General features: G+C 41.2%; 4 protein-coding genes and 1 long non-coding RNA gene across 14 annotated transcripts; 3 read left to right on the top strand and 2 right to left on the bottom strand.

Annotated features, from left to right (window-relative positions):
* Window positions 1-109,918: 109,918 nt before the first annotated feature.
* Window positions 109,919-138,180, bottom strand: TEX36 (testis expressed 36). 2 transcript variants are annotated; one of them, XM_077822930.1, is made up of 6 exons: window positions 137,944-138,180; window positions 122,234-122,476; window positions 120,318-120,424; window positions 116,189-116,320; window positions 112,565-112,645; window positions 109,919-110,410 (listed from the first exon to the last, which is right to left on the bottom strand). In XM_077822930.1, exons 4-6 carry the CDS (start codon window positions 116,267-116,269, stop codon window positions 110,180-110,182), a joined length of 393 nt encoding a protein of 130 aa, XP_077679056.1. In that variant the 5' UTR covers window positions 116,270-116,320; window positions 120,318-120,424; window positions 122,234-122,476; window positions 137,944-138,180; the 3' UTR covers window positions 109,919-110,179. The 2 variants fall into 2 exon arrangements, with proteins under 2 accessions (XP_077679056.1, XP_077679055.1); XM_077822929.1 differs by lacking the exon at window positions 122,234-122,476.
* A 226-nt stretch (window positions 138,181-138,406) lies between these two features.
* On the top strand, window positions 138,407-187,983 carry EDRF1 (erythroid differentiation regulatory factor 1). 3 transcript variants are annotated; one of them, XM_077822924.1, is made up of 25 exons: window positions 138,407-138,582; window positions 143,060-143,268; window positions 144,234-144,300; window positions 149,402-149,527; window positions 150,079-150,203; window positions 150,659-150,818; window positions 153,016-153,117; window positions 153,417-153,538; window positions 155,137-155,248; window positions 156,779-156,926; window positions 157,013-157,121; window positions 157,492-157,603; window positions 164,584-164,841; window positions 166,589-166,660; window positions 166,752-166,902; window positions 169,098-169,286; window positions 170,403-170,603; window positions 171,066-171,284; window positions 172,287-172,510; window positions 174,753-174,911; window positions 175,260-175,409; window positions 179,669-179,822; window positions 181,399-181,514; window positions 182,826-182,992; window positions 186,402-187,980. In XM_077822924.1, the coding sequence occupies exons 1-25, from the start codon at window positions 138,493-138,495 to the stop codon at window positions 186,544-186,546; spliced, it is 3,687 nt and encodes a 1,228-aa protein (XP_077679050.1). In that variant the 5' UTR covers window positions 138,407-138,492; the 3' UTR covers window positions 186,547-187,980. The 3 variants fall into 3 exon arrangements, with proteins under 3 accessions (XP_077679050.1, XP_077679052.1, XP_077679051.1); XM_077822926.1 differs by lacking the exon at window positions 174,753-174,911 and having other exon boundaries at window positions 186,402-187,983; XM_077822925.1 differs by lacking the exon at window positions 153,016-153,117.
* Window positions 187,984-192,126: 4,143 nt separating this feature from the next.
* Window positions 192,127-198,071, top strand: LOC144268251 (uncharacterized). The gene is made up of 3 exons (XR_013346717.1): window positions 192,127-192,222; window positions 194,883-195,109; window positions 196,817-198,071. It is a non-coding gene; the product is annotated as an uncharacterized LOC144268251 (long non-coding RNA).
* Window positions 198,072-198,273: 202 nt separating this feature from the next.
* Window positions 198,274-235,240, bottom strand: UROS (uroporphyrinogen III synthase). 7 transcript variants are annotated; one of them, XM_077822912.1, is made up of 10 exons: window positions 235,101-235,240; window positions 229,676-229,764; window positions 228,095-228,178; window positions 221,621-221,717; window positions 216,928-217,002; window positions 213,196-213,270; window positions 207,156-207,239; window positions 206,506-206,591; window positions 202,390-202,488; window positions 198,274-199,363 (listed from the first exon to the last, which is right to left on the bottom strand). In XM_077822912.1, exons 2-10 carry the CDS (start codon window positions 229,736-229,738, stop codon window positions 199,238-199,240), a joined length of 789 nt encoding a protein of 262 aa, XP_077679038.1. In that variant the 5' UTR covers window positions 229,739-229,764; window positions 235,101-235,240; the 3' UTR covers window positions 198,274-199,237. The 7 variants fall into 7 exon arrangements, with proteins under 7 accessions (XP_077679038.1, XP_077679039.1, XP_077679037.1 ...); XM_077822913.1 differs by lacking the exon at window positions 235,101-235,240 and adding an exon at window positions 230,136-230,346; XM_077822911.1 differs by lacking the exons at window positions 229,676-229,764; window positions 235,101-235,240 and adding an exon at window positions 228,785-229,125.
* On the top strand, window positions 235,199-257,128 carry BCCIP (BRCA2 and CDKN1A interacting protein). Its single transcript, XM_077822909.1, has 7 exons — window positions 235,199-235,333; window positions 240,444-240,518; window positions 241,345-241,425; window positions 243,556-243,651; window positions 245,649-245,836; window positions 249,683-249,860; window positions 256,715-257,128. Exons 1-7 carry the CDS (start codon window positions 235,211-235,213, stop codon window positions 256,883-256,885), a joined length of 912 nt encoding a protein of 303 aa, XP_077679035.1. The 5' UTR covers window positions 235,199-235,210; the 3' UTR covers window positions 256,886-257,128.
* Window positions 257,129-260,366: the final 3,238 nt, after the last annotated feature.

The raw sequence follows: 260,366 nt of genomic DNA, 5'->3' as shown, positions 1-260,366 counted from the left end.
GGGAAAGATTCTTTGGGAATCTGGTGCCCATTGAGTATGGATTGTAATTGTTTCATGATACCCCATATAGGTTCTAATGTGGGGTGGTAGGTGACAGCTAGGAACGTGTGGTTGGTGTGGTATTTTTTTCTGTACTGAAGGAGGTTCTCCCGCGATATTTGGGTGGCCCGTTCCAGGATGTGATCTACTGCTCTGGAGGAGTGTCCTTGTTTGGTGAAGGCTGTTCTGAATGTGTTAAGGTGTGATTCCCAGACTCTTTCTTCAGAGCATACTTTACAGTATCTGAGGTGCCTGGCTATAGATAACAGATTTCTTGGTGTCTGGGGGAGTTATTGGATTTGTGGAGGTAAGTCCGGTGATCTGTGGATTTCTAGTAGATAGTTGGCTGTAGGGTTATCATCTGAATAGTTGAAGGTGAGATTATGAATGTTAATGGCAGAAATGCCATCTAGGGAATAAACCTGTAGGTTCTCCCAAAATGTCAGTCCAAGCACCCTTGTTAAACCAACTTCTTTAGAGCAGAGATGTGACGCCCACTAAACAACCATCTGAAAGAAAAGCTTTACAGAATATTGCAGGGTTAGGTTTTTTTAAAATCTCCCTAAACGTAGCCTGCCATCTGTGCATATGCAGAACTTACACTGACTTCAGTTGGACTACCACATATAGCTTCTCTTGTGGTTAAATGCATTGGACTGGGACTCAGAAGTTCTGGGTTCCATTTTTCACCTTGCCACGGACATCCTCTCTGAACTTAAGACACAGAAGGCATGTCTATACTGCAATTAAAAACTTGCATCTGGTCCATGTCAGCTGACTCGGGCTTGCAGGGCTAGCGCTAAGGAGCGGTTTAATTGCAGTGTAGATGTTCAGGCTCGGCTGGAGCCCGGACTCTAGGACTCTGCAAGGTGAGAGCCCAAACCTCTTCCTTGCAATTAAACACCCCTTAGCACAAGGCCCAGGGCCAAGTCAGCTGGCACGGGCCAGCTGCAGGTGTCTAAGGTGACATTTATCTGCACCTTTAGGTACCTAAATACCTTTAAAAATCTAGCTCTTTGTCCGTCTCTACCTCAGTTCATAACTGTAAAATTAGGATAATTAATTTCTCCCACCTTTTTTATTATGTTACAGTCTGAGCGCTTCAGGGCAGGGATCGTCTCTTACTAAACTTAGATTCAGTGTTTTGCTCAATGAGGTCCTGACAGTGGTTGGGGCCCTTAGGCCCTATTGTAATGCAAACAACAATGTAACACAACAGTAACATTCCCAGCCTCAAACCCCTTACCCCTGTCTGTTTTCTCCCCCTCCCTACTTGGGAGCTGCAGCCCCGCTCCTGGCCCTGGCTTTTTGGTGGGGGAGGGGGCACACGGACAGGGGTAAGGGTGGGCAAGACCTTGAAAAGTTTGGGACCACTGATCTAGGGGGATCAAAGCTAGATGATTCCAGTGTAGACATACCATAAGTTGACTAGCCGGGTCAACCAATACTCTACACCACTGAAGTGGTACATGACTTTCTAGTGGTTCCCACTGAAATCTGTCATTTTGATGAAGTTGCAAATCTGTTTTGCAGAAAAGTAATAATTTTTGTACTCCACATTTCAATAACAGGGCACAGTAGCCTCCCCCACCCCTGAACAAAAATCAGATTGTCCACCCAGACTATCATAATACTGCGGTAAACATTGATCCTTCATTGCTGAGAGCAGAATAATGAACAGTAGCCAAGATTGCATGGCTACAAAAGATTTCATTCTCTATTTGTCAAAAAGCATTAAACATCAACTATTTATTCTGTAGCAGAGGAAAAGGGAACAGACTTCAGTGTATCCCTTCACTAGAGGTTGTCCCTAATTGTCATGCAGAAATTGCAACAGAGGTTACTGAGAGAAATTTGTTTGCATTTATTAATCAAAAGGAGTCAAAGGCACAAAGATATCATCAAGGCTCCCTTATGCTAGGGGAGGCAGACCACTAACATTCCTGATGAAGTGTTTGCAGAATGTTTGCAGTCTGTTCACAACCTTTTTACTTTGCAGGTGCAAGCCTTTTTATCTGTTACATCAAAGAAACAATTGAAAATTAAACATAGTAAACACTGCCGTACAGGTTTTAATCTTCCATTTTTAAAGGACAATGGGAGAGGTATAATTAATTTCAAAGCAACGTTTGGAGTTCTTTCAATATTCATTTGTGCGCATTAGCATGTCATTAACTGGGTTTTCAACGCTGATCCTCATTCCCCCCCACACCCCCTTTTTTTGCCCCTTTTGTTAAAAAAAAAAAAAAAAAAAAGTTGAGCTTCTCTGGAGATGTCTTTCCTACTAAGCATCCATGCATAGATAATTATCTTGTACAGGAGATTGATTCGGAGAATAATGCATGGCTTTTGAGGGAAAGCCTCCCAATAGAAAATAGATTAAGAGTTCTTTTCAGTTTTGTTAGGGGAACTTATAGGGGCACAGATATTTTCACTGAGGTCTGCTATCATGCCTTGTGAATACTGTATTTTATTATATCCATTGTGGTTACCTTTTAATATGTTAACACTTCTAATAGCATTTTCTCCGTTCTTTTCTCTAGTTTTAAAACCCTCTCTTTTATGAAGATGCAACAAATGAAGATACAATCAATAGACTTATTTTGTTTGGTGACTAACTACTAAAAGGATTTCTTGTAGGTTTAATTTTAAGCATGGATCTGTTTGAATAATGTCTAGAGGATAATTTCAGCCTTCCGTCAGCAGCATTTCCTGTAGCATTTCCGATCTTGCTCCTAATAACATCCTCCCCTTAGGTATATTAATTTTATACATCCTGAATAGGAGATTGAACAGTTCTCAGACAGCTACACAAGGTCACTGACATTAACAAAAACAGAACCTTTCACAGTGCTTTTATCAAGTCACACTACAGTTTACATTAACATTTGTGGGCCTGAATGGCCAGTGTGCTTGCAGGGGCGTAATAATATACAGTTGTTTTCTAGAATTGTTCAACTTAATTTGTATTGAAAATGTTAGTTGGGTAAACAATGAGCCTTTCAGATGTTTTGGCTGCCTTTCAGCTAAAACATATAATTCTGATGTTTGCAGTGAAATGTGAAATGTGCTATAAATGTATGCAGGCTGTCAGTCAACAAAGAATGATAGCAGACTATGCTGTCAAGAACTATGCAAGGATAACTAAATAATTTGCTTCTGCTGCCTCTCATCCACTGGCAACCCCATCTCTAACAGCCTAAAGCTGAGTTGACTTTAACAGGCAATGGCTCAATCTCTAAAAAGTCTATTCCTCCTTGGACATCCAATATGACAAGCACCCCACTCCTCCTCCTGTTGGGCTCAATGGCAAAACTCCCACTGAGTCCAGTGCAAGCATGGAGCCCAATCAATCACTCTGTTTTTTCCAAGAGTATGAGTAGATATGATATTGGAGGGAAATCCCACAAGGATGTGACTGTCTGTGTGAACACATGGATCCCTGCTAACCCTTGAGATAGGGCAGTCAATTTGGTATCTCTGCTGCTTCTTGCTCACACATAGCTATTCACCACCTTCCCCTTCATCATTTCCAGAAACATTGGAAGATGCTAGTGAAGAACGATGACTCATTTTTTCTGCCTCATTAACATTAGTGCCTTCACATCATGAATCAAAGCCTTGCATTTAAATAAAAATATTGTGCATGCACTGTCAAAGTGCTTCTCAATAATACTTTTGAGAACAGTCATAACAATAGTTAGTATGACTGATTCCTTAAAGTATAACCTAGTGCAAGGACAGATGACAGCTCACTAATGACAATACTGCAGAGCAGGCTGGCAAGTTTTAGTAGGGCAGCCAAAGGGAGATGCAGGTATCACATGATTAAGTAATCACCAGAACAGCTTATGTTTACCTAGGTCTTTTTGATAGGTGTTAGGAAATGCACATGAAAATACTAATTAAGCTATAATGGAATAAGTGGAGGTGATTGATTATTACATGAGCCATGAGAAGATTTAACCCTTAAAGTCCTTCTGTGCTTTAGATATTTTGGAGGTTGAGAGGGGAAGAAGAGTAGTTAGAGACAGAAATGTTTATCTTACCAAATATTCAGGGTACTGATATATACTGTAATTATTCCCATCCTCACTGATGAAAGTATTGGATACTGAAATAAAAAACACTACCGTCTAGTTTCCCCTCTGCGGGGAACTTCTAACCAACATCAAGGAGTTTCACTTAAAAAATATAGCTACGCACAAGTATTATCACTGCCATCTGCCTACCAAGTAAATTCCCAACATTACAGGTGCTACCGAGGTCTCAGTATTGTAGGTCTCTCTTCCTGTTTGATCACCACCAAGTACATGGAAGCCAAGGACAAAAGAAATAATCAGCTGAAGGCTGGGGTTGATTCTTCCTTGTATCTGAATTGGTTTGCCAACCCTCGTATGGGGGGCCAAGTGCAGCTGGGAATCTCAATAAGAATCATTACAAGAAGAGAGAACCAGAGCTGGTCACTTTAAATGTTGCCTGCACAGGTTAATCAGTCACTGAACTCTATTATTTTCTATTTAATCCCCTTACATTTTAAAGGGTTTTAAAAAAGATCCTATTTAAACTAAGTAGTTCCACAGATTGAGGGTAAGATGTTGGGCTAACCTCTATTCAACTTCCTCATTCAGGTACTCCGAGTGAAGTCAGACTCTTAATATAAGCAAATAGAGTATGATTTGGCTAACGGTTTCCATCATTCATTGTTAAACTCCAATAGAAAACACAGTTTGAGGTTTCAGAGTAACAGCCGTGTTAGTCTGTATTCGCAAAAAGAAAAGGAGTACTTGTGGCACCTTAGAGACTAACCAATTTATTTGAGCATAAGCTTTTGTGAGCTACAGCTCACTTCATCAGATGCATACTGTGGAAAGTACAAAAGATCTCTTTATACACACAAACCATGAAAAAATGGGTGTTTACCACTACAAAAGGTTTTCTCTCCCCTCACCCCACTCTCCTGCTGGTAATAGCTTATCTAAAGTGATCACTCTCCTTACAATGTGTATGATAATCAAGGTGGGCCATTTCCAGCACAAATCCAGGTTTTCTCCCCACCCACCCCCCACCCCCCCACACAAACCCACTCTCCTGTTGGTTTGAGGTGTGAGCTCACAATAATTTTATAAAGAACATGACCCTGCAAGCCTCCCACAGAAAGGTTGCAGGATTGGGCCCCAGATCGATAACTAAGGTATTCAATACACTGTTCTCAGTTACCCCGTGCAACCCAGTATGATTGCAGCAGTGAGAGAAATTATTTGCACCAGGAGTCTACACTTCTTTTTAGTTGCTTAGAGTCTTGCAAGTGACCCTCATTGTGCTCCAGATTCAGATACTCGTGCTGAATAGCACCTTCCTCCATGAATGGTCCCATTGATATCAATGGGATGACTTGCCTGAGTAATTGCTCACTGGCATGAGTATGGTCTCCACCATCTGGCCCTGTACAGAGCCCCCACTGGTGAGACACGTTGTGAAGGGCGATTTTCATTTATGAACATGCAGAAGTTAGTCTTTTTAAATTCTGAATTAGGTTCTCCATTCAGATTCAGTGCACATTTCACAGACATATTCCTTTCTTCCGATGTTGTGTTATGTGAGAGAACTTAATTACAAAATCTCAACTGGGCTTCATTTTCATACAGAGCAAAAGCAAATGAAATTGCCTTTTTTTTTTTTTTTTTTTGGTCAATGGGGTGTCAGTATGATGAAATGAAATTAAATATGCCAGGATTTTAACAAAAACACTTGGTTCCTTCAAAACAAAGGATTGTTTTAGCTTAAGGTGTTTAATTAGGTACAAACATCCTCAGAGACATCTTAACAAGTGGTTTTCACATCCACACATTTTAACATTCAAACTGTAAAAGAATTGATATAAGAATCTTCCATTTTAATTCACAAGAACCACCAAGCTTCTTACTACAAAAGAACTGATTTTGCAGCATGAACAAGCTCTAGAAAATCATGGCATTTTCTTCATAGGTTTAAATTTTCTCCCATGAACAGAAGAGAGAGTCCACTCCCCACTCCAATTTTTTTTTTCAAGCTATTGGATCCAACTTCTGACTGCAGGTCCCATGTACTTATAAGGATTGCTACTTTAACAATTTACAGACACAAACGTGTCTCTTGTAACTGTATTTTGTTTAAACAAGTCAAATAGTTTCAGAAAGTTTCATTTGTAGTTCTCAAGAAGCAGTGTAATCTAGTGGATAGGCACCGGCCTGGTATCCAGGAGATGTGGGTTCTATTCCCTGTTCCACCACTGATCTGCTGTGTGACCTAGGCAGCTAATTGCACAAATGCAAGAACACATTCAGCACCAGAAAGAAATGTCAAAGTTTAAAGGATCTACAGATTGGCAGCAAATGTTGAAGTACAGAGAAGACTCACTGATAGTAAATAAGCTCAAAAACACAGCTCAGCAAATAAAACCAGTTTAGTGGGGCAAATCTGTGAAAAAGCAATCAGACATGACAAAAGTTTAAGAAGGGCCATAAAACTAATGAGAGATTTAACCAAAGCAGTAGAGATGACTGGGGCTTGATGTCAAGCACTCATCTGGTTAGCTCTCTCTTCGGTGTCCAGGAATTTAGGCAAAGGAACTCTTGGTGTTGCGTTTCATCTGTAACAAAGGAAACTGCCAATAGAGGGGAAGTGCTGAGGAGATGGACCCAATCCTTGTCCTGCTACCAGGAGTAAATTGAACTGAAGCCGAAAGAGAGAAAGACTATTGTAGCTGAGCAGAGTTCAGCCCAGTGATTTTTGTGGGCTACAAGCACATTCAAAGCTTCCCTGTACCTTATTTTCTGCAGTGGGAATTGTAATAGAAAAATGTTCAGTGTTTGCCTTCCCATAGCCCCTCTAGGCACGTTCTATTAGACAGCAGTTCCTTTAACAAATATGCAGAACAAATCCAACCCAACTCCCTTCTGTAGAACAGATAGAAGTTTAAGGAGCAAAAGAGACAGAAAGCTACTCTCTTGTCAAGGTTCCTTCCCCCCTCTGAACTCTAGGGTACAGATGTGGGGACCTGCATGAAAGACCCCCTAAGCTTATTCTTACCAGCTTAGGTTAAACGCTGCCACCACCAAAGTGTTACACAAAGAACAGGGGAAGTGCCCACTTGGAAACGTCTCCCCCCCCAAAATATCCCCCCAAGAACTACGCCCCCTTTCCTGGGGAAGACTTGATAAAAATCCTCACCAATTTGCATAGGTGAACACAGACCCAAACCCTTGGATCTCAAGAACAATGAAAAAGCAATCAGGTTCTTAAAAGAGAATTTTAATTAAAGAAAAAGTAAAAGAATCATCTCTGTAAAATCAGGATGGTAAATACCTTACAGGGTAATCAGATTCAAAACATAGACAATCCCTGTAGGCAACACCTTAAGTTAAAAAAGACACAAAAACAGGAATATACATTCCATTCAGCACAATGTATTTTATCAGCCATTTAAACAAAACAGAATCTAATGTATATCTAACTAGATTGCTTACTAACTCTTTACAGGAGTTCTGACCTGCATTCCTGCTCTGGTCCAGGCAAAAGGAGCACACAGACAGAGAGAACCCTTTGTTTCCTCCCCCCACAGCTTTGAAAGTATCTTGTCTCCTCATTGGTCATTTTGGTAAGGTGCCAGCAAGGTTATCTTAGTTTCTTAACCCTTTACAGGTGAAAGGGTTTTTCCTCTGGCCAGGAGGGATTTAAAGGTGTTTACCCTTCCCTTTATATTTATGACATCTCTACACCTATGGATTCCCTCAATGTGGGTGAAGATTGGCACAGTGTCAGCTCCTATGCCATCTGCCTCTGTAGTCCACCAGGCCTATAGTCAGAACAATACAGCATACCAGCTATTCTACTGGTCAACTACAACCCAGCTATTCTCTACTGATGAACTACAACTGGGTAGACGTTGCAAGCAGGCTTACTTTATATTAGCTTCTAGGCTGCTGTAAAAATGTGCCAGGACCTGGACTAGCACAGAACTAGCTCCTGCAAAAGTGAGCAACAACCGGTTTCTCTGCCACCCCATACTACACACATTGGATAATGGGCACAGCAGGAAATCTGGTTCCTTGGCCTCTAGTCTGTATCTAATTCTGGTCTCATTTACAGCTGTTTTTACCCTAACATAAGTTTGACTTTAGGGGAGTCACTCCAGTTTTAGACCAGCGTAACTCAGATCACAATCAATCCCTTTACTGAATTAGGGTTTGTGGCAAAGCAAACTGGGAAGATAATCTAGCCAATTACTCAGACAGGTAATGGTTGAACATTTCCAAGATTAAAATTTAGGACAATGAGGACAAACAAGTCCTCTGAAACATTATATAAATTCACGTAGTAGATTTCTGGAGCGAACGCGGATTACTGATGCTGGAGCCGGTACTATATGAAGATAATGTTATACACTGGTAAGTGCTTAAGGTTCCATCCCTGTAGAAAAGGTGCTTGTATTTGTGGAATGTTATTTACAATGTAATAAATGCTGCATAAATCCCATTGTGAAATCTATATTGTTCATTGTTTTGTTAAGTCCTCTGACATCTCATGTAAGGAAAGTGGTGAATACATGACAATACAACACAAAGAAAGCCAGGAGAAAGAAGGCACAATAAAAGTAGTTTATAGTTTACTTCTTGATGCCAATAAGTATTCTTCTTGCATTAATTTTTAGTTTTTATTACTACAAGATGCAGTTATTTTATAAGTGGATAAATGAGGAAGGTCTTCAAACAACATATGGTAATGATGCTGTCACATTGTAGTAATATTGATGAATGGATCTAATTTTATGTCCAAGTCCAAACATCAACAAATCTTTTTTAAAGGTATCATTTTACTGATTTTTAAGACATACCATAGCTTATGGGACAAAGACAAAGGCAAGTCCAGTAAGTAGACTCATTGTGAAGTAAAATAAATAGATGTAATTACTATGACACAAACTGTTTATATAAGCCTTATGTGGCCCCACGTGAAGTCAGTAGGAATGACTTCAGTGGGAGCAGAATATGACTCATTAGGAGGAATGCTACAGAAATGTGATCAATGACTCTTCCTGTCAGAAAAAGAAGTTAGCATATATGGAGCATTAGCAGCCATACTATAGCAAACGATGAAATTAACTAAGGGGATGGATGAATTTGTTTAAAGCACTAAACTGGGACTCTGAACAGTTCCTGATTTTACCACAGACTTCCTGTGTGATCCTGGGCAAGTCACTTAATTTATCTGTGCCTCAGGCTATGTTTATACTGCACTTTCATTGTTAAAAAACTTTTGTTGCTCAGGGGTGTAGAAAAACACACCCCTGAATGACAAAAGTTTTAATGAAAAGCATTGGTGTAGATAGCGCTTCACCAGTGGGAGACAGTCTCCCGGCGACGAAGGTACCACCCCTCACTGTGGGTGGCTTTATTTTGTCATGACTCCCAGTGGCAAAAAGAGGCTACGCTGCACGCCTTACAATGGCCCAGCTGTAGCAGTACAGCTGTGCCGTTGTAAAGTCCATAGTGTAGACATAGCCTCAGTTCTCCATCTGCAAAATGGGCATAACATTTCTTTCATCTCATCTACTTAGCTTGTTGCTTCTTCCAGGCAAGAACTGTCTCTTACATACCTTTGTACAATCCCTAACACAATGGGGCTCCTATCTCAGTTGCAGCCTCTAAGAATTACTGTAATATAATGACAGGTTTCAGAGTAGCAGCCATGTTAGTCTGTATTCACAAAAAGAAAAGGAGTACTTGTGGCACCTTAGAGACTAACCAATTTATTTGAGCATAAGCTTTCGTGAGCTACAGCTCACTTCATCGGATGCATTCAGTGGAAAATTCAATTGGTGGGAGTTTGTCAATCTTATTTAAGCCACCGGTGATGGGACTGTGTGCCCTTAAAGGCAGTAGGGCTCAGCAGTCAGCCGACCCCACCATCTGGCATGGCCATTTAAGGATTTGAACGGTCCAACAGAATACTGGAGGATTTAAAGAGGGATAGACATGGAGAGGAAGAAGTCCCAAGAAGTAGTAGTGGTTGACAGAAAGGCGGGCACTGTTTCTTTAAGGACCTTGGACTAGGAGCCGGGCAGAGTGGGTGGGGCTAGGCTCTCCTCTTCCCCAGTCAGTCAGGGACTTGGATAAGGAGACCAGCATAGTCTGCCTCCTCTCTCAGAACAAGGCAGATACCAGCAGGGGAAGGTACCCTGCTGAAATCTCCAAAGTGGGAGAGTAATTAGGAAGGGTGCCCAGCTGAAGGAAGCTGGGAACAAGAGGAGATAGGTTACCCAAAGGCAAGAGGTTGGAGACAGCAGGAGACGCAAGCTAGCAAAGGCTAGCTTGAGAGCCTGAAAGCCTGGAGAATAATTAAAGAAAAGGACCCAAATGAGGGAGAAGCTGGTAAAGGCCTTATAGCTGGCGAAATTCCAACTCAGCTCTGGAGGGGAGAGCTGAGGGGCTCTAGAGAACTTGATTAACAGAGCACTTTACCTATGTTTATGACAACTATCAATAAATAAGGCCTTTGGAAGAACGGGGTTCTTCATTAAAGAAACTGTCTGATAACCTATCTCCTCTTGTTCCCAGCTTCCTTCAGCTGGGCACCCTTCCTAATTACTCTCCCACTTTGGAGATTTCAGCAGGGTACCTTCCCCTGCTGGTATCTGCCTTGTTCTGAGAGAGGAGGCAGACTATGCTGGTCTCCTTATCCAAGTCCCTGACTGACTGGGGAAGAGGAGAGCCTAGCCCCACCCACTCTGCCGGGCTCCTAGTCCAAGGTCCTTAAAGAAACAGTGTCTGACCTTGTTTGTAACAGCTGAAGGCAAGGGGGCACAGCCCACCTGCCACACTATGCCTAGCCAAAGGGGATTCTCTTGGATGACTGCCATTCATTCACACTGCCCCTTTGGGAACTATGGTAATACAGATAAACCACCACCAACTGAGTTTTCATTGTAAGCCTTATTCAAGCCTCCTCTCTAAAATCCCCCAAAAGAATAGTCTTTAGTCCAGTTAGATGCAGGATGGAGAAATTTTCTACAAACTCTGAAGTGACTCAAGGAAAGTGGTTCTGGAGTTATAAACAACCTACACAGAGCTGGTAAACACAGTTTCAAGACTCTTCTAGCTTTGTTTGCAGCTGCATAGCAAAAAATTGAAAGGGGAAACAGATTATATCTACTGCACTGGATCCCACTAGCTGAGGCCCGTAATTTTGTACAGTGACGTCACCCATCAAAATTAAGCTATTTAGTAATTATTCCAGAAAAGTAAGCCTTTTCCAGAAGGCTTATTCTAAGACTAATGGAATATTATGGATCCACAGATAGTGACTCCAGAGTTCAGGATGCACTGAGATTTGCACAACTTTAAATCTTCCATTTCACATTTTAATGATTGCAGAGATTAGGGATGGGGAGAGGAGACGGCTGGGCACAGGTATGAGAGGAGAATGGGAAGGGCAGATAGGTTGAGCAAGGTTTAGTGAAACAGCTGATTTGAGCTGGAAAGTGTAGGGTGAGGGTAGGAGCCGGGGAGAAGAGGATCACGTGTTGGGGGAAGGAGAGGCCTGAGTTGAATGAGAGGTGTCTAAAATGAGGTATCAAGGGCTCTGAACAAGACTCCCCATCCCGATACACTCTCTCATGGCACAGAGTAGCACTGCAGCATCTCTGCTTCAGCTTCCCTTACTTCAGCTATAGATCTGACGTGGCCCATGGGCCAAGCCACTACAGACAGTTCCCCCTATCCCAGGGTAATGAGTTCTTTAGACAAATCCAACAAAAGCACAAAACTAATCTTCAGCCCAAACAGGCTCAGCTTCCAGCTCCTTTCTTTACAGGCAGGCCCCCAGCCATCTGGACTAGGCCCCACTCTCCTACAACGAGCTCAGGCTGAGCAGAGTCCTCAGACAGGTCCTGACTCCCAGGCAGGCTCCTTGCCCCCTATAGGCACAGCCTGCCTGCTCTTCTTCCCAGTCACCTCCCAACTGCTGGACAATGGGGCTTTCCTCCTCCTAGGTGCAGTGCAGCAGATGTAGCAGGGCAGGCAGGACTAATTGAACAGGGTTGACTGGCTCCAGGCTTGCCAGCCCTGAAAGGGGCAGATCACCCTGTTGCAGGCTCCCTATGCTGCTGCTGGCTTGGTGTTTCAGGAATGGTTGATGCCCTATTGTCGTGAATCAGCAGCCCCCTTCCCCAACCCAGGCCTTCCAGAAAGCTCCAGTTCTCCCCCAGCTAAAACCCTCTTCACCCTACAAGTTCCTGCACATATTCAGTAGATATGAAGCTATGGAAGTGCAAACTAGGGCCATAATAAAATGAACATCATGGGCAGACAGAGCTTTTTCCATGTCCAAGAAAGGCACTTGGCCTCTCATTCTCTGTACATTAAGTTCCATTTATTTTCTTCTAATCAGCCCTTGAAAGTCAGTGCTTCCAAGAAGCCTTCCATTGCTGATCTCACTGGCTAACACACAAAACATACTGAGTAGAGTAAGTCCATGTATACCAGACTGCACTGCCAAAAATGGCTTCAGGGAGCATCTCCCTGAGTGATACAAAAAAGATTTTACAACAGGATTCTTTCTAAAATACAGGAAATGGTAACCTTCAAGTTGTGCATGAAATAGGGTCAGAAGCCGCTAAGGAATCATAAGAGACAAGTATTATATATAACCTGACCAGCAGAGAAATGGACAACTGGAATATAATAAGATTATGACGTTGCAAATGTATCCTGCTAAGATAAAGGCATATTTTAATGACTGCTGTGAATCAATGTAGAAATGGTTAGCCAATCAACCTGAGTTTCTGGACCTTATGATTTGGGACATGCTGGGGATGCTTTGCTTTGAGCTTTTTGGAAAGTTCCATATTATCACGTGATTGAATGGAGATATAAAACTCTGAGCTTCATTTTAATTTCAATACAATTGACTTATTACAGTGTTACAATAGAAATATGCATGGAGCCCCCAAGCGTTTTTCTTTTTCTGCTAAAGAATGTTTCACTCACCGTTTGGACAGAACAGCTCTCTTGCTAAATTGTTCACAATGCAACTTATTACAGAATAGAGGTACCCTCTGGGTACGATTGAAATTTATATGCAAGGAATGCCAAGTGTACGGGATAAACCATAGGGAGGTGGCAGAAGGCAGATAAGCAACCTAGGAGGTTTAAGTTGCAAGATCTTAAGCGATAGAAAGATTCATTCTATAATTTACATTACAACCAGTTTCATTTTCAGAATAGATAATGAAGGGCTCATACAAATAAGTATTTGAGGCCCAGCCCTCTGAGGTGTTGAGCATCTTGTGGAAGGTGCTGAGCAACCTCAACCCCCTCTGAAGTCAGTGGGATGGTTGGGCTATTTAAAAATGATATATCTTTGCAACACAAGGGGACTAAAATCACAGGTTAATAGCTATTACAGATAATCAGGAGAGGAGGGGAGAAGAGGAGACTTGAGTTCATAACATTGGTCCCATTTTGACAAACTAACCTGGTACTTCACTGGGAATGTGAGTTTCAGCTATGTTATTTTAAAGGAAAACTGTATTTTAAAAATACAGATAACTTCATCTAGTGGCAATACTGTGGAAGCAAATATTTGAATTTTAAAAATCAAGTTAAGACACACTAATTTAACTTAAATTTATTCTAAAATCAATAGTTAAAATCAGTACAATCCCTTATACTGGTTTAGTTTAAATATGTCCCCAGTGCGTGCTACACAGGGGTTTGCACTGGTTTAATGTTATTGGTGTAAATTCACCGCTTAGATTATGCCAACGTAACTGTAACCCACACACCTCCTGGGTATGGTGTTCTGTCCCATCTAGTGGGGAAGTGGGGGGGGGGAGGGAGAAGGGGAGGAGAGAGATCTCTCTCTTTATATACACACACACATATACATACATACACACACACACTAAGCTCCAGAGGCCTCAGGTTTGATCCCGCCTGACGAGGACCGGGGTCTGTTGGTGTTACACAACTTTCTCCTGTAGACATGTCCTTAATCTGCTAAATGACACTACCTTTGTCACCAACTATGGGTCCAGTCCTGATCTTCCAAATGGGTCAAATTCACCCCCATGATAATAATTCCATAGCTGAAGTCTTGGTACAGTTGATAGAATTATAGCAAGGATGAATCTGGGTGATATAATGCAATGGGAGTTTTGCTTGAGCTGAGGAATTCAGGATGGGGCCGCAGTGGTGGCAGACTTGGCTTTCAGCAGGGAAATACCGCATCAGGAAGATGGCAGAAATCAGCACTTGTCACATTTAAGGAGATATTAGAGATAGACTAAGATGGGGAGAGTCTAGTTATGAAAAATCCTCAGGTATCTTTTAGTTGGAGTCAAGTTCCATTTTATCCACACCAAACTGAAGTATTTGAACTAATCACTGCAGTTACCTTTAATTTTCCCAGCCCAGCAGCACTGCAAGAGGAGATAGAAGAGTAACAAAGAACTTCTTAAACAGCCCTGCTTGGAATTTAGTTAACCTACATGCTATGAAACAGGCAACAATATTTGAAAACATTCAGTACAATTTAAATCATCTGGACATTAAGGAATTCATTCTCTCCTCTTCAAACTCCAGCAACTCTCATAGAATGGAAAAATCAAAAGCATGCTGAAAAAGTGGGGGCTGCAAAAGGAAAGATATAAAACCTTCAACAGAAGCCCTGAACCTCCTAGCATAATAGAGGGCACAATATGTGGCAGAGAAGCTAGAAGGAAACATCAGGAGAGTGCGCAAGCAGTGAGCACAGTCCATAAAGCCACAATGAATGGTAATGACAGGCAATAAAATACCCTTTTAAAAATCCAGCAAAGGATAAAAAGACTGTAGTCTGTGGTGCTGACTGGCAATGCTATAGCTGCAAAACATAAAGCATGGCAAGAAAGCACAACTAAAAATTATTCAATCATACCAAATGTTTGCAGTGAATCTAGGCCAAGCAAGCAATCAAAATCAAATAGAAACAAGGTATATATAATCCAGCAGTAAAAAGATTGAGAAACAATACTTGCCAAGACATTTTAATACTCCTTAAGCTCACAATTTTCAAAATCATTAATAGAACCATAAAAAAGTGAGGAAAGCATCACAGAACAGTTTAAACAAATGCATGGTTGTAATTCTACCCCTAACTTACCAATGTTTATGTAATTTCTCTCATGTTACACAAGAATCCTAGAGAGAGCATCGTAAAATACAGTGTATTTTCCTTACTGGCTTAAGTATCTTTCCATCTAATTATTCCTGATGCTTCAGTTATGGAAAGGAAATCCACACATCCAGGCAATATGGAGATATTTTTGCCCTTAAGGTGGAGTTCTATTTGGGCAAGTGCCACAGTCTTATTCCAAAGACCTGCTTCCTGGGTCATATCTACTCACCTCACTGATTAAAGCCTCAAGCTTTCAGACTACTCACAGTATCTAAAGTTAAGCACCTGCTTAAGTCTTTATAGGACCAGTACCTAAATACATGGTGGGTTTGTTGGGTTTTTTTTTTTTTTTTTTACTACCTTCTACTCCTTTTAGTTCTGTAGAGTCAACACAGCTATAGGAGAGCAAGTGGGAATATTACAACATGTGTGTATCAAGAATATTGTTAATTACATTCCTAATGCAAAATCTTTGTTCATGGTGATGTGAAAGAACACAAAATGACCTTCCTATTCCAGGTTGAGGTTGCAGGGGTAACAACTCGGGGAAAGTTGTTTGTCAACTCAGCAGTCTATTAAAAAAAAAAAGAAAAAGCAGCCAGCCCGTAGTTTAAAAACTGCTCTACGACCTTTTTAATTTTATATGCCAGCAGTCTGGTTCCATTTTGGTTTAGGTGGAGCCTAGTCTTCCTGTATAGACTTCTCCTTTCCCCAAAGGTTCCCCAGTTCCTAATAAATCTAAAACCCTCCTCCCTACATCATCATCTCATACGTGCACTGAGACCCTGCAGTTCTGCCTAACTGGTGCTTGGAGCTGGAAGCACTTCAGAGAATGCTACCATTGAGGTCCTGGATTTTAATCTCTTACTTAGCAGCCTAAATTTGGCCTTCAGCACCACTCTTCTATCTTTTCCTATGTCACTGGTATCTACATATACCACATCCACTGGCTCCTCCCAAGCACTGCACATAAGCCTGTCTAGATGTCTTGAGAGATCTGTAACCTTCTCACCCAGCACGCAATTCACCATGAGGTTCTCTCGGTCATCACAAATCAAGCTATCTATATTGCTAGTGATTTGAATCCCCCATTACTATTACCTGTCTCTTCCTCATAACTGGGATTCCCTCCCCGGAGAGGTATCCTTAGGGAGAAGGTACGTCCCAACTATGGGATCATTTCTTTCTGCTCCAGTTTGATGTTCTCCTTCTCTGAGATTTTTATCCTCCTGGACAGCACACAGGCTGTCAGATTGGGGGTGTGTCCCCTCTCCTGTGTCCCAGAAAGTCTCATGGTGATGACAGAGATGAGATGAGGTATATTTGTTGACAGTCCCCCATTGCGGACTCTTGAGGACTAGGGCATCATGTTTTCAGTGCGGGGGTCCTTAGCTGTGACACTAACTCCCTCAGGTGGTCTGCCAGTGCCCTTCAGAGCTCAAGGCAAGGCACTTCTTTTGGATCAAGTATCTGACATGCTTGTTGCTGGAAAATTTTCATTTAGGGTGGCACAGTAGAAGGAAGGGGACTGTTTGTGCTATATAATGCGGGCAGTTTCATGTAATGCCTTTTAGGAGTGCAAATGCCATAGCAATAGGTGTGGTAAAAAAAAGTCATTCAAATATGCATGAACAAGGGAGAGAAAGGAGGAAGTACACAAGCAGACAGCTTCTAAGAAGGCAGGGAAGTTTCAGAAGGAGGCAAGACATGCTTTTGTTTAGCTGTAAAGATGTAGACTTTTTCCTGTCTGGATCCATGCTCACTGTATGTATCCATGCTCATTGTATTTTCAATGTAGAAAATCAATTAAGACAATAACTAAATGGCAATCCCATTGAGAGATGTTTACTAAGTGATTAAATGTTTCAACCCCCTAATGTTTGCATGCTTTGGGATGGGGCTTTGAAAGAATATATGCACATAGAATTAATGTTCAAATAATTCCCCACTCTCTTGGAACCAATATGTAATTATGAAATACGGCAACGTTTTAGGTTTGAATATTTGTCTCAATTTTTCCTTGGCAAGATAAAACTGTATGCAGTTACTTGATTTCATACATTTGAATACAAATCATACGACCAAGCAAAGGAACTCATCTCCCCCAACTGAGGAGAAAGCCCCTTCAGAGCACGTCTACAAAAATCCACTTTTTGCCCGGCCTTCATGCTAGGGCCTGCAGAAGGGTTACACCGCTCCTTGCACAGTGACACTACTCTGCCTCTGTCTTTGGGACAGGGAACAGGGTTTCTGCTCTTGCTACTTTATTCACTCAGTCACAAACTAGAGGTGGGCCATAAAGCCCCTAATCCAAATCCCAAGCCAAAGTAGCTAAGGCCCATCATGCTGTACTCATTAATGGTAGTAGCTCCATCACCATGATATCTAGGTAACATTTCCTACAACAAATTTTTTCTGCCATCATAGACAGTGAAGTAGATGTGAACAAGAGCACAGCATGCAATACATATACATCTTAACCCACTGGACAAACAAGCCTCCTGGCAACTCTCAATGCTGCCAGCAAAGATTGGGAATAAATCCAGTCTTTAAATCAATCTCCCTCTTCTAACTCAGCCCATTAGAGAAGAGAAATTCTCATGTCATTGCCCTCTGACTGGCCTACGGGTAGCTTTTGTGTACAACAGATAGAGTTCATTGCATTCTCCCTTGGATAGCAGTCTAATCAGAGAAGTGGTCTGAGAGCGAGAGATCCTGCATTCTACCCTCCATTTACATTGACTGTAGGCATTTAGGACCAGATTCACCAAAGCACTTCAGCATGTACTTAACTTTAAAGTGCTATACATTCCTACTCCAGTTTCTTTCTGTAGTTTCTCCAATACCCCAGCTGGGAAACAGTGAGCAAATCCTGACTTTTAAGTGGAAGTCACTGAGTGCAAAATGCTGTTTTTGTAGGGAAAGACATTTTGTCTCAATACAGTCCATTGGGGAGGGAGGACTAGAGAAGAAAAATAGTGAATTCTCTCTCCCTCACCCCCCAGGTAATATATTGTGTTATGTATTTTAATGAGATTTGGGGAGATTGAATGGACTTCTAAACAACACCTACCCTAGACTCAAAAAAATGTAACTGGGACATTCTTTGCATGCATACGTAGTGGTGGCTATAGTTATGAAGAAGTTTACACAATTTCCAAGAAAACAAAGAAGTAGGGAATAGGGGAAAAAAACAAAACAAAACATTCCTCTTTACTATTCAAGGTCCATGAATGAAGTGGGGAATTTGCACTCTTCTTTATTCATTAAAATAGAAACTGCCATTACTTTAATGAGCAGCCTGAGGGTGGACAAAGTGCCTTGAATAGCTACGTACCATAGAGTACTTGGCATCCTCTCACTGAAACATCATGTGGGATTGCAATTGTGGGGTTTTTCCAATGAATAGGAAGTGATCAAAGATACCACTGCACCAAAAAGAATTAAAACAGGCAACATTGCATCAAGTTACAGCCAATGTCAATCATTATATGCCTGAATGCACAATATCCTTTAAACAACATTATAGACATGCTGTGGCATTCAAAATATTCACTGAATTTCAAATTAAAATGCAAAAAGCATGTGCCCCACTCCTCTGGCCAGAATAGTGAATTCTAGGCATTTCTTTCCAAATATATCTGCAATACAATGTCCTTCGTCAGCTCAAGAACATGCGTATTTTATGTGGGGCTGGATGATAGGAACCAGTAATACTAAATGGATGTCAATAGGCTACCTTTGGATTTTGACCTGATTGATGTGAAATGCTGAGCACTAAGTATAACTAGTAAAGATGAAGTTAAAGAAGGAGGGAGGGAGGGGAAAAACCTAATTATGGAGTGATCACCTTTACTACGGTGAAAGAAAACAAACAATGCAGGACTTGAATTCATTGTTGTGTAGATGACAGTTCCTGGCATATAATGCCAGACAAATCTATTTACTGGGGAAAAGCGGTGCTTTATTTACATGCTAAACAGCACTACCTCCTAGCTTTGGTCTGTAGGGGGGTTGAGGGAGGAGCCGCAAAAGGTTTTGCACATTACCCTGTTTCAACAAAGAAAGGGGAAAAACAAGATATACAATTAACAGGAGAAAATCCTCATAACATGCCATTCCACTAAGGTGAAATGCAGCAGATTCTCCCAAACATTATGGGGAGCCCTAAGTCATTTCTCCTTTTTTAACATCTCAGTGAAGACATAGCAGGGGGAAACTTTATGAGTCTAGAAATGGCAAGAGGAAAGGGGAGCACTTAACCTTGAAAACCTCTATGAAAACAGATTGCAATTCAATCTTAAGGGAAAAAGTAAAAATGTAACCTCTGGCACAGTCTACAGATACAAGACATGAGCAAGGTAATGTACGCAGCACACTGCACAATAGTTGGATAAAGGATGGAGAAGGCACGTTTAGAGTCAGTGAAAAAACAATTAATGTAGCCAAAGAAAAAAGGAAAACTCATTCACTATCACTCTCATTTTGGAGCAAGTGGGCCAGTCCTGCTCTAACTCCCATCTTGCATAAACCAATGTTGCCAAAGTGTAGATCAGCCCAGAATCTGGCTCAGTACTTGCCTCAAATAACCTAAATCTGGAATAACCCACAGCAGTTGAACAAACGTTCCCATATCATAGTGATAAAGCCAGCATTCTGTTAAGCTTTGGAACCCAGTAGATCCTCTGGATGGTTTTAAAGTGGAATGCTTTGGTCTCCAGGTTTATAGAACCTTTTTAGGTGTTGCTAAATATAGGGATACTTAACTTTTCTTATCAAACTCCCATACATTTTCCAAATCTGCAACTGATGTGTTATCTAGTCTCCCTAAATGACTTGTACTTACAGTAATATACCACCTATGGCTAATGCCCATTTATATGAAGTTCTTGTTTGCCACCATCCTCTATATGGACGTCTGATCTGAATGCAGATCTCCTTACAGACTTCTTCTTAACCAATGACTCTGTGTCTGGGACTATTTAAATTAGCCTAGTTTTGGCATTTCTTTTGCTACATTAAATGAATTTGATTTGTTTGCAGAGATAATCCATTCAATTGTTGTAAGAAGTCTGAATTTGCTCCTTGATTGAATTGTTTAGCTATAAAGCTTTTATTTAATATTTGCTTAGAGTCTGAAAAATACCACAGCCTTATATTATGTGTTCATCTTTCCTTAGAATTGAAGAATTAATTTTAAAACATCCAGTAAAAGATTAGCCTTATGAATAAGAAATGGAGAAGGAAGAAAGTGCTTAATAGAGTAAAACGTAGAACTGATTAAAGAGGTAGCATGGTCTAGAGGACTGAGAGCCAGGAATTTGTAAGTTCTACTTCTAGCTCAGACAGTGACTCACTCTTTGCCTTGGGTAAGTTACTGAGCCCCTCTGCAATGGTTCAGTATCAGATTTTAAAACGTTATTAAATATAATTTTTTTAACATTAGCTAATACATAGGTCGGGAAAGAGTGTCTGTACATCTGGGTATAGTGCTTAGATTATCCACAAATATAAAGTTTGTTTTTCAAAGTCACTTGCCAGCCATATTTCACAGGGGAGTTATGAAAATTAAAATACATTTTTAAAGCATTTCACACAAGTACAATTCTCATCAAAGAGCAGCAGAGAATATAAGGGGGCCAAAGCAGCTATGGATGAAGTGCACCAAGCATACCTTTGCATTTCCCAGTCCTGCTGCTACGTGTGGGACCAGTCCCCTTGTACTGATATTAAATATTTGAGGGGAATTTGTATAAGAGCTTATAGAGCCCTCGAGGATCACACTTGCGCAGGGATCCAATATGCCAGTAAAGTATGCCAGCTTTAGAACCAGACTGGGTCAGTGATGCAGCTCGAGGCAGCCATGCCATATGGGAGAACATGCCCAAATTCTGCATTCTATACTGAGGCTAGCATTTCATGGAAGTGTTAATATAGGACCAATAGAGGGTTTCCAAAAGGGGCTAAGGGAGTTAGGCACTCAACTCCTTCCAGTGCTTTCAATATGAGTTGGGAACCTACTTGACTTAAGCACCTTTGAAAATCTCAGCCTGAGAGAGGAGAAACAAAAAAAAATACAGGGTGGAATGTGGAAGACAGAGCTAAGAACATGGGGAGCAAAGAAAGAGAACAGAACAAGAGATCTAACATCAAGAAAATGGGAAGGAGTTTTCCCCCATAGATTATAACAACAGCTAGCTCTGGTAGCTAACTGAAGTAGTGTATTTGATGTCTAGGACACAAACCATCGTAAAAGACAGTACTCTGAGAAACAACTGATCAAATTCAGTTCTTGGGATCCTCCAAAATAAGGGAGAAAATACAGACTGCATGGACTTTTACTTTTTCCTTATGGACCACAAAAAGAACAAACACTAAACTATAATATAGGCAGTGCAGGTCCTTAATTTTATTCTCTAAATAATGGCTTTATATTTGAAAGCTTAGTGTGCCTTTACTGCACCCCAGGTCACAATTTAATCTCTCTTTAACCTTAATTTAATGCCCAATTTAATCTCAATATGACAGTTAATAATTAAGAGAATTCATGTGGTGCTGCTTAATGTTTGGTTGTGTTGGTCATGTACATCATGTACGGTACTGTATTTTTTTAGATCATGCAATGTAGGGCAAAGTCCTGCAAACTGCTGAGCATCCTAAACTCCTGTTTGAAGCACCTCAAAGATCTCTCATCCTCTCCAGGATTGGGCCTTAAATGAACTACATCATATGATGCATTTGCCTCAGACAAAAACTATAGTTTTAACACATCAAGAGAAAAATTCTCACTGGAAATAAGTAGTAAAAAACTACTGAGGGGTGACAGTTTTAGGTTCCAGGTTAGAATTTGTCTAAATAGCAGATTTTCTGTTAGAACATCTGTTCATTTTGCTCTTTGATAAACTTTATGTATACTGGCAATATCCACCAAGCAGACAAACTGACAGAAACCTGCAGACATATCTCCACTGCTACAGTGATCAATACTCCCCATAGCACACCTTTCAAGATTCCTGGGTCCTACATGAGCCTATCACATCATGTGGTGTATCTCATCCAGTGCACTAAATGCCCCAATAACAAGTATGTGGGTGAAACCAGACAATCACTAAGCTCTTGAATGAACCCACATAGAAAAATACCATGTAACCCATGGGCAAATACTTTTCACAAAACCATCACTCCATATCTGACCTCTCAGTCCTTGTCCTCAAAGGAAACCTACACACCTTCAAAAGACAAGCCTGGGAGCTTAAATTCACAACTTTGCTAAACACCAAAAACCATGGTCTTAATGAAGACACTGGATTTATGGCTTACTACAACAATCTGTAACCCACTCACCCCGCGTTTTTTGTCCTATGAACGGCAAAAGTGTTAATAGTCCACTTCACTTTGAATGGTCACTCACAATAGGCATGATCTACTTATGCTAAACAATCTGTTCCATCATGTGACACTGACTACCTTTCCCAGACCTGAAGGAGAGCTCTGTGTAGCTCAATCACTTATCTCTTTCCCCCAAAGAAGTTGGTCCAACAAAAGATATTACCTTGCCCTCCTTGTCTCTCTAAACTGACACCGTCAGAAGTCCAATCTAAACTTATATGGTGCATTGCCTTCGTGTTACATGGGAATGTCCAGATTCATAGTGCATCTTGGCCAATAGCCTGTGTGAGTGGCTGTATCAGATACTTCAGAGGAAGGTGCACATTGGGATACTCTGCCTCCAGGGAATGTTCCTCCTTAGTTTTTCTACTTAACCCATTGGGTTGAAGTATTCTCTAGAGCAGCTGTGCAGGCACTGGACTGGGACTTAGGAGACCTGGGTTCTATTCCAGGCTCTGGCTCTGCCACTTGCCGAATGTCACCCAGCAGGCCAGTCACTTCATCCCCATGTGCCTCAGTTTCCCCATCTGTAAAATGGGACTAATAACACTGACCTTCTTTGTAAAGGTCTTTGAGATTGATAGATGAAAAGTGCTATCAGAACTAGTTATTATTATAATCTATGGGAGAAGACTCCTTCCTATTTTCTTATAGGCTATGTTGGCAGTGAGATAAAGCTAAGGCAGGTACCATACAGCCTCACTTTCCTTTCAGCTTTATAGGGCACCAAGCACCTCACTTGATTGGACTTAAGTTGTTAGCAAATTTTCCCACAATGGGTTTTTCCATTTATTCATTTTACTTTCATCCAGGGGGCAGATTCTGCTTTCAGTTATACTGGTATAAATCCAACATTGAAGTCAACAGATTTTCACCAATGTAAGTGAAGAGAACATCTGGCCTAAGGTGTATACTGCAGACTGACATGTGCAAGTGCTGTAGTTTGTATTTGGAAGCCACAGATGTGCATTTTGTGAGCAACATTTGCAAAGCGTCAAATAGTTTGACCATTGCATGTTGTCATAGGGTCCCACTCCATAGCAAGCCCCCTGTGCCCAGAAGCAACTCACCAGCTGGCACCCTCCTGTGGATAGATGTGGTGTTGCTTGTCCTTCCCCTGGGTCACTGCCTCCTGTTAGCTATCTCTGTCTGGTCTTCTGTGGCCTAGCCCTCTAGCCAGATCACTTAAAAGTTCAGTCGCCCTCCAGGATATTCAAAGTCCAAAATACACACTCCCTCGTTAACACAAACAAAATGTCTTTCACCCCTCCTGAACTGAGCTCCTCTTATGGAACACTGGGCCCTCAGATGGCTTCCCTGGAGTGTGGGTAACTCAGGCAGCTATTGCCTCTGTCCTTAAGCCAGGACACTCCAGCTCTCCTCCTGGAGCTAGGTGTACTTCAGATAGTCAGCAGCATCACCAGCCTTCCTGCTGGAGCTGAGTAATTTAGACAATTAGTTCTTCCTTCCTCAAGCCAGGTGTCCCCAGCTCCTCCCAAATGGTGTCTTTTAGCCTGCTATGGGGCCTTAACTAGCTTCTCCCTCAGCTGGCCCTACTTACTCCTCAGGTTCAGCAGATTTGACAACCTTCTACTATGGGTGTCTGCCCTGTCACAGGTGCCGATTTTCCAAAGGGCCGGGGGGTGCTTGACCCCCAGCTCTGACCCAGGCCCCACCCCCACTCCACCTCTTCCCCCAACACCCCCCCGCCTCTTCCCACCCCTCTCCCCTGAGTGTTCTGCGTCCTCACTCTTCCCCCCTCCCTCCCAGTCTCCTGCCTGCATGCCACGAAACACCCGTTCGCGGCAGGCGGGAGGCACGGGGGGGGGGGAGGGGAAAGGAAGAGCTGATGGGGGACTGCCGGTAGGTGCTCAGCACACACTATTTTTTCCCCTGTGAGTGCTCCAGCCCCACACCACCCACAGAGTCAGCGCCTATGTGCCCTGGTATATGGCAATTGGCAGCACATATGCTATTTCCCATCTCATTCCCAAGTGGTTGGGTGAGAGGCAGGGTGACCATATTTTGCAAAGAGAAAATGGGACACTACGTGGGGCTAGCCCAAGGCCTCCCCGCTTCCCCCCATGGGCCTGGCCCAAGCTGCTCGCCCAAGCCCCCCTCCCTGCATAAGGCTCGGGCTGGCGTCGCTGCTCACCCAAGCCCTGCCTCCCCCCCGCGTGGGGCTGACATCACTGCTCGCCTCCTGCACTTTCCTCCGCACCCCACTATTGGCAAGAACAAGTGGGACAAATGCCCACTTTTGCCAAAAAAGTCAGGATGGCCGCGACAGGGCTTAAAAAAGGGACTGTCCCAGACAAAAGGGGATGTATGATCACCTTAGTGAGAGGGTATCCCTGCCCAGCCCTCTCTGCAAGGCTCCTGGAGCTGGGCCCTTAAAAATACAGTAACAGGGTTTCCTCCCAACCACCATTCATTCCCCTGACCACTTCCTCTCTATCCATATCCCTCATAGGTCCTTATATTGGACCTCTGAAACCTTTAAAGGGCCTTGAAACATGCTGGGATGGACTAACCACTAGGTACTCCTGCCTTGAAGGGGCAGATTGCCCCATCACACTTTTATTTATATTTGTACTCTTGCTTTGTAATGTACAGTAGGGAGGCTATTTAAAATATATATGTTTGTCTAAAACTTGTTCCTTAGCTTTGCACAGAGAAATACCATAGGCTGAAAAGCAGAATAAATAAAACTGCATTGTACTTAACAATCATGCCCTGCAGTGATTTATACATTAAAACTATTTAATCTAAAACAAGATTAAAAATATTGCACCTCACTGAAATATTTTCCCTTAGTAGAAAGCACTCAGATGGAAAATTTCATACATTGCTACTGATTTTGTGCCTGAACAGTTTTCACATATTTTTCTAAAACTTAGTTGTGTCAAATGATTTATTCTCCTCTAATAATACAGTACAAGTAGCTAGGAAGATGCAAGTGCTGAAATGGTTGATGGCAGTTAGCCAACTAAGTGGTCTACTGTATTCAGATTTTTTGTGCTTACCCATACTAATCCTTTTTCTTTTTAAATGGACTAATGCTCTACACAGCAGGAAGTGTGTACTAGCTTGTGGTATGCCACAGTGAGAACTTCTAAAATGCACAGTTACATACTCAAATTTAGCCAAATGTGAACTGCAGGACATATCTACTAAGAATCCCGGATGAGGGCGAGAGAGGAAAAACCACCCTATACTCTTCCCCTTTTAAGGAATTAGGTATTCCAGGCAAGATGTCACATTGTGCCTTATTTAACAACCTATAAAAACACACCTGGTGCAAGGGGAAGACCAGTGAGAGGAAAGGTATACTGCTTTACTGCCATCTAATGGTGATGGTACATTGCAATTAGCTAAAGATAAGTGGCAAGTTTTTATGCTTGTATAAAAAAAAAGTTATAGGCAGGAAATATTCGGTTTCACAGTGCATGAACTGATTCTGTTACGTATATGCTGCTGCTGGCTTCAGATTCTTCTGGCTTTACATTTTTTGCTGTTACACATATTGGCATCTCGTGATAATGAACCAATGGCAATACTAATATCAGAGCTTAATTTGTGCCAGGGCTCTTCCCAGGGCTAAGCCCCGACACCTCGAGGCTTGGCAGTTCATATCCCCAGCACCTCTGGGCTTGCTGCATCAGTCATGAATGTAAAAAAATTGCTTGAGCCCTGGCACCTCTTTCATTACAAATTAAGAATTGACTAATACACATGTTCAGAACACATTAATATTATAGGAGAGGAAGCAGCATGATTTCCTGTCAGAAGAAGCAAAAACGTAATACAAAATATGACCACCTACGCTTATTTCTAGAGTAGTAAAAGAGTATCCTAAAAAGATATGGGTGAGGAAGAAGACATGCAGCCTCAGATATCACAACAATTTAGCATGATGTTAACACAAATGCAATGCTCAAGGGTAGACAGAGTTGGAGACTTGTGTAAATAGTAGAGCTCATTGAAAAAACAGTAACATTTGGCAGGAATTTTTCAAACTTTTACTTGATTTTTAAATTTAAAAAAATATATATACCTATATTTTGTGATTTCAGTAAAACACTGGAATCATCGAAATATTTTTATCTGCTCTACAGATAAATAACTGAAAAGATTAATTGAAGGGGGAATTTCTTTGGTCAAACTCAAATTTTCAAAAAAAAAAAAATTATAAACTTAATATCCAGAGCATTGTCTGACACTAGTAATTACCTTGCAACTAGAGAGGAGACAAAGTGGTAGCAGGACACAGGCCATTCAAGCTGCTGGCGGTCAGTAAAAAAGACAAAATACTGAAAAATATGTAGCATGGAAGCATCTTACAATGCAGTCCCTAGTTATGGTATGCATACTGTGTTAGCTACTTCTGCTTCCTTTGGAGTTATTGGGCATTTTGCCATTGGCCAACAATGGGAGCAAGATCAGGCTCTTAGTAATGGAGTATAATATTGAGTTCAAGGTATAAATGAAGGCACAACATTATTTTAACAGTAGCCATTGGAGCTAGTGAATACTAACCCCTGTTGTGATGGGATATAACTTAGTATAATTTTGCCCCATGCCAGAGGCCAGGAAATAAAGATCTTACCAGCATTCCCGTGTGTCGCAACTTTAATGGAATTAATTTCGGAGAGCTACATCAGTCACAACAGGCAGCTGCTATTTTTCCAATGCAAAAATCTCGAGAAACACTGCTTGTTTGTTTTTAATCAGTTGGAGTGAAGACCAGGGGCAGCCAGAATTTATAGGCATCCTTGTCAATTTCAGCAGAAGGCCCTTAATTGCTACTCACAAGAACAGAGGTCATCTCCTCTGTGGCCAGTACATCAGGTGCCCCACTCTGGGCTATGACATCAGTTCAGGAACATGCATTTGTCTATATGGGATTTTTAAAAATTAAATAAAAAAAAGAAAAAACAATGTATCCAAAGTTGCTAAAAAAAAATAAAGCTTTGCGTATTATATCTCATGCTCCCAGTTTACTACACTTGTTTAAGGAAGTTTGAATTCTAAAACATTTGTTCAGCAAATAAATGTACAACTGAATGGACCGCTTTTCTGGATATTTTTCAGAATTTAGGACCCAATCTTCAAAAATTACATAGGTGAATAATCCCATGAATTCAAACAGGATTAATCTGTTGAGTGAAGACTCTACAATAAACACAGATTTGCAGCATTTGATGTATGCTCACTAGTTAAACTCTAGAAGTTTTTCTCCTCCATTGTAATTTTGAATAGTAGCCATGTGAAGTCCATGGCTGAAATGGACAGAACAACATGAGGCGCTACATTAAAATTCTGTGCTATTTCCCCGCTCCCCTCCCCCCAAATACAAATTAATATCTAGCAGTAAGTGAACTGTTTTTGGCAGGCTTATAAAAAGGTTGAGAAGCAGTCTGGCCAACTCATGATCTAATCACAAGTCTTGTGTTATTAAAGCCCAAACTCCTACAGTCATGTGAAGGTGTGAAAATTATGAAATGTTGAAACCTTTTTTCTTTCAAGAAAAGCTGTGTTTCTAGCCCTCTTTGCAGTAGAGAAAGACAAGACTCTTAGCAGCTCAAAAACCAGAAAAGCACATAAAACAATCCCACAATTATTACTTTTAAGTTAACTTCATGATTTTTTTGGGGGTGGGGGGGAAGGAGTGCTAACGTGTGATTTTTAAATCCTTAGGGTTGAAAATACTGAGGGAGTACATGCCAAATCTCACTCCCCTGGCAGTGAGTAATCCCACAGTCAATCATTTACAGTGTCTACACCAAGGATTTTAAGAGATTCTCCCATCATTGTTCCAACCCTGATGCAACTTCACTAGCAACGTTGAAAGCTCTAATGTAGACAGAGCTCAGGCTTTTTTCCACCATCTCATCTAACCCTGTCCTGAGTGGGTCTAGACAACACAGTGGTAAAAATGCCAGCAGCCAGTGTACATTAGTGCTTTCAACTACTACCAGTATTGGTGGTGGACTTGAACCACTGCTACAGCAAAATTGGGAGAACTTCTGAAAATCCTCACTCTGGACAAGGGCAGAGGGACTGCTCCTGTAACGATGGTGGCATCTGTGCTCAATAATCCAAATCAGAGCTGGTAACTCACAATTTATTAGATAAATGTAATCTGTTTTTCTGTTCAAGTCCATTGTCCAGTTGTCCATACTCATCTTGAGTTTATCCTTATTCAAAATGATCACTGAGTGCAACAGGAACAAGATTGGCTTAACTTTTCACTACTAAGTATTCTATTACGATCATAACCCTGCCACAGTTACATGATGTACGTTACTAAATAAAAGGAGAGGTTTGAAATAAAGACTTTGCATACAAATTATAATGAAGAAATAATTTCAGTTACTGCAATGATATCCTTGTTTTTAAATCCCTGAATGTCATTCAGCCAAAATTACATATTAGGAAAAAAATAGAGCCTCTAAAGAGGATTTATTAATTGTGTGTAATATGAGTACAGGCAGAATGGGAATAAAACTCAGATGACTGGACGCAGAGGAGGCTAATACTGATAATGACTATGTGCAATATAACTAATTTTTAGTCACACTCAAATGAAATTATTTTTCACAAATTATATTTATACAAAACTGGGAAACGTACCACAATGCTCATAAGCATTGTAGATGCTGAAATCCTGGGGTGATCAACTTTTATGCTGACCAGACATTTTCTGCAAAATTCTTTCATATCACAAATTTTGACAATTGGGGACTCTATTGCTGAGCAGGTGGTAACACAGATGTTCATGTGGTTAATGGGATGAAAGCTTTTCCTTAAATTGATTGAAATCAGGGCCATATCAGCCATTTCCAGGGCAGAACCCACAGAGGAAGCTAAGGAAAGCAAGGAAGATTCCAGGAGACGTCCTCCATGGAGGATTTCCAATTAATGTTGTTTTAAGAGCTATACATCACTGCACAACACTAACCACTAACAAATGGAGTTTATTGTCCCTTATGGTGTTTCTTATACATTTCCTATCTAGTACTGGCCACTGTCAGTAACAGGATGCTGGACTAGAGGACCTCTGCTCTGATCCAGTCTAGCAGTTCTTACGGTTCCCTGAAGAGGAGGCTCTCCCCGGAAGTAGAAGGAATAAATATTGGGTCAAAAGATGTGTGCGTGTCAGTTCAAGAGATTAGAACAGGGCCTCACATATTCAGCTATTTGCTAAAAGTTAGAGGCCTGATCTGAGAGGTGCTAAGCATGTGCGATTCCCATTGACTCCAATTAGAGATATAATGTAATTTTTAAAATTGATATCCATATATATTCTGATCTACTGCATTGCCAGGCATATGTTACTGAACATTCTGACCTCGTGTTAGTATCCAAAAGTGCATGTTGTAGTGGGGATGGCAGCTGTGTGAAATGCCACTTGTAAAATCAATATCATATTATTTACTTACCTCACAGTTAGATTATATGACCGTCCAAGATACATAGAAGACCAGTGACAGAACATCTTTGTTTTTTTTTTTTTCTGATTCTATTAAAATATATTTTCTTTCTGCAGCAGGAATGAGGAATAACTAGTGAACAGTTTCATACTATCAGTTAATCCTGAAAGAAAGCTCTCACTTTTTCAGCCTTAGATGTATGGGAGCCGGACTGTGTACTTGTGATTAGCTTGTTCTGGGAGGCAAAGGTGGAATAGAGACTGCAGACTTTTAGACAAGGACCTATTTTTTAGTTACTGTTGCAGCTATTCAAAGTAGCTGCATCTTTCCTTTTACAATATCAGTTAAGCAATGTTGCCAAACACCACATCAGCTTCTTTGTCAAACATTTCATTCTTCAGTAGTCAGTGGAAAGCTTGAAAGCTACAGTATGTTCTGCCAGGGTCCTCTAGAAAGCTGCTTTGCATTACTTTGCTTAAAAGGCTAAGAGGACTGCCAAACATAATTTGTTCAATATAGTTTTTGTAATTAATTTTTAAATTTTTTCCATTGTTTGGAAAACTTTCAGAGTCTGGAAAGGTTTCAGAGTAACAGCCGTGTTAGTCTGTATTCGCAAAAAGAAAAGGAGTACTTGTGGCACCTTAGAGACTAACCAATTTATTTGAGCATGAGCTTTCGTGAGCTACAGCTCACTTCATCGGATGCATACCATGGAAACCGATGAAGTGAGCTGTAGCTCACGAAAGCCCATGCTCAAATAAATTGGTTAGTCTCTAAGGTGCCACAAGTACTCCTTTTCTTTTTGAGAGTCTGGAAAATGTTTTTTCTTTAACATTTTTGTCTTCAATCATTGGGCAAACACTGGGTTTTGCCCTTCCATCATTGAATAAGCCTGAATTTAGAGAAAGGCAGTTCCACTGGAAATTTTGAAACTGTTTCCTTGGGGTGGAAATTATTTTGTTTTTCGAATCCTGCAAAGCTACTGTGATATTTTAAAATTTTCATACTTCAGCAGCTAATTCCAGTTTGGTCTTCATCTTGGAAATTGGATGTGAATAAACAGTCTCTCATAAATAATATACATTGTTAATAAGAAGAAGTTAGAAATCTAAATCATCAGCAGACCATATACTCTCGAACATTTACATATATTCAGTGATCATTTAGTTCATGATCTTTAGTGACTATAAAGGAAACAGACAGAATATTATACCAAACAGATGTACCATGATGGAAAAATCCCAGGGAACTGAATAGAGATAAAATCTATAGAAATGTAATATGGCTCTATGGAAATTACTCTAAAAAATTGAATTGTAGAGTGCATGAGGGCCTTTCCATAGGATTTTTTCCAACCAACCTACAGCAGGTATATTCTCTATTAAATTCTATTTGAATGTTGTTGTTTTTTTAAAGTGGCATAGAAAGATTATAACTGTCTATGAAATTATTTTCCACCATGCCGACTATGAACACTGTCAAAGTTTCAGTGTAACTACACCTATATTTTCCCCTCTGTGGTCCCTCAAGGGCACTCGCTTAAAGGTTCCCAGTTCACTGCTCCTGGGTGGGGATGCACATCTCTCTCCCTTTCTGACCAGGGGTTTAAGTCTGCATAGGTCCCTGATCTATACTGGGATATCCCCAGCAAGCCCGTTTGCCTAAATTGCCAGCAACTGTGCTTTGCATTCTCTTCAAAGGCTATGACCAGTGTTCTGCCAGCCGTTGCAAGTTACCACACAGCTCCTTCTAAGCAAGTACATTTATTGTTAAGGTAAAACCATTATAGAAAAAGCATATAAAAACCAATATAAGAGACCCTGCACACACACATAAATGCTTTCCAGAGGTCATCCGCAACTCCTGCATAGGATTCTGATAAGTGTCAGTCTCTCAAATGCCAAAACTGGGTTTTCCCCTGCTTACAGGTTCACATCAGTCTTTAGATCAGGAACCAGAATCAAGGCTGGGCAGATCAGCTATTTCTTTATACAGCTCGGGCCTTTGATCTCTAGTTTCTGAGAAGAGGTAATCACCAGTCAATGGCCTTCTCCTGTGGGCGTAGCTTCTTTTGCATAAACTGAGTTGTGTGTTCCATTTAACAAGTATTGTCCCAAAAGTCCATGCTTGTCTAGCACATTTCAATATAGTCATTTGAACTCTTTACACTTCCCTAGTCTCATATTCAGAAACATTATTTTACAAAACTGGATCCATTCCATCCTCGTGACACATAAAATTGAGACCCTTGATGTTGCCATATATCATAAGACAGTCTTTTAAAAACACACACACAGTTGGACTCCAGTGAGTAAGTATTTATCAGCTCTTCAGAGGAAGCACCTTGTCTTCTTCCTATCTGCAAAAGCCACCGTTGGCATTACATAAATAAGTACAACAACATAACTGACTACTGGTATTTTATATCTGTATTTAGCAGCTTAAAATATATACATTTATGAAAGATATGCACAGATCAGTCTTTGTTTCTCTGTGCCTCTCACACACGATATCCCCCCCCACTGTATACTTCTCCCCATTTTCTATTTTATAAAATAATAAAAGCACTTAAAACTAGAAAACAGCTAACAATCATCAGCTTATTTTGGCCTTGATTCATGACAGATACTGTTGTCTGGTTGTTTATTTTCTTTCAAAACTCTCTAGGCAGAGCACATCAATTAAAAACTCAGTGGGCTAGATCTTCAGATAAACTGGCAACGCTCCACTAAAGTCAGTGGAGTTAGGTCAATATATACTAGCAGGGAAGCTGGCACAGTATCTAACATGATATTAAAAATGCTAAACTCCTACAAAAAGTTCCCCACTCCAGGACGAGTCCTCTTTCATCACCTCCCTCTTCACCCAATCATTTATCACACACACATGTCCCTACTAGAATACCTAGGAGGACAGGAGAGCATTCCTGCATGTCCCAAAGCAAAACAAATCTGGGATCTGGCAGACCAAAAAGGAGGGAAGAAAGTACAAAGGACAAAGAGAATTCCAAAAGCCAAAGTCCCTCATGGAGAATACCCCCGCCTGTTTCAACTGAGGGTATGTCTATACTTACAGAGTTTTTGCACTGTAAGTTTCACCGGTGATAAGGAACCGGTGAAAGTAAAGTGCTGGTTTATGTACTCACTCAATTCCTCAGGCATCAGAGAGTGTTCACACTCCCAGGTCTTCCAACGCAGATGAGAGCAGTGCTGTAGGGCAGCTATCTCACAGTGCAGCTCTCTCAACAGATCTTGGGGGGGGGGGGGTGTCACGGGGTGAGCGGAAGGCATTCTGGGTCCCTGCTCAGTGCCCCGTGCTGCTCTGCTTCATATCTCAGGAGCCCCATTACTTCCTGGTTTCTTCTGCAGCATTTTTTTTTTAAAACGTCCTGTTGTCTGGCTGCTTTCCCCACCACATCTACGAACAAAGGGAAAGGGAGCTTCAAAACTTCCCAGGGCTCAGTGTTTTCCCCAGGAATTGAAATTTGGGGCTGGGTCAGGGCGAAGGTGGGCTGTATGGCACCATAGTAAAAACTGAAAAAGTGTTTCATGACCATTTTATTAGATTTTAAAGTCATCACACAAATTGAAAGTTGGCTACTCAACCCTTCTATGAAGCATTAAGTCTACATCCTTCTTGGTTTCTTGTTATAATTTTGCACAACTCTGTTAATGAACTTCTTAAATGCAATGCATTCATCTTTGGTGGCTTCTTGTATGTCCGGTACGTCCATTCCTTCAGTTGATATGCTCATTAGTTCATTCACATGATCAGGCAGAAGGTGACTTCTTTCAAAACACAAAATTCTATTCAATGATGAAAAAGAACGCTCAGCTGTAGCTCTTGTGCTGGGAGGAGCAAGAGATGAATTCCTACTTCTTTCAGCCAAGGAAACATAGCATAAAGATCGGGTCGAGCCACCAGTGAGGATAAAAAAAGAAGTTGAAGTCAAATCTTCATTCATTCGTCGTATGATATTCCACTCTGTGTTCAAATTCTCTATTCTGTCCTGAGTACATTGCAGCCCCATTGCTGGTAATGCCTCACTCCACTCAACTGTTGGTGTTTTATAAGACAGGGATCTGTAAAAGCTACGTAGAGATTCTACTCAATCTAGAAATCACTATTGTAGATTTTTAAGAATCAAGTCTGTGTACTTTTTCAGTTGTCTTAAACACTTCTTGTCCTCTTCACTTAAGGATTCAATATAAATGCCTTCATTAGTCAACTTCTGGACTGAAGTCTTTGCTTCTTCCAGTATTTTTTCAATGGATAGCTCTCCGATTGATCCAAATGTAGCTTCTTTTGCTGGACAAAGATCTACTACCATTGTAGCAGATGCCTGGATGGCATTGTTTAATGACCCAAGTGGTTTCAACAGTAGATTTACGAGAGAGAGAATGGCAATAGTCTTCTCTGAATGTAGTAGCAAAAGTAATCCACCAGCCTCACTACTTAGACCCATCCCATCTTGGCAGATACTTTCCAAAGCCAGTAAAAATGGCTGGAGTAATTTTAAGACAACAGCCAAGGATTGCTCCTGAAAAAGCCAGAGGGTTTTCCCAGGTTGAACTAATTTGAATTTCAGGCCCGATGTATCTTCTATATTTTCCAAGATATTCAGTCTTTTTGGACTCTTGCTGAAAAAAGAATATAATGAAGACATTAAATTGAGAGCTTTTTAAATGTCTTTTGAAGAGTCTGCAGCTCGTACAAGCACTAGTTGGAGTAGATGGCCTCTGCAGTGTGTATAGGAGAGACTAGGGTTACACTTTTCCCTGAGCAAAGCTTGTGCTCCACCAGCTCTTCCAGAGAAGTTTGCAGCTCCATCAAATGCACACGCAGCCATCTGTTTGGGGTCCCATTGACAAGTGTTTAACTCTTCTAAGATGTGGGTTGTCACAGATGCAGCCAATCTGTCTTCTATAACTTGAACATCTAGAAATGCATCTACTGGCCTATCACTGACATCAGGATAACGTACACAATGACTTAATACTTGATGACCATTTGCATTGGTGCATTCATCAGCCATGTATGCAAATTTTTTGAATGTGGTGAGAGAGTTCTTCACTTTTTCAACTGTTGAGTCTTTCACTGTTGCACCACATGCGTCTAGCCAGTCAGTTGAGTTTCTTGCAGAAAGATAGTGAGCATTTCCTGGTCTTGTTAGGAACCAGTGTTCAACTTCAGGATGAACAAGTGACAGTGCACTTAACACTGGCCTCCCAGTTTGTAGTGTGTGGTATCTCTTGCTTAAATAGAAAGTATGATGCCATGGCCATGTTTGTTCACATGAACTGTGTTGTGTCTCCAACATTCTTAACAGCCTCATTAACACTCACCGGTGTCGTCCTTGGTCAGTGGAGACTCAGAGTTCAGAGGTGCTTTCACATGAGTTCATCTCCCAGGTGGGAGGCAAGAAAGCATCTTGCTCGTTCCTCCAGCTGCTCACTGTTCGCTCTGGCCACTGTTGTTCGTTGTGCCACCGTTCACTCCATCGCTCTGTTGACAATGGTCCTGCGCCGTCACCTTCTGCTGCCACCTGCCACTGTGACCTCTGCGAGTTGGTCTCTTGAGGTTCCACCCAGCTCTCAGTGATTTTAGCTGAGCTCTCAGTGCGGGAACCTCACTGCTAGTGTAGACTGGGCTGTCTCTTCCACAGAAACACTGTCCCACAGTAGGTCCAAGCACTTAGACCTGATCATCAGTGATTTCAGCTGTAGTGATCACTTTACAAAACAAAGATGATCTATGGAGCCTAATAAGCTCTCTGTTTAAACAGTGGAGAGGAGCAGGTCTAATAGTACTTGTGACTCAGGCAGACCATCAAGCAAAACACCTGTCCCCACCCTCTTTCTCTCTCTCAGTGCCCACAATCAGCACAGGCTAAGTACAGTTCTACTGCCCTTTACTCATACAATAAGAACAACAACATTTCATTATACCTCTCCCCTCCCGCCCTCCACCTGCATTCAAGTGATTTGTAACCCAACCCTAGCCAAAATCTATCAATCTCTTGGGTAACACAGCTCTGTTTGCTGGATACCTAGGTAGATTAGGTGTGAATGTAAATACAATCTGGTCCTGAAGTCTTTCCCCCCCAGCCCATCACTAGCTGTCAGGGAGAGCTCATTTAGACTTTGCTTACAAATCATAATTTGAAATTATTAGGTTGGCAAGTAAGAAATGAATGCACTGACATGGTCATAAAAACAACAGCTGTATAAGGAAGCTAGTCTATGTTCATACTTCTCAAATCTATTATACTTTTTCAGATACATGTATTTTATCATACACTATATATGCTTTTAAAGTGTGTATTAATGTTTCAATTTCAATTCAAATTTCCAAAAAAAAAAAAAAAAATCACTTAATTGGCAACACTGCATGTAACTAGTTCACAAAACTGGGGGGGGGGATGTGTGTTGGGGAAATTCAGGGGGGTAAACACCCCCATGGGAGTGTGTAGGGAAATCCCAGTCTGGGCTTACAGAGGGAGGGGCGGACATCTGTGCATCTGAGCAGCAGAGATGCTGGCCAGAGTAGTCATTTTTGGAACTATGGGATATCTTCTGGATGCCAAAGGGTGTTTACACTGCTAGAACGTGTCTTCACTTTCACAGCAGAGCAAAAAGAACAGCGGTAAGAGCTGTACACCTCTTGTGAAGATGGTTTTCTTTTTGCAGTGAAACTTCTGAGTTTCATCGCAAAAAGTCATTAACGAGCGTAGAAGCTCCTGCGGTTTTAGCGCAAAAAGGGGAATTTTTGCACTTTAAATGTAAGTGTAGACATACCCTGAGTAGTCAGTCCTTGTGGAAAAAATCCTGTAGAATTTAAAAGATAATTATGTCACTCTACTATAGAGTTCTGTAGGATAGTCCAAAAGTCATATAGAAAGGATCTTAAATGGTGAATGAGAGACTAATATGTATACAGCCTTATTGGTGTCATCCTAATTAAATTCTATAGAGCATTCCCACAAACGTGATATCAGGGGAAACCAAATCAGGATCTATCGGTCAAAAGCAAAAATCTTGGGCAGGGAAAAGATGTCTGCACTGTTGAAAATGTAAATATACCACAAAAGGTGGCTTGTTTTCTATTTTAAACCTTATTTTCTGTGCATGTGCCCCACACCCTGCCTTCTGCTCCCCACATACAAGCCCTTTAATTTAGGTTTTGTGCAGGGAACCAGAATTTTTACATTTATAAAGTCTGAGGAGTCAAGCTCTGGTGCAAGCTCAGATTAGCATGATTCTGATTTTTAACCAAAACATTCCCTGTTGTTCACACCAAATCCTAGCCCAGTTGACTTCAGTGGCAAAATTCCCATCAAACTTCAGTGAGCCTGGATTTGGTCTACAGGGAATGGACAGGAGCGAAGCTTCTCACCTCAGGTCCCCAGAGATCTTCCCTGTGCAACTGTAATCAAAATAATTCATTAGCAGTTCTAAACCTCTGACGCATGACTGCTGAGAAAGAAGATTTGCAAAAGCTGTGACAAACTTACAGCTCAGCTTTAAAAAAAAACAAATTAAAATCTGCTGCTAGAATTTTTGCCAATTTTTTTTCTTTTAGCCTCTAATGCAGAGCAATCCATTTGACCATATAATTATTGCTGAGAGAAAAAAAACTAAGGAAATAAGTACAATTTATGGGGATGAATCAGGCTGCAAAACAGATGAGAAATGCAGCCAAAACACTGAAAGGAAAAAAAGACAGCAAAATCACCATATACTCGTGATAAAAATGAAGGCATTAGAAAAGAATAGTTTTTATGTACACAGATTATGCTGCTAACCATTTTCTGTTGGAGCAAGAAAAATCTTGGTAATCAAGATTATCTGATAATTACCCTTCTTGATGCATTAAATTCACTCAGCTTCACCTTCAGGCATTTAACTGCAGAAAGTAATGACACACTTCCTCATCTTTAATGGTTAAACTCTATTTCCAAGAAATCGATTACACATGATGTCAAGTAGAATCCCAAACAATAAAGCATCTTTAGAAGATGTGACAATAGAAGAAAATGCTGTTTGGAAACATAAATAGCAGTTGTTTGCACAAAACACTTTAACTCGCAGCCTTTATTAACACAAATGAAAGTTCAGTTGTCTTTGTTAATTACCTCCCCTCCCCACCATTGTCAGGATTAGCTGCATGAACAAAAGTTCCCAAACCATCAACTCATAATACATTAGGCCAGTGGTTCTCAAACTTTTGTACTGGGGACCCCTTTCACATAGGAAGCCTCTAAGTGTGACCCCCCTTATAAATTAAAAACACATTTTAATATATTTAACACCGTTATAAATGCTGGAGGCAAAGCGGGGTTTGGCGTGGAGGCTGACAGCTCACGACCCCCCAGGTAATAACCTTGGAACTCCCGGGGGGTCCCGACCCCCAGTTTGAGAACCCTTACATTAGGCCTGCTGAACTTTGTTTTTAAAAAGAATATTTTAAAGTGATTTTTATTATTTTAAATTATGCTAGTGCTTGAAAATTAGTTTGTTTAGTTACACCTACTAAATAATAAATCATCATCCTGATGCATGAGTATTTATATGTATAACTCCAACGAATGTTACTAACCTGACTGATGTACAATACTAAACTCAGAGAGGGTGCCACAGGATTAGCCTATTCCCATGTGGAAGACACGCATACCACATGGAATTTACAATCTGCAGCTGGGTGTGCCCTTGGGGCAGAAGGAGAACATTGTCCATTATCTTTGAAAACTCATGGCGATCCGGGGAAGTCCCGGAAGACTGGAAAAAGGCTAATGTAGTGCCCATCTTTAAAAAAGGGAAGAAGGAGGATCCTAGGAACTACAGGCCAGTCAGCCTCACTTCAGTCCCTGGAAAAATCATGGAGCAGGTCCTCAAGGAATCAATTCTGAAGCACTTAGAGGAGAGGAAAGTGATCAGGAACAGTCAGCATAAATTCATCAAGGGCAAGTCATGCCTGACTAATCTAATTGCCTTCTATGACGAGATAACTGGTTCTGTGGATGAAGGGAAAGCAGTGGACATGGTGTTCCTTGACTTTAGCAAAGCTTTTGACACTGTCTCCCACAGTATTCTTGTCAGCAAGTTAAAGAAGAATGGGCTGGATGAATGCACTATAAGGTGGGTAGAAAATTGGCTAGATTGTCGGGCTCAATGGGTAGTGATCAATGGCTCCATGTCTAGTTGGCAGCCAGTATCAAGCGGAGTGCCCAAGGGTCGGTGCTCGGGCCGGTTTTGTTCAATATCTTCATTAATTATCTGGAGGATGGTGTGGATTGCACCCTCAGCAAGTTTGCAGATGACACTAAACTGGGAGGAGTGATAGATACGCTGGAGGGTAGGGATAGGATACAGAGGGACCTAGACAAATTGGAGGATTGGGCCAAAAGAAATCTGATGAGGTTCAACAAGGACAAGTGCAGAGTCCTGCACTTAGGACGGAAGAATCCAATGCACCGCTACAGACTAGGGACCGAATGGCTAGGCAGCAGTTCTGCAGAAAAGAACCTACGGGTTACAGAGGACGAGACGCTGGATATGAGTCAACAGTGTGCCCTTGTAGCCAAGAAGGCCAATGGCATTTTGGGATGTATAAGTAGGGGCATTGCCAGCAGATCAAGGGATGTGATCGTTCCCCTCTATTCGACATTGGTGAGGCCTCATCTGGAGTACTGTGTCCAGTTTTGGGCCCCACACTACAAGAAGGATGTGGAAAAACTGGAGAGAGTCCAGCGGAGGGCAACAAAAATGATTAGGGGACTGGAACACATGACTTATGAGGAGAGGCTGAGGGAACTGGGATTGTTTAGTCTACAGAAGAGAAGAATGAGGGGAGATTTGATAGCTGCTTTCAACAACCTGAAAGGTGATTCCAAAGGGGATGGATCTAGACTATTCTCAGTGGTAGCAGATGACAGGACAAGGAGTAATGGTCTCAAGTTGCAGTGGGGGAGATTTAGGTGGGATATTAGGAAAAACTTTTTCACTAGGAGGGTGGTGAAACACTGGAATACGTCACCTAGGGAGGTGGTGGAATCTCCTTCCTTAGAAGTTTTTAAGGTCAGGCTTGACAAACCCCTGGCTGGGATGATTTAATTGGGGATCGGTCCTGCTTTGAGCAGGGGGTTGGACTAGATGACCTCCTGAGGTCCTTCCAACCCTGATATTCTATGATTCTATGAACATGCATCATCTTCCTTGTTACACAAGCCCTGTAAAAAGCTAAATTCCTGATGGTGCCTTTAACCCACAGCACCCTGCTAGGTGCTGAGAAAAAGCCCCCTTAAAAGTGGGGGTATCTCATGGGAAAGTTTGACAGCACACCCCAATGGGGCCACACTAGCAGACAACGAGGGAAATTGTTAGGCTGGGTGAACACTATTGAATTATGTCAATCTAACTAGGTTGCTCAAACCCCACTGTAAACAGTACTATGTCTTGGGGAAGTGGATTACCTACGCCAATAAGAGAAGCTCTTCCATTGACAAAGGTAGCATATTCACTAAGCACTACAGGGATGCTGCTGCAGCGCTGTTGTCATAAATATAAAGGGAAGGGTAACCACCTTTCTGTATACAGTGCTATAAAATCCCTCCTGGTCAGAGGCAACATCCTGTTACCTGTAAAGGGTTAAGAAGCTCAGCTAACCTGGCTGGCACCTGACCCAAATAAGGGGACAAGATACCTTCAAATCTTGGGGGAGGGAGGGAGGAGGGCTTTTGTTAGTGCTCTTTGTTTACGTGGTTGTATTTTCCATCCTGATTTTACAGATTTTGATTTTTACCTTTCCTTTCCTTTTTTTTTTTTAAATAAAATCCTTCTTTTAAGAACCTGACTGATTTTTCCATTGTTCCAAGATCCAGTGGTTTGGGTCTTTGATGATTTTGTAACCAATTTGTTAGGATATTATTCTCAAGCCTCCCCAGAAAAGGTGTGTGTGTGTAGGGCTTGGGGGGGGGGGAAGATGTCTACAAGTGGTTTCTTTGCCTGTTCTTTGTTTAAAATGCTTGGTGGCGGCAGCATACTGTTCAAGGACAAGGCAAAGTTTGTACCTTGGGGAAGTTTTTAACCTAAACTGGTAAGAATAAGTTTAGGGGATCTTTCATGCGGGTCCCCACATCTGTTCCCTAGAGTTCAGAGTGGGGAAGGAACTCCGATAGCTGTAGGTGTAGACAAGCCCTTAAGATCCTCTATGCCAGTCATTGGGCTCACTAACCTCCACTCAGAGGGTGTTGGCCAAATCCTAATCTCACAGGGATGTGTGTGGTGGGACAGCTGTCCAAAACAATACATAATTTGTGGAAGACTCCAGAGATTCCCCTGCACCAACTCCCACCTACTAGTAATTCCATGTGAGTGGGTTATCTAGGCACCAGGTTTCTGTGTGTTGCATCAGCAGAAAGACAACTCACTGTATGTGTTTAAACTGAGAACTAGAGAATGACCCTTTGTCCCAGAAGTCTAATACTTTAAGTTTCTTCTACAACATATCCTGGCCCTTTCAGAGAACTGGAAGACCAAGAATTCTGTGAAAGTTTAACATTTCTCCACATTTAGTTTGCACGACTCAGTCAAAACTCCAACCAACTTCCACAAAACTTTAACCTGAATAAAGACTTAGGCCAAATTCTGCTCTCAGTCACACTGGTGTGAATCCAGATCTACTTGGGACCTCAGTGGGAGCAGAAATGGGCCCATGTTATTTGTTAGCCCTCAATGCAATCAAGTAAAATGTTTAATAAAGTTAAAACAAAAAAAATTGGAGTTCGAAAAAGAAATTAAGAACCCTGGGTCTGATTATTTTTCCTACCCCAGTGCAACTCCACAGAGTTCAATAGAGTTACTCCTTATTTAGGGCCCAATTCAGCAAAGCTCTTAAGCACATGCTTAAATCAATGAGATGAAAGTTAATGAGATCAAGGCACTTGCATAAAGTTAAGCATGGGGCGATAGGAGAGACTACATAGGGAAGTTGTGGAATTGTTTCAAAAAGAGGTTGGATAGCTGTCTGTCTTGGATGGGTTAGACACAACAAATCCTGCATCTTGGTTAGGATTAGGCTAGAGGACCCTTGCGGTCCCTTCTGACCCTATAGTTCTATGATTCTATGTACTTGCATGTGTGCTGAATCAGGGCAAGGGGGTGGAGTAAGGGAGGAGAATTGTTAGCTTTTTTTATTATTTTATTTTTAAAGCATGTACTGTACACTATGAAACACAGGAGTATCAGCTGCTCCATATTCCGCTCCTCAGTTTTAAAAGCCGATTTAAAATTACCCCTATAAAGTAAAACAGTTACTTGCTTAATTCATTTTAATAAGGTTATGTCTACGCTACTGCTTATAGCAAGCAAAACTTGTGTCGCTCAGGGGTGTGAATATTCCACCCTCCTGAGCAACAGAAGTTACGCTCAGACACGTGCTAGTGTGCACAGCGCTATGTTGGCGGGAGAGCTTCTCCCGCCAACACAGCTTATGCCACTCGCGGGGATGGTTTTCTCACGTCGACGGGAGAGTTCTCTCCTGTCAGCATAGAGCGTCTTCACCAGACGTGCTGCAATGGCACAGCTGCGCTGCTGCACGTGTAGACATGGCCTTAGAGTTATTTGAAATTAATCCATGTTTTTTTGGAAAGCCATCAATCCATTTTTAATTAGACAATAGAAATATTTATATGTAAAGCAAACAACCATCCAGGAACTCCAGAAAATGAATAATTGAAATTGCTCTCATTTCCTAAACAGTACTGCAGATCACTTGTAGAATGGACAGATTATGTTACTAGTGTGAATAGTGTCAGTTACTAATGTTAGGCTATTGTAAGTAAAGTTGTTATAGACTTGAGTTATTTTAATTGTTTATCAGGGTCTCCTGGTGCCCAGCGATTGAACGCTTCATTGGTGATTCAGAGCTGGATCCTGCCATACTGAAGTTGTTTCCCCAAGTGTTTGCTCATAGTCAGCACTGACATTACTACAAATTACTTGTAGAATGGAGCTGACACGCATGAGTCAGATACATTTTGCTCGACTCAAAAAAGCAAAGTTTGGTCTGAGAGAGATTGTTTATCAACAGTACTCTACAGCATCTATATTAGTGACACGTCCCCATAGCTTTTCTTGAGCTCTTGAGGGTTGTGCAGGCAAGTAAACCTGGTCAGCACAGTTACTTCCAGTTTCTGATCACAAAGTAAAGTATATGCATATGTAGTGATATTCTCTCTCCCCTGTGCAGGATTCACAGAAAGGGCCATTAAGCAACTCTTTCAATTCCCTCAGATAGAATTTTTAGATTTAAGGCTAGATTCTGTTCACTTTATTCATTTACTCAAGTGCCAAGTTGCCTTACTCCTGATTTGGCCACTAAATTTGGCTTCCCTTCAGTCACTTTGCTCGTATAATCACAAAGCATATTTGCACCACATTTCTTTCCAATGGATGGAACAAAACTAGCTGTTCACACTATCTTTGCAACTGATCACAAGCTACATAGAAAGATTAATCCTTGGATTCCAAATACATTCTAGAAATCTGGCTGCAAAGTAGTAAACCTGGACAAGGCAAAAAAAGTACTGTAACTAGTATTATGTAGCAGAAATCACTATTTTACATGGATGAATTGTTCTGAAAGTATTAGCAAGGTTAATAAGTGCTTCATTGGCAAAATTAATGTCCTAGAATTGTTGCTATTCAGTTCTCACTTTGGTACCTCTGATTTGAGAAATTAAGGTTGGTTTGTGAATTTATTCTGTACGGTTTTGGTTTTTTTCCTTGCATTCTTTGGCCCTCTAATTCAACATAACCACGCACACATATTGGGTGACTATTCTGTCCCAATGCAGAGTGAATAATACATTGGTGATTAATATAAATTTGGATTATATTAAAAAGGGAGAACGACATGCCACCACTTTTCCATTTAATTTATGCAAAAGAAAATCAGAATTATGTGGGGGCGTAAGTCCAGGCTCCATACATTTCTGATTACAATTCTGAGCTTACTGCTTTCTCACCTCATGAGTAAGTTAAAGATAATAAGTGAATGCTAAAGGACTAATATGAAATTATAATGTAGACTATAAAAACTTCCTAATTACTGCAAGGTATTTTAAAGAAGAATTAGACTAAATTTACCTCTGGATTATGCACATGGTATCCTGTTTTATACCTTTGTTCACACAGTTGATGGGTGGCCTTGGTGCAGGAAACTGCAGCAGAGAGCTAGAACACGGCTGCCCAAAGCAGCTGCAATTTGACTTGTGAAGGGAGGGGTCCAGCACAACACCCAAAGAGTGGTGCTGGGCCAAAAAACAAAAAGGTGTGCTGCTGCTGTGGACACTCCCCCATTAGGAATAAAAGTTGCTGCCCTCTGCTGGAAATTAATGGAAGATGAAGGCGGAGCCACTACAGCTGGTGCCAGCTTTGCTGAATTTGGGCCATGGTATTTTAACCAGGATGCGGCAAGAGAATTCGTTTTCTCCACTCTGTACTTCATGTCACTTTTTTTTGCTATGATCCTTATGTTCAATTCATTTAACTTGCAAACCTATTTCAAATTAATTAAAAAAAAAGTACTTTCAGTCAAAAGTATTTTGTTTATGCTTTTTTAAAAAATTGCCGGAGTTGATAAAATTTACTGTGGTCAGTTGCACCTTTCAGAAGATGTGGGTGCATTGAACGTATTGGCAATATTTATTCATTCTGCCATCTGTCCCACTATCTCCATGTCTTAGGCCTGGAGAGGGCCAAAAATCACCTGAGCATCATAAAATTAGTCCACGGCTGTCAGTGTAACACATTGAGAACACAGCTGCTGTCCTGCTGCCTGATTTAATGAGGTTCCTAAAGTATGTGGACAAGTATTCAGTTCTCTTGGTTACTATGGAAACAGAAGAGGGAGCTTTGAGCAGGTGTCAGCAGCATTGCAATCAATATGAATCAGCTCATAGCCCATCATCTGTGGGGAAGTGTTGTCCAGGGTACTGCAAAGATATACTTAATTCAGTCCTCTTATTTGCCCACAGATATACCCTGTACCATACTATATAGCTTCACAACTTAATCCCAACTTTGCTTCACACAAATTGGACTGCAACTCAGTTTCTTTCAGTATATAAAAAGGAGGCTCTGAACTTTAATTATTACATCAAGATAAATGCACTATTCCTTCTGTTGATTTTACAGCCTCATTATTTTGTGAATCTGGTTTCCTTTATTCCAGATACATGCTCATCTTCCCAACACAATTTCCTCCCTCAGGTTATTCAAAGTTATTCAAAATCAAGGCCCATGAAGGAAAAAGATCATCCCTTGTTAGCTGGAACAAATGCAAACATCTCTGAATTTATCATTGCTTGTGGCCAAATTTCACAACTTAATTGTACTTGCGTACATAACATTTTGCATTTACATTTCTGAAGTCAAATGCTATTTTGCTGGTGCAATTCACACATTTTCATGGAGCAAATATTCCAGTGCAATCAGTAAATGTTTCATAGAGAAGCATCAGTACTAGATGTACATTTCCTTACAGGAGCTACTTTTTAAAAAGTCAGAGTAGCACTACGCTAAGTGAAATAAAGCAAATATCTTATATTTCTCCTGTCATTCCAAATGATTCAGGAATGCTTTACATCCATAGATTTATACCACTGTAGCCAAGAGCAGAATTCGGCCCTACATATTAGAGGCCAAAATTATTAAAAGGACCTACATATGGTTAAGCATATATGGGGTTTCTCTTCACATACAAGATGCTGGAAGGGATAATTTACTCGCTTAAATATGTCTAAAATACCTAGACCCTGGAGGAACAAAGTTGACTTTGCCAACCATTCTTCCAAGAAACAGAAAGTTTGGCACCTGATTTCAATGGGAAGTTCAAGTCCCAAATTACCAACTATTTGTCAATTACATTAATCTTCAACTACAAGAGGAAACCGCTTTCTTCTCCCCCTCTGCCCTCACCTCCCTTATAGACATGTCCAGACATTATCTTTAAAACCAGAATATCCAGGACAAAAAAGGTACGTATAACAAGGATTAGTCACACATGTTTACATTACATTAGCTATTCATCCTAGCTTGAACTCAGATGGGTCTTAACAATAAAGCAAATAGTTACATTGTGTAACAGCCAAAGCGGGTAATCAAGACCATTGAACAAAAAGAGAGAAAAACAGAGGAAATTAAAGTGTTTTGTTTTGAGTGTAAGTAGACTAGTGAGCAGCACAGGATTTCATAGCAAGCTGATACAAATTGACATTTAGGAAAATATCTAATTGCTCCTCAAAAATAGTTACAAAAGCTTTTTTTTTTTTTTTTGGCCAAGGGGAAAACCACCACATTATGGTAATTGCAAATATCTTAATTTGCTCCAGAAAAAATCTTAGAAAATAGGGTCTACATTACAAGTAAGAAAGCACCATCCCATATGAAAAAAGGGGAAGTATCAAACCTGTGACTGACATGACATTTTATCACTGATTAAATTCCTCCCTTCCCCCAACAAGATAGAGAATGTCACCTAGGAAATTCATTGGGGTGGTAAGAATTTCTGACTGTAAAAACTAATGACATCTTTTTTTGCCACAGTTTTGAGCAGATGTTACAGCTTAAGATATTCAGGAAGATGATGTTTTCATCTGAGCCCTTAGGAGCTATTTTGCACAAAGTGATGTACGTTACACACCATTGTAGGTGTCACTTTGCGTCATGTCACTCACTTAAGTTGTGACATACTGTAAACACGACAGACAATTCTAAAATTCTAAGCATTTTTATTTACCACTGACAATTTATTTTACACAATTTAACATAGTAATATTTAACATTAAAGAAGATCTTTTTTGCTTGTTTTTTCTTTATTAAGGCATTTTGATAACTAATTTTAATTTTGTAATCTTTTAGGTAAACGTTTTAAGCCATCCAACTTGGTAGGGACCAAGACACATCCAAAGACTATTTAGTGACTTCAGTGAAATGAATCTTTGATCTTAGTCCAGTTCCAACTAGCCAGTTGCCCACATAAAAACCCACCTGTCAGCTGACAGTAATTGACAGACATGATTAGTCAGCAGAGGAACTAAGGATGGAATTGGCATAAGACAGAAAAACCTTCTCATTCTTATGGGTTTTCTCGCCAGGTTAGTGCTGAGACACATTAGCAATGCATCATGAGGAAGCTCATAGTGGCAATCCTGTTACGGATTTGTTGGCATGACTATCAACATGGCAGCTTTCATCAACACTAGTAATTCTTTATTTTTAACAAAGTTTTGTTGTCTTCTGGCTAGTTTAAAGACCTGGGTGTGGATTAACCAGGAAAAGAGAACCTGCAAGTGGGAAACAATATTTAGGGCCAGATTGAGAAACCCTTAATCAAGGCTGGTAGTACCATACTACATAATTAGTCCCAGTGACTTCAACGGGGCAACACACGGAGTAAGGTAGTACTTTGTGCAAGTATCCCAGTCTGGCCCTTAAAGATTTAATGGAAAAAACTTTTGAATACAGCAAGCACCAGATCTGTCCACAATACAAAGATATAGTTATCCCCAAAGGCAGGAATAGAGGATCAGTTAATATATCAACTGACCTAGTTATTAGGATTATTATTATTTAGACTGCCTTCACATCAAAATTTGATTTCCTTGGCTGAGGCCTCAGAACCTCTGTAGTGCTCGCATGAGGACTGGTCCTCATTTAAGAAAAAAAACAAAAACAAAAGGAGCTGTTCCTGCAGTCTTTACTTAAGCAAACTGCCATGGTCTTTTTTGCTTGAGTAAAGACTTCAAGATAGGCCTGGTGGAATTGCCCCAGTCACTCATCCAATGAAGTGAGCTGTAGCTCACGAAAGCTTATGCTCAAATCAATTGGTTAGTCTCTAAGGTGCCACAAGTACTCCTTTTCTTTTTGCAAATACAGACTAACACGGCTGAAATCAGTGTTTTAGGGGTCTGAAATCTGAAATCAGTGTTTTAGGGGTCTATTGCTTTTAAAAGAAATTAACTGATTGATACCAAACTAGCAGGAGGCACTAAGCATCTTGCAGGATGGTAATTGTCTGAACTGCCAACTGTACTCCCTGCTGCCCTTTCAGTGCTCCTTGTAGATCTCTTAGCTAAGTATGGACTGGGTTAAGGTTCTCAGATGTGACACAAATCAGAGCATGGCTGCAGATGGCTTCCTGTAACAAAATGCTAGCACAAATGAACCAATGGTACCTCTAAAAAACACATTATGGATTAGCTGCATTGATTCCAATAGAGAGTTCAGCTTAAAGCTTGATGATACAATGTGGCCCTCAGTTCTTTCCTCACTGGTAATTTCTGTCCCAAATATTTCCCCAACAGGTGAGTTGTCTAAATAAGTTCACAGTTCAATTTCTCTATCCCATGTGGAGTTGCACATGCACTAACTTTTAAAAAGTTACTAAACATTCATTTTATTTTGAAGTTGTTATAATATACAGAATTTAGATGGGTTATGGAAAATGAGACATCTATTCCCATCCTCTGTATAAAGACACTATTCCAACATATCTCCCTGCTTGGATGTTAGAAGTTAACTTGACAGCTCTTCCTGAAATGGAGAAGTTTAATCTTGTCTTTTTCTTTGCAACTTTTAGGATAGTTTGTTTTACACTTCCTTCCCCCCACCATAGCTATTATCTCCTCTTTCAAGTTATTTGCTTTCTCTCTGTCTCATACACTCATTATACCCAATCAGAAAGCCTTGAAGAGCTCTCAGTCTGCCTAAAAGTTCCGGTGGTGCCTAGATTTGCTATAAAACATGCTGTAATTAGTTAAGTGATAAGATTCCCCAAACAGACATCACTGGGATCAGTCTCTATGACTCCATATTAACGGAAGCATCAGCCCATAATAAGAACAAAGACAACAGGGAGTGATGTGATCAGATGATGTCCTACTGAAATACTTGTTCTTATGAAGTCCAAGAATACTACTTTTAAGTAATCTATTCTAGAGAGAGCACAAGACTTACAAACAGAAAGGGGAAAGAATACTCTCTGATTTCTTGAGCTGAGCTTTCAAGACCTCAGTGACTGCACACTGACTTATAATCTCCACTAATTTACTGGCTGCCCTAGAGACATACTTTGATCTTTGGGAAGATCTACTCTGTCTACTTGCAACAGGCAGTAAAAATGGTCTCCCCTTATACTCTCCAAATAGAGTGCTCATAACATCTAGCCACTAATTCATCAAGGAATGCCCCACCTTCCCCTCTACATTCATGGAATAATAATTATTCACCACCAAAGTGGGGAGACAGAGTTGAGTATACTAGATTTTACAATAAACCTCCTCCTGCTGTCAGCATGTGCCCTTTTAAAATGAGGGTCTATATATTTGTCTTCCTGAATTAAGGCCACATCTTGCGCTTATGATGGGAAGTAAACATATCCTACTTCTAACAGCTGGCTGTGTGACTAGTCTTGTCATCTCAATGAAAAGAGGATTACTGTTAACCAGGCTTCATAAAACTATAGCTTTATATACGCAGGAGAACCTATTTATTTATTCCATATACATTTCTAAAATAAAAAGTCTCCCGGATATTACCGCCCCTTCATTATGGTTTCACCTCCTAGCCAGAGTTAGAACAGTAAAACATTTGCAGCAGAATGAATCACACCGCTCAGCTAATCAGATCACTTGGGTAGATGAGCATTCCATAGTCAGACACAAGAGAACTGGATTGTACCATAGCCAGATGAAGTACTGAACTATTTTTTAAACATATGGGATTTCACAAATAGACACATTTAAAGTAACCGTGGTGCTAGTCAGCTTGGTCTGTACTGCTAATGCTTTGTGCTTCAGCATCTCCTCATCCCACCATATCCATGTTTAACATGAAAGGATAAAGGTAAAACAAGGTATAGCGAGCTACAGAAACTCTATACATCCTAGTTACACTGCTCCAAAACAGATTGCTGGGTTACCATCCCAAACTGAAGAACAAGACTTTGCACTTTATTTTATTATTTACATGTATTGTGACAGACCTAGTCAAGGGCCAGGATCCAACAGTGCTAGGTACTGTACAAAGACAACAAAAAGACAGTCTCTGCCCCAAGGAGCTGACAATCCATATATAAACCTAAAAGGTGAATACAGACGGGGATAGCACCAGGAAACAAACAAATATTGGTCAGCCTGACAAGTAGCAACCTGAGCATGCCAGTTGCCCGAATACGGTTGATCCTCCAGTGAAAGATCCTAGAGCTTTACTAGCATTATTTAAGTTTTGCAAACCCCCTGCAAGATAGGTAAGATAGAAAGTGCTGTATCCACCACTAGAATGTAGCCATTTGGGAATGAAAGGTAGCAGCTGTTTAACAGTGAGTAGTTACAGTAGGTTAGGAAAGAGAGTGTAGATGAATGCTTTCTCTTATTGAAGGTGCAGGGATTTAGGTAGACAAAATGTAGTTATTCAGGATGGAATTTGGCCAGGGTAACACCCATTCTTTTGTGAAAAGTTGCATGGCATTTCTATAACAACATAGCCATTTTAACATCTCATTCAAAAGAAAGTACATCCAGCTGCACAGTAGCCAGTGCAGCTTACTCGCATTTTCACTCAGCACTAGCGGTACAATCCAGCAAGGTACTGAGTGCCCTCATCTTCCATTAACGTCAATGGAAGGTGAAAGTTCTCAGCATCTCCGGAAAAAAAAAAAATCAGGCTTTAGGTATCCCAAGTTGGGCTCCCCAAACAAGTGAGGCCTCCGAATTAGAAGACAATTTGGAAAAGGTTGGCTTAAATAATGAGTAAAACTCTCAGACAAACATCATTAAGATTAGACAAAATTAGGAATGTTACAAGACTGTAAGGCAATAAAATCAAAACCAAACTTAACAGCATTATTTAGCATATAGTACAGATCCAAGCCGGATGATGAAATAATACAAAGAGCGGAATTGTCCCCCATTATAGCTCCTGAATTTGTAAGGCATGATGAATTTTAAGCACATCAAGTGCAGAGAATAGTAGAAAGAAGTGAAGGGAAAGAGAAATCAGCTATTTAGGTTGTAAGAAGTCCCATAGAAGGCATGTCCCAGTGTTTCTAAACTTGATTCCTCTAGAAGAAAATGAATAAAATGTTTTGGAGCTTTAGTGATAAGGCATAAAGTAATCAGGACTCAGATGCTTCCTCTGTATTAGCTTTGTGTAACCCAATGCTATTTATCCTTGAACAGCAAACCAGCCCAGAGAACCATAGAAGATTAGGGTTGGAAGAGATCTCAGGAGGTCATCTAGTCCAACCCCCTGCTCAAAGCAGGTCCAATACAAACTAAATCATCCCAGCCAGGGCTTTGTCAAGTCCGGCCTTAAAAATCTCCTTAGGTGGTGCTGGATTTATGATGGGACATTCATCTAAGCACAGGTTATAGATAATAGATTGACAGCTATTCCAATGTACCCATTGGGGAATCACTTGCTTAACAAAACACTAATGCACATACATGGTGTCCTGGCTGGCTGCTCTCAAACAGTCTATTAGGGTGACATGCTGCCCATTCACAAGCTGGTCAGGACCAAGGGGAGAGGTGCCAGGTAACGATGACTTTAAATTGGCATCTTTTGTAACACCGCAGGTGTCTTTTTCCTTCAGAAAGTCTTTCTGTGCCAGCAGTGACACACTGACCACATGCCGCTTTATACTTGATCACACCTGTTGACATTTGCACATAGAGAACACATACAGGAAAGGAAAGGAAGGGGAAAATTAATGGGCACATCCGCATGTCAGAAAGCTTTTATCGGAGAGGGTTTCTTGCAAACCTTCTGAGAGTACCCTCCTCCTGCTGACTGGCCAAATACATATAACGGGGGTATACCACTGGTACAGTAGGCAGTCCAATGGCAGTTTGTTGCTCAAGGGGGCAAACTGAAATACAGTGGCAATCATGCAAGAGGAAGAGCACAAGTTCTGCACGTCCCAAAAAGTGAACATCTCCTGGAAGGGGCTTAACAAGAAGTGGTGAACTCTGATGTTTGTGAAAGTAAAGAGAAGTCTGTTGACATATGAACATCAGCCTGAGAAAAAACATTGACTGTTGAATGCAGAAATAAAAACTTGATAAAGATTACTCAGCCACCTCTGAGCTGTCAGCCCATGAACAGTACTAGACAGCTGCAGCCATTGTTGATAATTCAAAATATCCTCCAAACACAGCTCATTGTCGAGGATCTGCAAAGTGTCCAGGAGAGGGTGACAGCATTCCCAGGGGATTTAGGTCATGTTATTTAAAAACCAAAACAGACCCCTATTCACTCACTTTCCATGATAGTCACTACACAGCTGAGATTCACCCTACCCCACTATGTAGCATCTGAGAATTCATCGGTCTGGTCCTTTGTGTCCCTATATTTATTGATCTTCAGCTCCTGCTCTCTGTTAGCGTCCCAAGCCAACCACTAGGAACAAACATTACTGCAGCTGCAGATTTCCCTGGAATTCTCCCATCCAGGTGTCAACAAAGGCCCACTGCACACAGCTCATCAAGGCCTTTGTGTTCAGGCATAAGCAGCAAGAAAGTAAAGCCAATGCAACATTCAGGCTTTATTCCTTCCAGGTACTGGCCTCATCAAGCATTTATTGAACGAAAAATTCTCTATGTTCCTAGATATTACCCTATACATCAGCATACTATAGCAACCCTTTGTTGGTGAGCTCTCTCTTGTAACACCCTAGACAGCACTGCTCCCATAAAAGCTATGCAGACAAGAGTTTCCCTAACTGAAATGGTGGGTACCATGGTACAGAGTGGGAAACTGCACGGGCAGCATCCCAAGCCTGCAGTAATTGCCACCTGTCATTACCACGTATTTGGGTGTGGAAAGCCACCTGCCTTGACTACCAGCAGATCTGGACCACTGAAGAGCTGTCACAAAGTAGCTTCTGTGGGCTGTTGTCAAGCTGGATTTCACCTCCCCTTCCATGCCTCCTGCTGCCAGATATGAGTTAACTGGCAGAAGCAGAAGGGAACATGGGGCCCTATAAATTCTTGTGGGATAATAAAAAGCATCTGGGTTACATTTAAGAAACAAGTTAAACAAGTTTACATGTGAAAACTCAGTTTAGGCATGAGCAAGGGGAACAGCCTACTTACCCTGGTCATAATAAGAGAGGAGGAAGGAAACTTTCCTCCTGGACGGGGGGAAGTGAAGAAATATTTGTATAGCAATAGTGCCTAAGAGCCAGAGCCCAAAACCCCACTGCGCAAAGCGGACATGGTGAAACACAGCAACTCTTTAACAATACCCAGTAACACCAGGAGAGTTGAGGAATAGAAGAACAATTTAGCCAACTGAAAGGGCAAAAGAAACAAACATTTAATTATAATCACAAAAGACATGTACATAAACAGAAGATGAGATAATATATTTTACAGGTCAGATTACTGAGACAAAAGTCAGTGTCTGTGTGTGCTAACTATTAGAGATAAATGGTGTGATTTTGCTGTAAACATAACGTATTCACCTCCGGAATACCACGGATCCTCAACACCCTGACAGGCTTTAAGTACTGGGGCTCTATCCTGCTCTCTGTTACTTTGGTGTAAACCCTGAGTAATGCCAATCAACTCACTGGAGTTACTATGGATTATACTGATGGAACACAGCAGAATTTGCCCTGTATTTTGGCACGTATGGGTGAAATATTATTCAGTCTTGACATTGCATTGCTGTAGATTGTCTGTTGATGCAGGGCCAGACTTCAGTGAAGTTGGCATGATTAAGAAGAGTGGGATTTAGCCCATTGTGTGTAACTGATCATTTGTAAAATTATTTAATGTCTTATCAAATTTTAATAAGTTATTTAATAAGCCATTCGGTCTCTGGAATTTTTAATATCTTAACTTTCATAATGACCTTTGTTTTGGGGGGAAAATAGAGAGGTGAGTGCATCTAGGTACCCATGCTAGGACAAGCACAGGGAGTGAGGGGAGAAAGCTCACTGCTCCCCAATTCTGAGGGGCCAGAGTGGCCCCCAGAGTAGGTCCCTCAGGGCTGTCCTTAGTGGTACTCTGACCTCTATGGGCTTGGCAACAGTCAGGGAATAGCTAGCACACAAAACTGTCCTGATTATGCCTCCTCGCACCCACCATGGCCTCATTCCCTGTCTATCCTATTCTGAACTCATCCCAGAATGCTTACATTGTAATGGACTCTGTAAGGATCATGCAAAGCTATGCTCTGGCCCCCTCCATCAGGCATTGTAGCACGGGCTGTTCACCAGGGGGTAGCAACAGTGCAATCCTGATTCACACTCGGCATAAGTGGGGTGGAAAAATCATATATTGTTTGTGCTGTTTTCAGAACAAAAACCAAAACATTTTCATAGAGTTGCAGCTTTGACCGTCCATTGTAGGAAGTATTCATATTTGCCATGTTAGACATTTTCTAGTTCTGCCTTGCTGCACTAGATTGCCTTTCTGCAGCTGTAAACACCTCTGGTGTGAAATTTAATCTCTTCACTGAAAGGCTGGGAAAGAGAGAAGTTATATACCATTTGCAGAAACTGGTTTCACACCAAACGAGTGTGTGGAATATACTTCTTCCACATAAGAGAAACTCGTGTTAATGAACGGTTGTGTATTTGGAGCTGACACAAAGCTCGACACAACAGAAAGTAAGAACAAACATTACTGGGAGGATGAAATTACAGTAGCAGTCATGCTAGGAGTCAGTAGAAATGGCACTAACTGGTATGGTATTAAGTGATAAGTTACTGAATAAGGACAACTTTTAGAAAATGTTGCTAGCAGTTCTTATCCTAAATGGACAGTTACATTTAATTGGGTTTAGGAGAAAATATGGCAACAGAGTCTCATACCACAGAGCAGAGTACTGTTAATTTTGTCTGCCTTTTGAATTTTCAATGAGCTTTCTACTATAAATACCATTTTGCCTTTGTAAGCGGTGAGGACAACTATCTTACTAATGCCCCCTTGTGGAATATTCCAATCATCATGCTGATCTGGGGTATTTTAGAAAGGTAGCATTAAATATCATATTAATGGATTATATACATTTATCTGCTTGAAAGACTACACCACATGGATTAAAAAAGGAGTTCACTTTTTACACATAAATCATGACTATATTAAACTCACAGACTAGTATTATTGAGCGTCTGCCACCCAAAAAACAGTATACAAAGCCAATTATTTGTGTTCATTTGTTTTTCCTGACCACTTTGATAATTTGTTTCAAAACTACATTGACTTTTCACTATGGTGTCGAGTTTCATTTAAAAAACAGCAGCTAGCAAGAATTAATGATCCAAAAATGTCACTATTTTAAGCTTATTGGCCCAAATAATCATTTTAAACTATGTAATTAACTGTTTTGTTTTATAGTTCTACACAAGTGCAAAATCTGAAGATTATAGCTGCTCTCTGTGACAGACAACATTCCAGCTTCTAAGTAGATCTGTGGTATCCTCAACACTCATCCAGCACACCCTGTAAGTGTTTACTACTTGACAGGTTACTGCTCACATGTGACTTACAAACTCATTCCTTCTCCCTCCTTCCACCCCTGGTTGTCCATTAAGTAATACCTGTCCTCCTTCTAGGACTATATCAAGGAATAAATAACAGTAATAATAATTTTAAAAAAATCATACCAAACTCAGCAATATTTCTGCTGGGAGATATTGGGGAAGGAAAACCACACCTAATAGTAGGAGAACCTCAAGAGTTCAGTGTTTCCAAAGGCCTGGACATTTACCTGTAGAGTACCAAAAGTTATGGTGGTAGCCTTATCAGACCATGCAACCGTCTCTTCTTAAACAGAGACTCTTCTTACATCTTCTTAACAGATGGCCCCCTAACCCTAACCCTCCATCTCCCCCTCCCCACACCCAGCATCTTCTGAAGTGGATGGTAGGCCCACTCTCCCTCTCATACTGGGGTTTCTTTAGCTTCTTCCATCAGGCAGTGGGGAAGTGGCAGTCTTTATGTCCCATTCCCATTGGAGAACAGGTGGGATCTACCATCTTCTACAATAGTAGAGACACGTCTTCATAGTACTCCTAGCTCTGCCGAAGGCTGTCATGACAAGGAGAGAATCTGGGCAAATCACTCCAGTTCAGAGTAGAGTAGGAGTGACTGCTCAATTCAGAACTAGAAGAGATCTGAACAAGAATGGATCCTAGGACTTTTGGTCTAATCCCTCAGTTAAGTTTGGATTCAGGGCTCAAAATCTAACCCCAACCCAAAGAGTTTCAGACACACTCAGATTTTGGGGTCCCATTTTATATTGCTCCTTATAGGACAATTTTTCTTCTGCTGGGGAAAAAATCATTACAGATACCACTTTAAAAAAAATGACTGAAGAACATGCTGTATGAGCACTTTAATAGCTAGAAAAGTAATGCTGGGAGTGAAACATAAATGGACAACAAAGGGCACAGTATTATTGAGATCTCAGGAAGAGGCACTCATAGATCTGCATTTCTAGCAATGAATTTAAGTTTGCCTCTTTTTAAAAAAAATTACAAAAATATTTTGAAACTTGAATTAAATCATTCACACAATTAGTTGGCTTTGATCTTTAAATTCTTATTGGCTTTTCTGACTCTCTCTCCCGTCCCTCCAGCAAAATAAGATAATTAGACAGAAGCAAATAAGATGTAGATAGCTAGAAAATAGAACAGACTGACATGTGTAGTACATGCTGTCAGCCATATGGCATTCTATATATATTGTTACAGATGAAAATTGTACCACATGCTGTGCTGTACATTATCACTGGAATGGTATACGGTAATTCATGTGCAGAAACTGATACTATCCTCTGTGTTGGCTAATAGATTTCTGAAGTTTTCCACACAGCATTTTATTTTAAATGACAGTGTTTTCTATTAATGAGTGGGCACTGTCAGTTTCTTGACCCTGGTCGGGAAGGATGTCTTTTTGTTCAAATGGCAGCCATCATTTCTGTGAAGCGATGCATGTAAAAAAGCCAGTAAATGCAATTCACCTCACACGAGGCTGTCACTCAATTTGACATCTACATGTTGGAGTATTTTCTCAAAGTTTTCTGCATGTGACCTGCAAGTTAAAGATCAGGGAGGTTACCTTCATCCTGCCCATCCATGTGTCAATCATCCCCACCTAAAAATGAAAGTTACAAATAAGCTGCAGCTACTATTTATACTCTGCTGCCTGTCTCATCTTTTTCATGTCAGTCTTGCGGTTTCTCATTATAACTACATCATGCTTCCTCCCCTCCTCCATCCCCACCCTATATATCACTGATTAAGTTCCTTTGTCTTTCTATTATTATGCACCCTGCTGCTCTGCCAGGTTTTGTAAAGTTCCTAATGCCTTAGCAATTTTATTTCCTCTAGTCACATTCAAAGGAAATGCTGAAAGATATTAAACACCGTCTTCCATGGTTAAGGGTCAAATGCATAGTCCCTATTGGCATACAAGGTGTGGAGTACAGTGGAACCACTTTGGCTCTGTTGTAGCCAAGTGTTGGCCACGGAGATGCCTGTGAGACCTAATATCTCTGTCCATGGCAGAATAGAATGGAGGGACAGCAGGTGATGGCATGGTGAGCCAGGAGATATGCCACAACACAGAACCAGGAGTTTGAACTCCCTTTGTAAGGTGTACTCCCAGGCCTCATATGCTATAGCAGTCCATAGCCTGTACCAGGGGACGTGAAACTGTTGTAGAGGCATTTAGTGCCAAATCACTGTATTCCTCCTCCTCCCTGCCCCACCAGGGCTTTGTCAACAAAGGAGTTGGGGCTGGGAGGTGAGACAAGGAAAGGGAGAGGGACATAATTTTGGCCTAAAGTACAAAAAGAAATCAGCTCCTTCACTTGAGGTTCTTGTGGTAGAAGTATCCTGCACCATGAGGTCCTAAGATGCTATTTCATTTCCTTCATCATCAATGTGCCATTGTTCCTTAGGAATAGATCATTTTGTGCATGCAAAAAAGTTACAGGGGGATGATGATGAGGACAAAATCAAGGACAAGATTGCCATAGGCCATCTCATCCTCCTCTAGCCAGCATAAGAGCCTCCTTGTACAGAGGTTTGTCCAGTCTCAGTCCAATGATTCAGTATTGATGAAGCTCCCTCCCTTCCTTATGTGAAGATATCCCAGCTTATTAGCCATTACTGCTGGAGAAATTCCTCCCACTACTCAGCCATCTCTCTTTAATATTAAAGAATCACCAACTCCCAACAGCACTCTACTGTTCTGTTACTTCCCATCCTGCTTACCACACCCCTGCCATCAACCATCATAGCTTGTTGTAAGACACGGGCAGCAGGCAATGTGACCCAGTGGCCTGAACAGGAGTCTTGCTAGTGGTTGGAGCAGAACCAAAAAGTCATGGTCAGGAGACAAGCCACTGGTCAGAGCCAGGAGTTCTGAGGAAGGCTGGGACTAGGGCTGACACAGGAGCCTGGAACAATGGCCGGTACAGGAAGCAGGTCTTGTGTGGCAGCAGGCACAGAACACACTGAGCAGCCGCTGTGCTGCTGTTGCTACCAAGCCTAAGTGGGGAGCAGCTGGGTCCAGTCAGGGAGCACAATCCCATAGTGAGTTTATTGAGCCCAGCCAAGCTCACGGGGTGGGTAGGTGGGTGCACTTGGAGCCAGCTGAGTTTCTAACACTCATGCACAAACTGAATTTTGCCTGATTTGGCTCCCTCTGTGAATAAAGATCACTGGAGAGGCGAGAATGAGGAGAACAGCCGAGATTCTTCTTGCACTGTGGAAAGAGGTTATGGAACTATGGCTTGGGCCCAACCTCATTTCAAAGATCCATGGGGGGGGGGGGAAACAAACAAAACACATTCTGCACTGAGTCAGGAGCCATCTTTTAGGCTCTTCTGCTGCTCTGGTGGCCTTCCTGTCATTCTGGCAGCTGCTCTGCTTTTTGCTGGGTCCCCCACAACTGGACAGAGACCTGGTGATGGCGGGGACCCAGAGGCAGCCAATACTGAGTTCTGTTACTTCCCATCCTGCTTTCTGCGTAGATGCTTGAGAGCAGAGGGCCAATGCAGAAGACATGAGTACTCCTTCTCTGACCCCTATCACCTTCCTTCATTCTAGAGTCCACAGAGCTCCAGCCACTTGGACCCTCACAGAGAAGTACCTACAAGGATATGGACTGAGTAAAAGATCACAGGGGGACTCTGCTGCAAAGGGAGAGAGCAGATCCACACAAAGGGCCTCTTCTATGTGGGCATCAACATGCAGCCTTCCAGCCCTTTGTAATTAAAATTATTCCCAGGCTAAGACCATAGCTGTAAAATGTTGCAAACAGTTTATGAACCTCAGTATATGTGGGTATATACTTGAGTATGTACAGATATGTGGTTTTCCTATACTAGTGCTTTAAAAAAAAAAAAAAGCCAGAACGCTTTGCAGCACACATTGAGAGTGTATCATTGGGGTATTTTGCAGGAACGAGGGATATTTAGACAAACATTAATGCAGGCAGAGCCCTTACACAGTAGCACCTGCCTCCTCTGGAGCTGGCAACAGGCAGCACAACACACCAGTAGCACACTTTGTATTGATTTCCATGCTGTCTCTCAATCCACACCCACCTGCGAATGCTACAGTGGGATGAGGAAGCCCATTGCAACACATTCCTTCTATTACTATAGGACAAATTTAGTTCATTTTCAAGGACTAATCCTGGAAGTGTACATGGCTCATTGAAATTGTGTTTTTAATAATTATATAAACACTTAATCTGTAAATGTCCACACACTTTATAAAAGTAGATAGGCAAACTGAGGCACACAGAGGCTAACTTGACCATCACACAGCAAGTAACCAGCAGACCCAAAATTAGAAACTAGGTATCCCCAGTGCCAGTCTCTTCCCCTATCCACTGATGCTATGAATAAAAGATGATTAGCGCTGGAATGAGACTATTAGTTAGATTTGAGCTCAGGGCAGTATTATGGCACAATCTGTTATCTCAGTGCTTTATATACACGTTCTTAGAATTAGTGTCATACAAGCTGTTAGCTATGCTATTCATGTTTGAAAATGCACTTTGATGATAACCTTCTATTTTCCAGGTGCTTGAAACTTTCACGAGAAATTTCTGCTAAAAAGGTGTGTCCTAAGGAAGAAATGGACTTTTTGGAAAATTGGTAAAATTCCTCTTAAGCCATTTCTGAATTATAGGAAGAAGAAAGGTACTTTTCACGCATGTGTGCTTTTTTAATGTGCTGAGTTGCACTATTCTGGTTTTACACGCAATCATATCTTATCTGGAACATCACACATTGAAACAGAGATTTGCATTTATTTCAGCAATTACACATTCAAGTAAAGGACAGCTTAAAAAAAAAGTCCAATCACACGTAACCTCTCTTTGATGCACCTGGCATTCCACAGCTTAGAGGAATTATATTGAGATATCAGATCTGACAGATATCCTGAGATGTGTGCAGATGCTTTGAGGCAATTCCTTGTGCATACACTGATTCTGGTATCTAGAGGCATTTGCACAGTCCCTCAAAATGCTGATTTTGTATATTATCAACATTATTGATCACTTAACTCAAACAACACATACTAGAACATCTGAATTCCCTTTTTTATTTCCTCAGAAAGATAAATTCAATAAAGAGAATCATCTGAGTACAAAATTCTGGTTGGAGTTAATGTGCAAAACACTGGAAAATACAGTGTAAAGAAGATTCCAAAAGAGATGCATAAGATCTCTGTATGTACTAGCTAAAATATACATATTAATTCATGAAAATACTGAACAACTTCCCACCTAAGTTAAATGGATCACCCTACGCAAGAACTGATTAAATCCTGATGAAAAAAAAATCTGGTCATGCTAATCAACACAAGGCCTTTATTCTGGACAAATGGCTACCTTTATTGGTGGGGAAATGTGTTGCAGTTAAGGTATTGGACTGGGTGGGATGTAGTAGATCCAAGTTCAATTCTTGCTTCTGTCTGACTTTTTGTGTGGCCTTGGGCAAATCTCTTTCTCTCTGTGTGACTTTGTATACCCTCTTTTAAAATGAGGATGAAGATTTCTCTAGCTCACAGGCATATAGCGTGGATAAATCTGTTAATATCTGCGAGACACTCATACTAAGCTGATAAGAACCATGTAGAGACCAAAAGAAGTGGCAGATTGACTTGTTTCAAAAAGGAAACAAAAATGACTACTACTTACTACATGATGTATCAGCTTATTTGACATTATATACCTAAGTTATACACATAATGATGTTTCTTCTGTCTTAACACATTAACTTAACGGATATTTATATGCATTGATAATCAGAAAAAATGTAAACCATGACATCCAAAATTAAAGCTTTTGCAACAAACAAAACATGGTTACTTTGTTTATAGTATACAGTGTTGGCTTTAATACCTAACAACGCTACCCATGCACAAGGGGCTAAGTTAAAAATGTTGTGGGAAACAACTTTATATTTCCATGTTTAAATATCAGCCATATCATTTTTAGAATGTAGTTTTCTGCATGTAACTGAATCTACATTAAGTGACAGAACATTTTATGTTCATATTTTAATAGATGTTCTTTTACTACATAGTTGCTATTTTAAAGACAAGTTTATGCTAGATGAGCTAAATTCTGCAGTCCTTGATCAAACAAAGCTCCCATTGTAGTAAATCGGAACTTCGATCTGTTAAGAACCACAAAATTAGAGCCTATATTTCCAGTTCATATTTACTGATTAAAGAGTCTAAGCGCCAATCAGTTCCCCAGAGAATTTATGTACAAAACTCTCTAGCCCAGTAGTTATCCCAGTCAGTTGCTTGTGAATCAGCTGGAGCAGAGTGATGAATTGAGAAATAGAAGGAGTAAAATATTGCAGTGAACTTTTAAACTAAAATAGCAATAGAGAGTTAGATAATTAAATGGGAAACCAGACCCAAATGTCAAATAAGAAAGAAGACATCAAAGAGAAAGCAGCAATCTCTGATAAAGATCAAGAGAGAAAAACTAAAAAATTTTTGGTATATGCTGACAAATGACTGTAGTAAAATATAACAAAGTAATTTGATTTAGCAATATTCCTACAGATTGTCTGAACTACACTGCTGCAGAGATCAAAGGCTAGAGTCAGAAACAAAATACCAAAAGAAATGACACACATTCTTCTGCCTCCCCCTGCCCCCAGTTCTTTTTTTGTAATTCATATTTCAAACCATAGACACAGAGGTTGAAAATGTATAAGAGTGTCTGGAGAGGTCACTCCAACAACTGAGCAACCAGGAACTTTTCATTTGGAATTTATTTTTGTATTTTTTTTCCCATTAAGAAGGTGGTCAGAAGAAATGCCTAGCCGGTATCTAACTCAGATCTTCTTTAGGCTGAATACAAGATTGCTCTCCAGGATGCGTGGTTCTCCTTTGGATTTTCAAGTGTAACATGATCAAGTGGATATGGTTTTCTGTATTTTTCGAACAATGTTTCCTTGTTGTTAATGGAAGTTTTCTTCCACAGGCAAGTTGAACATAGTCCTCATTATGTGCAGATTAATTTGCTAGCTCTGATGACTGAACTCCTCTATCAACAGTTGCACTTCATCTGTATTCGCGCTTATGTTTATTCTTTCTGCTCTGCAGATTTTACCATTATATTAATGCATATTCCTTCTGAATATCTTTTGACAATCAAGGCTTTTTTTTTTTTTTTTTAAGCACTGTTAGTAAACGGAACATTTATAGCTGATTTAAAGCAAGAGTGCACAAAGCAGAAAAATAGCTCCTCCAATTGTGTGTGGGTTTTTTTTTTTAAAAAATAAGCTTAAAAGTAGCAGGAAAAAAGATTAAAAATCAACCACCACCAAAATGAGCCTATTCCCTTGGTTGGTTGATATCCAGCCCTCAAGCCAGGCTTTTGATGCTGTAGGAAAAGTGGCTAGCAGTTCTAGAATAATATAACTGATTATATTCTCCTCCTACATAAGAACAAAGAGGATTTGTATAAAGTGCAATTCATACTCTTCCCTTTAAATGGAGAAGACAAGTTACTGGGCTCGATACAGGGGTGAGTGGGTGAAATTCTAAGGCCTGTGTTGTACAGGAGGACCTGTATACAGGATGATCTAATGGTCACTTCTAGCCTTAACCATTTGAAAAGTTTAAGTGTGTGTACAGACAGCATAACATGGTACTGACATGTTACTGTTGAGAAACAGACTACGTGATCTGCATTTTTGAAATAGTCTCCTGTGACACAGTGTTCCTGATCTGTCCTGAAACAGAGTTCGATGGGCCACATTTTTTCTGCAAATCCATTACAGACTGGAAGTTGCACACATATCTGAGGGTGCAAAATTTGTCCCTTCAAATTGAAACTAAATGTTGCCAGCTAACGTAGCTTAGCCATTTTGGAAGCTTCACTAATTTAAATATAAGATGACTCAGACAGTTGTTAAAGGCCTAAACTATAGACAAACATTTTCCATGGCAACATAAGACTGTGCAAATTCCTGGCCACATTGAAGTCAATGGTAAAATGCCCACTGACTTCAGCAGAGTCAGTATTTCACCCTCTCTATGGAGGGCAAGTAGGGAATGTCACATCCACTCATGGAAACCACCAAGAGTAACATAGTTCGAGACTGAAGACAGCTTCCAGGGCCAAACTCCTTCCAGTAGGAAAATGATGTTAATCTTCATCTAAACCACCTCTGTTTGCAAGTGGGATATATTATATGTAACTGGATTCAAGATAAACATTTAGCTGCTCACATTAAAGGGGCTTGAACAAGCATAGGTTTTAATTGCTGCAATTTAGGAAATGTATGTATTGTGAAAGTAGAGGCAATAAGCTGCACTGGGGAAAATTGACCACAGTAGTTGCTGATTGTTAGCATCTGATAATACTGAAGTTTAATAGAGAATTACCTAGAATTCTTTAACTTACACATTCGTACTGAACATGGGTCTGTAGATCTGGCTCTCTTGGTTTGAAATGTATTGCTTTAAAATTAAGAAAAAGTTATAGGTATTTCTTCCACCACTGAATTAACCTTCACTGTTCATTAGTCCTCTGTGATGTCTTTCCTTGGTGCTTTCCCTCCCAATATTTTCAAATTCGTTGTTTCATTTTCTTTCCCCGTTTAGGCAGAAGACCAAAATCCAACATATGGAGTAAGCAGACACAATGTACAGTAAGACAAAATTCCCATTGACTTCAATGAGGCTTTTGCCTAAGGACTGGTCCCTCTCCCTCCCTGCTTCCAATGGCTGTCAAGTGAGATTTTTACTTTAAGACTATACAAAAATCCATTGTTGTTCTCCAGTCTTCTCTATTAGATATAAAATTTTATTTTCCATCCTCTGCGACTTCAAGCATACAGTTTTGTCTTGTGAAATAGTGTTTGGTTTGGTTTTGTGCACATATTGCCTTGAATTTATTTAGGGAGAGGAGAGGGATGGTACCAAAATGCAGTATTACAGCATGTTGGATAGATAAATTGATCTAAAATACCTGCCTGTGTCTTCAAAGAATATATTTTTTACTTCATTCCTACATCTAACAAGGAGTTTAGTATATGTATTGTGTTACAGAAGGATAAGGTGGTGGGAAATTGTTGCTTAATGGTAGTAATTAAGTCTCCAGTTTAGAAGGCAACTGATTATTAAGTGTTGATTGTTTCAGGTGAAAGAATGAATACAGCATTGTATGTGACAGTTCAGAACTTGAAGTTCTAATAACCTAAGAAGATAAGACAAAGTAGAACAGAGAAATCTCTTCCAGCTTTTCTGGTGGAAACATTAGGACAGATTCTGAACTCAGACTGGTATAGATACCTTCAGTAAAGTTTATTCCAGTATAATTAAGATCAGAATCTGGGCCTTGAACTTTGCTTCCTCACAAAGCTGAGAGCCAGTTTTTTCCAAATTACATACTTCCTAGTATGACTCATCATCTATCAGTGATATAGACCCAGTTCAACCTTACCAACTGCTATGCTATTGTCATTTTTGAAGTGGAAACAAATTGCTTTTGAAGTCTCTCTCACAGATTGGCCATTGTTTGGTTAGGCCAGGATTCACTGTTTCATTTCTCACCTCCTTTAGCAACAGTTCAAAATATTTTTTCATAACAATGGCTATGTAGGTTTCTGGAGTCTCTTTTCAGGCACATTACAACTTGGGTTGTATGAAGTTGTAAGAGAAAAGCAACTATTTAATGAACATTCTAGCTATTTGGGGGAGGAGGGGAAAATCACAACTTTGTTTTGTTTCAGAGTAACAGCCGTGTTAGTCTGTATTCGCAAAAAGAAAAGGAGTACTTGTGGCACCTTAGAGACTAACCAATTTATTTGAGCATGAGCTTTCGTGAGCTACAGCTCACTTCATCAGATGCATACCGTGGAAACTGCAGCAGACTTTATATATACACAGAGAATATGAGACAATACCTCCTCCCACCCCACTGTCCTGCTGGTAATAGCTTATCTAAAGTAATCATCAGGTTAGGCCATTTCCAGCACAAATCCAGGTTTTCTCACCCTCCACCCCCCCACACAAATTCACTCTCCTGCTGGTGATAGCCCATCCAAAGTGACAACTCTTTACACAATGTGCATGATAATCAAGTTAGGCCACAAGTACTCCTTTTCTTTTTGCAACTTTGTTTTGGGTGATTGCTATGGGGCTGTAACAGGGTAGCTGGCCCCTTAAATAAAATTGGGGTCAGTGCTCTTTTTCCAGTCCATCTGCATCCTAGTCTGGTGTAATGAGAAGTGGGTGGCTGCCCCAGGGAGTTACAAGTGACAGCATCTCTTAAGAAGGGAGTTCAGAACCCTTAGAGTGAGAGTTTAGAAAGGAGACATTCTAGAGTCCTGAAAGTGATGAAGCACTGTAAGGAATAGCTGGGCTGGGAGCTTCATAGAGGGAATACCCCTGAAGGAGGGAGCAGTGAGAGTTCCCTAGCTAAGCAGCGGAGCCAGATCAGACTGATGAAAATAGGTAGTCAGGGGATAACTGCAAATTTCACCTGGTCAGACAGCTATGTCTGGAAAGGGCTGAAGAACAATGGAAAGGTAAGCTCACTGATATCGCCAGACAAAAGCTGGAGCCATACCTGGTGAGCCGACAGGGCAGAGAAACAACCCTAGCTAAGGAAGATGGGGTGGAGTCAGGTGTGGGGAGAGGCACTGGATGGGACAAATGTATGGTTTGGACTGGGCTGGATTCTGGTTTATGGTAGTAGGACTTTGGGTAATAGCCCTTTTTCTGGGGTAAGTTTATTTCTATACTTTGAAAGCTGTACTGAGCTTATTTGAAGAATTGAGGGAAACTGAAGTGAAGGGGGTCACTTAGAGGGTTTCCCTGAAGCCACAAGGGCGGGTGGTGGTGACCAGGAGGAGGCCACACATTTACAGAGGCATAAGTGGTACTGAGAATTTTGTGTTGTCCCTCTGTGGTATTGGTGAAGCTTCCTCTAGAGGGCCAGTGCAAATGGAAACAGACCTGTCAAGTTATACTAGTAGGAATAGCGTCATCCAAGTGAGTTATGTTAACTTAAAAAAAATGCAACCACTATAAATAACCAAGGGCATGTAAAGGCAGGGTTCCTGACATCTCTAAAATGAAGCCTAGTATTTAGTTCTACTTAGCACTAGGGCTTTCAAGCGATTAAAAAAAAAAAGTTGCGAGAAGTTGCTCTGGTAAACAATAGAATACCATTTAAATAGTTTTGGGGCATTTTCTACATTTTCAAATATATTGATTTCAGTTACTATACAGTATACAAAGCGTACAGTGCTCATTTTATATTTTTATTACAACTATTTGCATTGTAAAAATCCAAAATAGTATTTTTCAATTCACGTAGTTCAAGTACTGTAGGGCAATCTCTTTCTCATGAAAGTTGAATTTACAAATTTAGAATGGTGTACAAAAAACTGCACTCAAAAACAAAACTATGTAAAATTTTAGAGCCTGCAAGTCCACTCAGTCCTACTTCTTGGTCAGCCAATCGCTCAGACAAACAAGTTTGCTTACATTTGCAGGAGATAATGCTGCCTGCTTCTTGTATACAATGTCACCTGAAAGAGAGAGCAGGATTCTCATGGCACTGTTGTAGCCAACGTCAGAAGATATTTATGTGCCAGATGCGCTAAAATTCATGTGTCTCTTCATGCTTCAACCAACATTCCAGGGGGCATGCGTCCATGCTGATGACAGGTTCTGCTCGATAATGCAAGCAGTATGGACCGACGCATGTTCATTTTCATCATCTGCATCAGATGCCACCAGCAGAAAGTGGATTTTCTTTTTCGGTGGTTTGGGTTCTGTAGTTTCCACATCAGAGTGTTGCTCTTTTAAGACTTCTGAAAGCATGCTCCACACCTCATCCCTCTCAGATTTTGGAAGGCACTTCAGATTCTTAAATCTTAGTTTGAGTGCGGTAGCTATCTTTAGAAATCTCACATTGGTACCTTCTTTGTGTTATGTCAGATCTGCAGTGAAAGTGTTCTTAAAATGAAGAACATGTGCTGGGTCATCATCTGAGACTGCTATAACATGAAATATATGGCAGAATGCAGGTAAAACAGAGCAGGGGACATACAATTCTCCCCCAAGGAGTTCAGTCCCAAATTAAATTAACACTTTTTAATGAGCGTCATCAACATGAAAGCATGTCCATTGGAATAGTGGCCGAAGCATGAAGGGGCATACACATGTTTAGCATATCTGGCACCTTGCAATGCCATCTACAAAAGTGTCATACAAATGCCTGTTCTCACTTTCTGGCGATATTATAAATAAGAAGAGGGCAGCATTATTTCCTGTAAATGTTAACAAACTTGTTTGTCTTAGCAATTGGCTGAACAAGAAGTAGGACTGAGTGGACTTGTAGGCTCTGATGTTTTTTTTTTTTTTTTAAAAAACAGTTTTGTTTGAGTGCAGTTATGTAACAAAAAAATAAAATCTACATTTGTAAGTTGCCCTTTCATAACAAAGATTGCACTATAATACTTGTATGAGGTGAATTGAAAAATACTATTTCTTTTATCATTTTTACAGCACAAATATTTATCAAAATATACACTTTGATTTCAATTAACACACAGAATACAATATATGAAAATGTAGAAAAACATTCAAAATATTTAATTTCAATTGGTATTCTATTGTTTAACAGTGCAATTAAAACCACAATTAATCATGATTAATTTTTTTGAGTTCATCATATGAGTTAAGTAGGCTGTCAATTAATTGCAGTTGTCACTTCTGCAAACTGGAGAATAAAGTGACTCCCTTAAGTTATAGTGTGTTTTTCCACCATCTTGGCCAACAGCAGGGATTGAACCAGGGACCTCCAGAGCCAGAAGCATCAGTTTCTGCAGCTCGAGTAAAAGAGCCAGGCTCTGTAACAAATTCATATCCGGAGTGGATCAGACACAGAGCAGGACCACAACATACACTGAACAGAAAGTTAAGGTAGCACACCCTGCTGAAGTAGATCCCTAAATACGAGACCATAAACTCAGGCCGTGCTATGCCTCTTATAGCATAATATCTTGGCATCTTGTTTCCCAGACAGGCAGGCTGCCCCTTCATACGGCCCTCCCATCACAGGTCAGAGACCCAAATAATGGGGTTTGAGGAATTTTGACCATTTATAACACTTGTGGTTATTCAAGCAAATAATAAGCATCAGATCTCATGTTCTGGACTGTAAGAGGATTGCCTATAGGTCTCAGAAAAGAATTTTTCCCCACAGCCATGCACAGAGCTGCTGAATAGTCTGAACATTATAGTTTGTTTGGGTTTTGTTTTCCCTTACTCTGAAGCATCAGATATTAGCCTCTGCCAGAAGCAAGATATGAACAGAATGGACCTATGGTCTATTCCATTGCAGCCACTGTAGATCTGTGCTAAGGTAGATATTTAGTATGACAGCTGATGCTAGCTATGCTAAAAGCAACTTCATATTTCAGTGCTGGTGCAAGCAGCCATAGAGGAGTTGGTCTCTGTTAATTAATCCAGTGACTTGGTAAACTCAGCATGTTGGGAAGCAAGCATACTCTGGCACTAAAGAACTATGACTAATTCCTGGCAACCAACATCAGAACAGGAACCGCCAAACCAGAAATAATTCTGTATGAGGGACTTAATCTCTTGTTTTCCCTCCTCAGGGCCAAAAAAGTATGTTATGCACACAGAACAGAATATGTCTGAGCCACTATCTATTGGAGATGCACTAAAATAGTCTCAGTATTGCCAACCTCAAGCATTGAAGACTCATAATTCAAAACCCCACAAAATTATGGGACAATTAAAAAAAATACGATTTATATATTTGGGGTTGGTTTTCCTTTCTAGTCTTTGAACCTTTGGAGCACATTCAGGAAACATTTTCAAGCTTTTCCCCCACAACCATGAGGATTGGGCACTTATTTAAAATGAAAGCTGATATTCTCAAATAGCATGAATCCAGGAGCTAGGACTTTCAGAAAACACCAAATACTACAAGGCACATAAGGCAACCCCTTTTTTTTTTTTTTGGCAGAACATGAAGGCACCAACCTGTTGTTCAGTGAAGGGGGCACCGAGACAACCTGAAAGAACCTATTCCCTCTGGAAAACAAACCAACCAACCAAAAACCTTTAACAAGGCAATATTTACTGCTGAGAACTTAAATTCAACTTTAAAATAAATAAACAAACAAACAAAAAGGGATCAGGAGCTGGAAGGGAGGATCAAATTTACAGGAAAATATAATGTACAGTAGCATCATAGGCTTTTAACTCTGCTTCTTACCACAGGTAATTATTGCGATTAGACAATATCCCTTTTACTACTAGTCACTTGCCAGTTGTGATAAGAGTGCAACAAAAAACATTATGTTAATTTTGACACCAGGAAAGCAGCAGAGATATCTTAACCACAATGAGGGAAAGTGTCTCACTTTCAAGCAGCCTCAGGAAGTAGGTATTAGCAGAGTTCACAGGCTACTGTTAATAACTGTGGTATTATTCATGCTTTCCCTCCCCTTTCTCAATGCCCTTTATTCCAGCCAAATGATAATAAAAAAGTCCTCCTTCTCTGAGAGAGCTCCTATACACCCTGAAGCACACCAGAACCAACCAACTCACCATCAGGACTGAACCAGAAACACTTTCATTTCCAGCCCAAACTCCTTTTAGTAAGCTTACTACTCTGTCTCACAAGAGTCTGCCGGAACCTAAAGTCCCCAGGTGTCTACATCCTTCCAAATTGTTAATTGGGTTAAAATCTAAACACCCGCCCTCAGTTAATAGCAGAAAATTAACATATAGCAATCGCTCAATTCAGGGGCTTGCTACAAATGCCTGGTTTGGAATTCCTTACCACACGGGCTCCTAGTAAAGACAAAAACTCCATCTACTGAAAATAAATATACAGTAACAGCTTGCAGATAAATGCACAAATTGTGATTTCCCCGGATAAGTTATGGTAAATATCTGATTTTAGGATTATTAGCACCTGATTCTATATTTCCAACATCTCTACCAAGCCAGAGAAACTCAGTGTATAGTTTTCAGAGTAACAGCCGTGTTAGTCTGTATTCGCAAAAAGAAAAGGAGTACTTGTGGCACCTTAGAGACTAACCAATTTATTTGAGCATGAGCTTTCGTGAGCTACAGCTCACTTCATCGGATGCATACCGTGGAAACTGCAGCAGACTTTATATATACACAGAGAATATGAAACAATACCTCCTCCCACTCCACTGTCCTGCTGGTAATAGCTTATCTAAAGTGATCAAGTTGGGCCATTTCCAGCACAATTCCAAGTTTTCTCACCCTCCACCCCCCACACAAATTCACTCTCCTGCTGGTGATAGCCCATCCAAAGTGACAACTCTCTACACAATGTGCATGATAATCAAGTTGGGCCATTTCCTGCACAAATCCAGGTTCTCTCACCCCCTCACCCCCCTCCCAAAAACCACACACACAAACTCACTATCCTGCTGGTAATAGCTCATCCAAAGTGACCACTCTCCCTACAATGTGCATGATAACCAAGGTGGGCCATTTCCAGCACAAATTCAGGTTTTCTCACCCCCCCCACCCCCATACACACACAAACTCACTCTCCTGATGGTAATAGCTCATCCAAACTGACCACTCTCCAAGTTTAAATCCAAGTTAAACCAGAACGTCGGGGGGGGGGGGTTAGGAAAAAACAAGGGGAAATAGGCTACCTTGCATAATGACTTAGCCACTCCCAGTCTCTATTTAAGCCTAAATTAATAGTATCCAATTTGCAAATGAATTCCAATTCAGCAGTTTCTCGCTGGAGTCTGGATTTGAAGTTTCTTTGTTTTAAGATAGCGACCTTCATGTCTGTGATTGCGTGACCAGAGAGATTGAAGTGTTCTCCGACTGGTTTATGAATGTTATAATTCTTGACATCTGATTTGTGTCCATTTATTCTTTTACGTAGAGACTGTCCAGTTTGACCAATGTAAATGGCAGAGGGGCATTGCTGGCACATGATGGCATATATCACATTGGTGGATGTGCAGGTGAACGAGCCTCTGATAGTCTGGCTGATGTTATTAGGCCCTGTGATGGTGTCCCCTGAATAGATATGTGGGCACAGTTGGCAACGGGCTTTGTTGCAAGGATAAGTTCCTGGGTTAGTGGTTCTGTTGTGTGGTATGTGGTTGTTGGTGAGTATTTGCTTCAGGTTGCGGGGCTGTCTGTAGGCAAGGACTGGCCTGTCTCCCAAGATTTGTGAGAGTGTTGGGTCATCCTTTAGGATAGGTTGTAGATCCTTAATAATGCATTGGAGGGGTTTTAGTTGGGGGCTGAAGGTGACGGCTAGTGGCGTTCTGTTATTTTCTTTGTTAGGCCTGTCCTGTAGTAGGTAACTTCGGGGAACTCTTCTGGCTCTATCAATCTGTTTCTTTACTTCCGCAGGTGGGTATTGTAGTTGTAAGAAAGCTTGACAGAGATCTTGTAGGTGTTTGTCTCTGTCTGAGGGGTTGGAGCAAATGCGGTTGTATCGCAGAGCTTGGCTGTAGACGATGGATCATGTGGTGTGGTCAGGGTGAAAGCTGGAGGCATGTAGGTAGGAATAGCGGTCAGTAGGTTTCCAGTATAGGGAGGTGTTTATGTGACCATTGTTTATTAGCACTGTAGTGTCCAGGAAGTGAATAGTTGTCTTTCAGTTGGTCCCTACTTTCCCCAGTAGGGGCTACCCTGAAGTGGCTATATGCTAGCTTGGACTGCCTTTGAGTGCCCTGAAGATGGTGGGAGAGTGTGAGCCCAGCTCTTGGGGAAAGCTGACTGTGCAGCACCAGCTGGAGATGATGGAGCTTGGTTTGTACTTAAATCAAGCCAACTTCTTTGTGATGTCATTGTGACTGTGGAACACTCTGTTTCCAAAACATAACACAACACCTTAGAGGTTTCAGCCCACTTCTGCCACAGATTGGCAAAAGAATGGCAAGTGGCCTTGTTTTACACCCTTTGACTTTAGTGGAAGATGGTTAGGCCAATACTTAGCTCTTCTGAAAGTCTGATTCTTAAGTCTTTGAATGTTCTGTTGTTCTTCCTAATCCTTCTTTCTGGCCACCTTAAAGTATGGTTCAGCTCTCTAATAATGACATTGTGTGGCTCTGTGTTTGTGTGTCTATGATTTCTGTATCAAATGTGCTCTGTTTGCAAGTTCAACAATGATTTCTCTGTCATCCCTGCAAACCAAGCCTGGAATCTGAAACTCATATTAAATTATTTCCATCTTGTTCACGGCCACCAGTAATAGATTCTCGGTGACACCTGTGCAACCTTATTGCTTTGAAATGATGACCTAGGTGTCACCTGGATAAAGCCATTGCCTTCATGGCGGGGTATGCATGCATAGGTGTAATGGATTGCAGCATAGGAAGTAATTCTTTTGAAAATGTACAAGACATAGGCCCAGATCCTCAAAGGTATTTAGCTACCTAACTTCCTTTTAAATCAACAGGAGTTGGGTACCTGAATACCTTGGAGCATCTGGGCCATAGAATACAGCCCACTCTCTCCTAGGGCTTATTTTTGCTGCATTGTTAAATCAAGCTATAACTCAAGTTTTGTCCTTAACCCAGTTCCCATCCAAATCTCTAGCTTGAATTAAGTGCTGCTTTATGCTCAAGATAGCTGGCCTGTCAGGGATGGGTGGGTAGGAAGGGAAGTTTGAAGCTCAGCTTCTACAGATGGTTAGGCTAATAATGCAATGGGGATGCAACAGCATGAGTTACAACTCATTGCTGTGAATCCAGTCACTCTGTGTGGCTCAAGTGTTTTGTGATGTGGTTGCTGTCACTCAGTTGGCTTGAGAGGAGTGAGTGTACTGATTTGGGCTAACTCTTGCAGTGAAGGCAACCCCTAGCTGTATTGCCTTTGCAAGCCTAAAAGGAATCAAAAGCAGTAAAAATCCTGCAAGTTATTCTGCATAGGTGGATCTCTGCTTTTAGGATGATAATGGGGCTCTGCATGGACACATGAATTTGCCCCTGTGAGTATCTTGCAGGATCAGAACCTTAGCCAGTCACAGCAGAAAACATGCTGTGTGCTCTCATGGCTATTTTTATTTTTGTTGTCTTACTGAAACTTGAATATCTAACTTCACAATGAAAGTCTGCATTTCACAGTGTGTGTGTGAAAACTTAAGCACAATTATTTCCTCCTGGTCTTGCTCCACCAGGATAATGTTCCAAAGGATCTAGCATGATTGAACTAATTTAATCAAAACAGAGGAGTTTTAGGCCAGGGAATGCATTCTAAGTGCACAACAGGGTGAGTCTAGCTCAGGGATGGGTAAAATTTTGGCCTGAGGGCCACATCAGAGAATAGAAATTGTATGGCAAGCCATGAATGCTCACAAAATTGGGGTGGGGGTATGAGAGGGGACGAGGGCTCTGGTTGGGGGTGCAGGCTCTGGAGTGGGGCTGGGGATGAGGGGTTTGAGTAGCAGGAGGATGCTCTGTTCTGGGATTGAGGGGTTTGGAGAGCAGGAGGGGGATCAGGGCTCAGGCAGAGGGTTGGGGTGTGGGGAGAGGCTCAGGAATGCAGGCTCTGAGTGGCGCTTACCTCAAGCGTCTCCCGGAAGCAGTGGCATGTCCCTTCTCCAGCTCTTATGCATGAAGTGGCCCTCAGCGCGGGGCCATGCCGTGGCTTCCGGGAGCCACGTGGTGCGGCCCCCGACCCGGCGACCCGGCTGGAGCACTGGAGCAGGGCCAAGTTGTGTGGTGCGGTCCCCGACCCGGTGCTCCAGCTGGGATGCCGGAGCAGGGCTGAGCCGCGTGGTGTGGCCCCGGATCCAGCTCCCCAGTGGGAGCTCGTGAGCCAGTTTAAAACGGCTTGCAGGCCAGATCCAGTCCACGGGCTGTAGTTTGCCCATCCCTGGTCTAGCTGCTTTCTTGGAATTAAAGTGGAAGTCATTGCTTTAGGTGTATCCATCCATACAAAATGTTAATCAAAGCAGCCCAATAAACGATCTCTGTTTAAATTAGAGAGGAAGGGATGCAAAATAATGTTGATCTAATTGCCTTGCTAGTGGATTTGATTCATCTGGCCTCAGTGGACCGCTCCAGGGTGAGGTGGGAGTGTAGTGCAGTTCCTTAGAGGAGGTTTGTTTAGTGATGCACGATGGGTAACAAGCACGATTTGTTTAAAATACAACTGTAGTGATAACTTCCTCTCCAAAGATGGCTTCCGTCTGACGCAGGGGATTTTTTAATCTGCATAAACTTGTTTTTCACTTCAGTTTAGGTGCTCTCTATATTTGTGGCTCTAAACCCTACTACATGTGAGGCTTCTAGGAGTGACAGGGTCTTGTACTCCCCATAGGTCTGAGCTAAAATTCCTATTGACTACATTGGAAAAGTTTTGTCTATTTATAGTAAAGTTCAATTCTTCAAATAGGACTTTATAAAAACTTTCATACTTCCCCATTACTCAGGTGGCCAATGTACAGATTATTACAATATTGAAAGGAAAAGTACTCAGGAAAGAACTTGACTTTCTAGATCCATCATACCTGTTTCTTTTTCTTAATCTAATCACACAACAGATGTCAGTAACTAAACTTAGAGATTACAAAGGACTATTATAAGCATAGATATCTTCCTAGCTCTCTAGGCTTTTATACTGTGCTTATCACCATGGTATGTGAGCACCTTTACAAATTCATTAAAGGGAGCTCACACAGTTCTAATGCCTGGTCTGGGGGGATTATTTGTATTGATTTGGTGGGTTTTGACGGTCAATGAAGTAGGTCTTACATTTCACTCTGAGGGCATCAAGGTTCACGTTCATTCTGATCTTTCTGGGGAATAAGTGCCAGAGGCATGGCTGGGCCATTAGCTAGATCAGCTTTATTACATTGTCCTATCACCACTTCGTAGCCTACATAGTTAAGCTGAAGGAGCCCAAATTACTCTCTGCCATATTCCTTAACAAGTAGGATAAATTGTTCTGGAATATCCGGAAATGTGAAAGCCCCTTTGGGTAACATTTGTAAGCAAGGACTCATGTTTTTAGCCTATGCATAAATTTCTATGGGCAGCCCTCCCTTCCCTGTCCAGGGATGATTTGCATATTGAGTCATGCAAAAGTTCACAGCAGCACCATCTACTGGGGAGCTCACTGAAATATTTTTATTACATTGAGTTTCCTTTGTAAACTTAAAACTTTCAGCACACGTTTTTTAAGTCGAATGTTGTGCACTGTGGTCACTGATATGCAACCTGTGGCTCTCAGGAAGTCCATGCAACAGAAAGGAGCCACTTTCCTCTCTGTGTAGTGTCAGATGAGGCTGCAGAGGGAGCACTGGCTAAACAAACTGGATGACTCCTCAGCCCTCCAACCTGCCAGCAAGGAAACTAGAGAAATGCATTCTTCTTTCCCTGGAGGCAAATGGAGGTAGGGACAGGGGAAGAAGGATAGTTCTGAGTTTAAAGCACAGAAGCAGGGGTGCTGGAACACTCTATAGAGTGCAGGTGCTGAAAGCCATTGAACAAAACTGTAAACCCTGTATAAGATGGAAACCACTTGGAATCGGGAGTGCTGCTGCACCCCCAGCACCTCTAGTGCCAGCACCTATGCACAGGAGTAATGGGGTTTCTGTTCCTAGTTCTGCCACAGACTTCATGTGAACTGAGGCAAGACACCTAATCTGATCTTTTTTCAGAAGCACTGAGCATCTGCAGCTCCTGTTGAAGATACTGTGATCTTTCGGTGGTTAGCAGCCCTGAGACTTGGGCTATTAAACTCCTTGTTCCGCAGTTTTCCCCTCTGTAAAATGGAGATAATACCTATTTTCCTCAAAAGGAGTAAGGTATTAATATTTGTAAGACATTATGAGATCATCAGATGGAAGGAGGTCTAGTGGATAGGGCATGACAGTGTGATTCAGAAAACTTGGGTTGTATTCTCAGCTATTCCCTGGACTCATTGCTTGACCTTGGATAAGTCATTTAAGTTCTTTGCCTCAGATTTACCATCTGTAAAGGGAAAAAGATACTACTTGCAAGTCCCCCAACATATTCAAACCTCACAACTCAACCAGAGAAAGCAGGGCATTTATAAAGTCTTGCACTGATACTGGACTAAATATTAATGACAGGACTTGTGTGTATATATGGATATATAATAGGAGAGACAAAAATCAATTCTAATTATTTATACCTACAAACACACTGATTAAATGAAGAGACCTAACTGTTGAAAATGCACTTGCATCCTTCTAGGGACCAATTCTGCTCCCATTGGAGTACCTAGAATTTTACCACTGATTTCAAAAGCAGCAGGATTGGGCTCTTAAACAGCTGCCCATGTCCCCAGGCCCACCCAGTTTATTTCTCTGTTCTTATATAGCTGCATAAGCCCAGCCCGCTGAAAACTTTGACTTGTGTGCAAGTATAGCAGCAAGCCTGTCTTACTTGTGTATGTGCCCCTCTTTCACAATGTAGCCACAATTGCCCCTTCTACCCACACTCTAAAGGAATTACCTGAATTAATTTGGACACTGTTCCTGTCACCAAAGGAGTAAGTTCCTACTGAAATAGGAGTTGGGCTAATCCATCTTTTGGTTCCTAAGAAGTAAATTTGCAGGAAAATTGCCACTCTCATTTAGAACAAAAGACAGTTTAGTAATGTCAATATATAACAAAATGGGCTGAAGTGCTAAAATGATTGCTACTGTGTAATTAAGACTAAAGATTTAAGGGTTATAAAACAGATATACCTGTGTTCCACTGAGGCTTATTCACTAGGCGGTCTAATTATTTCTTAAGAACAATGGCAAACCATGTCAGATGTCTTCCTGCTGATCTTAATAACATTAAGCTTCTAAGGGACACCTGCTATCTTTCAGTTAAATCAGAAATGGCAAACAGAGTACTTAAAGGGGGAAAATTGCAGCTGTTTATTTTCTCTCACAAACACCTCAAAGCACATAACACAACCTACAAAGTATTAAAGACTCAAACTGAAGAGCTTTAAATAAATAAACAAGAAAATCTCATTATGAAGATTATATGATTCTCTTACTGAATTTACAACTTTTTTTTTAATTATTTCAATGTTTCTGGTTAACTTGATATTATGTGTTTGGTTTTTTTGTTACTCCAATTTCTGTAGAAGCCTTCCCATGGGTCTAATAATGTATCCATTCTATTTCTGCTATAGCTTCTTTGAAGCAGGTTGATCAGAATCAAGCAAAGCAATTCAGGTGATGCTATACATGGAATTTCTATAATGGCTATATAACATTTTTAGTATTTTTTCTAAGCAATTCTTTATACAGCCTAACATTTGCTTTACTTTTTTTTTTTTTGACTGCTTGTGCTCACTGAGTAGAGGTTTTCCATTAAGATTCTCACAGAGACCACAGATCTTTGTCTTGAGGGGCTGCATTTAATTTAGAACCTGTCAATGTGTCTGAGTAGTTCAGATGTTTCCTTTCAGTATTCATTAATGTGTTTTGTCAATGCTGAATTTCATCTGCCATCATGGTGACTATACACCTAACTACCCTGGGTCCCTTGGAAGTCCCTACATCTTCTCTAGTCTTGACTTGCTAAGTAACCTAGTGTCACTGGCAAACTTTGCCACCTCATTGTTCACTTGTTTGCAGGGCGGGGGAAAAGCAGGGGGGGGTGGGTAGAAACTCCCTGTGAATGCGGGTGGTGGAGAGATAGGAGGTAGAGTGAGGGGGACTATCCCACTAGTGGTTCCCACAGCAGTTCCTTGGTGGCTCGTGCCCAGTGGTAGTTCCCTGGGCAGCAGCAGCAGCAGCAGCTGAGGTGAAAGTAAGCTGGTACGGTCCAGTATGGCGTATGGCAAGAGCCGGTACGCCGTGCCAGACTAGACCGGCTTCCCCAGGCTGATGCTTTAAAGGACCCAGGGCTCCCTGTAGTGGTCAGAGCCCCAGGCCCTTTAAATCGCCCCGGGACTCCCAGCCACCTCTGCAGCTAGGAGCTCCAGTGGTAATTTAAAGGCCCTGGGACTCCCAGTCGCAGCCGGAGCCCCAGAGCCTTTAAATCTTTAAAGGCCCCACCTCTTCCGGTTGAGACCACGCCTCTTACATTTGAGGCCACGCCCTCGCTCAGGACGCCGGCGTACTAGTAAGTCCTTTAAGTTTCTTTCACCCCTGGGTAGCAGGCGCCTTATGCCTTTATGTTCCTCCTACCAGCTTCCCAGCAGCAGGCCCAATGTTGTACCCTGCAGCAGCCACTCTAGACTCTCCTCTGGATCCTGTTCTCATCTCTACCCTCTGCACATGCATAGATTTGCCCCCCTGATATTTCTGTTGTGGGGGTGTTAGGCCCTCATCCCCTGAACCCTGGTTCCACTATCCTTGCCCCTTTGTCAGATCCTTAATAAACATAGTATGCCAAAAATTGACCCTTTTTCTGAGATGTTGTTTTCTGTCTCTTAATCAGTTTCTAATCCATGACAGAACTTCGCTTCTTCCCCATGACAATTTTAGCTTTCTTAATCATCTTTCAAATGCTTTTGAAAAGTCCAAATGAACTACATCAGCTGGTTCTCTGGTATCCAAAAGAATTCTAGTGAACTAGAGAGGCATGATTTTCCTTTAAAGAGGCTGTACTGGTTTGCCCCAACATTATATGAACTTGATACAGGTGTCCTATAATTCTGTTATCACTAGAGCTGGTTGGAAAAGGGGATATTTCTGTGGAAATCTTTCATCAAAATAGGGAACACTTCCAGCTGAAAAAGAAAAATACGGGTTTTTTCAGAACTGTGTCTTTTTTGTTTTTGAGAAAAAAAGTGTTTTCTATGGAAAACTGTTTTTTCCCCACAAAAAAACTAATGTTTCTGTTTAATAACCCAATTTTCCATCCATCTCGATTTTTACGGAAAATTTTGGCTCACCATAATTATCATTTCAAACAATTATTCTGATACCAAAGTAACACACTCTAGATCACCCCCAGTATCATATTTAAAGATAGATACATTTGCTACCCTCCAATACTTTGGCATGCTAGCTAATTTTAATGAAAGGTTGCATATTTTTGGTAGCAGCTCAGCCATTTTATTTTAAAATACCTTCAGATGTGACAGGGTCGGGCCAGATGGCTACAGGAGAGCAATCCTATTGGGATCCGGGCCACAGGAGAGTAATCCTTTTGGGATTCCACTGCTAAAGGATCCGCCCCCAGCCTAAGAGGGGGATCCACAGGACCTGGACATGAAATAAATACGGGAGACAACTAATGAAATAACAGGGACAGGAGTGCGGACAAAGGGTCAAACGAAGGGAACCGGACGGGGACACCGAGCAGAGAACCCCGGACAGCACCCACTGCTCCTCAAAGGTGTCAAGGGAGTCAGTGGACGCCACCCAGAGGAACTCTGCCCAGATACATAAACAGACCGAGGATCGGAAATAGGCCCCACAGTCACAGGAGATTCCATCAGCCAACCTCCTCACTCTGGTTTTATAGATGGCCATTTTAGCTAGGGCCAGGAGGAGGTTGACCAGGAGATCCCATGACTTTGTGGGGCCACGGATAGGGAGTGTATAAATAAGAAGGTGAGGGGAAAAGTGCAACCAAAAGTGTAATAAAATATTGGTGAGGAGCTGGAATAGGGGCTGCATCCTGGCACACTCCAAATATATGTGTGCCAGAGTTTCCCTCACGCCACAAAAGGGGCAGGTATCTGGGATGGGGTGAACCACACCAAGTACACGCCCGTGCTAATGGCTCTGTGAAGGAGCCACCAACTGATATCCCCGGCAGGACTTGGGACCAAGGTGGAATATAGGCTGATCCACCGGGGCTCCTCACCCTCCAAAGGTGGCAGGAGGTCCCGCCATTTTGTATCGGGGCAGGACAGGAGGGTGAGCGTGTGAAGGGTATGGAGCACAAGCATGTATAGATGTTTCCTTGGCACAGTTTGGAAGCGGCCGCCTCACGGTGAAGGGGTGGGGGGGTCGGTTGGGTCCACGGGGCAGGGTTTTTTCAGATGAAAAGGTCCTGCGGGCCTGGGGTGGAGGGTGGGCGGGGCATGCCCTCGTGCAGGACCCAGTCGAGGTAAACCCGAGCAGCGGGCGGCAAAGTGGCCCTCACCTCCTGAAGTACGTGCCGGGGAGTACGAGGTCTGGAGAGCCCCATGTGCTGAGCGAGTGTCAAGGGATCCAGCCAGTCTCCCCGGTCGTAGTCCAGGAGGTCTCCGACTCTTGTGACTTCTGCCAGGACCAACCTCTGGCGCACCGAGGGGGACTCCGCCACTTGCACGCGAAGCTGGGGGTTGTGTAGCAGGGGCTCCGCGAGGAGATCTGCCCCCTCGGTGGCCGCCACAGACCTGGTCGTTGAAAGCAGTTTCCAGGTCTGGAGGAGGTCCTGGTAGAAGACCGGCAGCCCACAGAGGTCTTGCGGAAGACCTCTCAGATGGAGATAAAGGAGCTGCCGGTCATACTGGAGCCCTCGGAAGCGGTGCAGGAAGGCGTGCGCCAGTATGCTCCATGCTGGACTACCTGCACCATAAAGGAGCCTCTGCAGGGCCTGTAGGCGGAAGACATGGACCCGAGTGTGCAGACACTTCAGGCCCTGCACTCCATCCTCCAGGGGTAGATGGAGAACCCCTGGAGGGACCCAGTGCAGTCCTGACCAAAAGAACTCCAGAATTGACGTCCAGAAGTTGGCCAGGAAACCCGGAGCCGGGACCAGGGTGTTGAGCCAGTACCAGAGCATGGACAGGACTAGTTGACTAAGCACCAGCGCTCTCCCTCGAAGGGAGAGGCACCGGAGTAGCCCTGTCCATTTCCGGAGCCGCTCTATCACCTCGCCCTCTAAATTGTGCCAGTTCTCTGGCGGAGAGGGATGCGTGGCAGAAGGTAAACGCCGAGATAGAGCAGCGGACCTGCGCTCCACTGGATGGCCTGAAGTGTGGGTGGGAGGGAGCTTGCCTGCCAGCTGTCCCCAACCACCAGATCAGAGCTCTTGACCCAGTTGACCCGTGCGGAAGAGGCTGCCGAATAGATGGCCTGGCAAGCCTCCACCTGCGCCAAGTCGCCCGGGTCCTGGACCACGAGGAGCATGTTGTCGGCGTACGCTGACAGGACCAGCTGCAGCTCCGGCTCCCGCAGCACCAACCCCATCAACCTCCTGTGGAGGAAACAGAGGAAGGGCTCGATCGCCAGAGCATACAGCTGGCCCAAGAGGGGGCACCCCTGCCGTACTCCTCGCCCGAAGCTGACCGGTTCGGTCAGGGTCCAGTTGAGCCTGACCAGACACTCTGTGGAGGTGTACAGCACCCAGAGAAAACCCATAAACTGGTGTCCAAAGCAAAACATTTGTAGAGTGCTTAGGAGATACTCATGGTCCACCCTGTCGAACGCCTTCTCCTGATCCAAGGACAGGAGGGCGAACAATAGACCATCCCTACACCCAAGTTCCAAAAGGTCCCGGACTAGATATAGGTTGTCAAAGATGCTGCGGCCCGGGACGGTGTAGGTCTGGTCTGGGTGGACCACATCCGCCAGCACGGAGCCTAGCCGCAACGAGATTGCTTTTGCCACGACTTTGTAGTCCATGCTGAGGAGTGAGACGGGATGCCAATTTCGTAAATCGCAGAGGTCCCCCTTCTTCGGAAATAAGGCGAGCACGGGTCGCCTGCACGAAAGAGGGAGGAACCCGCTCTGCAAAGATTCAGCCCAGATGGTAACTAGGTCTGAGCTGAGGACGTCCCAGAACACGTGGTAGAACTCCACGGTCAGCCCGTCCATGCCCGGAGATTTATTGGTGGGCATGCGACAGAGGGCTTCCAAGAACTCGGCCAGAGTGAGAGGCAGCTCTAGCCAGTCTCGGTCGCCCTCGCTGACCGTAGGGAGCTCCTCCCAGAGCACTCTGCAAGCGTTAGGATTGGTCGGATCCGGGGAGAAAAGGCTTGCGTAGAAGGCTCTCGCCCTCCCGCATATCTCCACCGGATCCATGAGAGGGGTGCCATCTTCTGCCAGAAGGCAGGTGACGTGTTTCTTGGCCCCCCTCCTTTTCTCCACGGCGTAGAAGAAGCAGGAGCCACGATCCATCTCCCAAAGGAGATGGATGCGGGATAGAACAAAGGCACCCCGGACCCGATGGTCCTCGAGGGCCCGGAGCTCCTCCCACTTCTCCCGGCACGCTCCGCAGAGGGGCAGATCCTTGGCGCTGGCGGCCAGACACCTCTCCAGCTCTAAGACCTCCTGTTCCAACTCCTCTATCGCCGCATCCCTTCGTCAGCTGGTGCCCTGGGTGTAGTCACGGCAGAAGAGCTGGGCACACACCTTCCCCAGGTCCCACCACCATTGCGCCGAGGGAAAGGCACACCGCTGCCCTCGCCAGGCCAGCCAGAACTCCCAGAAGGACATTATGAAGCCCACATCCTCCAACAAGCTATTGTTGAAATGCCAATAGGCCAGCCCCGGCCTCTCCACGCAGAGGGAGTCCGTCATGGTGACTAAATGATGGTCAGAAAATAGGGCCGGCCGGATGCTGGAGGAGTGGGCTCGTGAAAAGTGGAAGCGTGATAATTAAATGCGGTCCAACTGGGAGTGGCACAACCGATGGGCCTCCACCCGGACAAAGGTGAATGTGGAAATGTCATCCGGGTGGTGATCGCGCCAGACGTCCACCAGGGAGTGGTGTTCAACTATCTCCCGGAGGACGTCCACGGTGGCTGGGCACTGCTCGGTCCCCGAGTGGTCCCGCTCCTCGAGGGTGGTGTTAAAGTCTCCACCCAGGACCAGGCACTCATGAGGATCCAAGGTGCAAAGGAAGGCGGATGCCTGCTGATAGAATTGCAGCCGCTCCGGGCCCGATGTCGGGGCATAGACGTTAACAAGCCCCTCCAGACGGACCTGGATGTGCAGCAGATAGCCCGGCACAGCCTCGGCGACCCCCAGCACCTCGGGCCGTAGGTCGGGGAGAACAGGATCGCCACTCCAGCCGTATGAACTGTGAGATAGCTAAAGTAGACCCTGTCCCCCCATTCCAGCTGCCAGCTGTCTTTGGCGGCCGGATCCATGTGGGTCTCCTGCAGGAAAACCGCAGAGTACCCCCCTCTCAAAGGAAGGAGAGCACCTGGCACCTGTGGAGACCCATCCTACAGCCTCGGGTGTTCAACGTTGTGACGGTGAGAGGTGCCATGAGGAGGGCTGGGGGGGATCCTCGCTGGCAGGGACGCTCGCGGCTCCCAACGGGCCGCGCAACAGTCTGTGACCTACCCTGTGGGTGAGTAAGGCATCATGGAAGAGGCAGACCCGCTGGTAGGCCACGGCGGCCTGTTTCCCAGTCCTTCTACCCTCCCCCATGAAGGCCCTCGCGGCCCGGAGGATTTGATGGAAGTCCCCCCATTGCTGGAGAGCGAGCTGCACCTTGTTACGGGAGCCACAGACGTCCTCAAGGAACTCCCACAGCTCCTCTCGCAGCATATGGGGGGCTGGGGTCACTAGCCCCCTGCTTTCCTCCGGAGGGACCACTGACACAGCCCTGTAGCCCACTGAGACAGGCAGGCAAGGGTGCCCAATGGGCTGGTACCACGCGGCCTCCCTCAAACCCCGGCTCAATTGGGGGCGGCGGAGGGAAGATAGCAGCCCCTGGTGAGTCGGGACAGGGAAGGGGGCCCTCCGTGATGCCGGGCTCTGGCTCCATGGCCAGTGCAATAGCCACGGCATTGAAAGGTGGACAGCCTTCAGTGGGGTCCCCGCCGGGGAAGGAGGTTGGTTGCCCCACGCCCATGAGGGACATCCCATTGGGCTTGGGTCCCAGCCGCATGGCACTGGCCGTCTCCTCAGTGGGCTCGACGGCCGTCAGCAGGGTGCCACCCACGGCTGGGCAGATGGAGGAGCCCAGGGAACCCTCAGAGGCGGGAGCAGAAACAGTGGTTAGGGGGAGGGAGCATGGAGAAGGGGGGGCCTTGGTGAGGTCGCTCAGATCGAGGCCCGCTGGCAGAGGGTCATCCTCCCGCTGGGTGACCGGGGTCAGACCCAGGGCCTCAATCTCCTCGTAGATGGAAGGGAGCTCTCCTTCCACCACCCCAGAGTTCTCCCCGCCGTGCCTGAAGCGACACCCGCCTCGGGGCTCACAGGGGCTCCAGATGGTAACGGGGCAGGAGGGGCTCCATCGGGGGCCTTGGAGGGAAGGGACTACAATGGAGGGGCGGTACTGCCCTCCCGTGCTGCCACATCTTCCCCAGCTGGTATCAGTTGATGGAATGCACCCGCAGGCAAGGCAGAAGGCTCGGCATCGGTGCCCCCCTTTCTTGTCTTCCGGGGGGCTTCCACATCGGTGGAAAGGAGCGGAGCTCAAGCCTTCCGCTTGCCCCGTTTCCCCTGGACTAGGGCCCAGCCCTCCATGGCATCATCTGGGGGCCGGTTAACAGGGGTCGGGTCGGGGGGCAGGGGCGATGGCTCAGGAAGTGTGGGAGGCAGCGGTGGGGCGGCATGAGGGAGGGAAGATTCCCCCTGGGGCGGGACCTCTCCTATGCTTGGTGGTATCCCTGATGCACCCTCCTCTAGGGGCCCCGCTGGATTGCAGGCAGCAGAGGCGGGGCTCTCCCACTCGTCTGGGCGCGCTGGGGGAAGTACCACTTAGGCCCGAGCGGGAGCACTGGTGGACAGAGGAGGAGGAAGGGTGGCTCTGGGCGCCGGGCAGCCAGGGGCACCGGCGATGATGGGCTGGCATCCTGGCGGGGCTCGGGGGTCCCGGATGCCCCTCCTTGCCGGGCCAGGGGGCAGTCCCTCCTGACATGCCCCCTCGCCTGGCAGAGGTAGCACCGGGCCTCCCCTGTGGAATAATGCACCTGGTAATGGGCCCCCTGGTAGGGGACCAGGAATGACCCCTCGAGCATCTCTCCGTCACGTGACACCGGCGGCAGCTGAAGCTGCACTTGCTGGTGAAACGAGAGGATGTGACGGAGCGATATTGGTCCCAGGTTAAGCAGGTCCCTTTTCCCTGGGTAAGGGAACAGGGAAGGTTCCAGCAGAATCAGGAACCTTCTGGAGACAATTAAGACAGGCTGATTAGAACACCTGCAGCCAATCAAGAAGCTGTTAGAATCAATTAAGGCAGGCTAATCAGGGCACCTGGGTTTAAAAAGGCGCTCACTTCAGTTTGTGGTGTGCCTGTAAGGAGCTGGGAGCAAGAAGTGTTAGGAGCTGAGAGTGAGAATGCATACTGTTGGAGCAAATCTGTCAATAAGTGCAAGATCCACAAGGTAGAGGAGGAACTTTATCACAAAGATACCATTTGGTCTAGGTGGCTTGTTCTTTAGTTTCAGTTCCAGCCTTTCCTCTCTTTGTACATAGGTATGTTATGCTGCCTCACCTTGATCAATTACCTCTGAACTACTGTTGTCTCGCACCTTCCCAACATCCTTAATGGTGAAAACTGATTGAAAGAAACCATTTAGCTTCTCTGACATATCCTTATCTTCCTTAACTGTTCCATTATCTCTCTGGTAGTCCAGCAGACTTGAAGACTCATAATCTTTCTGCTTTTGGTATACTTGAAAGAATTTCTTTTTTCTCTCTCTGGTAATTTGATCTTTAAATTCCCTCTTAACCCCACTTAATTTTCCTCTTATTTCTGCTGGCCCTAGTTTTATTTTCTACTGGCTCAATTTGGGCTGGATTTCCATTTCCTGAAGAATCCTTGTTTGGCTTGAATAACCTTTTACTCTTTGCCAGTAGGGGAAAAATCTGTTATTCTGCTCTGATTGGGCAATTAAGATTTTTCAGGGCAAGCTAATCAAAGTACACTGACAAGTGACTGACTTATGGCCTTTTCAAAAAGTGTCACCAGAAATCTGGCTAAGTAGATTCAGTAACATCAGATTTTTCTTCTAAGCCCCATTAGCCAAGTCTGAGCTAGTCTGAACTTCTCATCAGGTCACTTGGGTTCTCTGAATAGTCCCTATGTGACTACTGAGATGAGCACCAGAACCCTGAAGCAATGAACTTTCCAGTGGGTTCACTCACTTTCTTATCTCCCTGGGCTGGAATACCAGGGAAGGAGAACAGCACAGTCCTAACTAGCATGCTAGCTGGATGTAGAATAAGTACTGAGAAACTTTTTTTAGCCTGAATATGTCCACAACCCTGGCCTTATACTAACTATTAACAAAAACTACATCCTCTCAGTTTAATATTAATCTTAGCCCTATTTGTGTATATCGTGTTATCACTGAGGAAGTGCTGGCTTTCCCAGTTCCTTGCAGTGCAGTTTATTGGTGTTTCTACATTACTGTGTGTCAGCTTGTACTATGCAGCGTTAGATTATTTTTTCAGGGGCTTCTTTAAAAAAAAAAAAGAGTACATGTCCACAGGGAACAGAGAACTAAAATAAACATACCATACACTGGAGATCCAGTGTTTAGATAAATATACCATGACAATTATTCCTTACCTTTGGCTTAAAAGTTACATTTTGGTATATGACCAAGCTCTTGTTCTTACTGCACAATAGCAAATGTTGGCATTATTAATTGAAAAATCATTGGGCCTAAATATCATTAATGTAACTCTTCTAAATTTAGTAAGCTTGCACCAGGAATGAATTTAGCCCAATATAGTTTGTTTGACAAGAGAGCTGACTGTTTAATGTAACTAATATGTAACTAGCCAGGTTGGCCTAGGATAGAGTTCCTTCTATATAATTGATATGGGACAAATTCTGCTCTGACTTACACACCTGAAATTCTGATGATCTCAGTGCAGATGCGGGGGTAGGGGTGTAAATAAGCACAGAATATGGCCCCGTTGATTCTGAATTATACAGCAACTGTTACAGATTTATTTCCATCTTTACATGTTGTCATTTAGAATTTAAGATGATTCTTTCTCAGGTCCATTTTTACTCCATTATGAAATTTTATTTGCCATAGAGGATGTGAATAGTAATAGGGTTTGTAACTTTGTCACCTAACTTGAAATAATTTAACATACAACAAACTGAAAACTCAAAAGGCACTATACACAACTATGTAGAGATGGAGAGGAAATGTTTTATTTCCCGCAAAAGTTTCCAAGAATTCTTCATTGTTATAAGACCATTAACCAGTAATAGGCCTGAATCTACAATCCTTACTCAGGAAAAATTCCCATTTACATCAGTCAAATTCAGTTTCAAGAAAAATCAGGTAGGCTTTCTTGAAGTCTCACCATTTATACTCTCAGGTCACAAGACTGAGCAAAAGGACAATAAAGGGCTAGAAATATCCTCCCAAATCATTATTCTTGTGAGTGAGGCTTGGTGGGCGCGTCTTGAAAAGGTAACTTACCTTTAGTTGGTTGGCAATATAAAGCATGCTGCATCCTTAAGTAGAGGTGGTCTGAAGCTACAGAGTGTGGATCTAATTTTGGAACCTCCCTTTTCCAAAGTTTGAAGGTGTTCAGATGTGGGTTGTTGGCTCAGCCCTTTACTTTGGCCAGCTGCTAATTTGGCATCTGAGACTATCACAAACTTCATCACCTTCTGCTCCAAACGCAAGGCTCATCTCTTCGATTTGCCTTCTCCAATATAAACACAGAACAGTGTGTACATTTTTAAAAAACAAAAGTCCTCATGCCAAAACACTACACTGCACACACAAATCTACCTCTGGGGAGAGGAGGAGAGAAAATAAAAAGACTCAGACTCAAAGGCCCAAAGGGACCATCTAGTGATCATCTAGTCTGACCGCATGCATATTGTAGGCCGCAGAAGATGCATAACCTCTCGCTGAGTTACTGAAGTCCTCAAATCATGATTTAAAGACATCAAGTTACAGAGAATCCACCATTTACTGTAGTTTATACCGGCAAGTGACACATGTCCCATGCTGCAGAAGAAAGCAAAAAACCCCAGGGTTCCTACCAATCTGACCTGAGGGAAAATTCCTTCCAGACCCCAAACATGGTGATCAATTAGATCCTGAGCATGTGGGCAAGATCCACCAGCCAGGCATCTGGGAAAGAATTCTCTGTAGTAACTTGTGCCCTCCCCATCTAGTGCCCCATCTCCTGCCATTGGGGATTTTTGCTACTGGCAGTCACAGGTAAGCTACATGCACTGTAGGCAGTAGGGTGACCAGATGTCCTCATTTTATAGGGACAGTCCCGATATTTGGGTTTTTTTCCTTATATAGGCTCCTATTCCCTCCCCCCCCATCCCAATTTTTCACACTTGCTATCTGGTCACCCTAGTAGGCAGTCTCATCATACCATCCCCTCCATAATCTTATCAAGCTCAGTCTTGAAGCCAGTTAGGTTTTTTGCCCCCACTGCTCTCTTTGGAAGGCTGTCCCAGAACTTCAATCCTCTGGTTAGAAAGCATAAACTTGACAATGGCCAGTTATCCTTTTGTTCTTGTGTCAACATTGGCACTTCACTTAAATAACTCCTCTCCCTCCCTGGTATTTATCTCTCTGATGTATTTATAGAGTAATCATATCTCTCCTCAGCCTTTGTTTGGTTAGGCTAAACAAGCCAAGCCATAGGGTGGGTGCTGAGCACCCACCGGCAGCTCCACATCAGCACCTCCCCCTCCCCCCAGTGCCTCCTGCCCGCTGGCAAGCCCAGCCAATCAGCACCTTCCTCTCCCTCTCTGTGCCTCCTGCCCACTGCACTCAGCTGTTTCGCAGCATGCAGGAGGCTGGAGAGAGAGGGGGGAAGATCGAGGGTGTGGCGCACTCGGGGGAGGGGGCGTGAAGAAGCAGGGCAGGGGTGGAGTGGGGGTGGGAATAGGTGGGGTGGGGGAGGGGCAGGGTGTGGTCTTGAGGGAGGGGTGGAGTGGGGCGGGGCCTAGAGCAGTGCCAGGGAATAATGGGAAGTTGGCACCTGTGAGCCAAACTTCTTGAGTCTCCTCTGGTAAGGTAGGTTTTCCATTCCTCTGATCAACCTAGTAATCATTCTTTGTACTTGTTCCACTTTGAATTATCTGTCTTAAACATAGGAGACCAGAACTGCACACAGTATTCCCGATGAGGTCTCACCAGTGCCTTGTATAGTGGCAAATAACACTTCCCTATCTCTACTGGAACTACATCACCTGATGCATCCTAGGATTGCATTAGCCTTTTCAACAGCCTCCTTACATTGGTGGTTCATAGTCATACTGTCATCCACCCATACACCTATGTCTTTCTCCTCCTCTGTCACTTCCAACTGATACATCCCCAGCTTATAGCAAAAATTCTTGTTGTTAGTCCCTCAGTTCATGACCTTGCACTCTCCACTGTTTAATTTCATCCCATTTCTAGTTTTCAAGATCCTCCAGATCTTCTTGTTTGATAGTCCAGTCCTCCTCCATATTGGCAATACCTCCCAACTTTGTCATCTGCCAAGTTTATTAGCACACTCCCACTTTTTGTGCTGAGGTCACGAATAAAATTATTAAATAAGATTGGTCCCAAAACCGCTCCCTGGGGAACTCCACTAGTAACCTCTCTCTAGCCTGACAGTTCACCTTTCAGTATGACCTGTTGTAGTCTCCCCTTTAACCAGTTCCTTATCCACCTTTCATTTCTTATATTAATCCCTATCTTCTCAAATAGAACTAATAATTTCCCATGTAGACCTGTATGAAAGGCCTTACTGAAATCTAGGTAGATTAGACCTACTGCATTTCCTTTGTCTAAAAAATCAGTTATCTTCTCAAAGAAGGAGAGCAGGTTGGTCTGGCATGATCGAGGGATTTTGTAAAAACCATGTTGTATTTTATCCCAATTACTGTTTACCTCTATATCCTTAACTACTTTCTCTCAAAATTTGTTTCAAGATCTTGCACTGAATTGAGGTCAGACTAACAGGTCTGTAGCTTCCCGGATCACTCTTTCCTCTTTCTTAAAAAATAGGTACTATATTAGCAAGTCATAGGGTATGACCCCTGAGTTTATGGATTCATTAAAAATCCTTGTTATTGGACTTGCAATATCCTGTGCCAGTTCTTTTAATATTTTGGATGGAGATTATCTGGGCCCCTTGATTTGGTCCCACTAAACTGTTTGAATTTGACTTCCACCTCAGACACGGAAATTTCTATTTCCATATCTTCATTTTCATTAGCCACCCTGCCACTACCCCTAAGCTCCTCATTATTCATTAAAAACCAAAGCAAAGTATTTATTTACGTGTTGGCACATGCCTAGGTTATCTTTAATCTCCATCCCATTCACAGTGTTTAGCAGTCCCACTTCTTCTTTCCTGACTTTCTTTTTATTTATATGGTTATAGAACCTTTAGCTCTTGGTTTTAATACCCTTTGCAAGTTCCAATTCTGCTTGGCTTTTGGCAGTTCTCACTCTTCCCATATGTTTTCTGACTTCCAAGAGGTAGATTTCCTTGCTGATCCTTCCCATTCCTTATAGGCTTTCTGCTTTCTCTTAATAACTTGTCTGAGATGACTTGCTCATCCAGTTTGCTCTGCAACCCTTCCCTGTGATTTTTTCCCCCTTGCGTGTGATGCATGCTTCAGATTCTTTAAGTCAAAGTTGCAGGTGCTAATTTCAAGCCACCACCACATTCAGCTCCTTGAGTTCTTCAGTACAATCCATTTCCCTGACTAATTTCCTTAATTTTTAAAAAGTTTGCCCATTTGAAATCAAGGACCTTAGTTGCAGACCTATTTTTGTTTTCCTTCCATTTAATTTAAACTGAACAAGCTCATAATCACTCAAACCAAGGCTGTCCTCTACAAGGCAGCTCTTCTATGAGGTCCTTGCTTCTTACCAATACTAAATGTAAAATGACATCACCTCTTCTTGTTTTGGTGATGAAATCCTGTCATATCCAGGAATATCTGGGCCTTACCATTATTAGCAGCACTTGTCTTGCAATCTATATTTATGTGATTACGGGAGACTAATTTCCCAATTCCCAGTATTGTTTAATTTAATTAAAAATATTAGATCTCTATCCATATCCAAATTGGATCCCAGGGGGCTGTAGCAGACCCCAAGCACTATCCCAATGGAGCCTCTGTTATCTTTCTTCCCCAAAGTGATTCTGTTTTATCCATTCCATCACTTCTAATATCTGTACAGTCTACCTCGTCATTAATATACAATGCTACTCCACCACCTTTCGTGTTGTTCAGGTAAGACCAAAATATACTCTTCAATATCTGTGCTTCAGTCATGACTACTATTCCACCATGTTTCTGTTATCCCTATAATATCTGGTTTCACTTCCTGCACCAGTAGTTCTAGTTCCTCCATTTTGTTACCCAGGATCCTTGCATTGTGGTACAGACATCTTAGTAGTTTTTGCCAGATTCCTTGCCTAATTAGGTACAGTCATTCTACTCCCAGTATTGCCTACCCAGCTGTTAGTGTCATTGGTATTGGCACTATCTTTCCTCTTGTTGTCCATTCTCCTACCCTCTGTTACAGTAAATGGAGAAAGTATCATCTCTACTTGATTTTATCCTCCTGCTCAATGTTGGAATCAGGTGTGGAGATTACATGAAAATCTCCCAACTGTTTCCTCGAAATTCCTAGTTTAAAGCTATTTTTTAATAAGTTGTCCTCCATCCCAGAAATCTATTTCCCTCCCTATTCAGGTGGAGTCCAACCCATAAGAACAGCCCTTTGTTCATGAATGCCTCCCAGTGGTCAAACATCCTAAAGCCCTCCTTATAGCACCACTGCCTGAGCCATCTGTTGATCATCATAAACTTGTCTTGCCTTTGTTCTCCTCCTCTAGGGACAGGTAGAAGCCCACTGAAGATCACCTGAGCTTCCATTTCCCTCAGCATTTTTCTCAGCCTGGCATAGTCTCCCTTGATGTGTTCCAGTGAGAATCTAGCTGTGTCAGTCCTTCCCCCATGAAGGACAATCAGTGGATTCTTTTCTGCTCCCATTAGGATCCTCCTCAGGTCCACATTTTATATCTTTGTTCCCAACAGACAGCACATCCTTCTGTGGACTGGCTTAGCTCTGGTGACAGGCCTATCTGTTCTTCTTAGTACGGATTCCGCAGCCACATAGACCTGACTCTTCCTGGTGTTGGTGCAATTCTCCAGACTTCCCCCTTCTGTTCTTTTGGGCTGCAAGTCCTCTTGTCTTTTGTTCTTCCTTGCAATCTTCTGCGAGTCATCCTTTAGAGCTGTAAACTCTGGCTATCTCCATTGACTCTTCCCTTCTTCTTGTAGGACTAGCTGCTCTTAACATAAGAATGGCCATACTGGGTTAGACCAAAGGTCAGTCTAGCCCAGTATCCTGTCTTCTGACTGGCCAATGCCAGGTGCCCCAGAAGGAATGAACAGAACTGGTAATCATCAAATGATCCATCCCCGTTGCCCATTCCCAGTTTCTGACAGAGGCTAGGGACACCATTCCTGCCCATCCTGGCTAATAGCCATTGATGGACCTATCCTCCATGAATTTATCTAGTTCTTTTTTGAACCCTGTGATAGTCTTAGCCTTCACGACATCCTCTGGCAAGGAGTTCCACAGTTGACTGTGCATTGTGTGAAAAAATACTTCCTTTAGTTTGTTTTAAATCTGCTGCTTATTAATTTCATTTGGTGACCCCTAGCTCTTGTGTTATGAGAAGGAATAAATAACACTTCCTTATTTACTTTCTCCACACCAGTCATGATTTTATAGACCTCTATCATATCCCCCCTTAGTCCTCTCTTTTCCAAGTTGAAAAGTCCCAGTCTTACTAGTCTCTTCTCATATGGAAGCCGTTCCATACCCCTAATAATTTTTGTTGCCCTTTTCTGAACCTTTTTCAATTCCAAAATACTTTTTTTGAGATGAGGTGACCACATCTGCATGCAGTATTGAGATGTGGGCATACCATGGATTTATATAGAGGCAATATGATATTTTCTGTCTTATTATCTATCCTTTTCTTAATGATTCCCAACATTCTGTTCGCTTTTTTGACTGCTGCTGCTTATTGAGTGGATATTTTCAGAGAACTAACCACAATGACTCCAAGATCTTTCTTCAGTGGTAACAGCTAATTTAGGCCCCATCATTTTATATGTATAGTTGGGATTACGTTTTCCAATGTGCATTACTTTGCATTTATCAATATTGAATTTCATCTGCCATTTTGTTGCCCAGTTAGCCAGTTTTGTGATATCCTTCTGTAGCTCTTCCCAGTCTGCCTGGGACTTAACTATCTTGATTAGTTTTGTATCATCTGCAAATTTTGCCACCTTACTGTTTACCCCTTTTTCTAGATCACTTAAGAATATGTTGAATATGACTGGTCACAGTACAGACCCCTGGGGGACACCACTATTTAACTCCTTCCATTCTGAAAACTGACCATTTATTCCTACACTTTATTTCCTATCTTTTACCAGTTACCAATCCATGAGAGAACCTTCCCTCTTATCCCATTCTTGCTTTCCTACCTTCTGTTACTGCCTGCTGTGGCCCTTCATTTTCCAGCTCAGCAAACCTGTTCCTCAGCTCTATTTCTCCTTCACTAGCAGGTCTTACCCCCGCAGCCTGGTTCTTGTAGTCACATATTTCTACTGGCCACTTTTCTCAGTCAGCAGTCTCCCCTTAGAGTTCTCCAGTTCACCTTGCATCTGCAAGTCTTGGGTTTTCCCATCAGTTTTCCCCCACATACATGTCAGATGTTAATCACATCACTTAATGCACTACTGGAAAGGGCTCAGATACTACAGTGATGAAGGCAGTATAAGCATCTCTATGGAATAGAAAAGAAAATATAATTCTCTACCTTTTATTCAAATGAATATTTCAAACCTTGCATTCTGGCAAGTCTCTTTTCCTACTTTAAAAAAAATATCTAGAATTTCTCTCTGCTCACATTTTTAAGAGAAGTGTCCTCCTCCTGCGCCCACCCTCAACTCCACCCCCAACTCCACTGTTCTGGATGAAAAGACTTGAAACTATTCCTAACTACATGAACTGATATTTGTTTCATTTTTCAGTGTTCTGGTTTACAGAAATATCTGTAAGATTATAGATTTAAGATAACAACCCAATGAAAATCTTTGCTAGAAGTCTGTAGAAAGATCCATTTTTTGTCAGTACTGTACTCTTAATAGTTGTTTAAAGTGTTCAAGATACATAGACTTAACCCTGCAAAATACATATTTGGAATTAATCTAACAAGTGGCTGTCACCACTGCTTCACATTTAACTGATAAGTTACTAGTTATGAGGAAGTCAGAAAGATGCCTTTCTATGAAGGCAGTTAGCAGATAGCAAGGCGAGAAGGAATACTTATAAAGCCAGGGATAGGGGCTTTGGCTTGGAAGAAGCTATAGTGTACACAAGAAATGAAAATCCTCATTTTACATTGATGCTGCTTCTGCGAGAGGGGCCTGCTCCCCTGGTGCTTAAACAAAATCAAACCCCTCCCCCCACACTTGTATATCTTTCATGAAATACTCCTTCCTCTGATATCAGGGGGTAGCCGTGTTAGTCTGTATCCACAAAAACAACAAGGAGTCTGGTGGCACCTTAAAGACTAACAGATTTATTTGGGCATAAGCTTTTGTGGGTAAAGCACGACTTCTTCAGATGCATGGAGTCCTTCCTCTGAGAAATCTAGTTGAAACCTAAAGAAAACAGCATCACCTTTTTGACCTGCCGTGCTCAGAGTGAGGAATGGAGGCAACCTGGCAAAAACAACAACTAGGAGCGACATCCTAGAGGGGATTTCTTTTGTTACTATCACACTACAGTATCTGAAATAATTCCAGGATTCAGGCTAAGATCCTTGATGTGAGAATATCTGTAATTCTGAGTTAAAACATCAAACCAAACTATAGCACGATTTTTTTTTTAAATCACACATCCTTCTTCTGTAGAGTTTCTAGATGGGTCTGTCAGAAAAAATCCAAAAGCTTTTCTGAACTTCAAACAGATTCAAGGTGTGCTTGATATTCAAATTCTAGTGCAAGCCTTTTTATTCACGACATCTTCACTATTTCACTTTTGTTCTCTTTATGTACCTGCATGGTACTTTTAAGTTTTGCTAATACAGTTGAACAAATTCTTCAAACCAATGCAGCATTTCTTTCTTGTGAAAGCAAAGCTCGTCAGCTACCAGTCATGTGCTATTGAAGATAGCCAGCAGGCTACTCGTGACTCTAGTAGACACTCACTCTGCTTTTAGGCCAACAGGAACGTTATGGACTACTTTCTCCATCTGTTCCTAAAGCAAATGCCAAGATGATCAAGGTATTAACATATGCCCCCGAAAACAAGATCAAAGGATTGACTTGAACTGTGGTGCCAGAACTGGAGTTCTTGAGTTACAAAATTTGGATAAATAAAATACGAACAAATGTCTTCTAGATTTTTTTAGTTTCAATTAAAATCTTTATTTTGTTTGCATTTAAACATTTGCAACCCAACCATTGCAGCAGTATGTTACTAAACCAGAAAGTGAAATTAAGGGCTTGTATACATAGTGTGTCAATGGGGGTATAATTGGAGAGTTCTCTAAAATGTTGCACTGTACCTGACCCATGTAGACTCTTCTTATGTGTTCTAAAAGGTTGCTAGAGCACAATAACATAGTACCATTTCAAATCAGTGTGCACTAGGTACCATTTAGAGTGCATCAACAGGGTCTGTATGGGGCAGTTAGTGCTACGCTATAGACCACTCTACAATTTACAGTGCTTTGGTAACCATTGCTACACTGTGTCAATAAGCCCTAACTCAAGACAAAAGCTAAACTGATTTGTCCACATACTATGTACAGGCAAATGCAACAGTTAGACAGCCTCAATGATGAAAAGTAAATTTAGGTTTAAAAATATTCTTCCCATTTTGTTATTACTTACATTGTGGTAGCACCCAAGGGCCTCAGTCAAGATAGAGACCCCATTGTGCTAGGCCCTGTACATAAGGTGGTCAACTTTCTCATTTGTGAAAACTGGACACTGAGCACCAGAACCTCCCCTATCCCCTGCTCTGCCTCTTTCCCCAAGGCCCCGCCCCTTGCTCCAACTCTTTCTTTCAAGGTCCTGCCCCCCGTTCCTCTTCCCCCACAACGTCACTCACTGCTCTCTCCACCACCCTCCCCCTGCCAGCTGAGCAGGGCTCTAGGGGTGGAGGGATGACTGGGGCAGGACATTGGAGAGAGAGCCAGCCTCCGGGGGTGAGTAACTGGGACAAGATGAGAGAGGGAGAGCCAGGCTCTGGGGGCGGGGTGGGATGACTGGGGCAGGATGGGGGAGGAAGAGCTGCGCTCCGGGTTGGGGGGTGACTGGGGCAAGGAGAGCCGCACTTGGGACGGGACTAAGGTGACCAGATGTCCCGATTTTATAGGGACAGTCTCGATTTTTGGGTCTTTTTCTTATATAGGCTCCTATTACCCCCCCACCCTCTGTCCCAATTTTTCACACTTGCTGTCTGGTCACCCTAGGCAGGATGGGGAGCTGCTGGTACCTCTCTTCTCTGGAGCCATTCCTGAGTGCTCCACTGCTCATCCAGGCTCCAGCCGCGGTTGCCGCTCTTCCTGCCTTCCGATGGTGGAGGCCTCTTACTGCAGGTAACGGGACTTTCAGTGTTCGGTCAGCAGTGCTGAGCAGACACAGCCAAGTTCCCTTTTTGACTGGACTTTCCAGTCAAAAACCAGACACTTGGCAACCCTACCTATACAGATATCTAAAACTGTACCTTCTCTGAATAACAAACATACAACCTAAATAGATTAACCCCTACGCCCAAACAAAAGGTTAGGGAAAGGGGATAAACATCAGGGGGATAAGCTCAGGTTAGTTACGTTATTAATATGTATCAGCTCTATTCAGTTGCCTTCTTTTTAGCTACTGTTGGTCCCTTTTTAAAATTGTACCTATTAGCCCATTGTCTACTTGTTTTTAATCTGACACAATGGCCCCAGCTATCACACATCAGGCCTTGCTGGACAAACTAAAAAAAAACAACCTTTAAAAATACAATTTTCCCAGAGGCTGGGAGAAGATGCACAGAAAGGCAGGTTGTCTGAATAGGGGGAACATCAGACACAGAAGCTGAGAGGAGACAAGGACTGGAAAACATAAGGAGGCTGCAAGAGAGGTGGGTTGGCAGGCCAGGAGGCAGCATGAAGAGGTAAGGAAGTCCTCTGAGGGTGTTGGAGCAGCCATTAGAAAGCAGGCAGGAGTCCAGTTTAAGTCCCAGATGGGCTCAGGACATTACTCAGAGGCTGGAGGAAACTTTGTCTGGAGCAGGAACATGCATGCCTAGAAATGAGATCCAGGAGGGGAGAGAACACCAACCCGTACCCACACATATCCGTTCCCCTGATGTCTGTGGGAGGGAGCTGCTTCTCAGCTCTGAGAGGTTCCAATTTCTGGGCAAGCCCTAGACGGGATTGAGGGTCAGGTAAGGCTCAGTGTAGGGAATTCATGCTCATTCCTAACATGCCACATGGAGGAATGTGGAACTGAGCAAGCAGGAGCCAAAGTCTCTCTCTGCCTCCTTGTGAGACCCTCTTCCAGGCTAGGGCACCCTTGACTGCTGTCTTTCAAACAGCCAGAACAGGTCCTGCCTTTGAACTCTGGTGCCCAAGAAGGAACAACAGCAGCTGGAGGGAGGGGGGATTTGCCAAGTGTGGATTCCTGGTGTGTACGTGTGACAATGTCTTATGGGAGCAAGTTTTCAATCATTTTTCTTCTGCAACTAAATATAGTCAGAGGATGCCAGTGGTTTCAAAACTTATATTACAATGTAAAGCACTACATCTCCTTGACTGACCAGAATAGGCTGTTTCTGTGCAAAAGTCTTGTGTATTCCACCAATCCAGCGCACAAACAGTTTAACCTTTATCCCAAGGCATGTACACCATTTTACTCCTAGAAGGATGAATTCATGTTAAGCAGTCAAATCAGTAACAACCTGACCTTTAAACATATCAGTGTTTCTTGGAAAAATATTATGGCTGTGATGCCTACTGTGGTAAACAATATTAGCTGCTCCAACCCATTGTTGAGTCATGCTGTGCAGCGGCTTATCAAAATAAGGGGTTGGAAATCAGCAGGGACCAGAGATCTTCTGACAAACTCCACAGGATATGAAGAACAATGTAAATGCAACAGTGCTGGCAGATATATTTCTATATTACTGTTCCAGAGATAACCACTAAGGTGAATCATTTCCCACAACCTACAGTACCAAATTATTTCAAAATCTGAAGGGACAGTATTTATTTCATTGGTAGCTAGCAATTTGCTTAGCTGAAGATCATTATATTTATGTGTCTGTGAAGTCTTCACAATAATTATACATTTGAGCTGTCTCAGAAGTGCTATATATATTCTCATTAGTCATGTGCTTCCAAGGATATTATCATTTTTTCTCCAACAACCTTTGCAATGTGAATGTAAAGTACTGTACTGTATATGAACCTGGATTCTTATAGTTTTCTTAAATTTCAGTTTAATCAAACAGCAGGGTGGCCTATATTCAGATGCAAATGCTTAAAAAGTGCTATGAAATATCTTAATTTCCTTAAATGACTTTACTGTTGAGCTTATTTAAAACAAACCACAGTGTGCAGTAGGGAGAGGAGCAAAAAGGTTTGCTGTTCCATACTGCTTAATTAAAATTGTTCCAAAAGAGGTCACGGAATTGTTCACATGGGGGTAAGGTGATAAAAGCAAGGGAATTCCTAGGTTCTATTCCCACTTCTGCCAAATAGCTGAGTTAATACTTCATGGGGTGCTGAGAGGCTTAATTATTGTTTGCAAAAGCACTTTGAGATCCTCATAAAAAGTATTATAGAAATGCAAAGCATTATTGTAAAGGTTTAACTACACAGACAATGTGTGATATTAAGAGATAAATAAACCCAATGAGTCTGATTCATTAGAGTCACATCAGGGGCTTTATGCTGGAATTCACAACCCCCTTGCCTGGAAGGGAAGATCTCCCTGGTTATAGCTCTCTACAATGGTTTTTGATCTTACCAGGGTGTAGGTTAGTTCTCTTCTTGTTCTCTTCTCTTTTTAATGTAATGGTCATAGAAGGTGCCAGACTGACAGTCCTGGAAACAGAAATCCTTTGCTTATGATTAATAATGCTGTGCACTTAGATCTTTTCATCCAAAGATTTCAAAGTGCTTTAAAAACATTAATCACTGTCACCATCCGCCCCCCCCCATGCTTTATTCTTACTCACTGTATCTGAGCAGCTCCCATGAGTAATAATAAAATAGCAGTGATAACTTTCTCTTCCTTCCCTGCCAGAAACAAACAGGCTTGATGGTAATTTTTTGGGGGGGTTGATTGATTTTTTCCCCCTCTTTCTCCTGTTATTTGGACATATGTAAACATGAAAGCGAGGGTACTGCTTGGAGAAGGAAAAGTAACACTATACCCATTTTACAGATGGGGAACCGAGGCACAGAGGTTGTGACCTATTCAAGGTTACATAGCAAGTCAGTAGAGGATGAGAGAATAGAATCCATGAGTCCTGAGACTCCTGCTGTAAACATTACAACTCCCTCCTCCTTTCCCAGCCCATGGAACAGATACAGCACAGTATAAGCAACAGCTGTAGAACCTTCCCCTTGATCCCTCCATGTGCTTTTATGGGGAAGGAACTTCAGAGGTCCATCCTGAGACTGGATCAGTATCCATTCCATTTATGGTGTCTCTGAATTTGGCAACTGTGAGGAGGATGTTTTTTTTTGGTGAAGGCTTGAAAGCAATTCACCTAAAGTAGGTTTGCAAAAATGTGCAGAGAAGCTAGTATCTACCCCATCCTGTACTTTAATTACTGCATTAGTGTGATCTTTGCCTTTGTGTGGAAGGTAGCAATGGCACACAAAGCAGCTGAAGTGTATGTAAAGACTAGGATTATTACATGGGTACATGTTGTTAGTGTCTCCTTGGGTGAGACACTGTATTGATGCAGACTTATTACAATGGCACCTGGATCCTGTTTGTGGACTCTATAACACAAGTAATAAATATATAAGTAACATAAATCATTGCTTGTACCTGCACTATTTAATAGGATAATGGCTTGTGGATCCCCACCAGTGATGGAGAGGTGAAAAGGACTCTGTATCCTATTACCAAACCCTTGAACCATCCAGACCCTATAACATTCAGACCTGATTTTTGTCATGTGTCTTACACTGATGAGAGTTAATACTAACCTCAGTGACAATATGAGAGATGGAAAAATGGGGGCTATGGAGAAGCTGCATGCACAAAAGCATGAGGGGGCCAAATTCCAGTAGACACCCATAGGATTGCAATGAGAATAGCGGAGATCCTAACCTGTGTAGGAGGCAAGCAGCTCCATTCTTTGCAAACCTGAGCTTTCAGGGGGTCATAGAAGGTATTCTGAACAGAGTGGATTTTAAAGCTAACATCTTCTGTTTGGCATTTTTCATGTACCGAGTGCTCATTGCCTATTGAATTAGTGCTGTCAGTTTTCAGACTATTCATTAAAGGCCCATTCTTTCAATGGAAGTTGAGGTTGCATGAAAGTCACCATCTTAGTTGAAAGTTCAGGGATTGAACCAGCAACCTTCAGAACTAAAACTATCAGCTGCTACAGCTTGAACTAAAAACACAACTCTCTTTACGTAGCGCTGTAACAGGCTCATATCCTTTGTTGTTCAAGCGCGGAGGAGGACCTGTAACAGGCTCATTTTTGGGTTATGGGTGCTTGGCACTTTGCAGGATCAGGTCGTATTTTTTTGCCTTTTGAGCAACAAGGGTAGTTGTACCATCTTTCCATCCCCTTCCATAGCCAATATCGCCTTTGCAATTAATACCTAAATCATGCATTTGTATACAAAGGCCCATATCTCAGACATGGGGACAGGTTTCTCTCACACTCAGCATGATTGTTACTGTTGGGTGTTGGATTGTGAAGTCAAATATCTTTATCTGCTGCTTATATGAACTATTACAAAGCTCATTTTTAGTGTTTACTTTGTTTTGTTTCTTTGTCGGGGGCACCAAGATGGCTGGAAAGACACACAAGAATAAAAAGAGGTATGTCCTAAGAAAACAATAATATATCTCCTATAGCATATTGTGTGTACATGGTGGGCAGTCTAAGAATACATAGAACAGTACTACAATATATTGCAATAATCATGATCTGATAATTTTTGACTTTGTGTAATGGAAAACCATCTCCTGAACATTTTACAGTAATTAATCCATATCCCATCTGAACATTGCCCCTGCTTAGGTGACTAATTAATGTAAGTTCACTCATTTGGGTGCATCAAGGACATTAACTGTGTCTTGGTAGAGTATCAACTTCATCACCTCATAATTTAACAGGCATTTGTGATTAGCTCTGTGCCATGCAGCTGGTGATCAAATGACTGAATTTCACTGATCAACCAACTGCTGGTATTGGGATAGCCTTGATCCTCCAATTGATAGCATGTACACAGGTGAAGCAATCCCCTTTCCAATTGCAGGATTTGGGCCATTGTGATCTATTTGTTATTGGCCTTTCAGAATCCATAACCTGTCTTTAAAGTTAGTCAAGAAAAAAAATCTATTAAGTGAACCATCTAACAAATATATTTTAACTAGTTATTTGATACATGATTTCATGTTTATATTGTTTGTGCACCAGTGCATGAAATATTAAAATTAAAAGGCATAGGGACTGCTGAGAGGAAAAAGAACAAAACAACTTTAGACTCAGAAAATTTTCATCAATATGTAGTACATTTGCATACTGGAATCAGAAGGAGCCTGATTATGCATGTTATTGATTCTGGGTTTGTTTTTTTTTCATGATAAAACTGACAGATATGTAGAGAAGGAGAAAGGCTTGGCAGAGCTTAAAATATGAAAGGTTTATATTCTTAGAAATCTCAGTTATGCAAATATGGGGTTATTCATATGGATTTTACTAGACCATGGTTGTAACAAAGCCCTAGAAACATTCTGTTATATACTCAGGATAATTTGGTAGCATGTTTAATAAAAGAATTCTGCATAATAATGACTTTTTCTTCATTATGAATGATTTCCACTATATCATCTTGAACAAAAGAACAAGCTTAAATTCCCACTGCATCTAATTTATTATTACAGCTGTAGATATTGTTTTGTGTCAGAGTGCATAAAATATTTCTAGAAACATATTGCAAAAAACCTACAGGGGAAAAATAGCAAAATATAGCTGGTTTTAGAAGTTATTTCATTTTTATAATCAGCATGTTAGCTCTGGAGTAAAGCTGTTTAGGAAAACGTAATGGAAGTTTTCATTAGCAAAGGTTTTCACAAGTACACTTTATACATTCTCTGCACTTTTGATGCAGAACAAATATGTTAAGATAAGCTTGATATGGGGGTAGAATATTTTGGAGGATGCCAGTAGTCGTGACATACATTTTTTCATGTTGTAAGTACTAGTGTACAGATCACAGAGTGGTGAGCAAGTTTTAGGGTTACCAGACAGCAAGTGTGAAAAATCGGGACGGGGGTGGGGGGTAATAGGCGCCTATAGAAGAAAATGCCCCAAATATCGGGACTGTCCCTATAAAATTGGGACATCCAGTCACCCTAGCAAGTTTGGGACTGTTGAAATCAATGGAAGATAGGCACCTAAATATACTTGTGGATCTGGGCCTACATTTTTATATTTTGGCAACGAGATCAGAGTCTAGACATTTTTAAATTTAAGAACAAGATGAAATAAACTAGATAATTCAGGTGAAGAGACTGTTTCCACTGCTGACCTAATTCACAAATGGCTTTTAGCAGAATTTGGTAGTCCTAGACTGTATCATGATACAATGACCTAGAATGGTATCACCCCCTCCACCAAGGAGGGTGACCATGATTCTGGTGACAAAGGAGGAAGTGGGGGTGTCTCCTTGCCATATCTCAGCAGAGTCTCTCTTTTGTGGTACTTTGAGGGTAGAGCCAGTAGCAGGGAAGGGCTAGAATGTCATTCTGCTCAATCACACCCCATGAATACCCACTTACATAGCTGCTCAGGAGTTAAGGCTGCACTAACTCTGCATAGCTGGGTAGGGAATCAGCCAATATAGAACTGTACTCTCAGGAGGGGAAAGGCAGAGCCAGCAGAACAGCAAGGACCCCAGTCCTTCACACAGATGCTTCTGTATCTGGGAAACTAGGGTATGTCTTCAATGTAGATCTTTCAAATCCTCAAGGTTGGGAGGCAGTGTGGCTCTTACTGTCTGCACTCCCCTTCCACCTGAGGGACTTAATTACTTGAGATCTTGGCAAGGGTCATCTTATTCTTTTGATCCTTCCCCCAACCCCCTTTTTTTTTAAAAAAAAAAAGGTTTTATTCTCTTGTGGAGTTACCCAGCTAACAAAGACCCTGATTCTGTAATTGAATCCGTATCGACAGAGCACGTGGAGCCCAACTGACTTCAGTGAGGCTGTACATGGGAGTAAGGGTCTCCCCACATGGACCCAGTTGCAGATCAATGCTTAGGTTTTCATACTGGCATCCATCTCCATAGTATGCACATTTCTCTGTGAGAGGGGATCATATAGCCCATGAATATGCATAAATATTTTTTTCTAAATAAAAAAGTACAAAACCAGAATTAAAGAAAAAAAGACTCTAGTTTTCTTGCTTGTTTGTGAAAAGGAAAATGATGCTTAACAAGAATTCCAAATTTCACAGGTAGTTAGTTAACCCTTGACTTAAAATAGGGTATTTAGATACTTTAGAAAGTCTATAATTTGTAATATAAAGACACACTGTAGCAGCTTTAGACGCATAATGTTTTACTGAACCCATATGGAAATCAAAAATTTAAGCTAACACTGAAATTGGAGTTATTATCCATAGCTTTCTCCAAAAATCAATATGCGTATGTTCTAAAGGGGATCCTATTAGTTCCCATGGTTAGCGCACATCCAAAACTTGCAGAAACATAATTTAATGTTGAATTAAAACTAAATTCATAGGTAACTTATTTTAAATGTTATCTACTTTATAGGATTTTCTCATTCTGATTCAGTTAAATAGATGGGGCCGGGTTACAGAGCTTCATAAAGACAAAAGAGAAACAATAGCGAAATGAAAGATTTTGAACCCTGTAACAACATGAAAACTCAATTTAAAAACACCTTAAAGTCTATAAGTCTCTTAATCTGAGTCTGAATCAATTTACTTGCATTCCTAGTCTGATTTACACCAATGTAAACCAGGACTAACTCCACTGGCAACAGTGGAGTTACACTAACGTACAACTGGTGTGAGACTCAAATCAAGCTCTTCTTTCCTTATTATTTAGAACTCTGGTATGTACAGCTATTTGTCTTCTTGTGGTATGTAACTATTACCAGCTACAAAATATTTTTAAGATGACCGTATCAGAAATTTATATTATTTGTTAGAAATTTAGTTTCAAACATTAAGCTAAGTTTAGGCAGAAAATTAAAACCACATATATAGACAGGCCTCATAAGAAGTGTACAAAGGATATGGTGCTTTGTCTACTCTTACTTTTGTTATTAGCTTTAGACACCTTTGATAAAAGGTTTTGCTCAGTAATACTACAGTCTTGTTAAAAATTAGTCTTTAAACCTGGTACTTAACCCGAAGCATGAAATATTATGCAATATGTTGATCATGCTGCTTTTTAATTTCTCCTCCACTGAAGAATCATTGTTAAAGAACCACTGTATCCCATGAGAATCAGGAAATTAAACTTTATTGTCTTTTGACTTTCCCCATAAATGGATACAGCCATACACCATCAGACTACCATCTAAGGGGAAGCCCAGAATGAAAAAAAGCACTGCCAAAGTGCCACTGGGGCATTGATTAATCATCCAATAAGATGAGAAGCTCTGTGTATAGGGCCATTAATGCATGCCTATGATGCCTTTCGAGGTATGAATGACCTGCAACTGTTATAGAACTAATCCTCCAACCATTCACTAGTGTTGGACTTGGAGTTGCCACCTCTGAGCTATGAAAAATCAGGGCATCTGAGAAGATCCTGTGCCCATAAAACTGGACAGCTGACAGTGTATAATAAGCACCATTACAGATCTTCTCAGCACAGCTACCTCAAAAAGAGATAATCTTGCAAAAACCTGGACAGGTGGCAAGCCTAGCTGCACTGCTCACAGTAGCAGGCCCTGTGCTCTATGGCAGTTATGGTTTGTCAGTCTGGGCCCATAACACAGATCTTTATTTCTGATTTTTTTAAAATGAAAAAATTAAACAGTATTTACTTTCACCTAAGGAAATAGCAAGTTTGCACTTGTAAAAACTGCCTTGCATTTTTAGAGAATATTAAAGGGGACGATGAACATTTGCTATTTCTAGAAATATCATTGCTGGAGAAAAGCATTACAAGATATTACTTGCAATATGGAGCAGAAATATCTGGCATTGTTTAGAAGGATGCACAATACTACTTCAGTTCAGTGCTGCCAAACTTTTAGCGAGGGGTACCCCCAAAAGCTTTCCATCTCAGTTAGCAGTATGTCTCCCACAGGTAGAAAAGGAAGAGAGAGGGGCCTACATAGCAGGCTGGATTCACCTTACCCAACCTGTTTGCACCTCTCCCAAAGATGGTGTAATGACAAGTTGATTTCACCCTATGGGCTTAAGTGGAACCTAGAGATTTGGGGCTCTTTTGCATTGGAATGGAATTCTCCCCCAAACCAAAAAATATTCTCTTGATATTTTCTCATTTGAAGTCTCACTGCTCAGCATACTCAAGAATTTTTAAATATAAACTAGAAATTTCACTTACAAATCTGTATTACTCAGATATAAGAAATTTAGAAAACATTGATCGGAGGAAAGATAGAGTTGACCACCTCTGCTGACTTGTCATAAATATTACACAGCTGCCTGAATGAATCATAAGCTGGGTATTTTTTTATGCTTCATCCACACCCACAATTGCCATGCATCCAAATTAAGGTCAGGCAGGATTACTACCCTGATGAATAGATTTCCCTTTAATTAGATGTTCTAGAGATAAAGCATTGGAACATCTCACTATTTTAATACTTTGTAGGGAAGGTAGGAATAAAATAACAAATCTGGGAGGAGGTAACTGTATGGACTCCTTTCTTGCTCCACAGTAGAATGGTTTTCCAGAGTTTGCCAGCTAGTGCTTCCTGGGCAATGCAGCAGACAGGGAGTGTCTGAACAACAAGAGAAAGTTCACAGGTAGCTCAGGTGTAAACACACAAATACTTTCTCTGAGGTTTCTACTTATTTTAGGAATTCTGACTTGACCAAACTAATACTAACTTGGTCCAAGGCCTGAGCTACACACATATCTTGCACTGGTATAACTGTGTCACTTAGGGATGTGAGAGAGAGATTTTAAAATAAAAAAATACCAGTACAAACCCTAGTGTGGACACAGCCATACCTGTGTAGAAGTGTCTTATACTGGGAATAAGCTATATTAATATTAACCACATTTATAACTGCATCCAGGCTAAATTCATCCAGAATGCAGGAGACCTCAGTTCAATTCCTCCCACAGCTTGATGAGAAGGGATTTGAACAGTGAGTTCCCTATTTCAGGGGTTTGTGGATTGCAGTACCACCTAAAATTGGTTGTTAGATACCTAAATCCCTTTGCGGATCTGGTCTCAGAAGACCAAACATTCCAATAGATTGGGCTTCTCACCAGTCATTTAAAAATTACATATAGTTGCATATATTGTCTCATCTATAAACATATAAACATGTTCTTTAGAGTATCAGTGGGAGTTGGGAAATCACCTGTTTTACTCAGCCCAACTAAGACCATTTAAATTCCAGTTTGGATAGAGAACATGTTTCCTCCACTTTTTCCTCTGGCATCTATTACAATCCTGTTTGAGAACTTACTGACACACTAAACTACTTTTTTTTTTTAAACAGTTTAAGTCAAAATTTAAGCAAAGCAAAAATAAGTTAGAGAAACAAATTTGAAATCTTTTGATTGTTGGAGAAAAGCATATCAACCCAGAGACTCATTTTACTATATTCATTTGTAATAGTAAACCACAGATACACATTCTTTCTGTATTTGTAATGTTTTTCTTCCTTCTGGTGAAGGCCTGAGATTACCCCTCTTGGGTAACAGTGTGGGGTACTTCTCATATCATATAATTGGCATGTACATTGGCTTTGAATCAGTTTGGGGGTGAAATTTGTTGGCTAAAGCTTTGGAAAATCTGATTTTAGAGCTGTCAGACTGGTTCTATTCACTCTGAAACAAACAAACAAAATTATTCTTTTTTAATGACCCTATGTTACTTGGCCTTTTATCTGTTTTTCCTATGGTTTAATGATATTTTGTATTTCAAAATGCTGTGCAGTACCTCAGTAGGGGGGCACTTTAGAAATAAAATCATTATTATATTATTATTTATTTCAACATGTGCTAAGGAAATTACTACATGCTTCTGGAAATCTTCCAATATAATATATTTTGATGTGATGTGAGGAGATTGTCCATTGCATGTTGGCATCCATAGATCAAAAATAACTCTTGTTGCATCTTTCCAACTCAATGAATTCAAGGTGGAAATAAATGTATTTAGTAGTCAAGTCAACCTTTCCTAGAAGTTTGTGCTTTAGTTGCCTGTTTTTCACTATTTTGCGTGGTGATGTGTTTGTTTACAGATTGTTCAAAGATGTGTACATTTTGGTTTTGGAACGATGATTTATGAGTTAAATATATGAGTTGAAATGCTCTGCAGAAGGAAAACATGTTGTTTTTGGAACTAATCTTACAATTCTTCCACACGTTGCAATCCATAGGACGTCCTTGTGCAGAAGGCTTGTAGGATCAGCTTTTAGTTTATTTTGCTGGTGGTGGTGTTTAACCATAAGAAGAGTTCTTTCCAGACCCCATCCACGCTAAGCTCTATAAAAGCCTTCACACAGCTTACCATTCTAAACCTTTTCCTAAATTATGTGGTCCTTGTCCTACTGGCCACTGTTGGAAGACAGGATACTGGGCTAGATGGACCTTTGGTCTGACCCAGTAGGGTCATTCTTATGTACCACTATCAATGTTATATGTATTCACATACACACATTGTGACATCCCTTTCTGTCCATCTCCTTCTTTGTTATGCTTACACTTATTTTACACCATAATATAGACTTCAGTTGCTTTATTACATAGTTTCTCTCATGGGCCATATCCACCATAATTAAAACCTGGGCGGAGGTGTGTGTGTTGCGGGGAAAGTAAAGAAAGGAATCCCCCTTTCACACCCATGATACAACACAGCAAAGTTCATCTGCATGTCTGAAACTACAGTGCATAATCCTGACATGGTTCCTGTGTGGGGGTGGGTCCCAAGAATCCAGCTTCACTGTACCCACCAGACTGCCCAGCCCCCATCAGCTCCTGCACATTGTCCCCAGGGCCATCCCTACCCATACGCAAAGTATGCAGCTGTGTAGGGCACCAGGAAATTTGGGGCATCACATTTCCTGGTGCCCTGCACAGCTGCATGCTGCTCCGGCCTCTGCTCTGCCTCTTCCCCCCTGGCCCCCGCCCCAGCCCCGCCCCCACTCCCCTGAGGACTGCTGCAGGGGTCAGGCCTGCACTCACCACGTGGTAAGTGGAGCGCCCCAGCCCCAGCCTGCTCCACTCCTCTGGCTCCCAGCCTTGGGAGTGCTGGGGGGTGGGGAGAGGGGGAGAACCTCCCCCCAGCACTCACCGGCAGCAGGGCTGGGAGCCAGAGGAGTGGAGCAGGCTGTGGGCTGGGGCCAGAGGGTGGTTTCCACCCTGCCCCCAGCCCCTCCCTACGGGGGCCTGGGGCCCCACACAGCCCCCCAGTGGGGGGGCTGCGTAGGGCACAAAAATGGCTGGGGACAGCCCTGATTGCCCCCTATGTTACTGGTTCCATTGCTGGAGGAGCTTCTGCAGCAGCAGAGACAGGGACCGTGATTTGTGCCCAAAAGGCATAAATCAATTTCAAATTATACTGTACAAGTATATTTACTGTGGCCCATATCCACAAAAGGACTTAGGCACCTAACTCCACTTTAGGCACCTACGTCCAAAATTTAGGCACCAGAGAACCTCAAAACCCCTGCTTGGCTGCTGCCTAACCCAGAAGGTGCCTAAAATCCCTCAGTGCCTAAATTTTTTCCCCTTGGTGCCTACGTTTCTGCCTTACACTCTAGCCATCTGAGTGAATATCTCATGCCTAAGCCCCAGAGGATCCTCAAACCAGGTGAAGATAGGTGGAGGGAAGCCTATCTCGACCAATCTGGTAGGTGAGCTCAGAGCAACATTTAAGTCCCCTTGTGGTTCTGGGCCTGCCTCTCTTCTTCCAATATTGCTATTTTAAAAAATATAACTATACAAAGACAGCTATATTTTACTTCCCAGTGTTGTGATTCATTACTTTATTGTGACTTATGTTTCATAGTAATTTTAGTTTCCAGCAAAACTGAAGAATTTTCAAACAGCAAGATAATTGCTAATTTCAATGAACCTGCCAACTGTAAATATTTGCAACATGTTCCGCAGTATCCATTTTACATAGATATTTATTCCATCGTGTGAGGGGTAAGAGTAGTTCAGACCCAGAGAAAGGATATTGATCAGTCTCAGTAGTTACTAAATAAGGAGTTCTGCAATTAACATGGTGGTTTGACTACATGTGTTTTTCATTCTCAGGAATAGATGTATAAGTGTAGCACATTTTCAAGTGCTGTTTTGGATATCGTCTACAAAAAGGACGTCTGGTATCTTGATCACCTATGAATGATGTTTGATAAATGGTAAAACCATCATGACTGCTAGGAATGTACTCATGTGCCCATAGACAGAAGTTTTGTGAATTCTGTTGCCTTCTTTCTGGTTCAACCTTCTTTCGTCCGACGTTCTAGGAAAAAGATTGAAGGAAAAACTGATGAAAATGTACATTTCAGGATCACAGTTTCACTGTTAAAGTTTGGAATGTTAGGAAAGAAATCCTCTACTTTGTCATGGAGCAGTTAAAAATTAAAGAAGCACTTACCAAAGTGATTATGAGAACCACTACTGATCTGCTGCAAGCAGTTAGGTTATAAATAATATTCTCAGACCTACCAATATATACCTTTCTGGTAGCATGATTAACTATGCTGGTGCACAGACAAAGGAAAACCAGAAACAGACATCTTGACTTTTGATCTATTATTATGAATAAAATAATAATTATTTACATTCCTATAGCACTTTATCTATTCAAAGTGCAGTACTAAATAAATGAATCCTCATAACAGCCCACTGAGTCAGGTAAATAACATTATTTCTGGCTTACAGATAAACATACAAAGTGTAAAACCAAGTTTTTCAAAAGTGTCCCTTACTTTTGTGTGCCAAACTTGAGACCAGAGAGTCTGATTCTTCTTATGTGATGAACCCACAACTCACACTGAACTCCCACTAGAGTTCCTTGTGATCAGTGTCTCTGAAAATTATCAGGCATTGATTATAGCACACTGGGCAAAAGAATTAAAGATTTTCAACATTAATGAATGCTTTTGGAAATCTGGGCCAAAGAGTTGCCGAAGCTCACAACTTCAGTAATTTCAGTAGCAGAGCAGGAATCAGAACACAGGAGTTTCTGACTCCCTACTCTGTACACTATCTAGTAGATCATGCTGTCTCTTTTGTTGTCATAGAAACATATCAACATTCCAAAAAGGAAAAAAAATCAAAATTAAAATTATTACACATGCAAACATAAAAGAAAAAAGAGGAAACTTTAAAAATTCACTCAGAATGGTGGTTCCCTTAACACAGTGGTTCTCAACCATGGGTACGCAGAGGTCTTCCAGGGGGTACATTAACTCATCTAGATATTTGCTTAGTTTTACAGCAGGCTACATAAAAAGCACGAATGAAGTCAGTACAAACTACAATTTCATAGAAACAAAATGAGAAAGTAAGCCATTTTGCTGTGACACTTTGTATTGTTATGTCTGATTTTGTAAACAAGTAGCTTTTCAAGTGAGATGAAACTTGGGGTATGCAAGACAAATCAGACCCCTGAAAGGTCAGAACCACTGCCTTAAGATACCTTTAAACACATATCCTATAAGCTTCTCTAGTCTACTAAACTTCCAGGCAGAGCAGCTACATAGAGAGGCCCCTATAACTCTTGCTCACCACAGAGGTAAGCTCCATGTTAGCTCCAAATAAGCTGGGAGAAATGGGGTTGTGCCAGAGGGGCACATGATCTATGCTTGTGCAGATCTAGAGTCTGGAATAGCAACGCAGCCTTTATTACAGCCCCACAGACTGTAACAAGGTATGCTACTATCAAAGCAGAGTACATTAAAACACAATATGGAACTTTTAGTGCATGGTAGCAGGGTCCACATGGACAGTTAGTGCATAGCAGGCTAGTGCGCTGTAGATTTACACCCTAGCTTGCCATGCACTAACTGTTCGTATAGACATGTCCAGAGAGGCTGTGCTGCAGTCCTGAAGCTTGTTCACAGGTTGTTTCTTACAATCCCTACTTAATTGCCTACAAAAAGACCATTTATTCTAACTTTTTGTGAGAAGAGATGAATTTCACCAACACAGCAGTGTGAGAATACTTCCAAAACTCTTGCTTCCAAAACAGAATGCCAGATTTGCATTTGCACACCAAGCAATCACTGTGTCCAGATTAAAAATCAGTATAAAAACACTTTTGCAAGTGGTTAACTCATAAACCTGTAGACTAAGAGAAAGTGACATGATTTGGGCTGCTATGCTCCACAAGAAGTCAATTATGTATGTATCACTCCGGCCAGATACATGTTATTCTGGGTATCTGTAAATGTCATATTATATTGTTATGAGGATTCAGAAGACATACCCATATGTCATTACACATAAGAAGTTATGTCCCAACAATCTGTGCATGTTATCATTGGTGTTTACTGTGCATTTTCTGTCATCACCTTTTTGAGCATCCATGAATTTTGCAAGAATATTGTGTTTAATCTCTGGCAGGTTGAGAGATATGAACTTGCTGATTTTCTCAGTGCTGGATACTCACAAAATCAAAGTACTCTCCCACATTCTGTAAACAATTCCTGTTGTCATGGGTTGAAAATGGAAAGTGATTTTTTACAGCTTTCTGAAAAAGAGATAAAGAAACGATAAGTTATAATATACCTTATGCCATCTGTGTGTGCTATAATCTTAGTTCGCATTTTCTGACAGATGCAAAAATTATGTTTTTATTAACAGAGGCATTATCTGTTAAATCTTCTTCCACATGGCTTTATTCCTGCAAAACTGGCTCTCTGTATTTTTCTCCAAAATATCAGAATTTAATATTCTGAACATGCACACGATTAATTGCAAACTTCCAAATCAGAGAAACCATATTCTCTATAGAAGCATCAAGATATTACAGAAATGTAAAAACTTTTTTGTGTGGCTCATTAGTGAGCCCACAATAAATGAAAGTTGAACTACACAAGGGAACTCAAAACTGAGTTAATCTGAGATTTATGTGTTGAATGTCATCCAGTAACCAGGCTCTGGGAGCCCATTAAACACAGAATTAGTTTTTAAACTCACCTTTTGCGCATACTTTTTATCCATTTTGTAAACCACTACAAAAAAAAACCGACTAAAAAAGCATCTGAAAATGCATGAACAGAATTGTAGGAAAGTAATAAATTTAATAATTTACAAATTAATTGTGCATTATATAAAGTTTCAGTCCTATGTGTATAAAATGGTTAAAATATGAAATTCCAAAAACTATTCTGGACTACTAGACTTGTCCTTTTTGTTTCCCCAAGCACCATCTTTCGGTTTTGTGTTGGTAACTTTCTGTTCATTTTTACAACTTCTCTAATGATTTTTACACTTAATATGGAGACAGGAATATTCCAGTTTATAACTGTAGATCTTCATCTCCAGAGGGCGTATCTAGTTTTACTGTGCTATAATACAAAAGCTATTTGAAATAAATTGTGGTTTGTAACAGAAAATATAAATCAATTATAAAGAAAAATATAATTATGGTCCCAATCTTGAAGAACAGGCAGATGCCAGAGTCTACCTGCATGGAATCAGCTGCAGGATCAGAGCCTAGATTATAACTGAAGATCTCCATTTGGTACACTTTATAGATCTTGGTTTGGTCTTGTGCTGTGTGCCTCATGACCATATAATCTCTTATATAAATTCAACTAGTCTGTAGCCACACATGCTTTTTGCTTAATTATAGATCTATAGTACTTTTCAAGGGTCCAATTCTATAGCTACTCCATGCATAGAACTCCTAGTGAAGTCAATGGGATTTTCATAAACAGATCAGCTACACCATGAATATCCCTCTAAGCCCCAATTTTGCAAATAGTTATGCACCGGAGTTGTGTTATGCCTGTGAGTACTCCCACTGAGTTCAGTGGGACTACTCACGTGTACTTGCTTACAGGATCAGGGCCCTAGGTAATGTCTCCTGGATGGATAAAATGCACAGAGCTACCACTGAAACACATCAGTGTGGTTAAGACCCAGTCATTTACACCTTTACAAAGGAATAGTGAGTTTATTTATAGTTTTTATATGGTGTGGGAAAATTGAAAAACAAAAGATACATATATATTGAATAATGTCTCTGGGAACTATTTAACAAATTAACTACAGCAAAAAAAAGCTATAGTAAAAATAATTTTAAGATTACAGCAAAGTAAGAACAATGAATAATATAATCTAAGTACGAACTGTATTCCTGCCTCTGAAAAAAGTAATTAACCTCACAGCCAGGAAGTTCCCTTACACAGAGAGATTAGAGACAGTCAGCTCTGGCACACAGTGACCTTCCAACTCCTTTCAAACTGAAACAGTTTTCATCTGCAGGGTTTTTTTTAAAAGTCAAAGCACCACAAACTTTCTCAAACTGTGTTTTTATGACTTCACATTCCAGTCTCTTTAATATATCTTTCTACTGACATTGTTCTAATCCATCATAAATGGATGAAAGGGCCATCATTAATTCTTCCGGACAGTGAAAACAGCTACACAAAATAAATGGATGTCACAACAACATATGAAAGGTCATATGAGTATGGACCAATGGCCCAGCTATCCTGGTATTCTTTCTCCAACAGTAGCCAATGCCAGATGCTCCAGAGAAAGGTATAAAATCCCCATAATGCACTGTAACCTTCTATTCCTCTCCTCACTATTCCCAAACTCCCCTCCTAACTATTCCCTTTTAGTCAAATTCTGCTCTTAATACACTGAGGTCAGTGAAGTTACTCTGGTTTTAAACAAGTATAAATGAAGTAGAATTTGGCCTCTGGTCTCATGTAATATGAAGATGCCACCTCCTCAGGGAGGACAAGAGAAATCATCAAGAAAACTACAGAGTTGTCTGGTGGAGGGGAAGGAATTTTGCCCTACGGAGAGCCAGAGACAAACTGATGACAAACTGCAACAAAGGATGCAGTTGGTTGTCTCTCTCAGATTAAATATGCCAGCTTCCAAAAAAGCATACTGGATAAACCCGAACAGTGGTGTTCAATGAAACCAAGACATTCAATGCTTTAGGAAAGTGGGCTAAGTTCCCTACTTTCTGAGGGACAGGGATCTGAGTATAAGACAGCCTGCCTTCTAGAACTGGAGCCCAGTGTGCTATGTATGCTGCAGATTCTGAAACTTTACACTAAGTAGAACATTAGTCTAGTTGAGGAGTAAAGTTATCCAAAACTGGCACTATGTGAGCTAATTATGGCTTTCTTTTGCTTTAGTATGATATCTTGTTAAAATGATAACATTCACCAGATATTAAGAGCAATCTAAAAATAATTAATATGAACACAACTACCATTAATTCTGCCTTTATGGACTCAGAAATCAGGACATTCTAAAAATTAAGATTGTTGACACAAAGTAAATGTGGCCCCAAAGCACATTCTATATATTTTATGGTATGTACTAAGAGTTGCCCTTACAAAAAGCATAAACAGAAAATACTCTACATGAGCAATGTCGCACAATTAATGTTGTGGGTACAACTTTAACTTTGAAATTTCCTGCATTTGGAGTGCATTCAGGTTCCACTGGTCTTTTAAAAGAAGGGAAAAAAGCAAGGGTCTGCATGCATGGATTCAATTGTAGGATCATGTGCATGCATGAAACTGTCACCTTTAAATGTTCATAACTTGAAAAACATTGCACTGATTATTTTGAAACTTGGTTTGATTTCTTACTCTCAGTGAAGTATTTAAAAAAAATAAGTCAAGTTTGAAATTTCTGGCTTTAAGTTTTTCAGTTAGCAAAACAAACTTCCTCAAGGGAATACATATTTCCCACACAATTCAAAATTGCTTACCAGATTTCAATCAAAGCTTCATCCATACATATTTTATCCACATTTGTTGGACTGAGACAATTATAATACATTTCAGCACATAAAGAATTTGTTTCAGAAAGTTATCAGCACTAACAAAAATAGCAATAATTTGAACAACAGTATATCTTGGGATAAATTTTTTCTTATCACAAATGACAAACAACTTATTCCCTTAAGCATGAAGACTGAAAGCCGTTACACTTTTTATGTTAGTTCTTATTCAGATAATTTAGTAAGCATTTACTCAATAACATCCCGCAGCAAGGAGTTCCATAAGTCAATTATATATCCACAATAACTAACCTGCTCCCGAATTTTGTATACTAGTGGCAATCTCTTCTCAATATACTGAACCTCTTCTGGATTTTGTACCTGTTTTAGCATATAGTCTGTGATCGATTCGGGTTGACTATGGAATAATCCAAGGTGCGGGAACTAGAAAATATAAATGTTTTGATCCAGAAAACAAACACATCAGCATCAGAGAAGCAGTTATTTTTATTATTTTTATTTTCATTTATTTTTATTATTTGTATTAAGTAGCACTTGGGGCCCCAGTCTGGATCGGGATCCCACTGTGCTACCACCATACAAAACACAGAAGAGAGCACAATCCTTGCCTTGAGGAGCTTCTGATGTAGATACATAAAATAGATGAAGGAAGGAGAAAGGGATGTAACATACAAAGAGCATATTTAGAATGATGGGTTGCAAACATCCTGTTAGTTCTGCAGGGGTTTTTCTGAAAGTCGATTATGTAGTGGTAGTTAATGTTGCAGGAGCATCCTTTACACAGCCACAGCTGCAAGGTTGTTATCTTTACTATTACTGCTGCTCTTGCTGCTATATGGAAAGATACTGGACATGATGGCACTAAGCACCTTGCAGGAGATACTAGCACATTATAGGTTCAGGATCTTAGAACCTGCATGAGGAAGCAAAGCACTCGTGGAAAGTGTGTGTACATACATTCACAGTGCTGAGGAGCCTAGACCTCAGCAACAGTGAGATCAAGCTGCTGCTGCTGCTCCTCTTGTGTAACCTATAATTGAGACAAGTATAAGGTAGAATTCTCCTGGAGGAGGAATAGAAAATTACCTATAAGTAAAAAGAAAGATGAGGATTCAAGGCAGCTTAGAAACATGGAAAAAAATCTGTTGAAAATGTGCTCTGAACGTAGAGATTTTTTGTGAAAGTCTAAGAAAGTTGCAAAGGAAAAATGGATCTAGGTTTATAAAGTGATGTTTAGTATGTCTTTACAGATTGATTTCTAAACCCATATGGAACAGCACACCAGAGAGTGATGAGATTGTGATATTAAAAGTTATTCAATCAATTTCAATAACTGTAAAATTAATCTCACTTCTTTCTATGTTGCTGTCCTATTCATGAAAATGTTGCAAAAAGCTTCCAGTGGGAAAGGGGAAGCACTTTTAAAAAATGTTTCATGTGGATTTAACATCAACAGCTCCAGCATGTAACTTGATAATACCCTTGTCACCACAAACTAATTACAAATAGAAATTAATAATAATCATAGAATATCAGGGTTGGAAGGGACCTCAGGAAGTCATCTAGTCCAACCCCCTGCTCAAAGCAGGACCAATCCCCAATTTTTGGCCCAGATCCCTAAATGGCCCCCTCACAAATTGAACACTCAACCCTGGGTTTAGCAGGCTAATGCTCAAACCACTGAGCTATCCCTCCTTTCCAAATCACTTCACTTTGGGGCAACTTTTTGAAAATGTAAACTAATTAATCCACATGGTGTGATGTAAGGAAATAATCATGATTATCTCCATTCAGAGAAGTGGAAAGAGAGAGATTAAAGGTGCTCTATAAAGAAAACACTGGTGTTGTGTTTCTTTCTGTTTCTTTATCACCTATAAAAAAGATCTGAGCACACCAGAAATATCAGTAATGTCAAGACTTCCCAGACTCTTCCTTTTTTGGTTGAAAAATTTGTTTGACTCTGAAATGTATACTGTTAGCTGTCTTGGTCCTTAGTAGGAGTAGAGGAATTGAATCCTCCAATATCTTTTTCATTGAAAAGTTTCAGTTAAACAAGTATTAACAAAAACAAAGTTAGAGATAGGGCACAATTTTAATCAAACTAACTCAAGTAACTAGGTTTCCTTTTCTTGGTATTGGTAATGTCAATATCTCAGACCACAGAGTAGGTTTGGTTGAAAAATTCTCAACAAAACTGTTTTTCAAATGGAATAAAATAAAACATTTTGCATTCTTTCCAAAGAAGATTTTGTTTTATCATTCAAATATTTTGGCCAAAACCTTTTGGTTAGTGAGTTTTCTGCTGAAAACTGGAAAATTCCAGGGGATCTGTCAATGAAAACGAAAGGCTTGTTTTTGTTTGCTTCCATCAAAAATTGTCAGGGGGTGGACAGGACGGGACATAGTCGGACCAGTTTTAACAGATGCCTGCCAGGGTAGACAAGGCCTGGATGGATTTCTATAAAGGACAAAGACAAAAGCAGCCTCACGGGCCTTCTTCCCCTGTCCCAGGGAGAACGCAGCCTCACCGCCACGCTTCCTCTTTGCGGGGCCCGGTTAAGAAACGTGCCCACGGCCGCCGAGCTGCTCATGGGCAGGGAGGCCGGTGGGGCTCAGGGCCGTGAGCCAGCCGGATGCTGGCCCGCGCTCTTTAAAGCCAGCTCGCTGGCTGACCGGGGCCAAACCCTCCCGCCCGCTGATGGAGCGCTTTGCCAGCCCCGGGGCTGCTGCGAGCCTGGAGCAACCGGGGCGGTTGCTCGCCCGCTTCCCAGCGATGAGCTGCCCCCGCCGGGACCAGCGCCTGCTCCCCACGGGCGGTTATTCCTGCCCGGAGCGAAGGGGGCTGGTTCGGGTCCTGCTTGGCCGGGGACAGACGCCGGGTCGCCCCCGCGCCCCCCCGCCGGTCTCTCACCCAAGCGCCGTCCCGCGCAGTGCTGGGATTGGCCAACCTGCCTTTGGGCATCGCTGGGCCCGGGCTGCCGCCGCTCCCTGCAGTGCTGCGCCGCCAGCCTGCGGCCTCAGCCGCCGGACAGTGGTTGCCATAGACACCGGCCCGCCCCGCGACCCCTGGAACTCCGGGGGCCCGCAGTTCCTCCGCCAGCGGAACGCCCGCCGCCCGCCCCCCCCCCCCCCCCGCGGGCTGAGCGAGACCCCCATGTTAAAGGCTGGGGAGGCCCTGCTACGGGGGAAGGAAAACGCCCTGGATTAGGGGGACCCCACGCCTTAAAAGGGAGGGAGGAGATCCCCAGCGGATGAGAGAGGTTCCCATTTAAGGGGATTGAGGAAGCCCTGCATCAGGGGATGGGGGCGACTCTCACTTATAGACCATAAGTGACAGCCTCCCTCATAATCGTAAGTTATGGTTGGGGAGACCTCAGGGAGGAGGTGGAGATCCTTGTGGGTGCAGGAGACCCCCCTCCCTCATTCTGGCACAGGGAGAGAGACCCCTTTTATGGTTGGGGAGACCTTGCTATTCATCACGTGTAGGACCCCTTATTCTGAGGGGGGATACCTGTGGGGGTGAAGACTCCATCTTCTGGGGGTAGGAGAGACCCCCCCACCCCCATTGTGTGGATGCCTTCCCCAAAGTGAAGGATCAGGGAGAATGGTGGGGCTTATCCCCATACAAAGAGGTTCCTCTGCTTCAGCTACAGATACATTTGTTCTAAACTCCTCTCCTTTGGGAAAGGAAAGGCCCTATACCTTATTTAAAGGAAGATATTTTAAAATTCAGGAATCAGCTAAGAAAACATCAGTGGGGTCATTTTCCTTTGTCCTTCTATGTACTTTGTGATATGAGTCTGTGCAACACTTTAAGTGGTTCAGGCTGTACACCAAGAAGCTTTGTGTAACATCAACCAAGTTATATTATGAATCTCCTGCATGTTCATTTATGTAAATCAAGCTGTCATGGGGTTCTGATATTTCAGTGAGGTCCAGGTCAACACACAAGTGAAGACAAAACCACTTTTTCCTGTGTTCCAACGCAGCTGCACAAAAATGAGATAAAAAAACAAAATCTTGGACAGTCTCTTGAAAAAGGCAACAGAGACTCTGAAACATGTTTAATTTGTTTAGAACCAATAAAGTATTTTAAAACAAGCATTTCAATAACATTTTACAATCTGGATGATAATATCTGTAGAAAAAAGAAAGAATTCTAACCATAAAAACAAGGACACTTGAAAGCAGTATGGCTGTCACAATGTTAGGATACCATGTTAGTCATCCTGTGGAACTCCTTGCCTGAGGAGGTTGTGAGGGCTAGGACTATAACAGATTTTAAAAGAGAACTGGATAAATTCATGGAGGTTAAGTCTATTAATGGCTATTAGCCCGGATGGGTAAGGAATGGTGTCCCTAGCCTCTGTTTGTCAGAGGGTGGAGATGGATGGCAGGAGAGAGATCACTTTACCATTACCTGTTAGGGTTCACTCCCTCTGGGGCACCTGGCATTGGCCAGTGTCAGTAGACAGGATACTGGGCTGGATGGACCTTTGGTCTGACCCAGTATGGCCATTCTAATGCCTGAAACAGAAACAATACAAAAATTCCAATCAGATAAAATATCACTTGATTTAGAAAAAATATAGCTATAACAGTGATTAATGTTAAAAAGTCAACATCTAGCTTTTTTGTAAGTAAAAATTATTTATAAGCAGAACATTAGCAGTGGAAATAAGCTCTCTCTCCCTGCCTTTTTTTTCTTGCTATTTTTTCCCCCTATGAGAGTGTTTGTGCATTCAGCTGTGGTTACTTCCACAATTAAACTTTGTTATACTAATTGTTGCCATAGGATAGTGCTGTGTATAAAACAGGTGCTGTTTTCTCACCAATGTATTGTCTGTGAGATAAATTTCTGTGTACTTATATTGAATTGTTTTAGACTTACACACATCTTAATTGAATACATTGTATACAGTGTTCATTTTAAAAAATCTCAGTTTCTTAGATGTGCAAAAAAAAAATGGAAAACCAGTTTATAATGCAGATGAATAAGCAAGGCTACTTGCTGGAAAAAAAAGCAAGAGATTAAGGAAGTGTAAAAGATGACCTACCAAATTTCAATATTAACAGAAGTGAAGGAAAATATTACATACTACAGCCCCAATTCTGCAAGAATTTATGCACATGCTTAACTTAATGCACTGTGAGTAGTCTGATAAAGTTCAGTGGGACAACTCCAGCATCACCAAATCCAAGTGTTCAAAAATCATGAGTAAGGTCCACAAAAAAATCATGGTATTGACTTAAAATAAATCACAAGATTTAAAAAAATAATAAATTTAAGGGCCTTGTATTTATTTACCTTCTAGCTTTGAGCCTGTAAAGTTAACATTTTCAAGCTTTTCTCTGTAACTATGAGAGCTAGAAACTTATTTTTTTTAAATAAATAAATAAAATAAAAGCTGAGAGTCTCAAAAAATAACAGGACTCCAAGAGCTGGTATTTTAAGAAAGACATCAAATATCACAAATCTTGTGATTAAAATAGTGAGATTATGTCATTGTGCATAGTCAAGCATGTGCATACATTTTTGCAAGATCAGGACCTAAATAAATACTCAGCACCCAGTAAGGACGTTTTCATCATACTCAACATCTTACCAGTTCAAGTGAATAGGAAGGAAGTAAACAATATTTTGAACCACCACTGCTTTTAGAACAATTTTAGGGAAAGTTTTCAAGTTAGATTATAAATGTCCATATGAACAATGGCATAATTAAGTTATGAACTTAACAATTAAGTTAAGTGCAGGTGAGCAGATAAACAGAGATCCACACTGTGAAAATTAACATTAATAGGATTTTAGTGATTTTGAGACAACTATTATTATAACCATGAGTCAAATGGGGAGATGCAGCTTTATCTTATTTAGATGACATCACATCTTTGATCTGAAAATTTTCTTTGACTGTTCTCCAACAACACTTGTTTATGTATGTGAAGATTTATTTACTGTTTAACCATCTGTTTAAAAGATTTATCTAAACATTCTCCCATTTATTTGTAACTTTTAAGAATACTTTATGCACCACAAATTTAAACCTTCCCCAATCTACTTTCCTATTTTCTTTTTCATTAGTGCAAATTTATTTAAAATAGATCTGCAATGTACAAACACATCTTGTTTTCCACCATTGATTTTGACAGAATTAAATTTTTATTGTGCTCTTCATAAAACTTAATTTATGTGATACATAGTTTTAAAGATATAGTCAAAATACAATATCCTTTCATTACTGTATGACATTTGTTCCTTAGTTAACATATTAGCCTGCCATTCTATGTTGAAAGCTATAACAAACAATTGCATTACTTCTTGTGAATATGTACCTTGGTAATGTTGCTAAAAGTGTAGAAAAAAACCTGCTGAAATGGTAAAAGAACTTAACAATAGTAGGCAATGATTGGCTTCCCCATCCAGTCCGTAGTTCCACCACCCAATGTGAGTCCTTGAAACAAACTCTACCATGGATGACTCAGGATGTCCTGATTAGCTCATTATTTCTGTTTAGGCAACTTGAGGCTGGCATCCCAAAAATCCATAGGTCCATATCATGCCATCTGCTTTTAAACCTGTGATTCAAAACAAAAGCCTGCAGCTGCCTTTAAAATGTCACTCAATTTACTAGAAAACTACAACTCTGGCAAAGCTGGTCTGCCCATGATTAAGTTATATACTCATTACAAAACTCACCCCAGAGATGGCACCCTTGTGACAATGCCAGTCTTGGAGGCTAAGGATAATCAACAAACACTCATCACTGGTAATCTATGAAAAATAGGGTTGTGGCACATTACTGCCACTACCTGTGCTGTATGTGTTAAAAGTGGAAACAGAAAGGACCTCAGTTTCTTGTCCTTTTGGAATGAAACCTTTCATGGGCACTATATTTACTTTTAAAAACAAATTATTCATCTCATATAGCAGAATTTATGCAACATGAAGCTCCCTCTTGTGAAATTGGTGATTTTTGGCACCAACACCTTCAATTCTAAAATTATACTCTAAAGGAAAACCCTTCATAATTAGAGATGTAAATGTACACAAAGGGTCCAGTTCAGTCCTCAAATACATCTGTGTAACTCTCACTGAAGTCAATAATCAAATCTTGAGAGTTTGCTGTTAGCATTAAGGAGACCAGGATTTGGCACACAGAGAATTATATGTGACTCGCTGATGGCAGAATATGGTCCAAACATTATAACAACTACAATGCAAGGTAACAGGTATATAAGAATTCTATATTGGATGTACATCTTTCATCAGTCTTTTAAATTATTGAATTATTATGTTTCTAAATACAGAGAGAAAGAAAATAGTGATGTGTTAGGTGATTGTATCTAAGTTTAGACCATATTCCAACTAAAACCAAAGAAATTAAATGAAAAAACCTATATGATTTTAATTAAACTGGTGTAATTTGGGTGTGGCTCTACTGATTTTAAGGTAGCTACTCCAGAGTTACGCTGGAGTACCTGAGATCTGAATATCATCTTTTGCCTTTTCTCTTCTTCTTACCATGACATTTTTATGCTGCGCACCACAGCTAGACCAGCTTATGACATCCTTTGTATCACACAATACCCTCTTTCTTTGAGTCCTCTTTTGCTTAGCTTTCTTTACTACTCTCCTTCCAAATGTTGTCAAGGCCTATCCATGAGCTGGGTTATTTTATTGTTATTATATTGGTCTGAATGAGGCTTCTTATATTTCATAAAGTCTACCAAGGGATCTTTTGGAAGGCAAACTAGCAAGTAGAAATCAAAACCATTTGTGATGAATCAAGCATTTCCCCTTTGTACGTTGATTTGTCTCTTTTCTATCATTTTGTTGTTGCAGATTATGACACTAATTTTTCCATTTAGTACTTTGAAGGGGTGTGCATACAATTTGTGCCAGACCACTCTTACAGTTTTATTGCTAAAGTTTAAATCATGTTTTGTTTTGTTTTGTTTTGTTTTAAGGGAGCTGGGTTTGGACTTTCCACCCAGTCCTTTAGGACAGGGGCAGGCAAACTTTTTGGCTTGAGGGCTGCATCGGGTTTCTGAAATTGTATGGAGGGCCGGTAAGGGGAGGCTGTTCCTCCCCAAACAGCCAGGCTTGGCCCGGCCCCCACCCCCTGCTTCTCACCCCCTGACGGCCCCCTGGGGACCCCTGCCGCATCCACCCCCCCCGCTCTCAGTCCCCTGACCGCCCCCGGACCCTCTGCCCCTAACTGCTCCCCGTGGCCCCATCTAACCCCCCATCTTCCTGACTGCCCCCCGGGATCCCTGCCCCTTCCAACCACCCCTTCTCCCTGACCGCCCCCAGATCCCCTGCCCCTAACTGCCCCTCATCACCCCATCCAACCCCCCTCTCCTTCCTGATTGCCCCCCCGGGGACCCCTGCCCCATCCACCCCCCTTGCTCCCCGTCTCCTAACCGCCACCCGCCGCCCCATCCAACCCCTCCTCTCCTTCCTGACTGCCTCCCCGGGACCCCTTCCCCATCCAACCATCCCTTCTCCCTGACTGCCCCAGACCCTCTGCTCCTAACTGCCCCCCCACCCCATCCAATCCCTTCTCTCCTTCCTGACTGCCCCCCCAGACTCCTGCCCCCATTGAACCCCCCTGTTCCCCGCCCTCTGACCGCCCCAACCCATATCCACACCCCTGACCATCCCCCAAACTCCCCTGCCCTCTATCCAACCCCCACTGCCCCCTGCCCCCTTACCGAGCTGCCTGGAGCACTGGTGGCTGGCAGCGCAGCTGCACCAGGACAGGCAGCCGTGCTGCGCAGCACAGAGCACTGGGTCAGTCCGGGCTCTGCATCCCCACCGCCCAGAGCATTGCGCCGGTGGTGTGGTGAGGTGAGGCTGTGGGGGAGGGGGCACAGCAGAGTATAGGGCTAGCCTCCCGGACCAGGAGCTCAGGGGCCAGGCAGGATGGTCCCGCAGGCCAGATGTGGCCCGCGGGCCGTAGTTTGCCCACCTCTACTTTAGAACATTAGAAATTGTTTCTCCTATATTCCTTCACACTGTGCCTATAGTGGATTTGCTTGTGCTCAAACCATAGGCTTGTTCCTCCTCTCAATCACATCTGATTTACACTAGTGTAATTCCATTAACTTCAGTAGAGTCACTCTCAATTTACCTGGGTGTAAATAAGAGAACTGGCCCCATATCTTCAGGCTGTTCTAGGGTTTTGACAGCTTTCCCTGCTCCATGCTTCTATTGCAGCAGTTAATGTAAGAACGAAGAAGAAGCTGTTAAAAATCATTTGGCTAGTTTAGCCAGTAAGTGTGATTCTATTATATTTATAGTGTCTAAGGAGACATGATAACACCATTTCTATATTAATGCTTTCTTTCTCTATCTTCTTGCTACCACACACTCTGGCACAGCAAGATTTAGATTTTGTAGATAGGGGGCTTGAATGTTGAAGGATGAATGTTGTGAAACATTGTGGTTTATATTATAGGAAATATAAATAACAGTAATAAAGAAAACAGAGTCAGGGAAGGCTCTACACTATAGCTGTGGATGAGATTTTCAGTCTTAATAGGTCTAAGTTCACTTACGTTGTCTCAGTATCTTTCTGAAATATTTGTAATACTTGTTTAGCTCTATCCTTTATAGGGGAGCAATTAGAGTTCACTTATCCATTAGTGCTGTATTATTGGTAACACATTACACATTAGACACAGTATGTCATGAAAACAAGACACTGAGCAAGGAAATAAATTGGAGAGAGTTCAGAGAAGAGCTACGAGAATGATTAAAGGATTAGAAAACATGCTGCACACAGTGATAGTCTCGAAGAGCTCTTTCTAATTAGTTTAACAAAGAGAAGGTTAAGGGGTGACTTGATTACAGTCTAAAAGAATCTAGACTTCTTTTAGATATTTAATAATGTACTCTTCAGTCTTGAAGAAAAAGGTATAACATGATCCAATGGCTGGATGTTGAAGCTAGACAAATTCAGACTGGAAATAAGGTGTAAATTTTTGACAGTGAGGGTAATTAATAACTGGAACAATTTACCAAGGGTTATGATAGATTCTCTATCATTGACAATTGTCATAAATATAAAGGGAAGGGTAATCACCTTTAAATCCCTCCTGGCCAGAGGAAAAATCCTTTCACCTGTAAAGGGTTAAGAAGCTAAAGGTAACCTCGCTGGCACCTGACCAAAATGACCAATGAGGAGACAAGATACTTTCAAAAGCTGGGAGGAGGGAGAAAAACAAAGGGTCTGGGTCCGCCTGTGTGATGCTTTTGCCAGGGACAGAACAGGAATGGAGTCTTAGAATTTAGTAAGTAATCTAGCTAGATGTGTGTTAGATTATGATTTCTTTAAATGGCTGAGAAAATAGCGTTGAATAGAATGAATATTCCTGTCTGTGTGTCTTTTTTGTAACTTAAGGTTTTGCCTAGAGGGATTCTCTATGTTTTGAATCTAATTACCCTGTAAGGTATTTACCATCCTGATTTTACAGAAGTGATTCTTTTTACTGTTTCTTCTATTAAAATGTTTCTTTTCAAGAACTGAATGCTTTTTTCATTATTCTAAGATCTAAGGGTTTGGGTCTGTGGTCACCTATGCAAATTGGTGAGGATTTTTACCAAATCTTCCCCAAGAAGTAGGGTGCAACGGTTGGGAGGATTTTTGGGGGGAAAGACGTTTCCAAACACCACTTTCTCAGGAACCCGAGAAACGTTTGGTGATGGCAGTGGAAAACCAAGGGTAAAATAGTTTGTACCTTGGGGAAGTTTTAACCTAAGCTGCTAAAAGTAAGCTTAGGAGGTTTTCATGCAGGTCCCCATATTTGTACCTTAGAGTTCAGAGTGGGGAAAAGAACCTTGACAACAATATTTAAATCAAGACTGGATGTTTTTCTCAAAGATATGCTCTAGGAATTCAGAAGTTCTATGGTCTGTGTTGTACAGGAGTGCAGATTAGATGATCACAATGGTCCCTTCTGGCTTTGGAATCCATGAATCGCTGAAATCAGGAAAACTATATTTTTAAGTAGGGCTATCAAGCGATTAAAAAAATTAATCGCAATTAATCACAGGATTAAAAAAATTAATCGTGATTAATCGCGCTGTTAATAATAGAACAGAATTTAATTAAATATTTTTAGATGTTTTCTACATTTTCAAACATATTGATTTCAATTATAACACAGAATACAAAATGTACAGTGCTCACTTTCTATTTATTTTTATTACGAATATTTTCACTGTAAAAAACGAAAGAAATAGTATTTTTCAATTCACCTCATACAAGTACTATAGTGCAATCTCTTTATCATGGAAGTTGAACTTAAAAATGTAGAATTATGTGCAAACAGATAACTGCATTCAAAAATAAAACAATACAAAACTTTAGAGCCTACAAATCCACTCAGTCCTACTTCTCGTTCAGCCAATTGCTCAGACAAACAAGTGTGGTTACAATTGGCAGGCGATAATGCTGCCCGCTTCTTGTTTACAACATCACCTGAATCAGATGCCACCAGCAGAATCATCTGAATCAGATGCCACCAGCAGAAGGTTGATTTTCTTTTTTGGTGGTTCAGATTCTGTAGTTTCTGCAATAGAGTGTTGCTCTTTTAAGATTTCCGAAAGCATGCTCCATCCACACCTCGTCCTTCTCAGATTTTGGATGGCATTTCAGATTCTTAAACCTTGGGTCGAGTGCTACAGCTATTTTTAGAAATCTCACATTGGTACCTTCTTTGAGTTTTGTCAAATCTGCAGCAAAAGTGTTCTTAAAAAGAACATGTGCTGGGTCATCATCCGAGACTGCTATAACATGAAATATATGGCAAAATTATGCTCTTGTTCCTTGAAGTTGTGTTGATGAGGGTGGTACTTTGAGAAATTCTGTCTACACAAGGCAAATGCAGTCAGGATGACTCAAACAGCACAGCTTATGCCTGCTGCAGAACAGTGCAATGTGGGCTCCTTTCTACACCTGTCTCCAGGCACACAAGGGAGGTTGACCTCACCAATTTACGGGCCTTGGAGGTTCATTAAGTGCACTAGCCACATTTCCTTTTGTGCTCAGGAAGCACTATCAGCAACACGGTCCTTTTGTCATACATATGAATGTACTGTGGGAAAATAGGCTTAAATAGAGACTGGGAGTGGCTAAGTCATTATGCAAGGTAGCCTATTTCCCCTTGTTTTTTCCTACCCCCCACCCCCCCAGACGTTCTGGTTAAACTTGGATTTATGCTGGAAATGGCCCACCTTGATTATCATACACATTGTAAGGAGAGTGGTCAGTTTGGATGAGCTATTACCAGCAGGAGAGTGAGTGTGTGTGTGTGGGGGGGGGTGAGAAAACCTGGATTTGTGCTGGAAATGGCCCACCTTGATTATCATACACATTGTAAAGAGAGTGGTCACTTTGGATGGGTTATTACCAGCAGGAGAGTGAGTTTGTGGGGGGGGGGGGGCGGGCGGAGGGTGAGAAAACCTGGATTTGTGCTGGAAATGGCCCAACTTGATTATCATACACATTGTAAGGAGAGTGATCACTTTAGATAAGCTATTACCAGCAGGACAGTGGGGTGGGAGGAGGTATTGTTTCATGGTCTCTGTATATATAATGTCTTCTGCAGTTTCCACAGTATGCATCCGATGAAGTGAGCTGTAGCTCATGAAAGCTTATGCTCAAATAAATTGGTTAGTCTCTAAGCTGCCACAAGTACTCCTTTTCTTTTTACTGTGGGAAAAGACTCCCTATTTCCTCATATAGTTCTAATACACTCACAAAAGACTATCAAGAATCTATCCCCAGACTCAACATAAAGAACTCTCTAGCTTATTGAACTCATTCACTCTAGCTTGACAATGCCATATAATTCCATAAGGGCCAACTCCAATACCCAATGAAGTCAACAGAAAGACTACCATTGACTTAATTGGGCTTTGGATCAAGCCCTAATATTCTCCATCTCTACAGCAATCAGTCAGTGGGCCCTGTGTAAAACCTAGTAGAGATATCTTAAGGCCTGTTTATTCTTTGTACCCTCCCCCCGCCAGCATCCTAGTTATGGATACGGAGGCTTCTTTCTAAACTTTACAGGCCTCCCCTAAGCAGAGACTGCAGATGTGCTCAATTATGATTTCATTATGCTGACAAATGTCTACTCTGAGAAACAAGGAGATCACAAAAGTCAATTACACACAATCTAAAAGCAATACAATGCAGGTCGCTGCAGGAGAAAAGCTAGTATATTAATTTAATATGAATAATAATTTCATTTTCATTAATAAACTCACTGTACTCAAACGTATTTAAACAATGCTATTTTTGAGTATTCAGTTAAAATACATATCTTTTCCAGAAAACATCTAACCAAACATAGAGCAATATTTCCTCACACGCTTAACAATGACCCATCATTTCTCTAACCTCTCTCCCTGTGTCCCCATGTATTTTGTAACCTCTGAGATGACCACATTAGCACAAAAGGAAGGAGAGGCCAACAAAATTACGTTTGTGTATGAAATGCAATTTCTGTGAAGTTAAACCTAAACTGTATAAAATGAGCAAACAAGTTACAATATTGTTTTTATGTGAAGCTATTCACGATACAATTTTAAATTACATTTTGAGCTTAAACTGTGTCAGTTTGCACCACCTACTGGTATTTATTGCTTACACTCAATCTTGAAACATCTGTCCATGAAAAACCTTCTAAGAAGCTAGTTACATTTGACAGATCTTAAATAATCCTTAGGATCCCAACCATTTCCTAAAACAAGCTGGTTGGAAGCCAGTTCATCTAACAAAATTAGTATATTGTACAGCTCGCTTCTGAAATACAGGAATGATTAAAACAATAGTGCCAGCCAATGAGATACAAATGTAGGTTTTCAAAGGCACTTATTCTGGGCGTAACTCTGCTCCCATTTAAATCAGATTTTAATGGGAGTGTGTTAGGCCAATGCTGAGCACCACCTGTGTATTAAAAGGAATACAGGAATCAATATATATTATCAGTTGTTAAAGTAAAAGATTCAACTAGGCAACCAGAAAATTACAAGAATCCTAAGAAAACAAGATAATAAGTTTAACATGTTCCACAGCAGTTAAAAAAAGAGAAATCACCCATTGAAAATATGATAGTTTTATATTAATAATCATCATGTCATTAATGTCCTAGGGATGGGGGTTCCACGACCACCGCTCCCAAGAGAAGGAGGCAGGTAGTGGTGGTTGGGGACTCTATCCTCAGGGGGACTGAGTCATCTATCTGCCGCCCCGACCAGGAAAACCGAGAAGTCTGCTGTTTGCCAGGAGCTAGGATTCATGAAGTGACGGAGAGACTGCCGAGACTCATCAAGCCCCTGGATCGCTACCCCTTCCTGCTTCTCCATGCGGGCACCAATGATACCGCCAAGAATGACCTTGAGCAGATCACTGCAGACTATGTGGCTCTGGGAAGAAGGATAAAGGAGTTTGAGGAGCAAGTGGTGTTCTCGTCCATCCTCCCTGTGGAAAGAAAAGGCCTGGGTAAAGACCGTCGAATTATGGAAGTCAACGAATGGCTACGCAGGTGGTGTCGGAGAGAAGGCTTTGGATTCTTTGACCACGGGATGGTGTTCCAAGAAGGAGGAGTGCTAGGCAGAGACAGGCTCCACCTAACGAACAGAGGGAAGAGCATCTTCGCAAGCAGGCTGGCTAACCTAGTGAGGAGGGCTTTAAACTAGGTTCACCAGGGGAAGGAGACCAAAGCCCTGAGGTAAGTGGGGACGTGGGATACGGGGAGGAAGCACAAGCAGAAGAGCGCGAGAGGGGAGGGCTCCTGCCTCATACTGAGAAAGAGGGACGATCAGCGAGTTACCTCAAGTGCCTATACACAAATGCAAGAAGCCTGGGAAACAAGCAGGGAGAAATGGAAGTCCTGGCACAGTCAAGGAATTATGATGTGATTGGAATAACAGAGACTTGGTGGGATAACTCACATGACTGGACTACTGTCATGGATGGTTATAAACTGTTCAGGAAGGACAGGCAGGGCAGAAAAGGTGGGGGAGTTGCATTGTATGTAAGAGAGCAGTATGACTGCTCAGAGCTCCGGTACGAAACTGCAGAAAAACCTGAGAGTCTCTGGATTAAGTTTAGAAGTGTGAGCAACAAGGGTGATGTCGTAGTGGGAGTCTGCTATAGACCACTGGACCAGGGGGATGAGGTGGACGAGGCTTTCTTCCAGCGACTAACGGAAGTTACTAGATCGCAGGCCCTGGTTCTCATGGGAGACTTCAATCGCCCTGATATCTGCTGGGAGAGCAATACAGCGGTGCACAGACAATCCAGGAAGTTTTTGGAAAGTGTAGGGGACAATTTCCTGGAGCAAGTGCTGGAGGAACCAACTAGGGGCAGAGCTCTTCTTGACCTGCTGCTCACAAACCGGGAAGAATTAGTAGGGGAAGCTAAAGTAGATGGGAACCTGGGAGGCAGTGGCCATGAGATGGTTGAGTTCAGGATCCTGACACAAGGAAGAAAGAAGAGCTTTGACGGACCCTGGACTTCAGAAAAGCAGACTTTGACTCCCTCAGGGAACTGATGGGCAGGATCTCCTGGGAGAATAATATGAAGGAGAAAGGAGTCCAGGAGAGCTGGCTGTATTTTAAAGAATCCTTATTGAGGTTACAGGGACAAACCATTCCGATGTGTAGAAAGAATAGTAAATATGGCAGGCGACCAGCGTGGCTTAACAGTGAAATCGTTGCTGATCTTAAACACAAAAAAGAAGCTTACAAGAAGTGGAAGATTGGACAAATGACCAGGGAAGAGTATAAAAATATTGCTCAGGCATGCAGGAGTGAAATCAGGAAGGCCAAATCACACCTGGAGTTGCAGCTAGCAAGAGACGTTAAGAATAACAAGAAGGGTTTCTTCAGGTATGTTAGCAACAAGAAGAAAGTCAAGGAAAGTGCGGGCCCCTTACTGAATGAGGGAGGCAACCTAGTGACAGAGGATGTGGAAAAAGCTAATGTACTTAATGCTTTTTTTGCCTCTATCTTCACAAACAAGGTCAGCTCCCAGACTGCTGCACTAGGAAGCACAGCATGGGGAGGAGGTGGCCAGCCCTCTGTGGAGAAAGAAGTGGTTTGGGACTATTTAGAAAAGCTGGACGAGCACAAGTCCATGAGGCTGGATGCACTGCATCGGAGAGTTGGTGGATGTGATTGCAGAGCCATTGGCCATTATCTTTGAAAACTCATGGTGATCGGGGGAGGTCCTGGACGACTGGAAAAAGGCTAATGTAGTACCCATCTTTAAAAAAGGGAAGGAGGAGGATCCGGGGAACTACGGGCCAGTCAGCCTCACCTCAGTCCCTGGAAAAATCATGGAGCAGGTCCTCAAGGAATCAATTCTGAAGCACTTAGAGGAGAGGAAAGTGATCAGGAACAGTCAGCATGGATTCACCAGGGGCAAGTCATGCGTGACTAATTTAATTGCCTTCTATGACGAGATAACTGGCTCTGTGGATGAGCGGAAAGCGGTGGACATGTTATTCCTTGACTTTAGCAAAGCTTTTGACAGTCTCCCAAAGTATTCTTGCCAGCAAGTTAAAGTAGTATGGGTTGGATGAATGGACTATAAGGTGGATAGACAGCTGGCTAGACTGTTGGGTTCAACAGCTAGTGATCAATGGCTCCATGTCTAGTTGGCAGCCGGTGTCAAGTGCAGTGCCCCAAGGGTCGGTCCTGGGGCCGGTTTTGTTCAATATCTTCATTAATGATCTGGAGGATGGCATGGATTGCACCCTTAGCAAGTTTGCAGGTGACACTAAACTGGGAAGAGAGGTAGATACGCTGGAGGGTAGGGATAGGATACAGAGGGCCCTAGACAAATTAGAGGATTGGGCCAAAAGAAATCTGATGAGGTTCAACAAGGACAAGTGCAGAGTCCTGCACTTAGGACGGAAGAATCCCATGCACCGCTACAGACTAGGGACTGAATGGCTCGGCAGCAGTTCTGCAGAAAAGGACCTAGGGGTTACAGTGAACGAGAAGCTGGATATGAGTCAACAGTGTGCCCTTGTTGCCAAGAAGGCCAATGGCATTTTGGGATGTATACGTAGGGCCACTGCCAGCAGATCGAGGGACGTGATCGTTCCCCTCTATTTGACATTGATGAGGCCTCATCTGGAGTATTGTGTTCAGTTTTGGGCCCCACACTACAAGAAGGATGTGAAAAAATTAGAAAACATCCAGTGGAGCGCAACAAAAATAATTAGGGGACTGGAACACATGACTTATGAGGAGAGGCTGTGGGAACTGGGATTGTTTAGTCTGCGGAAGAGAAGAATGAGGGGGGATTTGATAGCTGCTTTCAACTACCTGAAAGGGGGTTCCAAAGAGGATGGATCTAGACTGTTCTCAGTGGTAGCTGATGACAGAACAAGGAGTAATGGTCTTAAGTTGCAGTGGGGGAGGTTTAGCTTGGATATTAGGAAAAACTTTTTCACTAGGAGGGTGGTGAAGCACTGGAATGCGTTACCTAGGGAGGTGGTGGAATCTCCTTCCTTAGGAGTTTTTAAGGTCAGGCTTGACAAAGCCCTGGCTGGGATGATTTAGTTGGGGATTGGTCCTGCTTTGAGCAGGGGGTTGGACTAGAGGACCTCCTGAGGTCCCTTCCAACCCTGATATTCTATGATTCTATGATCATCATCATTAACATGCCTTAATTCCAGCCAGGTAATGGAAACACAAGATATTCATTTAGGTTCTTTTCCATTGCAAAATAAATACATACATTAAAATAAATTTCCTACATGTCATAGCCAAAAAAAAGCAAAAAATACATTTGCCCAACTGTAGTGAGAATACTGAAGGCAGGACTGTTGCTGGCCTGCACAGGTCCACAAAGAGTGGATGGGTGAAAGGAACCTTCTCCCTGCTGCTCACAACCTTGATGGATGGTGTGAGTTACAATCTCAGTCTCTGCACCCGTGCAAGGACAAGAAACATCTACTGGCAGCAGTATTAGACCGTCAAAGATGTAGGGAACACAAGGGTGTATCACGGGCGTGCCTATTCAGTAACACCAGCTAAGGGAGCTGAACCAGAGTTGGGAGGAAAACACATGGCCCCCTGTTAAAGGTTAACGCAGATCCTGCTGTGTACTCTCCCACCAGTAATCTGGCAGAGGCAGTAAGAATGCTCTCCCTATCTAGATAACTTATACTGGCTCTATCTTGCCAGTATCTGAGCACCTCCCAAACACTAATGAATTTATCCTTACAATCCCAATGAAGCAAAGAAGTATTTTCTCCCATTTTACAAATGGGGCAGTGAAGCACAGTAGTGAGTGCTAGATCTGCTCCTCTTATTCTTGTTGAGTAGCACCTTGAATAAGGATGGCAGAATCTTCCCCTAAGGCAGGGGTTTCAAATTTCAAATTCAAATTCAAATAAGGAAATTTACCTTAGGACCAGTGCCAGTCCTCAGATCCTCCCAACAGGCCAATAATGTCACTCATGCCACCCAGAACCCGCCCCCCCAAACTCTGCCCCACACCTGCCCAAGGCTCTGCGAGGGAGTTTGGGTGGGGGAGGAGGTCTGGGGTACGGGATTGGGGTGCAGGCTCTGGGATGGAGTTTGGGTGTTGGGTGCAGGCTCTGGGCTGGGGCAGGAAGTGGGGGCGCAGGAGGAGGGGGTGGGGTTGCAGGCTCTGGGAGGGAGGAAGGGGGACAGGTGCAGGCTCTGGGAGGGAGTTTGGAGATGGGAGGGAGTGTGTCGGAAAGGGGGGGTGCAGGCTCTGGGAGTTTGAGCGGGAGAGGGTGCAGGCTCTGGGAGGGAGTTAGGGGGCAGGAGTGGGTATGTGGGAAGGGGGGTGCTGGCTCTGGGAGTTTGGGGGTTTGGAAGGTGTGTGGGAAGGGGTGCAGGCTCTGGGAGGGAGGTTTGGGGGTGTGGGGAGGGGGCGCAGGCTCTGGGAAGGAGTTTGGGGCAGGAGGGAGTATGTGGGGAGGAGGTGGGGGTGCAGGCTCTGGGAGGGAGTTTGGGGGCTGGGGGGTGTGGGTAGGGGTGCAGGCTCTTGGAGGGGGTGGGGATACAGTGCTTACCTGGGGCTCCAAAGAGGGGCGGGCCCTGGGGGCCTCCGTGCGCTGTGGCCCCCAGGCACTGCCCCCGCAGCTTCCCACTGGCTGCTTGGGCGCTCGGGGTGGGGGCAGAGCGGGGAAGCACAGTCCTGCCCCACCCCGGAGCCACAGGGAGGGGCTGGCAGCCAGTGGAGCGAGCAGGCAGATGCTGCTCTGCTCCCCTGTGCTGCTGGGGCCCCTGGGGGGGGTGCTGGGGGCGGCAGGTGGGGCCAAGGGAGAGACGTGGCCCCAAAATTGCTGGAGCCCTGCGGGCCACATTGGGGAGGTTTGTGGGCCGCAGATGGCCCACGGGCCGCGAGTTTGAAACCCCTGCCCTAAGGGTATGTCTACACAACATTTGGAGTAAGCCTCCCAGATGGAAGGCTAACAGATTTGGGTTAGTGGGCTTGCGTTAGCGCTCTGAAAATAGCTATATAGACAGCACTTTGAAGTTGCAGCCTGGGCTACATTCTGATTCTGCTGCAGAATGTCTGATCATTAAAGATAATTAACTAAGTCTGTGGCAGAGCCAGGAATTGATCCTTCCTCCACATTTTCCATTTGGTGCTGAGCTCCTCTGAACCACTTCTTTTCCCTTTCCCTCCTCCTCTCCCTCCCCCTCCCCCTCCCCCATGAGTGAAGGTTTACATACATATACCCCATAATATGTTCAAGGGTTCCCATAACATGAAATCCGTAATATCTTCTTGACCTAATTAAATTGCTTTAGATGAGCTGAAGAAGGGAGTGATCATGGAGTGGTAAAATTTGCAAATATAAAATCATTTAGGTTAGTCAAGGCTAGAGATGATTCCACAGAAACTGTAGCGAGACCTAATAAAACTGGGTGAATGGGGAATATCAGGATTTGCCCTCTGAACTATGTAACTAGAAACTGTGCCTATCATATAAGATCTATATGCAAGATTCATCCTGGAATTAATTTTTATAGCAAATATTTTATATGCATTCAAGATGAGACTTACAGTGGAAGGGCTGACAGAACCTCACAAATAGTGGAGCAACTGTTAACATTAGATATGATAAACAGTCTCTAAAACTAACAATAAATAAATGCTTTGTTTAAAATTCTCATTTTTATAAATAATTAGAATTTCCATTATTTTTATTTTAAATGAAGAACACCAAGCAATTAAATATCTAATTAGGTAAAGAGATATCAAGATAGGTATTAGATATTTCTTTCTTTCACTGATACTTCAGAAGTCTATTAAATCCTCCCCAGTAAATCCTTGGGGAATTGTACTAGTGAACAAATGTAGCAAACTTGTCACTAGTTGGCTCTGTCTGCTGAAAATAGCCCCATGAGATCACAGGGCACAAATCAGGCTACAAGGAAAGAGCTGTCAATGAGAAATTCAAGGTAACAAATGGTGAAATTGTCAGATGATAGTGGGATATAATCTGCAACATCTCTCTCTGGAAGGAATCTGTAAACAGTGGGATCACTTCATCTGAGGTGGACATGGCAGCCATTTTCTTTTTTTAGCAACACTTCACAAACATTTTTGTGAAGGTAAGTGAAGAATAACAGTCAACGGAATACTAGGGCTGCTTTGCCCATTTTACAGACAGAGAAAGGAGGCATAGAGAGGTGAAGTATTTACTAAAGGTCCCACAGTGAGTCTTGGCACTACTGTAGGTAGAACCCAAAAGTCCTGACTAATCTAGAGACTAAACAACACTTGTCTTTATCTTCTTCTAAACTGTTCAGAGAATGACATTTGCATTTTAGATGATGCTGGCTTGTTTTATAAAATGTGGATGGGTTAGTCTAACTTTAAAGGGAACCAAATGCCATAGTGGAAAATGCAGCAAGAAAAAACTGACACTAAATATGAATGGTTTGGAGCATTGCAAGCCATTTACTGCAGGCAAGTACAAATGTCCAGCTCCTCAAAGGTATTTATACGGCTAACTACCATTTATTTTAATGAGAGTTGCATGCCTTTGAGATTCTGGGCCAAAGCTCCTGGTGCTTTAATATTCTACATCTCATCTTACTAATTAGCTAACAAAAGAACACACATGGATAGTGAGATCTGTGAGTGACAACTGCATTAACTAAAAAGAAAATGTAAATAAAAGTGCAAAGATCTGTCATGTGTAGGTAACTACCTAACCTCATCCAGGTGTCAAGAAGCTGTCATTCAATTTTAAATTATACTATCCAACATACCTCCAGGCTTTAGTTCCCAACACAAGCTAAACTGACTAGTCAGAGTGCTGTAACTTCTGTAAGCATCAGCTAAAGAATGTCTGGTAAATACAGATCAAAGCAATAATTTGGATGCCATTAGTCTTAATATTAAGGAAGCTCATGGAGATCGCTTACTGTAAGAACACAAGAATAATTATATTGGGTCAGATCAATAGACCAACTATCCCAATATCCTGTCTTCCAGGAGTAGCCAGTGCCCGATGTTTCATAGGGAATGAACTGAACAGGGCAATTATCAAATGATCCATCCCCTGTTGTCCAGTCCCTGCTGCTGGCAGCCAGAGGTTTAGGAAGACTCAGAGCATGGGGTTGTATCTCTAACCATCCTGGCTAGTAGCCATTGATGGACCTACCCTCCATTAACTTATCTAATTCTTTTTTTGAACCCCAAAACAAGGAGTCTGGTGGCACCCTGTTGTTTTTGTAGATACAGACTAACATGGCTACCCAATACTTGATTTTTTGAACCCAGTTATACTTTTGGCTTTCACAACACCCCCATCAATGAGTTCAAGAAGTACTTTTTGTTTGTTTTAAACCTGCTGCCTATTAATTTTATTGGGTGACACCTTGTTCCTGTGATATGCAAAGAGGTAAAAAAACAATTCCCTATTCACTTTCTCCACACCAGTCATGACTGTATAGCCATCATACTCCCACTTAGTCACCTCTTTCCTAAACTGAACAGTCCCAGTCTTTTTAAACTCACCTCACACAGAAGCTGCTCCATACCCCAATCATTTGTCCAGCCCCTCTCTCTACTTTTCGCAGTTCTAACATAGCTCTTTCTAGATGGGGCGACCAGAACGCCACACAGTAGTCAAGGTGTGGGCATACCATGGATTTATGGCATTATGATATTCTCTTACTGGCTGCTGCACTTTGCACACACGGGCGCCACTTCCGCGCACTCCAACACGCAACGGACTCGTTGCTGTTACTTTTACGAGGGCCACAGGCAGGGACACGAAACAAGCCCCTCCCCACAGTACAGCCTTCGCTGACGCCTCAGCGCCCGGCGCGCGGCCAGACCCGGCCAAAGACGCACGTGCCGAAGCACGTTTGCGAGCCGCGAGCGTACACAAGGGCTGCGCCGGCAGCCAGTTGCGCTCGGCAAGTCCCGCGAGAAGAAGCCTTCTCCGCGAGATTTCCGTTCCTCCTTCCCCTCCGCTTCTTGGGCTGCTGGTGGCAGCCGCGGCCTCACGGTTCTTCCGGTTCTGCCCCCGCCGGGGCTGGGCTGGCTGTGAGGACAGAGCCAATGGAGGGCACAGGAGCTCCCCCGCCGTGGGGAGCCTGTGCTGAAGCGGGCCCCGTCGCGCTGAAGGGAGACCCTGAGGAGCTCAAGCAGGTGAGCGGCAGCCTCCCCCCGGGCTCCGAGCCCGCAGCTCGCGGTTCGCTGCGGCCCGGTCCGCTTGTGGGCTCCGCTCCCTCACCCGATGTCCTGGACCCGGGGCGCCCGCTCCTTTCCCCCGTCTACACACACGCCGGGGTGTCTGCCCTGCGGACTCGCACCGGTGTCCATAGCCGGGGTATCGTCCACGGTTTCCCCCGGAGGTGCGGGGCAGGGGGTGTCAGCAAGCCAGGGGGCCTGGGCACCCGCTCCGCACCGGTGGGATTACCAGGTGTCACTCCGGCACGCTGACAGGGTGGCAGTTTCCCGTTGCCTCGGCGTCAGCCTTCATCGCCCAGGCTTACAGTTAGAAAGAGAGCGCCCTGAGGTGGCTGACCCGCCCCGCCCTGCCCCGCCGGTTTCTTTGGATAGGTGGAGTGGGCTGCCGCTTCGGGATAGTGTACGCCAGGGGTGGCCAACCTGCGGCTCCCGAGCCACATGAGGCTCTTCAGAAGTTAATATGCAGCTCCTTGTATGGGCACCGACTCCTGGCTGGAGCTACAGGTGCCAACTTTCCACTGTGCTGGGGGGTGCTCACTGCTCAACCCTTGGCTCTGCCACAGGCCCTTCCCCTCTTCAAGACAGGAAAACAAGAGTGGTTAAGTCTGTTTCCCAAAGTCAGAGGGTCAGTGTCTAGAATTAATTTGAGTGTGCTCAGACTATGCTCCTCTTCCCTACTTTGCACTTAGGGCTCATACACACTACCACTTATGTTGATATAATTTATGGCCCGCAGGAGTGTGAATAAGCCAGCTCTCTCCTGTCTTGAAGAGGGGAAACAAATATGGGCCTACTCCAGAGGAGCTGCTGGGAATATATTTCTCTAGGATGAGGGAGAGCTTGTAAAGTACTTCCATAAAATGTGCTAAATTTAGATAAAATAAACATCTATTTATCTTGTCAAGGTTGCACCTTGCGATGATCACTACTGAGTTCAATTTCTTTCATTGGATTCTGCTTCATAGAGGTGACCTGGTTTCAGGGTAAACATGTAAAGGTGACCTTTTAAATATTGGCAGTTATTAATAAGCGTCCTCTATGCAGTTAGGGTTCATTAGCCATCCTCTTTCAACGAAACTTATAATACCACACATCTAGCTTCACTTTCTCTTCTATCACAGTAAGAATGGCTTCTAGAGAACACCCATTAGGTACAGTTTCATCAGTTTAGTAGGTGGGGTGCATTGCTGCCTACACTGCAGTTTGACATCTGTTCCACCTTGTATTTAGCTGTGATACTCTGAGTGCCTTTTCCAGACCCGTAAAAGAGCTCTGTATAGCTTGAAAGCTTGTCTCTTTCACCAACAGAGGTTGAGCCAATAAAAGATATTACCTCACCTCCTTGTGTCCTTGGACCAACACAGCTAAAACAACAGTGCAAACATGTAGTATACTGACATACCCTGTGAGGATAATAATGAACTGCTACTGTTATACCAATAAAATAAAAACCAGCAGGATCTTATTAAAGGGAAAAAGGCAAAATACCACATTTATTGTGAATACAGAAAGAATCATAGTAAGCAGTTAGTTATAGTTATAACATTCCATTCAATCTCATATTTATTCACACATTCATTCATACAAACACACACACACACAGGTTCTGCAAGGTTGTTATCATAGTTACCAGCCTTAGAGTTGCTCATGCCAAGCCACTGGCCAGGTGGCCTGGACATGAGGAGGGAGCAGGGCCTTGTCAGATGCTCATCTGATGCTCCTGGAAGTTGGTTTGCAGAATCAGACCCCAAAGTTCTCACTTTTTAGAGTCTATTTTTATAGGAATTTCTTCCTATGCCAGTCTATGGGAATTGCTTCATCATGCTGTTGCTGAATCAATCAGCAGATAGCACATTCCTGACGGCTCCAAGATGTTATCTTGTTCTTTGGTTCTCCCATTCTTGAGGCTGTTGGGTGGATTCCAGTCTGCCCTCCGGGGGGTCCTCTGGTTATTTCCACTTGACGCCTTCTTCAGCCGATGGACACTGGATTCTTAGGCTGGCACCTCCCTGATCATTCAGTTATTATCCACACCAAGCATCCATCCACATACATCCTCTATATCTATTTTAATCACAATTGTTAATACAACAAAAGGGTGGGGAGTCTCTGGGTGCTGTTTCTGTTGTTAGAGTATTGCTTTGAGTCTCTCTCTCTGTGAATTGCTTTGAGAACAGACTCTGTCTTAGAATGTACTAACACAATTAGCAGCTTGCAAGTTTCACACATAGAGGGAGAGAAACAGTACCAAAAACTAAGAGACCTCTTAATTAGTAATACCCTGGAATTTAAACTCTGGGGAATCAAACTCATTTGTGATTTTAATACAGAACTTCTTTAATATGATCCAACACTACCACAGTGCAAACTTCCTAGTATGCCAAATTACTCTGTGTAGTGGTGTGGTGCCTGAGCTGCAGGGGAAAGAAGAGGAGCTCTCCAAAGCCACCATTTGGATGTTTTTCAATGAAGAAATCAGCATAGCCTTAAATTCTCTCCCTCCCCCCCCACCCCCTCAAACCGTTTCCCCTTCTTGCCTGTCTTCCTTCTCCTCACTCTGCCTTTCCCTCTTCCTCCCCCCACGCTCCCCAAATCCTACTCTCCTTAATATTTCTTTGGAATTTTAATGCAGTAGCCAAAACTAGGGTTTGGGGCATGGCTATTGAATCTTTGTTGTGTTTAGCCATAGTGTAACTGTTGGTATCTATGCTTGTGTGCCCCATTGGGTTGCAAAGCCTAGCCCTCTGAAAATAGTCATTAGAAATGAAATATAGGAGTCCCTCTGGTCTCACTAAACTCAGGGTTGCTAACCTTTCTAATAAAAAGGAATATTACAAATGATTAGTTCTACAGGGTAATCAGTTTTTATTATTTATTTGCTGTGCACTGACAGAGTATTTGGTTCTGTACAAGACAGACAAAAATAGCCTTGTTAAATTAGGATGTCAGCTTCTAGTATAGCTTCATTGGTGCAGATCCCTAGTGTAGATCTGATCTGGGGAAGTTCGCTTCAGTTTCAAATTAAAGTAAACTGTACCAGTATAAATTGTCTAGAGTAGGGATTTGCATGGTGTAGTTACACTAAGGGCTTGTCTACACTTACATTTTATAGCGCTTGTAACTTGCTGGCTTAAGGGTGTGAAAAATCACCCCCCTGAGCGCAGCAAGTATGAGCGCTTTAAAGTGCTAGTGTAGGCAGGCTCCAAGTGCTGGGAGCTAATTCCCTCGTGGAGGTGGATTACCAGGAGTGCTGGGAGAGCTCTCTCCCAGCGCTTGCGCGCGACCACACTCTCACTTCTTCAAAGCGCTGCTGTGGGAGCATTCCCGCAACAGCGCTTTGAAGTTTCCAGTGTAGCTATGCCCAGAGTGTCAGAAATCCTAGTGTAGACCAGATGAAGCTGCCAGAGGCATTCGTCTAAAAGAATTTGCATGTTTGTTGTCATATAAGAGAGTACTGGTTACTTTTGCTATGCATGACTGTTGCATATTCAGACTTTACACCTATTGTATGCAGCGTTGGGAAACCAGAAGTTCTAGTAAAGAGACCCTGGACAGGCCCCACTTCAGGTCTTTGGGGGTCTGCCTGGGCTTACGGATCTGTTCACTCAGATTCATTTGCAGAATCAGGACCTTTCCTACACACAGCGTGCACATTACTGCTACAAAGCAGTAACCTCTGGGGTAGAAAATGAGCAACTGGCACATTGCAAAACAGCTGAACACCAGAATGAGGGCTTGTTTCAGTTTTCTACGTGGTAATACTTGAAGTGCATTTATGTTGCTGTTTGTTCTTCTGATGTTCAGATGTTCTGTGATATGCTGATACAGGTTGGTTATTACTAATCTTATGGGAATGATACATATTCTGAATATAGATATAAACACTTTGGGAGGCTTAAAATGAAAGGCGCTAGTTTAAGCAGAGCACATAGCAGCACATGTAGTTAAGGTTGTCTGACATGTAATACCCTGTCTTCAATTGTGTTAGTAATTGTATATTTACACCAGGACTGAGGTATGCTAGTTAAAAATGTAATTATGAACCCTTATTTCAGTCAGCACATAATAGTGAAAAGCATTATACTTAATCTGTAATGAGACCAGTGTTCTGCAGTATGTTTCCTTAGTCTAAATCATACAAAGATTTATAAAGCATGTGCTTCATTTTATGCCCTGTGGTAAGTTCTACTGACTTAAGTAGCGTTTCTCACAGTACATAAAGTTAAGCATAAGCTTAAGAATACTACTGAAGTCAGTGGAACTCATCACAATGTGGGAAGTTAAACGTGTAAATCTTTACAGGATTAGGCCTTAATTAAGTTGTATTCCTAGTATCGTCAGTTAATGGAATTGAATTGACATCAAGTAAAGTCTAATAACTTTTTAAGAAACTAATTTATGAATGAAGGACTCTAATTTCTGTTCTGCAAACTAGGGATCAGTGTTATTTCTTGGCGGCAACGAAGTAAAAAGCAGTGCTGTGGTGAAATATTCATCTGCCCCACCACAAGCAGCATTTGCCCGTCTTCAAGAGAAGACTGATTTGAAACTTCCACCTGCCAATTGGTTACGTGAAAGCGCCAAACTGGGGCCAGCAGGAACAACCATTCTTGGCAACAGCAAGAAAAGCAAACTATTTTCAAGGTAACACTGACATCACTACAAATTGTCCTATTCTCTGTTATCCCTTCTGTTTCTCCTTCTTTCTCTGTCTTTGCACTCTCCCTTGCCTTCCCTCACCCAGTATGCTTTAATCCCGTCTTGCTTAGAAGGTGATTAAGAATTCCAGTTATGATGGTAGCTTTTGCGATGTGTATGCTGGCAAATGGACTGAGACAATCAAACTCACTTCATGTTGACTACCTGCAGTTGGATGGCATCAGTTGGTCAGGCTAGATTGACTGAGGTAGTAATAGGAATTCTGCTCTTTGATCATATAAGGAAATGGAATAGTATTCTGAAACAAATCTGTAGCCTACTTACTGTTAGTCTGGAATTGGCTGCGGGCTTGGAAATTCAGGAATAAGAATGGACACGTTTATGGAAATTTTCTTGCAGTGCCTACAATAAATGTATGTTTTAAAAATAAAAATAGGTGGCAAATACCTAAGGAAAATAATTAGTAAAACGTGGTGGTTTGATATTTTGGAAATTGGACAAGGAAAGTTCAGCAATGAAAAAAGGCGTCTCTGGTATCACAGCCCGTGTCAAGTCTGGGATGATCTGCTGAATGTGTGCAAATCACTCAAAGCAGATTGGCATCTGGGATGAAAATCACTATGCACAGGGCTTACACCTCTTAAATTGCCAAATTAGGGCTTAAGTGGCACATTACTCTTGTGGACCCTGTGCGCAGCAGGGAATTTTTAAAAAAACATTAAACAGTGGGCAGAATTAATACATGTGTTTTAATTAGGAATTCCTGTTTTTACTTTCTCTGCCTTTTTTTTTATTTTGGAATTGTTCACAGATGGAAATGCACAAACTTTTTTTTTTTTAATGAAAGAATGGGTTTTCTTAAAGAGGCACTAAGTTCTTTGAGGAACAAGCAGTTATGTTTTAAATGTCAAAATGCAATGGTTTAAACTTCTAATATTTTTTTAAAATAGCTTTGGCATGGCATATGACTTCATTGACTCAGTTGGAAATGATGTGGATGTTGTGTCCGATTCTGAGGTATGTGCCGTTTATAGTTCAATAATTCTTCAGTTTTGTGATGGTATCTTGATTAAGAAAATGGCTTATGCTACCATGATTTTGTTTTACTAATCTTTTATTAAATTATTTAAGAAAACTTCATTTCACTTTGGCTATTTGCTTATAGTTCAAAGGAAGTTGTGACAACTGAATGAATAAAGTACAAATAGCGTCGAGTTTTTATTTGCAGTGTAGACATACCCAAAGATACAGATAGACAGAAGAACACTGAGGAAAAGTGAGAAACAAAGAGGATGGAAAAAGAAAATTGGGGCACCCCAAATAATTTTACATTTGGGGAAAAAATTGAAATGGTGAGCTGCTAAAATCAAGCATTCATGATATTGTCTCCATAAAGTCAGTCGGAGTTTTGCTATTGACCTGAATGAGAGCATGATGAGGACCACTTCAGTAGCCTATTTGAATGCATTACAGTAAATTTTACTATATCTAACTCACGTTAGCAATAGGGGAAGAGCATTCTAGTAGCTTATACCCACGCCTAGTCAAATATTAGTATCTAGGTTATAGTTGTGAGGAAGACCCATTGCCAAGCTGTTCCCTGACTTGCTGTCTCAAAGCTCCTACAAGAGGTCTGTTCCCTAATACTCTTATTTAGAACTCAGTAGGTCAGTAATGGTATGGGGACAACCGTTTATCTGCTATGCCAACGACCCTCCAACAAAATAATTGCATCTAAGTGAAGCGTTTTATACCCAAAACACTATCAGTGGAATAACATTGTTATGGGACCAACCTTTCCTGCTTTAAAAATAGAGCCTCCTGTTTTACCTTGATAATTAAACATTCTGGTAAATACTCAAACATTTACTGTTTGCTTAACAGATAAGATAGCTGTCATATATACTCTCAAAAGTATTGGCATAAGATGACCATTATCTCCAAATAAAGATATTTGTAGGGCTTGCAGAAATACAATATTTTGGTATAACTTCTTGAAGGGGGGGGTTGGGTTTCTTTTTTGCTTTGAAAATCTCTTGTATTAAATTCAAGCATTTAAAACATTTCTTTTCATAATTAATATTCTATAACCTTGTATTTTCTGTGGTGGCATTATGCAATAACATTTAAACATGAATCCACAATTTCTCTTTAATGTTTTCATTATGAGAATTTGGTTTACTGTAGCATATTCAACATCTACCTTATGTTTTCAACTTCTTTCCTCTACTTTCATTTTCATGATCCTGAGTAACAAGAACTCTATCAACTTGCTGTCACCATATTTGTACAAACTTTTTTCACTTAAAAATCCCTCTCTTGTTTTAAAAGCGTTGGAGGTTTTCTTTTCAGTTAACATCAGCTAAAAGGGACTTATGTGAGATCTAAGTTAGCACATGCTAATTGAAATAGCTCTATAATATTTAATCCATTTGCAATAATTTGCTAATGGATGAAACTTAGACAAATTGGGAAACCCACAAGTCCTTTGCAAGTGCTGTTTAGGAATATTTTTATTTTTGTGTAAGATTCCCACTAGGAAATCTGGGGAGCGAATTGGAAGAGAATCCCATGTCTGTAGTCTCAGCCACCTTTTTGCCATCTTGTCTCCACTTCTCTCCATACAGGATCTTGTAAATTTAGTCAAAAAGAAAATTGACAAAATAAATGATCTTTCTCCTACTCAGCTTGCCTTCCATTCCTTTTCAATAACTCTCTTCTCTTCCTTCCCGATCACAGACACAGAAGATTCTTGTCTGCGCTGCTCCTCTAACATTCCAGTGGCCCTATTCCATCTGCTGATCTCCCTTGTGCCTACTCTCATCTCCTCCCTTACTCTTTGCCTGAACCTCGCACTCTCCTCTGGCTCTTTCCCCTCACAATACAAGCATGCTTTAGTCTCTTCCATCTTCAAAACCAAACAAAACAGAAAAAAACCACCCCCTCCCTTTGATCCTATTTGCATCTCCAACTACCACCCTCTTCCTTTCATCTCAAAGCTCATTGAATACATTGTTTACAATTGCAGTCTGGCGTTCCTCTCTTCCAGTTCCAGCCTAGATCCTCTCCAATCTGGTTTCCCCCTCTTGCACTCAACAAAACATAAGAATGACCATACTGGGTCACACCAATGGTCAATCTAGCCTAGTATCCTGTCTTCCGACAGTGGCCAATGCCAGATCTTTCAAAGGGAATTAATAGAATAGGGCAATATCAAGTGCTCCATCCCCTGTTATCCGCTCCCAGCTTCTGGCAGTCAGAGATTTAGGGACACCCAGAGCATAGGGTTGCATCCCTAATAATCTTGGCTAATAGCCATTGATGGACCTATCTTTCATGAACTTATCTAATTCATTTTTGAATCCAGTTATAGTTTTGGCCTTCACAACAACCGCTGGCAAGGAGTTCCACAGGTTGCCTGTGCATTGTGTGAAGAATTACTTCATTTTGTTGGTCTTAAACCTGTTGCCTATTAATTTCATTGTGTGACCACTCACTGAAACTGTCCTTGCCAAAGTCATTAATTGTTGTGTGCATTGTAATTGTAGCTGTGTTGGTCTCAGAATATTAGAGAGACAAGGTGGGTGAGGGAATACCTTTTATTGGACCACCTTGTGTGTCTCAAGTCACTGTTGGCCTTTTTCTTAGCCAAAGCTCAGAAGCAGTACTGCATCCTCAAGCTCCTTGACCTGTCAGCCACCTTCAGCATTGTCAACCATGCTCCTCTTCTTGAAATCTTGTCTTTTGTGATTCTGTCCTCTCATGGTTCTATTCCTACTTCTCGCATTACTCCTTTAGCATGTTCTCTGGAGGATCCTCCTCTCCCCCCAACAACTTTCTATGGGGGTTCCACAGGGATCCATCCTTGGTCCCCTTCTCTTCTCTTTCTACACCTTATCTCTGGGTAATCTCATCTGCAAACAAATTCAACTGCCATCTCTATGTTGACAATTCTGAGATCTACCTCCGTACTCCAGACCTGTCTCCTTCTGTCCAATCTAAAATCTTGGTGTCTCTCTGACATCTCCTTATGGATGTCTAGCTGTGGGCTCAAGTTCAAAGCAGCTAAAACAGAGTTCTTAATCTCCCCCTTTCCAACTATCTCATTTTTCAATCACCGTGGACATCATCTCCATTCTGCCTATCATTTAGGCTCTTGAACTGGGTGTCCGCTTCTACTCGGGCCTCCCTCCCTCACATCTAGGCTATGTCTAAATCTTAGAGATGTCAGACTGAAAAAATATGCAATGTACAGACTCTCCTATCCATCTACAATTAAATTCTGGTCTAGGTTCTCATGATGTCAGTTAATTCATCATCCTTCTCTCTGGTCTTGCTCATATCCATTCAGAGTGCTGCTGCAAAGATAATTTTCATATCCACCATGCTTTGACCATGTCATCCCTTCACTGGCTCCTGTTTCTCTATCAAATCAGACATAAGCTGCTTCTCTTCGCTTTCAGGGCCTTTCATGGCCTATCCCCCCCTGCTTATCTCTCATTCACTCCTGAGATGTTGACTCCAGCCTCTGATGGGCCCCATGGTGCCATCATCTCTCATTTGCTAAAGTTTCAAACAAGCATCTTTCTCCCAACCATGGAGGAGGTGCATGGGAGATAGCTACTTGTAAACATCTAGAAAGCTAATACATCAACATCCTTCAAAACCCTACTTTAAACTTTCCGTTTCTGTGAAGCCTACTAAACGCTTGATGATGCCTAGATTACTGAGACCACTGCTCATCATGCTACCAATTTTGTCTCATTTCTTCCTTTTACTCCTCTGTCTATTGGTTTGTATCCATTGGTTGTCTCTTGTCCTATACCTAGATTGTAAGCTTCTTAGTGCAGGTACTGTCTTTTTTTGTTTTGTTTGTACAGCACTTAGCACAATGGGACCAAGACTAGGACCCTTAGGCCCTGTGGTAATACACATAATAAGGAGAATCTCTGCAGTTTAAGTAGTAGCATGCTGAGTGGTAATCTCTTGAGTGCTGACAACTGATATCAAAGGCTTGGGTTTTTTTTTTTTTCCAGATATACTTCTATAGGATTGGGCTCTGCTTAGACTAATGATGAGCACATACATTTGATTTAACTTCATAGACAAGCAATCCTGATCTCTTGTGCTTAATAACTAAGGCTGCAAGTTTGTCATGGAAGTCACAGATGCTGTGACTTCTTCAGCAGCTGATATGGCTGGCCTGGGGGCTCCCTGAGCAACTCAAGCAGCCCCTGGGCCAGCTGCACCCGACAGCAGCAGGAGTTTGGGTATGGGAGGGGGTGAGGGCTCTGGGTGGCGCTTATATCCGGGAGGCTCCTCAGAAGCGGTGACATCCCTCAGCTCCTAGGTGAAGGCATGGCCAGTGGCTCTGCGTGCTGCTTCCCGCCTGCAGGCATCGCCCCCACAGCTCCTATTGGCCGTGGTTTCTGGCCAATGGGAGCTGCGGAGCACTCTGGGTGGAGGCAGTGCACAGAGCTGCCTGGCCATGCCTCTGCTTGGGGCCCCCAAGCACCCATGGCACCCTGGGCTGCCCCCACTCCCTAAGATTTAGTTGAGTGTATAGTACAAGTCATGGACAGGTCACGGGTCGTGAATAATTGTTTACTGCCTGTGTCCTGTCCATGTCTTTGACTAAAAATACCCAGGACTAAAACGTAGCCTTATTGGTAACCCATTGGGGCAGCATGGTGTACTCCCTCAGAGGGGACTATTAGAACTACAGCTAAAATCAAAAGCAGCAAGGCTTGGCCAGAGGAGCAAGAGGAAGGGGAGGAAAGCCAGAGGGCGAAACACAGAACGTGGAAAACAGGTGGAGATACAAGATGGTCTTTGTGCTGTCATAAATGGTGCCTTTTGTGTTTGTCAGATGAGAAACGAGGCTTTCTGAAAACCTAGTTGAGGCATACTTGGTTCAGGAGTATTAAATGGCTGAATGAAGATATTTAAAAAAAAAAAAGTGACTAGTCCTTTTAAAAAAAAAAAAAAAATGTACTATTTTTTTTTTTTCACTCATGATAGATTCTTTCATTTCTGAACATTCTAATTAGTAAATCTTCTCTTTATAATTCAGTGTAATTGTGGGGAATATAACTTTTCTGTTTTGTCTTTTTGCAAGAACATTAAAAAACTTCTGAAGATACCTTACAGCAAGTCACATGTGAGCATGGCAGTACACCGTATTGGACGAACCCTTTTACTGGATGAGCTAGATATTCAGGAGCTCTTCATGAGATCATCTCAGGTTAACCATTTGTTTTGTTAATGTCTTTGGCCACCTGGCATATGTATTTCAAGTGCAGTGTTATCAGCACAAAGGTATAGCAAATGTAGCAAAATTGTTGAGAATTGTATACAAAAGCGAAAAAGGGGTTCACAAAGCACTTAGTTATCGTGGATTCTCTCTAGTTCCTATAGAACTACAGGTTGCACTAATAGATCAGGCATCTTTTTAACTGAGGGCATTGTATGCTTAAAATACCCCTTCTCACCTTTTCATTTAATGTCTTTGATATTGCTGGACAGTTTTACAAATCTATTACTCAGTCTTTTAACACTGCATGAAACTATAATCTGTTTTTTGAAGAGTCGATTTCACTGAAATATGTTAAGTATAACTGATTTCAGAGTTCAGATGTCAAGGCACTGTTGTAAAAACTTATCTTTTAACAGATTTTATTTTATTTTGTGCCATTTCATGTGGGATGGGTATATTGTATCTGCTAAATGCTTAACACATGAACAAAAGAATCTAAGTTATTTCACATTAATTTCATGCTTATTTATGCTGCTTAGACGGGGGACTGGACATGGCTTAAAGAGTTCTATCAAAGACTAATAGATCAGAAGTGGCAAAGAAAGAAGAAGAGTAAAGAACACTGGTACCAGAAGGCTATACTTTCCAAGTTTTTGTATTACAGGTAGTTTGATTATATATTTTTATTTGCATAACTTGTGAGTTCTACCCCAATTTACTTTTCTCTGGTTCGTTATATTGAAATAAAAGTTAAAGATATGAAACTGTCTCTTTATCCAAAAAAAAATCCAGAGGATGTAGTTTTAAGAACATAACGCTGATACAAGTAAGTTCTTTATTTAAAATATTTTAGTATTGGAGCATGATTTAGTTGAAAACACGTTGCAGTACTGCTCTCTCGGGGAAAAACACGTAATTTTCAAGGATTTTTAACATGATCCTGGACACCTGTCTTTCTGCTCTAACTGATGAATTTACAAGATGGGTGTTGCTGAGTAGTTTTTAACTAAATCCGCATTTGTGTCTCTTTTGTGAAAATAAAATGCAGTAAATATCGGTTAGGCATTAAATATTATAACAATCTCAAATTCAGTCTCTTTGAATGTGTCTTTCTGTCAGCATTAATGGTGATGGAGCGGCTCAGCCAGTGTCTTCCACTGCAGAACAGCATCATGAAGATCCACTTCCTGATGAGAGTGATGAAGTAGGAAGGGCTTCCTGGCCAGCCCCTTTTGAAATGCCTTCATCAGTATCTGAAGATCCAGGTTCTTCTAACCAGGTTAGTATGGATTAAATCTTAACAGACCTTTAATTTTTATAGGAGAGAGGTATTTGGTGTCTGATATAAGCTATAAAAATGTAGTAGTCAAGAGTCCTCCTTTTATCTAAAGAAGCAGAATCTAACGTATAGAAGAAGCCTTGCTCAACTAGACTCTAAAAGCACCATTTTTGGCTTTCCTTGAGCAGTAATATATGGTACCTAATGCTTTATGAGCTGTATACAGATAGACATCAGAAACTAATTTTGCTTATAATTGATTTTCCTTAAATAGGATTAATGTGTTTTCTATATATAATTCTAATGTTGGGTTTCATTCCAGAATGAGCCATTGCCTTCCATTTATGGCTCCATTTTAGTATACTTGATCATAAAAAAACTGGAATAAAAATATAGCCATATAAATGTAACTTGAATGTCCTGCCTGCTCCTAGAACACGAAAGTATGGGAGGGTCTGAGAAAAGTGATTTTTTCATACATTGTGTTGCAATACTGAGTTAGTGTGAAAAATCGTATTTGCACATTTTTGTTCTTTGTTGGTTTGTCAATCGCAATCTTAAAGGAACTGTATTTTGACAATTTGTTTCTTCAACAGTCGTACTGAAAAAAGATGACTCTTTCCTTATTCTGTTTCCTGTGTTGATTCCACTGAGCTTCTATTTTAGCCTTTTTTCTGGTACTGTGAGGATGTGCTAAGGCGTGGTGATCATCATCTTTTGTAGCATTGACATGGGCTGAAATGGATGAACCTGAAATCTGGAAGAATTTCAGAATACTTTCTTTCCACAGTGCATGTTAATATTATTCCAGTATTTATTGATGTTGAAGCAAACATCCAGACTTACTGAAGCAAAATCTTGGTCAAACTGTATTTATGTTTAAGATGCTCACCAAAAGAGTGTCTGTAGACAGGTAGTTAGTTTTTAAATCAGTCATTCAGAATGTATTTTTTGAACATACCTGGAATTTTCTTCATTATGGTCATGAATTTATTAAGTGTAATAGATTTTACACTAATGAAGGAGAGAAAGTTAAGCAAATATCTATTTTGTGATTATATATCAAAGTAAGCAGAGATCATATGGTATCTGCTACCCTGAGTAGAATAGGTACCACTGAACTCATACAATATAATACAAGCAATTGTGTGTGCATTTTGATTGGTTAGTATTGCTCCAGACCTCAGTATAAATGCTTACAAAGGGGCCAAAAGAGATTGACTTGTGGCTGAAAATATGCATAGGAGCCAGGTTTTTCTTTCTTTCTTATCAGACAGTAGAGGTGAATATTAAGGTTTTCTGAAGTTAAAGGGACTTTGTACAACATTTTAAGAGTTCAGTCTGTGCAATGGATGTTTAAATACATTATGAAAAGTAGTATTTCTTGTGCATGTAGAGTAGCCTCCTAATTAATGTAAGTTTAATACATTTAAAAAACTCCAGCATTCTATTTACATTTAGATGGTAATGATCACCCACCTTTGTGAAGACTCTACCATTAATAGGGACACTAGATGACTCAGATTGATAAAGGATTATGAAGATTCTCTGCTCTAGATCACCACATAGAATCTAGATTGCATTGGTAAAGTTGTAACAATTCTATGTGCTTTGAGGTGGAACCATAAATGCCATCCTTTCACAGCAGAAAGCCACCTCGATGCCTGATTAGGCATGGAGAAAGAAAGAGAAAACTGCTGCTCTCTCTCCTCCACGGAGGCACTGTTTCCAAGTTGTGGTTCAGGTGTGTTGCAAGGTGGTGCAGAAAACCTTGCACTGCTGCGGCACATTCTATGCTTTTACTGTGGATAAATAAAACTTCAGGATAGAAAATTTAAATCTCCAGGATTGTGAATGTGTTACTTTTCTTGGATACCAATTTATTATTTTTTTAATTCTCTTCACTTTCCTATTGTATTTAATTTTGCAAAGTTTGAGAAATTAAACTATTTTTTATATGTAAATGAAGACTGACTTTGAACAAATCATACTAGAATTCCAATGCAGTAGCTACAGTAAGAAAGAATTGAGGTAAGCCACTAGCTGAAGAAAGTTGTATACATTAAACAAAATAAGGATGGAATTAAGGTTTTCACTTTTTATGCTTCTGCTGTTCAGGATATATATACACTTTTGAAAATGGCCTGACTTTACCTCAGCAATAGAATCACTCCTTATGTCCTTGTGCTTTTCACAGGGAAGTGTGCCTCTTGAACCCTCATATGTAGTGGGGCATGTGGCCTCAGCCCCCAAAGAACAAAACCTGAGTACTTTGTTCAATGACGGGGAAAACAGTCAGGTATGCTTTTTGTGGAATCTGAGCGGAAACAACAATCCCCAGTTTAACAAATCGTTTTAAATTTGGTCTAAATTGGATTCGGGTTGGTGGCGAGGGGAGAAAAATTAAATCCTTCTGTAGCAATAGCTCTTGTGACATCAGTGATCTTGGTCTTTTAAGTTACTGTGAACGCATAGCATAGTCTTTATGTGCTGTCCTTTATTTTTGCATCTTGCTTTCTCATAGTAATTCTGTAGATTGTGATGGAGGAAAAAATTAACAGAGTGGATTATTTAGACACTTTCTTTTTTTAAACAAAGGGACTTAAAAATGACTTTGTTCGGAACATCTTGTGGACCTTTGAAGACATTCACATGTTAGTAGGATCAAATATGCCTATATTTGGAGGTGGAAGATACCCTGCTGTGAGCTTGCGTCTCAGGTGAATTCTTAAACTAATGTGATGTGTATCCCAAACCTGGCTCATTTGTTGCTTCAGTTTCATATTCAGTTTTGTGTATATATAAGTTTGTAGGATAATTTAATTCTTAATCTGCATTTAAAGATTAATTTTATACTCTAGTATTGAAGTGGTAATGATTTCATAAAGTAGTAGAAGGGTGTGTTTTGTGATTAAGGCACTGGATTTGGACTCAGGATGTCTTGGTTCTGTTTCTGGCTCTTCCTCAGACTTCTGGTGTAACTGTTGGCAAAACACTTAGGGCCTGATGGTTGGAGGTGCCAACTATCTGCAACCCATTGCCTTTGGAGTTGTAGGTGTTCAACACTTCTGAAAATTAGGGCCCTTAATCTCTGTTCTAATCCCCAATTTGTAGAATGGGAGTATCACGTCTCTGCTTTGCACAGATATTGTAAGGATAAATACATTAATATTCGTGAGATGCTCAAATGCTAGTATTGGATGCCATGTAAAATACAGTTACGGATTACTGTCCATATATAACTGAAAATGTGTACTTGATGTTGTGGTTACTCTGTTCTCTGACTCTTTTGTTCTTGCTGTGGGTTCTTCTTGCCCATGCAGAGGTGAAGGAGCCTGGTCTCCCACAGCAAGGGTGGGAGGAAAGACCAGTATGCCTTTCATAGGGTGGGAAAGATGGAGGCAAACTTAAAAAGTTGAAGTCAGCTTGGCATACTGGGCCATCTTTGCTCAAAAGACACTCAAGGTTCACGTAGCTGGGCACTGTAAATGCAGCCCAGAACTGAGGTGCCTTTGGAAGAACTGTGTAAGAAAGTTTGCAATATGCTTGGTTCCAGCTAATTCTATTAATCCCTTAATTTTTCCCCTAAAAAGTGTTTAGAAAACTATGGGTGATCTCAGTAATAATGTGGGCTGTAATTTTAAAATGGTGAGGGCAGTAATAGCATGCATTACATTAGCAGTAACAGATGCTAATATCATCATAAAAAGAAAAGGAGTACTTGTGGCACCTTAGAGACTAACCAATTTATTTGGGCATAAGCTTTCGTGAGCTACAGCTCACTTCATCGGATGTGAACTGTGGAAACTGCAGAAGACATTATATACACGGAGACCATGAAACAAGGTATTGTTTCAAACAAGAGACCATGAAAGGAGGTATTGTTTCATGGTCTCTGTGTATATAATGTCTTCTGCAGTTTCCACAGTATGCATCCGATGAAGTGAGCTGTAGCTCACGAAAGCTTATGCCCAAATAAATTGGTTAGTCTCTAAGGTGCCACAAGTACTCCTTTTCTTTTTGCGAATACAGACTAACACGGCTGTTACTCTGAAACCTGATATCATCATAGTGGTTAGTATAGCTCCCCACATGTGCTAGTTTAAAATATAACCTTAGTCACAAATGAAAGCTTTTTTACCTCAATTTTAAGGTTGCTCTGTTCTCCTTGTACTGACACACACATAGCTAAAGTCTCAACAGACATTTATTGTAAGTGGCGATTTAAAAAAAACAAACAAAACCTCTACTAGATGTACCCTGATGACTTAAATATCTTTATTTGCTCCAAGCAATACCAAAAATATTTTTGTTGTAGGGATAACAACAAGCCAATAAACGTGCTAACAGGAATTGACTATTGGTTGGACAACTTAATATGTAACGTCCCAGAGCTTGTGATGTGTTTTCATGTTAATGGAATTGTTCAGGTAAGTCCTGACGTCTTACATTTATGTCCACTTTACCAATTCTTTGATTAATTACCAGCTTCACCATTATGAATGGTTATGTGGGAACTGGTAGCAACATTGCACTAGAAAAGTTCTTATAAACCTTTTTTTTGAGAAACTCTTAATACTTCCATTGTTTGTCCCTGCCTTATTTTAAAGACTGACAGCAAACAAAGTCCTGGGGCTAGAGATGTCACTCTTGTTAGTTCCATGAAATTCTGTTCAGATGTGGCTGAAGTGATGAACAATTTAAAAAGAGCCCCCTCTGCCCCCCCCCCGCCACCCGAAAATGGGTTAACAGCCACGTCCTGCTGCTAGCTAATGTACATACTTCTACCATTTGAAATACAGGACTGTGTGGTTTAGTGCTGAAGGTATTCAGAATTCAAGCCCTGCTGAAGATGCATGAAGGGGACATTTAGTTCGCTTTGTTTCCTTACAAATACAGAAACCTAGGAAATTACAAATCAGACATTAAAAGAATGTTATCAATGTTGAAAAGTCAAGCACTTGTAAATCTGGAATGTCCTAACTTTCAGGTGAAACCTTAATATTCTCTCTCCTTGTGTATTGTGATAGTGTCTTTAATTACATGATTGCATATGTAGTTTGTTTCCACAGGACTCCTGCCTCATTTAGTGTACAACTGGATGCACAAGGAGGTAGAATTAAGGATGCCTGGGCAACTGTAACTCTTGGATTTTTTATTTATTTATTTATTTATTTTTTACTTTTGAGTGCTTGATTTTTGTAATCTAAACAATGTTCTTTTAACATAATCTTTGTATTTAGGATATATATTGTGGTAGCACCTGGAAGCAAGCTAGGTGGAAGCCTGTTGTGTGAAGTGCTCTGTAAACATGAAAGGGCCCAGTGTCAGCATTTCCATTTTGAACTATCATTTGTTGATATTTATAGGTGTATCTTGTAACTCCCTCCAAATTTTAAGAAGTGTACAATTCTAAACTCACTGTAAACTTAATTTTGCAGATTTGAAAAATCTTAAATTATATAGCAGTCTTGAAATTTGTAAAGAAAATACAGAAATGTGGTTATAAACTAGTGTGTAGTAAAAGTCTGTACTGACTGGAGGGCAGATCCATATTTTATTTAAATTATTAATATATACTGAGACAACAGAGTTGTTAATTAACTGTAAACCGTATAGTCTAAGCCAATCTGTTCAGCATAACCACATTCATTCTGCATCATTTTATTGAGATTACTGTATGTGTTAAATGCCAGTCCACAGAATTTCGCTTTAAGTTTGGCCCTGATAAGTCCTTATATTAAAACAAAGGGGTATAAGCGGTAAAATTACACAAACATAATTGGATGCAGCACTAAATTCATAACTCACAATTTTGAGGGCTTTCAGTATTAATAAACATTAATAATGGAACTCCTGTTTTCAATTTAATGGATGATGAAAGGCTTCTCTGTTTGTATAGCCAACCTTAGTATATATTATGAGGATTTTTCAATATGTTTAAAATACATTCTATACAGAAATATGAAATGATCAAGACTGAAGATATTCCCAATTTGGAAAACTCCAATTTTTCTACCAAAGTGATAAAGGATATTGCTCAAAATATCTTATCTTTTCTGAAATCTAACTGCACCAAAGAAGGGCATACTTACTGGCTATTTAAAGGTAAGCAATTCCTTGGTTGGGTTAATAAATGATGTTTGAGACCTATATATTGTCAGATTGGCTAATGGAAAAATCTTCTCTTTCAGCAAGTGGAAGCGATATAGTAAAGCTCTATGACCTCACCACTCTTTGTGAAGAAACCGAAGATAAATACCAAAACCCTTTCACAATGCCTGTGGCAATTCTCTTGTACAAGTAAGCGTGTCTTACAGAAGCAAAACTGTTGCAATATTTAATTTACTTAGATTTAAATGTAAGACATTAAATGTCTGACTTGGGCACTAGGTACTCTGGCCACCAGCTAAAAATGCAATCCAAAAATCATAAAACCAAAACATCACCACATTCCCCTTATACGTACAACAATCAGCCAACCAAATCATGATATTAACTGAATCAGTCTCTCCATTCCTCACATTTCTCTGTCACCTGAGTGCTTCCCTAGAAGCCTACTCAAAAAGATGGGCTTTGCAGAATGCTTAGATGTGCAGGAAATAATAAGAAAAAAATGGTAATAGACACTTCAATGATATTTCTATGTCTATTCTGATCAACTTTTTTTTAGAGTTGCCTGCAATATGATGATGAAAAAAAACCAGAACAAGAAACACTATGGCACTATCAGAACATTACTCCTTAATTGTGTTAAGTTATTGGACAAAGCCAGACATCCACAAGTAAGAATTCTATTTTAATACATTTTTTTACTACAGAGAGATGTGTAGCTTGTATATAATGAAAATACGGATATTGATGATGTACCTTCAACTAAAAGCACCAATAAGGTAACCAAATGCTATATTAATTACAGTGTGATTGCAACATGTTAGTGAGCTAATCTCATCCTCTTATGCAGTGGCAGTGGATCTTGGTTATAAAAGTTCCCTGGACTGAAAAGTGACAATTCAAATGTCCCTGCATGAGCGTGCTTTTCTTTTTTTTTTGGCAGAACCTCACTTTTCTTATTTTGAAGCTCAAATCACCAGTATGGGTCTAAAATCCCTCCTTATGATTAAATTAAAACTTCACATGAACTTTTCCTTGGGGGAAGTTGTGTAATCAAGATCAAGGCTCTTTCATGCTTAACGCTTTACAAACACACATTAAGAAACCAGACTCTGTACTGAAGAGCATCCAATCTAAATAGACAAGACAGCCAGAAGGTAGGAGGGAGAATCAGACTTGAATGGCAGGTCAGTGACAGGGCCAGGAATAGAACCGAAATCTCTTGACTTCTATACACTAGACTGTGATGCCTCCCAAGTTACTGATTTGGCATCTTACATATCCAGCAGCAGTACGAAAGGCAGTAGAAATGTCTAAAGCAGTGGTTCCCTAACTTAAACAACCTGTGAACCCCTTTCAATAAAATGTCAAGTCTCGCAAACCCCCTCCTAAAAATGAATATTTCCAGGGATTTTCTCCTTAACCTGAGTGTCAATTTATAAAAGCAGTGATCTTGGAAATTTGTTTTTTATGACATGCTTATTACACACTATTATTATTATTTATCATTACAGGTGGTTTCCTAACCTAGATTTAAAACATTTTCTTCAGACTGTTACTGTTGTCAACTGAAAACTGACTCCATATATGTGAAAGGCAGATCATGAAACAACCAAATGGTGGTTGTCATCTGGACTCGGTGTATAGCTTAGAACATACTGAATTAAATTATCAGTAGGATGCTCTGGATCAGAGTTGTGAAGTGACATAAAAATCTTAAAATATAGTATTACAGCTCATGGATCACTTTTTAAATGGTGTATCACCATGGTAAAGACCATAATGTTAGCTTTCACTGTCTACTTCGTTACATCTGTATTTTGGTATTAAACATAGTGTTGTGGGGGGCGGTAAGGGAAGGGATCCTGAACTGTCTTCCATTCCTTACCTAATCTAAGGTAATCCTTACCATGCCTGACTAATCTAATCGCCTTCTATGATGAGATTACTGGTTCTGTGGATGAAGGGAAAGCAGTGGATGTATTGTTTCTTGACTTTAGCAAAGCTTTTGACACGGTCTCCCACAGTATTCTTGTCAGCAAGTTAAAGAAGTATGGGCTGGATGAATGCACTATAAGGTGGGTAGAAAGTTGGCTAGATTGTCGGGCTCAACGGGTAGTGATCAATGGCTCCATGTCTAGTTGGCAGCCGGTGTCAAGTGGAGTGCCCCAGGGGTCGGTCCTGGGGCCAGTTTTGTTCAATATCTTCATAAATGATCTGGAGGATGGTGTGGATTGCACTCTCAGCAAATTCCCAGATGATACTAAACTGGGAGGAGTGGTAGACACGCTGGAGGGCAGGGATAGGATACAGAGGGACCTAGACAAATTGGAGGATTGGGCCAAAAGAAATCTGATGAGGTTCAATAAGGATAAGTGCAGGGTCCTGCACTTAGGACGGAAGAACCCAATGCACAGCTACAGACTAGGGACCGAATGGCTAGGCAGCAGTTCTGCGGAAAAGGACCTAGGGGTGACAGTGAACGAGAAGCTGGATATGAGTCAACAGTGTGCTCTTGTTGCCAAGAAGGCCAATGGCATTTTGGGATGTATAAGTAGGGGCATAGCGAGCAGATGGAGGGACGTGATCGTACCCCTCTATTCGACGTTGGTGAGGCCTCATCTGGAGTACTGTGTCCAGTTTTGGGCCCCACACTACAAGAAGGATGTGGATAAATTGGAGAGAGTCCAGCGAAGGGCAACAAAAATGATTAGGGGACTGGAACACATGATTTATGAGGAGAGGCTGAGGGAACTGGGATTTTTAGTCTACAGAAGAGAAGAATGAGGGGGGATTTGATAGCTGCTTTCAACTACCTGAGAGGTGGTTCCAGAGAGGATGGTTCTAGACTATTCTCAGTGGTAGAAGAGGACAGGACAAGGAGTAATGGTCTCAAGTTGCAGTGGGGGAGATTTAGCTTGGATATTAGGAAAAACTTTTTCACTAGGAGGGTGGTGAAACACTGGAATGCGTTACCTAGGGAGGTGGTAGAATCTCCTTCTTTAGAAGCTTTTAAGGTCAGGCTTGACAAAGCCCTGGCTGGGATGATTTAATTGGGGATTGGCCCTGCTTTGAGCAGGGGGTTGGACTAGATGACCTCCTGAGGTCCCTTCCAACCCTGATATTCTATGATTCTATAATCACTAATCTAGTGACTTCTAGTTCCAAATTTATTGTTGCTCCTCCTTGCACCTAGGTGGTGACCACCTCCACTTCCTGGTTCTCATCACTGGTTGCTCTTATTCATGCATTGTGACCTCAAAACAGCTACTGCTATTTCCTGAAGTACCTGTTTCATAGATACATAGAGGGCTTCAGTTTTCAAAGACGTCCACTAAATACAAAGCCTTCCTTGAACAGTAAAAAAATTTATGGTGGGGGTGGGAGAAGAGCAGAAAAAGTAGATATAATAGGTGAGACTTTCAGACTGTTTTTCACAAGAGACTTCATAGCAGTGGTGTTAATGACTTTTTTTACAGTCTTCCTCCAAATGAGGTGTTTAGACTGCTGAACAGACAAAATACAACTAAAGACCAAAATATAATAAACCATAGGAGCTGATATAAGCTTTTTGCATGAACACTCACTGGCTTTTAAAAAATGTTTTTTTTAAATCGAGATAACTAACAGTACATACATACATCACCTCAAAAATAACTTGTAGTCTATCTCTCTCTGGTTTTATACTACCATCCACCACAGTAGTTTGCAGCTGACTTATGCCAATATGTGAAATGAACTTTTATAAAGCCAGATGGTTAGCCAAAAAGTTCATTGATTTATCCAGAGGTTTGCCTCACCATAGTCATGGACTTATTTACATGCCTGAGAAAATCTGGATATACTGTGTGTGGAATTGTATTAAACTAATCTTCAAGTGTGGCTATGATCAGAAAACCTTTTTTTTTTTTTTTTTTAAACAGAAGGTTATATAAGAGAGAAGACAAATGTAGTATTTTATTATTTATTTGTAGTATTCTACAAAGAATCCCTGTCGTAAACCTGTTAGGCACTGCAGAAAACACAGAACAAGAAGCCAGTCCCTGTCCCAAAAAGCTTACAACCTACGTATAAGACAAGAGACAACAGATGGATAGAGACAGACCGATGGAATATAATGGAACAATGAGATAGTAGTAGTAAATATAATAGACTGTGTTCTCAGCACACTAGCCATCCAGATCACACAGGAAAGGAGGGTTTTGAAGGAGGATAATGATTTCATGGGGAGCGTCTCCTAAGCACGAGGGCAGCATAGCAAAAAGAATGAAGGTGCCAGTATGAAATATTAACAAGTGCGGAATGGGCCAACTGGAGGTGAGAATTGACCTTTCAATACTGAATGTGAGATAGATCGGGTGGGAATAGATCATGATGGGCCTTGAAAGTGAAGACAGGTAGTTTGTTTCATATGATAAAGAAGGTGCCATAGAAGGTACCCAAAGAAAGGGATGACATGGTCAAAGCTACAGGCTAAGAAAATTATCTTTGCAGCTGCATGCCAAATGGGTATCAGTGGGGCACAATTACATTTGTCAGGCCCACAAAGAAGGGTGTTGCAGTAATCAAGATATGAGATGAGGAGAGCCTGGACACGAGTCTTAGCTGTGTGGATGGTTAAGAAAGAACATATTGTTGGGCATGTCTACATGAAACTTCCTGCATATGAAACTGTGCTCTAAATCTATAGCACTCCACTGTGTTATGCCCTGACCGTGAGGATGCTACTCCTGTGCACTAAAGGGTCCCTAGTATGTCCCTATTAGAGGGCTGTAGATTAACACTTCACCTTGCCATGCAGTACATGTTTCTGTAGATATGCAGTATTGTGAGCTCCTGTGATATTTTTTTATCGCAACTCTAGCAATGTTGAGAGTTTTTAACCTGTCTCATGAAAACATGAGAGGCTGCCAATTCATGAATTTTCTCTTATTCAAAGTGGCTACCATCTCTGTTGTCAATGGGGCTGAAACCGGTAAGATGGCCTCTATTTCCCTACAGTCTATCTACATGTGGAAGTGCCCTTAATGAAGTTGGTTGATACCTGGCACTGTTCTCAGTGAGGCTGAAGCTGCACTGAGAGGCAAAATGGCTGACACGCTATGGTTCAGGAGGGCTAGACAGGACACCGGGACTATGAGATCTGCTGAGACACTGTGCAAGATGGATGAAACAGAATGAGTAGGAGTGGGATGCTGGGGGGCCCAAGAGGCAGATTTTGGAATTGTAAGGGAATGGGGAGCAGGGGCTGTGGCGGCATATGGGAGGCAGAATGGGGGTTCAGAGAACAGCAATGGGGTGGGAGACAAAGACCATAGAATGGGAGCCCCCTCAGCCTGGGGATAGTGGTGGGTGTGGGCAGTCCTGTCTGAGCAGCCAGGGGAAGGCAGTGCTGTGTTGCCAGCTCTTGCAAATAGATCACGAGTCATGAGATTTTGGCAGCTGCAGGAGGAGCTCTCACAATGATGCAAGCAGCTCCTCTGATCCTGTGATTTTTTTTTCAGGGCTGAGCACATGGGCAAAGCTTTGTGAGAGCCTTGGAGCACAGGACACAGATGGGTCTTGCCACTGAGCTCTGCCTTGAATGGCCTTATAGCAGAGAGGATGGTCCTTGGAGAGATGTGGAGCGGGAAGTCAGGGGAAAGTCCGGACCCAGCAGCTACGCTTTCTTGTCTCCCACTGCCTGGGATGACTTCTCTACTTGCGATCCAGACTGAGGAGAAGGGAGTGTCAAGATAGGAAAATATATGGCAGTTTCCCTGTTATCCTCTGCTCACTCCTAAGATAGTAAGTGGTGTCTCCATCTGAGCAGCCAAGTCGAGGCATGCATTTTTGTGTGCATTAAAGATTGACTTTTCACCTAAAATTCACACACTCACAGAAGAAGAAAGGGAAGTTAAGTCAAGAAGTAACAAAATACGTGGCATGATGATATCCTCATGCTGTCTGGGGCCAATCTCATGATTTTGGGGGATCTGGTTTGTGATTTTTTTTTTTTTTTTTGGATAACTTCAGGCTGGCAATACTGAATATAGCCTGCGTGTGAGGACCCAGAAAATGGGCCGACTTGAAGATAACACCCAGGTTACAGGTCTGAATAACCGGTAGAATGATGATCATGTCCACAGTCGTTGAGAGAGGAGATAGCAGGGAAGGTTTGGAGAGGCAAGATTAAGAGCTCTGTTTAGCTATATTGAGCTCAAGCTGATGGTTAGATATCCACAAGGAGCTGTTGGAGAAAGAGAATGAGACTGTAGTTTGAACAGAAAGAGATGGGTCTGGAGTAGAGAGGTAGAAGTAAAGGCCTGCAGCCTGAAGCTAGCTTTGAAACTCTGTAGAAGTGTATTGCTGTTTTGCTGGTAGTCAGGCTTGATCTCAAATGACCGAGTTACTTTCTGTGTCAAGAAATGTGGCAAGAGGGATACAAAGTAATATGGAGAGGATCGCCAGGAACAGTCTACTTAGGAGGGAGCTGAAGCTAAAGTTTACTACATTCCTACCTCAGGGGTTTTGTTACTTTATAAAGAATAAAGGCAAACCTCCAAAATGGGATAAATTTTGACCACAACCTGTTATATGACCACAACCTGTTGCATTGAGAGTAGGGTTGGGATCTTGACCCTTTATAGGGTTGTAACTTCTTAGTTTCCTGTAAGTTGTTTTTGTCACGCATATCTGCAGAGCCAGTTTCTGCTTTGTGCACCAGTGGTGTGTTTATCTTTAAAATTCTAATTTCAAGTTTTAGTGTTCGCAGTGATGGATGTATTTGAGCTTGATTTTTCTTGATAATGGAGCTAAGGTTGGAGAATGTTCTTGTAAATTTAAGCAGATTTAAACTTATTCTTCATTAGTAACCTTCACATTGATGAATAATACCTTTGGATAATCAGAATATAATACCTTGTATATCAATAGTGCCTTTCATCCAAGTATTTGAAAGCTTGTGACCATATTAATTAACCTTTTCAAATATATTATGCCTGTTTTTGTAGATGAATAAACTGAGACCTTGAGCTGAACGCTATCGTGCAGCTAATCTGAAGCAGTCAGAAATAAAATCCAGAAGTCATCTTCTCCCCCTCCCTCCTACTCCCCCCCCCCCCCCCCCCCCGCAGACACTGCTCTGATCAACTGTTCGTCTTGCTACCTTTCAATTGTAGAGTCACTTCTTAACCTAACGTTAAATGTTCCATTACAGGACTTCTACAGTGCAAAAGGTTTAACATCCATATCTGTACAGTCCATGTGGACTGTATCTTAGTAGAAGTCAAATACTATTAAAAATGACTAAAAGTTGTTAAGGGAGAGTGATCCTGGAAGAGCAGTTTAGTTTTGACCACTAAACAGCTGTAAATTTAAATGTATTAATACACTTTAAAAAACCCCACAGACCATTATTCTTTTACTGTAGTGGCAGTCTTTTTTTAAATTGGCTATGACGTTTTAAGCATATTAATATCTATTTGCATGCACTGGTTAGGGATTTTGCAGGAACCTGTACAGTCTTGTGTGTGCATTTATTGGACCCTTTTCTAAACTTGTTCTTTGTCTCAGAGTGGAAAGATGCAAACTTCTATTTGAGTAGTCTATTTAAAAACTTGTTAGTAACTTGTAGTGGGGTACACTAAAATACTTTTTTTTTTTTAATAAGATTATTGCTTCAGCAAATTATATGCTCTCAGAACTCTTCCAGTTAGATGAGCCTAAAAAAGAAGGTGCAGAGTTTCCTTTAAATGGGAACTCTGATGAAAGTTATAGTGAAGAGGAAGAAGAAATGCCGGATAGTGATGAAAATGGTTCCTACAGCACCAGCTCCGATCCACCAGATGACAATAAAGCAGTAGCTGTAATCAAATCTGTTGGAGAGTTATCAGTACCAGAAAAATATAAATCTATTCACCAAATACGGGTAAGTTACTAACAAGCTGTGCTGAATTTAAGAGGGTGGGAGGGGGAAACTTGAAATGAACATAGTGCGACTTGTATTGTCAAAATATAGTTAACTGGGAGCAGTTCCTTTTATTAAAAAAGGAACTGTCTAAAGACCTTTATGCCACCAGTTATTTGTGTACCTCAGATGAATTGGAATATTGGCAGAAAGGAAATAAAAACTTTGGGCCGAATTGTGGCTCTCTGAGTTTTATCCTATTGCAGATGCAAATGAATATTTTTTTTGTTTTATTATCTTGTGTGTGTATTCTACTTGCCTGTTAATTTCTGCATAGCCACCTATAGAGAAATTACTCATCCTTGTTGTAGGAATATTCTGAATATGGAATGGTACTTAACAGCTGTTGAGAATTAAGGGCGGTCCATACTAAAACATGTGATTTACCAGCATATCTCTGGAATGTACCTTAACAGCTTGACATGCAGAGAATCTGAGTGTTACCTCCCCACAAAACCATGGAGTTACTCCTCAGCTCCCTCCTTGTCCTCTCTCAGAATTTAGGAATCTTTGTTTAAAAGTTTGGTTGTGTTGAAGCCATTCTGAGGGAAGAAATCTTACCTTCTGCCCTACTTACGGGTATGAAAAGATGAATTAGGCAGCGTTAGTGTAAGCCATAATGCTGTCTGCATGCACCTCGGTCATAAATTTTCCAAAAACTTGTCTGGTATATGCTTCCATAATATGTAGATGAACAAAAATATAATGCAATTACCATCTGTCAGACTTCACCAAAGCAGCTTTTCATTAGTACAATATCTAAAACAACCAAATAATGTGAAACTGAGTTTTGTCATTTAGCTCCCAAATGTTAACAATGTTTCACTTTGCCTCTTGACAGTTAATTAAGCCATATCTGTGGCAGTGAAGCGCTTGATTGCCTCATGCTTAGTTATCCTTCTGCAACATGTATATCATATCAAAAAGGTTGACTTTTCTTACAAGTCCCTATGCCAAATAACCGAGAGAGACTGATATTCTGCAAAATCAATCACCCATGGTGGTTTGATATGCTGCAAGCTTTAGTATCTCAAGGCCCCACTGCTGAAAATGTAGCACCCTGTTGGTGGTAGAAGCCCTACACTGATTTTTCTTCTTAAAACTCAGATTCATAACTGGAGGGTACTGCACTTCTATTTGCAGGGTTTGGATTGATATTATACTGGCAGGATTTCATCTTTCTCCCATACTAAAAGTTGGTCAATGAAGATTGTTCCTGTCATTTAGAAAAGATGGTTAGGGTGAAATTCATCCCTCGTTGCACAGTTAGAGTAATGGGTTATGTGGAAGAAAATAGAATTTACACACCTGCCCGCCTGCTCCCTCCCTTACCTCCTTCTAGGGTGTGGGGCTTCATTGCAGTCACTGTATGGCTGCTTTTCTGGAAAAAGGCTGCTTTCCTTCTGTGGCCCTTATTTTAGGATTTTGGGTCACTAAAACAAACTGGTTATGAATTTTGGTCAGTTTTGGTAAATCTAGTTAAACCCTACAATGACAGTATCTTCAGTTCCTGAAGTAAAGGAAAGAAATGTTGTGGTCTAGATATAGTATGAAGTTTAACATATTTCATGAATGGGCTTCGTTATAGTTTGTTAACATATCCCAATAAACTGGATTTTGCTGTCTATCTTTTAAAGCTTCGTAGTTAGTTTGCTTGTATTTTTTTTAAGTAGGTCTGCCTTCCTAAAATTTTTTTTTTTTAATTAAGCCTAGTTGTGCATTTCCTGTTTGCCATGACACTGAGGAACGGTGTAGACTTGTGCTCAGCTATGTTCTAGAGGTAAGTTTCCTAATGCTGTTGTGTTTTGGTATGTTTATATTTAGTTCACCTTCCAAGTAAATACTTAATGAAAGGCTTTTTCTTTTTAAAGGGCTTGAAATCTGTTGACAGCAGCATTAAAAAAGATGGTGACCTCCCTGCAGCCGACCCCACCACCCCAATCCCATTAAAATACGAAGATGAATCCACGAGTGGTGGTCCTGAGTGTCTGGAAAAACAGATGGCTTTGTTTTTAGACAAAAGTAAGCTGAATTGTTTTGCAAATAGGACCTTTTCAATGGCACAGCACACTGCTGCTATTTTATTTTGATCGTCTAAACAATGTACTTGTGAATCATCAATTACGCCATGCACTGAAAAAGCAAAAAAGGATATTGCACACAAACAGAAGTGGAGAATATAGGCCTCTCCTTTTAAATATGAAAAGAAACAGGACAGTAGGGATTCTTTTAGCATATTAAAGATCCTTTTATAGTAAGTACATAAGGTTACTGCATTTTATTTAGATGTGGCTTGCCACTGGCTTCCATAAAGATTTCATTTTGTTCATAGATTGTGATGTAGTGCCCCCTTTAGATTTTTTTTTGGCAGCTTTAGGTTTTGTCACTTAAATATTATCTTTATAAGACTATGGATTTTGGCAATAATTTTAGTGTCAACATCATGCTCTTTGCTGTGCTACACATGCGCATGTTGCCAACATATAAAACATTAACAAGGATATTATTTGCTTGCCTTGCAGTTATAATTCTGCCTTTTATGCAAGAACTGTAGGAAATATTTGAATAAAAATGTCTTAGTTGAGTGTGTTTTAAATCACTAAAGCTGCAATAGCCTGCATTTACTGCTTCACTATAGTATCGGAGCACCTTACTATAGTGTTCTGGCTCTATGTAAAAGAGCAATAAGACACAGTTGTCCTATAACTATAATTCAAAAAACAAATGTAGGGGTTCTTAGATGTGTAATTAAAATTTAACGTTTAGTTGGAGTTTCCTTCCATTAATCCAGTAGTTTAGTTGAAAGCTGAATTGGCTGCTAAATTTTTTTTTTCTGGGAGCTGAAAATGACAAGGTATTTAAGAGTTAACTTTTTAGAATATATATTAAACATTGAAATCTAGCTTTAAATAGCTATATTGTGGTAGATGAAATATTAAGAAGATTATTGCCATGAAGGTAGGTAGTGACTATTGCTTCCAAGATATAAAATAATACCGCTATGCTTTGCCAACTCTCAAACCAAAAAAGTATACTAAAATTTCCCAAGTCTGTCTTAATGAATAATCACGGGACAGGTCTACTATTTCTCCTCCAACTTTGATTTACAGCCGATGGTGTCACTTGGAAGTCGGTGACTTGTAGATCTGCAAAGGACATATTGAGCGGTTTTTTCCCCATAATCGGTCCAGAATTTAAGACTAAATATACCACCAAATAGCTGCATTACAATCTGAGCTAGGATAAACACCTAAGCAGTACCTCTGATTTAAGTCTCCCTTTTCAACTTTTGATAGCAGCAAAAGGAACTAACTCAAGTCTTTCAGAGTACCAGCTAGTGTTTGGATAATAGAGATTGAATTTAAACTAGACCAAGAAATTTCGAAGATAGGTGAGAAACAAAGTTTCTCCCTTTATTGTACCTATGCTTTTGTTGTGCAAAACGTGTAGTATCATGCTCCTCCTGAAATCTTTCCCATACATGAAGAAAGAGTTGGGGGAGGCAGGATTAACAGTAGTTTTCCCTCAAATTTAATGTTTTAAAAAGAACCTTTTCTGACACCCACTGCACTGTGTCTGAATTGTTTAGGTTGTCTGTATGATGTATCATACTTGTCCAGAAAGAGAGGTGTGCTCTTCTCCAGGCTGACTTAACGATGTGATCCTATAAGCCAGACCCTGGGGTCTGCCTTCCTGTACAGAAATGAGTCTCTGGCCTGAATATTGTAGAACTTTATCTGCTTCAAAGCCCCCTGAACTGGTGCGGCAGAAGCCTTTGGTGCGAGGACCAGGGTCTTTGGCCCAAAGCAGTGGCGCATTCGGTCTGGTACCAGGGCTACTCCAGCATCAAGGAAACAGACTCTTCTGATGAGGCTAAGGATGTCCTGGCACTAACAGGGTGGAAGATTTCAACAGTTCCTTCTTCCAGGCTGAAATTGGACAGTACAGTTTGTCGATTCTGAGCTTATATTAGGGTTGCAAGGATTCAGTACAAACCAAAAAAGTCACATTTGTGGATCTCGCTGCAGCCCCAGCTGTGGGGCAGGGGCGCACAGTCCCAGCTCCATTCCCTGCTTCAGCAGTTGTCAACTGAAGCCAAAGAAGTCACTGAGGTTCTAGTCAAGTCATGGAATCCGTGACTGCTGTGACCTCTCTGACTAAATCGTATTCTTATGGATTAGATTTAAGATTTACTTATTTTATTTTTGTATTTATAGTGGGCTCATTTCAAAAGGATAAACATTCCAGTCAATCAGGAATGATTCCTGGATCATGGCAGTATAAAATGAAACTCCAGCTGATTCTGAAGTCATCGAAGGCTTATTATGTTCTATCTGATGCTGCTATGAGTCTTCAGAAATACGGAAGAGCATTACGATACATTAAGTTAGCTTTACAGTGCCATGGTAAGTAATTGGAGTTCTTAAACAGTGCACATAGACAATGGCAAATACTTCTGCCGCACATTGAAAAAGTCTGTGGCATCTGAGGACTGAATTAGGCACATAAATCCCATGCTTTTAACAAATATATTATAATAAAGAACTGGCTTGGGCTAGTTGGACGCAGGGAAGCCTTTTAGTTTAGATCATAGGTTTCTTCTGTCTCATTCCCTTTGTCCCCATTACAAAATGATAACAATTTGCACAAGTGGCAGTTCCCCTTTGAAGGCAGAGGGGCAGGAATCAGCGTATAGACTGGGACTTGAAGTCTGGTGCCTGGAATGTGTAGACAGGCTAAAATAGCACCTTTATTCATTATATTTGGCTTGAGCTAGTCTTACATATTCCTCATTTTCAGAAGTGCTATATTCACTCAGAAACTTTAAATAGATACCCATAGAGTGGAGTGCGTCTCCAACTAATACTGAGACTTTGAGTAGAATGATGGAGAATATTCTGATTCTGTTTCCTGGTTATAACACTGAGAGTTTGAATAATCAGAAAATATAATAGCTTTAAAGTGAAATTCTATTCTGTTTAAAAAAAAAAAAAAAGTGCATTGTGCTTTGCCAAATTCATTGTTGTTCAGTGAATTGAGATCAAGCTCTATTTGTTAGTAAAAATATGTGAGGGGAATAGTTTCTCATTGTCATCCCTAGAAAATCAGTCTGAGATTTGAAAGTCAAACTCTTCTTCCTGGTTCGTACATAATCGTTAGTAATAAAAATTCTGTAGGCCAAATCCTGCCTTCAGTTATACCTGTGAAAATCCTATTGTCTTCAGTGGTTTTACACAGTTATAACTGAGGGCAGGTTTAGACCTTGCATTTGTAGGTTAGTTAACAGTTCTGTGTGAGCAGGGATAGAATTCAGTCCATCCTCCTTATCTGTAATTGCTGTGCAGTTGTAACAGGGATAAAAAGTAGTACCTGGCTCAAACTACACATACAGGGATCAGAACTGTTGTGTAAGATGTCACCAGTCTTACATGGTCACTCTTCTACGAATAGTAAAATTTGGGTTCTATATGTCTCAAATCTCTTCGTGCTTAATTTTGCTTTCTTGGGTTCCCCCCCACCAGATACTTACTGCTGCCTCTGCACCAATATGCCTGCTGAAGTGCTACTGTTTCTTTGTCAATGTTTAACCCTTTGTGGTGATATCCAGCTAATGCTTGCCCAGAATGCAAACAACAGAGCTGCGTATCTTGAAGAATATAACTACCAAACAAAAGAAGATCACGAAATATTGCACAGTCTTCATAGAGAATCCAGCTGTCAAGGTATAACATCAAAATAATAATATATTTGGCTGAATTAGTGTGGTCCTATCAGCCAATACTTATCCCACAGTGTTTCCTCAGATTTTGGCAAAACGGTATAGTATATCACTCCTGAGGTTGGGGGAACCTTATGGTGCTTTGGTGCTATTTCTTTCTTGTCAAAAAGAAAGCTGAACATAGAAATTAAAATAGCTTTTTAGGCATATGGCTTTTCTGGAGAGTATATGATAAAATCATGTACTTTAAATATATCTAGAGTTTAAAAAAAATTCTTCACATCTTTCAAGTAATGGCCAAATTGCCTTTCTTTAGGCTCTGTGGAACCCCTTTGATTTTTGGGCACAACTCAGTCATTTTATCAAACCTTTACTATTACACTTTTTTCATAGTCCCTAAAATAAATAACATTTGTTTAGAAAGAATTTATAATTGACATGCAGTTTTTGCTGTTTGTTTTTCCAGTATTTGCATGGGCCACTGACTTGTCTACAGACTTGGAATGTCAGCTTTCGGTTAGCTGCAAGTGCTATGAGGCAGCTAATGAAATCTTGCTTTTTAGTAACTTAAAAAAACAAAATCCAGAGCAGCATACACAAGTACTGAAGAGGATGGGTAACATCAGAAATGAAATTGGAGTATTTTACATGAACCAGGCTGCTGCAGTGCAGACTGAGAGAGTGGGCAAGTATTTTTTTTTCACTTGTTATACACTATTCTATTCAGGGGTTTACATCAAACAGTGTAACAGTAATTATCTTCAGCAACAGTATTTGAGAGATGCCGCCTGAACTCTTCATTCCAGGAAGAAAGGGAATTTCAAAGAACTTCTTTGTAACAGATGCGCTCTCCTGTAGTTAATGGCATATTAGTGCTTCCATTACAAGCAGTGTTTTTCAGGGTACTCCACCTTACACGTGAACACCTTAGTCTGTACTAAAATATGGAATATAAGACTCTGGAGAAACTTTATAGTAGTTATAATTCCCTGGAAAAAATATGAATGCTAGCACAATTGTCCTCACAAAAATGCCCAATTATAGTCAGGCTATTACTATAGGTAGGATATTATTGCCAAATTTCTGATTTGATGATTATTTTGCTGTCCTTTCTTTTTCTTTAACAAAATAATATTTAGCTGAAATCGAACCTTAATGTTAAACTGTAAGCAACTGGTTATTTAAACAAATTACTCATGGTTACTTCATAGCATAGTATCTGAGTTATTTCTGTCTACTTACAGTAGGAAAGAAGTGGTATCTGAGTACTTTGAGATAGCTGAGAAAATTGTCTTTTTAATGGTCATTGTCTTACCAGGTCTTTGTTAACTTTCAGTGGTTTTCGACTTAATGTTATCAGAAGGCACTGACTGTTTTCAGCAAGGCAGTACATGGTAGCATCTGTTGACTTATTCAGAATTTCAACCACTTTGTGACACTAACCCCAAAGCCTACATCATTGCTAGTTGCCAAAAGATAATGGATTAAGTTTTCCTTTGCTCTGGCCAAGACCGAGCCCTCTTGGTGAACTATTAAGTCTTCAGTCTTGACTTGTATGCTTTTCTGGAATTTAACACTATAGAAACATGAGAACAATAATTTAATATAGATGTTGATGGTTTAAAAATCTTTAAGAAGCTTGAATGAAATTGTAAGACCTTTTGCCCCCTCCCCCCTTTTGATCTAGTGAGCAAAAGTGTATCTACAGCAGAGCAGCAACTGTGGAAGAAAAGCTTCTCTTGCTTTGAAGAAGGGATTCATAACTTTGAATCAATTGATGATGCAACCAATTCTGCCCTTCTTTTATGTAACACTGGAAGACTGATGCGAATTTGTGCTCAAGCACATTGTGCTGCCGGAGGAGATTTTAAGCGAGAATTTTCCCCAGAAGAGGCCCTTTACTATAATAAGGTAAAAGGCTTGTTGATCAGCTCGCAGTTCCTCGCTTAAAAGAATGGGCCTTGCTATTTTGCAGTGATTTCCCACTAAGCATGTGCATAAAATAGATTTCTCTGGATGGATCATTTTCTGTAGTTCAGCATTTTCAAACTAATCTTTATTGTGGGGAGTGGTGGATTGGCCTCTGGGTCAACTGGCAGACACATTATGACTATTTCAGGTAAAGCTTTAAATGTAGAAACTAAAAATATTTTGTGTATTGATTTCATATTAATTGAAAGTGTATAGGAAAATACCAAGAATAAACATAACTATGTAAAAATGCTCACTATGAAAAATAACAGGTATGTGTTTTGTCAGTTACAAAAAGTAAAGTTGATGATTGATTTTTTTTTTTTCCCCCCTTCCCCTGACAAGCAGGGAGTTGCTCTCACAAATGCACACTTAATTTGTGAGAGCAATTTCTGTGAAGCAATGTGCTGATTTCAGTATATGCATACAGTCACTTACGCATAGACATTTACATTTGCAGTTACGCATTCAAATTAAGCATGAAGAGGCATGTCCGAGTTTAGAAAATCAGGCCCGTAGTATTTTGATTAGTAGTACTTATTCCAGATCTGATCATCTTTAAAAAGATTGCCGTTTCCTTGCTTACCTTACGTTATACACACAATTTATCAGAGGTAAATAATTTTGATATTTCTCAAGATATGTATTTCTGTTTGTCCTAGGCCTACAATGCCCCTTCTGCAGTGTTTTTGAATTATTACATGCAGCAGTAGTATTGGGACTTGGAAAGTGGTATTTAACAGATGACCTTAAACTAACATTTAACGCTTTTCAGAGTAACAGCCGTGTTAGTCTGTATTTGCAAAAAGAAAAGGAGTACTTGTGGCACCTTAGAGACTAACCAATTTATTTGAGCATAAGCTTTCGTGAGTTGCATCCGATGAAGTGAGCTGTAGCTCACGAAAGCTTATGCTCAAATAAATTGGTTAGTCTCTAAGGTGCCACAAGTACTCCTTTTCTTTTTATTTAACTCTTTAAACTACTTTTATTTCCTCTTTTTAGGAACCAAAAATTTTATATTTTAAACATTCAAAAAATGCATTCAAAATTGAGTTTTCAGATTAGCTATAAAACAGTCCTTAATGGATTTTAGGACCTCAGTGAAAGGAGAGCAAAAATTGTGAACATATCTGATGGAAACACTATAACCAATGAACTTAAAGATCACCCTTGCTATAGTTAAATATTGTCCTTTTTAGATTTTGCATCATTCATTTAATGATTGGACAGATCCCTAAGCTACTAGGAGAAGCTGGGGACATTCAGTCTTCTCCATCTCATTGCTAACTGATTGGTAAAGATCTCAGAAGAAAATAACTTAAGTAGCACTTTTAATTCAAAAGGATTCTCAGGGCTTCCTAAAGTACATAGAAGACCACTGATATACTGTTAAAGTAGAATTTGACAGCACTTTTTAAGATAGAGGGACCTTTTTGTCCTGAACACTGGGACTGAACCCTCCAACTCTTGTGAATAATGCTATGGAATCTTTAGTATCTGTATAAACAAGTCCTCAGTGTGTTAGGTCTTGGGCAGAAATCCTCCTGGCCTCAGAGCTCAAAATATCTGAACTGGACAGTTCATTTTTGCAGGAAAAAGAGCTGGATAGCCTTTGCAGCCTCCTGTACATAAAGCTTGGCTCTGAAGCAGTGTCTTTGCAGTATCATGTTGGAGGTAGGCTTATGGGTGGACAGGGAAGCTGGATGGACCATGACTAGGGAGTGTCTAAAGTACACCACATGTCCCATGTTTGTGGGGGCTAGCTGCTCATTGTATAATGTACTCTGCTTCCAGGATTGGGTGGATTCTGTCCCTTCCCGTGTGTAGCTACCTTGTACCAAGGCCTCCCTTCTACACAGGAGATAAGGATTTCATCCTTATTGCTTAATTTTGCTTCCATTTCCATACCTGCACACTGTAATGTAAACATAATTTGTGTTGTGTATATTTTTAGTCTGAATTAAACTCCAATTTTGTATTTGCATGGTATTGCCAGTTGTTAGATGTAGGAGATGCATGATTTAAATAGATTACAAAAATGGTTCTGAGGAAAATGCTAAGAAAATGTCCAGATGAGTTGTGAAATGCTTCCGTATTAGAATGAGTAAAGCATACTGGATTGTTGCCACTCACTATACTATAAACCCATGTCAATAACTACTACTTTACAACATGTTTATAGGCTATTGATTACTATCTGAAGGCTTTAAGATCACTGGGCAAAAGAGAGATGCATCCAGCAGTTTGGGATTCTGTGAACTGGGAACTGTCCACTACCTATTTTACTATGGCAACTTTGCAGCAGGATTATGCACCATTATCTAGAAAGGCTCAGGAACAGGTAATGAAGGAGGATTTGTAACAACATCCACTGAAACAAACCATTCTTCAGTTTTTTGTGGAGAACAAGCAGAATGGTAGAGAACTCCTGCTCTGAGCCAAAGTGGATACATAACTTGTAAATCTTTATATGATTAAAAACTGTTGTGTAGCAGTTATTGCTAACAGAATATGGCACGTTAAGAAGAGTACACTGTAAAATGGTTATATTGTTGTATCTTTTTTTTCTTTTGTAGAAACTAAAATATAAAGTGCTATGTAAACATCTACAACCTGTTCTTTTATATTGGGTCTTCATGATTTCAAAGTAAATGTTTTGACACTGCAACGTGAAATCTTGTTTTTGTAGATAGAGAAGGAAGTTAGTGAGGCCATGATGAAATCTTTGAAATACTGTGATGTTGATACAGAGTCTGCACGACAACCCCTCTGCCAGTATCGGGCTGCAACTATTCACCACAGACTGGCTTCCATGTATCATAGTTGCTTGAGAAACCAGGTAATAGTCCAGAATATTGAGTTGCATTGTAGATATTTTTTTTTTCTTGTATGCTGTAATTTATGCTCTGTATCTTCTTAGCATATGCGCAACATGTCTCAGGTGGCACATGACCAGGAGTCATCATCAGATTTGGTCCACTCATTAGCTTCCCCGGCTTAGGCTGGGTACTGACAAGGAGTGCTGGGTGTGGGTGAGTGTGTGTGTGTGTACACAAATATAAATACAGTGTGTCCATTATACTCCTGTTTATCTGAAACCCTATTATCCAAACATCTGCATTATCAAATCCCTTCCTTGTTCATCATGTATCTCATGCTGGGGGACAAGGAAGGGATTTGGATAATGCAGCATTTCGGATAATAGAGCAGAAACCCCTGGCTAGGACCAAGAGGATGGTGAACCTGGCCATGAGGGAGGCCCCCTGCTGCTGAATGGCTCCTGCAGCAGTGCAAAGAGCGCTCTGCAGCCCCTGTCATAGGAGTGTCAGCAGGGGCATGACAGCAGAGCTGTAGAGGGCTTCGTGTCCTGCCACAGGGCTAGTGATAGCTAAGATGCGGTAGGGGGAAGCTGTGGTCTTGGAAGGGAGAGCAGAGTCCTGGCTGGGGGTAGGAGAATTCTGTTCTGCCCACATCTGATGAATGTAGGGATCTCGTGACAGTGCAGGGATCCCTCTGCAGCCATGCTGTTATGGAAGTGAGTGAGCTGGGTAGAGCAGAAAATCCAGGGTAAGACTGCAAGGAGGATGATGAGCCCCTGGTTACAGGGAAGGCCGCCTCGCTGCTGAATGGCTCCTGCTCTCTCGATTATCTGAATACCTGATTAACCTAATAATCCGTGCCCTCCATGCTAGTCAGATAATGGAGAGTATGCAGTGTGTGTGTGTATATATATACATGTGTGTGATATTTTTAATGATTGTAATCTGAAGTGGATTTTTGTTTACAAATCCTGACCTATGACATTTACTAGCTCTTTGAAGCAAGGGCTGTCACGGTGTTTGCATGCTGCCTAATTCAATGAGGCCCAACCTGGTCATGGCCTCTAGCATTACCACGGTATAAAAGTTTAATAAGACACATTCTGATCTCTTTGAAGACTGGCAGTTTCTTTGCCTTCTATGGCATTTATCCAATTTTATTTATTTATTTATTTTTGCTGAAGGTTGGTATTCATAGCAGTGGGTTGTTTTGCTTATCACATAAAGAAATGGTGGTTTAAAAAGTGCTTGTTGCTTTCTAACTTTATTTTGCTTTTGCACACACATTACACTGTTTTACATATGGATTCAAATTGTGGTTACATAAAGCAGTAGATTCAGAGATTAATTTAGGATTGTACACACATCTTCAGTGGACATACTAATATATAATTATAATGTTAAACATGGGAATGTCTGTATACTTTTGGTTTGATGTTTTCTCAAAGAAGTTAAATGTCATGACTCATTTCAGTTTTTCAATATTATATAAAGAAAAGCCAATTTCATTATATGAAAACAACAACAACGCAGAGTTGTAGGCTTGAAACATTAAGCAGTCAGAAGCATGCAGAGTTGCAGACTACTAGTCCAGGTCCGTTTTGCCACGCAGCATTCTGGAGCAGAAGACCAACTATGGTGTAGTGGATAGACCAAACCTATTGCTCAGTTTTGAATGAATGTATCCAAAATTTGAAAAGATTTGTCCTAAACTAGTGCTATGAAGTCAGATGGATTATCATCATTCTTCAGATTTTTCCACCTTTGTTACAGCGGAAACTTTTTTCCTTGATAATGGGTGAGAACATTTGTTTTTGGATTCAGAGCTTCTACTTTAATTCAAGTAAAGGGAGAAAGTTATAATTTTTGTTGAGCAGCCACTGCTTTGCAATTTCTTCTTGTTCAGCTGAGCATTTCTTTCCTATGTGTATTGGATGAAGGAGGATGGGCAAGATGTGTGGAGGAGTAATTGCCTCATGCAATCTCTCTTGTACTTTTGCTTTGTGTGGTGCAAGATCTTCATTCATCAGTAGATCAATCATTGTTCACGTACAACAGCAATTGTTGATATGTCTCTTTGGGATGTGTCAAGTGCCACAGCAACTGGTTTCAATTGACCGAGGTCTTTGCTTCTTGGTAAATTCCTTAATTATTAATTATACTGTCCACTTTGTCTTCACGGTCTGCCTCATAATCACTCCTAATCCTGAAATAATGCAGCCAGTTTTTAATGTGTTTCCAGGCATGTCGTTTGACTGTTTCATCATGTGTCACCAGGAATTTGGGGTTTTACAGATGCTTGGCCTTTTAACTAGGCTACAGGCTGATGGTGATTACAGATTTTTATTTTTTTGTAAATCTACAACATTTACACCAAATGATTTGATGAAAGTCTTGTCCAAGTGGATTTAGCCATTGTGATGCACATCAGTACGTAACCCATATGTCTTGTTCCAAATCGCTTCCCATACTTTGCATCTTTTTCTGTGTCTGTCAAGTAGCTCTTTGCATCACAATCATGCAGTTCATTTGCTAATGCCTTGGCTTCTCTTGTCAGTGTCGCACAGTACTTTCCAGTCTTATTGCTTCCACTATCAACTATTTAACTGATGCAGAAACCACAGTATTCCCTATCTGCACACAGTTAGCTATCACCGGGTCATTGTGAACATTACTCCAGCTATCTTGTAATAATGTAACTGCTTTTTCATGTATTTCATTGAGTGTTTCCACACTCAAGTTGTCAGTAACTGCGTCTAACCGTTCATCTGCTACCTGCTTTCAGTTGAGTGCTTTGTAGCCTGGCCTGAGACAGCTGATCATTCCTTGAAAACAGAAAAGGTCAGTAACAGAAAAGGAAATATTACAGTGTGATAGAGTGCTGGGTGCTAGCAGATAAGCCAGCACTCTGATCGCTTTGGCACCCATTAATGTGGGGAAGCATGGGGGAGCTAAAGAATTAATTAGCACACCAGCTAAAGATTGATAAAAAGAGACAGGAAGGAAATGCTAAGGGGTGGGGGAGGGAGAGGAGAGGAACAGGGATTGCCATCAGTCTAGGCTCAGCTATCTCAGAGAAGTTGGATGTCTGCTCCTCTCAGACCCTGAGGTAAGGGATTAAGATACAAAGGACATTGTAAATAGCATTGCTGCATGGAACTGTAAAGGTATTGGTGGAGGGAACATAAACAAACTACATAATATTGCTACCTAACTGGCAGAGTCTGAGCAGGTTTCTGTGTTACCAGAGAGCAGGAGCGGAGCGTTTCCTGTTTTATTTATATAGCCGTAAAAATAGATAAATAAATGATTCCCCCACCCCCAAGTTTCTTTTGTTTCGGTTCTGAAAAAGATTTTTGTTTTTAAAATCACATATGGATATGTTTGAAAAGTGATACTTCACCCTCATTGTCTTTGGGCGACGTGGATCTGGCTTTCTTTTGATGTACTTGGCAATGGCAGTGTAGTAGTAGTTGTACTTTCATCCTCAGTCTGATTCTGATACTCGCATACGTTTCAGCCAAAGTCAGTGGTTCTGGTGTCTTTATTCTTTCAACTGCATTTTGCTATAACATTTCTTCATATTGTCTGCCTTTCCACACACTTTTCCTTTTAATTTCTGTATCTAAGACTCTTTTTGCCATCCTCATGAACTTTCTCAGAATAGCCATGAATTGGGTCAAGTGGGTCAATCCTGTTGGAATATTCTGACTTGAGTCCTCACTGAGTTCAGGTGAAGTAGTTGCACTCCAGCCAGCCAGATCAAGAGGCAGAGTACTAGACTGGGCAGTTTATCTCAAACAGAAACTGAAATTTCTGAATCTGGGAATTTCCCTTCTTAATTTGCTAAACGAACACATAATTTTCATTGCCGGACAAAGAAGGGGAATTCCCAGATTCAGAAGTTTTTCTTTGAGGTAGCAAAGATAATAGCATCAATCTAAAGTTGTATGCTATTTGTTTTATTTCCTTTAATTGAAATTACAGACTCTGTTACTGCAAAACTGTTATCAAATGGCTAAGTATTTTTCAGTAATTTTCATTAGTATATTCTAAGATTTTTTTCCTAGTTTAAATGAGTATTTACCAGCACACTGTCTTAAACTAGCTTTTCCTGGGAAATTGCCAACCCTGTATTTTTTTTTTTCTTCCAAATTTCATAATTGTGGATTGAGCAGGGGAATGATTGTGGCTGTGATCTGCCCCCATAAGCAGTTTTTTCACTGCATCTGTTACCTGAATGCCTAAACACTTACTACATAATGTACTTCTGTTACAGGTTGGCGATGAGCATCAAAGGAAACAGCATCGAGTACTAGCTGAACTTCATTACAGTAAAGCAGTAAAGCTTTTTCAACTCCTAAAGGATGCACCCTGTGAGCTCCTTCGTGTGCAGTTGGAAAGAGTAGCATTTGCAGAGTTTCAGATGGCAAGTAAGTTGGACTACAAATAAAGAATCTCTGTGGGAGAATCTCAAAAAAGAGTAAAATTGTTACTGAGACAAAGTGGGTAACGTAATATCTTTTGCTGGACCATCTTCTGTTGGTGAAGGAGACAAGCTTTCAAGCCCAGACCTGAAGGAAGACCTCTGTGTAAGCTCGAAAGTTTATCTCTTTCACCAATGGAAGATGGTCCAGTAAAAGATATTCCTTAACTACCTTTTCTTTCTAATATCCTGGGACAAACATGGCCACAACAACACTAAAATTGTTACTGTCCACTTCTCCATTTTTTTGAGAAAGTAATAATCTTCCACTGCTTTGGGACACAACCACATTCTGGGAAAGACCTATTTTAGTCCATTACCCACTTGTGAAATTTTCAAGCAAGCACCTTTGTGCTTTCTCCTATGTTGTCCCCACCCATTTGGGAGGCACTCCCCCATAAGTATTAGCCACCTTTTAAAATGCCTCCTTAGCAGTCTCCTCTTTCATAGAATCATCATAGAATATCAGGGTTGGAAGGGACCCCTGAAGGTCATCTAGTCCAACCCCCTGCTCGAAGCAGGACCAATTCCCAGTTAAATCATCCCAGCCAGGGCTTTGTCAAGCCTGACCTTAAAAACCTCTAAGGAAGGAGATTCTACCACCTCCCTAGGTAACGCATTCCAGTGTTTCACCACCCTCTTAGTGAAAAAGTTTTTCCTAATATCCAATCTAAACCTCCCCCACTGCAACTTGAGACCATTACTCCTCGTTCTGTCATCTGCTACCATTGAGAACAGTCTAGACCCATCCTCTTTGGAACCCCCTTTCAGGTAGTTGAAAGCAGCTATCAAATCCCCCCTCATTCTTCTCTTCTGCAGGCTAAACAATCCCAGCTCCCTCAGCCTCTCCTCATAAGTCATGTGTTCTAGACCCCTAATCATTTTTGTTGCCCTTCGCTGGACTCTCTCCAATTTATCCACATCCTTCTTGTAGTGTGGGGCCCAAAACTGGACACAGTACTCCAGATGAGGCCTCACCAATGTCGAATAGAGGGGAACGATCACGTCCCTCGATCTGCTCGCTATGCCCCTACTTATACATCCCAAAATGCCATTGGCCTTCTTGGCAACAAGGGCACACTGCTGACTCATATCCAGCTTCTCGTCCACTGTCACCCCTAGGTCCTTTTCCGCAGAACTGCTGCCTAGCCATTTGGTCCCTAGTCTGTAGCATTTCCACAATGCCTGCCCCAGAAAAAAACCAAAAACCCTCAATCTTGACAACAGCTAGGCTGCTGGAGTGCTGAGACCGCTGCCTGTCATGCTGACCAGTCTTGTTATATTGTGTACTTGTACTCCCCTGTCTGTATCCATCTGTTGTCTCTTGTCTTATACTTCGGACTGTAAGCTCCTTTGAGCAGGGGCTGTCTGTATTGTGTGTGTACAATGCCTGGGACCCTGGTTCATGACTAGGGCTCCTAGGCACCACAGTAATACAAATAGTAATACCTTTGTAAGACACTCTGAAATCCTTGCATGAAATTAGCTGTATTAGTCCAGAGCTCATGTCTTTCTAATTTTAGGTCAAAACAGTAGTGCTGGAAAACTAAAGACTCTGTTTGGGGCTCTAGACATATTGATAAAGACCCAGTGTGCATTCCAGCTGATCAGAAAGGAGCTCTTAGCTGAATGTGAACAGGTAAGCAAAAGGACAAGTGATCTGATTGTCTATTGCTTTGAACCTTGTGTAGTCACTTATACCTGTTCATTTGGGAATAAAATACTGGTTTTGAAATTGTAATTGAACTATTCTTTAAATATTAAGTTATTACAGTTCATCTTCAGGTTTTTGTTAAATTCTCTTCATTGTGTCTGGATAAGCATATATATGCCAGAAATACTCCTCTCTGACCAGTTCTAATTGATGTTTCCTTCTATGGGCACAAAGAGAAGGCAAAAGTTAAACTATCTTATGTTTTGAGGCTAAACCCATTCTAGAATCCTGTCAAGTTCTGCCTTGTCAGACAGCACCGGAATAGTTGGATATCTAAGTAGAACTGAAGTTCTGCATTAAAATGTTGAGGACAAAAATAGTATATGCAAACATCATTATATATTATTAGCGTGACATATTGTAACTCGGCCAGATGAATTCAAGTTTATAAGACAAGTTTTAATGTAATCCTAGTAATACTGGACGTAACTGTAGTTTTATTAAAGCTAATTGCCAAAATTTCAAAGAGAAATGTAGTTCTGAATTCTCATAGTTCTGCAGAGATTGATTAGGACCGATGTATTTCTGTATAATGGGACATGTTTTTCCTTTCCAGTAGTAGTAGTCGTCATCTATAGTACACTTATGGATCCCCTGAAGTCTCTGAGAGTTGCATGTACACTTCTTTTGAACAAGGCTGATATTTGTCCACTAAGATTCACCATGTCACTGAAGTGTTAAAAATTTGGAAGGTCATTTGCAGTTAAGCCCTATCACAGGGATCCTGATGGTAGCATAAGCAGCAATATTTACTTATTCAGAGATACGTTTGTCATGCTCAGATTGCCAGTGCCGTCTGATAACCAGTTACCAAAATCCATGCTTTCCCATTATTTTCATAACTAAATTTGATGGAGTACATAGAACATATTAAAGCAACTTTGAAAAATTTCACAGCCAGCCTTATGTAACTGGTGAACAATGCTGAATGCATCCGATGAAGTGAGCTGTAGTTCACGAAAGCTTATGCTCAAATAAATTTGTTAGTCTCTAAGGTGCCACAAGTATTCCTTTTCTTTTTGCGAATACAGACTAACACGGCTGCTACTCTGAAACCTGTCAGTGCTGATATAAGTTATTACCAAAACAATTTCCATAAACAGCATGGAATAATAGTTTTGACATTAACATTGTATATTTTAACAAGTGAATTAAATTGAAATTGTACTATTTGAACCTGATTTAAAAAATATAGTTTGCTAGCTGGGTGAGGTGAAATGCCTTTCTGTTTTTTAGATAAATGAGGATGTCAAAAGTAGTGATGAGAAGACACCACCTGGTGACTCCTCTTCTAACCTTAATAAAGATGAAGTAATAAAACTCCTCACTATATATGAATCTCGATTGTCATTCCTCCTCCTCCAATCAATTAAATTGCTAACATCAACAAAAAAGAAAATTGGGTAAGTTGAGACTTGTTAACCTTTGGTAAAATGCAAAATTACAATGTATATAATCCAGGATGCATCTATACATATTATATACACACAAGAAAATGCAATTGTATATGCAATTTGTATTTTTTGGAAAGATTGTGTGTAAATGATCAAGCTACATGTCAACTCTGACTTACTCTTCTGAGAATTTACTGTTTTGTGATTTGTGTAACTGAGGGAATGACCTAAAAAACTTGTCTGCTCCTTGTGTATGGGCAGCTTCTTGTATCTGTTATTTCCAAAGAGCTGTGTAAGATTTTGAGAAGAGAAAATAAAGGCCATAACAAAAAGAAAAATGATCAAAACTTTATATTGTCCCTGGTAGATTATGAAACATGGTGAAACAGACATTCCTTCTCTCTGTCTGCCCCTCATCCCGAGCTGTGTGTGTTTTGTGTGTGCAGGGGGGAGGGAGGGATGTGCATACACGTGTACAGAGATCATCTCTAACTTGCACAGCAATCAGTTGTTGGCAGGTAGCCTAAAATCTCTCTGACTTTGGCATCATCTTTCTATAGTGATATATTGTTTGTGCCGCAAGTTGGGTGGATGTGCTTTCCTTTGACATGGGTGGGTCTACCTTACGTTTCCACCTATGACCGAACGTTGCGAACAGACACTGGGAGACCCACTGCAAATTACTGAACTTAGCAGATGACTATGTAGTTTGAAGTATGACATTTAGGGTATGCTGAAGTTCCCACTATACCTAAAAAATTATGAAGTGATGTTTTTATGTGCAAATTTTGGGCTAATGCTTAGTAAGGTTGAACTGTAATATTTTCTAAAATACGTATTGGTGTGGCAACCTAAAGGATTATCTTTTTTTTGTGTAAGCATTTCCTTATGTTCTCAAACAGTATCTAACTGCTAGGATTTAATTCAAAACAAAAACATGGCCTCTTTCTTTTTTTCTTTTTCTTTTTGTGTTGACCTTCAAGGGCTCTCTTGAATAGAGTCATGGCAGTGTAATAATTGCCAACGCCAGTATCACTCCTCTTGGATGTAATTATATTTAATTTTTCCTAGGGGGACCCAGAAAATACATTTTATCTCATCAGCTGCAAATATGTGGTGACCCCATCAGCTGAGACTATGTAGATACTATGGCAGCTTGTAGAACATCAGAAATAGCATAAATAGCAAAAATCACCTTTTTGGAGTCATGTTTACAAAACCTTTTCTTCTAGCTAGTTCCAGGGTCATGTACATTGACAGTTTTTTTTTCTTTATTGCTGAATGCTGTATTAGCTGCACAGTTGGCATTAAGATCGAAGTACAGTTGTCTGTATTTTCACATTGGAATACAGTCGCTGGCCAGGTTTTAAGCAGCTGACGTACTATTATGTTGGATGCTGTTTGGCTAAATGCCATTTAGGGAAGCATCCATCCTCCTGTATACAAGGACCATAAAGCAGAGGGGGGAAAGAGGGGTGTGTGTGTGTGTGGAAGGACAAAAGACTAGAAAAGAGTCTGACTTTTTTTTTCTTGTGTAGCAGCAGTAAGGTGCCTTTAATTTTTAAAAAAGCTTCCACAGGGTGGCAGTGTAAATATACAAAATGCCAAGGACCAGAGTATAATCAATCTTTTTTTAAACAAATTGACATGTATGGTAATTGACTAACACTAGTAATTGTGTTGGTTTTGTGCGATCATACTTCATAGCCTTGAAGAGGGTGTGATGTCAGAGTAGAATATTTAGACTTTCTTTTCCCATCTACCGTTCTAATCACTAATATTCTGTTTAAATTAATAGGCTATACATGATACATACACTTCAATTTAATTATGTTATAGTGTGTAATTTTTCAAGGTCTGCAAAATAAAAGCAGAATGCTATTGTCATACAAACTTAATACAGCTAATGTGTGTCATTCAAAAACTGTAGAAGTGCATTGAGGGTAAGTTAAATTCACTTCTCTCTAACCGTTTTACATGTAATGTGCAAATAGTATATGCCCAGTTCATTTTCTGTCTATAGGGTTGGGGGAAATGCCTACCCTCCCCCATGCCTCCACAGCAATGGTTAGCTTGGTCAGAGTGGGAATTGAGTAATTCCTCTTGCTGATCCATGGTTATTGATGCAGTCATTCAAGGAGAATGCAGAAGGGAAATTTTTACCCCATCTTTGAAATTGCAGTGCTCAAGCCACAAAAGTTACAATCTGGCTATAAACCTGCATAAAAGCAAGACGTCTTTAAAAATTAAGTGCTTAAGCAGAACTGAATTTGGCTGTGTAAAATTGTAAGCAGGGGAATAGTAATTCAAAGTGATGTTTTGTCCCAGGCATTTTTGTAATTTATCCTGGCAATAGCTTGCATTTCAGTGGCTTTTTTTATTGTATACCTGTTCTCTGTGTTAAATAAACCTTCCACCGCTTTGTGCCAAATGTTATGAACTAATTGCTGCTTTGTTTCTTAGCAATTTTTGATGGATTTACAATTAAACCAACTAGTCACATATATTACCTGTAATATCAGTGGCAACATTGTTATTTTTCTGAGATTTTAAAAACTGGCTTTTGGAGTTTTATTTCCTAAAGTGGCATAAATGTACTGGAGAAGGGGAAGCCAGTTTAGGAATTCAGAGAGAAAGGTAATACAATTGAAGCGATGAGCCAGCAAAATTACCTTCGCATCAATGTTTTGAATGGATAAGTGGGGCAAGATGGCAGTTGTCAAGGCCAGAAAGGAGAAGGCTGCTGTAGCCAAGACACAAGATGACAAGGGACTAAATGACACATTTAGCTATGTATGGAGAGGAAAGGCAAGATCCTAAAGATGTTATGCAGGAAAAATCTGCAAGATTTAGACATTTCTTAGGTGTGAGGACCTAGAGAAAGGGCCAGGTCAAAGATGATGCCCAGATAACAGTGACAGGGAGAATGGTGGTGGTGCCCACGGTGACAGAGAAAACAGAAGGGCTTGTGTAGGGAAAGACTGAGTTTTGTGTTGGCCCCATTGAGCTTAAACTGGTGGCTCAATAGTCATGAAGAGCTGTCAGAAAGGCAGGCTGAGATTTCAATTTGGAGACCGGTATAGCATGGAGAAATAGCTCTGGGAGTTAACATAGAGATGGTACTTTGAAGTCATGTTTGTGCATATGCTGCCCAGAAACTGTAAAGAAAGATGACAGGGTGAGGCTCAGGGCCCCATAGGACTCTTTCTGAAAGCTGGAGTTAGGGGTGAGGTGGATACTTGGAATGAAACACTGAAGGAGTGATTAGAGAGGTAGTGGGAGAACCAGGAGTCATGGAATCCCAGGGACAAGAAGATTTTTGATGGGTAGTCACTGTTTTAATCAGTATTTGCACAATGTAATTGTTTATGCTTTGATACAATGTAATAGTTCAGGATACCTATGGTTCCTTTTTCAGTGGCAGTAATGAAGAGGAGGAAGTTCTTAAGACCAACAAGCAAGTTTACTCCCTTTTATTGCGTGCAACTGCCAACAAAAGTGTGACTCTGCTAGCAAGAATAGAAGTCATTTTAAATTTGCTGGAGCAGCTGACTCAACAGTGAAGCTGATAAGACAGGAATTCGGTGACTTGCTAAATATAAAACTGCTACAGATTGCAGAAATATCAGTGCCTTGTTAAACATGGGGTCAGTAGCTTTGTCCCATGTGGTGCTTAGTTTTATTGAAGTTGAGGTAAGCATTGCCTATTTATAACATAGTACAGCTGGGAAAGAACAGGAGATCATTGCTATCCCATGACAACTCCATTATGATTTGGTTATTAATGTTTTTACATTTGTGAAGTGCTAAAATGGAAATCTATAGGTAAAACTTCCAATCTTTTACATTTAAGAAATACAGTTGATTTCTCTGAAAAGCCGTGGGCTTTGCAGTGATGCAAAATAAAATATTTAGCATAAAAATGTAATCTGTTACAGTTGGATCAGTTTGATATTTTTGTATAAAATGTTATTTCATAAGCAAAGCGGTATTGGAACACTTTTTCCAGTAATGTTAACTGAAACTGTATAAAGAAATTTCCCTTATATGCAAACATATTTCCTTTTTAACTACAGTTAATACCATGCACAAATATAAATGTGTGCCTTTTTAGCTTCAATACAAGACTTTCCATGGATATTAGCCTTTGCTGGAATGTCATTTTCACCACAGAGTGAAATGGAGTTAGCTGTATTTTGATTTTTTTATCAGGAATAGTATTATCCTCTCTTCAAACTTGAAACTGTGAATAAATAATAAAGCATATTTTAAATAAATTTTATTTATTAAAACTAGAACATACAAATCTAAGTGATTTTTTTTTTTAATTTTTGCTATCATTTAATGTTTCTGTCCAAGAGACACAAACTGCCCAATCACATTGAAAACAGGTTTAAAAACCACAGGCCTCGTTTTCATATGTGCTGAGCATCCACAGCTCTAATTAATTTCACTCGGAAATCTGAAAATCAGGCTTTAGTCTCATCTCAATATGTTAGCTACATGTTTTAAGTCCTATCTCTCCCCAAGTGTCAGTGAGGAATTCAGAAGCATGAGATATGAAGTCTTTTTACTAGTGTTGCTCTAAAAATTAGAAGTATTACAACTATGTATGTACAACAATGATCTGTCATCTGATTTGTCAGAAGTTCTTAAATGCAAGTTTTTATTTTGGTGAATAGCTATCCTGTTCCTAACTCTCCTGAATCAAAATAGGATTGAAGCCACAAGTTAAACAGTACTATATATGTGTTCGTCATTAATCTAGATTCCCTGCAATCTATCTACTAGTGGTGTTAGTCTTGGGCAGCACCTTCCATTACTATTTTTAATTGTCTGCTCCATATTCACATCAAGCAAGAAATTGTGTCTGAAGTTGTTTAGAAATTCTCTGAATACTAGTGCAAAATCAAAGCAGTGTTTTGTGCTTAAGACTGATACATATTTCATTGCCTTTCTTTTGAGAACTGGGGAGGGTAAGGGAGAGAGTTGAACAGTATTTATTCTGGAAGATCCTATATTAGGGGGGGAAAAAAGTAGGTCTCATCATGAAATCCTGATTATCATCATGTTAGATTGTAGTTCTACTCTGAAAAGTGATATGAAAAGCCATATAATTTTTTAGAGTATCTCGCTGCTTTTAATATTAAATTTGCTCATATTATGAATAAGACATTTGTTTTCATCAGCCCTGCAAACCTGACCTGGACTCAGCAGGTCAAGGTAGATCTTTTTCATTAGACATCAGGACCCATCAATTGAACAAACCAAATGTATCACCAAGGGAACATCCTTTTACAGCCTCCTTGTCTTCAAATCATACCTATTATTATGCAGCCACCCAAGTGGTTCTGGAATTGTCATGGCTCACTTTGGACCTTGCCATTTAATCAGAGGTGCATGCATATGAATAATATGTTGAATCTAGATTTCTGCTAGGATGGCCATACAATTGCTTGGAAAGTATCAACTGAGGACGATTAGCAACGTCAGTGTTTTGTTTTGTTTTTTTTTAATTTTCCTGTTTACATCAAAAGCAAACATCTGTGAAGTAAGAAAGGGTAAGATTCTTCTGGAGTTTTTGTTTGTTTTCTTTTTTAAGAGCTATAGTTAGAGAGCCAAAAAGTAAACTAGGAGACTAAAGACTTCTAATCTAATCCTTTGAGTTTGCTTCCCTATAAAAATGGTAACTTCTGAAGTTTCTTAATGGCTAATCATGATACAATTCCACACTGCAGTGGAAACTAGATTGGAAAACAGAAGTTCTTCTTTGACGTGTTCACCAGGCATTTGTGGTTAGCAAGCTACAACTTTTTCCTCAAGCATGAAAACTCATCTTCTGTGAAGTGCTGGGAAACAACTTTGTCTTGCTGCAGTCAGAGTTTGGAATAATAATCCCATTGATATACATAACCTCATCTGTTAACATCCCTATTCTGTGGGCGTCATCGTGACTTGCTCACTGCCTCACCTTTTGGATATCTAATCTTTCATGATCCTATCTTTAATACTGAATAGCTGATAAGAGAGAAAAAAAAAACCCACATAGCTATCATTTCATCTGTGTACAATCTCTAACTATGCAAATAAATGCATAGTAATATGAACAAGCTTTTCTTTGGCTCCTCAACTGGTGCTGATACTGGAATGCCAGGAAATGCACTCACAACCATCCATTGATGACCAAGTATAAAACTTTGAAACTAACGGCCAGTTGTCGTTGGTTATTGCATTGGTCTTTAACTGCTAGAAGCCCAATCTAGTACTGTAAACTAATGCAATTTTTAAAAAGTTTTAAATATTTGCAGAATTTATAAGAGCAGGGTCAGGTATTTTCAGCTATTTGTGATTTTTGACTATCTCAACTGGAATTTCAGCAGGGCATCAGGATTTAAATCCACCCCCCAGTACTTGTGCAATAGTTGCTACAACTGGTTGAGATCTCATTTTTAAGCCTTGATCTGCAAGGCAGCATGGTACACTCTAACACGAGGCCATTAATTCAGTACTAATTTGGGTCCTGATCCAACAAAAAAATTATGCATAAATAGCATCCCTAGGAGTTCACAGGTATGAAGTTATTCATGTGTGTAAGTCTTTGCAGGATCAGGACCTCCACCATAACAGTACTAACTGCTGAATCATAAGCACCAGCTCCTCCACATGTTCCCAGGAAGTCTCCTATCCAGGTGTGACCCACCCTGACCCTGTTTAGCTTGCACCAGCTAATTAGAACATAGCACAGTGGATATGGCCATATGAGTCCTCTACGTGAAGATGTTAAATCCATAAAGCCAGCCCATTCCCTTCCTAATGCATGTTCTAACAATGTTTGATGAGGCAATGTTTCTTTTGGGGTTTACGCCTTCACCGATGTGTCTGTCACAGTTTGAGGGGTAACTGCACATATATTCCCCTTCCATTATCCACTCCACGAGTGCCCAGTCGGGTTTCAGGAGTCCAGCCATCACCTGTCTCTTGGCAGGGATTTGTGTCCTACTCCTTTCTGGCCAGAGGTTTTTAAGGCTGCACATTTCCTGCTGTACATTGTGATATCCCAGCAAGCCAGTTTGTCTAATGACAGCAGCTAAGCTGTGCTTTCTCTGAGGACAATGACATTTGTATCAATAATCCTTACTGCTTTCTCAGCAAGCATGTTTATTCTTAAGGCAAAAGCATTAGAGGGAAAACCTATTTGAAAAAAAGTTCCTATACACTTACTAATAAACATCAGAAATTGCCCATCAGTCTTTCAGACCTTGGTAGGCCAATGCCTTCCAACTCTTCTCTCCAGGTTGGGGGTTTCCCTAGGACCAACTCCTGTCTGTTTGTTGAATCAAAAGGAAGACCTCATGTCATTTAGTTCATCCTTTTATACCATAAGCCCTTTCTTTGATTCGTAGTGTCTGGAACACCCAGCCTGAATGAGTACATGCAAACCATTCCAGCAGGTGGTTTTGCTCTAGATCCGTTTACAATCCCAGGGCATTCACACCTACCCCCACACACTGTTTTCAGTTCTCGGAGGAGTTGTGGTAACCCTCCCTCATGAAGTAGAACACAGTTCATACAGAAAACATTAACGAATATAATACAGTGGTTCCAAGAGATAATGTGCAGGGTTGCAATATGTGTCACAATATCCCTAATGATTGTTGTTGTTTTTTTCCCTTCAAATTACAAAATGCGGTATGGCTAACCTGAACCAGTCGAAAGTCAGGCAGCTACAAAATCATGCATTAAAAGAATAACTGTTTTTGTCTTCTAGTTTTTGTGTATTTAGGGTTCATGTTTGCAAGCTGTTCTCTGAACCCATGAAAGGTAGAAACTTAGGCCTTGTCTACATTACAGGGGAAATTCGATCTCCGCTACACAATTTGAGTTAGGTGAATAGCGTAACTCAAATCGACGTAGCTTAGATCTACTTACTGCGGGGTCCACACTATGCAATGTCGACAGGAGAGCGTCTCCCATCGATAACGCGTAGTGTGGACCCCACAGTAAGTAGGGTCCTCAGTCAGGTGGAATACAGGAGTCAATGGGAGAGTGATCTGCGGTCGATTTAGCAGGTCTTCACTAGACCTGCTAAATCAGGGGTGGGCAAACTATGGCCCAGCCATTTTAAGCCGGCCCTCGAGCTCCCGCTGGGGAGCAGGGTTGGGGGCCGCTCCATGCGCCTCCCGGAAGCAGTGGCATGGCCCCCCCTCCAGCTCCGACACACTCCAATGGCCCCCTCAGATGCTCCAATGGAAGCTGCAGGGGTGGTGCCTGTGGACAGGGCGGTGCCTGTGGATGGGGGCAGTGTGCAGAGCCACCTGGCCATGCCTCCGCATAGGAGCTGGAGAAGGGAGCTGCTTCTGGGAGCCACTTGAGGTAAGTGCCGCCCGGAACCTGCACCCATGCCTCAACCCCACTGCCCCAGGCCTGATCCCCCTCCTGCCCTCCAAATCCCTCAATCCCAGCCCGGAGCACCCTCCTGCTACTCAAACCCCTCATCCCCAGCCCCATCCCAGAGCCTGCACTCACAGCCAGAGTCTGCACCCCTTCCTGCACCCCAATCCACTGCCCCAGCCCTGCTCCCCCTCCCGCCCTCAGTCCCAGCCCAGAGCACCCTCCTACACCCCAAACTCCTCATCCCCATCCCCACCCCAGAGCCCCCACCCCCAGCTGGAGCCCTCATTCCCCCCCTGCACCCCACTCCCCTACCCCAGCCCAGAGCCCCCTCCCACACCCTGAACTCCTCATTTCTAGCCCCACCCTGGAGCCTGCACCCCCAACCACAGCCCTCAACCCCTCCCGCACCCAACCCTAAGTTTGTGAGCATTCATGGCCTGCCATACAATTTCTATTCCCAGATGTGGCCCTCAGGCCAAAAAGTTTGCCCACTCCTGCGCTAAATCGACCACCACTGGTCAATCCCTCAGTAACTGTAGACAATCCCTTACTTTAAATGAAAGCTGAGTGTCTTAAGTATAACATGACTCTAGGAACTCGGCCTTTAAGAAAAGCACCAAATACGATATTCATGTTAAAACAGTGAGCATTGGCAACACTGCAAAATTCTCCTTTGTTCCTTGAAGTGGACACTTATTCCTTTATTTTTCTGTGTATCCAGACATGCACAAAGGCACCAGTGTCATGCTGCGATTCCATGTTGCTATTTTGGCTAGAGCTGGGCCACTTCAGAGTGTTCTGTGATTGTAGTTCTCATGAAGCCAGTACCAACTGCCACAAAAGAAGTAAATATTAAATCTCTAACTCCCCGTATCACCTTTTCTTTCCTGGAGAATAATGTTGCAGGCTGTCCGCTAAAGCACCTTTCTACATCTAGCATCTTTAGATACTTGAATTCTTTTAAATCAGAATTAATAACACTTGAAATTAAAGCCAGGCTGACTGCTTGCTGTGCTCAGATTTTGTTTGCTGTAAACAAGGAAGCTGGGCAACAGCCGAGGAACCGATTTTTGGCTGACTCTTGTTAGCCCCCATAAATGAAAATTGGAATGACAACCCCCATCAGTTGTACCTTAGAACCCCCAAAACTTGAAGGTCACTTTGCCATAAGATGTCAGTTGGAACAGGAGCAAGCCCAAATTGTTCTGCGGCGTTTGGGGTTTTTCAGAAGCGGGTGTTGGCCACTCTTTGGGCACGGAGAGATGAATGAAACTTGGAGCAAAGCACTATGCATGTGGCTCGATGCCTCTAGAAAAAGCGCCTGTGACTTTTTCTCCTTGTTGTTTATCGCAATAGCAGATGACGTGGTTAGGTTACCTGTTGTTGTCAGACCAGGTTACTGCAATGGGGCCTGTGTTTCATCTCGTTACCACTCTTCCCCCAAGTGAGGTTAGTGGAATCCATCACTAACCCAACTGCCATTCCAAGGTATGGGTCTCTATTTTTGTCATTTTAATTAAATTAGTACGTCCTGTGAGCATTCTCCCTTAGTAAATTATAGATGGCTGTTGCAGGAATATAAACATAACTTAAGCCATGTATTTTTGCCTGTTGGGATAGGGACCAACTTCCTCCATCAAGGTCTGATTCACGTGGTTTATGTGGACACTGTTGGTCATGTGGACCAGTCATTGTAAAAACAGCTGAATGGCTATAGTACCTATAACTCTGTTCTCTGTGTTTTATAAGCAGCAATTCACTCTCTTGTCTTCTCACAGTTAGGCATCTGAGCAAAATTACACAGCAGGGACTGTCAGGACACAAGCCAGAACGCTAAATAACCTGGGTGATGTACCTTGTCTTTTGCTCTGTAGTGAGGTGGCCAGGCAGCTCATCTCTTGTCTGAGGCTTAGGAACAGCTACTAATGGACTGGTAGCTGGGTAGTATGGTCTTGGTGCAATTCAAAGTACAGACTTAGGGAAGTTAAGTGAAACATTTCTCCTCTGTGAAATAATAAGCATTTTTTATGAGGAACCTCCACATTGATACCTGGTCTCTCAGACTCCCTTGTCACGCCGTTTCTGTACTTTATTTCTAAAATACAGTTCAAACGCCATCTAATGGGGAATATGTTCAAGCAGTGCTCCAGCTAGGCGACAATTCTAGGACATGAACTGCTCTCACCAAGCTGAACTCAAATTAACCAGCATTAGCTCAGTTTTTAGATGCCTTCCCATTAATAGATACAGAAATATTTTAACTCTTTCAATGCCTGAGATTTTATGAATACACGGGGGCGGGGCGGCGGTGGGAACCAAATGTTCTCGGCTTAGGCTAAGTAAATTTTCCCTCGTAACTCACCCAGTGCTCCAAAAAAGTGCCAGAAACCAAGCATGTATAAACCCCTGAGCTGTTGATCCAGTGTACTTCACAAGTACAACCCAAGTTCTGACCTAAACAGAGCAGAAACTAATCTTATTGTACTAAGTATTGCAGGGGGTCGGAGGGAAGGTGGGAGGAAGGGTGACAGGTGTATTAAGCATCTTTTTTCAACACATAGGGGCTAAATTTTCATAATTGGCCTCTAATTTGAAATGCCTAAATGAATAAAGACGTGTTATTTACCCCTTTACAAAACACACGAACCAGAGGTCACCCAATAAAATTATAAGCAGCAGGTTTAAACCAAAAGGCAGTATTTCTTTACACAATGCACAATCTGTGGAACTCGTTGCCAGGAAATGTTGTGGAGGCCCAAAGTATAACTGGATACAAATAATAATTGGATAAGTTTCTGAAGGATAGGGCCTTCAATGGCTATTAGTCAGGATGGCCAGGGCTGCAACTCTATACTCTGCTGTCCTGAAATTCCAACTGCTAGAATCTGGGACAGGATGACTCGATAAATTACCCTGTTCTGTTTACTCCTCTGAAGCATCTGGCACCAGTCATTGTTGGAAGTCGGGATACTGGACTAGGTGGACCATTGGTCTGATCTAGTATCGCCGACCTTATGTTTTTATGAGTTACAGAAAAAGGCAGGAGAAAAATGGGGAAAAATGGAAGTCAATAAAAAAAATCCTGCCTGGAGTAAAAGCAAGGGCTAATGGAGTACGACTACTGCAACTCAGTAACGATGCCTCTTTCTGAGCAGTTTCCAGCAGTCTTAGAGCAGGGGGTGACGGCATTAATACTTAAGGAGGCCTCTGTGCGGTAGTGGTGTGGTTTGTGGTATTTCTAACGTAAATATAATTTAATGTTTGTGAAGCACAGACAGATTCTTGCAGAAAGCACTACAGGACTGGCCCTGTAATGCGGACCCAGCAGCCTCTGGAGTGAAGAGACGCTGCAGCAGGGTTGCATGGAAAGGCAGCTAGTAAATGACCTCTCCCATCCCACACAGCCAGGCTTTTAGGAGTATACAGCCTCAGCAGTTCCAAATATCTCAATAAGTGCTTCATTGTTGTTAATTAGTAATAGCCCTGAACCTTGTCCCCAATACAGGAATGGTACCAGTCTGAGAAGCACCAGCCTCTACTTTAGAGGGATCCCTGTCACTTACTTTCACACCCAAGAGCACACCTGTCAAGTTTGGTAATTCTGTGAGAGCTCTGGGGAAGACAGTGATGTGGTTATCAGCTGGGAGACGGAATTCGCCCTTGGATTAGCTTTCATGGCTGTGGAAGACCAGAGGTGGGGTGAGGTGCTTCTGTGCCCCAGAAGCTGAGAAGGCAAGTTTGGCTGGATTGATCCCTTTGAAACTAAAAAAAAAAATAGCTGAAGTGCTTCATGTTAGACTGGTGGGAGGTTTTATGAAGACAAAAAGGTGTGATTTCCTCTTACCTGGACAGAATAGGATTCAATAACAACAGAAATCTCCATTGCTGAGATCTCACCCGAGGACAAGTTTGTTAGACCACCCCTAGCTGGGACTTGTAAGCCAGCAGAGTCTGCTGGAAGAGAGGCTAATCCATCTGCTGCAGTACTTCTTCCCTTAGTGGTGACCAGATGATCCATGTGCTTCATGCACATCTGAGCGTGCCCTGCTAGTGCCATGTTACTGACTTGCAACATCGACCCTGTCAGACCATGCACCCGCAAACAGGCCTTCAAATAAGCATTCGCAAAATACTTTTCAGCAAAAGCTAAAGTGTGCTGACCAGCCCTTGATAAAGTTCCAGACCACCCAGTTCCCTTGTTTTAGGCACCACTGTCATGACACTATAAACACAAGGTTACAACCATGTTAAGAAATCCCAGAAACTAGGAGGAGAGTGCATCATCCCCCACTAGTCCTACGGGGAGCAAGATAACGTAGCCCCAGACTGCTGTCTTCCCATGGGGTCCTCCCTCCAATGCTGGGGCCTCAGAGCAGCTGCTGATCGCAGCAGCCCTGATAAGCAAGGCCAGGGCTACATAACTCGTAAAAGGTGCAGGGCCTCCATGCTGATGACCCCTGGCCTGCTGATTTCCTGTGGTCCACAGGGCTTGGAGGTCAACCCTAGGGCTTGAACAATGGGGAGAGCAAATCCCCTAACAGAATGACTGAGGACAAACTTCCTTGAGGAGAATCTGGTAGTGTTTACATCCCTGGGTTTTCTTGCAGGAAGGTGTAATTGAGTCCTAAGTTACTTGCCAATAGACAATTAAAGGGCTATTTTGTAAATTATTAGGTGCTTGTTGTCTTTGGAGTATAAGATCCTCAAGAACAGAACCTGTTTCAGTTTTATTCATTGTCTTTTTAAAAGGTATCCTGCAACAAACATCATGCAGTAGCATTAATAACTGTAGTATACAGGATGCAACTTTAAGTGATTCAATCAGTATTTCCTGTTTATCAGCAAGCAATGGATGATGTTTCTGGACTACACTTCCCCTACTTCTTTTATACCATTGTGTACGCTAAATATGTTACTCAGATTGGATTATAGATGTTGGTGTCTGCCAGAAAGACAAATAGTTTAAAAGAGGGGTCTAAATTTAGTAACTGGCAAATAGTTGAATTCATCTTATACTAATGCTGTCGAGGGAATAAACGCAACCATCAGAGAAACTTATGCTCATCTCTCTATTCCCAGTCGATTTTTCTGCCTTTTCCCCCCTTGAACAGTAAGTTTCATATAAATCTGCTTTCAGATGTCTGACATATTTCACACTACGAACGTGCTGAAAGTTTAAAGCTTTCTGAGTGGTATACTGCAGGGAACCTGAGCAGATTTCCAAATCCTCAAGCAGCAGTAGTTTTATTTTTGAAAGAAGGAACGAGCTGAACTGCATATTTTCTACGGCATAATAATATTACATAGTTGAATCTGAACGCTATACAGCTTGGCTTAGTGTACACTCAATCATGCTAGAGAGAATTGTGACAGAGAAGGTCAACAATTGTTTTCTAATCATTCTCTTCCACTTTTCCTTTGGGACATGTCTATACACAGTCTTGCACCTACATCCAAAGAGCACAGCAACACCAGAGAGTTTTAGCAGATTTTTATGATGAAGTTCTGCTACCAGCATTGACCACTATTCTTGAGAAGAGTAATTAAAGATTTCACCTTGTGAGGATTTTCAATGCACTTAAGCAAAAACTGATACAAAGTAATTCCCTCAGCTGTTATACTTCTGCAAGTCTATCTCAGACTAAGGAGTCAAGCTACTATGGACCCTGTGACAGGGTCAGGCCAGACGGCATGCTGCTGGAAGACTGAGAAGTACAAGCATTATCAGACATCAGGAGGAAGGTCCTGTGGTGAGAATAAAGAAGGTGTTGGGAGGAGGCCATGGGGAAGTACCCCAGGGAGATGCAGCTGTTACAGGAGCCACTGTAGACAGCTGCAATCCACAAGGCCCTAGGCTGGAACCCAGAGTAGAGGGCGGGCCCAGGTTCCCCTCATCCCCTCCCCCAACTCCCTACTTGATACCAGAGGAGTTGAACTAGACTGTGGGTTCCACCAGAGGTGAAGGTCTCTGGCCTGTTCCCTGATCCACTAGGTGGATCAGCAGAGACTGTGGGGATTGTTGTTCTTCCTTTCCCCATGCTGGCCAGTGATGAGGCTAACTGAGTGAACGGCAGATTTGAGCCACGAAAGTGGCCAAACTGAGGGTTGCCGTGAACCTCTGAGGCGAGCAAATCCGTCAATAAGCGCAGGACCCACCAAGGCGGAGGAGGAACTTTGTCACAACCCTTATATGTTTACTGGGCTGAGTCATAGTGACATACATACGTACAACGTCCATTGACCCAAATGAATTGTAGAGCAGAATTGGAATCTGATTTTTAACTACTATTTTGGGTAAGGAATTTCTTGTTTAAATAATGTCATTCAGTTCAGACACTTTGAATTAAATCAACAGAAACATAAATCAAATGAGACATTTATGTGGTGTGCTGTGATGTCATGTCCCCTTACCCGCATTAAAGATTAATTACTTAAATCTTAATCATGAGGATTATAATTGGGCACATCTTGATTTAAATTTTCTTTGAAAAAGAATGTATGTTAACATCAGCTGAAAGTACCTATAGTGCTAAATTTTCTCCTGCCTCAGATAAACTATAAACCCTATCTAACATGGACAACTATATAACCACAGGAGTATCTTTATAATGTTTCTTCATTAACACTAATAAACTAGTATTTCTTATTACAAATAAACCTCCTTTCTTTGAAGGACAGAAACCAAAAAATTTAGATCTGGTGACATAGGAGTCGAAAAGTACAGCATGAAAATTGTATATAGTAGCACGGATTATTCTACTTTTAGCTCCATGACTGCTACAATTTTTGCAATATTTATATAAATGCTTCATAATATTTTACTACCATGCTCTCCAACCATTATCTAAGCAAATGTTTGTGCTTATTGAGGTAAATAGGCAACAGAATTGCAAAGCAACCTTCACAACAGATTGTTTTTATTGTAATTACAGTTATTTACCATGATCTGTTTTAAACCCCAAAATGTGCTCACAAACAACGTGACATTGAAGCCATAGCATAAAACGCTGTTTTATATGCTATCGGCTACCCAATGTGGTTTTGTGTGTGCACACGCGCAAGTAAGTCCAATACTAGCCTTTCACAACTTGTAAACAACTGACTTTCAAGGACTTTAATGGATACCGAATTATCCATACTCCAGCCCTGGTTGAAATTAAAGGGAAAAAAACCTAACTTGTTTCATGCTACCTATGTGGCCAATTTCTGCTTTCAGCTACTAAAGTGCAGCTCTTATTATTTCCAATGAGAGTGTGCGTATGAGGGTGGAATCTGACCCGTGAAGTTTTAGATGCAGCCGTTCTTGAGTATTGAAGAAAGAGGCAATTTAGAATATAAAAGTGTCCTCTATAAACCTGACCACTGACTGAATGAAACAATTTCACTTATTCCAAGTCACTCTGAGCCATATTTTTGAAAGATATTATGCCATAATGTAAAAGTATATCTTGAATATGAAAAATAGCAGATATAACACTACCCAAATACTTGTTTAATAATCTGATTTCTTAAACATGCTGGGTGGTATTAGTTACTGACTTCTTACATTTTGGACTTCTGCTGGCTGACGTATGGTGAAAATCACGGTCTTTTCTTAATGACCATTATTACAGTGGGTCATCAAAATTAGCCATATATTTGATCTGGACTGATCAATCTAGCTTTTCCATTCCCACCACACAGTGCTGTTAGCAGATGGATAGTCAAGGAAGGCTTGAATGATAAGGCAGAGAGCATGGCTTTTTAAAAAAAATCCAAATGAATGTTAGTATCGCAGTTAAACACTGATGAATTGTCTTAAATTTCTGGAGGACTATTACAGCAACATGTGTGGTGCTTCTACTCAGGTAAATGGCAATTCTACAGGTGAAGGGCTTTTTTGATACCAGCAGCGAGATCTTGGGGAGTAGGGTTCTCTGCGGTGCAGCTCACTGGGATTCCTTCAGCTTCCATTGCTTCAGCTGTTGTTGGACCTATAGCAGCAAACTGAAATGACAAATAACATTTCTACTCTAATATGATCAGATGTGGTATTAGCATCAGCTCTTGCTACATTACCTCAGTGTCTTCTGTCATTCTGCCCTGCCTCTAATCAAACTTAATGAACACGACCAAATTTAGCTGCTTTGTAATGACTTAGTAAAGCTTATGGCTTAGTTCACTGGTCCAAACAGTTAAAAATCCTATTGTTTTCATACTCAAAGAAGATAGATTCGAACATGCATCAGCCTTGTCAGTGCCAATTCAAGCAGGCACTTATTCTTGGCTTATAATAATCATGAGAAAATCAAATTCTATCCAAAGGAGGAAATGGATTGGGGAAGTCAGAAAAAAACACCTCCTTCTCAGGAAAAATGTCCCTGCAAAGGCTACATCACCCTAATTCATGTTAGATGATCCTGTTGCAGGTGCTTGGCTTACCAGTAAGATGCAACAAGTCAGTATCAGTCAATCAGAGGGAAGAAGGACAAGGCTGATTGTAGTAATGTTGGGTAGTTATACAGGAATGCAATGTGTACAGATTGCTGCTTCTGAATCATTTACAACTTTGTGTTTGTCCCACACACACCCATAAGGAGAATCCTACTATATGCTGAGTAACTCACTTTGTGCATACATTCCAGAATGCTGTAAACTTTGCTAGAGAGAAAGTTATGGGGCCCTTTTGAGCAAGTTCAAGTTTCTCCTAGATATACGGAATCATCAAGTCAGTCATTCACCAACAAATCCCTAAGGTACATCTTCAGAAACTGCCAGCGCCAGCTTTAGTAGAATCTTCACTGAATGCAAAGAAAAATTTAAAATCTCAACAGGGAGCACAGAGTTTAAGGTTATATGTAAGAGTATTTGTACTTCCTTAAATTTAAAGCCCAGAAACCCTGTAAGTAATTTTGTAGTTACTAACTCCAAGTCCAGCAGCATCTAGAGTTCATCTAATGTATCTCTCGTCGTCTTCATGCCACAATAAGAAATGTGTTGATATATTCACAACAATAATGCACATGAGATGCTGAAAGAATTGTTTACTTCACGCTGGTTTCCCCTTCAGTTGCTTTTTAAATTCATAATTTCATCTGTTTATTGGTGGATGATTTATTTCCACATTCCCTGGAAACTCTGTAGTAATTCCCAGCAACTGATGTGATACATAAAAATGATGATCCAGTGCATACTTCCCTGCTGTTGAACTCATCCCACAAGCTGCTTCTGATCCCGGGATACAGCCTACTGATTCTTTTAGCCTACATAAATATGAATTCCTATCCCTCTTACTCTCTGCTAAATGCAAATACCACCACATAACACCATGAAAGAGTGTACAAAGGTTTGTCTCCCTGAAGAGGAAAAACAATACAGCAAACAACTTAATTTTCACTGTCAAGTTTCACATGCAATGATTTTGTTAGTCTGCACTGCAAGCGTGGTAACACTAGAGATATGTTGGGGCCTGTGACAGGGTATATAAGGCCCTCTGAGGCCCCTTGCTGGAGGCCTCGTGGCCCTGCCACACCTTGCCCCAGTAAAGGGCAGTGGAGAGGGTCCTCCGAGCTGTCTAGCATGGCTGTGTGGGACACAGCCAATCAGTGCACACCAGGTCAACATAAGAAGAGCTGCAGGGCCAGAGTAAATTCCAGTTCTTTGCTAGAGTTAGAGGAGCGTGGATGGTGTGTGGTTGGCTGAGGGACCTTGCAGGACCTCTGATGAGGTAGTGCTGCCAGAAGCAGGAAGAGTGAGAAGGAGCCCTGGTGCTGTCGATCACAGTCCTCAGCCTGGAGCTTTGGACTTTGAAGTTACTAGTTTATCTTTTGGACCATAAAAGTATGTGTACCCAGAATCAGGACTTAGGCCAAAGTCTTTCTATATGGTCAAGTAGATTTATTTCTTTAGTTATAAAAGGTCTAAACTAGAGGGAATCCAAATCCAAACAGCCCCCACTTTTGGCAAACTATGACTCCAGATCCAACCTCTATAGCTGGTCCCTGTTTGAATAATGAGCTGATTCAAACCCCGTACATTTTGGAAAAGTTCGTATTCTGATCTGAACTTTACAGCTCATCTCTAGTGTGAATGTAAATCCTATAGGAAGACATTTCTTGTGTCATGAGGAAAAACTATATGAGAATTTGGGGGACTGAAGAAAAATTTCCCTTCAGCTCAAGTGTATCTTTCACCTTATGTCAGAAAGTGGACCAGAAAAGTATGTATCCCTGTTTGTCAATTATCATCCTGAATGTGAAGAAATGATTCATTTGATAATAGATTACCACGGAGAGGCAGCTCAAATTCATATTGCAGCAAGTCAAACAGAAGTAGCTTTATCTTTGTAGTCAGTTGCACTTCATTTCTCCCTAACCCCATGATGGAGGACCATCTCCATAATAGGTGCACCTTGCGACCATTTCCATTATTTTCTGAAGGTACCAACCTTATGTAATTTATACTCTAAGAACGGACCTATGTTGTACAGTTAGTTTAATTTGTGCAATGATCTTAAATGCATAAAGGAAATGTGATGGTAGAACTTTTAATTTTTTTTTAAAAGAAGACAAAAAAACCCTAATTCATTATCATTCACTTAAAGTGCTGTGGTAGAAGGAATTTTCAAACTGAAGAGGTCAAAGTTTAAAAATCTATTAATGAATTACTCATTTCTAATACTGTTAAATACACAGATTTCAACAAGGGATTTACAAAAGAAAAGAGGTAAACAACTCATTTTAACTCGCACAAGGAATCTAAGATATTTAAAAAAAAAGAAACATTGTCTTTGCACTAATTAGCCACTTTCAATGTAAGATCTCAAAGCCCTTTACAATGGCCAGTAAACGTTATAATCTGTATTTTACAGACAGGTAAACACAGGCAGAAAAGCGTGGTGACTTGTTCAAGGTCCCAGAGTAATCGAGTGGTAGGAAGGAATAGAATTTACCTCTTCTGATTCCCAATCCCTTGATCTAACCACTAGACCACATGCCTCCCCGCTATGTTTTAACACTTATTGGATACTTTACCTTAATTTGATTAATAAGATCACCAGAAAACTTCTGAATGTGCTGGAGACAAAATCTGACACCCGATGGACTGAAGAATGTGATGCTTGCTGGAATACCCTGTATAAAAGTAAAGAAGGAACAGAAGCTTGGAACATGTTTCTCTTGACTCTAGCTGCATATCATAACATGTTTTCATATCAATCTCTTCAGCAGTCTCTCTATGTAGGCACCATGCTGTCAGCTGAGAAGTGCTGAAGTCAGCCAACAGGAGAGATTTACTGAAGACAGTCTGTGGTGCCTGACCTGATGCTGATAGTCTGCCAAGACTGCACTACACAATGGACCAACTGAAATTCAAGTGTTGTGTGTTCGTTTGTTTTTTTTTAACCATCCATTTTCCAAGGTCATGAGACGATTGTGAGCTCTTTGGTGATAACAATATGGGGATCAGGATGTTTCCTTCTTTATTAATGACCCAGATGGGGCACCCTTTGGATTCTCTTACTCCCGTTAAACAGAAAACTTTGATACATTATTCTCCTAACTCCCTTCACAAACATATCCGTTCTGGACATATTCCTGATGCCTCCCACCCTGCATGTCCTCCCTGTTCACCCTAAACTCTCCCAGTCACTCATTTTCTCTCTCACGACCAACAAACTGGAATAGCTTCAACAGGAGAGATTGAGAGAGAGACCCACCCTAGAATATCTATAGCCCAGTGGTTAGGGCACTCTCCTGGAAGGTGTGACCACTGGGCTACTGCTATAAGGAGACTACCACCTCCTCTATTTTTCATGCAGAAGGGCTGACTTGGCTTAGGTGCTTAACTCCAGAGAAGAGTTCACAGCTGTGAATCCTGAGCACAGATAGACACCTAATTCCCTTTGAGGGGTGGGGCTTAGGCCACACCCCTCTCCTCAGCATTTCCTATTTACTAGCGTAGGCAACTCCCCATTCAGCATGCTGACTTCAGTGAATTCCTTATTAGGCACTTAACTCTCCCCCTGTATTGCATAGGGAGCCTGGATGCCTAACTCAGGGTTTTGAACTCCAGTAAGAGGCAGAGAGCCTAAAAATTAGGCATCACAATGCCTAAGTCCCCTTTGTACACTTTGGGATAGAGTCCTACCACCACCACCTTATATTTATGCAGGGCACTGCACATTTAACCACAATATAAATATCAAAATTTAGGAGCTAGAAGCTTATAATAAACATTGTATTAGCTTAGCCTTGAATGACAAGAATGAACGCCTCTGTCATAAATATAAAGGGAAGGGTAAACGCCTTTGAAATCCCTCCTGGCCAGGGGAAAGCTCCTCTCACCTGTAAAGGGTTAAGAAGCTAAAGGTAACCTCGCTGGCACCTGACCAAAATGACCAATGAGGAGACAAGATACTTTCAAAAGCTGGGAGGAGGGAGAGAAACAAAAGGGTCTGTGTCTGTCTGTATGCTGGGTCTTTGCCGCGGATAGACCAGGAATGGAGTCTTAGAACTTTTAGTAAGTAATCTAGCTAGGTATGTGTTAGATTATGATTTCTTTAAATGGCTGAGAAAAGAATTGTGCTGAATAGAATAACTATTTCTGTCTGTGTATCTTTTTTGTAACTTAAGGTTTTGCCTAGAGGGGTTCTCTATGTTTTGAATCTAATTACCCTGTAAGATATCTACCATCCTGATTTTACAGGGGGGATTTCTTTATTTCTATTTACTTCTATTTTTTATTAAAAGTCTTCTTGTAAAAAACTGAATGCTTTTTCATTGTTCTCAGATCCAAGGGTTTGGGTCTGTGGTCACCTATGCAAATTGGTGAGGCTTTTTATCCAACATTTCCCAGGAAAGGGGGGGTGCAAGTGTTTGGAGGATTGTTCATTGTTCCTAAGATCCAAGGGTCTGGGTCTGTAGTCACCTAGGCAAATTGGTGAGGCTTTTTACCAAACCTTGTCCAGGAAGTGGGGTGCAAGGTTTTGGGAAGTATTTTGGGGGGAAGGACGTGTCCAAACAGCTCTTCCCCAGTAACCAGTATTAGTTTGGTGGTGGTAGCGGCCAATCCAAGGACAACGGGTGGAATATTTTGTACCTTGGGGAAGTTTTGACCTAAGCTGGTAAAGATAAGCTTAGGAGGTTTTTCATGCAGGTCCCCACATCTGTACCCTAGAGTTCAGAGTGGGGGAGGAACCTTGACATGGTGGCATAGTGGTGGGATTAACCTGAAATCATTTTGAGATCCAGTTGAGATTTTTTGAACTAGAAATACAGATTTTAAAAAGGAAATTTTTTTTCCCTTTGGAAAGGAAGTCCAGAAAGCAGCTGAAACTGAAAGCAGTTTTTTTTTCTCTGCTTTGTGGCCAAGCAGAGACAAAAGGGGATTATCTTGTGAATTGCAGGATTTCTTTGCCTGGAGGCAGGGTACTTAACTCCTGCAGGGAAATTCACAGTCTTCCAACCCAGAGTTTTTTTTTCTTTTCTTCCTAAAAGTAAATAGGGGGTGCGTGTTCTACCCATTTGCTTTTTCTTTGGGCTGGGTAAGCAGGTTTCCAAGTAGTTGGAGGTTTTTTGCTTTAATTTGGGCCCAGAGCAGAGACAAGGGAATTGTCTTTTTCTGTAGGCTGACAATCACTATCAGAGAATAGGTATTCTATTCAGCACAATTCTTTTCTCAGCCATTTAAAGAAATCATAATCTAACACATACCTAGCTAGATTACTTACTAAAAGTTCTAAGACTCCATTCCTGGTCTATCCCTGGCCAAGACCCAGCATACAGACAGACACAGACCCTTTTGTTTCTCTCCCTCCTCCCAGCTTTTGAAAGTATCTTGTCTCCTCATTGGTCATTTTGGTCAGGTGCCAGCGAGGTTACCTTTAGCTTCTTAACCCTTTACAGGTGAGAGGAGCTTTCCCCTGGCCAGGAGGGATTTCAAAGGGGTTTACCCTTCCCTTTGTATTTATGACAGCCTCTAATTGCAACAGGAAATGAATTCCATAACAAGGATACAAAATTACAAGATGTCCTGGCTGCTACTTACTCACATTTATGACTTGTAGAAACCATATGATTTGATAATTATGACTTTAATATTAATCTGGAACATATAATTAGCACAACATAGCAGCAAGGCTGGGGGGACCACAGCCATTCAGGACTTTGAATGTAAGAAGAATTTCAAAATCAATATGTAATTTAACAGGAAGTCAATGCAAATAACGTGCTCAGGCAAGCGAGTGTCTATAAGGATGCAAGGCTGCATTCAAAATATGCTGAATCATAGATATAATGCAGGTTCCTGCAAATAAAAACATTCCAATAATCTAATCTTGAGAAAACAAAAATGTGTATCAGTGGCTCCAAATCTATTTTGCTATCCACTGATCTCAACCTAATCACCTTTATTAGATGGCAAAAAGAAGCTTTAGTATGGATTTTAAGAAACAGATCTATGTGAGGATAGGGTATCATCCAAAATTTTTACACTTAAAATGGAATCAGTAACACATTCTCAAATAGAATAATCAGCGTACGAACATGGCTCAGCCACCATGGAGAGCTGATAATTAGTGCTGAATTCAGATTCATAAAGTTGTAGCAAACACATTCAGTGACAGAGATCGTATATCTATGGCCATAAGTAAGTAAATCATTAAATACCGTTAGTAAATTTGTCTCTGATGTGACATGATCTAAAACCAGACTTTTTCAAAATTTCAGTTTTATTAAGCAGATCAAAAAGAACAAGGTGAATTGTAATTGTTTATAAAATAATTTTCCCCAGTAATACTGATACAAAATATAGCTTGGAAACTGGGCAAAAATTTGAAAGGTCCATCAAAGGTTGTTGTATTTTTTCCCTCCCACAGAGGCATTATTATCTATATATTTTAGGACTTTCTATAATGTCTGTTACCATAGTATTTAAGTGCCATTGTATTTACTGAAATTTTTTGGGTTATTTCTCCAAATTTAAGGACCGATTCACTATATTCAAAAGATTAAAGCTATAGCCAAGGGATTCTTCTCACAATAATATCTCGTACAGATAACTGAGGGAGAAAGTAGTACGTTTTTCATCAGGTTTCATATATATATCAGAAAGCTTTACATTTACACTGGTGACCACTGACTGTGCCATACCTGTTGTGAGAAATAATTCTTCAAGGATTCTTGGAGACTGGGATGTTGAGCAGTTTGATAAACGGTAAGGCTTTCCAGTGAAATACCTATAATTAGAAGAGAGAAAATACATCAGCAACTAAACAGGATTTTAATAGCTCCCATTATTCCAATACAACACTATTATAATATTGATTGCATTAAAATATATTACTTTAAAGCCTAAGATGTAGGAATATTTTCTTTTAAAAAATTCCTGGGCACTTCGTGTTACAAGATGCAACTACAGTACTTTACATGTCTAGAGCATTTTTAATCTGAGGATCTCAAAGCACTTTACAAACACCATTTAAGCCTTGCAACGTCACTGTGAATAAAATAAACATAGTAATTGCCATTTTACTAATGGGGCACTGAGCTAAAAAGAAGGATCAAATTAGCTTCCCAATGTCAGAGATGGACTCAATAGCATTGCTGGAAGGAGAACTGAGATCTCCTGATTCTCAGTCCTGTCCTCTAATCTCCAGACAGTAGAAATCCAATATATACAAATCCATGGATGGTTCACAATGAAGAATAAGCCTTTAATCTTTTACTATTACTTTGAGGAAGGGTGGGGGTTTCCACAATAAGTTAACAAATTAAAATAAAGCTCTAAAGGCTGCAACAACCTTTTTCTTTGAGTATTGTTGGAAGAACTTCTCTTTTGAGAGATCCACAAGGAAAAAGAAGAGGTGATGAATTAGGTGTTTCCCCTGTAAACAAGCACATTAGCAAATTTAAATCATGGTTACATTTTTAACAGTTGGCACAAATGACACTTTAAAAAGTCAAATTTTGAATATATACTGAAAATGCAGTATGCTTCATCATAAGTGCATACAAAACTAAGATCACTGAAAACATTTGTAGTTCAAGCCACGTCTGCAATTCAGAAGGCAGAGGCTATTTAGCATGTAAATTAAAAATGATTCCATTGCTGTAGTGTGAATACATTGGCTAAAAAGATCTGGCGAAAAGATAAATTGCATTCCTATATTCTATTTCCTTTGCCTTTCAATAGAGAATACCAAGTAAAATGTAAGTTATCTCCTTCTCGACAGTCACTCCCCAATTTTCAGAAACATACTTGATTTGCTATTCAAAGGCTTAATCCAACAGAATGTAGCTGCAGCCATCTGAGCCGTGGATAACTCCATGATAGGTCATGCTATGTAGAGGATAGAACAGGCAATCGAAGAAAGAGACAGAATGCTTTGCAAAGGCATTCCAAAACTACCTCTAGCAACTCCTACTCCCTTTACCATGGTGTCTCAAAGGAGTCTCCCCACCCATCCTTACCTTTTGAGGTGGAGGGCTCCCATCCCTAATTGTTGCTATGCTGGGAAGAGCTTGCTTACATCAGTTGAAAGAGCAGGATGGCTTGTCTTTCCTGGTTGATTCTTGGAAAGGGGACAATCTTTGATTTGTATGTTTCTGATGCTTGCTTCTTCATGACTGATCAGTTAAATGGAGACATCAGCTCAGAAGGAGATGATACATTTGGACTACAATCTCTCTAAGATCCTTACCCACACAGCTATAAGATCCTATAAGGCACTATCAGATGGTTTTTCAGATCTCTATGTTGGCATTTTTAACGGTCTATTACTGGAATCTATGTACCCACAAACCCTATCTGATATGGCAGGCATGAAAGTGAAGACTCATTCCAACAAGAATGAAGGCAGTGTTTGTGAATAGAAGCTCCCCACTGGATGGGAATGAGATAACATTAATTTAATTAATTTAAATTTAGGTCATTGCTTCAGAAAACTGTTGCTGTTTATTGCAAGTGGATTGTGTACTTATAAAAAAGAGGTGAAAGATAACAGAGGAAGGAGGGATATGATTATATTTCTCTGTAAAATGATAGCGTGCAGAAGCCCGAATCAAGATCAGGGCCTCACTGAGCTAGATGCTGGGGGAAAAGTAAGTAAGTAAGTAAGTGTGTGTGTGTGTTTGTGCGTGTGTGTGTAAAAAATCTGGATCACTATTTATTTCAAGGTTCACCAGAAGGCCAGGTGTATATGGGCAGTCTTCCCAGTCTTTTTCTATGCTACTGCCCATCACTGCTTTCTGCTTAAAACAAGACAGTGGTTTGGCTGGCGTTTGGTTAACATTTTGAGTGCTTTTAACAAAAGTAGTAACACAGCTCCCTCCACCATATTACGACTTGAAATACTACACCATACTCGATATTCTAACCAAACTTCCTGTAGTATCTGTTTCTAAATAATGGTTTTGCAATTGTTATTTTTACCGCTGAAAAGAGATCCCAATTGGGGAATTAATATTTTAATGAAATGGGGGTCCATGTCAGAAGCAAATGAAACTATGGAAATTACCCATCTTCCTTTTTTCCTAAATGGAACAACAAACTCCTTGTGATTTTTTTCAGCACTAAACAACATCTGAGCAGTGGACATATTCTAATAAAGATTGTGCACACATTTGCACACATTTGCTTTTTTATAGGATACTTAGTGTAAAAAATATACTGAGGCACACAACGGTCTGAGGCAAAATTCTGCACAACTGCATTACTCTTTTTTAAATAAGTGAGGTCCTTAAAGAGAATTTTCTTCAGGAGTCTATCAGAACAATAAACCACAGATTGGGTTGTTTATTTTAAGCACTGAAAGGAGATTCTTGGTTTTCAGCATTAAGCACCAGAGTTGCCTCTGGGGAAAAAACAGACACCATAGTAAAAATCAAATCGAAGGACCTTATTAGCAGTCAACACAGATTGATCTGAATATCCTAATTGAAAACTGAAGTTTTATTAGGACCCAGAGACATGTTTGTAATAAATTACAGGAAGCAAAAAATTGAGATAAAATCCAGAAGAGTATTCTGTGAGATAAAGGCAAAATACATTAATATCACTCCAACCAAAGCTCATGTCAGTTAATTGAAATGCCAATGTGATATCTGTAAAGTAACACTAATCCTTTTTGACTTGTGTTTACAAAGCAAAGAATAATAGTTCGATAGCTCTGTATCAATATACAATGTAACAAACACTGGCCCCAGAAGCATCCTCTAACTTACATAATCAACACTACAAAGACATTAAATTCTAATAAAGCTAAAAAGATTTGTCTTGAAAACAGACTGAAACTACCTATTTAATTAAGGAGTCATTTGATCTATTCTCCTGATTAGCTAAGCCAAAGTCAGCACCAAAGACATAGAAAGTGAATAACAAAAGAAATGTAACCACTTCAGGGTTTTTTTTCTGAGCTAACAGCATATATTTATGACATACAATCTTCTGCTCTATCTAGATTTAGTCTTCTCATTTAATTCCTTATTTGTAATTTTATGTATAAGCAAAAAGAAATAGTTGACTAATAAGTGCATAATGGAAAACATTGATTCAGGACATTATTATAATTTAACTCTTACCTCAGAGGTTGTTATAAACAATTTAATAAATTGATTGCCCCTATTTATACCCAACCTGATAAGACTGAGTTTGGTTATGTTTACATCAGCAACAGGAGTCCCCACTGATTGAAATTTTCTATATTGTTACGATACATTCAGGATTGCATTTCTTGCAAGTGTACTGAGAGTCCTGCAATTTTGTAGCATTCTAAAATGTTGCTTGTGATTTAACAAGAAGCTGCCCTCAGCCCAGGAATTTTTCCCAAATTGGTGTAAAAGGTGCAGTTCCTGCTTTCCTGCTGGTGGCTTCCAGAGGCTGCTGTTGGTTCTGGAGGTAGTTCACCTGCTCTCACCAGAAGGTACTGTTTTCTGGCTGCCTCTATCAGTACCAGCTCCCTGCTCTGCACTGCCCAAGTGTGTGCAGAACAGGGAAGCAGCTGCCGGGCCAAGAAGAGCGAACAATAAGCTGGGATAAGTGTATCAGCAGAGCAACCCACTGTCCCTCCAACCCACAGAGAACACACGGGGAGGAAGAGAAGGGGCTTACAGAGGGGGGAGTGAGACAAAGTCTATTGGGGAGAGGGCAGTGCTTTTAATGGACACACCCAGGTGGGGGCAGGTTATCTTCCTAAAAGTAATATAAGCAGCAGCCAAACCAAAAATCTCTTTAGATTTAATTTAAAACAAAGGGCTAGTTTGCCCTCCCTCCTTTTCATCACTTTTGAACCAGCATGGTAGTCAATCCTCTATTTTTTTCAGGGCTGCTGTTGTACTCATTGCAATGGTACAGTCATTTATTGGGGTCAGATAAAGACTTCCTTTTCTGTAATACAGCACTGTCTTGGAGCAATCAATAGAGCTCTTAAAGGTCATTTTTCTTTTGTGCAGTTCAGGTCTTTTCTTATTATTGGATTTCCTAAAAATGTCACAATTCCAGGCACTGGAGTACTCTGTGGTATTACAGATCTTTTTTTTTTTTTTTTCTTATCTTGCATATATCCTAAATCTATGATTTTTTTCCACATTCTCAGATCACATGGCCCAGACATCTGTCCTCAATTCTTTCAAATTCTCTTCAAAATGCACCTTTTCTGCAAAATCCACAAATACTAACCTATAATCCAAAATTACAGTTACCCACACATTTTAAAAAAATAATCTCAGAGAAAACCTTAAATAAAAATAGAAAACCTATTGCATGATCTTTAGGACAGGGACCATGAGTTGTTCTTTTATGCCTTGTGCAGTCTTGTATAGGCCAAAATATTACTACATTTTTCATTTCCAGAATTTTTTTTATTTAAGTCCACAGCTATTTTTCTTGATTATTAAGATGATTCAATTTATTTAAAAAGCTGCTTATGCAATTTAACAAAAATATTGTAGCCTCTCTGTAAATAAAAGTTTGACAGCTCTAATCCCACTTTTTCATTTAGCTACATAAATTTCTGTTGTGCGTGAAAGACTGTACTAATAACCCTCCACCCACAACAAATGTTATGTCCAATGGCCAAAAAATAATCTGTCTAGGTTCTGACCCCGTGTCCATCACTACAGTATTTTAGCACCTTGCTAGAAGATACATGTAGTCAGCAGGATGATAAGGTGTGGTCAAGTAATGAAGTATTTAAGACAGCAGCTACAGTAATTCACCTAACAGCTAGAATAACTGCACTAATCACCATCTGTGTTTCTGCATCTGGCTGCCCAAAGGTGGACCATTTTCATTTTATTGGTTAGATAAAATGACTTTTCAAAGCCTGGGTCATTCTCAGTTCTATTGATGGATGCTGCCTGTGTACCGAAACCAATGTTTTCTCCCCTCTCCCACAATGTTTGGAGCAGAAAGCTCTCATCTCCCTGGCCTGTAAAAAGCCATTCAGCTGAAGAATTGCTATCTCCCCCAATCTTCAATTTCACTATCTCTTTGAGACTCTGCAGTGCAGTTTCCTTAACTCCCTGATACCTTGCATTGCCGGCAGAGGGACAAACTCAGTATTCAGTGGACTTAGGGTACAGAGCACCTAGACACTGGGTGTACAACCTTATAGAGCTTCTACAGCTGGCGTACACACACCGAGCTCAATTTAGCAATAAATCTCAAAGCCTTTTTAACATTAATTCCTGCCTAAATCTGTTGATCTCCTTTTGTTAAGTATCTCATCAAGCAGATATCAATCTGAATTTGCACACACTTTAAAGTCAGTATGAACATCAATTATGAACTCTCCTAAACACTATATTATCAGAAGTTCTGATGCCAGTCTCACTTCCTTAGCAATTATCTCTTATGGCATAGGTTTCTCCTAAGTCTAGAATCCCAGCTGTTTGATCATGAAACATCTCTGTACAGCTTGTAGTTGTTCTATCTTACAGTTGCCCAATAAACAATAATCAGCCACCAGGCCTAAACATGTTTCTCAAAAACACTACTACAGGGAAAATTGATACTTTAAATTTCTGATTATGGAGCTGGTTGGTTCCCCACTATTTGTGCATACAATACATAACAATTTAACATCATGGCTATATGCAATGCAGGTCAGTATAACAAAAACTAATAAACACAATACCTAAGCTTTCTAAATTAGCATTTTGCACTGGCTTTTGCACCAGCTGACTTGAAATCACATAGAACAGACAAGAGTTTGATACTGTTAGAAGTAGTTAGTAGTCCCGCATTACAGCTTTCACCATAACAAAAGCGAAGTTCAGCTTTCCATTGGAACCTTCCTCCCACCCCGGCTTTCATAACTTTCTCAAAACAATTCTCATTTGGGACTTGTCTGGTTAATTGTGAGGGAGAAAGGGTTATCCCTTTATCTACTTTTGAATCATTGGACAATGGGGTGAGGGGCGGAATGCCAGCCTCATTTGGTTTGGGGTAATGTCTAATTCTGCAGCAAGGAAAGTCAGTATCAAGGGGACATGGAATATCAGTTGCACCAAGATACATAAACAGGGGACATCTGCAGCTCTGCCTTTCATTATGTTATGAAAGTCATGGCTAATAGGGTCAGTAAATGCCACTTTGTCTGTTGGACCATAAAATATTTTATAATTATTATTATCATTTACTTCCTATAAACTAATATACTGATTGGATTCTGTATAGCACAAACCTATTTCTCCAAAACATGTTGGGGACATCTGAAGCATTCCAACAAATGGTGTTTCAGGATTCTACTGAACACCTCTACACAGACTATGTGCAGTACTTTAAAATAAATTTAAATAAGTTTAAAATAAATTTGCCTTAATTGAAAGATTTCTCCATACTTGCGCAAATGTATCCAGCTAGTTTTTCAGCATTTCCACACTTTTCTCCTTGTGGAGCAAGGCCAATCTCCTCCACTGTAAGAAAAGTAACAAAGAAATATATTGTTTGACAGAATGTGACAACCAATCTGAATTTATTTTCAGAAACACTTGAATGGAAAAAGGAGATCCAACTTGATCCATCTTTTTCTGAACTTCCTTTAGATTTTCTTGAATCATTTTTTTAAGTAATGTACCACCTAAGGATTTGATCCTTGATCACACAGAGGGAACTGCTTTAGGAGAGCAACATGGGGGATTATTGAGTATCTAAACTTCACTCTGGAGCCTGTTTGTGGGTAAAGCTGCAAGTCTGTCATGGAGGTCACGGATTCCGTGACAGGGGGCAGGGGGTTGGGAAGGGTAGGGGGGGAAACTTACTTCAGGGTGGGGAGCTCCCACTGGCATGGCCCTGCAGCTCCTAGGCAGCGCAGGGGCCGGGGGGGCTCTACGTCGCCTGCCGCCCGTGCCTGCAGGTCCCACCCCCACAGCTCCCATTGGCTGCGGTTCCCAGCCAATGGGAACTGTAGCAGACGGTGCTTGTGCCCGTCTGATGCCTAGAAGCTACAGGGACACGGAGCCGGGTAGGGAGCCCCTCCCAGCTCTGCCAACCCTCTTCTCTCCCCGCCCCCGACCTCCTAGCACCAGCAGGGGTCCCGGGCCGCGTGCATCAGCCCACCTCCCCCCCAGCACCAGCAGAGGTCTCAGGCCATGCACCTTGGCCAGGCTCCCTTTCCCCAACACCAACGGCAGTCCTAGGCCGGCCCCCGCGCACTGAGCACCTGCAGCCACCCACCCAAGTTTTAGTCACAGGTTGTCATAAATATAAAGGGAAGGGTAAACACCTTTAAATCCCTCCTGGCCAGAGGAAAAACCCTTTCACCTGTAAAGGGTTAAGAAGCTAGGATAACCTTGCTGGCCCCTGACCAAAATGGCCAATGAGGAGACAAGATACTTTCAAAGCTGGAGTGGGGGAGAAACAAAGGTTCTCTTGGTCTGTGTGATACTTTTGCCAGGAACAGAAAAGGAATGGAGTCTTAGAACTTAGTAAGTAATCTAGCTAGATATGCTTTCAATTCTGTTTTGTTTAAATGGCTGATAAAATAAGTTGTGCTGAATGGAATGTATATTCCTGTTTTTGCGTCTTTTTGTAACTTAAGGTTTCGCCTAGAGGGATTCTCTATGTTTTGAATCTGATTACCCTGTAAGGTATTTACCATCCTGATTTTACAGAGGTGATTCTTTTACTTTTTCTTCAATTAAAATTCTTCTTTTAAGAACCTGATTGCTTTTTCATTGTTCTTAAGATCCAAGGGTTTGGGTCTGTGTTCACCTATGTAAATTGGTGAGGATTTTTATCAAGCCTTCCCTAGGAAAGGGGGTGTAGGGTGTGGGAGGATTTTGGGGGGGAAAGAAGTTTCCAAGCGGGCTCTTCCCCTGTTATATATTTGTTAGACGCTTGGCAGTGGCAGCAATAAAGTCCAAGGGCAAAAGGTAAAATAGTTTGTACCTTGGGGAAGTTTCAACCTATGCTGGTAAAAATAAGCTTAGGGGGTTTTCATGCAGGTCCCCACATCTGTACCCTAGAGTTCAGAGTGGGGAAGGAATCTTGACACAGGTATTTTTAGTAAGTCATGGACAGATCACAAGCCGTGAATTTTTGTTTAGTGCCCGTGACCTGTCCATGACTTTTACTAAAAATACCTGTGACTAAAACGTACCCTTAATCATGGTCCCCAAATTTACAGAGGACAAAGGTGCCCGTGTTGGCTTGCTGCACAAAACAGAGTGCACTCCCTGTGATTGCACCTGTGCTCCTGCTGAGTATATAGACATAGCTCATCAGGTGTGTAGCTCCCCTCTGCAATGCAGGATAAAAAACTGAAAACCAAGAGTACAATATGTCTCTTATTTACCATAAAGGCATATATGGTGGAAATCCCAAATTAACTAAAAAGGGTCAGATGCGACTGGCTCAAGCTTCCTTTCGGTCCATATTATTTTCTTTATCTTGACTGGTACTGTGAACTGTGACCTTCTATGTGCAGTTAAATTAATCTCTTCTGCACTTCTAGAAATTAAATCCAGATTAGCCCCATGCTAAGCAGCCATTCAGGATCAGATTGTATCAGTCTTTTTATTTAATCCATATATGCTAAATATCACTAAACATTTTAGGTCTCTTGCACAAAAGCAAAACATCTGATGCAAAGCTAAGCTATCTTTTGTCTCCTTGAGGCTCTCATATACATCCTGGTAGACTTAGTGAGATTTATACAGTCATACTGAGGGGAATGAAACCCCGTATCTAGCTTTGGAGTCTTGCTTGTCCTCATGGGCATGCGATTATAAGATATTTTTGCAGGGAACTGAACAATTGCTCAGGCTATGTACTTAAACCAAATTGAGGTGGTATAGGCAATGAGATAGGTGCAAGCAATCACATCACATACCTATTGACACCTGCTAATGAAGAACATCATGCAACTTGTAACAAAACAGTTGCCATATAAATTCATCTTCTAATTCAAACAACAAAATGTCATCTAGCACACTGAAGTTTACAAGCAGACCGGGTTTAAATGAAATTAACATATCATTTAAAATGTGCCAAACTAACAGGAGGAAAAAAACCCACAGTCCTGTACACTTTAAATAACACAATATTGATTTATCCAGCAGTACCCCAGCTAAATGTCAAATGTTCTACACTTTCTGATTTAGACTTTGGTTACCCATAACACTAAAAACCACACACACAATAACTAACAGTAGCAGAAAAAGCTGAGAATCAAACTGTGCTGCTTGTCTCTTTATAGGCCTATGTTGCAACTTGTTTACCTATGTGATGTAGTATCTTAATAGAAGAAATGTAGAACTTGCATGGGACACCGAGGTCAGACTTAAACATAAACACTGAGTTAAAGAGTTATAACCAACGTATCAGGCCAACGAACAAACAGTGAATCTACACATTAGATAAAGTGGTTAAAATTAATTCAGCTACCCGTATACTGAATAAGTCATTTATAAAATAAAGATAAAGTAAATAAATAAAACTGATATTAATAAAACTGAAAAAGTGCAGTAAACTCCAATTAAGAGAACTATATAATAGCTGATTTGTGCTACCAGCCTACCGCTGCTTTGAAATGCTCTCAAAACAAAAACAAAAGGCAAACAACTTAGCTATCAATTAATAGGATTTCAACATATGGTAGAAGGATTCTTTGTCCACAGCATGAGTTATTTGTACAACATAATTAAAACAATGTATACAATTTCTTTAAACTCTCTGATGGTGGATCACAACATAGAAACAATGGGTGAAATCCTACCCCCTTGAAGTCAATGAGAATTCTGTCACTGATTTCAATGGCACCAGCATTTCATCCATACAAAATATACATATAAATTCAATACCTGTTTTTTTTTTGACTAATCTTTTAAATCACCATTAATGTAATCGCAATTGCATTATAATAGGGAAAATAACGTGCACCCAGGGCCATATCCTTAGCTGGTGTTGTTCTGATGATATGTATAAAGCTGACTTTTTAGAAACTTTCACTTGTTAATGAAAAGGAGCTTCTCATGCCTTTGTTCTGTGCAACCTTGAGCTAAGGTTAATGCTTCAAGAATTGTACTGAAGACGTTGCTTTGTATAAGGGTTTCTTCTTTAATCTGGCTTACCTAGAGAAGCTGTAGCTTTTCCTACAACATACACTGATTTGGTATTCCATTTTTCTTGTAGAGAATTTCTCCAGGCTGTAAAACATTACATTATGTGTAAGCATTTGGCAATAAAGCATAAACACTAGAGTATTTGGACTTCTGCCCAAAAGATTGCTTATTTATCTTGAGAAATCTGTGAGCACACCAAAATACTAATAACCAATACTACACTATAAATGTCAGCAATTCTATGTGTACAAAATAAAGATTTTAAATCAGATATATGGTTCACTCTAAAAACAGTCTATAACATGCTTCAAAAAGCTTTGGTTGAACAAAAACTGTTTTCAATTACTTGTGTTAAGTAGTATTTTTAATGGATACTTGCATGGTACCAGATCAACTGTAACTTGTAATGCTCATTTATATTTTGACATTAACTAGGAATAAAAACTCAGTTAAACTTGCAGAAGAAAAAGAATTCCAAAGCAAAAAGTGCATGATAAACTGATGAATTTCAAATTGCGCAATAAGGATATCCAGTATAGATTCAGTCATAAAACTGAAAGCTTAGACATAGAATAAATCCAAGATTTCATGCCAACAAATCAAAGAATGGTAAATAAATCCTATATTCATGCACTGGAATACTTCAGTATACAGCTCTATTATTTTATAAAAATAAGAAGACAAATGTATACGCTGATTGTGCTTTGAATAAAAAGAAAAAGAGATCTATCAATATGGAAAAAAAATATCCTAGAGAAGCAGACCCCAAAATAAAATGGCTAGGAAATAGCTTTTCTTTCTAAATATGTTAGTTAAATTATAGCTTCACACTGAGCAATGTTGTTCGGCTCCAGCCTCCTCGTCCCAATTCCTGAAAAACTGATTGAGCAGAGATAGATCTGATAGGTCTCCTATTATAATGCCTTACATAAAACAACAGTACAGACTCACATGAAATATATTGAGTTCATTTCTGCCCTTCAGTATTTTTAAAAAACGGCTTAATAGAAATAGAAAAGATCCAGAGAGAGTTGTGCAAAAAAAAAAAAAAATAATAATAATAATAATAATCAGAAGAAAGGAAAGCCTTCCATATAAGGTGATATTGAAAAGATTGGGACTGATTAGCTTACACAGGAGTCCGAATAAAAGGAGACATGTTTGATGCTACACACCTTGTATTCAGACCCTACACACTATTGTAACAATCTTTGTACAAATATCTTTGTGAGGTTTCATTTCAAAACTAATAACACACTGATCATTAACATTTTTGCATGATGTATGCACAGAGTGTGTACAAAAAGTTATGAATATATGCTGGAAATATGACTAAAGTGTGTTTAAACCAAGTATGTCGAGGGAGATGGTAAACAGGTCTGCCTTAGACAAAGGAATGTGTATTTGATTCTCTGACCAGCCTGTTCTTCAGGCAAAGACAATGAAGGTCCACTTTTACATATTAGGTAAACAAAGCTGTTAAACTAACAAGACGGGGAAGAAAGAGCATGGAGCTTCCTTTATGACCAGACTTCATGTTGCCTTCCTTGTAGTTTGAAAAAACTTTATTTTGAGGGGTAACCCTCAGAATAATTCATTTAAAAGGTTTATTAGTCTATCAAGACAGGGTCTGAACCTCAAGTGATTAGCAATTGAATTAACTGATTGTATACAATATTACTATATTATAGAAGTGTATAGAGTGAGGTCTTTTTATGAAACCCCATGACACAACAGTGATTAATATCAATGTGAACTGTATGTGTTAACAGTACAAAAGAAATTATGGATACTCATTGATATTAGGCTTTCCTGTCTGTGACCAAAGGGAGAAACATCCTTTTCCCCAGATAGGAATGCAGACAGCTGTCTACCTGTCTCCAATTAAATTATGCAAGGTGTGACCAGATATACTGGAAGTTCTATTTACCTAGATATCAGCAAGAGGAAGGGAAGACCACAGGAAACGAAAAACAGCATGAGGTCATCCTGCCTCTTGAAACAAGTTAATTGAATTTTGGAAAATATAAGCAAGGGCAGAAGTCATCTTTGGCATCCATCACTAGACAGACAGAAGGGAACAGCGCTCTTGCAAGCTGAGAACATGGATCCTTCCACCAAAGATGGGGGGGGGTGGGAGGAAGGAAGGGTGGAAGTCTCTGGAAACTGAATATAGGTGAGAAACCATGTTGAACAAGGCCTGTACCTTTCTAGATTAAGTTTTAGACTTTTAGCTGTGTGTTTGCACTTTTATTTGCTTGTAACCCTTTCTAACTTTATTCATTTACTTGGCATCACTTGGCCAACGTCCTATGTTAATAAATTTGTTTTATTTTTACTATAAACCAACTTAAGGTGTTGCGTTTAAATGGAAAGGTGTATTTACCTCATTTAAGTAAATAAGCTGTGATGTGATTTTGTGTCTTCAAAGAAATAAGAAAGTTTGTTTGTTCCTCTAAATTGTCCTGGAGAGGGCTGGACAGTGCACAGCACATGGGTCTGGGAAAATTTGGGATTGGAAGTGTGTTGGGGTCACCTTGCTGGTTGTAACCAAGGCTGGCGGAAGCCAGAAAGGGGCTGTAATCAGGCTGCTGGGATCAGAGCTGCTGAACCAGGGCTGTCTAGAACACAGACACTTCAGGGTGTGACCTGCATTCTTGTAGGCTGGCTGCGAGTATACCAGAGTGGGAGCTACAGTAGTAAAGCATTGTAAGACGCACAGTTTGCAGGGCAAATAGTGATACAACCCCCTCACTTCTCTGGACTGCACCCTGACTGATAACATGATAGAGGTATATGTAATTATTTAAAATATGTATGTATTCCAGTAGTGCTCAAAAGCCCGAATCAGAATCGGGGCCCAACTGTAATAAGTATTGTACAAATACAAATAAAGATATGGTCTTTTCCCAAAAAAACTTAAAATCTAAGATGCTAATCCTGCAAACATTTAAACACAGGAACAGTTTCACTGAGCTGGTACTACTTACATGTGTAAAATTACTCATGTACATGTTTGCATGATCAAAGCCTAAATATGGAGAAGGTCAGGTGTTTCTAATTACCCTTGCTCATAATACAAGAACAAGGGGGATATAATTTGAAATGAAAAGATAAATACATTTAAAACTTGTGAAAGGAAATACTTTTTAAACAGTACATACTTAACCTGTGGAACTCATTGCCAGAAGATAAAACATTGAGTTCTAGAGTTTAGTATGATTTTAAAAAAGGATAAGATTGTTCTCATTAACTATAAAACTATCAGAGTTATGTTAATGGGAAGGGATATCCACTCCACACAAGGCCTGAAGGGGTTAAGGTGGCGAGGTGGGCCAGTTAAACACATAGGCGGCACCTGGAGGAGGTGGCAAGGACTAATTAGAAATGAGGCTGAGCTGGACAGGAACAAACTGGGTCTGTATAAAGCCCAGAAGCTGAGGGCAGATGGGGGATATAGAGAGTGAGGCGACAGTCACTCTCAGGGTAGGGTAAGGTAGGATGTAGCCCAGGGATACAGCAGTAAGGTTCAGGACTGTGCAGACCTTGACAGCTTGTTGTAGGGTCCCTGGGCTGGAACCCAATATAGAGGGAGGGCCTGGGTTCCCCTACCAGCTGCTGGAGAAGTGGCACTGTTAAGGGGTAGTGAATGGGAAGGCTGCCTGGGACAGTGAGACCAGAGAGACTCTGATACCCGGGAAGGGGAATACTAAAGTGACCTGGCTGGAGGGCCAAGCCACAAAGGGAGAGCAGTTGAGTCCTGAGAGACTGAGGCACAGAGAGAGTGATGGAGTGACACTGCAGGAAGGGGAGTTGGCCTGGCAGAGCTAATCCGCAGGAGTGAGTAGAGCACCCCAGGACAGTTAGATAAAAATATTAAAGGGTATATATCCTTGTTCTATGGAGAGTAAATCAATTATTAACTGTCTGGGAATAGAAAGAAACTCTCTCTATATGCAGGCTATTCAATAATTGTCCATTTATATGCTTTCTTGCACCTTCCTCTGAAGCACCTTGTACTAGCCACTGTTAAAGCCAGAATACCCAACTAGACAGACTATTGATCTAATCTGATATGACAATTTCTATATAATGTTCCACAAGACTTTTCCACCCAACCTGGTACATTGCTGTTTATTCATTACCATTTGTTCACTGTCTTTTCGCTACTTTTCAATCCACATGACAGATTTTATATTCAAGATTTGAAAAAACTGTTTCAAGTAAGATTTCATGAGAATCATACATGCATGACGATGGGGATGGCCAGTTTCTAGTGGGCTAGAGAGTTTTCAGCAAACTCCTATGTACAGTCCCAGAATACACCTTTATATATTAAAAACTGAAACAGATTCCTTAGTTGGTGCTTACTATTGTCCTAGCATTACTAAGAAGAATAACTTTCATTCACTTCATGGGAAAAAATGAAGTCTAATTAGAGTTATTTGCACTCAGTTATTTTTGTTATAATAACTAGAAAAATATTATTATGGGGGGGAACAAACAAACAAAATCTCTACATGTGAAAGCTCACCTAAGCATAAAGCAGCATGGTGCCTTTAAATATTCAAAGTCAATTATTAGATATTTTTTTTTAAATATACCCATACATGCACACTAAGTAGCTTCTGGTGGGCGAGAGAATGAAATTTATAAAACTTCATTTAAAAAGACAGAACCAAAGATATAAATCTGCACTTACCTTCATTTTTACTATTCTCTCCCAAACATAACTTGGCAGCTTCTACTGCTCTTGGACTGGTAAAAATTAAACCCTCATAACTATCTGGATGAGAGAGCTACCAAAAAACAATTTAGAAAATATATTTAGATAAACTCTGGGAAGTTCAAAAAACATACAGTAAATGTTACAATTTTACAATATGAAAATTACAGTCCAAAGTGTCAAATATTTTGATCACTTAATAAAAGTAGCAGAAATATTAATGAGATTTATAACACTGAATTCAGGTTAACTCAAACTTTCACACAAGACCACGTTAATTCTGAAATCTGAATATAGGAACAGACATAAATTCTTCTCACCAGACTGGAATGTGAGAAAAGTATATGATGGATTTAAAATTCTTACAGGGGAAGCTAATAATTATTGTTAGCAGTAACTCAGAAAGTATCATGAGGGCAGGTGCTTGCCTCACTGCCAAGGTGAAGAATAGTTCAGATTACTGACTGTCTATGCAAAAAACAACACCAACCAAAAAATTTCTGGTGGACCCTAATAATTGTAGGCCTTGTCTGAACAAAGTAACAGATTACAAATTTAAACTCAGCATTTCAGTAACTATCCCTGGATATTTGTAAGAACAAGGAAAACACAGAACTATGTATCTCAAATTTTAAACAAAATAATTTTTAAAATGGTAGAGAGAACATCAAGTGTGCAATTTTGTGGGTGCAGCACAAAATTTGAAGCCCAGGGCAAGACAGCTGTTAAAGACACTTTTTCCCCCTTCTGGTTCTAGCGTAATGGGGGGCTGAAAAGTACTGGTCACTTTTGAAAATCTCGCTTCTTTATTTAGGCTTTTGCATGGGAGCTTTTGGGTGCTGAGCTCTTTTCAAAACCTGGCATTAAAAGTGTAAAATACTCATCTTATATAGGAGTACAGGGCAATTGTTTAAGATACTTTTTAACAACTAAGCGCCCAATCCTGAAAATGGCTCTGTATGGAACCTATTGCAGGCGTATAACCCTAATATAGAACACACAAATAACAAATATTCAAATAATGTGGGAAAACTTCTTTAGCATAAATACCATTTTCTATCATCTCAGTTATATGATTTCTTTACATATGATAAAATAAAAATTAGGACTGTCGGATGTCTGAGGCTTATAGATAAATTTGGGTTAGCAATCAGAGATCATATAAAGATCTACAACACAAAATGCTAATAACAAACGCATGTATATTGCGTACTCTGAGAATAAAAAGGGATAGGATTTAAATACTGGCCCCACTAAAGTCCATGACAAAATTCCCATTTACTTCAGTGAAACCAGGATTTCACCAAAGCTGTTTGTTTCATTTAACCTCCTCATAAAGTGTATTTAATACTACTGAAGCTGCGAAGAAAGCACTAGCTTAGGGCTTTTTCAAGTAGAATATAACTGGGATCACCCATGCCTCATAACCCTGGCTGGGTATATTAGATTCATAACTGGCCAACTCATTCACTGCTAATTAGTTTGTATCATAGTAAGGGGTTTGTTTTTTTCAAGTCTTTAGTTCTGCAGCTGCAGGATATGGTAAAGTATGTGTAAGTGCAGAACTTGTGCTAATGAGCTGCCCCACAGTAACTTCCATAAACATTCAGAAAACACACTGTGCATGTACAGCAAGCATTTGGAACTAGAGGTGCTGCAGCCTCAATATGTTCATTGACAGTAAGATCACTTGCCTGGCGCTAGAGAAATTCTCACACAGCTAGGGATGACCCTCAGCAACCTGGTTTCCCAAACTTTAAAACAATTGTAATTTAAAAATATCTTTGCCTCCAGCCCAGGGGCAGAGGAGAGGGAAGGAGAAATCCCCCTTGTCAAACTGAGAGCTATATAACCAGAACATCCATCACGAGTCTCCTTTCATTGTTTTCTTTGAACCAGCTAGCATTTAAAGCTCTCTTCAGCTGACTAACAGGCCCTGCCAGAGTTCAGATGGGGAACAGATGTGAATACTGTCTAAGCCTGAGCATGATTTCTCAAAGCACATTGAAAGAGCTATTCTATAGAAAAAGGCTCTGTATTTAATGCATTCACTAAGACTTAAGTGACAGTAACATAATGTATACAGGACCAATACACTCCTTCCATATGGTTTTTCATCATTTTCAACTCTGCTGCTCAGTTTAAGCTACTCACTCTACTGCAACTTTATACATTTGTGACAGGGTGCAGCCTGGGACTGTGGGACCCCTGTGCCCCCTTAACTCTCAAGCCTGGGCTATCCCTCACAGTGCTTTGCTAGTGACAACCAGCAAACCCCTCCAGGCACTATCACTCAGCACAACCACATGTGGAGCCCCACACCCAGCTAGATTGCATGAATGCTCCCAGAGCCACTCATGAATCACAAAGAGAAAGGCACCTGGCAAATCCCCCCCAGCTCCCAGCCTTGTACCCCAGGAATATACCGTCTTGCACTGTTTAGACCCTTTCTTGAGCAATGTAAGTGTATTAATTGGTTCACCACTTCATCAATGGAAAGTGGAAATACATCAGCCTGTAAACCTGTGCCGATTTATCAAGCACTTCAGGCAAACTCAATGGTAAAGATAAACAGTAAAACAAGTTTATTAATTATAAAAGATTATAAGTGATAGGCAAAAAGTCAGAGTGGTTACCATAAGAAAAGAAAATACAAGCACGTAATCTAAACTCTCAATTCTATTAGACTGGGCAACATCTAGATTAAGCAGTTTTTCTCACCTCACTGGATATTACAGTTCATATGACAAAGGTTTCACCCTTGAAACCTAGGCCAGTTTCCTCTGTTGGAATCTTCAGTCTTCTAAGTGTCTTTCTTTGCTGCTTGCAGCATAGGTGCAGGGAGGAGAGAGGGCAAAGCATGGGGCCCCTGTGTTCTGTTTTATACCCTTAATCCATGTGCTTGGAGAACACTAATCCAGCCATGTCGGTGGGCATTGCTGAGTCCCCAGGCAAGGTTAAGTAATTCCCCTGGTGTGGCCTTGTGCAAGTGAGCCATTGAATTGTAACTGCCTTGCCTGACAATGGCTGTTGATGGTTGTTGGATACCCGCCCGGGCTTTGGTTATCCCCTCCTTGTCTTTGGGGAGCTAGTATCTGGACGCTTCCCAAACCCACAGCATATTTTAGTGACAATCATACAACACAATTCTCATAACTTCATATGCATTGATGATATACATATTTAGATGGAACAGTGGGTTTCAGAAGATCATAACCTTTCCTCTGATACCTCACGTGGCATGCTTTATATGCAATATCACAATTATATATAGATGATGAATCTGCGGGCTACAGGGTGCTCCTCGAGGTACAGAGTGTCACAACATTTTAGATGTAAACTCTCATAATGTATAAGTCTAAATCCAGCATCAGGTTGGAAAACTATGAAGCCGTATTTCAAAGTTTCAGGGTAACTGCAGCTACATTTCTCCATCCATGCTCCCTCAAGGGTTTCTGGCTTCCAGCCATCACCTCTCCTGGATGGAAACCAGTGTCTCACTCCTTTCTGACCTGGGGGTTTTAAGGCTGAACAGCTCCCAGCTTTATATTGCAATACCTCAGTAAGCCAGTCTGCCTAAAAGGTCAGTGCCTGTCCTTTGCTTCCTCTTTGAGGGATATGGCCAGTGTACTGCCAGCACTTACAAATTACCCCACAGCTCCTTCTAAGGCAGTACATTTATTATTAAGGTAAAATCATCACAAAGAAAACATATAAAAACAACAACAAAAAGAACGTACACACATGCTACAAAGTTTACCAGGGTCACCCCCAATTTCAACATAGGTCACTGGTAATGTCAGTCCTTCAAACCTGACAACTAGGTTTTCCACATGGGTGCAAGTTCAGTCTTTAGATCAAGAACCAGAATGAAGGCCCTGAGTTATTTTAAGATGGGGCTGTTTATCCAAAAGTACTTTCTTGTCTGTTGGCCTCTGGAAAATCCAGTTAGAACCAGAATATGCAAGCCTCCCTTGGTGGTAGTACCTTTCTGGAGGTGTTATAAACTGAATGATTGGTGCTGATCATCCCTTACTGATTTCAGTTCCTGAAGGAGCCGTGGTAACCCTCACCTCTCGGAAAGCATACAGTCTCTGGCCCAGAGAGGTACCATTCATACATTTAATACAAAAGGGTCTCCCAAAGATATTGCAGAAAGTTGCCTATCTGCCTCAAGTATATTGAAAAGTGGATTCCTTCTGCATGAGATGATCCTCTAATTTAACGAATGCATTCTAAGGGGAGTCTTCCTCTGTGGGATGAACAGCTCTTCCAATGTGTTTCAGAACTCATGCCCAGATGTTTTCCACTTTATTTTTATCCATTCCTCAAGAACTTTCCCCTTAAGTACTTCACCACAGCCAGAACTTAACCAATTTTACAGAATAAAGTAAAAGACTGAGTTTTAGCTCTAGCTTTTGAAAACTTTTTGGCTGTCATTAGGGATTCAGGGGCTTTGTTACAAAGAGGTGGTTTCCATTACAGTTTAATTAAAAAGTTTATATTTGTTTTTTAGTTTTAATAATCATGTAACAGGCCCAGGTGCTTGGCAACTGACTCAATAAGAATTTCTAAACAAACATCAGAGTAGAGGGTTTAAAAAAATACAGGAAAGAAAATCCATTTTATGAGAATGAACTGAAAATTTTGAAGTTGTTTCTAGCTTGCAGGGTTCAAAACGGATCCATTTCTCACTCCCCTCCCCACAAATTTTCAGGAAATACCTTTTAAAAAATGTCTGAATATTTGTTTTCCTCCTCTCACTTTTTGCCACCAGGTGCCATAAAATAAATTATGTGCATTTGTCATTAACTTTTCTTTTTTCCTAACCTTTGAAAAGTTGTAAAATAGCGAAAGAAAAAATGAAACTAATTCTGCCACAGTAATTATTCAAACGTCTCCAGTTTTTGAAGAGTCTGAATTTTCATTTTTCCTTTTGCCACTCTAGCTTCTCCAAGATAAAGAAGTTTTAAAAAGTTATAGTGGCTAAGGGAAAAATGAAAAAGTGACACTCTCCCTCCCCCAAAAACCTAGCTATGATTAATTTAATGACAGAATGGAGGGGCAAGAGGGAGCAACAATGAATAATTAAAATTTTTGAAACTTTCAATTTCAACAAAAAAATAAAGTAAAACAGAAAATCTTAAAAAAAACCCAAAAGCTTTTTGTGAAAGTTTTCAGTTTAGGAAAAGGACCATCTTTTGTCCGCAAAACGTTTCAAAACGAAAAATGTCAACCAGCCCTACTAAACACATTTCTTTTCTGTTTCTTTCTCCAGCTCACATGGTCCTTCTCTCCTCTCTCAAGTTCATAAAATCCCAATTATTTAGAGCATTCTGTGGAACACACCATTGGGCACCCGTCAGGTAGGGAAACTAGAACAGAAAACACTGTCCTTAGAATCTAGGCGACAGGTGGTTCATATCATACAAACAAGTTCTTACGAAGGCCTATCTTTTTCTTGCATAAATCCACCTTCCTACATATACCTTCCCTTATGTAAATCCTAGTGTTACAGCACACTATGCTGTAGGCAGGAGCATAGAAGAAAGCACAGTCAGATCTTGACAAACAGAGGTCACTGATGAGCAGCTCAAACCACTAAGTGTGCCGTCCCCTTGCCCAGTGGTTTTCAACCAGGGGCCAGGGTGCCCTGGGGGGGGCCGCAAGCTGGTTTCAGGGGGTCCACCAAGCAGGGCCGGCATTAGACTTGCTGGGACCCAGGGCAGAAAGCCAAAGACCCACCACATGGGGCTGAAGCCCGGGGCCCCAAGTCCCACAACCCAGGGCTGGGGCTGAAGCCGAAGCCCGAGCAACTTAGCTTTGTAGGGCCGAAGGCAACTGACCTGCTCGTTACCCCCTAATGCTGGTCATGGCTTTTACATACAGTAAAATAGTTGTTGTGGGCCATGGAGTTTTTATAGCATGTTGGGGTGGAGGCTCAGAAAGAAAAAGGTTGAGAACCCCTGTCCTAGCCCCTGCTCATTTGGAGAGCAAGAAAGAGAGTTCTAAATTCAAGCCTGTTTTCTAACTAGGCAGCAGATACACTTCCATGGCAAAGTTTTCTAGGCAACTGACCTAGGATTATAGTCACTGCAAGACTGGATATAGCTCATCCCAGCTGAATCTGTCAGGTTAGTTACATGAGAAGGGACTACATCATCTAAGGATGTCAGGGAGACAAGTTTGGTATGCTCAGTGAAGTTCTTCACCATCGTTAGTAGCAGCTTTTTGGTCCAATTAGGCAATGAGGGATGAGACTAAAAAGGTATATACCTAAGGAGGGGACTGGAGTTGTGGAAAAGTTCTTTAACTCCCTATCAATTCAGGAGAGAAACAGCAATACAGATAGCAGTGAGAAGGTATTATTGAATCAGGATTAGTCTTTGTAGTTTGGCAGTCATAGGGCATAATTTCTCCAACAGGACTACTACAAGGTTGAAAGCTTACCTTTTCAAAGAAAGTCTGAAGAGACATAAATTCAAATGACAAAACAGGGATTAAAGCTGCTTCAAATCCGTATAATCCTAATTCCTATGGATAAAAGTATATCTAGTCATTGGAATGCATCACAAATAGTGTCTATTTATATTTATAAGAATGGGCTATTTGGCAACAGAATTATTCAACTACTTTTCTGAACTAAAATCCAAAACTATCTATGGAATTTTCGGGGTTTTTTTTGTTGATTAATTTAGTGCTGCTGAAAGATATTGTACTTACAGCCCTGGAGACTGAGGTCCTCTATTTATCCATTAAACAGGTACAATATAAGCCAGGGATGGGCAAACTTTTTGGCCTGAGGGCCACATCTGGGAATAGAAATTGTATGGTGGGCTATGAATGCTGACAAAAATGGGGTTGGAGTGTGGGAGGGGCAAGGGCTCTGGGGTGGGGCCAAAAATGAGGAGTTCAGGGTGCGAGAGGGGGCTCTGGGCTGGGGTGGGGGGTTTGAGTGCAGACAGGGGTGCAGACTCTAGTTGGGGTGTGGGATCTGGGGTGGGGCTCGGAATGAGGAGTTTGGGGTGTAGTAGGGTGCTATGGGCTAGGACTGAGGGGTTCAGAGGGTGGGAGGGGGATCAGGGCTGGGGCAGGGGGTTGGGAAGAGGCTCAGGAGTGCAGGCTCCAGGCAGCACTTACCTCAAGCGGCTCCCAGAAGCAGCAGCATGTCCCTTCTCCAGCTCCTACGCCGAGGCACAGCCAGGCGGCTCTGCATGTTGCCCCATCCGCAGGCACCACCCCTGCAGCTCCCATTGGAGCACCGGAGGGGGCCATTGGAACAGGGCCATTGGAGCATGTAGGAGCCAGAGAGGGGTCATGCCGCTACTTCCGGGAGCCACATGGAGCGGCCCCGACCCTCCTGCAGCGCCGAAGCGGGGAAAGCCCCAGACCCCAGTCCCCAGCGGGAGCTTGAGGGCCAGTTTAAAATGGCTGATGGGCTGGATCCAGCCGGCGGGCCGTAGTTTGCCCACCCCTGATATAAGCGGTCTCTCACTACTGATGTGCCTTACTACTAAGGGCCCAATCCTGCAAATTGTTACATGTATATGAAGTTCATTAAAGCCAGTGGGACTATCTGCACAAGTAAGAACTGCCCACATGAATATGGTTTGCAGAGATAAGGCCAATTATAGGGGTAAAAGGTATTTAAGAATCCATTTATGTTCTTGGACTCTCACTGGAGACTGCTAACAATTGTTTGTAACAATTACAAAATACTGTAATCCTAATTCTGATCTATATGAAAGCAAACTGATATTTAGTCATTTACGCAGTTTAAAACTAACTTCAATAACAATGGATGATTACTCAGCTAAGAACATTAACTGTCATATCTAAAACTACTCTTTGTAATAATGCAAATTACACTGGAAAGTTAGTTTTCTCAATGGATACTAACATCTGAAACACTTTTTCCTAGTTTTGTAACACCCAATCACATTAAACTTGTTTAATTGCTAATTATTATTATTATTAATTTAATAGTGAAACAAGGCAAGGGATAGCTTCCCCCACCCTTATGTTACTTACTTGAATATATGGATCTGGACCTGAGTCTCTGTCTTTGGGGTCCTTCAGTAACAGAACTTTCATTGTTTACCAAAAATGGCCACAGATCACTGAAACACAACAAAGAAATATCTAAATTAGATCTAGAGGAATTCTCTCTGTACAATGCCAGTAAAAGTTATGCATCACAAGAAACAGGATAATTGACAGATGCACTACCGTTTACACAATGAGTAAGCAATTAACGAACATTCTCTGGGAGTGAACACCCACCCTGATAAGGCCAGCAAAAAGCATGTTGGTTTTTAATGATACCACTTACAGAGAAACAAACGACAGTGAAAACCAACAAAAAGAAAGAACTTTGAAAGAAAACACTTTTAAAAAGGAATAATGATTTCAGTAACATATTAACATAGTAATATAATGAGCATCCTCTGACAGCTTTGCTATTCTATTCTATATTGGTTCTTATACTGACCTCATCACATGGTATTTGAGCCCCTCCTCTGGGCTTGCAAGTAGAGGCTGGGCCCTGTCCCACTCTGGAGCCACAAACACAGGAGGAGCTGACAGCCGGTGTGAGTTCCCCACCTTCCCACGGGCAGTGGGACTCAGGCTTCCAGCTTCAGCCCCGGGTGGCAGGCAGCAAGCTTCGGCCACGTGGCGGCAGCGTCTGGAAACTGGGGTTCAGGCTCACCACCTGCCTCATTACCTCTGGCCCCCGCTGCCTCTCTCGGCCCCTGACCCATCCACCCCATCACCCCTGCCCCCAATGCCTCACTACCCACCATCCTATCCAAGGCTTAATTTGTCCCCTGGCTTGCCAGGGCTGTGTAAGTCTGCTGTGAAAAGTGATATTTGTATGTTTGTTAATATCACTTTTCACTGCTTCACAGCTGGCTAACAAGTCTGCTGCTGTGAAAAGTGATATTAACAAACATACAAATATAATTTTTCACAGAAGCAGACTTACTAGCTAGCAATTCTATTCAAAAGAAAAAAACAGAAACCAAAAAAGCAAAAGCAACAACTACGAAAAAAGACAAGAACATGCAGAGCACCTTATTTGTGTTTCTATTCTGTTTAGGTCCAGTAAAGAACTGTACATTGTTGTTGTTCCTGAATCTGCAAAAAACCCAACAACCCTACATAAATACATTACAATGATTTGGACAGGTATGTGTGCATATTTATTTCTTTTTCCTAAAGTTAATTAAGTTTTTCGGAAAAATTGTCATAGTGGCCGTCAGCAAGAGTTGGTGGCCACACTCTGAGGACTCCAAAAAATGTGTTGTGAGAACCCCTGCACTAAGTTACATAACTAACATCTGTCACATTTATTCTTTCATCCTCTCCCCAGGAAGAAAAGTGTATGTAGTAGTGTTTTATCTTGGAATTTATTTTTATAATATGTGTATTTCAGAGCACACACTTCCAAATGAAGTCAACAGAAGCTATGGGAGCTCAATGTCTGAAAATCAGACCCCATTGAAGTCAATGAGACTAGTCATGCTTAAATGTAAGCATGAGCTTAGATACTTTGCTGAATTGGGGCCTAAGTGATTCTCTCCTACAGGAGGATTCAATATCAGAGCCATGACTGGAACTCATAATAATACTTCCTATTGTTTAGGTGCTAATCATGTCTCCTGAGATAAGGTTGTGATGACAGTTGCATGATAAGAAGTCTAATTTTGACACACACATCCTTTTAACTTTTCATAGGAAGAAGGTATTCCCATGAACATTTTTATGCTTAATTTAGAGGAGAGAGCAAATATTTTGGGGATTGTCAAACACAGAGCTTTTTTTCTTGAAAAATAAATGTTCTCGTGATTTTTCATCCATTTATAACTTTGAAAAAAAATTCCATAAACCCCAAAGTCAAAATAAACAAAGTTTTGTATACCCCTCTGCAGAGTATAGGTTATTAGAATTTTGATTTTGAAACTAAAGGCATTAACAATCTTTCCTGCTATTGACTCGATCTCCACTAGCCACCCCACCATAAAAAATTTAAGCATTTCAAAACTTCAACCAGTTACAGATTAACACTTAATAATAATGAACTTAAAGCACTGCAATGCAGTGTGGAACTGGCAGAGTTGTTAAAGTTCCCTGAAGGAGAATCCATTTTTGGAATAATTTATTAAATTTCCTATAGCACAGCTCTCCTCTTGCAGACATTAGCAAGTCCACAGGAGGCAGTATATCAGGGGAAGATCTAAGCCCAAGTTCGCTGACAGACCAAATAAGATACACAGGAGAACAGCTCTGCTCCAAATTCTCTTACATAGACTAATGAAGTAGGTCTCAACTTTGGCAGACTTCATCAAGCCCTTGGGAGGGTATGTGCCTCTCTGTCTGTCTGTGAGTATACATGTTGCTGGGTTTTTCTTTCATATTTCTTTTTTTTTTAAACATAGGAAATACACACACAAAAACTTTAACTTACTCTTAAAAGTTGTTCCAGTAGTTACTACAACTGTTATATAAATTACATAAAAAGAACATTACAATTAAAAAAATCCAACAGTCTAAGCCTTAGAGAGTATTGAAATATTTATTAAGGAAATATATATGTACTCCAATATCCTTACAGTTCACACATTCTCTTAACAATAGTGAAACACACACTTCATAAATTACCTAAACTCTGACCACAATATGAACTTACAAACTTTTCCAAAATATACATCACTAATTACATACTTTAAATAATAGATGACATACATACGACGACATTTTAAAAAAATCCTTTCACCTCTTTGAAGACATAATGTTTAATAATACTAAGAATGAAATCATCAAAAATGTAAATCTAAGAAAAAATGAAAATCCTCCCAAGGCAATAATTCTACTAGGAAAGAGTAAAAAAGCCAAACTAGAGCTATAAAACCCCAGAATGAAATCATAAAGTTGATTCAGGTGCATTCTGGAAGGAGGGGAGTTGTCACTGATGTTTTGGATGTAGTCAGAACCAAATTATCTCCCTGTCATGTAGCCTGTTGTCTGTCAAATACCGAATAATAATAAACAGGTAAGCATCCATACTTATAAGCTTATTACAGGCTTCCAACTATCAAATGAATTCCACTGTTTAGTTCTTGTGGGCAAAATATATATTAAAACTATAGAAAAATTATTGGGAAAAGTCTTATATCACAAACTACTCTAATATGCAATTAGCTGAATGCCCACTTTACACAGAAAACACACAACTTATGTTTTGGACTCAGCCACCTGGTTTACTTTGAGTAAGCCTGCTTGCTCCTGATACCAAGAATGTCTTTGGCTTGCTTTAATTTCTGCCAGAAAGCAGCTACTTTATTGACTTCAAAGGGATTGCAAAGTGTGTGACTGAAAACAGAATTTGGGCAAGAGTTGCTGCGGCTTTGTGCACTCCTGTAATATTTGTCATGCCATGCCAGTGTCCTTTGAGGGGCTTTGGTGCATCTGCTGTAAAAGCAGCTACAAACCTCTCTGAACCTTGTGTCGTCTTTTCTTTCACAGTTCAGGCAGGTTTATTTGGCAAATATATTGACATGTATGATAAAATATGAAGTGATATAATACACCAGTATGGCAATGCTCTCTCGCAGCAGGGATGTCCCACAGAAGAGACAAACCTTGCATTGTTTTGGCTACAGCCTATCCAAACTCATTTTTCTTAGCAATTATGCCCTAGGACAACTGACATCACCATAAGTGTAGGCACAATGCCACCGTAACAGAGGGGGATGAGTATAGACAGCCAAGAAGCTGAATGTGGGCAAATATGCATGTTGAACATGGTATTCCCAAACCAGAAATGTTGAAACAGCTGTTATTGCTGAAGTTGTACTCCCATGACTAAGGGAATATACCATCAGTACTTAAACTATAAATTGGGATTTTCTTTAGAAATAATACTTTTTAAAAGTAACATCTTTTGCGGCTTATTACAATGTGTTATAGGTGCCACAGACACAGGAATAATAATCTGTATTTATAATGGAATCTTCAAGCCCTTGAGACTCTGAGAAGGAGCCCTTGAAATTGGCTAATGAATTATTATTCTGAACAGCTGGATTCCTGCTGAATAAACTGAAAGAGTATAGAACCCCATGAGACATTTCTGGTGTATAGAAGAGTCCTATGTATCCTAGAAATGGTGGAAATACATGAATAATACACACAACTTCCTTGGCAATATATTCAGTCTGTTCCCACATATACTTAAACATTACGCTCCTTTATATATTTCTCAAGAGATATACACAAACTTGTGACCAACATTAAAAAATGTTTCTGTAAAGAAGAATCAATGGAAAATGAAGTCCATTTACTCAGCAGCTGTTGATTTACATCGGGAAATCGGAAATGAAGCAGAAATGTTCCCACTGCCAATTCTTTGCCTAAAAGTCAAATGCTTAAAACAGACTGTGGGCCAAATCTGGACTGCCAGATGCTTTTTGAACAGACTCCAAAATCTTTTTATTTACTCATCTTTTTTTTTGTTATTTTCTCTGGAGTCTGGACCTTGATCAAGAAATTTGGACCTTGACAAAAAGTAGGTTTCAGAGTAACAGCCGTGTTAGTCTGTATTCGCAAAAAGAAAAGGAGTACTTGTGGCACCTTAGAGACTAACCAATTTATTTGAGCATGAGCTTTTGTGAGCTACAGCTCACTTCATCGGATGCAAAAAGTAGTTGACTACCCCTGCCTTAAAACAAGTAACTAAAGCCAATCTTCCAAAATGCCATCATTACAATGATTGTCTTTCAGTGCTAATGTAAATTGTATAAGGTGATCTGCAAAGGGGGAAGGGAGGGGCTTTTGCCTTTTTCTTTTTTTTTTTTTTTTTTTTGCTTCTTTATGATGTATAAAAGAGGCCTAAAAAGCGAAGGATAGGAGGGTTCTGCTTGATTTTTACATTAGAAATTCAGGTTTTATCTACCATGTAAGATGCCACGTATCACTAGAAACCTCCCAGGATTACGAAATTACAGAAACAAACACAAAGGAGAGCTGTTTTTTTTAACTCATACCCTTTAAACCCCTTTGGTTTTGCAAACACCGGGGAACAGAGTGGCCGCTGTTCAGACTCTGCACAGGGAGGCCGGGCTCTTCTGCGGAGTCCACCTGCTGTCAAGCTCCTGGGCTTCACACAAAGACGCAGAGCCGGTATTTTTCCTGCCGTGTCCCGCAGACCGTGCCCTCGCCCCCACCCTGCCATGTTTCCGTGCTCCGAGACCCTGTGCACCAGGAGCCCCGGCCACCCGATCTCCACGTCCCTCGGCCACCCCCGCGCCCCCGGCTGCCCCCGGCTCTGGGCCCCGCCGCGGCCCCAGGCCGAGCTCACACAGGCGGCGGCGGCGGCGGCTGCAGCGCCCGGCTCCCCGGCCCGCTCTCAGTCACAGCCCCCAGGCTGGGCAGCGGCCGGGCCCCTCCCGCCGCTCACCTGCGTGCGGGGGACCGGCGGGGGCCGCCCCGGTCCTTTGCCCGCTCCTCCTCCGCGCTGCGGCCTTCCGGCTCCGGGGCGCCTGCGCGCGGCGGCGGCGGGACGGCGGCATGGCTACCCGGGCCAAGCGGAGGGCGCCGGGGCCGCGCGAGCGGCGGGAGCCGGACGGGGAAGAGCAGGACTCGGACTCGGAGCAGGGGGATTCGGCCTCCGAGGAGGAAGAGATCAACAAGGTGACTGGAGAGAGGGCCGGAGGCCCCGGTCCAGCTAGAGCCGCGTGGGCAGCGGGGCCCGCTCTGCCTTCCCCTCCCGCTGGTCCCGGAGCCCTTCTCCCCTTCTGTCCCCTTGCCAGGGCCCCTGCCGCCCCCTCCTGCGGGTGGCCGCCCTCCCTCTTGCTGCACCTCTCTTCCCCCTTGCCCCCGCTTCTTACAGCACCGGGGCTACGCCTTTCTTCTCCCGGTCCCCTTCGTAATGTCAGCCCCTTATTCCCAGTTACACTCTTCACCAGCCTGTGCCTCAGTTTCCTGGGCTGTAAACATGGGGGGGGCGGGGTGTTTGTGTGCTACATTTAAGTCCTCTGGAAAGTGCGTTGAGATCTGCAGGTGAAAGTACTACATGGCAGCTAGGAGGTATTATTATGCTATCCCTGTGTGTTCCTCTTATATTGTCTCACCCTTCCTTTCTCCAGTCTATCTTTCTACATGTTCATCTCCTCCCCGTTTTTGTTTCCCGAAGAGTAACTTTTGATTTATTATCTCTGCCCTTCCTGGAAAAAAAAACAAAACAAAAGCACTCCTAGACTCAGAATTAAATGCAGTTTTCAGGCAACATACAGTATTTTTAGGCTAATATTTTTGTTGGAGCAAAGCAAAGTTAATTGAGCAAAACTAGAAAATCAAGAAAGGCCAGCTAACAGGCTCAAGTGCTTATGCAGAGAGAGGGTGATGTCAGTGTTGATACTAATAATGTACTAGTATTTTCTCTATATTTGATGTACTGATTTTTACAGAATTAAAATAACACTAATCGTGAAAGTTTAAATGCAAAGTTAAAGTTAAAAAATTGAACAGTTCAAAGTTAGGAAATGTAAGCCATCTCATAATAATATTAAGATTATAGTACCAACATTTGTTTGCCCTTGTGGCATATACTGGGTCTTACTGCACCCAATTCAAGAAAACACCTGTTTTCTGTGGCCCCAAACCTGCAATGTAGAACAAGCTGTAGTCTCAAGGAGGCCTCCTTTAGGACCTCTATATTAAAGTATACATTTAACAGCCTAAATAGCAATGCAAAATGCAATGTGTGTATAATGAGTTGGTTACTGCTAGAGATTAACTTCTGTATATTTTTACTTTTTAATGTTTATATTGCCAAACCTGCAATCAGTTCCACATGGGCAAACACCTACATATATATGGAGCCCGTTGAAACCATGTAGGAATAAGGGTCTGCCTAGGTGGATTCAAATTGTAGGACCATTGATGACAACTTGTTGAGAAAAGAATTTCTTCAGTCCTGGAAGAAACAGGGAAGAGAGAAAACCACACAGGATACCAGAAAATTTATTATTTCTGCAGTGATTGCAGTGTGTACCTCCAGAGCTGTGTGAAGTTGACGGTGTGCTCACTGAACACCATAGTGAAAATACACTTCTTGTCTTCAGTAGGGAAAAAAGGTGTTTTTAACTAAAGCTAATTAACTCAAAGTAAAATCCTAGAAGACAAAGCAGCTTGTAGTTTTCATGTGAGTTAGTAGGTCAGGTTACAGAGAAGACTTCCCCTGAAGTCTTCAGCTAGACCTGCTAAAGTAATGCCAACAGACCCTGGTCGTCAGTGGGTGGGATCGAACCTGGGATCTCAGGAACTAAATACATGAGCTAAAAGCCATATTGCTGTCAGCTCAGGCTGTAGAGCAGACTAATTAATTTCTCTCTAAGTGGTCTCGGTGCCACTAGATGGGACAGAACACCACACCCAGAAGGTGTGTGGGTTACATACTTCCCCTAGCTGAAGAAGCACATCCCAAGCTTTAAAGACTTCCCAGTTGAAATCCTGAACGAGCCCCCACTTGTAACGCTGACAGACCCTGGTCGTCAGCAGGCAGGATTGAACCTGGGACTTCTGGAGCTAAATACATGAAACTCTACTGCATGAGCTAAAAGCCATATCACTGTTAGCTAAGGCTGTAGAGCAGACTCATTACCTCTCTCTAAGGCCTGGTCTACGCTGGGAGAGGGGAGGTTCGATCCAAGTTACGCAACTTCAGCTACGTGAATAACATAGCTGAAGTTGATGTACTCAGATCTCCTTACCACAGTGTCTTCACTGCAGTAAGTCGACTGCTAACGCTCCCACATTGACTCCACCTGTGCCTCTCGCTCCGGTGGAGTACCAGAGTCGACAGGAGAGCGCTCAGCGGTAGATTTATCGCATTTTCACTAGACACAATAAATCGACCCCTGCTGGATCAATTGCTCTGCAGGGAAGCGTAGACATGCCCTAAGTGGTCTTGGTGCCACTAGATGGGACAAAACACCACACTTAGAAGGTGTGTGGGTAACACTAATGCATGTGAAAACTACGAACTGCCTTGACTTCTGGGATTTTACTTCCAGTTAAGAACACACCCGTTTTCCTGGTGAAGACACAGCCTAACGTCCTGTTTTGGTTGGGGGCGGAGAAGTATGTTTCAATCGTGGCAGAGTGGATAAAAATAATTATTTTTTTTTAAAAAACGGATTTTTTTAATTTAAATAGGTTTTTTGCTCAAAAAGCATTTTATCAAAAAAAATCAAATCTAAAGATAGTTTTAATTAAGATACAGTATAGCTCAAAGATATCTCATCATGGAATAGGGTTTATAAATTCTAATTCTATAGTATGAGACAATATATTCATGTAATGTTTAAGAAAAGTTTTGTAAATGAGTTCCAATAGTTCATGGATTAGGGATCCAATTTTATGGAGTTCCAGGGGCTTCTGTATAGATTATTTAGGTTAATCTTTCTATCTACCCAATAGGGCTCAGTTTAGAAGATACCATCAGAAATGCTTAGTTTTGCAGTTCTCAAACTGTGGATTTGTTTTTCGAGAAATAACATGCTTGTTAACAGCAAAAATATTTTAAAATAAATAAATATATAGAGGTGAGAAATAACAGATCTCAACCCTATTGTCCCTCTGCAAATTTGTGTACACAGAGTCAATCCCTTACCTCTCTCCAAATGTGCAAAGTTTCCAAAAGCTCAATGAATAGAAAATTGTTGGGGGTGGACTAGATCTGGACAAGGAGAAGTCTGGAGATAAATGTGAGAAGGGAGGGATAGGCAGTAGAAACAGAAGTGAAACTGTTTGAGCAACATATTCCAGAAGCTTTGAGGTCTTTGAGTGTAGCCTTCATTGATTTGAGATCTACTATACCATTCTCTCACTAGAAGGGAAAACCTATAATGGCAGCAGGCTGTAAAAGAGACCCAGTTTGAGAATAAGAACCGTTCAAGAAATATATGTTTGATGATGATGTTTTAAGGAAAGTCACACCAGTGAACTGGTGGAAGTCACTTAAGCACTTGGATTCAGAGACTGCTGAAGTGATAATCCTGAAAAAGCAGGAAAGCTTGTTTTTCTTTTCCAAATTATGAACAAACAGGAAAATGAAGGTGAAGATGACTGAGTTAGCTGCAGAAGCCAATATTTTAAGTTTCTCAGATTGACCTGGCTGACATAGTCAATTTAGTTTTTTTATTTAAATATTTCATTAACTATTTGAGTTTAAAACAATTTAAAAAAACCAAACAAACCTGATTTTAAAAAACTTGAATGTTGAACTAAATTAAAAAAATCATATGCTTCTTTTTTTTAAAATATTATATGTTTGCTGCTGAAGAAAAAAATCCAGAATACATAACGTTGTTGTTTTAGTTAAATAAAACAATGTAAATGTCTGTCTGGTGATGTTCTCCTCCTAATACATCATGACAAGAAAATCCTTCAAATATTAATGATTAACCTGTTGAATTGGAGATAGTTCACCTCCCAATGACTTCATAAATATCTGCTTCAATTACCTTTTGTAAATGAGAGAACCAATCATTCATTTTCTGATATAGCTATAAAACTAATCTCAAAAGTTTTCAAAATAAATCACTTTAAAATGTATAGTATGTACCTTCTAAAAATGAAATCTATATCTATCTCTGAGTTGTGAAGAATATGTATTAAAGGTTATAATAACCTACAAGAATGCACTTTTATGTGGAAATCCATCATTAAATCGAATCTTCCTGACTAGTGATTTAAATCAAATCCACCCTGAATCATGGTAACACTGAGTTAGCTTTACATGATGGTATAGACCTCTTGGGTATATCTACACTGCCAAAAAAAAAATAAAAGAAATCCCTGCGGCAGCAAGTCTCAGAGACCAGGTCTACAGACTTGTGCTTGTGGGGCCTTCACTAAGTGTTAAAAATAGCAGTGTAGATGTTCCCACTTGTGCTCTGAGACCCACTCCTCTCTCCGGGTTTCAAAATCTGACCTCCAGCCCAAGCAGGAATGTCTACACTGTTATTTTTAATACCATAGTACAAGACAGAGTCTGTAAACCTGGGCTCTCAGGCTCACTGAGGTCTTTTTTTTTTTCTGTTCTTTTCTGTGTAGACATACTCTTAATCCTCATTAAGATTCAGGCGTATTCAAAATTATGTCATACACAGCCTGGTGGTTGTGAAATCTGAGGGGAGCCTAGTAATATAAATGTTTTAATCTTCTTTTTAAATACCAGTGAGGACTTTTTTTTTTTTTAACTGGTAGGTGGACTTCCATAGAGTTGGCAAAATAAACATTAAAGCATTTTGCTAGTGGGTGGGCACTAACAGTAGTCTTTGTTTTATTTTATAAGCTGAATTAAGTATAAAAAAGAGCACAAGTGGAGGAAAAATAGACTTTGAACTTGTCATTTAAAAAAATTAGACTCCTATCTGATCCATACAGGTGAACTCCTAAAGCTACATGGAGCCCAGCTCTGTATGGCTGTAGTAGTGCACCTGTGTGGACCAGATTGCAGGATCAAGGCTTTAAGGTGGTGCTGGCAACACAAACATGGAAAATAGTTTTTCTCAAAATGTTAACTTGACAAAGTCTCTCTGAATTTTACAAAAGAGATGTAAAAATGCTTCAAAAATGGCTGATATCAATGAGTGATAGAAATAAAACTTTAGATTAAGCTGGTTGACTTTTTTTCTCTACTTCATGTCATACAGTTTTGCTTTAACTTTGTTTTAAGATATATTCCGCTTGCCAACCATATGTGTGATACTTGCTGTCTTCTGCTTATTCACAGGAAGTGAATGTTGAATTTGAAGCACATTCGATATCAGATAATGACTACGATGGGATAAAGAAATTACTGCAACAGGTAGACTCAGAATATTCTTTCTTGCTCCTATCCGGATTTCTTCCATTAAGAAATAGCTTCTACAGCCTTAAACTGTCATCAGTCACCATTACTAGTATTGATTTAATGTTTTACTATGCCTCAGTAGATGACGACATGAATAATTACAGCTACAACATGCACTTGACTAAATGCAGTGGTTCCAACCTATGACCCCAATGCACACCCAGATAGACCATAGTCCCTTCTTTCTCATTATTCTCAATCGTCAAGCAGTGGTGGTTCCTGAGATTTGTATCCCAGTGCATTGGGTTTCTAGAGGTTTTTTGACCAACTGCAACTTTAAAAAGTACCTATCTGCAGCCTTTTTTGGCTGCTTCATGCCTCTCTTGATCAGTGGTTTCTCTTTTTTCAAATTCAGTGTCAAACAAAGTTGCAGACTCTGCCACAATTGGAAAATACAGAAGAGGACAAACCAAATGCAAAGTACTTTGGAGACATTAGTGTAGTTGGTGCTGCAGGCAGCTACAGGAGATTAGGTTTATTAGCGCTTGAAGTCCTACACCCAGGGTCAGGAAATAAACGATAAATGTACTGAATGGGAGTGGGGGTTAAGAGCATGGTACAAGAATCTAAATAGATTATTTTAAAGAGAATATATTTTGATCTTGTCTTTTTAATGCTGTCCTAACATTTTCATGTAACTGAGCACTATAGCTGCCTCAGAAAATATGTGGGAGCAGGCTGGGAGGAGGTTCACAGGAGGATCCAAGTTTTAACAAGTAGTTCACAACAGGAAAATTTTAGACTGTTTTCACAGTACTTGTTCTTTTTTAATTTTTTGTAGCTGTTTCTAAAAGCTCCAGTTGATACTGCTGAGTTAACTGACATATTAATACAACAGAATCACATTGGGAGTGTTATCAAGGTAAGGGCTTCCATTCTTCTTAGTTCAGCACGGTATAATTTTAAATTGGAATGGAATAATTGAGGTCCCCTTCATAATATACATGTAACTAAGAGTTCTAGAGCTCAGGCTGTTGCAACATAAAGCACTTGGATGTCACTTGTATTTTCATGTTCTAATCCCCTCTTTAGAGCAGTGGTTCTCAACCTGCGGCCCAGGTCCCAGCCCTGCGCATGGCAGGGTCTGGCCAGGGCCCAGGGCTCTGCTTTTGGCCGTGCGCTGTGGAGGGGTCTCTGGGCAGGGAGCACTGGGCATAGGAGTCCGGGGTGGGGGTGTGGGAGAGGGGGTTAGCAGGGTCAGCACTGTGGTTTTCAACCTGCGGCCCACAATTATAAATAGGTTGAGAACCACTGCTTTCAGAGGGCAAAGTGGAGTTTTTGGGTCACCTCAGCTCTTGATATAGTAAGTTAAATCTTATTTCCTTTATCGAGTCTGAGCTGAAGTCAAACTGTTGCAGACTATGTATGTTCCTGTGTCTCTGTGAGTAACTGACTAGAAGAGTTGTGGTGGTGGTATAGCACTTACAGTAGCGAACATTATTTATCATATCCTATTACAAATCCCTCTTTTCTCTTCTTTATAACGTTGTTAAAAATTCTCCTTTTGAGGCTGAAATTTTCCATTCTTCATTTCAAACAAATGAGGAGGTTTTTTGTTTTGGGGTTATTTTTTGGCGGGAAGAGGTTAGGATATTGAGGGATATTCTGGAGTAGCTTAGAAATAGTGTTAAGTAAGTGGGGTAGAAGAGAGAGCTTTAATTTAAAAATTTTTTGCCGTCCCCCACCCCCCCCCCCACCACCACCACCACCGAATTTAAAATTGGCTAAATCTCCGAACCCAACAAATTTCTGTCTTGAGTTTCTGTTTGGAAGAAAATGATTATAAGCAAGTGAAAAATGGTTTCTGTGCACATTCATTGGACATCTCCTAAGAACTTAGCATAGCTTAATGAAAACCCATTCCCTAACCCACTTGTGAGATGATGTAACGGGCAGAGAGAATTGCATATTCTTTCTTCCTATCCAGACTAGAGGGTTGGGTATGGATAAATGCTTCTGTTTGAACTACTTGGGTTAGGGAGAATGTAAATGGCTCACTGAAACACATTAACAATTTCCAAAATAAAATAAATTGCCCTAAAATGCCCTGCCCCCTGCAAAAAAACTTTGATTTTTATGGTCTGCATTCTGCTATGTTCTTCTAAATCTAAATAATATACTTTTTAAAACATTTCTATTTCTAGTGCAGACCGGGGTTACTACTACTTTTATCTTTGACCCTGCCTTGCAAAGCTGTCTCATGTCAGGCAAATGGTAACATGAAAACTTGCCCGTCCCCAACCCATAAAACTCCAAGTGTGAACTGTGGTATCTCCTTAGACCATTACAATACATGGTTATGTCATACCAACATATTTTTAGTCCTGTGGTTCCTTCCTCCAAGAAACTGCTAGCTGTCTATTAGATTTTGTTTCTTAATGATTTAAATCTAGAGCCTTGTAATTTGTAGTTGGTTAATCTGCCCACCCCATAATTCACACCCCCCCAAGTCTCTCTCCAGTGCTCAGGAGAGTTTTAATAGTAGATAACTGTCAGATGGTCTCATTTCAAAGACTTCATTACTTTTACAAAATATGTCCCAGAACATTTATTATTATTACTATTTATTATTGTGAAGTATTATGAATAAAACTAAATTACTCTGGTCAGATAAATAAAGTACCTTGATTATGCATGTTCTTGCTTTCTTAAAATTTGTTTTTACACAACAATTCCATTGCAAGTAGCTGAATATGGAAGTCTCCCAGTTATTGGTGTGAATTAGTGAGGTTCTTCTTGGAATTAAGTAAAAATTGGAGGTTGTAACATATTCTTATAAAGGTTTAACAGAATAAATTATTTAGACAACCTACAATTTTTCACCCTTTTAATGTTCTTGTCTCTTAAGCAGTTCCATAGACTTGCAGAATGGCTTTTAGATGTGCGTAAAACATCCTGGACATTGAATAATGGCTATGGGGTTTTTTTTTGTTTGTTTGTTTTTTAAAAAGCAGCTTGGTATTAGTTGTCCTTTTTAACTTTTGTTAAATAGCAAGGCGAAGTTCAAGAAGAAAGTGGTGATGATGATGATGAAGAAGAAGATGAAGTCTTTGGCTTCATAAGCCTCTTAAACTTAACTGAAAGGAAGGTCAGTAATACAGGTTAACTTCTGGATGGTAATTTCTAGAAATTAAAACACTCTATTCATCCTGTCTTGCTGAAAATTACATTGTAGACATTAAGGCAAGTGCCAGATGGTTGTCCCTCTTTTTTTCCCTGTCACAGTCTACTCAAATGCCTTTTATACTACGAATAATGTAATTGTTCTGACATTGTGTTCTGCTTCTACAAGGTTACACTGTAAAGTATCTGAACATTGTGTGGCCAAGCAGTTAGGCTGCATTTTTATGGTAATAATGGACAGGCACTGCAGTAGCATAGCTAGTGGGGGAGCGGGGCAGCGGCCGCTCCCCCACCGAGCAGAAGTGGCACCTTTTAAATTCTTTGGCGCCTTTTAAATTTTTACTCACCCAGCGGCGCTCCGGGTCTTGGGCGGCGGGTCAGGCGGCTCTCCAGGTCTTCAGCAGCACTTTGGCATCAGGTCCTTCACTCGCTCCGGTCTTCGGCGGCATTGCAGTGCGGGGGGGTGGGGGGGGGTCCTTCAGTGCGAGTGAAGGACCTGACGCCGAAGGGCTGCTGAAGAACCGGAGCGCGGCCTGACCCACCACCTAAGACCCAGAGCGCGCTGGGTGAGTACTAGCAGGTGGCGCCTTTTTTAAATCTCCGCTCCCCCTGGTTTCTCCACTTGGCTACGCCACTGAAGCACTGTATGTTTTAGACAGGCCACTAAGAATTTGTAAATAAAGCTCATATTTCTGTTAGACCTTACCATTGTGCAGGTCATGTCACAATGCAGTACAGTCTTCTAAAAATGTATTTAATGCATTTGTAAGGCAACTAGAAAGGCATTCGTGTCACCTGTACCATAAAATAAAAGTTACCATGTCAAATATACAGACAACCTGAACTAGATCTGGTACAATGACTTACCCATGATTCTCTGGCAAACTTCACCACCAGTCAAAAGGGATAAAATATGTGCAGAGAATAGGGATGAAGAGAGGCCAGTAAATACAAAATCCTGTGTTTAATATTTCCAGCTATATTCCCTTCATTATTCTATAAACTCATCTTGGGTTTTGGATTAATCTAATTTCGTGATTTATATCACTAGTTTGTTTTAGTGCTTTGAATTAAATTTTTTTGCTAACTTGATACTTTTGCGTATAGAATTTATTAAAATATTTAGGTGAAAATGGTAATGAAAGCCACGGTGTAAGTGCTTATGGGGCCCCCATTAGCATGGTATCTGAGTGCCCCATGGTCTTTAGTGTGGCTGCTATGTTAGGTAGGGAACTGTTATTCCCATTTTACAGATGGAGAACTGGGTGTTTGCCTACATTACCCGCTGGATCGACGGGCAGCGATCAATCCAGCGGGGGTTGATTTATCACGTCTACTGTAGACATGATAAATTGACCTCTGAGCGCTCTCCCGTCAACTCCGGTACTCCACTGGAGCGAGAGGCAAAGGCGGAGTCGATGGGGGAGCGTCAGCAGTCGACTCACCACAGTAAGACACCGCGGTGAGTAGATCTAAGTACATCGACTTCAGCTATGTTAGGGTTAGGGTAGCTGAAGTTGCGTAACTTAGATCGATTTCCCCCACAGTGTAGACCAGACATTAGAGACTAAATGACTTGCCCAAAGTCACACATGAAGTCTGTGATGGAATAGGAAATTCAGTCCAGGTCACTCAACTGCCAGGCTAGTGCCCTAGCAACTGGACCATCCGTCATCTCATGTTTCATGTTTCTCAGTTGCTGAGGTTGTACCCTGTTTTTGTGGTTATTATGAAGAGTGGAGTTGTAACTCATAGCTGCATTGTTATCATTTAGGAACCTCAGCCTGCCATCATCTTGAGGATTGGTGAATATAACTATCAAACAAATACTACAATACTTTAGAGACCATTGCAAGAAATTGCCCACAGGCCTGTTGAATACTCTCTTGAAGTTCACTTTCAGGTTTTCTTATGTAAATAATCGTTCTGGAATGTAAAGAAAATGTACCCTTTGATTCCTAGGGTACTCAATGTGCTGAACAAATAAAAGAGCTGATTCTAAGCCTGTGTGAGAAGAACTGTGAACAGAGTATGGTTGAACAGCTGGATAAGCTCCTAAATGACACCACCAAGCCTGTGGGCTTCCTACTAAACGAAAGATTCATTAACGTACCACCACAGATCGCTCTGCCCATGCACCAGCAGCTTCAGTAAGAAAGTCATTCTAAACATGATTTTGAACAGTAACTTTTTCCCTTCAGATGTCTTCAGAAACCTTATTTAAATGGAAATGTGTTGAAGGAGAGGGAATGAAACCACAGATTTAAGTAAGAAATAGATTAAAAGAAAAAATACAATTGTTTTATATAAGGTCCTTGATATTGACTTTTAATTTCTTTATTTGATATTACTTCCTTATGCATTAAAATTCTTAATCGTCTCTTGGAGAAATAGGAAGCCACTTTAAAATTATGCCACATACTACTAGAACAGGATAAGTGCATGACTTGTAGTTGATCTTTGTTTTGAAAATTGAGCAAGCTTATTAAAAATTAAACAACTTACAGCATTTTAATAATGGCTATCTGAGGTATTCTTGTTTATTGTGCTTAACTCAGGCTTTGGGATGGAAATCTTGGCTTCAGCAGATTTGTAAGTGCATGATCTCTGGATGAGCCGTTGAAATATTTTTTAAATCAGTGTCTGAAATGAGTGTAGAGGGTTAGGCACTACTTTGTCTCCCAACTGGGTTCAGTGTTAAGGCCCTGTCAGGGATATCAAGACAGATGATTTGGAAAGACATGAGCAAAGAAAGAGTAAGCAGAGATGTCAAGGAAGGGAATGTAAATTTGCTTGTGGCTTTGACTGAAATGTAGGGTGTAGAAAGATGAGAGAGAGGACAGGAAATCCTTTCAGGTTTCGTGTGTGTGGGGTTTGTTTTTTTTAAACAACTTTCTGGTAATCTGGTAGTATTTTAATGGGAAAATGGACACCCTTTGCTCTTCTGTTTTTTTCCTCTCTTCCTATTACAGGTCACATCACTTGCTGGCCCTTCTAATTTGTCCACTTCCAAATGCCAAATTAGGTTTTCTTTGAAGCATTGCCTTCTAGTCCTATTAAACACTATCTAATCTCCCACAGGGATGGGTTTTCTCTCATTGAGGTTTGCCTTTCCATTCCTATTTGTCTCATCTCCTCCTCTTATTACTCAGGAGAGAATTTTTTTTTTTTTGTTCTAGGACACTTTGGAGTTTCAGTGCTTTTCCCCCTTTCCCTTTGGAGTTTCTCATTCCTTATTAATAACCCCTTTGAAGGGGAATGGCAAATTCTGTTGTGGTTGTAATTGGGAGATATTTGACTTTGGCTTTAGCCTGCTCATCATCTTTCTCTGTCTCGATCCCAGTGAGCACTGCCTTCCTCCCCACAGTTTTAAATATGTCTGCAGGAATTAATTTCTACTGCTCCTCTGGCTTGGAGTTATCATGATCTGGAGCAAACACTTCAGCAGAGGCACTGGAGCTTGTGGGAAAAGATTGTAAGAAGTGTTTGAAGAAAGTATGTTTTTTGTGTCTTCTGACCTTTGGACTTTCTTTTTCTTATGCCTTTTGAGAGAGGATGATTATCCCCACGATGGGGGTTCTGGTCTCTCTACTCTTCATTGTGTCTCTCTTTTTATCTCAGGAGATTGGTAGGTCTTTAACCCCTGTGTTCTTTATTTTCCACTATGTGACAGGGGAGGAAGAGTTAGGAGTATGTCCTTGAATGAGCCAAGATCTATCTTGGGAAGAAAAGTAGATGTAAAAGATGCCTAGCCAGATAGCTCTCTTGCCCACTTCAGAACCTGAGGGGAGATCTTTGAGCTTTTCCTCCTGAGATGGATTGGTGGGTTTGTGGGGATATTATTGGACTTACCCCTGATTGGTGGGAGTGGCCCAACATATTGAGTCCCAAGTGCTTAAGAGGACTTTGTCGGGCTGCCTCTGAAGGATTTAAGACGTGTGTTGGGATGGATGGGGATGCATCACCAGACTATCCAGACACTGAGCCCCTTCCCTTGGCAGAATTAAGTGTCCTTGATCTGGGAGTATAGAGTTCCTATCTCTGGATCCTGAGACGGTCTCCTCACAGAAGAAACTCTCCTGGCCTTCTGCTTGGTCTACTCTGCTCTGAATTGGGAGGGGGAAACCGAAAGTAAGAGATCAGCTGGTTAGTCTCTTAATCCGATGTATCAAATTGGGAGAGAATTGAGGATTCCAAAAGTTTACACTGGTTTAGACCCCACTTTATTTTCACCCTATAGTTTTAATTTTTAGCTATAGAATTAATTTTTAACACCAAATGTGGGATCCAAGTATTTTGAGTAGAATAGAATGGTGATTATGCTAGGGATACATGTAGTTAAGAGCCAGGAAACATGAGCTTTATGTCAGTGAGAATGTAAAAGGGGAGAGCCTCACAATGAAGGTGCAGTATCTACTTTGTTTTTTCCTTATTACTCTATAACAAACTGAGAAATACAAATTCTCAGCCATCACTGTTCCATTACTGGTTTAGTGGCTCAATTGCAGCTAATTGTGCATTAGTGGAGATCGTTCTTGCAAACATCAAGCATTCAGAAATTATGAGTTTGGCTTAAAAATCATGGGGCTTTTAACAATAGATTTGGGGTTCTTTTTGTTTGCCTTCTAGTATTTGAGCATTTATGGTTCATATTTTCTAGCTTTTATCTGCAAACATAAAGGCTAGACACATACCTTTTTTTAAATGAAGGATGAGATGCTCAGACATGGCTTCATGAGCTGGGTCTTTAGGTAATGTTGAGTGACTTTCAGTAAAATAATGAGATTTATAAGAAGATGAAGGTTTGCAGGACTTGAAAATTAGCAGTGGTCAGAGCCTCTTCCTCTCCCCACCTTCACTAAGACTAGTCAGAAATGATCAGTTTCCTGAATAGTAGATGGAACCACACATTTATTCTTCCATCAGTGGAAGAGGAATTTACACAGGTGAATCCATGCCCTACTGAAAAGGGAATAATCAATAGACTATTAACACATCCAGAATTAAGCAGGTAGGATTAATAAATCCTAGCTCTAGGTTAGGAGGGGTCTTTGAACCCACGGAGGCTGAATATGCTGGGGTGCACTGACGTAGAGTGCTATTGCCCACCCTGGGGACTAGGGAGCACAGTGTGACTTTACAGGTTCAGGAGCTAGGGGAACTATGAGCACGCTTGTAAAGGAAGGGGCCTTTCATTTGTTTGGATTGAAAGAAGCAGGGAATTTGTTTGACTTGGATCCAGGCCTCATTTAATCTTAATCTGCCGTTGCTGTTAGGGAGCTTTCATCTGCTCTTTTATGTAGTAATATCGATCTCTAAGAAATGAATACTTTGGGATAGGATAAAACCTAAACTGTCTCTGCTTTTTTGTTTGATAAACTTTTAAATGGCTTGTCAGAGGAGGGGCTGGGGGAGATTTGAGGTTTATTTCCAGTGGAACGTGACACACACAATCAGAATTCGGGTCTTGGGCTTTTTTACTGGATGGGGCTTGCAGCACTGCAGTGGCAACACACTCAACTGAAGGGAGGGATGAGAGCATCCAGTCTTCTTTGCCAGACAGAAGTTTGTCATTTTTAAGGGCTTCTGGAAAGGGGCAATAAATAAATAAAACCCAGGGTAAAAGAAATGAGCTAGTTTTTGGCTGGGGAGGAAACCGGTCCTATGAATGGTAGTTAATGGTGAGTGTTTAATTAGGTTCTAAGCACTTACAACCCCAAGAACATAGTGTGTCCTTAGTGAGGGTTCCATAACAAGAGAAGTGTATTATGAGGAGTAGGGAATTGGTTTTGTTGGTGGTGATTTGAAGAGTAACTGACTGCAGAGAACTCTTCAAAGAAAATTACTGCCATAAATGCATATACAAAGTCAATATTGCTCTTTGAGTGACAACTATGAAGACTGGGCAAAGCATCAGTATGTTATTGCATTATGAGATTTGTGTGCATTTGATGGGGCGTTAAAATATTCTTTATGTAAATAATATTTGTCCTTAGGAAAGAATTGGCTGAAACTCAAAGAACAAATAAGCCATGTGGAAAGTGCTACTACTACCTTCTCATCAGCAAGACCTTTACAGAGACAGCAAAGCGCAGCTCTAAGAAGAGAGGAGAGAGCAGACAGCAGAAAGAGGAATTAATGTTTGCAAATGCAGAGGAAGAATTCTTTTATGAGGTAACAGACTTCTGATGCCGTTAAATCCAATTGTTTGATTCTTTTTTTTAGAGCAGGGAAATGAAGGTTCTGACTCTACTTTTTTTTCATAATAACAATGGCCTTTCTTACTGAGCCACTTTAGAAATCTGACTTGCAGTGATTATGAAAAGGTGGTAAAATGATCTTTTTATTTAAATCCAGCTGTTTTTTGTGTAATTACTATTGAAAAATGCACAAACAAACAATTTTTGCTATTGTAGAATATTTATACTCACTCACTCTTGACGAAAGTAAACAATGTTTTGCCTTGGGGGAACCCCTGAGAGCTGCACTACTACAGATGCAGAGTATAAAATGGCACTTGGCTTTTTTGTAGTAGTTTCTTGATATTATTTACAGCAAGTCTCAGTGGCATGCTGATGAAAGCACGGGCATGTGCCTAGCCTCTGTTTACAGTAGCCCTCCCACCATTGCTACCACCATTGGAGCTGCACCAGTGGCCGTGCAATCATAGAGTCCTAGACTTTAAGGCCAGAAGGGACCATTATGATCGTCTAGTCCAACCTCCTGCACAACGCAGGCCACGGAATCTCACCCAGCCACTCCTGCGACAAACCCCTAACTTGTGCCTGAGCTATAGAAATCCTCAAATCATAGTTTAAAGACGGGTGGGAGACTTCCCAAAAATGCCTGATGTAGACTTACCTTCAGTGTCTTGGTCACAAAGAATTAACTGGTTATCTTGAGGGTAATGCTGAAGGGATTTAACAAAGGATTCGGAACTAAGTGAGACATCTGGTTGAGGGTCTGTGAATGAAATTTCCAAGTTTTTGAAAAGAGTGGACTGAAGAGAGCAGAAGCACAGAGTTTAACCGTATGAATTGGCCCTTCAAGGTTTTTAATCCTAGGGGTGGAAAAAACCCTCTTAGTTCAGAGACAGTTGTACCCTCTCTCTAGTCTTCTATTTGAAACTGCACAAAAAGTTATAACTATTTGGCAGAACATGATTCAAAGAATCAGAGCAATTGCATCTTTCAGGCTTCTAGGAAAAAATAAATCTGTGGTGTTATGAAGGACCAAATCAAATTGCTGCATGCATGATTCATATAAAACATAAATATTTTCCCCTCTGAATCCCCAAAAAATAAACCACCTTCTCACAAACGGGCATCAAATTTATGCTCTGAGAATTCTTCCCAAGAAACTTGGCAGATTTAAAGCTCTGAATCTGTGCTGCTTTTGGTGTTGTACTCTTCCCCGAACTGTCCATTATTTTTTGTTCTTTTTATTTAAAAGGACTGTTCAGAACAAATCTTCTGAAGAGCCAAATGTACGGATGTCATTATCCCATTGTTTTGTATGTTCTATCTGGGACAAGTACATTAATAAAAAGCACTAAAATAGTGAACTGGAACTATTACTTATAATTTCCTGAGGGAACCCTGCCACTCAGTTCTGCTGGTCCCAAGCCATATAGAAGGGGGAGGATGCAGAAAATTAAATTTAAAATATAATTTGAAATGCATGGAATTTTTCAGCGTTCTTTACTTTTTTCAGAGCTTTAAAAACATTATTCCACAGCACTGCTGCTATGTCAAGAGCTCCCTGTTCTTCCTCTCTGATGGCAGTGCACACAGGGTAAAATGTTGGCATGTGACACCTCTCCCTAGTGCAGTCTATGAAATGGCTATCATTCTAATAGTGGTCATTTAAGAAGAGGAAAACTTTAAATTCAAAGTCTGGGCACATTCATTATGAGCCTGCAAGAAATACTGCTGTGGGATGTAAAAGTAACAAGGAGCTAAGGGTTTTTCTTTTTATGTTTTTGTAGCAGGGGTCCAGCACCTGAATTTGAACTCTGTGCGCACCAAATGACCAAAAACCAGCATGTAGTAAAGGGACTTTCAATTCCAAGTTGGGGTCACCATGGGTCTTGTGTTCTAAAAGGGCTTTTTGTACACTCAAATGTTCTGTCATTTTAAATTGCATTTTTTCAAGACTTAGTAATTGTGTTTGTTCCAAATTATAATTGTTTTGAACGTCTCAATCATAGAATATCAGGGTTGGAAGGGACCTCAGGAGGTCATCTAGTCCAACCCCCTGCTCAAAGCAGGACCAATCCCCAATTTTTGCCCCAGATCCCTAAATGGTCCCCTCAAGGATTGAACTCACAACCCTGGGTTTAGCAGGCCAATGCTCAAACCACTGAGCTATCCATCCCCCCAGTCAGGACACACTATTTGCTTGTAAACTAGTCTTTCTGGCATTTGTTATACAAGTGTCATTTTAAGTAAGATCAGGAAAGTTACATTAACTTAGATGCATTTAATAATGTATATGCACAAAATAAATAGTCTGAGTATGTATCCTTCCCTGATCACACATAATGTTAGGTTTCAGATTGCTACAAACTACTGTTAAGTATAATGAGCGGCTGAGAATTTAATAAGTATGGAGGAGCCAACCCCCAGTCATCAACTCACTGTGCTACATTGTGGTCCTTAAAATGTAATTGAGGGAGTGGAAGAAAAGCTATACCCAGACTTAGAATCAATTAAACGTTTAGGCCCCCATTCTTCACTGTGTTCATTCTTGAACATCATCTCTGGATTAGTTATATGGCTCTCCCACAGTGGAAATTTACATTCTTGAGACATGTGTGCTACATAGGAAATCTGTAGGAAGCCATGGGAAATTAGATTGTTTTTCCCCTAAGTGGTTTAGGATAGTACTTCTCTAATTTGTGTGAGCTCTGGGGAAGAAAAATTAAGGCTGCATTTTCTGTAAAAGCACACTACTCTGTGATATATATTACATACAAATTGAGTCAATAAATATAAATAGAAACATTATGAAAACCTATTTACAGTATTTGGAAAAAGTGTCCTCTATAAATAACTTGCACTTCCAGGATTTCTCAGGGCTCTATGAAGATTCTGTCCATGTAAGGTGTATGTAAGGTTTTTATTTAGTGCCTCTCACCTTGGTATCTAGGTATTTTAACATAAAGATTCCTAATGCCACTGTGGCCTGGTCACACTGGGGGGGGGAGGGGGGAATCGATCTAAGATACGCAACTTCCGCTACGAGAATAGCGTAGCTGAAGTCGATGTATCTTAGATCGACTTAGAATCACTTATTTCGCGTCCTCGCGGCGCGGGATTGACGGCCGCCGTTCCCCCGTTGACTCCGCTTCCGCCTCTCGCCCTGGTGGAGTTCCGGAGTTGACGGCAGAGCGATCGGGGATCGACTTATTGCGTCTACACTAGACGCGATAAATCGATCCCCGATAGATAGATCACTACCTGCCGATCCTGCGGGTAGTGTACGTGGCCTTAGAGAAAGGGAATTACTACATCTTTTTTTAAACCTGGGTATATTGGGTCACAAAGATGTTAACCTTTGAACCTGTAAGGCTGCGAATGAAATGATTCTTTAGCAGTGATTGGAGAAGAGTATACTTTGCTACAGCCCCTCCACACACTAGGCCCCCACCCCACCCAGCACCGCCCCCCGTCTCCCCCCCGCCCCCGGGATCAAGCTGACATCCTTGCACTGTTGGCCCTGCATCCCCATACAGAGCCTCTCCGGGATGCATGCCAGCTCCCCTTGCCCTGCTTCAGCTCTTGTTAGGAGTCAACTTCTTCCCCCCATGCCTAGGGTCTGCTGCTTTCTGGCTTTAGGGAGCTAGGGGTTCACTAGCAAGCAGTGGGTAGTATTCTTGGCAGGAGACTGAACATGTCCTTCCCATCACGGGCCAGAAATCCCCACTCCCTGCCACAGTATCTCCTAAGAGCCTGGCTATAATACCTGATTGTAACACCTGAGGAATTATCTGTGATTTTAAAAACTAAGTAATTTGTCCAAGGCCATCCACAACTAGTGACTGGTAGACCAAGGAGTCATTCTTCTTTGTTTCATGCTCTCATTTGTCCCCCTATATTAATGATAATGCACATTACTCAATTAATTCAGTTTGTTTTGAATTTATAATATGAAATGCTAAGTGTTGGCTTGTGAAACAGGATACTGAAAACTATTTTATAGTTTAAATAGTGATACTGAAACTATTTTCAGAGTAACAGCCGTGTTAGTCTGTATTCGCAAAAAGAAAAGGAGTACTTGTGGCACCTTAGAGACTAACCAATTTATCTGAGCATGAGCTTTCGTGAGCTACAGCTCACTTCATCGGATGCATACCGTGGAAACTGCAGCAGACTTTATATATACACAGAGAATATGCCGCATTTGCTCCAACCCCTCAGACAGAGACAAACACCTACAAGATCTCTGTCAAGCTTTCTTACAACTACAATACCCACCTGCAGAAGTAAAGAAACAGATTGATAGAGCCAGAAGAGTTCCCAGAAGTTACCTACTACAGGACAGGCCTAACAAAGAAAATAACAGAACGCCACTAGCCATCACCTTCAGCCCCCAACTAAAACCCCTCCAATGCATTATTAAGGATCTACAACCTATCCTAAAGGATGACCCAACACTCTCACAAATCTTGGGAGACAGGCCAGTCCTTGCCTACAGACAGCCCCGCAACCTGAAGCAAATACTCACCAACAACCACATACCACACAACAGAACCACTAACCCAGGAACTTATCCTTGCAACAAAGCCCGTTGCCAATTGTGCCCACATATCTATTCAGGGGACACCATCACAGGGCCTAATAACATCAGCCACACTATCAGAGGCTCGTTCACCTGCACGTCCACCAATGTGATATATGCCATCATGTGCCAGCAATGCCCCTCTGCCATGTACATTGGTCAAACTGGACAGTCTCTACGTAAAAGAATAAATGGACACAAATCAGATGTCAAGAATTATAACATTCATAAACCAGTCGGAGAACACTTCAATCTCTCTGGTCATGCAATCACAGACATGAAGGTCGCTATCTTAAAACAAAAAAACTTCAAATCCAGACTCCAGCGAGAAACTGCTGAATTGGAATTCATTTGCAAATTGGATACTATTAATTTAGGCTTAAATAGAGACTGGGAGTGGCTAAGTCATTATGCAAGGTAGCCTATTTCCTCTTGTTTTTTCCTACCCCCCCGCCCCCCCCCCCCCCCAGATGTTCTGGTTTAACTTGGATTTAAACTTGGAGAGTGGTCAGTTTGGATGAGCTATTACCAGCAGGAGAGTGAGTTTGTGTGTGTATGGGGGTGGGGTTTTGGAGGGGGGTGAGGGAGTGAGAGAACCTGGATTTGTGCAGGAAATGGCCTAACTTGATTATCATGCACATTATGTAAAGAGTTGTCACTTTGGATGGGCTATCACCAGCAGGAGAGTGAATTTGTGGGGGGGGGGTGGAGGGTGAGAAAACCTGGATTTGTGCTGGAAATGGCCTAACCTGATGATCACTTTAGATAAGCTATTACCAGCAGGACAGTGGGGTGGGAGGAGGTATTGTTTCATATTCTCTGTGTATATTTAAAGTCTGCTGCAGTTTCCACGGTATGCATCCGATGAAGTGAGCTGTAGCTCACGAAAGCTCATGCTCAAATAAATTGGTTAGTCTCTAAGGTGCCACAAGTACTCCTTTTCTTTTTGTGAAACTATTTTAGTTTTCATTGGATTTTTCATTGGGATTTTTTAACCTGCACTTCCACAAAACAAAATTTTCTCTTTTTACTTCAATTAAAATTATATGCATAGTAGCTTAAAACTGATTTTTGTAACATAATTCGTAGAATCATTGAAATGTAGCGCTGGAGGGACCTTGCGAGGTCAGCAAGTCTTTTCCCCTATGCTAGGCAGGACCAAGTAAACTTAGACCATCACTGACTAGTGTTTGTCCAACCTGTTCTTAAAAATCTCCAGTGATGGGGATTCCACAACCTCCCTGGTAGCATATCCCAGAGCATAACTACCCTTATAGTTAGAAAGGTTTTCCTCATATCTAAACTAAATCTCCCTTGTTGCAGATTAAGTCCATTACTTCTTGTCCTGTCTCCAGTGGACATGGAGAACAATTTATCAGTGTCCTTTTTATAACAGCCCTTAACATATTTGAAGATTTATCTGGTCTTCCCTCAGTTTTCTTTTCTCAGCTTTAAATATGCCCAGTTTTTTTAACCTTTTCCCTTAGGTCAGGTTTTCTAAACCTTCTATCATTTTTGTTGCTCTTCTCTGGACTCTCTCTAGTTTATCCACATGTTTCCTCAAGTGTGGTGTCCAGAATTAGACAGTACTCCAACTGAGGCCTCACCAGAGCTGAGAAGAGTGGGGCAGCTCCCTTCCAGGTCCTACATATGATATTCCTGTTAATACACTCCAGAATATTAGCCTTTTTCACAACTGCATCACATTGTTGACTTATATTCAATTTGTGATCTACTGTGTTCTTCAGATCCTTTTCATCAGTACTATCACTTAGCCAGTTATTCCGTATTTTGTATTTGTGCATTTGATTTTTCTTTCCTAAGTGAAATACTTTGTGCTTATCTTAATTGTATTTCATCTTGTTGACTTCAGACCAATTCTGTAATTTGTTAAGCTTGGTTTGAATTCTAATCCTGTCCTCCGAAGTGCTTGCAACCCTTCCCAGCTTTGCGTCATCTACAAATTTTGTGAGGATACTCTTCCCTCCATTATCTAAGTCGTTAAAGAAAATATTAAATAGTACCAGACCCAGGAGTGACCCCTGTGGGATCCCACTAGATAAGTCCTCCCAGTTTGTCAGAGAACCATTAATAACTACTCTTTGAGTATGGTCTTTCAACCAGTTGTGCACTCACCATATAGTAGTTTCATCTAAACCACATTTTCCCAGTTTATTTATGAGAATGTCATGTGGGACTGTGTCAGAAGCCTTACTAAAATCAAGATTTATTTATCTCTATTTTAGAAAGCCCTTCTGAAGTTCAGCTATTCTGTGCAAGAGGAGTGTGACACGTGTTTGGGAGGCAGATGGTCCTTTGATGACGTACCAATGAAACCTTTGCGAACTGTTATGTTGATTCCATCTGAAAGGATGAATGCAATCATGGATAAACTGAAAGAATATCTCTCAGTCTAGACAGTTTCCTTGGATAATGTTTTTATAAAGCAACCATGCAAAACTATATGCCTTTTGAATAGCTTCCCAAAAGTTTTATTATGTCATCAGTTTTATGTTCCTCAGGTATCACCTTTGTATTCTGGTGAAACGTCTAGGTTGTACAACTAACAATGTCAATCATACTGTTACTATAAAATACTATATCCTAGTAGACTTTGGAGTCACCATTAAGAATGCAATAAAAAATTCCTACATCCCTAAGACTTCTAAAGAAGTTAATTTTTCTTCTCTTTCCTGTTAAATACCTGTATACTTCAAGTTGAAAAAACATTGAATGGATTAATTTTGGGACATATTGCACATACTGGTTCTTTGTTTGGTTGAAAGTAGTTGGATATAAAAGTCACTGAATAATTCATCTTTGTTCAGCAGGAGTTTGGGGATATTTTTCATATTCTTTGTCTTACTGTTTTATTCAGTGTTCCTCTTTCATTGTTGAAACAGGTAATAAATGATTGATTACTTCCTGCAGAATCTCCTTGCTTTCACTATGAGGCAGATTGCTAAAATATTATTGAGGTGCCAGTTTAAAAAAATATATTTTTTAAAAGATGAAACTTTAAATGCTTTATATATAGACTTCATGGCTTGTGCAAAAAAGTGCTTGAAGCCAGTGATATGTGCAACTGCATATTTAACGCATCAACAGTTAGTATTAGGTTTAGTTCAAAAAGAAGAACTTCCACCAAAATGTAGCTGTATGTTTGTGCTCTAAGCAGACTTGCAAATTAACATGCTCAGCTTGCACTTGGCGTGATTGGGTTCAGTTCCCAGTGCTGCAAATCACATTAAATATTAATTACGGAGTTTTTCTGTATTTGAGTGCACAGCATGCTCAACAAAATACAGAGAAAGGGTGCATTCTGTAGAGCCCTGGGAAGAAGTCAGAGGGAAACTTTCCTGGTGAAATGTGTATGCCCAGTACAGAGCAGATGTCAGAACAGGCAGAGGTGTTTGTAGACGCAGGTAGTTGTATGAGATGATTCAGTTGCATAGGCATATTAAAAAAATCATTTGCTGGAAGTGTCATTTTGGGGGGAAAAAACTGGTTAACTTTCTCAATTAAATTATTTTACTAGAGGAATCTTGCTGCTTTAGCTCCCCTTTGGTCTTAATGCTAAAATACATTTTCGGTTTTTAGAAATGCATGTTTAATCATTTTAGGAACATTCTTTTTTAAATGGATTGAGTACAATTACAATGACAGACTTGGAGATGTATTGAATTTACAGGAAGGTGCAGTGTGGCTTACAGAATGTACACTCTGATTTAGGGAATGTACAGTCTGATTTCCTGTATTATTTTTTTAGTGAAAAACATAATAAAAGGTTGGTATACATACAATATACCGTACAGTGTTATGGAAAGACACAGCATAGACCAGTAAATATAAACAAAACAGAACTGGGCCCAGCAAAAGCTGAAAATTCCAAGCACTTTCACATATGTTCGTAAACAGATTATGAAATCTGTGTGAAAATAACTCCTCACCATGCCAGTCTTGTCCCACTACGTGAACTTATGCACGCAGTTTGTCCTCTCCTTTCATGACCATCTTCACACTTTTTCACACCACCAAGAGGGGCACTGGTTATGCTTGGACCCCTCTCTCAAACAAAACCATAAGGAAAGCAGGCAGAAATATTTCTGATTAAATTTTCTTTTGTTGAAAAATGCTATTTTATCAAAACCAAAATGTTTTGGAAACTTCCGTTTTGACATCTTTTTAGTCAGGAAGGTTTCTGAAGTCCAGGATGGATTCTTGGGTCAGAACAAGAGAGCAGGAGTTGACTGTCTCTTGTAATCTGGTTGTTGGGATGTGGGAGATCCAGGTTCCGGTCTCTGCTCCTAAAAATGCAGATCAGGAACTTTGAACCTGCATCTCCAGACCAGTGACTTAACTACCAGGCTATAGAGTCTGGTCCTTCCTCCCCTGTGCATCAGAACAAAAACAAACTGAAACCTCATACGGTAAGATCCTTTCTCCTCCTCCTGAAAACCCATTTCTATCATAAATCCCTGAAAGAAACTACCCAAGTACTACTGGCTAGGTCAAGGGCCATTTTAAATTAACTTTTTTCCCCTTCTATAAATATCAGCTGACTGTTTTGTCTTTCATCCAACCCTTTGTTTATTGTTTGCCTTTTTAGATCATGAACTCAGAGTGGTAGGGGTTGGTTTACCAATACTGTATAGCTGAACAGGATCTAGTGCATACTAGGAAAGCTATTGTCATAGAAATAATTGTAGACCATTGTCCAGATCCTAACTTTCTTGCACTACTGTCAATATATTCTGCCTCATCTCTTCATGTGCATTGTATGTAGTTAATGCACAGCTTGAAGGGGTGCTTTTAATTCAGTTTATCAGCTTCATTCATTGTATCTGTCCTGCCTCAATGCAGGGGACTGAATTAGAGGAGCTACCAAGGTCCTTTCCAGTCCTATATTTCTATGATTCTATGAGCTTCTGTCAGATGTTGCCTTCACTTTCTGATTTGGCATGTATGGGTTTGGAGAGCAAGGTGGGGAAGGTTCCTGAGCTGATAGGCCCAGTGGGGCAGGCTTAAAGGTAGAGTACCATCTACTTGATAGAACACTTCACTTCCCCTCCACATGCACGTGCTCTGCCATCCTTCAAGGATCCAGCTCAAGAGAGGTACAGGTCAGAGTCCCAGCAGTTGATTTGGTGATTGGGGAGTGGTATAGATGCAGATGGACATAGTTTGGAAATGGGGCTGCCTGCCATGGATTAGGGATGGTTAAGAGGTAGTCTTGATAAGCAGAGTGAGTGAGGGAGTCATTTCTTGCTAGAAAGCAATGCTATGCTGACAGGAAGACCAGAGCGGTCAGAGAAGAACAAATGTTTTCAAGGGGGATATAAAAATAACCCTACCAAATTCACGGCCATGGAAAAACACATCATGGACTGTGAAATCTGGTCTCCGTCCGTGAAATCTGGGGGTTTTTTTGGTGTGCTTTTACCCTATACTATACAGATTTCATAGAGAGACCAGTGTTTCTCAAATTGGGGTTCCTGACCCAAAAGGGAGTTGCAGGGCGGGGGTCACAAGGTTATTTTAGGGGCGTTGAGTTATTGCCACACTTACTTCTGCGCTGCCTTCAGAGCTGGGCAGCTGGAGAGCAGCGCCTGCTGACTGAGGGCCCAGCTCTGCATGCAGTAGGGCAGAAATAAGGGTGGCAATACCATACTGTGCCATCCTTACTTCTGCGCTGCTGCTGGCAAGGCACCTGCCTTCAGAACTGAGCTCCCGGCCAGCAGCTGCCACACTCCAGCTGCCTAGCTCTGAAGGCAGTGCTGTTGCCAGCAGCAGCGCAGAAGTAAGGACAGCAGTACTTTCTTCCTGCAATAACCTTGTGACCGCCCCCACTCCTTTTTGGGTCAGGATCCCTTCAATTACAACACTGAAATTTCAGAT

This window comes from Eretmochelys imbricata, chromosome 7 (genome assembly GCF_965152235.1).
Source record: "Eretmochelys imbricata isolate rEreImb1 chromosome 7, rEreImb1.hap1, whole genome shotgun sequence".
Classification (NCBI taxonomy): domain Eukaryota; kingdom Metazoa; phylum Chordata; order Testudines; family Cheloniidae; genus Eretmochelys; species Eretmochelys imbricata.
The sequence above is the reverse complement of the archived record's forward strand: the minus strand, read 5'-3'. Positions and strand labels throughout refer to the sequence as shown.

Excerpts from the sequence above, each read along its gene's own strand:
- UROS (XM_077822911.1), bottom strand. The coding sequence starts at position 228,919 with ATGGCCCCCTCCGGTGCTCCAATGGGAGCTGCAGGGGTGGTGCCTGCG. Across the intron at positions 228,179-228,784 it reads GCTTCTGGGAGCCGCTTGAG|GAATTAGGATTATACGGATT; the intron begins GTAAGTGCTGCC and ends TTTTATCCATAG. Across the intron at positions 221,718-228,094 it reads TTCAGACTTTCTTTGAAAAG|CTCTCTCATCCAGATAGTTA; the intron begins GTAAGCTTTCAA and ends GTTTTTTGGTAG.
- TEX36 (XM_077822930.1), bottom strand. The coding sequence starts at position 116,269 with ATGCTAAAACAGGTACAAAATCCAGAAGAGGTTCAGTATATTGAGAAG. Across the intron at positions 112,646-116,188 it reads TATACAAAATTCGGGAGCAG|AAAGCTGTAAAAAATCACTT; the intron begins GTTAGTTATTGT and ends TCTCTTTTTCAG. Across the intron at positions 110,411-112,564 it reads TGGGAGAGTACTTTGATTTT|AACGTCGGACGAAAGAAGGT; the intron begins GTGAGTATCCAG and ends TCTTTTTCCTAG.
- EDRF1 (XM_077822924.1), top strand. The coding sequence starts at position 138,493 with ATGGAGGGCACAGGAGCTCCCCCGCCGTGGGGAGCCTGTGCTGAAGCG. Across the intron at positions 179,823-181,398 it reads TGCAGAGTTTCAGATGGCAA|GTCAAAACAGTAGTGCTGGA; the intron begins GTAAGTTGGACT and ends TTCTAATTTTAG. Across the intron at positions 182,993-186,401 it reads TCAACAAAAAAGAAAATTGG|TGGCAGTAATGAAGAGGAGG; the intron begins GTAAGTTGAGAC and ends TTCCTTTTTCAG.
- BCCIP (XM_077822909.1), top strand. The coding sequence starts at position 235,211 with ATGGCTACCCGGGCCAAGCGGAGGGCGCCGGGGCCGCGCGAGCGGCGG. Across the intron at positions 241,426-243,555 it reads ACATTGGGAGTGTTATCAAG|CAAGGCGAAGTTCAAGAAGA; the intron begins GTAAGGGCTTCC and ends TTTGTTAAATAG. Across the intron at positions 245,837-249,682 it reads CCCATGCACCAGCAGCTTCA|GAAAGAATTGGCTGAAACTC; the intron begins GTAAGAAAGTCA and ends ATTTGTCCTTAG.